Below are 252,716 nucleotides of genomic sequence, written 5' to 3'. Positions count from 1 at the left end.
ACAACGTTCTTGCTCAGAGCAGTGATATCCACAAGAAAGGAAAATGCTCTGAAGAGCTAACCCAGGCACTGACCCCTCCTTCCAGCCAAACGTGGGGCTGAAAACTCGCATGCAACTTGTCACAGCACTGAGATGCCTCAAACATGGTGAGGTTTTAACAGGGGGCTCCTAGGACATCACACCAACCAGAGACTCTTCATGTCCCTCAACACACCCCCTTGCCTATCTTTCTGCCTGCTATCCCATCCTTCATGCCAGGGATAACTTGTTAATCCTCCCCCCATGACAGGGCAGGAGTTGTGTGTGTCCCAAACCTGCCTTCTCCCCATCCTGTTTCCTTTTATTGGGTTTTCCAACTTCTCCAAGTGCAGCGCAGGATTTGGTAATCCTCCCAACTTGGTCTCCTTCCAACTTGCCTGCTAGATGTTAGGGTCCCCATTCCTTTCCCCATCATAGGAGCTCTGGGCCCACACATCCCTGCGTTGCTCCCACTTCCAGTGGTTCTGTCCCCAACCTTTTCCCCACATGCAGCGTCCCTCAAAGTGTCTGGAGACATACCAAGACTGTTCCATAGATAAAGGTATTCTCAGGAGGAATGGGAGCAGGTGGATGATGCAGGCTGGACTTCACTGTGAAGAAGGTGGTTGAGGTCTCTATTTAGCAATGCTGCAAAAGCCAGCACAAGCCTTTTCAGATCTACATCTCTCAGTCAAGCATCCTCATGTGTGGGCTGTAAGCAATTCTGCTGTCAGTCTTTTTCATTGCCATTGGTTCCACTTTCAACTGGAGGAACAAAATATTCACTGAAACAGCAACGGATAAAAGGAACCTAAATGACAGTCACCAGGCTAGAAATTTCCATCCCTGAGTGAATGCATATTTTAAGCCAAATGAAAGAGATCTAACATGAAAAGCTGGGAGAAAATACAAGTTAAGCTAATAGTCTGGTAGTTAAGAGGCTTCCCTGGGAGATGCAGTATCAAATCCCCTTAGAGAAAGGAGGCAATGAAGCAGGGTCTTTCAGCATCCTGGACAAACTCCATACCCCCACTGGGCTGTTTGGTAGAAGGGAGGTAATACTGGCACTTTCACCCTCTCTCTCCCTTTCCACCTCCCACATTGTCTTCTTGCTGGAAACTCTTTGACGCAGCCATCAAGTACATAGACAAGAAAGGCTCAGTGTGTACAAGTGCCTGCTTATTCTACTGAAGGACCTTGATGCAAGCTTCTTCCCCAAAGGTTCTCTAAGAACATAAACTGTCATGGGATAAGGAGGGGGTAAATGATTAAAGGATGGGAAATAAAAGGTAGAAATAAGCAGCAATTTTTCACAACAGAGGGAGTTTGCCAGGCAGTATCAGAGGGATGAGTGTTGAAGGCTGCAATGTTCAGTGGACTTGGCAAATTACCTGGCAAATGAGTGGGTAATAAATGTGACAAACCTCCTGGTGGCATGAGGATGTGCTGAGTGAAAACAGAAGGGTTATCTGTGAAGAGCTGCAAAACAACCATATGCTACCAAGTGACAAGGTGAGAAGACAGCAGAAAAACTGCAGCCTAGAAATTCAAAATAATGGTCATGGGAAAAGCAGTGCTGACCTCATTATATCAAGATGGGCTCTTGAGCTGATTCTTAGAAATAATGTCAACTTAAGTGTATGTTCAGTAGCAGTTAGAAAATGAAGCATTAGGAATACTTTGGGAAGGGGTACAGAGGGAGAATGTCGGGATAACACAGTGGTGCATCTGCATCCCAAAGACCATGTGCACTTCTGGTCCTGCCATCTGCAAAAGAACTTAGAATGCAAAGGGCTCGGAGAAGAGCAACAGGAAAGATTTGAAAGTGCTTCCATACAAAAAGTAAGACTAAGGCCAGACTGAGATCAGGAAAGAGATCAATTGAAGGGTGATACAATAAAGATATTTTAAATCACAAATGGTTTGTGGACAGTAGATAGGGAGCGATTGTTTGTTGTCCCTGCCTTGCATGAACTGAGGAGAGTCAGGTGAACTAGTGGGTGGAAACAGAATAAGCTGAGGGGGGGTTAGCCGCAGAGTCACTGTGGGACAGACGTGGGAGGCTTACGTGGGTTCTCAAAGGCGTAAAACAAAAGTTCACGGAAGAAAATTCACCGAGGGCTTTTGCATACGATCATGAGCTCTCTGGTCTGGAAGTTGCTGAACTAAATTGCTGTAGGTATATTCTAGGGGAATAACCCTGCACATCTGCCTTGGTTTTGTATCTGTAGCTAGACAACCAGTGCTGAGCACCAAGCCAGGCCAATTCCACCAATTCCATTTCAATACTACCAACCTGCTGAGCTAACATATGCCCCAGATGGGGAGTACTGCTTCAGACCAAGTAGAATCCTTGCTTTATGTCAAATAAATAAAAAATAATTATATTTAATAAAAGCTAATTTATTAATATATCTGGTCTTAGAAATTAAACCAGAACTAGCTCACAGTATAGACACAGCGGCAGAAGACACTTTCAGCTGCTGTCAGTGAGGCATTAAATACATAGATGGCTACAGACAGGCCAGACACATACCATCCTATGTCTCTAAATTTTTTATTTTATTTTATTTTATTTTTTTAAAAAAAAAATAGAATGAGCCTGGTTCTGTCTGTGATGCTAGATCATTCCCTGAAAGTGTGAAAACAAATGGATTTAGCATTAATGCATTTTTCCATGGCAGGCAAATGCAAACATGCTACCACGATTTAAGAAGTCTCTGCAGGACTGGCTGATAAATACCCTTACAAGTGCTGAACAGTTTGATTACCAAAGTCTTGCAGGAACAAATAAGTAATGGATTACTGTACGTCCCACAGTTCACCTCTCAGGTAGCTCCTGTTATGTGTTATCAGACCAAGACCACAGAGAACCTGGAGGAAAGTGGATGGCACTAAGATTAAGATGTCCTCAAAGGTTGCTATTAATTTTGAATGCCTTAATTCATAAATTAATTGTAGGAAGTGATTTTTGGTCATGCCTTACATACAAGTCTTCGGCCTTGTGAGTACGCAGTAGTAAAGTGATGGGTGCTGGTGCCCTGAAGATTGGGTGTGCAGAACTACCGAGTGCTTTGGCAGGGGACCTTTGTGATGTGCTCTCCGGTCTCATGTCAGAGGATGACAGATCTGGGGAGTCTTTCAACCCCGGCTCCCCAGTCCCTGCTCCCATGTATAAATTCAGCCTCCTGATCCTACCATTTTAAAATAATACCAGCATAGAGCAGTACATATGAACTATGCTATGGTCTGCTAATAGTATTGAAATTACATCAAAATAACTCCAAGAGGACATTTTTTACAGACACTTCAAAAACAGGTAATCCGATGAAATGATGGAAACCACTGACTAAAAACCTGGAATCAACATTCACTAAAGCTCCACAGCCGTCTTTCGCCAGCAGGCACCCCTCGTGCTTCATACTCATTTCAGTATTCCAATTAGTGCAATGCAGCAATCAGCTCATTTAAAAGCTCAGAAACCAATGGGAAACTGAAGAAGGAAGGCTTTCCCCTGCTTTTTCTTATCGAGGTTAAAAAAAAAGAGACTTAGCAATTCCTAAAAGTTATGGTACAGGGGGACCTGGATTAATAATTTCAATTAACTAACCAAAAATAATGCCTTTTCCTTTCAAATACAAAGTAAAGTCTAAACCACTTATTTGTTCTTCTATTATATCTTACTAAATGTTAGTCTTTTTAACTGACAAATTTTGCTGGTTTATTGTACCAAGTTTCAGTTTCCATGTAAATGGACGTAAGTCAGGCGTGTATATTAATCAAATTAAAAAAATAAATGCGTCACATCCATTATTTTCTGACATAAGAATGTGGACATCAGAAATGTGACTTGTTAAAATACATATAGCAATCCATATTTCAGTAATTAATGTATCCCCTGATTAAGAAAATACACTGTAATTAAAGGGTCACGTTTAGTGGCAAACCAACATGCTTCAGTGCTATGAGACACACTGAGGGGAAAAAAAAAAAAAAGCTCGTTAGTGGCTACAGAGGGGACCAGCTTACTCCCCCAAGCCTGAAGATGGATTACGCTTGGCTTAACAGCCCCAACTCCAAATGCGATAGCCTACAGAGCGGCTCAGCCAGCCTTTTCCCAGCTCGGCCCAGGGACCCGTCGGCAGGCTGAGGACTGCCGGAGCAGAGAGCTGCCCCGTGCTCCCGGCAGGCGTACCTGGGCTTGCCGCCAGCTGGGCACCTCACCTGCTGGGGCCCTTTGGGACATCCCACTCGGACTCCATCAGCCCTGCTCCGCCTTTGAGAAATCTGGCCTCATTTTCTTGCTTTCCAACCGTTTTTTAGGTGTCTCTGTAGTCTCCCCAAAGAGAGATTCAAGTTCTCTGCTTGATTTCCCAACTCAAAGAGAGGGTCTTCTGAAAGCATGACCCTTCCCTTCAAGCCTCCTGCCTTGAGTTGATCATGGCTACAAAGCCCACAAGTACAAAGGTACATTAGGAGAAACCTTGTTGTTACTCCCTGTCACGTGAGGGCAGAGGTCAAGTTCAGGAACCAGCAGAAATTTAGCATTTCACCCTCTTCAGCACCTTGCGAAACCAATACAGCCCTTATCTGTGTATTTAGATGCTGCCACTTGATCTTTTCAAATCTGTCCTGTATAAAACTGCTAAAATATAGCCTATTTTAAAACAGACTAGGCTGCAAGTGGATAGTATATCTTAAAAAACCAAAACAACTCCCCCTCCCCTCCCAAAAACCTAGCGAAGCTGAAGCAAAATTTTCTCTGTGTTCCCAAAGACATGCCCCAAGACTACTCTGTTGCTTCTCTCTCCGGAAACTTCAGTAATAGAGACACTTGCAGAGTTTCAGTCTGCCTCTCCCTTTTCTGCTGGCATGAAAAGGTTGGTGTCTCACAGAGAGCAGCCCTGGTTTTTCCTGTTCTGCTGGTCACTGGGTTGCTGGGAAAACACCTCAAGGGCTCTTGCCCAGGCCGGCTGTGGCTCCTCTATTGACTGTTGCGTGAAGAATTGTCCACCTTTTCTTTACCTCGGTCAGGGATGTTTTGGCCTGCCAGCACCTGTCTGTGACACACTTCCCATGGCTTCTGTCTGTTCCAGCCACAAAGAGGACATGATGCAGTTAGCATACCTGAGACCCACAGGAGACAGAGGGCTTGGGGGGGGACATCGCACAGCAGACCGGAGATCGACACTAAGTGCCCTGATTCTGATGAGTCTCCTCTATGTAGGCTGAGATACGTCCCATATTTTGACCATCTGATAAAGAAGGCTCAGTTAGAAAACAAATCTGGCTAAAACCTGGAGGTTTTAACTGGAGAACATCAATTAAGATCTAACTGGAAAACAGGGCAAAGAAATCAGAGCTCTGGAACTAATGCTGGTTTCAGTGCTGCTTTTAGGCAATGGAAGCCTTGAAGAACAAATCACAGACTAATGTTTTCCATGCTACAGGTGTAACCTCATCAAGATTCTCATCAAGAAGAGGAGATGATTTCTTGCTTGATGCTTGAACAGTTAGCAGAATATGGTACCGCTTTCAGATGTTTGCCCTCCATGAGGAATTTCCAGGTCATCTTGAAGACTTAACGTATGCAAAATTCTTCAGTTTCAACAGTCCTAAATATGGCAAAACACAGGCAAGCATCAACATTAAGAGGCAAAGACTCAGTAGGCAAGTTCTACAGTTCATACAGTTCTATGTACCTCTCTCTGCCCCTTTTCTTTCCCCAGTCCAGGCTGCATGTTGAGCACAAGCAGAGGAAGAATATAAAGCAAGGAAGAACACAAAGCTGTCTGCCAGTTGGCAATACTGCTAGGACTCGCAGGTCGTGGTGGCTGACCCGTTTACCAATGTGAAACAGTCACAAGGAAGCATGGCATTTGTCAAATGCTTGTGCACAGCTTAAAAACACCAAGCCTCTTAAAAAAAGAAAAAAAGAAAGAAAAAAAAGGAGCTGCAAAGAAGGTTAAAAGCAAATGGATGTGTATTTATATTATCCCACTATCAGGATCAAATGTGATGGGTCAGGGAGGGAATAAGAGACTGAAGTCTCCCCAAACTGTCATCCATGCTGTGCCTGTAGCAGGAGTTGGCACAGCAGAGCTCCTCCGCATGGAGCTGGACCGAGCTGAAAACCCCCAGCAATGAAGTGCCAGGTGAGGACATCATGGCTGTTTCTGCTGCGTGTGGGTAGACACATCCCAGGCGTTCTCTCTGGCAGAGAGCTCTTCGGGCATGATATAGCTTGTTCCTTCCATACAGATAAGTTATCAGCTGAGCCTCCCAGCTCCAGTTAAGCAAACTCAATTTTGGGTGTGAGATGCAAAGAAGATGCAAATATGCCTCGACCCCTTTTATAAAATCAAGCGGGCAGTCAAGCTCTTCGGTTCAGGGAAGCGCTTCAGTTGCTGGACTCGGTCTCGCCTTTCAGCTCAGCCAGAGCCAGTCGCTCCTGCTGCACCAGATCCCAGGCGGCAGATCAGCAGTCGCCAGCCACCAGACAGAATGAACAAATTCTTCTGGAAGAGAAGTGCAGAGCAGGTGGGAGGAAGCAAGAGGAAAGAACAGGAATGAAGTTTAAAACAGCACCAGGACAAGTCCCTGGTGTTTTGCAACCTCTTTTTAGTTACTAGTTGGTGGCATTTGCAACTGTCATGACGTGAGGTTAGGAAACCACATTCAGTCCTAGTCCTTGAACACATCCTAGTTTCAGTCTCTGACTTCCATGTACGCCAAAAGCCGACAGGCCTCCTTTGGCTGCCGAGAGCATCGTCTGCCCAGCAGCTGTGCCTCCCCGCCTGGCCACACATGCCTCCTGCTCGCAGGCAGCGCTGAGCGTAGCAGAACCAGGGGGCTCAATCCAGGCCTTGGCCAACGCATGAATAGGCAATACTGAGTAATGAGAAACATCTAGAAAAATATCAGAACTGTACTGTAGGAAGTTGATTAGTGGAGCAAACAAAGCTCAGCACACACCAAGCTGCAGGGCCTCCATCCTGCCAGGCTCAACAGAGAGGGGGGAAAGCAAACGTGGGTGGGTGCTCTGCTGCCGGCCCAGGCAGGGGACAGCTCACAGGCTTTCAAGGAGGGTACAGGCTTCTGTGTCACGAGCTCCTGCAGGAACGTAGGCAAAACGTAGCCTGCAACTGCTGCTGAGGTTACACATTTTTACTAGTTATCCTGGTAAAAAGAAAAACTTTTCCATGATGAGGACAGTCGTGTATTGCCCAGAGAGACCGTGCAGTCTCCATCCTTGCAGGTTTTTTTCAAGACCCGACTGGATAAAGTCCTGAGCAACCTGGTCTGACCTCAGAGCTGACCCTGCTTTGGTCAGAGGTTGGACAAGACTTCCTGAAGATCCTTCCAAGCTGAGTTACTTGGTGATAGACCACAAATAGTGCAGCCCCTACCCCTGCAGTTTGGGAATGCTGTGTGGCTTACTGCAGCACCCCAGGTTTACTCCGCGTGGAAGTTCCCACTCAAGCTGTCCACACTTTGCCGTGCCACAAACAGCCCGTCCCACTTAAATCACTCAGACACCAAACTTCTGGGAAAAACACCAGCTGCTTGTGACATACTGAAATCCCCTTCTGGAGGGAGACAGGTCCATGCAAGTACAGGAGAAACCAGAGAGACTTGCCTGCTGTGACCTTGCATACCGAGTGGGGCAAAACCCCACAAGGTCTCCCGGCAGCTAGCTGCATCTCCCCAAAGCTGAGCATGACTCCCCCAGGCCACTGCAGTGGAAAGGGGGAGAGGGTCTGTCTGCCCCAGACAGTTGCTGCAGCTGGTCTCCACTGCAGAAAGGGGGTGTAGGTACCTGCCATCAGCCACCGCCTGCTTTGGGGAAACAGGGCTCCAAATGCAGACCTCGGCCTCCAACAAGTCCGACTCACGCAAACTCCGCACCCTCACTCTTCTCATGCCCAGCTGAAGCTGAAACCTCTGCTAGGGGAAAAGGATCTTACTGCAGAGCTCTGACGTAAATATTTCTGAGCTCTTTCCCCTCCAGCTTCACCTCAAACAGCAGAGCAAGGATTTCCTCACCACAGCTAATATCAGGAAGAGGTGAAGGCATCTATACAAGCCTCATCATCTTGTTTCCCAGCTCCTGTCCATTAGTAATGGCCTCAGACAAGCCCAAGTGTCTTTAACTGCAGTGGTGGAGGAGGAACAGTGTCATCTCTCCTCCAAGGAATCCAATTTTGGATGCCATACCAGCTGGTAAACAGCAACCGCCTCTGTTCCCCTGCTGTCTTGCAGCAAAGCACGTTGCTCACATACTGGACTAACATCAGACTGAAGTGTCTGCTAGGAAACAGCCGACTGCTTTAAAAGAGGATTTGTTAAACATCTACCCAAAAGAAGGCACAAGGAGACGAGAGGATTACATAAAGACAATCCTCCCAGGTGGTGCCTGGTTCACGGGGACCTTTCTCACAAAAGGAAAAGCTGGGGAAAAGGCTTCCTCACAATACCCATTCATCAGGCTGGAACACAGCTTCCCACAGAAACAACAGGCTGGCATACAGTAACACGCTTTTAGAGAAGTAAAACCCAGATGCATCGCATTTCATCCCTACATCTCCCTAACCCCACAACTAGCTCCCCAGCCCCCTTCCCACCAGCCTCTCCCCTCACAATCCCAGCTCCTGCCTCACAACTTGCTTCTTACTACAGCCTCATACCCTCTGACCTGTTACCTACACCCTGGTGCATTTCTGACAGAGTATTATCCATCATGCACGCTGCAGCCCCCCATGGTGACACACACACATCCACACCCCCGATTTGGGGATTTTGGAGAAGGCAGCCTTCTGGTGCTGTACCAGCCACATCTAGCTACCCAAAACACCATCACAGGGAGAAGAGCACCTTCGTACTGGAACACAGACAATGAATACAAAACTGTTTCCAAGAATCTAACACATCACTTTCTTGGGAGAAATGTGTGAAGTAGGAAGGCAGCCCCTGTTACCCACACTCCTCCCACAGCCACCCGCCTTCTGCTTAGGCCAGTGACTACTCTGGCTGTAAGGAGATGCCTGCATGTTAGATCTTGCCCTGGTCTTGGCTGACCTAGCAGTGTGCGTGGTGGAGCACGGGAACCTCTGGCGCAAATTTGTTACTAACATGGGCAAGGCAACTCTTTGACCTGCAGGTAACTTCCTGCTTCAACTCAATCACCAGTATCCAGTTACACATGGTAAGAAAGCATCTAGTTTTCTTTCCAAGATTCAACCCCTATTTTTCAATGAAGTGCTTCTATTTGCTGTCAGGTAACTGCACTGCTACAAAGAGATGGATTGTCTTTCCCCATGTGCCTTTTAAGGATCCATTCGGTGAACCTGGAAGACGCTTTCCTGCAGACTGACCTAGTTCCACATTTTTAAGCCGTGCAGAATGTTGATCCACTGGGCCAAAAGAAGGTTTGTTCAAAATATGTCCAAGGCTGCCTCCCAAGTCAAAGGAGGAGATCTGGAAAACAAAACAAACCTAACACCTAATGTTGCATGCTCACAGGTTTGGGATGCTGAAAGCTGTGCATGCCTGTGGGCAGATGTACCAGACAAGTTTGTTTTTGACCAAGATCAGCTTCAATTTTTCCAAGTAAGTTCTAAAATCCTGATAAATGATAAAAAAACCCCACTGCCCCTCCTTTACCGTATCAGCCTGGTGAAGCTCAGAGTCACTGTTAAAGGTAGCAAATCCTTGTAAGTGGGGGGGAAAAAAACCCCAACATTTGTGCAGTAATACAAGTAAAAAGTCAACACGTGAAGTGCATGTGCACATACCAACTAACAGCCTTCGAAGGGAGAAAAAGTAGAAACCTGATAGAGAATGAAACTCTTCTATAGCCAAGCACCGAGAAAAGCGGTAAAAGAAGAAAGCAGGAAGAAATAAACACTCTGGAAAGTCTTAAACAACAAACCCAACAAAATCAAAAGAAAATGGTTTAGAAGAGCCTTTAAAATGAGTTTTATTGTCAGAATTTTACAAGTAGCCTTCAGTGGCATCATACAAGAAGAACTCTGTTGCAAAACTCTAATAAATAGTCTGCCCCAAGTCCCAAAATATTTTTGGAAATAAAATAAAAACCAAACTTAAAAATAAAAGAGAATAAAAGCAAGACTTCAGGATGCTCAGAGATGTTAGCAATATTTCCCATTTACAAATAATATCAGGCATTATATAAATCTCCTTCATACAAGTCATTAAAAAACCCAAGACATTCTAAACCTTTACAAAAGCACTCCAGAAATAGTTCCAAAGAGATCCATTTCCATGACAAAACATTAGAGAAGAACTCCATGGGGATTAGCATCACAAATGAAGTTTGAGGTTGAAGTGTAGCACGTACTTGTGTGGAGCAAGATTAAAGAGCATGAAAAAGGGATTTGAAAAGACCGTGGAAGTTTCTGTGACAAGACTATGCCCGATGATTTTAATCTGTCTATTGAGAATGTGGTAAACACGAGGGAGTGGATGCTCTTGAAATTAACCCCCAAATATACTGCGCTTTATGCAGGGCAATATTTATTAAGGTAACAACTGTATCCTCAGAAGGGAGTAGAAAAGGTTTCTCAGCATGCTGCACAGTTCAATGCCTGTGCAGACTGTGGCGCTTAAAAGTCGTATTCTGACACCTAAAAGGTATTTCTGGAGAGGTAACATTGTGGCAAGCTAGCTGTTCCTTCAAAGAACACAAAATTAACTTTCCTGGCATGAGGCAGTTTGGGAAATCTCATGCTAGACAGTTTCACTGGGGATTGGGGATTTCAGAACTCCAACCCTATCCCAGTACTTTGAAAAATACACTTCTCTAATTCACCTTTACATATGCCTCTGTCTACCATAGTAAAAGATTTATAAGACCTCTCATGTAATAAAACACAAGTTGAATAAACATCTCTCAAATCTGCTGTGATTTGAGAAGTCTGGAGAAATGGAATGGGAAGGCAGGTGCACGGAGACGGTTCATGTGGCTTTTCATGGAAACAGTTCAGGGGAAAGAAATCTTAAATCTCTTTACAACTTCAGCCTAAGTCTTCTGCACATATGCAAGTATCAGATTCCCCTGGAAGGGAAGGGGACTCTACTTCAGCGGTACAGCAACAGTGCTCACTATCTCTCAGCCTGCCTGACACGGTATGAACTGCAGCATGCCTCGTTTTGCTGTTCGTAAAGTTACTTGCAGCCATTGTTTCCACGGGAAACAAAGGCTACCAGAAATGCTAACGCAAGAGATGTGTGATAATACGCCTCACCCATGGCTCCCGTCTCGTCTCTCTCCAAATGTTATGACACTGGTTGTACTGTACCATACACTATGGACACGCATTCTCTGTAACGTATGGGAAGGTAGCACTAGCAATCAAGCGCAAATTGCTAAGGAGACACCTAAAACATTGCATTACATCCCCTTGTCTGTGGCATACTTCAGAAAACAATGTAAGAAGAGCAGTAAAATAAACACTTCTTTCTAATTTTCTAGATGTCATAATATTTGCCAAAGCTGCAAGGAAAAGCAGATTACCTGAAACAGAGATAAAGGAGTTAATGGAAACAGAGGCCGATGGAACAGCAAGCCTGATCCAACCTCCAAATCATTTTGTACATAACAGATAAAGAGACAATGTGCAAAAAATAGACATTCACATTTTAGCAGTTAAACTTTTATTTTACCTTTTTAAAATTATTTACTTTTTTTTTCTACAAAAGGCAGACATTGATTGTTGATCTGCAATTGTTCTGAGTGCGCGCAGAGATGCAAAAAAGGGTTATTAGAGGATGAAGGACAGGGAAGTGCTCCGACTATACTTTCACATGTCATGATTAAGGTGGCATTAAAGCTTAAGTCCCAGTAATAATATTCATAACAGATAGTTTCCTTCCCCGCACGCTCTTCTCAGTTCATATCAATTGTGTTGAAAACCCATTCGGTGAATTTCTTCAGTTTCTCGGTTGCGTTCTGGGATTCCTCCTGTAACCTCAAGTTGTCTTCCCGCAGATGTTGCACTTCAGCCTGAAGACTGGCCTTGTCCTCTTTTTCCTTAGGCATGAGGAAAAATACAGATCTTAGTGGACATTTTAGATCATGCTTCCTACCTATATAGAGAGGCAAGAATCTCTTAAGAGAGCATGAGTCTCATTCTTTATTAAAGATTTTATGTGCAGTAACCCATAGTTTTAGATCTAAGGGACATCTGTGACATTTCATTCCTTACTTTTTGCTTGAACAAGGAGGATTTCTCTATAATAAATTCTAATACAGAAGCTGGCTCCCCAAGTGGTGAAATAAAATTCGGCATGCCCTGTTCTGTACGTACAACTGCTGATGGTTAACTACATATGGGATAGGAAATATTTCTGCAAGTACTTCTCCAGCTAAGAGACTTCTCATCTGACCACAGCAGATCCTTCTTGGACAGTAACAGAATACAGGAAGTTTCCACAGTAGAAATTATACGTTTAGATAATACTGTCAACTTTTCAACATCTACAGCCTTTTGCACTGTCACCTGAATTAGGAGTTGAGGTACTCTGAATCACCCTCCTAATCTAAGCAGAGGAATCAGATGCCTACAAATTTAGACACTCCACCCTAGCCTTGCATAACTGAAGTATGGCCTGAGAAAAGTAGTAAAGAAATGTCTTTTTCTCATACAAGGATAAGACTGTCACAGGCTCAGGCATGGTAAAGCAGGATTACACAGTTGTTAACATCACCTATCAGCACCAAATGTGTCTTACAGATTTTCTGTAGATTAAACGTTTACCTTCCTTAAATCCTCTTGCAGCATCTTCAGCAAACCTTCCAGTTGGTCCACTTTAGAGGCGAGAGTTGGAGGAGATTCTTTACTGTTGAAAGCAGGAGACAAGAACAGGTATTGGTATGATTTACTGTAGCTAACAGCCTTGTCTATACCAAGTGGCTTTATGTAGGTATGCACTCAGGTACACTTAAGAATTCACAAAATGAACAAAAAGAACCTAACAAAGAGCGCATGGAACACATGCAGCACGTTAACAAATGTTCCGTTATTTGTTCCGTTATTTGTCAACGGAACAAGTCTAACTTGTGATTAATTGGGGCCATCCCACTGCTTGACTTGTCTCTACTTCTACGCATGCCTTGAATTACCATTGCTTTGCACACATTCATGAATGTCTCGGACAAGAAAGAACCTGCAAAAACGTTCAACTGTACTTAGCATTTTTCTGTTTTCACTTCCCACCACTATCTTCATGAGAATTAGTGAAGAGTTCTTCTATGAAGCCTGGAGATGGCTTCCAAATAAAGACGTTCCTACTTTTTTCCTCAGTTTGTAGCTGAGGAAGCCTGCGCATCTGGTGTATTTACTTACCCTGTATAAGGCTTTATCTGTGCAGTAAGCTGGTCCTCGGCCTGATCACCACTGGAGGCAGCGCTCACAGGTCTGTGATTCTCATCAGCAGCAGCAAAGAATGAAGCTCGCTGAACTGAGAAGGCAATCGTACAGAGAAAAACAATGGCAGCAGTAATGATTATTTGTTCATGCGTAGCACAACAGCTACACTGCACAATCTCAAAGCCATCTAAAAAGTCTGTCTCAAGCAAGATAAGGTGACGATGTGACCCATCGATATCCACTTGACAGAAGCAAACTGGCATTGCAAGTGTTTGCATCAGGTTCTCTGCTGTATTGGTTTCAACAAGCAAGTACTAGCTTTGGCACAGCACCGCGTGCTCCCACAGATCATGCATCACCCTCAGGCTAAGCAGCTCTCCAGGAGGAAGATGACAGAGTGCAAAACAGAGATACCCTGGCGGCGCTTACAGAGTCCACCCAAGGCCAGTTCCAAGAGAGGCAAGAAGCCAGGCTGGAACAACGAACGCTGTGCAGAACTTCCTGGGTACAACTGCGTGACACTACCCAATAACACAGTAACTATTTTTAGCTTGCTTCACTCCATAAACGATCCCTTTATCTTGAGGAAAGAAAAGCTCACTGTGCACAATTTATATGTGGAAAGTAAAATGACCAATGTAATTTTTCAGAACCCAAAATTTTTTCCTTATGCCTTAGAAAATGTTTTCAGATTGAAATATGAAACCTCTTTCACGGCTTGTGTCTATACTTTTTTGTCCTGTAACTGCTCAGATGTTTTAACACATCTCTAAATCACTATCACATGTGGCGTGACTGTAGAATACCGACTGCCCCTACCTCTGGAGTTTCCTAGCACAAACAGGAACATAAACACTTTTTAGTTTGATAAATTAACATCTCTCTCCCTGAGCAGCCGCTGGTCTCTCACTAGAAATAGAACAGTATCGTCTTTTTCTGCTTGGCAAATTTTTATTCTGTGCTTTCAACACGGCTAAAATTAATGTGCCTTGGTATTTGATGGAATTTTTCCTGCTCCTCTCTTTTTTTTTTTAAATGAAAATACTGAAGGTTGGTGTGGCTCAGGGATCCAGGCAGCTTTTGTTTCAGCTAGTTGTGGATATCACTATTTGTAAATCTGGGGGCTTGTGCTGAAGACACCAATCGACAACGTAGAAGAGAGGTGTCCCAGGATCACATATCAGAATTCAGGCTGCCTGGTATCTGCCAATCCCTACTGGCACCTGGCAGAGACTGGGATTATACTGACATCGGACAGCTGCTCCCGCTCCAAGTCAAATCTGAATATGTTTTTACAGCGGTGAGATGAAGGTGCCAGTCAACACATTACCCCCCAAGCTTTTCTTCATCGGAGCTGTCAGTTTGTTACCTTGACCACTCTGACTTTGTTCACACTTCTAAAGAGAAACACAAGTGAGTCTGGAGTCTACAAAAATGAGGGATTCACGTTAATGAAGACAGTCAAATAAATCTAACAAAAAAAGGGAGAACTTTTAAATGGAAACTGCTAACCAGTGAAGTGTATCAAAACCTGGGTTTCATTCCTATGTGGTGGTGAAAAAAATATCACTACAAATTCATCTCCTCTTGAGGACTAAGGTTTATTTTGAATACTCTCCCAAGACTGCAGGGCAGAAATGTGAGACATGCTGATCCTACAACTCCTACAGCAACAAAGCAGAGCACACGTGTACATCTTGAACACCAGCTTAGACATGCACTCTCTTCATGATGTATACGGCCACTACCAGAGAACAGCCAAGGAAGTAAGTTACTTCACAGCCTTCTCCAACCACACAGAATAATGTCTAAAAGATTCAGGATCAGTGAGAACACTTTCATGAAGGTGGGACAGCATTTATGCAGAGATTAGGAAAAAGCACTTCTGTTTAACACACCTGGAAGACTCTTCCATTGGATTATAACAACTGTAAGGGAAACTCCCTTTGGGCTGAAGTGTATTTAATTTTAAATTCAAATATACCTAGGCAGCTTACAGTTCTCTTCAGTTTACTAAGTGTCAAGGAGATGGAAAGTGCCATAGGATGAAATGACACTTATGTGCAAGTCTATGTATTCAGAGTATGCAAAGGGAAGAATGGCAATGGAAAAGTACATACCAACAAGGCGTATTTCCCAAATTACCTTGGTGGCACACTTCAGTTGCACTACAGAAACTTCTTGCTAGCACAGTAAGCAAGCAATCATTAGCGTGCTCATATATGCTTTTCCACTGCTATTTTACTTTACTTTTGCACTTTCGTGCCAGATGTCTTTTCCACCCTAGCTGCGATGTCTGCAACTGCTCTACATAAATCAAAAGGTAGCCAGTTTCACAGAGATTTGGCCAAAATGTAGCACAGAGGGATTCCAGTATGAAGAAATGGTATCTATTACATACAAAGTTTTAGACTGTTAAGACTTGAGTTGCTATTTTAAATGAGCTTAAGCTTCAATCTAAGTAGAAACAGTAACAACAAAAGCAAGAGAAAGCAAGAGTCAAGATTAAAAAAAATCCAACACACTCCTTAACAAAGCATGCACAAAGACCAGCTTTCTAAGTACTATATTCTGAAAACTCACCTTCAAAGGCTTTGGCAGCATCTACCAAGTTTGACCAGTCCAGATCAGAGGCAGAATCAGGCAATGGCATAAGACCAGGGTCTGGCATGGGCTGCCGTCTTTGCTCCTGGATATCTGTGAGGGAGCTGTCTGAGGCAGAAAACTCACCTAGAGTAATGCAGAACTAATTATAAACTCCATTTAAAAAAACCACCCAAATTCCTTTCCTAACACTAATGCATCCCTAGTTTTAATTTTTCTGGGATAGCACTTTTGGAACCAGAACTCAGTAGAACGTTTGATCAACAGCAGCTGACCAGATACAGCATGTTACAAGCCGGTCTTCTGAGACAAGGCTTCTCACCAGGACATTCAGGTCCTTTCTAACCTGCCTGAACCTCTGCAGCTTCGCACTTCAAAAGCCAATCTGTGCCTCCCCCAGCACTGGGGCTGGACTCTTCTACCCAACAACTCCTGCCTCTGCACACACTGAAGATACTTTCGAGGGCTCTGCAGCTTGCTGGAACTTCTACACTCCCTGACACCTATTTGCTCCTGTAAAAATACAAAACTGGGCTTTTTTCCTCCCGTCTTTACGATCTCGTAAACCAATGGGAGCAGACTTAGGCCTACCGAGATGAATCAGAACAAGAAAACCCTTAAAATTACTTCCAAAGCATTGCACCTCTCTCAGCAGTTTAGTGAAACCTCTTGATCTTTACTGAAAAGTACCCACACCCACCCCTAAGTAGGTACATGGCCCACTATGGAATAAACATTGGCAAGCTTGAAAGGAGGATATAAAATCCCTGTAATTTTTGTGCAAAGTGGTGCCTAGCAAAGTGACACACTTGAATTATTGCCACTAATTAGGGCAAGACCAAATTGCGAACCAACAATTATCTACTTTATTTCAGTTTACTGGCTGGATAATCAAAAAAACCGTGCAATGCCTGGTCAGTCAGCACACATGTAAGCTCTGAAACAGCAACAACCTGCTTCCTCATGCCCTCCGTCAGGGTGTAAAGAAAGATTTAAAAAATGTTGTAGGATTCTTGTATTATCTCCCCAAGAGAGGGCAGTTATCTGGGGAGTTCTTAACGTGGAAGTATTTAGAATAACTGAAAAGATACACAGAATTAGAAGAAAAAACTATTTGAAAAATTACCTGTTTTAAAAGTGAGTTGGATTGTTAATTAAGACAGATAAGTAAATAAGAATATTTTTAGCTCATTGTTTTCCCCTCTTCAAAACAAAGGTGCTCTGGAATGGTTGTTATTTGTCATTAAGATCTTTCAATTAAAATAATTTTGAATAGCTGGAAGCCAACAAATACTTGTGGTATTAGATATCCAGCTCTACTTAATCCTTCTCTCAGCAAAGGCAAGTTGGGGGCAGGGGGACACGGGACAATTCATGTGTCACTCGAATAGCCGGTTTTATCACGCAGGCCTACATCTTATAGAAAATGGAAAACCTTGTTTTGTTGACATATGTATAAAGCTTATGCACTAGGAGCAATCGGTTTGGTGTGGAAGAGAATGTGACAGAGGAAGAAGGTTTTGTGGTTTTCTTTTCGGAACATACAGGCACCTAAACGAAAAGAGACCAAATGCCGCTTTCCATTTCTACTCAGACGGTGTCACTAATTTTCTGACCCCAAGCTCTCAGAAGCCAAATGCACCAGCCAGTTACAAGTGTAACCGAGTCTGCAGAGTTATTTTGGCGCATATAAAAAACAGAAGCGAAGAGAGCTCAGTTTCCTAACTCTTACGCAAGAAACATGTTATACAGAAACAACAGCTCATGAAAATGTCAGGTTCAACACTGAAAACTGATGCCTGGTGATCACAGACAGATGAAAAGAATTTAAAATAGATTTCTTCAGCAGCCTGCACTGTCAAGCGTATCTAAATACAGACCATGCTTAGAGCCCACTATAGTGAGTCGAATCTATTGACAGCCTTGCGTTTTCCTCTTGAAACACACTAAAACATGAATAAACCAGAGCAGATACATACTTCTTCAGAAACACTGCAGAATCCTACACTGTCAGATCTAGCTCTACATTTAGTTATGGGGTACAGCAGGAACCTGTGAAAATTCCCTTTCTCACCAACTGAGACATTCACATGCAGCAACACACAACCGATCCGATAATCCTACTGAGACTGTTCTGTAAACTAACGGAGGAAAAGCTGAGCACCTTCTTGACAGCAGTTTACCGAGTAACTTTTGCTTGTTAGTTGTTGATGTGCGACTACAATTAAGTAACTCAAGCCCTGTAATATGAATAGGGCAAGGGAGTGAATTCAAAAACATTTGGTGCAATAAAAGCTGTATCTGGTATAGTTGTACATCCAAATGCCCACTGGTATTTATCCACTTTCATATCATTATTTTCCTAATGGTATTTTGGTCCCACAATGCCACACTAAAGGAAATGACACCTGAAGTTGTCACTGGTGGATAACCAGGCATACATTATTTGCCCATTGGTCCAACTGCTCCAGATGACTCCTGGAAGAAATGGTGAAAACTTAAGCTGATGAGGCAAATTTTTGTGCTCCCTCCACAAGGTAACTGCATGACTACCCACTGAAATGAGGAAAAAAAAAAATTCTTGTCCTATTTTGTATTTCCAGGCACGTGACTTGACTCTCCTCATTTTATCAAAATCGAGATGGAATTAATTGCTGTTACAAACATTTTCCCTTAACATGATTCAGAACGGATTCTTGCGAAAGTAGAAAAATGGGAAATACACTTACCATGTAGTGATTTCATTCCCAAAGTATATGACGGTCTCCGTAATGGCAGTGACTTTGGGAGAGAAGGGTATGTGCTGGTGAATAGTACATCGTTTGGCATGGCTTGGTCCAAGAGCGACGCCCGCGAGGTGAAGAAATGGTCCCTTTGACCACTGTAAATACTCTCATCTGACAAAGTCCTTTGCAAGGCACGCCTTGTGGTAGGAGTGCTGGGAAAGGGAGACTGACAGGACAGAGTGTGTGACTATACATTCATAAAAACAAATAAAAAGAAATGAGAAAAAATAAATCAATAAAGAAACTTTTGAAATCTATGTAAAAATATTTTTTTAAAACACTTTTTTTAAAAATAAGAAAGCAAGTGTTAACGTTGTATTTTTTCCAGAGTGGATAGGAAAAAGAGCTCTGCTCCTCTGCTTTGAAGGAGATTATAACTAGGTAACCTATATAATAGGTCTTTTTTAGTCAATCTCACATTCTACCTTTGTAATACCTTTCAAACTTCTGAAGTGGAAGTCTCAGGCAGGCCTCACAGCTTCTAGAGCTGAGGTGTAGCAGAGAGAATGTTTACAGCAACAGACTGAATGCTGCATAAACCAGAGCTCTCCCTCGTGCCTGGGGGAGGCTGCCTTCCTGCAGGCAGAGCCTCAGCAAATGCCAACTAATTAAAAGTCTCACATTACTGAACAGCTAGGAACACCCACCACCGCTTCGACTCTTAATTTTTGATTCAAATCCTTCTGAAGTCTTCCCATGAGTAAGAGTATTCGTGTCTTACCGCCACCATCACGCCAGCTTCCTCCATGCTCCCCAGAGGAGAAAGCAATACCGTGGTTAGCCAGGAGTTACATACTCTCTGGCCAGAGCCAACGAGCTGCTATCAAAGAACGTGCACCATCCCCACCAGCAGAGACACTGACTTTCATGAAACACCTAGCAATATAACAATCTCTAAGACATAATGTTTATCGTCCGGTTGAAATTTAGTCCAAAGACTTTCATGGAGAAATGACAAACAGAAAGGAAGACCTCATCACCCTCATTTGCTCTGGAGATAATATGATTTCCAGAAAGATTAAACATTATAAAGAGTTGCTCATTTGCACATAAAAATGATCCAGTGAAGTCTCCCAGTACTGGTCCTGAAGTGGCAAAGGAAAAGAGCGAGATGACAAGTCAAGCAGTTTACTCAAGGGTCACAGAGTTCATTTAGTGTTAAAGAGTTAGGAGCTGGAACTGCCAGTTAGCATCAGAGCTTGAGATTAAAAGGGTGCACAGATATGAACATCTGATGAAGTCAAAACAGAGGCAATACAAGTAGGAATTGTCTTCTGGTAATAGAGCAGAGGGAAGAGAAAAAGAAGAGTGACTTGTCTGAGAAGATAAAATGCATAAGTAGTAGGTAAGGAGATAAGGAAGGCTGGGAAGATAAAAGCCACACAAAATCACAGCTTAGAACAAATTCTACTAGCAAACAAAGCCTTTGGCAGCCAACAGACAGGAAGGAGGAGGATTTTTGATCTTTGTGCAGTGAACTAATGAAGGGCATTATCATTCCTTTTATTAAAAAAAAAAGGTAAAAAAAAAATTTATGCCCCAAGAGCAACTTTTTTGTAAGATTAAATACAAATCACACAGTGGGCAAAAATGACAGTTACTTTTAAAATGGAAAAGATGTAATTTGTTGGCGTGATAGAATGTTATTAACTTGCTGAAATTTATCGGAAGTGTTACCTGAGTTAATATACTTGTTACAGTCACCAGGAAATAAAGATCAGGGTAAGAATTGATTCACTAACCCCACATCAGAAAAACAACTAACTTAGGAACATAGATGCTTTGCATGGCCCTCAGGTCACCTCTTTAAACAGAATGGAAGTTCTTGCAATGTTTTGAGCAAGGAGATTGTTCTCAACCAACAGGAGACGCTCACATTGCCCATGTCCCACTCCCCTCAGAACTACCACCAACCTAAGAAAAAGATATCTTGCCCTTGGCAAGGCTTTTTTTCCCTCCAGCCTCAAAGGTAACATCTGAAATAATGTGTGTAAGGAAGCTAGTGCTTCCAAGTTTTAATAAGCCACTCTGGGTTTTTACAAGCAAAGAAAGAAGTTGGAGCTCTCTCTTCTGCATGGTTGCTGTGGAAACCATTTGGGCTCTAGGTGATGAGCCTGAGCTGTTAAGCACTGACTGTACATGGCGACTGTAGAAATTGAGACATTCTCTTCAAAATGATGGATTTTTAAAATTAATATATGCACTTTGGTGTTATTATACACATTTTGAAACACATCAGGAAATGTTTCTAACTATTTACTCTTCATAAATATTTGCTTAAGTTTAGGGAGCAGTCTTGGTCCTTGTCCAGTAACAGGATTAGAGAGGCATAAAATGTGCATTTTGCAAGGAGTTTCAATACTGTCAATAAGTCACTGTCTAGTGATGCAATTGAAGAACAATTCAAATGCATAACACAACACTACAGGATTTTCCATGAGCCAGCAGTCCAAAATGTTCTTTGCAATTTGGCATACTAGTCTTTTTAAATTTGGACACAAATCTGTAGTAATACTGCAGTGGCTACTGCAGTGGTAGTAACGAAACTGTTTCCCAAATGTATTTCTCTAGTAGCTAAGTCTGTGACAAAACAAATGACTTTCTGCCCATGATGAGAATTCAGGGAATGCCTTGCATTTTATTTTCCTGTTATGAGTGAGAATACAAAAGATCCTAGCTAGGAAACTCCTGAGTCCAATGCACAGTCCAACTGAGCAAGCGTTGTATGAATAAACACTTCAGCTTTGACTGCTTTGAAAGCACTCAGCACTTTCTACACAGAAATCTTAAGAGTTTCAGCCTCTTCCAAATTGTGACGCATTTGCTGTACTAGTTGATATGCCCAGGCAGCAATGAACTCAATCATGAAATACTTATAAAGTGTAATTTTACACATTTCTATTTTGTAACAACAGAACTATGACTTGGATCAGAAGAGGACCTGTGCGTTGCTCTTCAGGTATTCTCAGATTTCACTTAACTGTGAACAAGAGATAGCCAGATGACAGACTCCCTCTTTATAATACCTTAAAATTCTTCTGGGATTCAGGTGTTGGGCTATCGAGATCTATCAATTTCTTCAGCTCTTCTTCAACGGTGGACTTGGATGCTCGTTTCGGTGATGCTCGCAGATCTCTTGCTGAAGCACGCAGCCGAGGGTGGGCCATTTCATTGCCATCACTCTGGTGACGTCTTAAATGAAACGGAACAGACACATTCAGGTCTCAAAGCCCTGGGGCAGGAGGCGTGAATGAAACAAAAATTATAGCACCCTCAAGATTTTCAAAGAAAAAACCTAGGTAGGGGGCACGGAGGAGGGAAGGAGTTTCACTAATACCGTAGTAAAGCCTCACCTTAACGAATACCTGTTGAAGGAATAAACTTGTTTAAAAACATCAACTAGCAATACATTTAAGGTTATAATACATTTTCCCATAAGGGACCAAACCTGTTAAGATAACATGTATTCTGTACAAAACAAAAAAATACAAATGTCTTCAATGAACCTCAAAGTAGCAAATCACTAAGTTTCTTTAGTCTTTTAAGTGGCTTTTTATAATGCAGTTATCACAAAGGTTCACCATCTCCTTTTGACAGCCAGTTATCAGTATCATGTAGGGATACTGTGCTTGACCCAATAAAAGGCAAGAAGGGTTGAATAAATTACTTTGAAATGGGCTTTCTGAACCACTTGCTTTCCAAGTCATACTAGACTTAAAGGAACAATATTTTCACTAGTAAGTTGTTTCTCAATTTCTCTTCCCAAAGAGATGGTTGCATATTGTAACGCAGGGAGATCTTGGCTCGCTTTAAGCCAGTTAGGCTGGATGCTGGCGGTAATCTTACCAAGGCAACACGGAGCGCCACACAGCCACTACATGGATGAGAGGCTTGAGGAAAACTCAGGCTCTACGTTAAGAGGATTGTTAATGTATGTGGCTTAAATAGCACTTTGAGTCATCTTTAAGAAGTCCCAAAGAAAGATAAGCTTTAACAGGACTGAATCCATACAGCTCTCTAGAAATGACAAAAAAAAATCTTTTACAAGTTAACAGGGAATGAGATTAGCTATCAAATATTTAAGCCTAACTGCATAACTCTAGATTAGAGATTAAGTTCTACAGAAGACTAAGCATTCTATTAAATAGTTTTGAGCTCTTCTACAGAGAAGTGTCACACATCTCAATGCTTCTTTACAATTAAAGCAAATAACCAAACAAGAACCAAAAAACGGTCTTACTTTCTTGAATCCATAAACCCCACTGAGTTTATTGTCCCTTCTGGCTTTTTCCATCCGATCAGATACTTGCTAGTAGCACCCTGGCGAGGGTAGAAAGTCCTAGGACCAGATGATGAGGAAGAGGAGGAGGAGAAAGAAGGTGCGAGCTGGGGAGAAGTAGCAGAATGAAGCTCTTCTTTAGGTGAGCTTCTGGCACTGGTGAAAACAACCGGGCTGGCAGAGTGTCGTGAGCTCATGGTACTAGGAGAAAAACATAATAAAGAGAAAATCTGCCTCAAATGTGTGTGCATATATATATATATAGTGCACCTTGTTTAGCTGTTTTTAAAGCAGAACTCTGGGTACAAGATGTTACTCTCATCAATAGTGGGTAGAGTAGCAAAACCAGTTTGCTCTTCGTAAGGGCCTTCTGCCAATGTTTCATTAAAAACATCTCACATGGTAATAAAAGATGTTGTAAGCAACCTTTAAGGATGCAATATACCACTGTCCCCTCGTTTCCCTTCACAAGTGGGAAATCTAGGGTTCCCGGTTAGTAGGCAGCTTAAAAGTAATACAAGATACTGTAAATGAATTAGCAAAAAAGAACCCAAGTCCAATTTCTTGCTGGAATTCCTGGCTGCGGAAGAAAACATATTTTGAAGGAACTTTAGCAACAGGAAACATCTCCTTAAGACTCCACAACAAGCCAAAGAAGAAACCCATGCATCTTTCAAAAGAGGGCTTCCAGGATTTTCCCTGAAAAGCAGTTACCATTTGCAAAAGAACAACTCTTAAATTGAGAAGTTTGAGCAGGTCTCTAACATGTATCACAATTTGTCTCGACCAAAAACAGTTGGGATGACCAGCTGCAGCTTAGTGTGGGAAGAAGGAGGGGGGCTTTAGATGGGAGCTGCTCTTCAGCTATGCTGATATTCAAATTGATGCGATTTGCATAACATCAGGAGCACTAGGGCCTAAGACAATATTTACTATAACAATCTCAAAAGGTCAGGCATTTCTAAGTACAGTTACAGGAAAACTTTGTGTAGAGCCTTAGTACTGAAATAGCATTATATATTTGGAGACCAGTTTTCTATCAGCTCTCTACACAACTCAGCTACATTTTCATCCCTGTATCCAACACTGCAAGGAAGGAATTTGAAACAGATGGCGCCGTGGTAAAGAACAGTTTCTGACTGAGAAATAAAAATTAGCTGGAAGGCTGAATAAAGTCACTGAATAATCTCTTTTTTCTTAGCTTAACAGAAAATTCTTCATAATTCTTTTCATATCTTGATAAAACAATGCCTTTTCTCATCTCTCAGTGAAACAGAAAAAAAGAATTGAAGGTTAAATTTGTGTTGCCACCTGGGAAAATAACCTCACTTATATTTAGCCTTATAGAAGTCAGTTATCTAATCTATGCCACTTGTCTGGTTCCTGCTGTAGTGAATGGAGAAATAGCCATAGGAGGTGATTCTCCTCACCTTAAATTAGGTGTCTCAGATACACTGGGAGAATTAATGCTTTGGAGTTTCTCCTCTCTCCATTGACAACAGATGGTGCCTAAAAAAATCACCTTCAATTATGTTTTGTTTTCATATGGCTCAAGTTAAGCACTGTGAGTCCCAACAGTTAAGTGCTGTGGATTTCACGAGGAGTCTGAGCAGACTGTGGTCTTCCCACCTCAAACAGCACCGGGCTGCTGCAGCCCATGCTTCCGTCTCATGTACGTGGGGACAACCACAAAGTCCCTCACATCAGGGGCAAGATGTATCTCCCCATATGTATGCAAATCAAATGACAATAATACAGATTTTGTATTATAGAAGTCTTTTTTCCCCTTCGATCTGTACATTTGAAAGGCATATATAAAAGATGGCAGATTGGGAAAATACAGGAAGATATTTTCCTGTTGATCAAGCCTGTATATTTGGCAATACACATCACAACCTTCCTATTTGTAATGGCTATAAGTAAGCATAATTTATAGCAAGAAAGCAGAAAAAAATAAGAGCTAAGGAGAGAGGCTGTAAATTTATCTTCGCTCCCCCTTCTCTTTTTTTTTTTCAATACTGAAAGAAAACTCCTACACATGCTGAGTAAACCAGCCCATCTGTGAGGCATCACCACCACAAAATTAAAACATCAAGGTTTGGGGAAGTTGCACATCTTTAAAGAAAATGTATGGGGCTACTTTTTATTTTTATTTTTTTTTATTTTGACCCCCTTCTAAATACACTCAAGAAGTGGAGAAGTCTTTTGCTTCAGTGTAGAAGGGAAGTTCTGATCACGTTTCAGAATTATTTTATCCATCAGGCAGTTCTCAAGGAAGTGCTACTTGTACAGAAACATTTCTTGATAAAAACTAATACCTCCAGATAGGCTGGTAGTGTTGATCCTTAATATTACTAAGCAAAGAGGGCAAAAAATAATGATGCTCAATATGCTCTACGTAAAATTTACATATAAAATGCATATGTATATGTAATAAAAGTGATGATAATGTTTTTATATCATTGTGTATACACATTGTGTATTTTAAGTATTATTACTTTAATATTTATTATAATATGCATCCAATAATATATGCCAAGAGCAGCCTAGCAAATGAGGAAGAAAATTAGCATACAGTTTTAAATACACTTTTCTTTAAAGTGTATTGCATGTTTTGATCTGCGGTTTTACAATACAGTATTTTGGGAGGATATTCTGCTTCAGGAATTATGCACAGAACTGCAGATATGACTGAAGCTTTTCACCCTACAAGTGACCACAGGCAGGCCCAGCAGGATTCTGACAGATAGTCACACACACTTGTTAACTAAGAGCAAAAGGCTTTGGATAAACTCTAGACAAAATAAATCAGAGCTGGAGCACTGTGATAGTGATGCAAAGCTATTACAGCATACGACACCAGGAAGGATGCAGAAGATTCCTCATACTTAACAGACGCCTGGACCACCTTGATTACATCTGAAGAAATTCAGTCCTCATATTCTCAGGACAGAGCGAGTGCCACTGTTGGTCCCCTACCTCCCACCCCAATTATTGAGACATCAAGGATTTAATTAGGGAAAAAAATCAAATACTACATGATAATCTGCAAGAATTGCAGAGGAGCTTTTCATAAAAGTATTCTACAATCATTAAATAATATTTAATATCTTAAAATTATCAGAAGCAATGAAAAAGATACTTGATTAGAAATAGCCTTGATTTTGCTCTTAGTTTTGGTAAGAGGACCATAAGAAATCACATAGTTTAGGTGGAAATGAAAGTTTGATTTTATTTTTTTCCTAGGGAATTCATGCCATCAGCGCATATGGCTTCATTTAATGACATTCAGCTATAATGATTCTGTATAATTACTGGCCTACATAACGCAATTCTCCTGGGATGCTATGAGAAATCTGCACAATCATCAGGAAGGACTTTGGGAATGGGGGTGGAGAAGAAAAATAAAACCCAGCCAGAAGCTCTGCTGTAAAAATTAATCACTATAATTTACTTTTTGCCACCAATTCTCAGGTACAAGTTCTTTTATGCACCATCAAATGATCTGAACACTAATTATCGCTCCTGTCTTCTACAGACACAAACACTCTAATTTGTGGTTATTTTCTTTTCTTTTGTCAAGGAGTTCTTTTTAGGGCCAAATTCCTTTTCTTCTTGCTCAGAAACCTGACTCTAAAGACGTTACAGACATTCCGGCATCCACAGGCAATAGGTAAAAAAGTAAGAAGCAACAAAGGATGACAATTTAGAAACCAATAGAGAAACACACCAATTAAGCTGCTCATTTCTCACAAAAAGCAACCTGCTCAGAATGATCCTTTAGTCTCCCCTCCTTCACCTCCTCGAAGCAGGCAGCTGTGGTTACATTTTGGATGTGCCAGTTCATCAAGCCTCCAGCTCCAAGCTGTTGTGCCTCCATAGGAAGAGCTACGGGAGAGTTGGGAGCAAACAGCTGGACCTAGGGCTTCCTCAGGTCAGCACTGCTGTTCAGTGTGCAACCACCAACTGAGGACACCATGAGAAACAAAATGAAAGCTTTTTAGCCCACACTGTGCCTTTGCTTTATTGCGAGGCAAACACGTGTTCCAGTCTTCCAAAATAAGAAATAATAAAGAAGGAACACAAGTCAGCCTGTTTTTTCTCCACCAAAATAAATGACGTGGGTGCAAGCATTGCAGTGTTTCTCAAGTATCATGCCCCATGTGTTCTACAAATCGCTACTACTCTTCTTTGCAAACAGCTGGATTTTTAACATCTGATTTTTAAATGAAATGGGGAAAAAAAAAACCCTAACTGTTTTCTTTAGCATAAAGCCCAAGGAACCTTTATCGGGAAATTTCAGTAACAGCCCCCAAAAACCATACAGAGAATCATTTCAGTATCATCAGAGAAATATCATGCAAATCAATCCAAATCAATCAGAGAAGATACCATGTTTGGAGACACAATGCTATCATATAATAAATAATGAAACAACATCCTAGACTTAAGTTTGCAATCGAGTTGCAAAGTATATCCATGGAAGACAAAGATGAGAGCTGACAGGGTCTGCCTGCCCTGCGAAGATATGCTTCTTTCTATTAAATTTTCTTGGCTTTTCTACTGAACTAACCCTATTTGATGCTCAGAGAAGAGGAAACCAGAACCTCAGACTTAACAGAGATGCCATTCCCATTAGGCACACCTCTGCAATAAAGCTTCCAAATAAGTTTTCCAGGCTTCGAGTCACTTCTGAAAAAAACACTTCCAAATGGAAACGCTGCTGACAACTTTATTACTATCAGCATTTTGTATAAGAATCTCACATTTAATGCTCCTGCTAGCTACATTCAGACAAGCACTGCAGGGCATGTGGTAAATTCTAATGAGTGTTAAAAAATGCATATAAACATGCTTGTCTTAAAATGAAAGAGATAAAACTGTAGATAACCACAATATAGATTTTTATCTTCAAGACAGGGGCACGTGCTAACATTCCCCAAAATCTAAGTAAATCCCTCTGCACAGTGTTTTCGACACACTTGCTCAAGTCCTTCCAAGCATGCATAGCTACTAAATCCACCAGTCTCAAAGACCTGGGTGGGATTTATACCAACTGAATATGAGCTTTAGTACCAAAACCAGCCAATCAAGAGAGGCAGAAAACCAGAGCTGGACCATCATTAATAGATTTCTTAGTCAAAATTACCATGACAAAGTACATGGAGACCATTCACTGCATTACAGTCTCTGTGACAACCCCTATTTGCAGCTACTGTATGAAGAGTTGTTAAACTGTCTGATAAACATCTAGCCTTGCCTAAATGGAGCTTTGCTCAAAACAATTAGTAAAAATTGCTTCAGACTTCCAGCCTGTAGGTATTTTAGCTGCACGCTCCAAACAGACGTGCCTTAAGAATAAAAATGCAACGGTCCGGCTCTGCAAAGCCAAACTATGATGATCACACATCTTTCAAGGAACAGCTGTGGTTTTTTCCTTGTTGCTAGTAAGACACAGTATGAGTATTTTTCAAAAAGTGCACTGAATACTTCCTGGGAAATGGGTTTGGAAAATGGTCTAAAATATTTTCTGCCTCTAGCAGCTCTGATTAACTTGTAAAGTGCGCATCTTCCATCTGAGGTGTTCAAGCACATTATACACGTACTTGATACATCCTATTTTACAAGTGCAAAACTGAGGGAAAGGGGGAGGGTGACTGTAATGTGTCATACCCACAAGCTTGCAGCAGAATGAGATTAAAATCTACATGCTAGCACTCCCAAGCAACTTGCTCTCAGTCTTGATCATACTGACTGCAAGCAGATTTCCAAACAAAAATACTGCGGGGGAAAAAAAACCAACCAAACATCTGAAACACGTACTTGTACAACTAAAAAATAACCTCATATTAAACACACATTAAATATTCTGTGAATTAATAAAATGGACAGATGTCCTTTCTGATCCATATATGAACTGCAGTTCTTGCAATATATTCCTTATAAACACATTAGGCATGTGCCTGTCTTACATTACTTTAGTAGCTCCAGTATGGAATACGCTCTCAAAGAAGTTCTTTAGTGTTATAAGCAGTAGCAGATGCAAAGACTAAAGGTGGCTTTAATTTTCAAGCATTCTGTACAGTGTGATTTTTCAAAACACTGGTTAACATAAGTAGAAACCTCTCTTCAACATCCACTTCTCGCTTTTGATAGGCTAAAGCGTGAGAATGGGAAAATGAGTGTGGAGAGGTCAATCTCATAAGAGGTGAAAATTACCTTGTATGCGAGACAGCGTCACTAAGACTGTAAGCACTGTTCTCCCTCGTTAGAGGATTGGAGGCTGGTTGACTCTTGCTGTGAATATCCAGGCTCAGTGAAGACTCGGTCTTTCGGTCTATGTGGCTCTCTTTTTCCAATGTCCTGTCTGCAATGGAGACCACTTCGCTGGAGCTATGCCACAGCGGTGCCACTTTCTCCTTTGTTAGCCCTGTACGGGGAGATGTTGCTGCTCCCAGGGAGGCAGTGCTGCCATGGCTAGGTCCGTAGGAAGTGGTATCTATGCCACTATCAGCCGAAGTCCCTTGAAGGTAGTTGTAGCTGTTCAGCTCTGATTCAGTGCGCTCTCCACTGTCATACCATTTCTCATCGCTGTGAGCGCTGGAGGCATTGCTGGAGAGAGTATTGCTGCTGGAATGGCTGGAGTAGTGGCTGTCAGACTACAGAGGAAACAACAATCCAGAAAAAACCCAAACCACACTTACAAGTTTATTTCAGAATTATGTCAATAAAGTGGAGGAAATAAACAATTACAACAGTCAGCACTGCACAATATGAGCTCTTCTACCTTGAGGTACTGGATAAACACATTGAAGAGACTAACAAACTCTATAAATTTCATTTCAATATAATGCGCATGCTCCTTTCTGAGTGTACATAAAAAGCTTTCATATGGATTTGGAAGCCATGTCTTAACTATTCAGGAAAAGCCAGAGTTGTTTAGTGTTTTGTCCCATAACACTTTGCACTGGTTCCTTTCAAGCACAGCTCTGCTCAGCCCAGTCCAGTGAAATTGGCTGAGCTGTGTAGACTTTGACTTGGTTTATAACTACTATAATTAAAAATATTCTAATTTTAAGACTCCAACATTTTAGAACATGAAACATAACTAATCCACAGAAAGTGCATGTGTTATTTTAATAATCCAATTGCCTATCAAAAGATTGAAGTAGGGCAAAATAACCACTGCTCTTCCTACTCCTTTGTAATAAAGATACTCAGCAGGAGTGTCCTTTGCAAACGACCACTGAAATACCATTTAACTAATCTGAAATTGTTTTCCAGAAGGCAAATTTGCAAGAAAGGAAGCTTTAATGCAATGCTTTGAAATTGTCCCATCAGGGCATGCCAGCGTCTGGCTGACTTGTGTGTTCTGTCCTTGGTTACAGCCAGCTGTTACGAAGAAACTGGATGCCCTCAATTCCATAGTGGACATTGGTGGAACATCCCATTACCGGAAGAATTTCTTGCCATACACTCATAATGGCTTAGTAGCTCACCTACCTCTGGGTTATTTATATCCATCTGAACTCCTTAATTTTAGTTTGCATCTACAGAATGTATCTACATTCTGATCATCTATACAATCAGAACTAAAGCAGTTTTTCAGTACGCAATGGACTTGTTTGGTGACCAGATGGCCCAGGAATAAAGGAAGGGATGGAAAGGAGACTTCGCACTGCCTTTTCTATTTGTCTACTCCAGGAGTTTTACCCAACAGGCATGGGCAGAGATCCCAGCCAAATATAAAAGATTAAATACTGTTTCTGTTTTCACTGGAAAAGAGGGAAAATACAGAATGTACGTATACTGAGAGCAAGAAATTTCAGCATCCACATTTCTTGTTATACTAAAATCAAGAACTGACAGAAAAACAGGAGGTATATTAAGTTGATCCAGTCTCCTAGTTATCTCCAATTAAAGTTACTGCTCTTCATTAGGAACTGCATCACTTTGCCCATCCATCTGTCTACATAATAAAGATTTACTTTAACAATGACTAAATGAGAAGAATGCAAGCATTAATAATTCCAGTGCTACATTTTGCACAGAAGCTCATGAGTTATGTATTACATCATTATACAGTCAAATACATCTCATGGAAAACAGATCAATCTACATATAAAAACTAGTTTGTGTTCCTAAGAATAGGAAAACAGGTGTGGTGGTGTTGGTGTGTTTGTTTTGTTTGGTTTTTTTAAAAATAATAAAGATACATTGATATGAATTAATAGCCTAAAAGTACAACTGCCAATTGTATTGAAAGAAGAATGCTGGTAAGCAGGAGCAAATAACAGGAACCAATTAAAGACTTTCTCACACCAAAATGAATACAACTAGTACTTTTATAGTATAATCACACAACACAACTCCGCATTTTAGCCAACTGTACAAATAAATAAAAAACCCCAAGTAATACAGCTTATTGGGAAATTTAAAGTTTAAAGGGTGGGGTTTTTTGAGTCTAACGACTTAGTTTTCAAGACATTTTAAATTTCTAAACATTACTGCATTCATCTGTGTCTCTGTTGTATAAATCAGGAAGTGACAGTCTCCAAAAAAAAGGGATGAATAACTAACTTTGTAGAGACAGAAAGGCAGAATTTAACATTTAGACATTGAACACAAATAAAACAATAAAGATTTTTTTCAGCAGGACACCAGCAGACCTTTCAGTCAGTCTTCTAACACTGTGCAAGGTAAGCTATGGAAAGTAAGTAATAGTTACACTAGATGAGTAAAGTGGACAAAATACAAAGCCTAAGGCAAGATCACTATTCTGTTTCAAAGCAGCAGCTTTCTGAGTGTTGCATTATAAAACACATTAGTAAACTAAGTCTCACATGTGAGGCCTTGGAATAGCTTTGCAAACTCCCACAAATCCTCTACTTATCGCAAGATAACAGACAAGAAGTTGCTGTTCAGCTGGCAACAAAACTTTATTAACTAATAAATATTTCAGTAGGCTGCACTTAGCTTCTGTAGGATTCAGGAAACAACAGGTCTGCTCTACTGCTTCCTCCATATTGTAGGAGGGAACAAGGCTTGAGGATTTTTTCTTTTTTTAACTGACGCTCTAAATGTAACTTGGAACAACACCTTTGGAACCAAGAGCTTGTGGAACAAGAGCAAAACATCAAATAATTCCTTTTTTAGGATAACTTACATGACCCTGCTTATTTGGAGACAAGTGAACCACAGGATCCTGTCTCATCAGTCTTCCACTGGGGCTTTCTCTGAAGGATGGCAGCACTTTGGATACTGCTGGGAGATGGCACGTTGGTTCTGCAATACAGCACACAATGCATGTGAGCAGTGCAACAAACTAAGGAAATGTGTAATCTAATTTTACACTGCAATTTTTCCAATGCTACCATGAGCCAAAAACTTTGGATACCTACTATAAAATTCATTCCAAATAAAAAAATACATATTGTGACAAAACACAGGTGAATATGTGAGGGCCCATTCCTGCCTGGCGTAAATCAGTAAGACTTCATGAAAAACCAGCAGCCACCATCCTGGTTTTTGTTAAAACAACCTGAATGGTATCATGCACCTGTTGTCCAACAGCACTATATCAGAGCATTAAAACAGCGGAATATTCATTTTTACCGTGCATTGACATTGTATCTCTATACGTACATTGCCTGTGGACAAGAGATTAAAAAACCTGAAGATCCCCATTTCCTTAAATTGTATTCTATGCAAGGCAGGACAATAGCAAAAGTCTACAGTGATCACTTAAGTGAACACATTTTCTCATCAAAGTTAAGGTGAGTTAAATAAATATTTTCTAATTGAAGAGATAGCAAAATTCTGTTGAAATCACAATATTCCTTTAACAATTGATGGCTGTGAATGTGGAAACTGCGTATATGTGCCAAAGAAAGGAATACTTATTAAACTACACCAGACAGAAGTGAAGAGAATCAAATCATTCATCTTAGGTGGACACTCATAGGAGTGGTCTTTGCCAATTAAGCTTATTTTTTTCCTAGGAGATAACTAACTACGGAGGTCTAGAGGGTGTTCAGACACAGTCTTTCAGGTAGGTAACTGCCTTCTCAGAGCACAAGGTCAGTATTTTAGAAGAATCTTTCTTAGTTGTAACTTTTTATCTGTACCTTCTCTCCTGTGGTTATGCAATATTCTGCACTTCTAAAAATGCCGCTTTTTGGAAGAATATGTGCTTATGAACATCAGTACTTAGCAATACCCACGGTAATTAGTAGTGCTTTGAAGCCTTCCTCAACACAGCTATGGTTTGTTCATCTTGATCTGCAGCATTACTAGCTTTTTAAAAAACAAATTGAAATGTAATAACAACATCATCAAACTTGATTCCCCCTGCCAAGTGGTAACAAGCAGTGCTGGTGCACAAAGAACAAAGGTCTTCTGTAGCTAAGATCACGCCAGGAAGGAGTAAGTGTGTGGATTCGCTGCACCAAATGCCTTATTTACCTTTAGACAGATTACCCCAAGTGGAAATGTGCTTATTTGGCATAGAATCAAACTTTCACCTAGATTCACCAGACTGGCAATAAAGTCTCCAGTCAGAGATGCAGCTTCCAACTGTGACTCTACGAACACAGGCCAATACACAAGAAATAAAATACAGGGATTATGTATCGGCATGCATTTTCAGCCTTTGCCAAATGCCGGAGCTATCTCTTTGAGCCATCTCTTCTGCCACGCAACTTTTCCCGTTCTTTTTGGTCTTATTTATTTATTTTGCTAATATGGTGACACATGACATTGTACAAGAGAACTTGCTGGCAGCTCCACTCAGTGCCAGCATCAACACCCAACTGTTGGTCTGCAAAAGTAGTGCTGAGCAAAAGATCGGGTTTACATGTGTCGTTACCATCACAACAGTATCAAAACATATGCGATTAAAAATCATTCTGTCAAAATGAGAACCGCAGATCTGTACAATCACAGCTTTTTAGTGACAAGTATGGGGGGAGTTGTGAGGGAGGGACTGACAGATGGCTTCGAGGCACAGCTCACTGGGGTTGTGAAGGTATGTGAACAAACTACATCTCCAGAACTTGAGGTTGACATTTGCTTTAACAAACTCCTGCTGATCTCACTGAACCTTATTCTGTGTTCAACACTAGTCCATTTATGTAGAACAAAAGCTGTGATGCAGCAAAATGATGATCTATATGTGCAATAGAAAAAGCATGGAATTGTTTAATCTATGGCAACAAAGTTAGAAAAAACCCAATCTAGCAATCTTGACCATGGCCATCAGGTTGGATCAATGCTGTTTGTAGACAGGACATTTCCAATGTGTCAATCTCATTGGTATCCACTCAAGTCAAGCCGTGGTTGTAGCAAAAGGTCTGTGTGCAAAAACTTCAAATGAAGGCTTAACAAGGCAAATTCTCAGTATCCAGCTGTTTTATGTAGTTAATATGTTCCCTCAGCTGACAGCTTAATTGCCAAGTGCAATGAAAATGTATACACTGGTGGAAGACGATTACCCAGCTATAGATTTACTTCACTATTTAAACTTTAATTGCATTTTTTCCATTTTGTACACGGTATTTTTATAGCTTCAATGATCAAACAATCAATTTGCATTTATATAGCACCGTTTGAAAAGGAGCATCACAAGCACTTTAGACAAACTAAGCAAAAATTAAACTAAGCCAAGCCACTCGGGAGACTAGGTGAGGTCAAACAAGTCCTCAACAGCAAGACAAATTAGTAAGTGTGTCTACCCAACCGCTTCTGAAAAGGATGGTGTTTCAGGGTAAAAGCATGAAGGTAGATTTAGTCCTACAATCAAATGAAGAATTGAAATCAGTTCTTCCTCAGGTGATACTCAGGTCTCAAGGAAACAGATTGCAGAAGCTAGTATATGCCCCAGACCTAATTATTCATCCTGATGAACAAGGTTAACTTTCAAAGACACTGAAAACACAGTGCTTGAGAGGGTTCGCTCTCTGCGTGGAGAGGTATTGCCAAAGTCACCTTGTGGATAGCACCACTTGCTCATTGTAAAGAATTAATTACCTACCCATCTGGTCAGCGATACTATCCTCACTTCTTTGCCAGCTGGGCGTGGATTTGCCGCTACCACCCGTATCTGATTGCGTGTTCTGCCTGTCAATGGAAGCAGGGGATCTACGGCTAATTCCAAACCTGTTGTAACACCCCAAAAAACAAAGCAGATAATGATTTTAAATATGCATAAATGTCACACAAGGGGAAAAGAGCACTTTTAAGAAGCTGATGTCAAACAACAGGGCAGAGCAATGCATAGCACAACTGCTTGAGGGACTTAAAATGATTTTCCATTTAATTTTTGTAGCAGCTCCAGGAACCATTTAGCACCTACAACGTGTAAGATTACAGTACACATTAATTTATTAAGCATCTTTGATAAAGAACATCTAGTTACAGTGCATACAATTAAAAAACCAGACCCAAAACATCCAGAAATAAAATTATTAGTTTTCATTTACATAGATGTTTACATGGAAAGGTGACCAGACTGTTACATGGTTACAGAAAATTGATTGCAATGAGTAAAACTTAAACATTTGGATAAAAGCCACGTAGGGAAATGAGAGGTGTTCACTGGGAAAAAGATTTCAAGGATGGATCTTTTTAACTGGGAAAGTACTACCCCAATCTAGTCAAAGTGAGCATCGGAAACTTTGCTGGAATAAGCCCATGGATCTTGGCCACTCTAAGCAAAAGACTATTAAGGTCATACCTAGGTGATGCAGACACATATGCAAACAACACAGATTCATTTGGGGCAATATTACACTGCCAAACATTTTAATTAAGAGTTTATAAAGTTGACTGTATTGATTATGGACCCCCCCAAACCTGGGAGGTATAAATTCTGTAAAATTATGAAGTTATTGGATTATGTACCAATTTGAGTTTACTGGTACAAACTAAATACAGGTGTAGGAAAGCAGAGGCGTGTATACCTACTGCTGTAGAAGAAAGCACACAGAGTTCAATGAACTTTTTGAAAATAAACCACCCCAAACTGTGCTTTCTACTCACTCTACTAGCTACAGACTGCCCCACACAACCTCCAATATAAACCAGACATCTGCCACTATCAGAACGAGCTCAGTGTGGTTACCCCATTTGAAATTTATGTACTTATTAACTCGAATGAACCCACCAAAGAAACATCACCTGACTCAAAACAACAAAATCCCACTCCTGTCCTTAGCAAAGGAGCTGGTACATGCGTGTACATGCAACACAGCTCCAAAATGTCACATTTTGTTCACCACTCCCTGGTACAGCCAACACATGGTTTGATGAAGTGAACAACACCTTCTGAATGCAAACAATTTAAATTGAAATTGCATTATCCGAGTAATGCTTTTCCTTTTCTATCCACACAGACTATCTAGAATTTCACTTAATCAAGTATCAAAAGGAAACATAATGAATTCAATACCAATTCAACAGATGCATAACAAGTCTAAACACAACATTTCAAAAGCTGATTGATTCTTTAAACACTGATTTGAGGTAATCTTCAAACTTTTAAGACTTGTAAAGAATTTTGGGAAGAATATCTTTTCATCACAAAATAATTAAAAGTTGTTATCTATAAGAAAAAGCCAAAAGCCCAAGAAACCTTGATGTGATGAAGTTGTGTTGCATCAATATTACATTTTCTATGCATTGTCCTCTTACCTTAATCCCATAATGTTCACATGTATGAAAGGAATCAGTTTGGCATTTGGCCTATTTTATGATGTGGGATCTTTTTTTCAAGATTAGAGATATACAAACCCACTATGTTGCTAATTTTATTTCATTAAAACCACTGCTCTACTAATTGAGCAGCAAGAAATATTTTCAGATCTCCTTTTTTACATGAAGTGGGCTATTTAAAAGCAGGAATAATAAACACAGGTGGTGCTATGCTGCTTAAATATATAGCCCATTAGAGTATGCAGGAACGAACCCAAAAAACTCAAAGGAGAAATCAACGTGCATTAAAAGAAGACGGAAATTGTTTAAATACACATTTTATATATATATCATAAGAAGAAACATTATTTTGGTATTTTCAAATTTCAGTTTTTACATTCTATAGTCATTTATTACATATACATACCTTCAGGTAAACTTCAGGATAAGTATATGAAACACACATATATACAGCAAGACCAATCTGGACATTCTTGAAGGCAGTGAAGGTTTTGCCTATAACCCAGCTTAGGATACGGACCAATAATCTAAAAGAGGCAGCAGTTACTGCTCTTACCCATGTCTGACAGAGGCTGGAGTCATTTAAGTTTCACAAACTTTCCAAATCTGTCATATCATGCAACAAGAAAGAAATGTATACACCAATTATGTAGTTGAGATTTCCTGCATTGGGAAATCTCGGAGACTGGCATACCTAGAACCTCACCTCAACAAGATTACCTTCAGGACATGGTGCCCCCTCGGCTAGGCACCTACTGCAGCCCATCCTTCTCCAACATCTTAGCAGTTGAATGCTACAACATCTCTCCCCTAATTTAACAACATATATGGGTTAATCACCGATCAGCTGTACCTGGTACAACGAACATCACTACAGAGCTGCCCTGAATCTGGTGTGTCAGACAAATCTCAGCAGAAGATGCACGTGGAACTGCAATGATTTTTTTTAGTACGGGACAGACATTACTTTGCTTATTGAGGCAAGGGCAAGTTTCCTTCATAATTTTTCATGCTTTCCATTTAGCCTGGTAGAAAATGTTTGCAATGTCCTGAGTAAATATGATTCATGTGTACAAGGACAGTATGGGAGGCAAGGTGCTCTTCCTATAAGAATACAACATAAGAGTCAAATAATTGGTTTTTAACAAGTGATTTTTCTTTTTTAAAAAAAGCATCCAATAAGGAACATGCAAAGTTCATGTATTAATTACTTCTTTCATTATTCCATTTAAACAATGTTTCCTTGCACCAAATTAAAACTTCAAAACCAAAAAAGATCATATACGCAAGGTTTCTAGGACACATCTCTGCTGAAGTTGCATATTGCTCAAAGAATGCTGTAGTGAACATATGTGTATAATTAACTTAAGATGGAAAAGGGTTGGGATGGGTGCTGATGTGCTCTGAGGCCAATTCAAAACAAAAATCCCAGCGTGTCTGAAAAATCCCTTCCTACTCAAGCAGTTATGGTTGTGATGGTCTAAGGACATATGGCAGCAATACCTTTTTTGTAGGGCAAATGACGCAGTTGGAAAAGAGCAGACAAGATATTGGGAGCACAAGCTGCTCTTCAGAGTTCAAGGCAACACAAGTGCTGCTGGCATGGATGAGCCAGGAAGCATGCAGTTTATAAAGAGGTTAAGTGCTTTTTCCAGCTGCAGAGCTCTGGACACACTTCTATTTAGTTTCCTTACAGCAAAGTTTAATGGGTTTAGAGCAGATCTCCGAATGTCAGCAGGACTTAAGCACAAACTTAAATAATGACCCGAATGGGCCTGATAGTATCATGAGTCAAACAAATCCTTCATGAAGGCGTGCAGCAGAGAAGAGATGGCCTCTTCAGAAAACCTCAAACTGAGCTGCAAGGAGGACAGGGGAGGAGAAATCTTCAGTGCTCCAGAGCAGGCAGCAGCACTTGTTCAAACACATGCTCAGCACAGCATTCTCTGGACAGACACAGAGCAGTGTCCTCTTACAGGCACCTCAACAGGCAAAAGACAGTGCGCCTTGTGCTAAGCAGTTCCTGTCAATGATATGTAATCTTACTAATAATAATTTAAAAAAAAAAAGAGAAAAAGATACTTCTACTTTATAAAAGGCTCAAAGCAGAATGAATTACACAATGATCTGCAACGTACTCAAGAAGACTTCAGGGGGAAGCTTTGCAGTGTGAACTATCAGCAGTTTCGTCCCTTTATCTCCTCTATAGGAAGTAATTAGGAATGTGGTAGACAGCTCTCCTGCTGCCAATTATTTTTTCCCCTACTTGGAGATGCTTGATTTATTGCTCCTTTCAATGCTCTCTGAAAATGATATAGATTTAATTTCTTCCTCTGCAAGTTGCCCCTTACGTTGACACTGGATCACTTCAGAGAATCCGAAGATTTCTGGGAAGTTGGAAGAGTGCACCTTCAAACAGGATGACTGGGAATATGTGAAAAAGATGCTAGCTGTGGATTACTTAGCATTTCTGTGCCTACACATCTGAAGTCTTAGTTGCACTCAACGCCACTTTGCTTCAATTATTAGCACAGACTGCCAAGTCCCAAACCTATTACTTATTTTATTTTAGAATCTAAACCTGTGAAATGAAGCAGTTTGCAACACGAAATCAGTTCCTTTAATGATTTTTTAAATACATAAAAGTCCCTTTGTAGAGTAACCTGAGCAGTTGTAGACTAGGATCAGCGAGAGGTTAGGTCGCAAAGGGAAAAGGTGGAAGCAGGGGATTTTTAAAACTGACTTTTTCAAGAAGCATGACAGTGATAGTTGAAAACAAACATGTTTTAATGCGTGTAAACAACAGCTGACAGGAGGCTGTGTAAGCACTCCTTTAGTTTAATATACTTTACAACAAATGGAACAGAGAACAAAGAACCTGCCTAAAAAGAGTACGAAAAAAGTCTGGTGCCTACCCTTCTGGCATAGATTTTTGTCTGTATGTGCCCCCAGCAGAGCCAGTCTCACTTGAGGATGATAAGTTGCTTGGAGAATTACGGCACTGCGATCTTGCCAAGGCAATGGATGAAACCGTGACATAGACGTCAGAACCAGGAGACAACCTGTTCAGAGCAAATGAACCAGTCGAATCAGCAATATTGAACAGCAATATCATAGTGCAAAGCATGATGGACAACATCATGCAAAGTGCCGCACCAGCAAAGAATACGGCATCACGGAGACAGTAGAAATGAAGTCAGCTGAAGGGACAGTTTCCCCTTACTAATCTGTTGGAAACCATGGAAAATCAGCTGTAAAAAGCTGGATGCAGGGGGAGTAAATGAAGAGAGGCAAGTGTGGGAAAAAAATCCCAGCACACACTAGGAAAACATCCCAGTTTCTAAAGCCTGCTTTGTTTTTACAGATTGCTTGTAAGGAATAACGAAGCATGACATTCCTCGCCCAAACACCAAATGGAACAAAATATTTCTAAATCTCAAAACAAACTCTTGCCTGGAATTTAAACTAACTGTAGCTGTCTATACAAACTCTTCCAAGAGTATCAAATTATCTCTATGCCACCAAACTTGTCCAGATTAAATCACAAGGACTAAATAATATAGTGTTATTTATAAATATCTTCACCCCCCCAAAAAACCCTTAACATTCTAATGTAAAAATCTCTCAACATATCAGAACTCTGTCTGAAAATACAGACCTGAGTCATATGAAGCCTCCTCCTGTTGGAATAACCATACAGCAAATAAACAGGCTAGAACTGCAACACCATGCAGCGGGGCAGAATGGCTGGAAGCAGCAGGCTTGTACTGCTCAACTCGTATATCCTGTTCTGTAGTTGAAGGCTTTTTTAGATCATTTTCTGCTTTGTGCATTTTGTTTCCCAAACAAAACCCCAACTGAATTCAATGCTGCTAGGTTTTTTGTTCTTGGCGGTGACTGAAGCCATTCAGCGCTTCTGCAGCGATTTAAGTGGAGTTTGAATTTCGCCAGCCATGAACATCAAAATCCTATGGTGAACGCAAACCTTTACTCATTTCAACTAAGAAAAATACTACAAATTACACTAGTTAAATAGCAGTTTTAACTTTTTTAACATTTAAAAAAAATTATATTGTCTTCAGTGAAACACAGAGACAGTTGACACAACTTGGGGCCGGGGATTTACAAGATCTTAGCCTAGCCACTTAATCTATATCTGAAAGGAGTGGCAGATTTTAATTGGCTCTCACCACAATACTGTAAGAACTTTAAAGTTCAAAAACTCTTTTGAAAACAGAGAAAGCCTTGCACTGATTAATGTTACTTATGTATGTGTACATATCCAAAGAACGTGTTTGTGTGTGTATATATATCTATATCTCTCTCAAATGTGCGTTTGTCCCCCTCAGTACTTCTTTGCAAAAAAGTAGTAAACTAATAAAATCCTAAAATGGAAAGAGCAGTACGACTGGACCAAATGTATCGGTCATCTGGAATTTCAAGAAGTGCGTATGACTAATAGTAACTCTTTTTCCCAGACAAGAAAGCAATGATCCAATGCCTGACCATCACAAGTACCACACCAAATCCAGTAATTCCTTTCTAGTCTACCAAACTGCATTTAACTTGTCTCACATTTATCAAGCAACAATTCTGAAAGACTCGATTGCCAAGAACACAGTTCAAGAGCTGGAAACTTGGGGAGCCGCGAGCCAAGCAGTTCATTTTCCCAGTGGCACTCTTAGAGAGAAAAACCCCAGTAGTTCCACCAATGAAAATATGTGCTTTCAATAGCATTCACCCATCTATATAGGCACACACATTTAAATTCAGTTATGCTTGCAGAGCAATGCACAGTTTAGAAGTATGATCTTTCTTCCCCAATATTAAATTAGAATTTATGGCAAGGAAACCAATTACTTCGAATAATTTCTGTAAAATGATTTCCTGTTGGAAAATGCTTACATTTTCACTTCAGATTCAGCTATGCCTTTTCTTTACTTCCTATGCCTTACTAAAAAGTGACAGCACTGTTCAGAGTGAACATCAAGATTTCAGAACAACGTCATGGAGTTATAACTCATTTACAAAGATGAAAGACCTTGAGGGCAAACAAAATTGTATTATAAACGTGGCCTGAACAACGGCAACGAACAACCAGTCAGGTAGGACATCCTATTATTTAAAGCAGGAATAAATTTTGTTGGTACAGTTCACAAAAGCACTAGGAAACGTTAATAGTGAAAGACGTTTCATTTTATGTGAAACATAAAAACAAGACAAAAGAACTTTAGAGTAAATTAGTTCGAATTGACTTTTTGAGCTGCTTTGAAATCTACTCATGAAAGGCACTTCCCAAGACAAAAGGAGTATTGTGTTAGCAGTATGCCCCTATATTTAAGATATTCTGTGGTTGTCTTTTATTTATAATTAAAAACCAAACTAAAACAAGCTATTATCTATTTCAAAAGAAAGCTTTAAGAAAAAAAACAAACCAAAATGGTTAAGAGCATGAGTCCCATAATTGAATTTAAAAATAGGCCAAGCGTCCATTGCATTAAACAGATACAATTACATTGCAGTCAATTGAACTGGGATTATACCACGCATGATTTAGTTCCAACAGATCTAGTTCATCCTGAAAGGACCGGTTGAGTCTTGCCAAGTATGGGAAGAAAATCATCTTTTGTAAAGACTATGAGTGGGATGGGCGTACATTTATTTTGTTTAGTATGACAACACAGATATCGAAAGCAGCCATCTTGCTCTTAATAAATTAATTTCCACGTCATGAGCTGTAATTTTCCCCACGTCTTCAGTATGCATAGGTATGTAATATACACATCATAAGAAAAATGTCAGTCTAGCACGCTTTGTGCCTATGGCGTAAGACAGTCCTTAGTTATATGATCATACATAGGCATCTTCTCCCTTAGAACCTCTGCCCCATGCAGTTTTATTTTGTGCTACAGTGCGAGAGCTGCACAGCTCAGAAGTGAGGGAGACAGGCTGGCAAAAGAGAAAGGACGGCCTCAGAGTCAGGGCATTTCAGTGCTGACTTGGCAAACTGAATTCTTACCTTGCACTTGCTGTAGCACTCCAATATGACCACTGGCATATTTGTTAAAGAAAATTTTTCATTCATTGTCACTAATTGCAAGTTTCTCAAAGGCCTTATTCGATTCCAAGCCCCGATTTACTTCTGAGCTGAAAACCTACCAAAGCAGCTGAAGTCAACTGAAGCTGTAATTTGAATATATAAAATATTAACAATGCTGGGCACACTTCCAAATATGAAATACCCAAAATAAGACACAGTGAATGATTAGAACCTAATTTCTCTCTCCACCTTTGTTCTTAATCTGAAGAGGGCCAAAGACATCTCTTTTCACAAAAGAGTTTTGAAAATTAAGTTTAATTAATACCCATGAAGCATTCAGAAACAATAGTAATGGGTTCCACTGTAAAGCTTAGAGGGGAATTAATAATTGCATCTTTACAGCAGGATTTGAATGCCATCCAGTAAATAAGGGATGGAGTAATGAAGAGGAAAATAAAATATTAAATAGCTCTTCTTTAATGAGCTGCATCCACTGTGTGAAATGAATGAGGCAGATGTCCTCTGCTAAAAGAAATTCTCATAATTTAATCAAAGGAAGTATCAGAAAATATGGTTACACAAGAGTTCTGAATAAAATTGCACAGCAAATCTTAATTCTGGTATGCTTACCTTCCACGTGTTTGATTTTTGCAATCCTAATAATACTGCAGGATGTGACAGTTCTCTGAAAACACTGACTCAATGCTCTCATGTTAAAAAGGAAACCAAACCATTCAAGAAGGAAGAAAGAACATCAGCAATTTGGGGGAAGGGGATAGTGAATAAAACAGAAAATGCAATGACGCTGTCCTATTGTACCTTCTCACACCACACTGTACACCTTCTCAAATATTTTTCTTCAATTTGATCATAACATTTCAGAAAACACGTGTTATAACAAGAAAAGATACAGAGGCAGGCCATGGGACAACCAGAGGTACAGAATGGCTTCCGTATGAAGAAACACTGAATAGGCTGTATGGCTCCACAGATTACAGAGAATTCTATTGTATCTGCTTCAATCCATCCAAACATGAATTATATTGGATCAAGCAAGCAAAATGATTATTCATTATCCCTCAGGACAAAAGAACAAGTAGGAGACCTGGAACTACCGAGAGACCAGTTAGCAGACACCTGGATGAAGACACACCATCCACAGCGGTACAGGTACACCTGGCTCCAGGAGATCTTAAACAGCAGCCAGCCAGAAGACTGTCGGACCTGATAAGGAGTCTTTCTTTAGTGCTTGTAAGTATTTCTTATGCTTCTCCCTGGTCCCTGCTGATGGCCACTGTCAAACAAGAGAGACCAACTCTAGCAGTTTTAGCAAATATTGTTCTAATACTGGAATTTTACAGCCACTGCTTGACTGTAATCATGCCGTAATTCAGTTTTCCACTTGATTTAAAATACTGATCATGCTCAGAAATTTTCTAGTTAAGAGGCCTGAGCTTTCACCCAGTAGGAGTACAGAACTGCACACCGACGTGCCCAGGTCCAGCAGCATGCTTTGCTCCCTGGTTTTCACACTTTTCAAGTGTTTGTTGAATCAAGTTTTAGTTAAGACTGGTTCCAGTTTATGGTAAGTTAATTAAGAAGAGATTATCATCCAACACTACCTCATCGCCTTTCCCTGCGCATTTTTTTTCTTAATAAAGTCTGGGAACCAAGTGCACAAAATAAAAACTAAAAATTGGGAGGGGGAAAAAAAATAATCAAGCCCTAAAATTACATCTTCTTCAACAACATTAGCTCTTGCATACTTCACATACATGTGGTTTATTGTTGTTTTCCCTAATGTATCACTGATATTTATTCTGGGTTATAGGCTATATAGTGTCCCATGTGGACTAATTAATGTTGTGAAAAGCCATAACTTGCAATTTATTGCATTTATATTATTAGAATTTTTCAGTCTTAATGTTGCAGTAACATTAGAGATTTATTTTAAGATTTATAAAGTTTTGGGTTATTTTTCCTGCCTACAAATATGCCCAATCAATCATGAATACATTCAAGGACCCAGGATGCTATGAGGAACAGGGAGAGTTTATGTATAAGCTAGTGAGTTGGATACATGAAGACAATCCAATAAAGGCAAATATAAGTACTGATTAGGCAGAGGACTGGGCATTTGTCTGCCCTGTCAGAATCAGGGATTGCTGAGCAAGCTACCCTCCCACCTACAATAGCAGCCTACAATAGCCAAGTGGTTTTTATGTACATGAAGTGAAATCCTCCTGTTTTCAGGACCAGTAACGCAGTTTTTATTTATTTTTAACGTAGTTAAATGAACTAAAGGAAAAATATCAACATGGGCAAAAATTAAATTTATTTTGCTTAGTATGCATATTTAGAGGGTCTAGCTATATAAAGCTATCATCAGTCAACCATCACTAGTTGTTAATTCAAAGAGTTACACCTGCACTCTGAAAGCACCTTGTTCTCAAAGAGGGAAACACTTGTCTGTTAAAGCTGGTTTTATTTAAATTAGATCCCTCAAATCTTCAAGTTTTTTTCTAAATAATTAACATAAGTCACAGATTTACTGCTGATATGTTACCATTAAAATGAGTATCCTGTCAGGTCTGATACATCAGAGATATTATAATGCCTGTATTTCATTCTTTGAAATCCTACCCGCTGGAGCTACAGCTAATGATGGTACTGACCTTCTGCAGTCCTGGGTGACTGCTACCAGTGCTAGTTCCAAAAATCATCTCAGATTCAGAGCTCAAAGAGCCACATGGATCAATTTACTATGGGTTTCTCAGCTGCCACATCCCTTAAAACACAGATCATAAACTACAGATCGCTGTTTCTTAATGGCAGCAGCAGTCTGCCATCGCTGTCACTGTGCCCAGCTCAATAAACGAAGGCAGGAGCAGAGAGGGATAAATGCCTACTTCACTCTCAAAGCAAAGTAGTATTAAGATCAGCCAAACATCAGCAAGTCTGAACTGCAGCTGAGCACCGCAGAAACACAAGTGATAGCTAGTGCTAACTAGACCACAACCAAAGATTAAAATTGAGGTTGCAGCTATAATTTAGTACTGAAATTACTTACTGACGCTTATCTTCATATCTAAGTTTCCAGCCCCACTAACACCTAGGCAGTATGTTCTTTTCAAAAGTGAAGCTCTAATGGTAGTAAGGAACTCTAGGATATCCATACTGCTTTGCTAGTGAGCCAAACTGACAGATGCTTTTTTCTAAAACCCCTTAGAATTGCTCTGTAGAGCATACACACTGCAGAGAGAGATGCTGAAGTAGTCATCTTGTATACAGAGAGGTCATGTTTATAAATCAAGTTAATTAGGGGGCCCTTTTTGGATCACTGGGACCACCACTATAGACCCCAGTACCCATATTACCAGGTTACCCTTGGGTCCCTCCATTTCTCCGACCAAGAGCTGAGCAAAGAACAAATCCTTGGGGGCAAAGCACAGCGAAGCACCATCGCTGCTACCTGCACCAGAAACACACACACAGATTCCAGCACCTCCGCAATGGCGATCTTTACACTACAGAGAGTATGAAAGTTAGTGGTGGAAAATTAAATGAGACAGTAGTTAAGAGGGCTATGAAAATCTCATCTTTGTCAATTTTAGACATTTTACACAACAAGAATGAAAGTATCTGAGCTTCCCCAAAAGCAATGCTTTCTTTTATCATGCAGAGAAAAAACAAATGAGTCTTGGAGTGAGCTTATTGGTGTTTTTTTTTCCTCCAGCATTCCTTTAAAATGACAAAAATGTATTTTTCTTCACTTTAACTGGAAACACGTTAATCTTATGCAGCTGCTGTTATATTTAACCTTGATCCAGCCAAGACTAACATATTTAGCAGACCAGAAAGATAAGAGAGAAGACATTTTTCAGGCATCCAAAAAAATTCCCAGCCAAACTTAAAAGCTACTTTGATAACATACTTTTAAAGATTAAAACATCCAATAGAAACCCATTTTGAACAATAATAATAATAATACTTAAAAGAATGTCTAGAGGAGAAAAACCTCAGCTACATGCCTTGAAAATGAAGGAAATGGAAAGTCGAAGTTCCACTTTTTGAAAACAAATACTGAGTATATGGAAATGTAATTTTCACTTTGCAAACATTTGTCAGGCCATAACCCCCCCCCTCTAGAAGCATCCAGTGACTGGATAAATCTTGGATGCTTTAGGTGTGCGATGCTGCCCACAGAGGATTTTACGCACAAGAAAAGCACAGTTAATAACACTCCGTCCGTGTCTCAGTGCAGCCAAACGCTCACTCTCCTCAGTACAGGTCGTGGAACAGCCAACTCGAGACTCTAGACAAAACTCTTTGGTTAATAGCATGAAGAGATGGACGTGCCTGAAAAAAACAGCAACTCAACCGAATCTGATCTAATCTTTGCTTTCAGCATTGCAAGTTTTCTTTTGCAACTCACACTGATGGGAGCTTTAAGCATACACCTATCGAACTTATACAAAGCTACAACTAGTGGGGCACTCTCTAATCAGTTTGAGTGCAGATGTATGATAGTGTCTAATGAACAAGTAAGAAAATGAAATCCTTATCAACTATTATCACTTCTTAAAAATATGTCCTACACAGAAGTTTCAGTTTCACCTTGGTAGTTTCTTGGTCTAGGCTTAGAACTTTTTTTTTTTAATCCTCAGTTCTTCAGGATGTGAAAAATGCTTTAAATCAGTTCATCAGAACTCTCTTTAAATTTTCTACCATGTGCATCTTATTTCCACTGCTTTATATTTTTCAGCAATATAAAGCATGATCAGAGTCTGTCTATAGCTTTTTCTTTTAAGGAATTGTTCAAGACAAGAAATGCAAGCTATGAGATTGTTTTCCTCAACAGATCTCTTTGTAAATGCAGAGACAGTGACAGATTTGTACAGATAATCGAAACAATGACAGTTCATTTGAATACTATCAAATACATCTTTTTCCATGAAAGAATGAAAATACTGTGACGGGATGTGCCTGATACCTTTATCTTAATAATAATTGCTTTCTTGTTTAAAACAAACCAAAACAACAAAAAACCCTGAACCACCTTGGAGAAATGCAAACTTAAAGCAATCTCTTCTCTAGCCTAAAAAGTTGGAAAACTGCCCAGTCAGGTAAATTTGCTTTCTGTGCTGGTCAGAATTCTCTTGCTAAACACCCTGTCAGATGCTATTTCTGCCTTGGGAGCTTTAGGCAATTCCACCAAGCCTATAAACAAGCTAAAATTTTTATTTACTTCTTCAAAATGCAGAAGTTCAGGAACACTTAGATCTAAAACTTCGATTGTAACTCATTTAAAATCTAAACAACAATACAGCCGTTTTAGAATACCATCCAACACAGGGAAACGTAGCCTAACAATCCCGTAACACTTCACTTTGTGGTTAATCGTGCCAGGAAATGTACTTCCTTTCGCCTACTGTTTCGCTTATGTTGCCTTTTGACTAGTTAAAACCAAGATTAAAAGGAGTCTTCAGATACTGTGCTTTTTTCCAGACAAGATTCTGAGCAGCAATGACAAGCCATTTGTGAAGACGACACGTACCTCCGGCTCTCCAACGGGCGCCCATCACTAGAGATGCTTCGGGGGATGTTGGCTGCTCGTTCTGGGGGTGGCATTTTCCCTTCTCCTTTCCCAGAGCCAATCCTAGACGTTACTGGACTTTGTATTTGGGATGGTACCTGAGCCACGTGAGGTCCCTGTCCTTTGCTTGCATTTCGCTGCCATTTGTTATTATTTCTGAAGGGAAATTTGAATTCATACGACATTCCTTCATTTACTTTGTATTCCATCACTGGCATACGGTAGTTTTCTGAAGAACTCCTGGAAATGAAGAAATTTAACATGCTGCTATAAAAAATAAAATAAATATATCCTGTTCACAAGGATAGAAATCTGAAGACAGAAGCTGAATGAATTCTATGAAACTGTAAATGTAAGATTTTGCTTTTCAGAAACACATATTTAAAACTTTGATACTCTTCAACTGATTACTGGGTTATAAAAGCTAAAAAATCTGCTAGAAAGGTATCTTTCCTTCCTAATTTAAAAAAGTCATGGGTTTTAGAACCTACCTGCACCCAGACAAATAAGACCTGAAACGTTTGTTCTTTTTGAGATAAACCTTCCTGATGCACAGACATCCACGAAAAGATGATATTTCCATTAAATAATGCATTACACTTCATTTTCAAACATCTCTGGCTTTGGAGTACCTCAGTTGATAAATTTGCACATTATGAAAACAAAACACTTGCTAAAAATTGTAGCTGCCAAGCTCAAAAGATGCCATTTGCTTCCTGAGGATGTACAGGAACAAGACAGCATAAAAATTGGGTATAACAGGACATAAGCTAATGCAGTCCACATAAGATGCAGTGCAAACTTCTGCATACATTTCAAATGAGAGATTTGGAAAGTAGATGTGACCTTCAGCTTCAGTGAGGACAATTTTGGTATTTCTCTTGACAAATGTATATATTCCTATTTAAGTGAATTTTATTGTGATTACTTTACCTACACAACATCATTATCAGTGCAAAATTTTCTACTTCTAGCTCTTTCTGTAAGTGATTACACCATTAGAGCTGAAAAATATCAGTATCTCTTCCCAGCTAAAATACAAAACAGAACAGATAACTCATTATCTAACTATGCTGACATAAGCAAGTTGTGCAGACTATAAGAACAGACAGAGTTGGTACTAAGGTCTTGCTGTCCACAACATACACATTTTGTGGTTTTACTTTGGCCTACCCTCTAGAATCTTGACCTGCAAATTAAATTAGCAGTTGGAAGGCACGAGATGTGCTTCTGACGCACGTGTAGTTCAGCTTCATCTGAAAGGAAATGTTTGTGTGGTCCCTGGCCATGCTGCGATATCAACCACTACGTGGTAGATGGGCACGATCAGGAAATTTGTTTTCAAAGTCCACTCACAACCTAACTGAAATCTTGATACACTTGATGTCTCTGCTATTCTTTCCCTAGTGATTATATACTTCATTAGGTTGGGTTTCTATTTTTTTTTTTTTTAAACAGACATAGTTATAGTTTAAGAAGCAAGAATACACAATATCCTCTTGCTGCTGTGTCCTTGACTTCAAGGTCAGCAATCAGTCCACTAAATTATTTCAGTGGCAATATTTTAATGACCATCTTTTAGCAGAGATCTAACGAGAACAAAGCCTGCCTCTCTGTAGGACATTAGTTGGTGAAATCAGCGTTTTTGGATATAATTTTGCATCTGCTACTGACCTTGTCCACGTACCTGCTGGCAAGTTATGTTATCTAACTGCACCCCTGCTCTTCCTCCAACTTCTCGCCCATCAATTTATTAGGATAGGGACTGCTTCTCATATGAATATACTATACCAAGCAGAACTGATCTTCATCTTGATTACAGTCTATAGAAGTTACTGTAGTAGAAATACTAAATGACCTCCACAGGACACAAGGAAAGAACTGCAGTTTTGGAAAACTGACTGCCACGAGAAATTGCTTTATGTAAAGACTTACATCAAGTCTCTAGTAATATATGTAGAGTAGCTACAAATTCTTAAACCTTAATGATTTTGGATACAGCAAGCAGGATGAAGAGTTCTTTTATGAAATTTTATAACTGGGTAATAACCCACCATGAATGTTTGCTCAATTCAAGACAACAACAAAATTCACTGATGCTGACTAGAGTACTTCAAGAAGTGCAGTAATTTCTCTTCCTGCTATGAGTCTGGATACACTAAAGCTAAGCCTGCTTTTGGCTGTACTTAATTTAGTTCAGGAATAATAGGATTTGTGCTTTCCATACAGATTTTTCTGCTCTAATCCTTTTGCTATGATTGCAGCTGAACTTCCATTTGCTCGGGTTGCTAAATACTGTACAAAAGCTTTCCAAATACCTCATGGGTGACCTTATGCCACTGCTCATTTTAATCCCTGACATGTATTCAATTTTCCACTGACAACTAAAGGACAAATAAAACTCCTTTTCTCTCTGCTCCTGTTTTGCTACCAGTTACAAAAGGAGTTAATATGGCTTACAGTAAAAACAGAGACGGATTCTTCTTTTATGCAAGTACAAGGTCAATTTCATATCAATGTAATAAATGTGCCTTTAAGTTCAGCCCCAACCTTAAGTGTACAAAGATTTAGCATCTATCACTAACAAAGAAACTGCCTGATGAGAAAACAGCAGTGGAAAACGTGCTCTCAGTCTCTCACTGAAAGGAATGCATTGAACTTTGATAACTGTACTTGCTTCTTCTTGGTAAATCTTGCATAAACCTTGAGCTAGCCTGCAGGCAAATTTAGTCTATTAAAGACCATTCCATTTTAATCATATAGCATTTGCAAGGTATTAATACAGGATGTCAGGAACACAGGAATCAGAATTAGCGATGTGGCTGAATGCTACAGACAATTGCAGAGTTCAGAGGGGAGCAGTAAAAATTATAAAAAGCTTTAGTATGAGTTCAGGAAAAAATGGAGGGACTTGATGTCCAACTTAGGAAAAAAGCATGTATTAATGCTTATTTCTGATCAAGCAACATTTTAAAGCTATCATACAATTGACACAAGCTTCAGGCTTAACATGGATAGGAAGTGAGAGAGATGCAGCAAGATCTACTACTGAGTAAAGAAGAATACAATTTGCAGCAATTTCTCTGGCCAGATCCATACCTTTGATATACTCTCATCATTTACAGCCTGCCTTAGTTGTGAAAGTAAAATAATATAAGTCTATTCATAGCTTTCAAGAATTACATTCACAGACATTGCAAACTACCAACAAATGGGAAAGCAGGGACAATTAATTTTGATGCACCATAAACATACAACCGTCAACAAGAAGTTCTTTGATTTCCATTTTAAATTCCATGGAATTTAAAGGATGCGTGAGGTTCTTCACACGTTTTATTAAACCGTGGTCTTCAATGAATATTTTGTGGGGCCTGAAGTCTGAATATGGGCAGTTCTTCCTGCCCTCTTCTTTCACCTTACAATACTGGATATTATAGCTATGTCATGATTTTTGGAGGCTAACACTTACTCTGTGCTGTTCCCCCCTCCCCGACCCCATAAATCAAAATACAATTTCAGACCAAATGTAGTTGTTATACAATACCTGCGTGGTGTGCAGTCCTCATATGGAGGGACGATGACGACCTTCACTGTTACTGATGTTCTAAGAAGGTCAATCATTTGCTCGTGGCTCAGAGTGGCTACAGCCACCTTGCAGATTTCCACCAGCCGGCTGCCTTGTCGCAGTCCTGCCTGCCACGCGTAGCCATAGGGCTCAACATCTGCCACAATGCCTTCATAGTTTACGTGGAAACCAAGCTGACCCAGACCATTCCTACGCAGAGTCATCTCGACTGTTTCACAGCCCTTAGTCACAAGCTGTGAATTGAAATGATGACAGAATTTAATGCACAGAGACACCTTCAGTGCCAACAGAGGTTTAAGGGCTCCATTTTTGTACAAGCAACCAACTCCCAAGACCATGGTGGGACACGAGCAAGGCATACATATCACAGTCCTGGGTACATCATCAGTTGAAATGGGTTTCGTCACTCAAACTAGTACTTTCAGTAGGGTCTGGTTACCCAAGTTCTGCCTTGAAATTTTTACTGAAACCACAGGAATTTTACAAGATACATGGCAGCACACAAAGGAAAAAAAACACATGGCATTACGCAAGCATCTCTATTTTATCTTTTACGCTTTAGTAATGAAACAACCATTCTACGTTTCTAGCTGTTTCAGTAAACTACAAGATTACTGTAAGTCAGAATGTGGTGGCATGCAGCTATCAAGCACAGTAAACTGGGGTCTGTGCCAACTCCTCTACGTACCATAGGCATGAATACTGACAAGATCAATTTAATAGGGCCTGGTTTTCTCTTTTTCCTGGTCATTATACAACTACAGTTGTGAATTACAGGAAAAGACAGTGAAACATAACACATTCTTTCATAACTTAATTGGATAAAAAATGAGCACGGACGGATGTTTTATAGACAGATACCATGATTCACTGCATTTTAGTTTATCACAGGCATCAGAGAATATCTGAAAGTTGCAGTAGGGATTGGGACTGCACCCTGCTGGCAACATAGTAAGTCAGTCTCAAAGATATTACAGCTTCATTTGGAACAAGATATAACAAGCCTATAAAACAGAGAAAGGGAAGGAAAACTAGGAAAATAAATAAGGTGACACTTCTGTATTTATTGCGTGGGAGTGATTTATGCATCTGAAGGCCCTGCCTTTTTTTTTTTTTTTTAATATATATGTAGAGAGAGAGACATTTTTGACACACACAACCAGCTGAGGTTGGCTGCTATCTGATAAAAGTGAAAGCAATATTGGATTTTGAGAAATAAAAGCAGGAAAGTCCTCACAGATTTCACGATAAACAATTAGAACAGTTTTAGGGATCCCAAGCATTACTTAAACTGAAGCTTTACTTGGTAGCGGGGCAGGAGGAGAAAGCAAAGAAGGGGAACCAAACAAGAGAACACATTCTAACCTCCAGCCTTTTGACGATCTCTTTGATATCATCAATGTTGCTGATGAAGCTCTCCAAAGAAACACATTCACCTCTCTCATAGAATATTTTGATATTTGTGTCCGTTGAAGTCCACCCTATCACATCTCGACAGGAGCAATTGAACACCACGCTTTTCGTGTCCTGTTCGATGAGGACTACAAACTCATTAGAGATGCCTAGAAGACAGTCTATTTCCATACCCTTGCTGTAGTCTTTTGCATGGACACTCCATACAATAGCACCAGAACTATAGATCTCTGCTCCTGGATAAGGCTTGGACTTTTCTTTCTTTTTTGAAGCAAGCGAGATGAAAGGGAACTTGCCAGAAGGGTCAATAGGTGTGTTGGTGACATTCTTCTCTGCCAAGTCTTTCAAGTACTCCTGACGGGTTCTAGTGGCCATCGCACGAAACTTTTCTGATTTATGAGCCGCATTCTCTGCATTAATGACTTTGGCTAGTAAGAAGTCCCTGAAAACATTTGATTTAGGAAATGTGACACCTTTTGGAATAGGTGGTCCAAAGGATGGTACATCTCTGGATCTTGTCACAGCAACACTAAAAGAAATAAAAGAATAAGGAAGAAGTAGAGTGTTTGCATTCACTGTATGCAAATTCAGCAGGTTTTGATTACAGAAAATACATCTTTTTCCTTATTCACTCAATTTTTCTCTCCTTTTGTCAGCAATATGTCTGTATTTACATTTTAATCTTGCCAGTGTGGAGATTATGTCCGCCTTACTGTATAAACAGAAGGCCACTTATTTTTTGCATCTAGGCATTTCTGAGTCATCCTCTGTACCACAGCTTAAAGAGACCTTCAAGTGCAAAATCATGCTTTTTTTGAAGATCAATCATGTATGGTAGTTCTGAATTTTGTTTGTTTTTCCTATAAACAGAAAATTTCTAACACACTCTATTACAAAGGCTAGCTTACAAATTAGCTACCTAAAGCTGAAAGGCTCATCTGAAAGCAATGTGAAGTATATGATCAACACTAGAAATAGATAAAATGGACGTATTAAAAACATAAAGACAATAAAGTCATGTCACAAGGCCAGTTTCACTGTGAGAATCATCTGATGACTGAATGCATATATACATCACACTACTGATTACATTTTAAATTTCTGGATCAAAAACTGCACTAGCTGATACTGCATGCTAGTTATAGAAGCAGACTCCAAAACCGCTAGAGATAAGAAAATTGTTAGAAGTTTGGAGACAGAAATAGATCCTTTCTTTTTCAACACTTCCTTTTAGTTTCCGTACCAAGTGATGGAGACTGACAATAAGATTGCCTTAGGCAACGTTGACAAGCTTCGCTATTCTCCCTGCTCAATTCTCTTTTGATACAGAGCCGATGAGAATTGTTTGGCATCACTGAAGATTTGCCAGTCCAGTCCAGTATCATTCACTTGGCAGTCTGTCCTAAGAAAAGACTGACAACTGTACTTCAACAGTTTTGTGACAAGAAATGCTCCAACAGTTTGAATCTGATTTACCATCTATCTATAACTAGATCTGAAAAAGCATTAACTATTTTTGGCCAAAATATTGTGGTAACAGAGTCTATAAAGAAAAAATAGGATGAAACTTGAACACATTAGAAATGTATGTGGTAGTCCATTTGGGAGACTGCTGGTATTATTTTTACACTTTGTTCTAATGTATCTGAATCCTTAAACTTAATCAGAGAATTCCTCCCCCCACAAATCAATAACTGAGACTGCAGAAACACTAGTAAAGCTTTGGGGGGGGGGGGTAGAGAGCACATAGGGTCACCCAATCTTTAACCACATCTTCTGATTTTGGGTGGTGAAAGTTTTGATTGGTTGGTTCATTTGTTTTTGTGTATATTTTCTGGGAACTGATGCTGAAAGATGTCATTGGCTGTCATGTTTCCTTCAAATGTATGCCAATATATCTAAAAGAATGCAACAAGAGGTGCTCCTGATGCAGCCATCTGACTCTTGATCATCTTCAGTGGTCATAAAGGGTCTGTTATTAAGAGGTAGAAGCCTCAGCATTAAAGACAATTATTAACATAATGAAAAACTACCAGTGACATTTTGTTTGATTAGGTTTTCAATATCAAGAATCACAAGGATAAGAATTTAATCTTTAACATATGCTAGAGAAGTTTTAAAAAGTGAACGGTGCCGACAGAGAAGCCAGACTTTTGAAATATTGTTTATCTTTCTTGGGAGGGAAAGTCACTGGCCAAGACAGTGCTTGATTTTATTCCTTTTGTGTAGTTTTTAATATAAATTCCAGTACATTTTTATGCTATATGGCTTCCTGTTTTGTCTAGAATTATGAATCTATGAAACTGTTCCAAATAATTCAGTGAAAAGAGGTCAAACTTACTTTGAAAAGTTTCCTAGAAAAACTTTTCATAATGGAATTCTATAAATTTAACTGAAGTGTTTGCACTGAGAGGACAAAAAAAAAGAGAAGACTTTAATCTTAAAGACAGTACAGAGAACACACAATGTGCTGCCAGTCTCCTCTATCAAAATGAACACTGACACTCTCAATTTTTTTTCCTACCTGCTCCCTCTCCCCTTAAAATTTAAGCCCGTAGCATCACTAAAGCTCAAATTCTCAAATTTTATTCACTAATAGTAACCAGTAAGGTTCCAGCCCTTGTAGTTGTGAACACTTGAAAGATGAGAGCAATTCAGAAGTCTGAAGGCCAGAAATAGAACTCTGAGACATTCAAATTTATTACAGTATAACAAGTATAAATCTTTCCCATGCCTTTTAAAAGTAAGAAATTGAAAATATGCAGTCATATTATTTAAAATAATAACAAAAAGCAGGTATTTCTCTCTCTGTAAAACCCAGTTCAAATGGAAAATGCATCTGTAGCCCTTGTGCATGTATTTCCTACTTTCCCTTTACTTCAGAATGAGTTTCTGTACAGAATAAGAGCTGAAATATGTCTAAACATGTCTAAAAGTCTAAGAACAAGTTACGTCCACATAAACTAGGTAGCAGTAAAATTTGTCAATAAGCTGCCTTAAAATGAGTATTAACACAAACATGCCTACTCCAGGAGAAATTAATACATGTACAAAGTCCAGCATCAGTTCCAGAAGTGCTGTGTGAGCTTTACGAAAACTTATGAGGGAAAAGCCTTTAAACCTTACTATACTTACTTGAAAAACATGAATCTCAGACACTGCAGTCTTAGCTCTTTCTCTAAATAAGCATTTGACTGAATGAAACACTTAGACTCAACTTGTCTTTACTGAATTACAAACGTTCACCTAGGACTACCTCATTCAGTATAACTACTCTAAAGCCATTACTCTGACACTTCATATTTCAAATAAAGAAGTTTTAGAAAAGTTTGCTGAGATCAGTCAACATTTAAAAATACAAAAAAAATTAAGAGTTCAGAATATAACAAAAGTAAAAAGTTTTTTTGATCGTAAAAAGAAGTTTAACTCAAAAACGTGATTTCTATATGCTTTCAATTTGGTTAACAAACTTATGCTAAATAGGACTTTCATCTTGCAATTCTTTATTATATGTTATTATCAATTACCATTTTCTATTTTAATCATATTGTCTTTAAGGTCACACTGAGATATTTTTTGCTGCGTAATGCTCTGGAATTTCTTTGTTGGACTGAAATAAGAAATGAAGATATTTCTGACAAAGTATTTCAGAGAGCTTAGCTTCTTTCTGAAAGGTTAGTCACACTTTTTCACTGTCTTAATTTCAAAAACAGAACATAAACTCAGATGTCCAAATTATCCAAACAAAAAGTGATTTTGTAAGATCCAAAATAGAAATACTCTTCTAGCATACTCTTAATGAAGAGAATAAAAAGGAAGTGAGAATGGAATTTTAAAATCATTCCCAAATGTTTGATGATATATACATGTACGTGTGTGTGCATACACACATACTGACAGCATTAATTTCCTCATTGGGTGTTTCCTTTACATACTCATGTGCGTCTATTTACTTTTTTAAAAAGCGGTCTACATTCACATGACCCCAAACCTCCTTGACCTCTACCTTTCATCATGTTTCCCCATTGAGAATGTCAAAGAGGAACGAAACCTCTCTTCATGCTCAAATTCCATGTTTTCAGTGAAACTGCTGATAGCTACCTGTAACAAACGCTGTCAGTACAGGGACTGTGCACTCTTACAATGACAAAGACGTGCTGGAAGTGGGATCGAATGTTCTTTGGGCTGAATGGTTGTGCTCCAGGCTCCTGGAAAACTATTGTCACAATATCATTTCCAATATGTCGTTTTCTCAGAAGCTTTAACGAAAGAAAGATGCATAGGTTAAAACACAGCCTTTTCAAGATCTTCAATTATTTATTTCTCATTATTAGAAATTACTATTGTTCAACTTTTTTTTTTTTATCCAAATGATACTTCAAGCTGAAAACTGAAGCAGCTGAGAATTTATACGACAAGTACCAGAATGTTAGTTCTTAATCTAATAAATTTCAGGCATGGACATTTTCATAACAATTTCATAGGAGATGATCTTGTTAGGGAAAATTTTAAGCTAAACAACGAGGAAAAACAACAACAAAAACCTGCTAGTATTAATCAGTGATACATGGAAGCTGGAAAGCATTCCCCACTTCGCACATTTTTTTACAAGCCAGGAGTAGGTCCTACTTCAAGTTGAAATTAGTTGTCATTGCCCCTAAAACACACTACGATAATTTTCTGATAGGCTTCTTTCAGTAAATCCAAGACTACAGTAAAGGAGAAAGGTAAACTACGAAGTAGTATAACATCTGGTGTACAAAAGCAAACTAAAAAGAATGCTGTGTTATCTTTTATTGTTAAAAGAAATTTTTGTTCTATTTGCAGCAACACAAAATAACATAATTTCTAGAGTAAAACGCATACACATCGCACACAAGAAGACTGCCTCGTATTTAACACCACCAGGTACTTCAGAGTAACAAAGCAGGTCAGCCTACATAGCTCTTCAATGTAATAAAAAAAATTTAAAACAAACAAAAAAAAGAATTTTGTCTCATGTCATCTTGTGTAGCGTGCTGGACCACCCACTCGTCACCTCTGGTTCTGTGCTTATTACAATTTGCTGAATGCAATCCTTAAAGTGCAATGGACTTTGCTGCAGAAGGTTGAAAGTCATGTCAAGTACACTATGGTCCTTTTGACAGAAGATATGAACTTTCATTTATGTAACACAGATGTGCTACTGACATTCTGGTATATTTACATCCAAATTTCAGTAAATAATGCATAATAGAAAACAGTCCTATGGAGAAAAATCTACCTATGATGTACCTACAATGATCTGCTTTGCTCATCTGCCTGACACAGAGATGGCCAGTTTTACTGTTGATAGTTTTGACTCTTCTTCTTTGCTAGTAACAATAAAAGTCGTCATGAATATTCAATAGCTCAGCTACTTTCGAGATGGAGGAAAAATTAATTCTAAATAGGCATGGTCCATCTTACCTGCTGCTTGTTGTTTGGAGTATATGGCAACATAGTAGAAACATGGAACATAATTTCATAGTCCTTGTATGTTGTGTATAGAGAGTGAGTACCTGTTGAATCAGCTTCAGTTAAAGAAAAAAGGAGAAAATAAAAGCATTATTTAAAAAAAAAGTTTAAAAACAAAGTTTCATTATTATCAAAGAAAATCAGGCAAGACAAGAATTCCTACTCATCCTTGATCCTAGCTGAAATGTCAGCAAGTAAAAACTTACCTAGACTTTATCCACCTGCCAAAGTAAATGACACATACAGATGGCATGTATAATTTTGCATACTTTTCCCTATGAAGGACTTCTAGGAATAGGGAATTTATACCAGAACACCCTGAAGAAAGCCTATATAAGCAGGAAAAGTGGTAACAGTCTGACATAACTTTCAGACACCACCCAATATCTCAGGCTAATCGAAACGAAAAACTGAGCTGTAAGGAAGGTGAAAAGGACTTCAGAAAGGAAGGTGGAGAGATACTGTGAATGAATACCATGATTTCATGCATAATGAAATATCGATGGACATACAATCCACAATATATGGGAGAAAAGAATGACTTTTATAAACATAGGTATCACAACTAAATTAACTAATGAAGTCAGATAAAACCTTCACTAAAACAGGTGCTTTATGGATAGGAGCAGTCAAAAACCCAAATAGGATGTCAGCATGCTTGCAGCTGATGATGGAAAAAGCCCACAACAATGACATTACGATGCTGGTATATTAATCAAAGGTACTCTCACCTGTTTTGGGTTCTGGCCACCCTATTTTAAAAGTTATAGAAGAAAGAGAAGGGATCCAGAAACAGGCCACAAAAATAATTATACGTGGATGGAGAGACTTCCATGTGGAGAGAAAATGATAAAAACTAGGATTATGAAGTTTAGAAAGAAAAAAAGAAGAGGGGATATTATTAAAGTTTACAAAGTGTTGGTTGAAGACAACACTTGACTACAGACAAACTGGGAACTTCTGTTTTTTACTTTTTCTTTCTCAAAAAAAAAAAAGAGACCTTGAAAAATGTTGCATTAATTTAAGTAGTAACACATTTAAAGTTGAACTAGTGAATATATTCTATTAAATATAACTGCTGTCTACAGTGCAAAAAGCCCATTTTCAAACAGAATTTTATAGCTATATTTATATATGGAAAAAAGCATCGTGGTTTTTTTTTGAAGTTATATAAACATGCTACTATATTATATAATCCCAGCTATTTATAGCAATGTATTTTAAAAAGGTGTTAAATACTACACCTTAGCATTTTTTATTAGCAGAGAGATCATGTTACTAAGGAGATAATAGCTCAGAAATTTGTGAGGCATTTACAATACCATAAATCTACAGTTTATTTACCTAGATTTTGGATATAAGCTTTGACAAGAAGTTTTCGTTTTCTGTCAAATTTGGAATAATAAAATAGAGGTAGCTTTGCTGTAAATGAAAACCCGCAACATCATCCATAGAATGAAATGGAAAATTTTCTACATTATAGCTGCATAGGGATTTTGCATTTTCAAATCATCTATATAGAACAAAATGGGAATACGAAAAAAAAAGATTCCTAGAATCTTATATATATAAAAAAAATCTCAGTCAATGTTTCAAAGAGATTGGGCTCTCTCTTCCAGCACTCAACATTGCCACCTCAAAAAGCTAGCTACCTGCTAAATATTTTCTTTTTAATGCTAATTACAAACAGCACAACAGCTGAAGTGGAATCATTTCATCTTGCACTCAGTTCGCAGCAGCCTCTATTTTCTGCATGCTGAAGGAGACAGATGCACCTGAAAGTCACCTAAACAATGAAACTCCTGTTTGGTTTTTTTTGGTCTGACTGTAAATATGCTAATTTGTACATCATCTTTCATCAAGAGAACATACAAAAGTATTACAAAGAACTGGAAAGGGGGAGGAGGTGCAAAAAGAAAAGGAAGTGGGTAAGAAGACAGACAGGAGAAGGCAGGTCCCAAAAGAGAAGGGACCTAAAAGGGGTGGAGAGAGGGAAAGACTAAAGCAATTCTGACAAATAATATGCTAGAACACTATCATTTAAGCCAAACTTTCAACTTTCCTGGATGAACTTCATTTCAGGCAGAAAAGGGTTCTTTCTCAGAACAGCATTAGTTCTGCAAACTAAGTAATGAGGCTACAATCCAAATGACACATTTAATGATTCCACTTATTTCCAAGTATTTCACAGCTTAAATCCCTATTATTCAAATCCAACTACAAACAGAAATCCATATCCACTGCAGACTGTGCATCTTTCTGACCATTCAGATCTCTTCTTCCTTACAAGCCCAGAATATTTTTTCTGAAGCACAACACAATAATTACAGGTGTTTGCTTTAAATCATATCACTGCCATTGCAATAAAATCCAAGACTGCGTGCTGGAATAGTATCCATCATTTCAAGGTCAGAACTGTAAGCCAGCAGTGCAATCCACTTTGATTTCCTTGTATTTAACAGAGGCCCGAGGGATCTACAAATTCATTAGCACCTTTTTACACTGAAGACATCCCATCCTGCCGTCAATTTATGGCATACCTATTGATGCTGCCTTCTCAGTCTTCTCCCATTACTGGATTTGGTTACTTAGCTGAGGACTTATCTGATCTTCTTTTCCTTCCATTGTTATTCACCTTTAAAAATCCACCTTATTCTTCTGTCCTTCCAATGTTTCTCAGCTATCTTCACAAGGACTGTCTTAACAAAATCCCATTTATGTGCTTTTTCCAACATCAACAAGTGCTCAAAACTGTGACTGACACCAACAGCATTCTGCTGATAAATCCACCTCACTGAAGCCACAGAACTTTGTCAGCCTGCTTCTACAGCAGCTTTTAAAACCTCTGCACAAGAAAACTGTATAAAACCCACAAGAGTAGAAAATCTAATTCGGTGATTCAAAGGAAAATATGTTGCAAGGAATTGTAGGAAAACAAAAAATAAACGATACTGATGAGGCAGGAGAAGGAACAGCCATTGCTACAAACTGCAGCAGTACTCACAATTAAAGGCACAAGAAGTTTCAGAGCTTAATGTTCCCATCTACCTTTGCTGTTAAAAATTCCGGCCTTATTTCTAGTTTTTCCTAGTTTTTGGCCCAAATTCAACAACTATCAAACCTGCTCTCCTTTCTGCTATACACAAGGATACACCAAGCACTCACGTTCGAATTCTGTAATATCCAAATTGTTTTCAGACCTTATTTCTGAGGACAGAATCCTCTATCTTGTAACATACAAAAGTATATGTGTAACTCAAACACAGAGAAATGCAGATGGACTTTCCCCCATCCCCATTTCTGCTTCTTAAGCAATGGAGGAACCTCCAACCTTCTTTGGCAATTAGTCTCCCAGTGAATGTCTCAGACCCAACAGTGGTTGAAAAGATGTTAAACAGTACAAGTTAAGAAGGTAATCTGCATTATTTCATTAGAAAAATTGGGTTCACTGACAACCCCTAAATGAAATGTCAATTTGAAGTCCATTCATTCCCTAGTTTAATCTATTTAATATCTTCTGTGCTGGTTTTATATTCTCCTCATGTCTTAACCAAAAAGTCATGCAGCATAAACATCTCATACAGAAATCTACCATTATTAGCTAAGTTTATGATCTCATCAAATAGGTAATTCATAAACTCCTACAACTCACATGAATCAATCTCCTCCATTTCCTGCACCAACCGCTCTGCTGGACATGGACGCCAGGTTGCCAGGCCTAGTGTTAGCCACCTGATTCCATTTACCAATTTATTGAGAAATAAGACTAAGTGAGGGGGAAGGAAATAAAGCATGTATCACAACTAGCAAATAAAGTAAAATGGCTGAAGTTATAATTTGAAAGATTACTGTGATGTTTATTACTTTAAAGTGATTCCCGTAAACTTCCTGGCAACCATGGGTTATATGACATTTTCAAGCTCTATTTCCTATCCAAAGTCTGCAGGCTGCCAGGAGATAGACTGCTTCCCCCCTGGTAATTCTAAAAACATACAAACAAAACTTTAAAAGTAGCAGCCTTTTCCACAGTGGCACTGGCAGAGATCCAAAGCTAAAGCCCTTGGAGGAGCCAATATACTTAAATAGCCTTTCAGTTAATAGGATGCATGAGATTCCTCCTTTTAAAAATTGGCTCTGTTATGGATACTTACCAATTAGGCCCCTAATTCTAAAAATTTCTAAGAACAACTGCTCTGAAACCACCTTTTGCTAGAGCAACTTCACTTTTCCAAATTTGCGTAAGTTAAAAACATCTTCTGAAAATTTCCAGAGTACATGTACAGATCAGCTTCCCTCCACGCTGAGAAAATCTTTCACCATGTCTTATACCACGCATCTGCTTTTCATAGGTTGCAAAGTATTGTCAAAGGTATAGGAATTAGCAAAGCAGCCAACACAGCTCTGACCTTTTTTGCAAGTTAATGAACAGACATTTGTTTTTAAGAGCATCTTTGCAATCAACTGTGCTGACATTAAACAGAATTTTTATGCAGGAAAATTTCCTGAGTAATGAGACGGCAAGAACTATTTCACGCCAGTGACCTCTAGCAACAGAGGAGCACAGAGCTGGAAAAGGAAGAAGCTCACTTCCTAGCTGTAGGCCTAGCTGTTGCAACAAAACCCCATAAACCTAAGTCATGGTAAAAACCAAAACCTCCTCGTTTGCGGGCCTTTATGTTGGGACCCAGGCAGAAAAGACTGATCGATTATTTAGGGAAGCTATCAAAGATGTACTGCCTGTCTGTATTCTCCTGTTGACATTATTCCCCATCCCTCAGACGCACCTCTTGCGACCATCTCTGGTTTGTACCATTTTGCCTACCACAAGGTGGTTTTTGGGTTGGAGTTTTTGCCATTTTCTATGCAGAATATGCAATAAGGGTTTCCAAAGGTAGCTACCCAAAGAGCTTAGTGTTGCACCTGCAAAACACCACCTTCTCTTCTACCATTTCCAGTCTGTGCTTTGCATACTGGCAGAAAGGAAAACATAGCACTATCAAGTTCAGTTACAAAAGTTTGTTGCCATTGTTCACATTTGCTGCTGTCTAAACCTGCTCATTAAGAACATCAGTTCTTAATGAGCAGTGTAATGATGTCTTTCCTCAGTGAGCCTGCAGACAACATAACCCAAAACACTTCGGACAACTCAGGAGTTCCTAAGCAGTTCTAGCTGATGAGGTCACATCCACGTGAGGTTGTAAACCTTGACTGAAAGAAAATGTAGGAAATCCCTCATGAAAGCAGCAGTTTCCACTCAGAGCATCCCCCTTCCTCTCTGATCACAGTGAGCTGTTCATGTAAAGCCTCTCAATTTTTGCATTTTTAGATACAGAATGGAGCTGGTACGTCTACTGGGCAACGTGAAAAAGACATTTCAATTCTCAACGCCGAGTAGAAAAATCTTCATTACAAGACCACCACTCTTAAAACCAGGAGAGATTCAGTCAATTAAAAGTTTACATACATGTCCGTTTAACAGGTGCTAGACTGAGTACATAAAATCAAAACCTGACAAAATTCTTTCCCTGAGTCAGAAGCAACAAGAAGGAACTCAGGTATTACTGGAAAATTCTGCTATTCAGAAGAAAATTTCAAACAAGTACTTAAGACAGTTACAGCTTTCATGGGTATATCTAAGCAGATGAATCAACTCTTAATCACACAGCATTTACATGTACTACAAACAAGTGTGTGTTGACTGACACCAAAAAAGGGGTTTTTCCCAGATGTCTTAGATAACTAAACCAGAAGAAAAGGAAAAGAGGATTTTACTTTACTGAAAGTAACAAGGAGGTCACAATATAAAACCAGAAGCTATGAAATAACAAATATTTTCTCTGTTTTCCATACACACTTGATTTTTGACCTAACTTATTTTTATAACTGATAACACTTTGAAGCTGAAGAAAAGGAAAACCCAGCCTGCATATTATTGTATAATACATTTCCAGTAAAGGCAAGGATATATTACAGCGAGAAACTGCCTGGATCTCATCTGGAATCGTGTATATAGTCCTAGTGCATAGGAAGGTTACCAGGTAATATTGCACGGGGTGGGGAGCAGAGAAATCCATGTTTCCATATTAATAAGAAAGACTTGGCTTATTAATGGTAACATCACAAAAGCATAAAGGAGACACAACTGCAATGTGCAAATACACTCAAGGGAGTAAATACAACAGAGTAAATAAGTACTGCAACTAAAAGAAAGCTGGCTCAATGGTAAAAGTGTGCAAAATAGGTATTAATTTAGGTTTAAAACCACAGGAAGTTTTATAACCCTCTGAGGAGTGATGATTAGGCTGGTCAAGAACAGCCCGAGGAGATGGCGATCCCTGTAAGAAGGACACAAGGTAGAATGGTGCTGCGCTTTAGTGCTCCAAGTTACTGTATTTGTGATAGCAGACACAAGACAAGAGCATCGTTTTTGCTGAAGTTGATGAATGCTTTTCAGCTTTCATGAATCGACTCCTTATTTAATTTCCTTTGCTGCACATGGGCAAAATAACAAAAGATTTCCATAGGAACTGGTTAGTTCCAATACTCAAAAAAGACGAGCCAAAATTTCCGAGTATTTTTAAAAAGATTTACAAATTGAATATAGCATGCACTAGCTGATAAACAGGTATTTCACAAGCTTGATTCCAAAAGTAGGGATTTCTTTTACAGATACTGTCACCCACGATCATCTTTCCACCGCATTTTTCTTGCAATACGTTTTACAGTTAAAGCTGATAATATAACTGTCAAAACCAGTTTAATCTCCATAACTCAAAAAAAAAAAAAAAATCACAGAGGGAGGTATATATTTGATAGCAGGAGTAAGACAAAACTGCCTAAAGAAAAACTACATGCAACACACACAGCAGAAAAGCAATAGATCAACTTGGCAAGGTGGAGTTACATAGATGGGTTCCCAAAATCTTTTTTGTGACAGTTTATTAGCATATCATTAAAAAAATTTATGACATTCCAACTGTATTGATTACTCTTTAGACAACACACTGATGATAGATTTGCAACACTGATAACGGTTTCATAGTTACTGGTTTCTTGTTGCAGCTTTGGTGATAATCTCATACCAAATTGGTACAAAAATCCAATAATTATAACAGCTGAAAGAATATGTGGGTGTGGGTCAAATTACATACTTGCTCTGCTTTCACTTCTAATATCAAGCAACTGTCTTCCTATAGCAAAGAGGTTATTTTTAAGAACTCTCTACAAAAAGTCAGTTAGCAACCATATGATGTATTTTGTTCACTTGAGGGGAAAAAAAAAAAAAAAGAAAAAGCCTTACTCTTTGTATCCAGTTGAGCACGATACTTTTCAAATCCCTTGAGTCGAACTCTTTCTCCCAAGAGCTGAAGAAACTCTTCAAAGGCTGGACCTGCTGATTCATTATTATACATTTCTTCTTCTGTGCTTTGCCCGGCTTTGCAGTACATGATACCCACCTTAAGTTGGTAACTTAACTGGAAAGGGAAAAAGATGAAAATAGTATATGCATAGCAAGTGGTGCAGCAACTTATTTATTGAATTCACTTTGCATTTTTTATTAAACCCATAATTCATAAGGAAAAAATACCTAATTATCAGTCTAATTTCAAATGTTAAGTCTAGTTCCAAATACTCTCATTGTTTTCCACCATAATTGCCTCGATGATGGCATATTTCATCTGAAGATGTCAAAATGCTTTCTCAAGTAAAACAAACATTAATATTCCTTACTTTCAGGAGGACAACACTGAAGCTTGCAAATGGTGAATGCCTTACATTGAGCCACATGGAAAGCGTTAGCTGACATATGCCAGGACCTTGACTGTTGCTCTTAGGCTGGTCCCATGGTTACTATCCTACGCTAAACCTTCCATGCAAAAGGGTAGGGCACAGCACATGCTCATTTCTACAGTAAGTGACCAAATTAACATTCCCACACTTCAAAGAGAAGATAAAAATTATTCACCTATTAGTGCACTGACCTGTTCACAACATTGAAAGAGTCCATGGCATTCAGTTGGCCTTTCCTCTGACTTAAAAATGCAGTAACAAAGAAAACAGCTAAATTGAGAAATGCTGGTAATACTTTAAAGATACTATTTACTAGCATAGACCTTCAAATATATTTTTGCTTTTTACTTCCATTTTTCCTCTAATTTGGTGTTTGACGTTCTTGATACAGCAGAAACCGAAGATGTGAATAAAGTAATTTTTTTACCCAACCGTAATTGTGATTCTTCAAAGCAAACTGTTCCCACCAATTCCAAATTGATGCACACACAAAAGGGACCACATCAGTGCCCTTTACATCTGGACTACAGAAACAAAAGTTCAAGAAGGGAAGAAAGCAGCACCCACAGCCATTTACTACTGTCTCCAAAACCAATTTCAGAGGCAGGAACTTTGACTGGCAGAGTGCAAAGGAGCACCTTGGAGTTTACGCATGTGATTCATCTAGTAAAAATGCACACTTATTGCAGGCTAAACAATCTTTCCTCCCACACATGAATTTCTGCAGAGGCTCCGTTTTAAATAAATACCAAGCAGATCTGCCAGAGCAAAATCACAAGAATAATCCATTGAATCTGCGTGAGATTTACAAGTTTGGGCTAGTGGGAAGTGAAAATAGTTATTTGCAAGGGCACTGGGACCAAAGTCATGTGAATTTACTGTGATTTGTTCGCAAAGCTTCTATCACAGGTCATGAGACAAAAGGTTTTGGAACTTGCTGGGATGATGTGAACACACATAATTAAACTGAAATTCATTAATTTTAACATACTGTATTTGCAACGAGATAATTTAAGAGTAAGACCATTTCTGAGGGCTTTGTCTCAAATTTTAAAATTGAACTCTGAAAACTACAACCTTACTGTATTCTTCTATTACTACCAAGGATGAATGGTGACAGGGATAAAGTATTAGCAGTAGGAAAACAAGGAGGGGAAAAAAGAAGGGTAAATATCAGCCTGGCTTGATTACTCTCATTGAAGAAGTTAAGCATACAAAATGAGTCACAGTTCTAGGCTGTTTCTTTTTTCCCCTCCAGGATGTCCCTTATTTTATCATCTGATACAACAACTACCCAACTTGCATCTTCTTGTCCAAATTTCTTACAATAAAATACGAGCACAGCATAGAATCAGAGAATGGTTTGGGTTGGAAGCGACCTTAAACATCACCTAGTTCCAGCCCCCCTGCCATGGGCAGGGACACTCTCCACTAGACCAGGTTGCCCAAAGCCCCATCCAGCCTGGCCTTGAACACTTCCAGGGAGGGGGCAGCCACAACTTCTCTGGGCAACCTGCTCCAGTGCCTCACCACCCTCACAGTAGAGAATTTTTTCCTTATACCTCATCTAAATCTACCTTCTTTCAGCTTAAGGCTGTCCTATCATTCCATGCCCTTGTAACCAGTCCCTCTCCAGCTTTCCTGTAGGCCCCTTCAGGTACTGGAAGGCTGCTACAAGGTCTCCCTGGAGCCTTCTCATCTTCAGGCTGAACAACCCCAACTCTCTCAGCGTGCCCTCATCTCAATCCATTTCTTATGAAAGAAACATTCACAGGCCAACTTCCAAAATTGCAACAGAAAAAAAAAAAAAAATCAATTTTGTGCCTTGAAGTGATGTTTCTATTTCTTTTTCTCTCATTGTTAACTATTTGAAACACTTTCTGTGTAACTATAAAGGAAATATGCCCTTTGAACACTAGAGACCCCAAACCATTCACCTTTAAGAATGAAGACTGCATATTTTGGGCACTGAAGGATTAAGACTTGAAGTAAAGATATTTATTGGTAAAAAAATACCAAGCACATGCAAGTTAATGTTACAATTTATTATTATGCTTATTTTTTCAACTCTCTATTCACTAAAAAAATACAAACATTCAAAACAAGCAATATACAGAATGCTCAAAACAATCCTGATACAGATGGATGGCACATGGGTTTTGGGTTTTCTTTGTTTGGGTTGGTGGGGTTTTTTTGTGTGTATGTAAAACATTCCACACAATGACTGTTTGATTAAGATTTACATCTTCTCAGGAATCACAGGAGCTAGATGAGGTTTGTGGGTCCATTTCTATGATCTCTGCTTAGCTAGCAAACTACATGATCCCACCCACTGCAAGCTTATTGCCTCACAGCAGCAAAACCTTAGTGCCTTCACAGAGAACCTGGACCAGCTACTGCTGACATGTGAGAAGGGAGGAGAGAGGAAGGGTGCTGAGAGGTGGCACTGCTACTGTTCCTTCCAGAACAACTGCCATCACTTTCCGTATCATCAGCAGCAGGTCCTGTCTTGGACTGTTCAGGCCACATTTGCTGCCCAGACATGCTCGCTGTCCTCTCCCAGGGAAATACGATCGATGGAAGACTTTCATGGGACCACAATGCCTTCGCTGCACTGCTAATTACAATAGTTTCTAGTAATTTTACTTAAACAAGTTAGAACAAAGAAAACCAGTCTCACCAAGCACACCTACACTATTTAAGTTTCAATTTTGGGTGAAGGAAAGATTTTTGAGGGCATAAACATAAACGGGATCCACAGCATTTATGAGCAACCAAACAACTACCCTTTATTGCTTTGAAAATGTCAGCTTAGGGAACTAAATAAGGACTATGCAAAGAGCAGGATATGCCTTCTAGCTGTGTTCTTAGATTTGCTGAACTTTAAAAAAAAATAGTTTCATGAGGACAACACAAGCTGGTATTTCTGAATCAAACCCAAAGCGGATCCAGGGGAAGAAAGGCATGCACTCCTCATTACTACACTCCCTTCTGGTAAATCTAGGGTCCTTAGAAGTGTATAACATGAAGTAAAAGCTAAAAAAGGAGTTGAAGGATGAAGTCTGCTGTGGTAAAACTCCTGAAGTAGCAGCCTCATTTTAATAATCTAAAAGTATTTACATATTTATATATGTAAGAAAAGTGCACTTCAAGTATTTGTCTAGCATTCAGTGAAAGACAGCAGAAAGCATATCTTGGATTTAACCAGTCAGCAAGTTTATATTATAAATATGGAATTATATTAAAAACCAACTGACATGTCACAGTATTTCTGTGAATGAGGAACTGCCATGAAGATAAACTTCTACTGGAATAAATCAGTAATTGCCCTGATATTCAAATTTTTAAATCATATTTGGAAGTAAACCTACGTTACCACAAACTCTGCATTCGAGGCAAAGATTAGTAGATGATAATTAGCCAGGAAGCTAGTGCAGCCACACAGAACAACTGGATTGCTTTTTAACACAGAACCATTCAAATGAATGCATTTTAATAAAGCCAATAAAAGAACAGCTAGGTGACAAGCAGTGTGGGCCGTATGTACCAAACAGCAGATGTTACCATGACTCTAGCCATCTAAGAGGAAGTAAGGAACATGCAATTTGACATACAACATCAGTTCAAAATCAGGGCCAGAAGAATATTCCCATTCTGACACTGGATAGCATGTGCAGATATTGAAAGAGTGAAGAGACAGAGCTCAGCCACGGAAGTGATAGGAAATTCAGAGAAAATATGTTGCAGTGAAAGACTTGAAAAGTGCAATCTGTTTAGTTTATCATAAACAAGACCAACAGACGATTTAATCACTGCATACAAAAACCTTTGCTGGAAAAAATCTCACACCAAAATGACTCTTAAGACGTAGCAGAGAAAGATATCAGAAGTCTGGAAGCCAGAAGCAGATAAATTCAAAGAAAGAACTGCAAATTCTTAAATATGAAAACAACCAACTGCTTTAAAACCTCGCTCAAATATATAAAAAGACTGCATATCTTAATCAAAATAAATTGCATGGGAATTTGGCTTAATTAAGGGGTTACTGGGTGAAATTTAATGGCTAAGTCAGACTAAGGTCACTTTATACTCTTAACTCTTAAATTTACAAAACATCGTATTTGCTATATCAAACAGGCACCTGTTTGTGCTGTAATGAAACTGCGACACTCAGCAAGAAGAAGTGATAAACATTCTGTGTACCTAATTAGGACAGCAGCTGTTATCCAAATTTTTCTGTTAGCTTGGAATTGATAAAAAATGCAGCTTCTAATTAGTACAGACTGTGCTTATCTTTTTCTGTTAGAAGTGTCAAACTGTTTCATTACCACAAAAACAGAAAATACTCTGATGTAGATAATACAATTTTAACTATCACTTGCCCTTAAGTAGTAACAGAAAAACCATACTATACACCATATTGTGGGAGCTCAATGACATGCAGGATGTGAAATAAGGATAATTTAATCTCACACTTTTTTTAGACATAACCAATTTCTGAAGCAAATTATGCTAAATTACTTTTCAGATTAGGTATTTACTAGAAATAATTCTTGAATTTATTTTTTTTTAAATAGAACTTTCAATAGATTATTTCTTTTCTTTGGGAAAATTTTCTTATCAACACTATTGAGACTGCAGGTTCTTGATGGGCATATCTGGAAGGTACTGATCTTTGAATCCAAAGGCTCTCTTATGGAGCCATGTTGAATTAAATTCCATTTTCTCTACTGCTGAAACAAAAAAACCTTTGGAAAGAGATTGAAAGATATCCTCGAGTCTGCAAGTGCTTGACAAACTTGATTCTGGATGAAGGGCAGGTTAGGTTTAGGCTCAGGTAAGAAATCATAAATGCAGAATATATGAATATTTGGAAATACTGCTCTAATCACCTAAGGAAAACACTCAGGCCTCCAACTTATTAGGATCTTATCATGTGAAAGGGAATAGTTACACTGAGCAGCACAAACACCTAAAGATTCCTTCCTTCCTTTGAGCAGGCTATACAGTAAACCCATCTCCCCTTAACCTCACGTGTTTGCTGGCCCATTGCGGTGCTGTTCTCTGCAGGAGCCAATAAGCACATGCAGGAGATATAGCTGATACAGAGTATACTTGAATTTCCAAGAGACATTTAACAAAGCTTTTTCTTCCTAAAAGCCCTCAATAGCCAGGGTACAGAAGAAGGAACTCACTTAGACATGTAACCAGCTAAAAGACAAAAAGGAGCTGATGAAAATGATCAGTAGAGTAAGGCAGGGATCTGAACTTGGACATACAGTATTCAACACACACTTTCGCAATCCGTTAAGAGGTGATGAATAGTAAGGTAACCAAGTTTGCTAACATTACAGAGCTATTACTCTACAGTATTGGAGTTGAAGACCAAAGGAACTTATGACAGGGGATAACTGGGCAAAAGAATAGCAGATGAACCTCAGTACAAGTAAAGCTTGAAGTGATCCGTGTGGTACAAAGACGCCCAACGTTGTATCTACAGCAATGAGCTCTGATTTACATCCAAGAACAGGATCTTAGGTGTTCATGAAAAGATACTTTCAGTCTTCAGTAGTAGCCAGAAAGAAAATGAAATACCAGTAACTCTTAGAGTGGGAAGAGATAAGAAAGCATACTAAACCAAATTTTTCCCCCATTTTCAAGATGCACTGTTTTAAAATAGATGTGCGAGAGGACGAAGGCAACTGGAAAAACTCCAGAGATGTAAAAGCATGATCAGAAGTACAGAACAACAACTACATGAGAAATGACTAACTAAACCAGGACTCATCAAACTGGTAAAGCAGAGGGGTAGGATAGAGAGCCCTATAAAAAGCCTACAAGCTATCCGGAGCAAGGAAAGTATCGCTCCATGCTTGTCCTGTTCTCATATTCTTAGCCAGGCATCCACTGTTGGTCACGGTCAGTGACAATACTGAGTTGCACCTGCCTTAGGCTGACCACACATAACCACTCTCATGCTAGTCAGGATGCTAGTGCAATAGCCACAGATACCCATTTCTTCATCCTCTTGTATCGTGTTTAGTGAAGAGGTTCTGAAACTAACTAGAGGACAAAGTGCTTTGCTCAAGTTTTGCTTCTGGTAGGTATTTATTTGAGGATTCTCTATCTTGTCTATTTTAATAATGAAACCACAAGGAGGCTGACAAAATCTTCGTGATAGTCACTTATAAATCTATTTAGAATAGCTATATTCTCTTCCTTGAGGGGCTGATAACAATCAGATCTTTTTCAATTTTATGATGGCAATCTGAGACTGACAGCAAGAAGAAATATCAACATACATGTTAATTCTGTGCAGGAAAGGCTGATCATGAGAAGCAAAAAGCACCAGGAGAAACAAGACATTCTCAGTATTCAGAGCTGTTAAATGTCACTGTCAAAGTTTTTAATCATAAGATGTACTTTACTCATGGACTTTCATTTTGCCAAGTCTAAGCTATATAGCTAACAAGCCTTGGTTCCCTTTTTAAGAGACCAGAGGACTATCAGCTAATTGAAAAGCACTTGTATGAAGAAGCAGCTTAGAAAATTTTGCCAAGTAGTTTGTTTCAGGGAAGAAAAAAAAAAAAAAGAAAAAAAAGACAGGCAACACCCTGGTAATGGTTGTGCCACCACAGTATTACAACAAAACATTTAGTAACATAGGAGATTTCTATTATCTTTATAATAGCAGTAAGAAAACCAGAAGAGAACTCCTTCCTCCCCAGTCTTTGAAAAACAATCACTTAATCTAAAGTTTTTAAAATTGTCCATTTTAATTTACTGTAAAAGACACCAAGAGCAATGAACTTGATTTCATACATACCAAATATTCTGCAAAACTTGGGAGGAAAGACATGCAACATAACTCTCCCTACAGATGACAAGCTTTAGTTTAAATGAGGCATTTTAATAGACTGCCTCTAATCACTTAAAGCTAAAAGGTAATTTTGCAGTTCATGGCCGTAATCTGACAGTTAAAGACAATTTGTCTCATTCTGTAACTCTGCGCTTACCCCTTGTTCATCCAGCTTCATAAGCTGTTCTGTGACTTTTGGAGTGTTGAAGGCCAGCCTCAGGCAATGGATATTCAGCTCAGGAACCACATACTCCAGCACTTCTTTTAGGGGAAGTCCCCTGGCTGTGCAATGCTTTGCAGTTGAAGGGATAGCGTCTTCCAGCACAGAGCCTCTTAATGTCATAAGCTAAGCACAGAAAACAAAAATAGCTTATATATTGAATTATGCACTGAGAAAAGGTTGATTAGCAATAGCAGTGGAGCAAAACGTACTATTTTCCCAATTCTCAATAGAGATTGAGGACATTAAGTAACTTATGTTGCGTGAAACACACAGATACACAAAATGTCACTCTATGATAGCTAACAGTAGTCAGAATATTTCAAATGATTCAACAGATTTAAGCTTTACGGGAAACTAATTCTTGGAAAAGATTAGTAGTAGTATTTCTAGCAGAGCATTTCAAATTGTAGAAGTATACTTCTCAGGTCTACCCACTGCCACATATAAAAGTGGAGGAAGTAATTTTCCTCCTCTTTGCTTGCTTCTAGCTAATATAGCTCCTGTAAATTTCTCAAGCTTTAACCAAACACCCTTCACAGTCTCCCCTGTATTGGATGTTATGGAATAATTCACTAGTACACTTACTTGCATTCTGTGCAATATAAATACGTGGTGTAACTTTGTTGGGAGATTTCCTGGATTATACATACGTAGAAGAGACAGAAATCTATTACTGATGCTGAAAAGCACACCAACTCCACACATACCACCTGGTTTTGCCTGCTCACTTCTAGCTTCTTTTACTATCATTCCTGAACTGCTTACCTCACTGGTTCTGAATATGATCCGGTAGTTGTATTGAGGTCCATTTTCTTTGATTTCCTCTGGCTTCTCTCTTCTTATACTCACAGCTACTGGACCCAGGTTCTCATCTGCCCCAAAATAGTTCCAGTGTTCTTGCATATAAACAAAGAAAAAAGAATACACAAATAAGAGTCCATCTTTCTTCTTACGTTTCTACTATATTTTCATGCTTAGTTGTTATATTGGAAATAAATTGCCAGTTCCACTAGAGTCAATAAGAGCACGTCTTCAGTGGTACTAGGATTTAATTCTCATGCTTCAGGTCTCTAATGAGCTCCATTTATACAAGAAGAGTGAAACTCAACATTGCATCTCTGCTTAAACATGTTTAAACCAGGATATACCTCTTACATAGGCTCTTATATCAAAACCTGTTTCACTTGCATTGAACTGAGTAAGTACAACCATTTCCCCCGCACCCCTTAAAAATAAAACCAAGGAAGTCAAATGCACTGAAGTGGGAAACTCATCACTCTATGTTAAAATGGGAGTGGTAAACAACCGTACTTAGCAAAGGATATAACTTATTTTTGTGTGGAAAAAGCAAAAAAAAAGCCAAACAAGTTACTCAATCATAAAAGTGGAAAAACTGATGAAGCTGAAAAAGTTTAAAAACTTGGTCATAGTAAAAAAAAATCAAAGCATAGTACGATGGAAGAAGAGAATAAAGCACAAGAAACAAAGTGATTAGCACAAGTATTAACAGTGAAAATGTGTAACAAGCCTAGAGTAAATTTGAAGTGCTAAGAGTTGAGTCTAAAACTAGTCTAGTTGGGAAGGTGGCAGAGAGGAGAATACAGGGCTGGGGAAATTGCTCACTAGCTCAACAGTAGATTATTTGAGATACATTTTTATATCCATTTAACTATACACGTGTCTTGGTTTAACCCGGCCAGCAGCTAAAACCACCACACAGCTGTTCGCTCACTCCCCCCCTCCCAGTGGGAGGGGGAGAGAAACAAAAATTAAATAAAATTAAAGTGTATTTATAAAAATTAAAGCTGAACAATTTAAGAGATCGGTGTTGAAGGCTCTTCTATTGCATCCTCTGAGCATTACGAACTATCTTGACTGATGACAGAGGTACATCACCATGAATGCAGCAACATATAAACAAAGCTGCACACATCTCAAGTGACAACTGAATTTAAACATACAGTAACTGAAAGGAGAATTTAAGAGAAACTGTCAAAAAATAGAAATCGAGCCTTGCACAAGAAAAGTAAGTCCTATGTCATCTCTTTCCATATGCTGCATGTCTGCATATATGAATGAATTTATACATGCACAAAAATAGAAAGTTCGAGCTGTCTGAAAAATCAACAATTCAAAGAAGAAATGTGAAATTCAGTGGGATGAAAAAAGATGTAACTGCCCTGCAAGGAAACGTAACAATACTGCCTGAACTACTGTGTACAAATTACTTGTTAATCTTAAAACAATCAGAACTTTAAAACAACAAGAACTTTTAGAGCAGTCTAATATGAGCTATTTCGCTATACAGATAAAATGTAAAATATTTTAGTATCACTGTCAAGAACTGCAACTTTAAAGATACTAAAAATAGATACTGAAATACACTCCATCCAAAGTGAATGGCAGTCATTTTTCCAAAGAATAATCACTTGTGGTGATAAAAATTTGAGTGCCTCATTTTTTATTCTACTTCTTTTTAAAATTACACTTACTTGTTCTCCTATACTTTCCTCCAACAGACTAAATGCTTTTCATGTAGGTGCTCTCTCCTTATGAAATTACTTGTGCCCTAGAATTACACCTTTGTCTTCACACAGCTGTCCACCCCTTTAAGCCCTTGGCGGCCCAATTGTGTTCCCCATTATCTGGTATTTTATTACCCTTTCCTCAATGTTTTCCATTTAAGATTTCAGAGCATGCAATACATAAAAGAAACATGCTTACAGCATTACAAAGCCTGCTTTCCACCAAATTCCTCTGCAAGTCTTCAAAAGCCAATACGCCGCATAGAGGTAATTAAGATTCAAAATTCTTTTAGTATCTGGTGGAATATCCTGTAAATATTGGCGTAAGTTTTGGGTGACTGATTAGTCATGAGTGGGAAATTATGAATAAATTAGACCATCCATATAAGCCTAATTAAATCTTTGTATTAATCCACTGATATGAGCCCTGTAAATGCCAGAGATGATCTGTTGTTTAAAACCCCCAAACATCTTATTAGCACCCTAGTTTTTCCTCCATCGATTAACTTGCTTTTTTCAGGATGTTTATAGCTCACCAAGCAGTTTATGGCAGAGATGGTCAATGCAGAAGCAGCACAACCACTGAGATCATGATATCAATTTTCTATCAGCATATTATCCAGCTTCCAGAATGCAAGATAGCTTGGACATCTCCACTCTAAAACTGCTTAGTGACTTAAAAACATTGACGAACTTTTGCTTATACAATGGAAAATGTTGTTAATACATGCTAGAAGGGTCCAAAAATTATGCTAGAGTTTTCTGTATTGGTAAGTGCACAGATAATAAAATTTATACAACTTGTAATCAGTCTAGCCTGCAATTGAGATGGAGAGTTTTCTCAGGAGAAATTACTCTACATCTTGAAGAGAAAATACATTTTGGAAGATTGGTAAGAGGAATGCTTGAAGCTACATGAACATGTATCATTTGATTAACCTTTTCTCTATCTCCTATTAATTCGGGAAAACGTACACAATGGAGGAAGGAATTTTACACTTCTCTACTAATAGGAAATGTCTTTTGTCCTCTCTCCCCTCACTCTACACAGGGCAGTCGTCTTGCTCTCCTACCCACCTTCTCAATCCTCTCTTCATTCACATTGTCCTCTCCTCTATTCACATTTACTACAGGGTCATTCACTCTTCACCTTCCTTTTTATTCTCTTTCTCCTCCTCTACCCCACCTCTGTAGTCATTCTGCAAGCAACAGTATATACCCCGGTACCGTATTTGACTACTTTCCCCTGTGGTACAGAGTTTCTCGCATGTCTACCTGATTTTCCACTACATCCTGAATTTCTTCACATCCAACCATTTTCTCTTTCCTGTAGCAGGAAAAGCAGTATGAGAATTTAAGCACTAAAAGCTTAATATCCAGTCTAGGAGTTTTATTGTAAAAAGAAGGGCTACATCACAACTATAATTCAAGAATTTTATGCTGAACGTGAATAGTGCAGAAGACAGCTTTTTCCTCCGCCCCACACAGAACCTCATTGAAAGCAATACTTTTCAAGCTTGACATTACTTCATTTGAACTACTGTTGAAACATCATTTAATTAAAAAGACATTCAGGAGACATCTAGCAACAGCTACAAATTAATTTATAAATCCACACCAAAAGGAAATAATTAACTGCTTGTACCTGGTCTTTAAAACAGTTTACACAGACTTTTAAAAACAGTTAAATACTAATCATGTAATTCAAAAGTCACTTCCAGTGAAAGAACCTAAGTGAAAATACTCATTTTCCTGGCAGATATTTACAAGTTTCCCTTGCAGAGGAAATCCAAGTAAATACACTTGATTTTGAGCAAGGAGGTTCTTCTGTGCTTTTATTCTATTTACCTTTAGATATCATGTTCGATTGACGCATTTTGTGTAATCAGACTAGAAGTAAAAATCCCAAACATTTCACTTCAGAATGAAACTCTGCACCAAGCATTTCCTTCAAATGCTACCGCAGCATTTACAGCACTGGAAAACTCTGCCCAGCGTTTCTCTGGAAACAAGAGGGCAGCGTTTTTAGAGCTCAGTCCTACAACGTCTTCAGACTGCTGCTGCTCATGACCAGACTGTTAACTGTAAATGTGCTGTGAAGTCTAGCCACATACTAGAAAGGTACTGATTTGGGGACAGAATATGCAGCAATTTAAACTATTAGAGCAAAGGGGTTTTTTTACTGGCTGCCAACAGTTAAAGGAAAGCTGACCAACAGCTTCATTACAAAACCAGCTCAGGAAACTATTTACTTCTCAGTCAAATCTTTCATTCTAAGCCAGTGACTCAAATTTGTCATAAACGGTAACAACGTTAGCGACTACTGCCTGATGAGGACTGAAGCTAAATGGATGCTCTTGGTTCTTTCCATGAGAATCATTAATTCCCAGATACAGCTGGGGGGACAGACAGAATAGACTGCTCCTCCAGAGCGATACACTCTTTCCTAAGCAGTTAGACAAGCTGGTGGAAACAATTTTTTTTTCTGTCCCTATGGTTTTATTATTGATAATAAAGAAGTCTTTAGTATCAAGCTATAGATAGGCTAATAAGCATGGCTTTCCTGGAAAAATACTTTACTGCTAATAATTAACCTGTTAACTTCTTACTGTTCCTTCAGTATCTGCTGCTGGCCTTTGCCAGAAGATAGGACTACAAGTTTTGGGTCAACCTAGGATGACTCCTCCCTTCTCTGGAAACTGTAATTTTATGTCCAGCAGCAGTGACTTCAAGGGGTTCGCTTCTTTTTTGTCGGTGGTTGTTTTGTGGGTTTTTTTTTCATAAAATGAAGCATTGCAGTCAATAGTATGAAATTAATTGGGGGGGGGCAGAAAGTTATGTGTTTAAGTAAGAATCTCACTTTCTCACAAAAAAAGACATATTTTCCTACATTTCGGTAAGAAGGCCTGAACAACATGTTCCTCCTTTCTGTCAAAACCCATACTTTTTATCAAAACTGAAGTTCATCTGCTGTCTTAACACCTATCTTCTTAGAATATTAGTTGCAAGGGTTTATATCCAATCATAGGACAAATGAAAACATTACAGTGCTCTGCAAGGAAAAAATAGTCCAGAAAGTAGTCCCAAAACAATCGACAGGTAGTTTGTTGAAATCTTCCCTTCCTCCCTCCACCCTTAACATTTGGTGCCACTCTGCAGAAAAGACAAAAAACCAAACAAGTCCAACTTGTTTTCCTTCTGATTAATTTTAAAAGCACCATGTTTAGAAATATTTTATTTCAACAATCACAGTCGTTTAGAATTTTGCCCAGTACCAGCACACTTTGAAACATTTTTTTGTTACTAATGATCTCATTTGTCTATTTCAGCCAGTATTCTGATTTTACTCCAGAGGGTCCAGATAATAAAGTTGCCCTTCAACAAAACCAAGCAGCAAGAGCTGAAAGCACATATACGTTATGGCACAAGTGAGAAAGCACGCCAATACTGAGATGAAGCCAGCCTTACTCTATCAGCTACCAAAGAGCTGAATCCAAACTTGTGAACTACCATTATAAAATTCTTTTCCCGGTATCTATACCATCTTTCTAACCTCCACTAAACTGTCTCCACCAGCATTTTCACATTTAAAAGTCTGGACACCAGGCCAGAATATTGTTTATCAATAGTTTTTACCACAGCTCTGTAAAGGGTCATTACATACAAATGTTCATCCGTTTGCGTTCATCGATGAAGTTACACAAGACTCATCCATAAATGTCACGTGCAAATATTTTACACTAACTAGATTAAGATATTTTAATTAATTTGGACCATGCTAGTAATACTGCAGGTCACTGATACCTAGCCCGTACACTGCTAAAATTTGAGATGCGTCTATCATCCAAGGAACAATACCTGTAAAGAATGCACTATTACTTCCATATAATTAAATATTTCAGTCAAGTCACCATCAGCATCTCACCAAATTACCCTGGAGAAATTAAAATGGACTATATAAATGCAATGGCTTTCATTGTTTTTCTTTTTTTTTTTTTTTAAAAGACAAAAGATTAGTGGTGTGGGGGCTTTTTGTGACTAGACCTACTCTTCATTAAATCATGCTGACTGGCATCATTAATGATTTTTAACTGGCAGTTCTTTGTTGATATAGTCCCAAACTATCTGCTTTGTTATTTCAGGTTGGAATGAAAACAAACTAAAGGATTACAGTTCTCTGGGTCATCGCTTTTTATTCTTTGCAAGCTCTAGGATTACTTCAGTAGTTCTCCAATTCTGTGAAATTTTCCTGGTTTGAGATCTTTAAAAGTTATTGTTGCTGAATCAGAATTCTTTGCTTCATACTTCTAAGACTATAAAATTACCCAAAGGCCTGCTGACCTGACTAGCTGATCCCACTGAAACTGTCTTTTGTCACTGTCTATTCCATTCACACCATCATAAAGATCTGACCTCCTCTTCAAACAAGGAAGTTTCTGCATCTTTGCTTGCTTCATGTTATAAAACCTTTCAGTCACAACTGACTACTTTGTTTGGTTTTTTTAATGCTGCTTTATCAGTATCCCATCTCTTTCAGATTAGTCTAAAGTTTGCTTGGGGAAAGACAATATGCTGGGTGGTCAACAAAATGTGTTTGGTATTTGTAGAACTGTGAGGTTTGGGCACATCTGATGAGTCTTCTAAAGTACACTTCTTCCAGACAAAAACATCTCTGGTATGAACAACGCCCCTGGCTCGTGCCTGCTGGACTGAACACAAGCACAGTGAATTTAAAATCTAGTTTTAGGACTTAAGGAAAAAATAACTGCTTCTTCTCTCCCTCCAACCCCACTACATACACATACTGACACTTTTATATCTGGTTACCCCTCACCAATACACTTAGGACTAGGTTATGTCGATTTTATCCAATTCATCTTAATTAGGACTAGAAAGAAATGGAGATATAATGGTGACTGGCGTTGTAGTAGCATGAAGGTGTGGCTTCCCTTAAGGACAAGCCAAACTAACAAATGGCTGCTGCCTAAGGGCTGAAATCCCACTCTCACCTCCTTCCTCTTCGGCTGTTCACTCTTCTTCCTTACTTGGCACTAGGCTTTGGTACTGCTCTGACTGTGAGGAAAGCTGATTTGACTCATTAAAACTGGGGAGAAATAACCAAGCCATAAAAAGCAAATTTGTTGCGATGGCAAGATTTCTGCTTGGTTAGTAAACTGAACTGGCTTATCAAGTTTTCAGAAAACAAGAGAACTGGTACAAGGAAGGGGAAGGAATAAAGTCTTCCCCTTTTAGTGCTGAAATGCTGTTAAATCATGTCAGCTGTAACATGAAACTGCACCTTTAGTTGCTGATTGCAAAACTCACCAGAGTGATAAGGAATCAAATTGTTCCTGAGGGAGACAGATAGGAAGGTAATCGCAGGCAAAGGTCTCTAATCTCAGGCTCTCCCCTCCGAACAAACCTCATCCTGTACTGCGCATCTGGCTTACTGTTCTCAGGAAACCCATATTTCTCCTCGCTCCTTTCTCTCCAAAGGACGTGGATCAGCGCTCTCAAAAACCATGCACCAAGGGCTACCTCTCAGCCCTAGAAAGGCTGCAGAACGAGGAGACTGTGGAAAGCATGACAAGAGCCACCCAACCAAGGACAATGCAGGGAAGAACAGGCAGGAGATGGACATATTTTAAGGCAAGGGAAAAATAGGAGACGAGATTATTAGCTGTAACACACAGTTAACAAGTTGAAGTTTTTTTGAACTGACCATCCACTTATTTTAACCAGACATCCCTGTTGCTTGAATCTGCAAAAGAGCTGTTGTACTCCAATTTTTCAGATACGTCGTTGTCATTGCAATATATGTGTGTGTATAGATACGTATGTATAGTTATGTATACACAGTGATAGTTTCCTTCTGCAGAATCTGACAAATCAGAATTTTCTTTCTAGAATGATAGCTAAAAAGAATATAATAAAAATCCGTCTTCCTAATTTATATGATATTATTGACTTAAAATAAAACCCTCCACATTTTGAAATGGATGATTAAGATATTAAAATGTCCAAAGATTACTGTAAATGCTAACCTTCCAATCTGCACATTCTATTAAAACCTCAGTACATCAAGTCTTGATGTGGAGGGAAGAAAGTTCTCATATTTTAAGATTTTATCTTCTTTTTTTAATCTTTCATGTGCCAAAATTGGATACCAAAGCTGTGTTTCAAGACATTTATAACTTGTAGCCATCACTGTTATGTATGTCAGTACTAAAATCATCAATACTTTTTTATTCCAACACTGTGAAAGACTATTAGACATAGCATGTACTGATCAGTAAAATATACCATGTTTAAGCACTGATGATTAAAAAAATAATTCTTGCAAATACTATTATACATCAACTGAATTTTGTATGGGTAAACCAAAAAAAATCATTAATAAAACACAAGGAGAAGTAAAATTTACCTACCTTTCTGATAGAAGAATTTTCTATAATAATATGCACCAAGGTCTACATGTTCAACAATGTATCTTTTCACTCTGTCTAGATGTAAAATTAGATTCTCCTTGGGAACTTCCAGAACTGCTACTCCGGCATTCGTGCAATGAGAACTCAGAGTTGACTCAAACGAGGCACTTTCACATCCACTGAAGGAACCTGAATTAGATTTGGAAAGGCTGATCTTCCTCTCCCCTTCCCCACCAATCTCGTTACGAAAATAAGGACAACTCATCACAAGTTCATTGCTTTTATCATCCCCCTGGTCCATATTGAGACTTCCTTTTGAATTCAGGTCTTCAGTGCTGCCCATTGGAGAATTGAAACTTGCAGAGTGGGACAAGGGTCCAGAGACAAGTGACGCTACAGCAGCAGCAGATGCACCTGTGGTCGTGTTCCTTCTTTTAATAACATTATGCCTGTTGATTGCCGCTTCGTTTAAATCAAATAAAATACTCTGTACATCATAATGAGCAAAACATTTTGGACAAGTCCAAGGCTTTACACTATCTTCTGACCTGTTATCTTCAAGATCTGAAGACTTCCCAAGCTCCCCTTCACCTTTGGCATTGCGAAGCTTACGAAAAATGGATGAATCTCCTGTCTCTGATTTTGAGCGTCTCTTGAGTGGCTTCTCCCTTTCCTTAAAGAGTCTCAGATTTTCCCTTTGAGTAATAGGTCCATCTATCACATCTAGAGAGAATCCTGAACCCTTGCTTCCACTGGCAATCAGGAGTTCACTGAGCTTCGTTGTGGCTGGGCTTCTCTGATCAGACTTTTCATCTTTATAGCCCTTCAATAAGTCAAAAAAACTTTCCCCTGAAGTTCCTTGCTTATCTATGGAAGATGTGCTGCCATACTCCCTGTGCAGAGATGGTCCAGATTTAAAAGTGGGTGAAATACATTCATCAAAACTATCCACATCAAGCTCACTTATGGTAATGTCACTGTTGCTGCGTTGTCTTATTCTGCGAAGAGCTTTCCTTGGGGAACTGGGATAGCCATCAGGTGTAAGAAACCTGGAGTCTAGATTCTCGGAAGGTCTGGTCTTGTTTTTAAGTGTGCTCTGGATGCTCTTTAACATGACAGAATCACTGGCATTCAGGTTAACAGAGCTTCCCTGACTCCCAGGACTGCTTTTAGAAGACATGCTGTCAAGGCAACTTGATGTTTCAATATCTTGACTAGATCTGCTTGCTTCCTTGATGTTCTCCTTCCTTGGGGGCCAATCAGCAATCCTTGCCCTGACCCCCATTTTAGGGACTCCAGGAGTAGAGGTAATGTGATGGGAACTTTCATTGCGAGGAGGTCCAACTGGCGCCATGACTGCAGATCCTAAGCTGCCATTCTGAGACCTAAAGCGCCTCATATAAAAGTCATCCGAGTGGACCTTTGAGGTGCCATCTGTTCCAACTGATACCCCAGTGGCAACAGCCCTTTCGGTCTGGGACCGCTTCAAGCTGGTCATGATCTTTCAGTATGTTCAAGCTTAGTAAGTTCCAAGGGAAAACACACTCATTTCTGCTTTTTAAATGCACAGTTCTCTTTTGGAGAATAGTCTCCAAAATATACAACGGTTGCATGAGATCTTAATCATGGACATTTAAGGACACAGTTAAATGCAGGATGTCTAGAAAATTCAGATATTCAGTAGGTTTTGACAAGTAAAGATTTCCTTTAACTTTTGCATTTTAAGAAGCAGCCGTGCTCCAATACATTCAAATTGTTTTAACATCACTTGCGCTCCAAAATGTCAGAGTTGTAATCCAATCGCTTATGCTTCTTTTAAGCCTGGAACAGAGAAAAAGGGAGATAAAAGCATTAATCATTTCATATATAACTTTTTTCATGATTGAAACTATCAAAGTAATTATTACACAGAATTAGTATTTCTAACAAACATGCTTTTAAATCTTGTTGATCATTATTTCAAAAAAGCAGAGCTGTGTTACATGGTGACAAAGAGTTTTCTAGATATTGTTGGTTTGCCTTCTGAAAAAAATACTTGTACATTTGGATTCCACACCTAAATACAATTTTTTTCCTTATGAACTGATTAGCGATACTTTTTAGTTGGGTTAGCAGTCAGTTTTACAAAGCACAAGTAGGGAGCTAATTTCCTCAGCTGAAATACGCATACAGCATACATTTCCTGTAGAAACTATAGAGAAGCCAGGTCAGGACTCCAAATTTTGTTTATAAATGCTTTAAAGAATTTACCATTTAAGAGTCATACATCCTTGGTTGCAATTAGGTATTAACAATGCCTATTCAATTTTTCCATTAATGTAAATAACTATGATATGCTAACAAAAAAAGGAAGGAAGCTAATTAGCAAAAAGATTACAAAATGATAATAGAGAGAATGGCTGTCAATAACATCTATTCTGTGTTTTGCACAGCCTTATTTGCAGATTAGCTGGATAATCTGCACAAAGCATGCACTCCCTCTGCCCAGATTTCACAATATATATATAAATACCAAAGCTAAATCGAATCACATACTTTTAAATAACTTGATATGAAAAGTTCCATTTAATTTCCCTGGCTAACAAAATATTGTTTGCCACAGCTCCTTTATAATCCAGCTTTACAAATGAAATGCTTTCCCATACCTCATCAGTACCAAAGTGATTACAAAGCAGTTAGTATACTACCCTTTGAGGAGCTAATAAATAAATAAATAAATCCACAAATACTTCCTTGCTAGTAGAAGACGAAAGCATGAGATTGTCAAGATAAAATCTTGCATTGCTGTGTACATCCTTTAACACAGAGTAGTTAATAATTTTCAAAGGCTGAACCTATTACACAAAACACGGCCTTTACATATTTGCCAAGTGTGTGCGCAGAGACGCTGCTGAACCAGCACCGCGTTGACAATACAGTATTGTCTACGCATCAAGGCTTTACAATGCTTCCACGGAAACTAGTACTTTCTGCAGTCTCTTCTCAAAACTGTGGAGTACTTTGCTCCCCACTAATTAAATATCAAGCCAGGGCAATTTCTGCCTCCAAAGGCGGCATGTTTTAACTTCACTTTCTATAGACAGCACCTCTTTGAAATAGCTGCTATTTATATAAAGCTGAACACATAAGGAATACTTATAAAGCAAGCTGACTGCATCACACATAAGAACGGTGCAAGTGATCTAGTGTTATTGTATTTGCACAGCCATTTACATAAGCATAGTTACTTTCCTTGTAATGCTGCTACAATGATACTGCTGAAACAATAGTTTCTTCTACCTGTGCAATTAGAATAACTTTCGAAAGGCAGCCTATCCATGCAGCTGTTGCAAAACTACTGCATTTTCAGCTGTAACCTTTTACAAATTTCAAACACTCTCCAGTCTAAAATATGATCAAACCAGTGAAACAACTGTGCACAAATCAGGTCAGGGAAGGAAAAACACAAACGCCGTGTGCCATCACATAACCTAATGTTCTGTCTATGCTTTTCAACGGTGCCAAAGCAAGTAGCGTTTATGCAATAAGGTCTATGAAATGGGAACGCTGCACAGCCCTTTCTAAAGGGCTGTGTAGACTTGCTTTTATAGGGAGAATGGAAGGAAAATAGAAGGAAAACTGATAAGGACGTAAGAGCAGGAGGAAGACAGACTAAAAGGGACAGTGAAGGAAGAGACCAGCTAAGGGTGGAACATAAAATAGGCAGAAGTACAAGTGACCACTACCACACACTCCTCTTCACAGCCTGCAATGAAACCAAAGATGTCAGTCCCTCACCATTCCTCTTCCACCATCAATATCTCCAAAAGCAAAGTATACATCTCCTCCCCCTCAAGTGCCGGTCCTTACAGAAACAGATAACCTGCAAGTTTCTCATTAACTCTGGGGCAGAAGTTCATGGAATAGCTCTAAAAAGTTCCCAAGCCTGGTGTTAACCATATAAGCATCCAAATGCTACCAGGTGTTGTCACACACACCACCACCCCCCCAATTATTATTTTTTTCTCTTTAAAAATTTCAGGGACAACCGTGCTATATCAAGATACATAGCTATATAATCATATATATATATATATATATAAAGTGCTCTGTGGAATTTATTCTTGACCTGTTGTATGTATGGTACAGCCATTAGTTACACGACCACACGGTACATTTTCCAAATGAAATGCTTTCTCTGTCCCTGACTCAGCATTAAGGATGTCTCACTCTGGGGACCAGCTGTTTCACGTTCTGTGGGTTTTTGCTACTGTCCTACTTCATCTGCTGTAGCAGCTGGAACACAGGCAATAAATGATTAATGTAATAGTTGATATCTTACTCTAAAGAACTGAATTCCACCTTTGCCTATGTCTATTTTTATATGAAATAAATCACTTAAGCTTTATGGAGACAGTAACTACTCGTCTGTTGTTGTTTCCCTAGCCCTTCCTATACCAGTATCTAATTTGAGACCTAACAGTCTGATCTAAAAGGTTTGATTAGCTCCAACCAAAATAAAGTGAGAACATTACATTGTAGTAACATTAAAAATTCCAAAAGGATAGGTTCTGAGTACATAGGTCATTTGATTTAATGGAAAAGGAACAATAACTGTGATCTGCACTTAAACATTTTCTCATATTCATTACTTGCAAAACATGACAGCAGAGTGAATCACGGTTGATTTAAATGACCATCAGTTACCAATAATCAGATGATATTATGAACTGGAAAACCTGTAGACAGTTAAATATTTAAGTAGCAGAATTGCTAACACAAAATATACAGTGTATTAAAATTAGGTGCAACTACAAAATAGGCAGTATGGTACCTACTTCTAAAGATGACAGCAGTAATTGTAAAGAATAACAATTCCTATTTCGTTACTATTTCAATACAGAAAAAAATTCAATGTAGAGCTATGAATGTCTATACGAACAGACTACAGCGAGGACAAACTAGCACAGCCAAGGAAATGTATGCTTCTCCAATTCATCTGAACTTATTGAGGAAGCCAACAAAATACTCAGATGAACTCCCACATATAAAAAAGCCACAAATGAAAACCACATGTGAAAACTTTTGAGAGTGGCACATTTACATTTAGTACTGATTATATCAATTAAAAAACAGTTAAGAGATCAAGCTTAGAAAACTGATGATCTGCTTAAGAGATTGCATGCCATAATCAGTACAGCAAACCAAGGATCTTTTGAAGATGGGTCTCAAATCCTTAGGACAACATTCTTTGTTAATTTTTACCAGCATGGGAGTACATTGCATCTGTAGCTCAATTTAAATTGAGAATAAGCAAACCTGCTTTCATTCTTTCCCCTTCTATTTCTACCTTCTTCATCACTTTGCTCCCTCCTCCAAAACTGGGGTTCCAACCACAGGACAAAGGACCATTCTGATCAAACTAAAAGGTCCTTGTAGCTGCATCGTAGGACAGTTTCGTGGCTCTCCATCATTTTAAAAATGCAGGTAAGTCAACAGATCTTGATTTATTATTCCTCATGACTGAAGTTAGCCACTAGGAAAATGAAGACAACCTACCAGTCAAGAGACTTTTGGATTACAAAGAAGCAAATATAAGCAGTTGATTAAGAAGAAATGTCTCGCTCAAATCAGCTCAGGCTAGTAAAATAACACAACTACAGCACACTAATCAGTGTCTATCTTGGATTCAGGTAACCAAATAACATAACTCAACATCTGCTTGTTCAGATGAAACATCAGGCTTGATCCCCTTTTCTTCTTTCAACTCACAGACCATCTATTATAGTTTCTCCTAGATTTAGTTTATGTGGGATCGTGCTGGTTTTCCTTACAAAGCAGTGACTTCACCCACAACCGAGTCTTACTTGAAGAGATTTAATAATTACTCTGTTATCTGCTGGGAACATGCTGAGACTTCAGACTGCAGGATCACAGATGCTAATGATCTTAACACTCTGGTGTTGACAGAGATTGATTTGGGGGCACCAAATTATTTATGATTCATAATATTCCAGAGAAAAGACTTCATATTTCACCATCAGCCCTCATTAAAAAGTGTCAATTTTAATTATAAATTTGGGAATGAGGGAATCAGTTCTTAAATTCTAGAAAAGTCTCACTTTTGCCAAGCCTCCATAACCCCACTCTCTCAACGCCCCCCCCCCCCCCCCCCCCCCCAGACACAACAATAAAATATAGTACCTGGTGGTAAATGCAACATATCACCAGGGATATTTTAAAATACTGAAAACTGTAGGATAAGGTGCAATTAATAGAATTTATAGATGTAACTGCATTTTACAGCAAGTAGATTTTAAAAACATAAATGAAATCATCTTTATTCCACAGCGTTTACCAAAGTTTAGCCAACTAGGAAACTCAGTGCAACAAATACACACGTTACTGACAGTAACCCTTGTTAGTTTTTACTGGGGAAAAAAACTGGAATCGCCATAAAACCTGAAAACAAGCAGCTCCTCTGAAACCAGAAAAATAAATGAGAACAATGAAAATTGTTTTATATATGAAAGCTTCATCTATTTGTGTCACAAATTGTTACTTGAATTGTAACACAGATCAAATCCCAGGGGGGAACATTCATTTATCGGCCAATTAAGTTATTATAGGTACAAAACAATGTCTAATTTCATAAAATTAATTCCTCAGAGGAGAAAAATTCAATTTAATCTTTAGAAATACTTGGCTTTATGTAGTTACCTATTATTAACTTTATCCTTTTCTTCCCAGGACTACTTTCATCATTCTAATTGAAGGAAAGTTAAAAGGTTCATCTTTCTGAGGAAGTTTTTATCAACTGAAAGGTTATTTGAAGAATAGTGTTTGGTATTTTACTAGCATATCAGTTTTATTTTTGTTACACTTAGAGGAATTGCTGGTTTTGTGTTAACTGAATTTGTGAAAATTGCCAGCTCCGCTCAGGATGAAAGGCAGATTTCCTGTAACTTTTCTTTCTTCTCCCTCTACCTCCCCAATTTATGTTATCTACAAAATTTGCCACTGATCTACATGTAAGCAAGCCTGTGTTTCTGCCTTTTTCCTTTGCTCCCTAACCCTTGGAAGAGAATCTTTGCTCTAAGGAAATGGAGTGCCATCTGTTGCCATACACACAATGATCACCTGCACTGATCTGCTGAGATTTAATAGTGCTTTATTCTTAAATTTATTCTCTGCTGAAGTAGCTCACACTAAAATACATGAACTTAAGCAAGGCTGCGCTGATTTTAAGATGTAAGAGTAATTAAAGTGAATTACTGCCATCAGTTTCTGCAGTCTTACAGTGTGCCTTTCTACAGGCACATACAAGCTTGCTCCGCCACATGCGAAGGGCGTGCGGTCACTAGAGAAGTGTGCCGAGGTTCAGCCTGGGCGCTGTGGCACTCGGCAGAATCTGCTCACTCAGAGTTTCAAGCCCTGCTAACCATGGCCGTAAACCATTGGTCGGCTCAGAGCACACCGAATCAGCTGGCCTCCCTGCGTAGAAAACCATGAAGTCACACTCAATAATCATACTCGCTTGCAGTCAGTGGTAAAATGTTCATGACATAGCAGGATGGTAAATTAAGCATAACAAAAGCTATCACATTGAGACAGGTGTAGGAACGCAGGGGACTGTAATCCCCTACCTGTACATTTCAGCACATTTTCCTCCATTATCATCTCCCATTCATTAGTTTCCACGTAAACATGAAAATATATCAAGCTAGAATTACATCCTCTTTTTTCACATCAATTTGGTAACCATTAATCACAACAAGGCTATCGAGCATACAAGTAACTGTTGCTGAAGCAAACCCTTTAAAACTCCTTTCAACTGAGACAGAGAAGGAGAGAGAGAGAGAGAGAAGGCACCGCACGTGGTCATTCCCACTTCAACACTCACGTTCCATTTTGGTACCAGTGTCACTCAGTTAATTAAATCCAGAATCCCTTTCCTGGAAGCTAACTTACAGGACTGCAAAAAAAGATGCTGACAAGTCTTAGTGTATGCTATACTGTATTCTATTCCTGGAATGAGATTGTTAACAGCAATAGTTTATTTTTGAGACCACTGCTTGCTCTCTAGGAAGCAACTCTAAACCAATGCCAAAACATGAAAGCAAAATATTCTAGCTCCTCGACACCATCTCTCAAGAAAGTAAATTTTTAGCAACTACAAAAAAGTTTCACTTACACACCCCCCACCATCTTTTTTAAAGAGATGTTTCTCTTCTGTTTTTCAGTTTCTAGCTGTTGTCATATTGCATCCCTGGGTAATGGTTCCAGAAACAGACCAACCACTCTCTGGTGTGTTGACTCTTGCAAAAAGTTACTTATCTGCAAAGCACCCAAGTTAATCAATGACTAACTTCTGATACTGTGAGACTCTGACCTATTAATAGTCAGAAACCAGTTCAGCATAATTGCTGTACGTTACAGTAAGTACCACAGATGCAGTTTCCTGAGGTTTGCATCCTTGCTCATAGTTTCATAGCAGAAAGGCTCGTACGCCGCTCTCCTCCTCCAGCCTGGCCACAAGTTTGTTTCCGGCACAACTTTGGTACCGAACAACACAAAGATAGAGCTCAGCCTGTGGTCTCTGTGCTGCACCACCGGCTACATTCCTGCTGGCCACACTTGGCATGCTAGCGCCGGCAGTCATCACCACATGTCTCATGACATCCCACAAAGATCAGAGTTAAGCAAGAGACCTCAGTTTTGAAGAAGGGGAAAGAGGGCGTTTAACCTACCTCTAAACTTCCAGTTGCTTCTAAGTAGTTTGGAGTGCAACTCAAAGTTAATTATTTTTATGACAGGTGTTGGACTGTGTCACTGATTTGATAATAGGATTATTAAAAATATTAACCCATCATTTTCCTATGGTTTAAAATATTTTTCCCAACACACCAGTTTATTCCTTCACTCTATCACTGCAGCAGCTTCTCCCTAAACTCATGATCTGCCAAAAGAATTGCAAGGAGCTGTTCTGCCATCCTCATGAAAGTCATCCAGCTCCCAAACCTCCACAGACTACCATTCCTCCAAAGGCTGACTGATCACGGAGTCATGTGTTTAAGGGAGAAATAAAAGCACCTTTTTAGAAGTGAAAGTTAAATTTTACCTACAATTAATAGGCTTTGTTCCCAGCAACCCCCATATTAACCATCTAGAGAGCATTTCATATACACACACACATTCCTGAACATGCTCCTCCCAGCTACTGCTCCTGCTGTAAAGGCACTGCTGCCGTGCTAGAGAGAAGTAGGAGCAGGGAGATCACTACTAGATGCCCACATGAGGTGTTTCCAATTCCTGCATCACCATCACTCCTTCCCCTGTGCCCGAGGCCTCCTCAGCAGCCACTAAGGCTCTGCTCCCCCCAGTGGAGTAGAACAGACGCCATCGATTTGGATTTCAGATCTCACTTCGTCCTCTCCACAAAACCCACTCAAAAGACATCTGAGCATCTCATCAAGCAAAAGCTTTTTCAGGCTTCCAAATGGCTAATAGCTGTCCCATGAATTTGCTTCCTTATCTACTGACCTGAAAATACAAAGTAGATCATTACCTGAGTCTATTACAGTTCCCGTATGTTAGAAAAAACAAGAGAAGCAACTAGAATTTACACAGATAAAATCAAGCACTATGTTTGTAAAGTGAAACATGCATCCAAGCTATTACTGAACTACAATATTTTGAAAGTACACAGCTAAAAAAAGGTCCCCCCTGTATAACCTATGAAAACATGTCCATTGGTCTAAGTGGCATTCTTTTATAACAGCGCACACAAAATTATTTTCCCCTAAAAAAGGCGTTCTGCTTTTTGTGTGTACGTATATATATACCATGTATATTTTTGTATACATATATCTACACACAACATGTTAATGCTATCTCTCAAAAGCAAGTTTGAGAATACTCTAGACAGAAGTACAGAAATGTAAAAAATATTATAATCAATCCTGAAGTCATTTAAACAATAGATCCCGCAACTACTAATGCTTTACATACTTAATTAATCTGCATTCACTACTGTTATATGAAGAAAACCAAACAAATTTAACCTAAGCACCACCAAGTTTTCATTGTATGCTTCTACAGGAAATTTTCAATTACAGAACCTAATAACCTGGGACAGACTCCACAGCAGAAACGTATTAGGTATCCATAGCATTCAAACTGTGGTCAAGTAAAGACAGCATAAAAATAATTATACCAAAAATCATAGTCCAGACTATGAAGTCATACAAGAGCTACAGAGAGTAAGAGAGAGATCCTTTTAAGAGTTCACATGTTCAAACAGATAAGGAAGCATATAATCCTCAAATTATCCTTGCAAGAAGTGGAGCGGCTTCTGTTTCAAGTGACTGCCACATACAGTCAAGTGTGCAACACCGAGAAAAGAAGTCAATTAAAAACCTTAAAGGCAGATAGAGAATTGTAAGCAAAAACTTGGGCAATATTTTGGATTTTTTTTTAAATTTTTTTTTTTTTTTTAAATATTTGTGGGCAACTGCAACATTCAAACTGAAATGCACTCAGCTGAAACCTCCACAGCCTTCCACTATAAATCATTTGGGGAAAAAACCTGAAAACTCAGTAATATCTTTTCGATAACATGCCAATTTACTTCTTTTAAATGACAAGTTTTCTATTACTATACTTTTAAGCCCTCAAAAGAATACTGGTATAAAAGTGTGAAGAACTTGATTTAAAAAAGTAGAATAAAAAAACCCCAAAGAAATAAAATCCTCTTAGTAATAAGTAGGTTAAATGAAAGGGTTTAGAAGAAAAAAAACTATAACTGGGTTCTTATTCAGATACTGATCTTAGAAGATAAACCCAAATATTAGTTAAGTAACTGATTTTATATGAAAGCAAGAATAATTTCCAGCAACTCTTCACTTTCTCTTGTTTTCCACTCTTTTCATTTTTCTCTTAGACCATCAGCTTCATACTTTGCCTGCAATCAGTCAACTCACAGACACGCAATCCCATTTACAAGCCAGACTGGTGTCCTTTCACTGGAACACTGAAACAGGCTTCAAAATTACTTATGTATTAATTTGAAAAGGATTCTAAATGACTACCACTCACAAACAGCTAGACTAGTACTGTACTGATGTTGATGGATTACTGTATGCTGAACTTCTCCAATATAGTTCACCCCAAAAGGGGGAACTGAGTATCAGGCACAATCTTCCTTCTGGAACCATGTTTTGTGTTTTCTGGAGCCTACCTTATGTATACGTGCAAATTACAACGACAACCAGATGAAATAACATTTTTCTTCAGGCAATTAAATTGTTCACATCAAAGGTATGGCAACCAATTCAGTAAGTGACTACGTGTTCTTTGCACGGTGCCGATGTCAACTCCTCACAGTCCGCCGATATAATGCATATTCCTAAACTAAAAAGGTTGTGATCTTTGCCCAAGGAATACATTTATTTATTTGCTACGTTTGGTTTCATTCAGAGCTAAGCATGGGGATCATCCCACAGACCAAAAAGGAAAACCATCTCAGGTTACCATTTAACACACATGCTGTCTATATCTAAACTTCTGAGGCACCATAAATCCAGCAGGGGGGTTGGGGGGGGGGGGAAGCTTTAGGCTTCTAACTCTTATATAACATAAGCAAGCATGACATCAGAGATCCCTGGGGATAATCTACTTTGCTACTTTCGAGAAAACACATATAAAGAGCTTTTTGTCCTTCATCAGCCATGTGTATTACACATTTATTTTCCAAAATACCATCTTTATGGCTATAAAGGAATAAACAGCTCCACCTCCGCATAGGACTATATAGCTTTTCTTGGTATTTTTCCTGTAGATACTTCCAACATCTTTTAAAATTAAGACTAAAAGAAACACTGTTTTAAGCAAGCATTCACCAATTTTTGCGGTATAAAAATCTATAAAAAACCATGGATGGGATCTGTAAACAACTGAAATTAATTTTTGAGCACTAGGTATCTGGTGATAAAGATGAGTGTGTTACATCCATTAATGATATCACCTTAAAAACTGAAAGGTATGTCTGACGCCTTCAATGTGAAATTCAGAAGACTGATGGATAAACTAGTGAACAGCTCTAAAAACCTAGCAGGGAACAGAGTACAACTACACAAGCCTTGTGTTTTGCTAAATGAATGAATGCTCCAATAGCACTCTTTTTGCATACGGGAATGTACACAAGAACACAAGACAAAAGCCAGACTGGTTGTACATAAATTATTATTCTACACCTAAAACATGTCAAGTCCTAATAAGGGTGAATAAAACGATGTGGAAAGAGAAAAAGTGTTACCTGCCAAAATATGCAGTTACTCACCAGAAATCTGCATGCTGCATTATTGCAACATTTATTGTTTAGAAAATAATAAAGCTAGATATAAAAATTATGGTTGATTCACTTCTTGTGAGCACTGCACTATGAGTGGGTGTTCAGGTTGGATTTCAGAAGACTTAAATGGAGGAAGAACTCTTTACATGCAGACAACTGAGAAAGTATTTTTCATTATTTAGAAATTCTCTCTTGTGTAGATATCTCAGCAGTGGCCAACAGGTAGATGGTACCCTTTGGTTTAATAACATAGGTATGCTACGTTCTATAGTTTTAACATACACTATATAATAAAAGCAATTGAAAACATCCAAATAGGCAGTACTTAAATTTGAAAGATAGCCATACAAGTCACCCGTTGAAGGCACAGAGTTATCTCCAGTAACTACAAAGGGAAAATAGTACCTAGCTGGCCATATACATCCCCTCTTAAGGATTGATTTTGAAAATTTGTGCACAACCCATTGTGTAAAGCAACTTACACCAAACTGTAATACCATGGAGAAGCAACATAAGCAATTCTGGTCACGAATCCAGACAGTCAAGCTGGTGAAGCAGGATAGAAACTGAAAAGAGCAAGCAAGGTGGCACTGACACCTAAAAAACACACTTTGCAATTTAAATAAGAATCAGTCTATTACAAGCACACATATGCCAGCAGTACTGGCACCTCACCCAGACATCTTTAAACATAAGAGGCAAATTTAGATGGATGGTTGGACGCTGCTGGTTATCTCAAAGCATAAGTAAACTTGTGTGTGTCTGACCTGCCCACCTGTCTGTGCAGGTACACCTCAGGTTTCACAACACTACAGATGCCTTACCAACTGCCCTTCCAGTCCAAGAAAAATGAATTTACTCTTTATAAAATTTATAGTCTTTTCTCTAAGTCCAGCTACAATACCTGGCAGAAATGAGAAAAATAAGACCTACCGCTTTCTAACTGAATCCCAAACATAGTCCAGTGTGTCTACTTCAGGTTTTTGCATTAAAAACTAAGGAAGTACGATGCAAAAGTCTTTTTGCCTTATGTGATTTTTTTTTTTCCCCCCCAAATGTAGTCAGTAAAAGGAAATATCTACATCTGTTCCTGGTTTACATGCATGCAAAACATTTTATAAAATGAAAACAGATTTGAAATCATTCAGATTCCAATACTAAACCTTCAAAAGCAAATTACCTACAGAAAGTACATGTGTGGGTGTATCCCTGTTTCACTGCATCAACAGCCTTAATCAGCCTTGCATACTATTTCTGATTATGGTTCATTATATAAAAATCATGTTGATAACAGTTCAGCAAGACTGTTTCTTAACCCTTTCTGAAAAAGGGAAATACCATTCTTGCATCATTTTTCACCCCTGAGGTGTGCACGTGAGGGGGTGACTTTCCCGACTTTGTAAAAGCCTTAACAGCCAACTTTAAACCAAAGGAATCGCCTTGAACCATCCATCAGTTTAAAGGCTGCGGCTCGTCCCTGCGCCGAGAACGGTGACACCTGCAGAAGCCTCCTCGGCGGCGCTTGCCACCGCAACCCCCAGGTCTTTGCAGAGCCTCTACAGAAAGCAGACGGAGGGCTAATGCACCTCCCCGCTGCTCACACAGAGCTGAAATGATTCCCGCTGCACCAGCTGGAGCCACATCTCTTGTTCACAAGCTGAAGGCCCTGCTAGGATTTTCTCAGGAGTTTTTAGTAACACAAACAATACTTTGAAGCCAAATGCGCCTTCTTCAATTCGCAGGGCTGCGTCTTCTTAAGCATGCACACTTTCTTTTTTGGTTTTTATACGCTCTTGTATTACTTTAAAACTAGAGTTTTATCAATATCACATATTGTCTGGTAGGCAGATCAATACCTGAAAACTACTTGAAAACGTCGGCAATTGTGAGGCATTGCAAATAATTTCCTGGCAGGATTTCTGATCAGAAAGGGATTGTATCTGTGTCCCACAACCTGCTTGTTATATTTTAAGATAAATTAGGTCTTGATTTCACCCTCTAAAGACTAAATGATTTTACACCTCCTTCCATTAAGGAATCTTTGCTCAGTGATACCATCAGTGTTGAAAGCAACTCATCATTCTGTACTGGAACAGAGGTTTTTCTGGGGACAACCTGTAAGAAAAACGCTGCTTCTTTATGACAATTTCAGTAGCCAATTCCGTAACCAGTGTGATGTTAGCACTGCTAAGTCTTTGTCATAAAGCAAAATTTCCCCTTGGTTACAATAGAGGCAGCATAGAGTCTATTTTGACGAGCATCCTTCAGCAAAACCTACCCCCAAAACAGGGGGTTTGAACACAGGCAAACCACACTTAAATCGGTGCTTGGCAGGTGCACAGAGACAGTGACAACACCAGCAGACTTCTAAAAATCAGTGTCTTTAAATACTTTTAAGAACTCTGTTGTGTTACCATTATTTCACTAGTAAACCACAAGGTGACAAGCCACAGCCTTCGAATCGAAGCAGCAATGTGAACATGAGAGGTGTCTCTCACGACATTAAACTGAACAAAAGCTTTTGCTGCCAGTGGGGGCAATTACTGAATTTCCACAGCCTGGGGAGAAGGGAGATTTCCAACAGACAACCCAAGCAGATGGGGAAACCAGAGCTGCCAAAACATACTTTACCCTCTCACTGAAGGAAATCCTCTTCAATAGCTACCTAAGTTTAAGTCTCTAGGATTTTACACAAAGATACCAGTGTAACTAAGCTGACTGATGTGCATGTATGTGTTTGGGGGAGGCTTGGGGGGGAGCTCAATTTGGGTTGCAACCTTCACTAAACCTTCTCTAATCCTCAAGCCTACCATGAGCACAGCAATGAAATTACAGCAGATAAATCTATTTGGAGTAGGTCGCATGCAGCAAAAACCTGTTACACCTAAAAACACTGTATGGCTGGTTCTACAGAAACTTTTTTTTTCCCACTACTTTGTCCTTCATCCTAATCATCCAGTCATCACTTACCAAATTCAGTGAGTTTGAGTAGTGAGAGATGGCTTGGTGAGCACAGATTCCTAAGATCATAAAAGTGCTTTTAGATACATTTCTGCTCACCTGTACTTTAATATGGACTTGCCACAAGTTCCACTGAGGATGAACGATCGCTCTAGTTGCAAATTTCAAACATAGAAACTAAGAGGAATTAAAATTAAACACATGAAATTTCTGATACTCTCGAGTAGTTCACTACCTCAGAAGAGGGAGTAAAGTTCTGAATACAATAAAAAAATACAATTACTGCAAGGCAGAAATTCTGCAGTGGAGCAAAACAGATTTTGGAGCCTTTAGACTTCTTCACCTAGATAATTAAGTGTCTGTTTGTAAACTGTGGCTGTAAGAATATCACCAGAGAATTTTTACAGCCAGACAAGATCTTTCCAATTCATTTTAATCTTTATTAAAGATGCAACAGCTACTCAGGGCAACTCACTATCGTATCTGGTTCATAGCTGAAGAGTTGAAAGCCATCCTTTCTTACAGGCTAACAGGAATGACAAATAGTTTAAGAAGAATTTATAGTCCTGAGACAATTTGACTGTTTACATGTAGTTCATTCTCCTTCATACTGCAAAGATAAGATTTATCAAGAAAGCAACTGAAAAGATTACTGCTTCAGAATGTAATATAACGTCAGGTAAGATTTTTCACAAAACATTCACGTTCTTGACTGATCAAAAATTGTTGCAAGTCTCCTATGTGACCATGAAACTAAATGTAAGAAAAATAAATACAATAACTCATTTCACCAAAATCAGCAGATCAAAACAGAATGATGCAATGGGGAGAGAAGTCCTTCCTTGCAGATCTATTACAATTATTTCAAGGAATCATCCAGTACAAAACACGTCTGTTTCATATGTGACAGATTTCCTAAATCCTTGTGGTGGGTTGACCCTGGCTGAGGGCCAGGTGCCCACCAGAGCCGCTCTATCACTCCCCTCCTTCTCTAGACAGGGGAGAAAAGGTACAATGAAAGAAAACTTACGGGTCGAGATAAGGACAGGGAGAGATCATTCTCTAATTATCATCACGAGCAAAACAGACCGAACTTAGAGAGGGAATTCATCTTATTTATTACTAAACAAAACAGAGTAGAGGAATGAGAAATAAAACCAAATCTTAAAAACACCTCCCCCCACCCCTCCCACCTTCCCGGGCTCAACTTCACTCCTGGCTTCAACCTCCGCCCCCCCCAGCGGCACAGGGGGACGGGGAGTGGGGGTTACGGTCAGTTCATCACACGTTGTTTCTGCCGCTTCTTCATCCTCAGGAGGAGGACTCCTCTCATCGTTCCCCCGCTCCAGCGTGGGGTCCCTCTCACGGGAGACAGTCCTTCACAAACTTCTCCAACGTGAGTCTCCTCCACGGGGTGCAGACCTTCAGGAGCAAACTGCTCCAGCGTGGGTCCCCCACGGGGTCACAAGTCCTGCCAGCAAACCTGCTCTGGCATGGGCTCCTCTCTCCACGGGGCCACAGGTCCTGCCAGGAGCTTGCTCCAGCGTGGGCTTCCCACAGGGTCACAGCCTCCTTCGGGTGTCTCCACCTGCTCCAGCGTGGGGTCCTCCATGGACTGCAGGTGGAATCTCTACACCCCCTCATCCTTCCTCCATGGGCTGCAGGGGGACAGCCTGCCTCACCATGGTCTTCTACACAGGCTGCAGGGGAATCTTGCTCCGGTGCCTGGAGCACCTCCTCCCCCTCCTTCTTCACTGACCTTGGTGTCTGCAGAGTTTCTTACATCTTCTCACTCCTCTCTCTGGCTGCAAAAGCGCTCTCTAACTGTTTTTCTCTTTCTTAAATATGTTATCACAGAGGTGCTGATTGGCTTGGCCTTGGCCAGCGGCGAGTCTGTCTTGGAGCCGGCTGGCATTGGCTCTGTCAGACACAGGGGAAGCTTCTAGCAGCTTCTCACAGAAGCCACCCCTGTAGCCCCCCTGCTACCAAAACCTTGCCACGCAAAACCAACACAATCCTCTAAAAAGATAACTTGCTAAAGACTGTGAAAGAAAAAAGGACCATCAGAAGATGAAAGGGTAAGTCCTCTCATGAATGACTAAATGAATAAGGACAGGATACAAGGGAAAGGACTTTCACATGGTCACTTCCACAGAGGAGAGAGATTAGCAACACTGAACATGCAGTTCAACACTGTTGCGTATAATCTCGCAAAGACAGTAACACACAAGTCTGATGATGAAATACAGTTACTTGAGCTGGTAACAAAAGATTCAACAGTGAAGAGATTCAACAACATCTGGAATGCAAAGAGTTGCGGAGATACCTTTTGATGACTGAATTGCATATGTCACTTCATTGCTTCTTCCACGTTGATAAACACACAGAGGAGAAAGAGACATTCCCTAACTATACCTATGGAATGGAAAGTCCTAATCAACTTTTTGTGACTTAAGAAAACATTTGCAGATATTGCAGACAGATCTCTGAAAACATTAATTCAATGCTCCTGGGCACCAAAAAGGAAAAAGAACCTTAGAAATTCTGAAAGGAAAGATGTGGGAGGAGTTATGTGCTATGAAGTCATGGTGTGTCTACTGAAATATTACAAGCAGTTTGGTTACCCTAGAAACAGAGAATTTCTATACAGCAACCAACACGTTCACATAATTCAACTCTGAATCTCATAACCATGACTTATGGATGCCAAAACGTAAAGAACTGAAAAAGCAGTCAGATAAATTCAGGTAAGAAAAATTTCAAAGGCTTCAAGTGCAAATAGTCAACATGAAGCTGAGGAAGCTCTTCAGTCAGACTTCTACAAACTAGGAAAGCATACCACTAGATGTATAACCATTTGCTTGCTCCCACCTTTCTTTTCCATACAAAGAGATATAGCAGTTGTCTGACCCAGAACAGCTATTTTTGTGTCCTTACCTATGATTTATTAAACCATCAATTTTTATTAATATGAGAAGCTAGCTTAAAGGAATAGATGCTATTTATATTACCATCTCAGATGAAAAGCAGCAGTAAAGCCCCTAAAGACTATTACACTTGCATTGGCTATAAGTTTTAATTAAAAACCATAGAATGGTTGAGACCTTAAAGATCATCTAGTTCCAGCCCCCCCGCCATGGGCAGGGACACCCTCCACTAGACCACATTGCCCAAAGCCCCATCCAGCCTGGCCTTGAACGCTTCCAGGGAGGGGGCAGCCACAGCTGCTCCAGTGCCTCACCACCCTCACAGTAGAGAATTTTTTCCTTATATCTCATCTAAATCTACCTTCTTTCAGCTTAAGGCCTTTACCCCTTGTCCTATCACTCCATGCCCTTGTAACCAGTCCCTCTCCAGCTTTCCTATAGGCCCCTTCAGGTACTAAAAAGCTGCTATAAGGTCTCCCTGGAGCCTTCTCTTCTCCAGGCTGAATAATCCCAGCTCTCTCAGCCTGCCCTCATCTCAATCTATTCCTTATGAAAGAAACATTCACAGGCCAACTTCCAAAATTGCTCTCAATCCATTCTCTTCCAAGCCTGTAGTTGCGCTTGGGATTGCACCAACCCACGTGCAGGACCTTGCACTTGGCCTTGCTGAACTTCATGAGGTTTGCATGGACCCACCTCTCAAGCCTGTCAAAATCCCTGTGGATGTCATCCCTTCCCTCCAGCGTGTTGACCGCACCACACAGTTTGGTGTCGTCAGCAAACTTGCTGAGGGTGCACTCGATCCCACTGTCCATGTCGCCGACAAAGATGGTAATCAGCATCGGTCCCAATACCGACCCCAGAGGAACACCACTCATCACTGGTCTCTGCTTGGACATTGAAATATTGACTGGAAATCTTTGAATGCGACCATCCAGCCAATTCCTTATCCACTGAGTGGTCCATCCGTCAAATCCGTGTCTCTCCAATTTAGAGACAAGGATGTCATGCGGGACAGTGTGCAAATGCTTTGCACAAATCCAGGCAGATGACATCAGTCGCTCTTCCCTTATCCATCAATGCTGCAACCCTGTCACAGAATGCCACCAAATTTGTCAGGCACAATTTGCCCTTAGTGAAGCCATGTGGCTGTCACCAATCACCTCCTTATTTTCCACGTACCTGAGCATTTCCAGGAGAATCTGCTCCATGATGTTGCCAGGCACAGAGATGAGACTGACCAGCCTGTAGTTCCCTGGGTCTTCCTTTTTTCCCTTTTTAAAAATGGGGGTTGCGTTTCTCCTTTTCCAGTCAGTGGGAACTACACCGGGCTGCCACAACTTCTCAAATGTGATGGATAGTGGCTTAACCACTTCATCTGCTGGTTCCCTCAGGACCCGTGGATGCATCTCAGCAGGTCCCATGGACCTTGTGACCTTCAGGTTCCTTAGATATTCTTGAACCTGATTTCTCCTACAGTGGGCAGTTCTTCATTCTCCCAGTCCCTGCCTCTGCCTTCTGTGATTTAGGCAGTGTGGCTAGAGCAGTTGCCAGTGAAGACTGGGGCAAAAAAGTCATTGAGTACCTCAGCCTCCTCCATATCCTGGGTAACCAGGTCTCCCGTTTCCTTCTGGAGAGAGCCCACATTTTCCCTAGTCTTCCTTTTATCACTGATGTACCTATAGAAGCTTTTCTTGTTGCCCTTGACATCCCTGGCCAGATTTAATTCTATCAGGGCTTTAGCTTTCCTCATCTGATCCCTGGCTGCTCAGACAATTTCTCTGTATTCCTCCCAGGCTACTGCCCTTGCTTCCAGCCTCCGTAGGCTTGTTGTGTTTCAGTTTGTCCAGGAGCTCTCTGTTCATCTGTGCAGACCTCTTGGAGTTTTTGCCTGACTTTTTCTTTGTTGGGATGCATTGCTCCTGAGCTTGGAGGAGGTGATCCTTGAATACTAACCAGCTTTCTTGTGCCCCTTTTTGCAAGACTTCTGTCCTGCAAATTTATCTCCCCAAATCAACATGCTACTCTACTGAAATGGCTTTTTTAAAAAGGGTCATTAGGTCAGAGCAACCAATACAGTGAAAAAGGAAAAAAACCCACCTCACCAGGTAAGGAGTGTATTAGGAAAGGATGCCAACAGCAGGTTTGGGGAGGTATAGACTAATGCAGCTTCTGGAAACTAAATTACTTTCAGAACTAGGTTGACTTCAAAATACTCATTTAAGACCTATTGCTCAGATGTCACCTATTCACAAGACTGTCTGTCAAATCACAAAGAATAAGCATTTTCATGTTTTGGCAATTTGCAAATTTCTGCAATCACAGTAAGCAGACTATATCTAACAGGGTTTTTGAAAAGCTAGATTGAGGACTTAGCACAGCAACCGCTCTAACAAAAATCTTTTTCCCTGAAAACCTTGTCTGTCTTTACCCTACTGACTCTAAAACATGAGCATCTAAGTCAAGTCTTCTCTGAATTGCCCCCTAAAAGGGCTTTGGTTCTCTCCCCACCAACTATAGACAAAGTCCACAAAACCACACTCCCTGGGCTAACATTAGCTAGTGTGAGTGGCACCCTCCACCCACAGCTCCCAAACAGAAGACCTTTTTGAAAGCCATGTGAGATAAAGGAAGATGTAAATCAAACACAGAAGAGTGTAAAGGTACAAGATTATTTTAACAGTCTGAGGGGATCTGGATAATAAGAAAATAAACAGAGAACAAAAAGAACGTGCCTGGGGAAGACAGAAACATAATAGCCTTTTTTCCCTCAATATTATTTTATCCCAGCCATTCATTTATCACAGCTAATAGTGAAGCTACTACAAAGATTCCTTTAAAACTGGAAGGAAAGCTTTGATTTTAAAGGTGAAAAGTGCATTATATACCAAACTACATCATCAACAGTACTTATCTTAAATTGAAAAATCTGCATACACTAGGAGATGTTACAGAGCTGTGCACTGCTACTATATCACAGTACTGTATAACTGATTTAAAAATAGAAATCAGTTTGTGATGTTGACATATTATACATGAACTGTGAAAACAGTGCGCTGGGAATAGACTGATATTGCCATTTTTCAAAACACATTGTTTTAGAATTAATATCATAACTTCCCACTCTTACAAAGTCATTGCATAAACTCCCACTATTTTACTTAACTTCAAGGAGAGAAGTCCTCAGTTCCAAGTATGGAATGAGAAAATATTTTAGTACTAAGTATAAGTGGAATGTGAACAAAGGAAGACAGTGTAGTGAGAGAAAAAACCCATAAGTTGGATACAAGTCACATGAAAAGAAACTGAGACACTGCATTAGTACTAATACAAGTGAAAATAAAGTGAATGGCTCTCCTTCCGCTGCTCCTGCAAATGATCACTGAAGAGATTACAGCATCTGGGAATCATGGAAGAATATCCTCTTGAATATATGTAATAATGCAAGTTACACGATGCTAAAGTTTTCCAGTTCGCTACATTTCAAAGACTAAATATGATGATTATTGCTCCTGTGAGAATTAAGTTGTATTGAGCTTGGTTACATCTGAAAGCTTTGTCAAAACTACTTGTGTTCCTAGTACAGTTATTTTAAAAAACTGAGGTGTATAAGAATATTTTAATTTTTCAGTTATTACTTAGCACTTAAAGAGAAAACTATTTAAAATATTAATAAGAAAAATATTTTTCACTGAAATAGTTATGTATCAGCACAGCAGCTAAAAAGTGTGTACTTAAAAGATGATAAAACCCCCACATTTATCATCATACCTATATAGGAATTCCTATATAGACAGACCAAAAAGTTGCACCCACATTTGTTAGAAAGAGAGTAAGTGGATAAAGAATTACTATATTGTTTTTTGAGTTGCTAGTAATATATAGTGGTGTAACAATCTGGTGAGTAGTCTGAACAGATGCTGACTGATAATGAGAAGTGGCAGCAGTAAAGTGCTGTATTTCTAGGGTATTGATCCTAGCAAATTTTATTTTAGATCAACAGCCTAACTTCCAGCAGAGAGGCTGTATTAGCACATAATTCCTGCAGCTAATGATCAATAGCTAATCAGCAGAGGAGAAAATGAGCAGAAAGAAGCCTTTGGTACATACAGAGAATTACCAGATATCTCGAAATACTTGTACAAAATGAAACACATTGACAACAAGAGTGGGGGAGAAAATAGCACTTTAGTAAAAAACACAGTATTTTTATGTGTGAACTGGCAATGTAAGTAATTTATTACCCATATCACTATTCAAACCAGAACATAAGCAAGCAGACAGTACAGTACTACAATATTTTGCAGTTAAAATCAGTTCACATACAGCGAGAACTCTTGGAAAAAAGACTCCTCCGCACTCTTAGAAGATTTGAGAAATTGTTTAAGTCTTTTTTTAAATGTTCCCATGCTGTCAGGTGAAAGGGTTATGACTGCAAAACTAAGGAACACTACAAAAATGTAGAGTTCCTACAAATGGCTTTAAAAGCCTTGATTTGGATAAGAGGAGGAAAAGATACAATGATTTTTTTTTTCTTTGTTCTGGTTGTAATATGACTTGGTGATCCTTTTAAGCAACCTCATTTATCACACACTGCCAACTAGGATTGTCTTTTTTTGAGAGTAGATTGTCATGACAAGCATCTAGGAACTAACAGGTTAAGAAGTCCAAATCAAACTTCAGCCTCATAAGCACTTGGCTTTAAAAAAGGAGACTGATTTGTTTTCAACCCATACTCACTCTACTCTTCTGCATAAACAAAGCCTTATTGGTAGAACTGGAATTAACATAATTCATCCTCTAACTTGTTAAACCTTTAAAATATAAATGTGGGGACAGGCTAAAGACAACAGGTCTTCTACTGTTAAAAAAATGTTTTATTTTTTTTAGTATAACAAAGATGACTAAATTAAGTAAAATAATTATTTGACATAACCACTTTGTAGACAACCGAACGAAGCAGTACACCGGGCTGTGCCATAGAAGAAGTGCAACAGATATGTATTAAATTCTTTAAGCAAATGGAAAAAAAATGTTCATCACTAAGGAGCTCCTGTTATCAACAGGCTACATTTTTGGCCAGAGAACACACTACTGTGGTACGCAGCATGCTATGCATTGCTTCTCTGATGAGGTCATTAACCAAAATAAAAAATAGACGACTTAGCAGTATGGATTTCTCTTCAAGATAGAGGTCTCTTCTCTATCTTTTTACTTTGTAAATAGGAAGTAAGGCACAGTCAACCATTAATGCAAGACTGAGAAAAATCTAGCATGAAACGATTCACAAATTCACCTTCTATTTAAGAAACAAACATGCAGGTATTTTCAATGTAATTACATACATTTATTTTCAATAGTCTTCCTATTACCTCAAAACCACAGTGTTATTTCCTTTCTCTCCAAAATCAAGGGCCAAAGTTGATTTCTCTATCCATAAAATATTTTACGGATTTAGTTGTAATCCTCAGTAGAAAAAGCAAAACAATCAAGCCCTAGAAATGCAACTGGTATATAACGAGTGTGCATGCAGCATTAATAAATCAAGAATACTATGGGGTTTCTTGTCAAGTAGAGGTAGAAACTTTAGTCAGGGGCTCTGACCACCTGTACAACAACTGGTTTTCCTTCCGTGTTCCTTCCTAAGGATGCACGCTGGAATGTATCAAAGCTTTTCACAACAGCCAAGAGAACGATTCACTTATCAAGTTAAAAAAAAAAAAAAAAACCACCACAAAAACTTGACAACCATATATTTGAAAGATAGAGCAATGAATTGCAAATGTAACCTCCTTCTCTAATACTTCTAAATTATGAGATTAATTTTTTTTATTCTACTAAATAAGGCACTGGAATGCAGTAGGAACGAAAACAGAAAACACTGGTTTGTCCAGTAACCTCTTACTAAACCATCTAAAGAAGCCTCAAGAATCAGGTATATGTCTCATTGTGAAATTGTGTATTTCGATATATTGCAATAGATAAACAAACATTGTCAGTATTAATATCTCTGCCTGATTACTCACATTATTTCACAAACCTGACAAGGTTCAAAACCAACCTGTGACCTGTTTCAGAAAAAAAATTCCAATGAAATGTGTATTTTTCAACCTTAGTGCATCATTAGGACTAAATAAAAATTATATGAAAATCCTATTACAGCAATAGGGGCATACATACCCTCCTACATATCATGCCACCTTCATTTTTAGGTTCAATTTTTAGTACTCCTTTACTACGTTTTTATCACCATGTATCCACTATTTCAGTGGCAGGAGACAAGAAAGTTCTTAAAAAGCAGTGGTATTTCAAACATTTATGGCTACTTGAATGAAGAACTGAGAGTAAGAGGGAAAAATCCCACTGAAAATGGAGAACAGCATGAAATTTTATTTTTTTTTCTCTGCCTTTTGCAGAAGTATATTATTTGCCCTGGTTTAGTAACAGAGAGAATTTGCTACAGAGATTCAGGAGATTGAAGCACAAGTCCTGTGCACTGTTAAAAACCCTACTCAAAACTTTCACGTGTGAAATCTCAGTAAGGCACAGAACTTGTGCCAGCCATCCAATTAACATCCAAGTTTACAACACGGTAACAGCTTTATCAACCACATCTTTATCTGACACTCATAGCTCTGACAACCAGACAGAAAAAAAAGAAAAAGTACTAACGTTACCTACACTTCCAGATTTTTCCAAAGTAAATTCTGTTTCTACGATTCCTTACAAAGTGAAAACTTGCAGAATTTCATAATTCATAAGGTCCTGGACCTGGGTCCTCAGGCCAATTATTTAACAAATGTTTATGGTGCTTTAACAGCTGCTTTTCATTTACAGAAGTTGAGGCAGTTATGATCTGGAGGAGAGCATTAATCCTAATTAGCTTGGATACCATAGCCAAAAAGAGCTGGATCATCACTCTGCAGAAGATTTCTCGAGTTAGTGCTTGATTAAGAGTTCCCCTGCTGGGAACTGTGTTTATTTTGAGTTGTTGTCTTGTGCTGTCATCAGCTTCCTGAATATCCACATGTGTGTTACAACCTTTTCAGAGAGGTAGGAATAAAGGAATCAATAAAAGTTACAAAAGTCTCCTGTCAAATGTAATTGGTCATGATTGCAGTACTCACAAAAGGAGGAACAGCTTGGGTAAAATGCAGGACTAGGAGTAGGTAAACTCAAAGCAAGGAGCCTGAGTTCTCCTTTGTACAATCTTTTCCTCTCCTATTTTGCCTTTCTTAAACTCAGTGGGCTTTATGTTTCCTTTTTTTTTTTTTTTAAATTGGACTCCAACCTTGCTAAATCAGACATAACTGAATTTCTATGCAACCACAGCTTTGTTTTAACTGTGGTTGTATGTTTTTGTTTTAACAAAGCTGTAGGCTCCAACTTTCAAGATATTGAAGCAACGAACTCCTCAAACACCACTGGCTTCAGAAGAGCAAAGGAGACTGAAGAAGATGGACAAAGCAAGCATTGGTATGAAGAGAACGTGCAGGATGGAAAGAAACGAACCCACCGCCTCCCCCCTCCGCAGACCGGACTCACATTACCGATGGACTGTACAAATCAGGCCCCATTGATTTGTACAGTCCTAACGCCCTCCTCTCCTCAGTTCATACAGCCATATACCCTTTCCATACCATGAAACACCACAGCTACAACCAAGCCAGCAGACGCACATTGCTTGGCAAAGTGAGGGGGCAGCAGCGTCTGTGGCCATCCAGAACAGGTATGGTCTAGATTTTACCTAGCTGTTTCTCAGTCAATGTTTGGACTTGTCTCCTTTACTTAACCACCAGTTTTCACAACAATTTACTCTATCCTGAAAGCTTTACACCTCTGTCACCAATGGAAATCAGCAGCCCGTTACAGCTCAAAATGTTGGCAGATTTTTTTTTTTTCCCTTTTGGAGTGAGGGAGGAGGGGTAAAAGAAAAGGATTGATGGATGGGCAAGGCAGGTCACAAAAGCCTCACTTCCTTACCAAACCCAGGCTAAATGCAGTGCCCTACAAAAGATCCCCTCCAAAAAAAAAAAAAATGAACCAAAAGGCTAAGGAAAGGATTTACACAGTACAAGTTCTTGTATGTTGACAAAGAACAGAAACTTCGAAAGGAATACTGGTCAAAAGACCCAATCTAAAAATGCTGAGAGGAAGGCTAGAAAAATCTATGCATGACAGGGCTGCTTTTCACATGTCTTTAAAATGTGAAGCCACTAGTTGCTAATTGATAAGAGTGAAGGAGATCCCACCCAACACCTGCTACAGCAATTCGGTTTAATAGCAGTCCTTCACCAGCTTTGACAATTACTCCCACACTCCCCTGTGAGAGACTAATGGTTTGCTAAAAATAAAACAGAGATTAGCATCTACAGCAAGCTGCCTGAGAGATACGATATCTGACAGAAGTCGATATTAATCAACCTTGTGGTGTGCTGATGTCCGGACTTCACTTCAAAGGATTTCATCTTATATCTAGAGATTTGGGTGCCTGGTTCAAATGGCAGCACGCAATATTACTTTTTGTTCATTTTATTATTTTCTACAGTCTGCATCTTAGCATGCAGTAATAATGTTCATACTTACGAAGTGGGCAATAATTCAGTACCAACGTCAAATCTGTGTGTACAGCAGCTGCTAAAAGCTGAAGTTGTCAAGAAACATGAGATGACAAAGCAGAACATACCCGCCCACACACCAAGTGTACCAGCAATTCATGAAATTTTCCCCAGTATGTTAATCTTGCCTTTAGCAAGCAGAGCAAGACCTACCGAGTCAGGATGGGAGGAAAGGATGGGGAAAATAGCAAAAAATACCTTTTAAAATTTTTCTGAATATGATATACAATATGGATGTCAAAAACATCACTCAATAGCTTCTATGTAGGATGCAAGTAACTAAGACGATATCAGTCTTCCAAAAGAGTTGTTCTTACCAATTATAAATTAAAGCTGAATAGTCTTTAAGTAACTAACAGACCATAAAAGCAGCCAATATATAAGAGAAAGTATTTTAAAAAACAGTGTACTTAACTAGTTCTGTAAGAAAAAGTCTAACTTTAAGATGAACAAAATTATACAGATTTTAAGGTTTGCCTTATGTTAAATATTAAGGATCGAAATTAACAGTTGCAACACTCTCATCTTTTCTCAAATACAGAAAAAAAGGCTTCATGTGATGAGTCAGATACCGCATACAAAAAACCAACCCACCCAAAACCCACAAACAACCTTGAGCTTGTTTTATGGACACAAGCCAAATGAACTCCATACTTCAAATCTACAAGATAGCCAACCAATGTCACACAGAAGAAACACTTTACATTAATTACAGTTGCTCTTAAAAGAGAGTGGTTAGGATTAAGAAAAGACACCAAGAACTACAGGTCTGGATTTCCCCTTCAAAGATGACAACAAGGAAATTTCTGTCTACCTAGGAAGATAAAAATAGCCAAAACTTCATTTGTTACTCACCTGTATGAAAAACTTACATTTTAAAAAGAAAAAGAGACAACATGAATGAGACCACTGGCAATAAATACATCCTCCTATACAACTGGAACACCACCAGATCATAGGTGATGTTGTCAGAAGGAGAGATCAGACAGAAGACCTGAAGAAAATACAGGCCACTCCGTAAGAAGAGAAAGGACGTTTGTCGGTAGTTAAGAGGCAAAAGAATTGCTGCCCAAAAGCTGCCTCTTAACTCAAGCTCACTTCTGCCACACATTACCCTATACATCACCTGCTGGAGGTGAAGTGAGTGGTACTACAGCATCTCACAGTTCTTCCCCTACCAGCCTTGAGGTGTTATGCCCAACATTTTGATTTAATAACCATTGCTTGGGAAAAATATCCATCACTTTCAAGTCACATTTTCTCTAGTGTCTTTTAGTTAGTCTCATAGCTAGCAAATATTTTTAACTGTGTCTCCAATATAAATATTTATTAAATAGAAAACTCTTCAAAAAAGTTATCAGAAACAAGATAATTAATATTTAACATTAATGCATTATAGAGAGAGGATTTTACGTTATGGGCAAGCTTCAATTGAAAGAAGAAAGTATCACGTGATAAGGATATTTTACCTATCTAGGTTTCAATCCCACAGAAACCATCAGGTTATTTAGTTATACCTCAGCATTTACACTTAGGCAAAAACCGCAAAATAAACTGCATCAGTATGATGCTAACACCTCCTGGCAGTGAGCCATTTATTGATCTCTCCAGCCTCCATTAAAACATCGCTGAGTGGAAAATGTGAGCCACATTATGCACGATTCTTGTATAAATGCTGTGGTTAACTGAAGAGGTAAAATAATCAAGTTTTAAAGATGTTATGTTTCAAGATTTTCCTCTTCAAATCCTTTCTATTAAAAAGACAGAGATTATAAAAAAGGAACCCACCAGAACAACAGAAAAACATGACTTAAATGGCCTGCAAGACTAACATTCATCTCTCTATAAAAAAAATTCTCTATAGAGTAACTGTGTAATCCCTACTGGGACAAACTACATTTTAGCAGAGTGGAAGAAGTAATTTGAGACCGAATTGGCAAATGCCACTGTTACCACAGAAATTTCTTTTCAGAATTGTGTGGAGAAAAATATTACCAGCTTGTTCACAATGAATGTCTCCCACATGATTATTTAGCACACATGAAAAATAATTTGTTGATTCTAAAGCTTTTATTGATTCCAGATAATCTGCCTCTGCTTCTGCCTCCTAAAATACTGATGATACATGCAAAGAAACTCCCTTTATTGTATTTACCACCATCCAAGAGGTGTCCCCAATTTCTATTCTACACAGAAAAGCAAATGGCTACAGAATATACCAATTTATATTCACTTTTGTACACGGTATCACATTTTCTTTTAATCAACTGACATTCATTTTCATATCTAACACCGTGGAAGAATGCTTTTATTTCAAACTTGATTCCAAAATTACAGAGCAACTGGGCTAAGCTTTTGATGCAGGTACTGGACAGGCCAGCCAGGGTTGATGCACAGCTGGATCTGCTGTTCACAAACCAGGACAGTCTGGCTGGGGATGTGATGCTCAATGGCAGCCTTGGCTGCAGTGACCACAAAGAGAGGTGGTTAAGAGCCTGGGGGGAGCGAGGACGAAGAGTAGTAGAGCAGAGGATCCTAGACTTCGGAAGAGGTGACTTCAGCTTACTCGGGGAACTAGTAGGCAGGACCCCATAGGAAACAGAGAGACCATCCCCAAAGACATTTAAAAGATGTGTAGATGTGGTACTGTGGCACTCTGGGACATGGTCCAGTGGCACTTGGCAGCGTTAGGTTTATGGTTGGACTCAGTCTTAAAGATCTTTTCCAACCTAAATGATTCTGTGATTCTAAATAGAAAAGTCCTGACTGAGCTCCAGGGCAAAACAAAACAGCACAGGAGGAGGTGGAAGCAGGCAGAGGCTAGCCAGCAAGAATTTGGAAACACTGCCCAAGCACAGAGGCAGTGTCGGGAAATTCATATATGGTACCACCACCACATGGAACCATCAGAAATTTAAGACAGCTAAATAACCTGAGATGAAAACAGAATCACTATAGAAAATGAAATTGGAAATAACCCAAAATGCCAACAGGGCTAAAAGAATTTAAAAGCAAGCTTGTATCTTGATCCCTATTGATAGCATGTCTTCCAAATTGGGGTTTTTTTTTCTGTATTTGTTTCGTTCCAACTGTGATGGAAATGCAACAAGCAACCTCCTACACGGGAGATTCCAAATCTTGAACCACTGAATTATTTTCTCGTTTCCCTCAGCCAGCCAGATTTCAAGAGTATTTGATACATCCAACATCATGCTCTAACTGTTCCCCTAACAGACCCTAATGTACAAAGATACTACCTAATCCACTTCAGAAACAGCTGACCAATAAGTATTATGTCTCAAAGGATGAGGCTCAGAGAAACAAGTTTTCCACTTCCCAAATTGATGATCCAGTACACGGGTATACCTTATTTCAGGCAAAAATCAAAACTTGACTCCACTTTATCTTACTGTCCTGTAGTGAAATATGAATGTTGAATAAAATGTATTTCCTTAAAATACTAGGAAAAAAATAATCCCAGAATGAAAAGAAAAAAATCCACATTACTGTTTAACCTCAAAGTGACTGTAACTGACCCAGAAAACGTTCATGCGGACTTTGATGAGCTGGACTTAGCTATCAACCAAGCTTGCTAGGACGAAAAGCCTAAATTTCATAAGGAACTGGCATAGTAACTCAGAGAAAAAGCAACGCTGTGGCTGCTTAGATGCAATTTGTTGGCAAGTTGCTAGAAAAATTATGTACATTTTTCTCTTTCATAAAAAGAAAAACAAACCCCAAACAAAACCAGAAAAGCCAGCCAAAACTGTTGCAACTACACTGGCAAACATGGCATAACTAAGTTTTCAGAGTGGGCTGGCAGCAATGAAAAACTTTATGTACAGCAGATTAATTTTTGAAGCTGAAGATTACATGACTCAGCCTGTACTCATCATCTCTACGAAGACATCATTCTGCTGCTGAAATGTCAGCTCCTCAGCTCCAGCACCCGGCAAAAATGGAAGCACAACATTTGCTTTCTTTCAGAACTTAGGATTTTGGCTTGAATTCTCAATAGCTATGTCCTTTCTGGAAGTTTGAAGTTAAGCCAATGTAGCACTCTACCCACTATGAAGTCGCACAAAGAACAGACGTATTTCCTACCGTCACATTCTGCTCCGTTCAGCTACATGGTAGATTGCTCTAACTACTGTTAAGTCGGGTAACCAGCTGTGCCCCCCTCACCTTCACATGCCGGTGCCAAAGAGAGAGTTCAGCATACAAACACGAGCATTTCCTAACACACTAAAAGGCACAGACAGCTACCGGCTGGAAAGAGGGCAGGGAGGTAAGTATTCAAGTTGCAACTTATCACAATGCCACGCTTGTGTAAGCCCTACTAACATCTCAGATGGTTTCAGACTTTACTTTTTAGAAAGACTGACAACGATATATTTTGTACATCCTTTTTTAGTCTCAATCCAGATTTACACATTAATAAGTACTACACCACAAGTTTGCTTCAAAGTATTAAAAAAAACCAAGGTGCCATTCCTAAATATTTCACCATGTTTATCAAATCAATATTTTAGTTTCAGAATAAAAGCCATTAACAGAATTATCATATTGCTTCTGAGTGATTGAGGAGGTTTCATTCTACATATAATACACTTTCAAACATGAGCAGCAAAAGAAACTTAAAAAAAGCCCTCAGCATGCATTTAACCATTACCTTGTGTTGTTATGGTAACTAAAGATCTCTGAAGAAGCAAGACCAAAAGGGGAAAAAAATCCCACTGCAAATTCTCCTGTAAGTTCTGTATATATGTATTTTCTCCATTGTAGATTCAAACAAACACAGTACAGTATTGCTCTAAGCATCACATCCCCCCCGAGATATAGGTAAACATTTTGAAATGCTGATGGAGATACTGAAGCATGAAGCTGAAGAAAAATTTGATTCCTCTACGAGGAGGGTGGCTGCTCAAATCAGCTGTTCCATGAGACCATTAAATACTCAAATCCAGGTGTACTCTAAAGAGGCTCACAAGGGATCAGTTTGTGCAAATCCTCTGGAGCCCACAGCTGGGAAACGGCAGAATGGCTAAAAGTGGGCAAAACTGTTCTCTTAAAGAATACTACACCAAAGAGAGGGACAAGCCAAGGCCTCCCTTCCCATCCTCTGTGTCCCTGCTTCCAAAAGTTTTGGTGAAGTTATCAGGATAACTGATACCCAAGAAAACAGAAAACCTAATGAACAGAATACAAAGGAAAGCAAGAGTCTTTTGCAAGAACTGAGATGAAGTGTCAAGGAGATTTGTTTGAAGGTATGTATTTATCAACAGCTTACGGATGGTGACAGGAATTTTTGGTTTTAAGCAACAACCATAGACTCAAATATTCTCTTTAGCCAACCCAGAATAATTCTGAGAGTTTAAGAGGGTTGAGGGAGGTGTCCCTTTTTTGGAAATAGAAGTCTTCAGTATTAAGTTTAGTATCTCTAAAGCAACTTTCAGAAAGTTTTTTGTTATAGAATTATTAATACACATATTTGACTGTCTGCATATGAGGAAAGTTGTTCAATTTTCCTGAAGAAGGGAAATCGGGTTAATAGTATGGTCAATAGCAGGAATCAGAGAATCTGTGGAGACTGCATCTGCGATTATACTGTTTCAACTCTGAAGAGTATCTCTGGGTAAATACAAACAATTTTATTTTAAGTTCCTACTTCAGATTATAAACAACTATCCTCTAGGTTCAAAGAGGAGCACATACATTTTTTTAAACTTTAAAAAAACCAAACAACAAAGCCCTGAGGTTCCTTCTTGGAACTTGCTGGATCATATGTGAAGTCAGTTGAAACACTTAAGGGACTACAATCAAGCACTTACAGTGGGGACTCTCAAATAAACTTCACTGTAAAAAGCAATGTTACTACCCTTGACAAAAATGTGATAGGTAAATCCTTTGTACTGTCTACCAAGTGCTGTTTTAACTACTTAACCTAGTACCTAACACGTGCTTTATATTGCCAGTTCGTAATTCATCAGGGATGGGGGCGGGATGGTAGCTATTATCTTTAACTTTTGCAGCATGTACTGTTATCCAACGTACCCAGGATTTTAGTAAGCTTACAACGTATTTGCAACTTACACATTTTGTGCTATCACTCAATGACCTGACTGTAGAGCCATCACTCTAGGTACAGTTTCAGTCAACTTTTTGCAAAACACTTAGTATGATGTCGTGCACTGTAGATAAAGTATGCCATAGAAAGCGTATTTAAACAATGAAAAAAGGTAAGACAGCATCCCTAACTGTGACCCTTAAGATACTTCAGCAACTGGAGCACAGACAGAAAAATGCTAATGACAAGTATAACCTTGAAACATGAGAATAGAGACAACTATTAATAGAAGGCTAATCTAAAGTCTCACTTTACATAATACACAAAACTGCAGTGAAGTCAAAGTTCACTAACATCAACAATGTACTTCAGAGCTCCATCCAGGCTGATGATGACAAGCATGAAAAATTCTCAGAATTTTCAAAGCGTTTTTCTACTTAGAAGAGTTTATTCTTCAGGCCCTTGAAAGCAGCATTTAACGACAATTTGGTATTATCAAAAGGAAGTTTCTCCTGACCATTGATGAAACTACTATAGTTTGCCTTTTTCCTCCTCTCTTCCTGGAGACCACAGTGAAAACATAAACCTTGTGTCTTTGTGGCAGAACAATATCTGACCCGAATCCCAGTCAAAAAAATCTATGAGTTCTGGGGTACAGACACTTTGTTAAACTCACCGAGATTACAAATACATTCACACTTTACATTCATTATGATGCAAATCATTTTTCAAGGGGATGCTTGAGGAAAAGGATAGTGACTCAGGTGTGAGTAATAGCAGAGGTGCTGAAAGTAAGGTTTATGAATATGTTTATAAATGTTTTTCAACTGTGAGGTCAATCTTTTGGCTTAGATGTGTTCCCAGAACACCGACTGGACCCAGAACTGTAGGACAGAAAGCATCAGACATTCTCCATCTCTGGGGCTCACAGCTCAGAAATCAGTGTATCAAGAAAATGACACCAAGCAATGAAATGGTTTCTGCCCATCACTGAATCATGGAAAAGACCATCCTGCCTGACTGCTTACAGTCAGCACAGTTCCACCTTACATGCAAATATTTTACTACCCCCCCATCACTTTGAAATGTGATTATATGAAAAATCCTATCCCTTTCCAACATGAGCTTTTTACTCTGAACATTTTTTTTTCTGCAGCAAAACATTTATGACAAAGACAGTTTTCGAAACAGAAAAGCCATGTAACAGTTTCATCACTGTTAGTCACTTCTCAATACAACAACCATTGGCAAAAAGAGGGTTAGACCACTTAAACTCTGACCCACACCATATAGCTTTCCCCAAACCACTGGAGTTGGATTGAAAATTGAAACAGTGCTAACCTCAGTGAATCTTACTTTATCCCATTAAGTGATCAAGAAACCAAGACAACTCTGAAGAGATCATGAAATGAACAACAAAGCATACAACTCAAAGGTATAAACAGATTTTTGTCCAGGACAAAAAGTATTTAGTAAAACCCCAAAGGACTCCAGCATCAGACTAGGAGAGTCACTTCAGCCACAACTCCCAGGTGACTCCTGAATTTTCTTAATTTGCCAGAATACTGTCATACGAATTCAAAGAGAGCAGTCCATTGCCTAATGCAAGGCAAGCTGGAAAAAAGCCATGAAAGTTCAGCCACACTTGTTAGACAAATATTAGTATTGAATTTGCTATACAAAAACCTGCAACAATGTCATCGTTCTGTCAAAAATGTAAAAGGTGGAACAACTCATCAATTTTATTGTCTTTAGTAATTTCCCCAGGGATCAGAAAAAACAGTATTTTAATTCACACATACTAAACAGCCTGACTGATTTACTTTGCTAGCAGCATAGATAAGAAGGGTCTTCTCCAAGAAAAGTCAAACATTCAAAACAGAGACCGAAGTCACTGCTGAATGACAAAACAAACTGATTTCCTGTGGCAGACAAATCTCATCTAGACATGTCATTTAATTTCTCTTCATAAGCTATTGGAAGGTTTATTACTTATGATGATCAAATAAAGATATGTTTCCAAGACCATCAATGTCTCACATGCTTTAAGGAGATCAAACAACAGATTCTTCCAGTGCTGTGTTATTAAAGCAATAGTTGCATAACTGACTTGGCTACCCTGGGGCAGAAAAGTAGGATTCAAGTAGGCATAGGGCATATCGAAAAGATGAGAGAGAAATCCTTGGGAGATAGAAAGGTGAAATTTCCTCTGATTCACTTGAGGGAAAGGAAATTTCTTTGGATTACAAAAGAAGATTCAATGAGCCTCTGCAAACTTGAAGTCATCCTTCTAAATTAAAACCAGACTCATTAATCCAGCAGTCCTCAAGCAAAAATTTCAGACCAGGCAGAAAGCAATGAGAGTTAGATAGATATTTCAGCCAGCATTGCGCAACAACACTATCATTCTGTGAGGTATCAGAGAAGTTATGACAGCTCCTACCCTGCACAAATAAAGTCCTGAGGAAGAGGAGGAGATGGGGCAAATGCCTCCCATCAGCCTGGAGGGAACGAGGAGCAGCGACGGATGGCTCCACAGGGTTCCCCGGAAATTTCTGAAGCACTCATCTACCGGAACACCAGTTCAAATCAGCAACTTGAACAAACCACCAACTCTGAGGACCCGGAAACTGGAGAGACAAAAAAGTGGACTGATTTGAGGCATGGGAAAACATTCATAATGAGTCTCTTCCCATTTCTGAGACATTAAGAGCAGTAACAACACTGTTTAGAAAACTCGGTCCTGACTCTGCTGTACACCCTTTTGGACATGTCAAAGACTCCACAACCCAGATCACACAGAATTCCTGCATCAAATGGGTAGATTTGGGAATACTTTCATTGATATGGCCTTGGACAGGAATGAGCAGATTCACTGACTGTGGAAGAAAATCATAACAGATACCAGCCAAGTGAGTTGTTAAGAAAACCCTAAAAAAATACAGAAATTCCCACCAAGAAAAGGCCTGAGCAATGACATTAGCTCAGAGAACATTTCACAGGCTCTTTCTCCTCCTAAGCACTTCAGACATTTGGTACAGACATTTCCACCCAATTCTGTACTCAAGTCTGAAGTACTTTTTTTCCTTGATGTTACATGATATGCAAGGAAACCCAGGAAAAAAAAAACCCACTAAAAATGGTGTATACTCAAGATGCATTTTCAAGCTTTTTAACAGTTTGGTAGATTTACTACCATCCTGGCTGAGACAGTACCACTGTAGACTGGGTACGTACAAGTGTATGTCTGTGCAGGCCATAGTTCTGTTAATCACAGCAGCAGCATGAAGTGACGATGCTGAAGGTAACTGCATACTCCAGCTGAGGAAGAGACGCAGGTGGCTCCTTCCCCTCCTCTTACCCTGACAGTGCGTGCTTACATGCCTTAGGTATCTAAGCTCCAAGTGCAGGTCCATTTACCCATGTTAGGCCACTGCTTTCTACATGGATGCAGAACTCCAGGTTTCAGATAGGACCCCAAAAGGTCATTTTCAGACACCAAGTAGATATCACAATTTGAAGACCAAATTACTGTGCTGAGCAAGTAATTGACAGCATCTTTTTCAACAAGCAAGTATATACAGACAGCTACAGGATTTTTGACGTTCAAAAAAGACAATCCATGTTTTTAGAATAATGCTCAAGTTTAGCAGAGCAAGGCAGGAATAGAAATTGCTTTTAACTCCAGCAGCACAAATGTTTCTTTTAACTGATGCCAAAATTACCAACAGTTTACATCAACAGAAGAATTAACTTCATTTTAAAAAGTCTAAGCACAAAACAAAAACTATACAGTTTACACTTGAAATATAACAGAGCATACCATTCACTAGTTTACTGATTTTCAAAATGTGCACAGACACAAGCATAGCACAGAATAATCCCTTTCAGAATAGTCAGCACAAATCAGTTCAGACAGCTGATGTTCCAAACGGGCAGCTGAATCCATTGAGTGAGTATGTATCGGGGCGAGTAACTCTACACCCTGCAGAAGTACTGAGCAGCAGCAAGAGATGAAGCACAAAAAGCAGAGAAACAAGCAGAGGGTTTCAAAGAGAAATGCAGAAAGCCACAGTAAAAGAAATACGAGATTGACGCGGTAACGCAGAGAACAGGGCAGAACTTCATCCAAAGCAGCAAATTTAACCGGGGATTCCCACTCTGTTCTAGCCAGCATAGCTAGACACAGCAGAAAATGATAAATGAGCTGGGCGGGTATTTATTTAGTAGATATGGCATTACTTTCACACCAGCATAAAATACTTCACCCTGTCTGTAGCTGCATTCCAAGGCTTTTCCATGCAATATGAGCTACTCTGAAAAAAATCCATATGCATCAGAACAAGAGTGGCAACGGGAACCCGCAAGTGAGACACGTTCAGTTTAATTGTGAAGCTCCACATGTGATTAGTACAGCAGAAGAGAAAATTAGGTAGATGTGTTAAAGCATAGCTATTTTCAGCTTCTGAATCTCAAAAACCATAAAGTCATTTAATCAAGAAAGTTAACTCTCTGAAGTAAGTAAAACTTCTAATATGTCTACTTTTTGAACTGGAGGAATCAAACTCCAGGAGAGTGAAACGTTGGCATGCCCATCCAGTGTTGTGAACATATCAATATTTTAAATAAGGATAAGCCATTTTAAGGATAACTTATGATGAAAGGTATTCTGAAAGACACATCTGCAGCATTAAAAGCTGGGATATCAACACCATCTATCATAAAGACTGTCAAAAACTTCTATTACAGAACCTCCTTTTAGTTGACTACAACTTCGAATCTGAGCAGACGTACTTGTAAATTCTGGTTCATTAAAGGAACGTGGTATGGTAAAAGCAGTTTAAAAAATTCTTCTCTATACGTTATTCTTCTCATTTCCTACCTTCCTGCACACCAGATACTGACATTTATTGCAACTCCTGGGAAAAGACTGGGCAGGTGAGAAACAAACCTAATAATTGAAGATGTCCATTTAAGAAGCTTCAGGAAAAGAAATCAAGATATTTATATTATCTCTATGAAATTCTGTTTCTGCACAGATATCAACGCAGATATATCCAGGTAGATTTTATATATATAAGATAGACCAACTATCTGCATGCAGGTAGAAATCCTACATAGCTCACTGGACACCTAAAAGAAAATTCTGGCCAGGAAGAAGGACTTAGACAAATATCACTGTGCAGCAACAGTTCTACAACAATTTCAGTACAGCATAGTATTGGCAAAAACTCCATGAAAAGTAATGAATAATATATTGCCAAAAAGGGGAAAAGGTGGCAGATTTTACCAAATGTAAAAATCAGATGCACAAAACCAATTTAAGAACCTCTAAAATAAATAAATATATTTAAATAAAAGGGGAATCCTAAAAATCTGGTAAGCATCTTTAAATTCAGCCTTCTACACAAGTGGTGCTGCAGGGAGAAGGGTATGAGAAATAAATCCATGCATTTAACTAAAAACCTTAGTGATTTCATTCATATTCACCTTTATTTTGGTAGTATTTAATGATAATTATTAATACTTATGTATAAAAAGATCAATTAGAAGTTCTGGCACAGATCGTAATTTTTTATTATGCCATTTACGCTGGAACAAGCAACTGTCACTTTTCATTTTTCCACTGTGCTGTGAATTTTACTGTGCGTAATGACTGCTGGAAAAGACCAAATTATAACACCGGTACTACTGAACTGAATCTCCTTGCAAAAAGACAGCCTTCGCAGTATTATCATTAAAGCCATCACTGAATTTATTACTAAACCACTTATCTTCAGAGATTCAACTATTTACTCCACTACGCCTCACGACTGCCAATGAGAACAATAGTAACAGAGAATCGGGACACTGATTCTTTTTAAAGACATCTTTGTAATAAACTAATAGCTGATTGGATATTAAAAAAAAAACAAAACAGTGTTCAAGATAAAAGCAAAAAGAAGAAAAGGAGATATTTTATTTTGCAGAAAACTTTTTTGAATGCTCTGTGCCATTTCCTTGTGGAGCTTATACACAACCCTGAAGACAGTAACCGCTTTTGTGGGTTGTTTTTACGATACAGAAGAACCATGTTAGAAAAGAGACTGTCCCGTAGGAAGATGTGTCAGAAGAAATTCTATAGTAAATCAAAAAGAAATGGATTGACTTTTTGATTGTTACTATTGGTTTTCTTTTAATATCGTCTAATTTAAAAATGGACTTAGACCAAACAATTCTAAAGCAATACAGCCCAGCAAAAAATATCAAATTCTTTTTTTTAGTCCAAGATGCCTAAAATACACCAAAGTCCACCTTCCCTATTACCACAAATACTTTCCAAGCAATTTGGGTGTGAAGCAGAAGGGAAGCAGCAGCTGGAGGATAGGAGACAGCTGAGCATCTGCTGGAATCGATTTCCTTAACACCGTGACATAACACGTGCCATCCATTACAGACATTATTCACTTTATAGAAGTAGTGCGTTTTGTTTGCTAAAATCTGGTTTAAGACCAGGCTGGATGAGGCTTTGGGCAACTTGGGCTAGTGGAGGGTGTCCCTGCCCGCAGCAGGGGGGTTGGAACTAGATGGTCTTTAAGGTCCCTTCCAACCCAAACCATTCTGTGATTCTATCTACAGTTTCAAATGCTGAAAACTCTTGTGGATGAAGCATGTGGTATCTTTGGGGGGGAGTGGGGGTGGAAACCAACCAAAAAACCAACAAGCAACCAACCTGAAACATGCTCTCAACCAGCTTATTTAAGATGCACTACAAAGATCTGCAAACACACTTTCACCAGAGCAGCCTACAGGGCTAACAGTGAGTAATCATTACAGCAGCATGACACCGACCTAAAAGCAGAAAATGAAAATGCCATTTCCCTACAGAGAAACAGTTTCATTCATTTTTTTTTAAACTTCATGAAATACAGAGATAGATCTTAACACTTCTCTGCAGGTAAAGACAGGAATAGATGTGGAACAAGGGAGATGTTTTCTCCAGTCTATTCACATTAGCAGCTGAAAAACACCACACGGAATGGAGGACTGATGACAAACAAGACACGGGTGAATGCTAAATAGCCAAGGGACAGTTTTAGGGAAAACACACCTTACTTTTTGTTCAGTAACATTTTGTTGAAAGATTTGTTTTGAGGAACTAGGTAAAGCTCAGTCAAATACTATCCTAATTTTGTTGTAAAGATGAGGAAAAAAAAAAGAGTAACATGTGGCATGCCTCTTGTACATCATAAAGCAGCTAAAATTAGCCCTTTGCAGGTTAAACAGCCATAAAAAGTTGTAAGCATCTGATTGATTAACTTAACAGGAAACAGACAGCTGGAACTGGTGCACAAATACTACAAGGCTCTCAGAGCCCCATCAATATACCTCAGTCCTGATCTGCATATAGTCACCTTACGGATTTAGCACCACTGATTACTTAATTTCACCTCCCCAAACTGCCAAAGGTCTATACTGCTAAAATACTCTTGGTTTCTTAACACCACTCCATTAGGATATTGTTAACCAGCTTTCAGCTGCAGTCATATTTTTTTCCTTAAATTTGTGGGTGACAGCCTTAGTAAAACACATTTTATTAACAAGACCTCTTAAAAAACACACTAAAGATTAGTTTCAAAGCTGTATAAAATGTTTACAAAGGTTCTTGTTAAAAGCTTAAAATGCACATTTCATTTAGCCATTAAAAAAAAGCAAACAGAATTTATTATACATTAAGCACTACTATGCCCTGAGGTTTCTGCTTAGAGCTCTCACATGTAAATGCGACTGATAAAATGGATATGACTTGTTAGCCAAGGAAGAATCAGCAGTTAGGGAAACGTTTCATGCTCTCTGGGATGCAGCACAGTATCATGCTTCTGCTGTTTCTGCTTATGTAGAATTGGTTCCTGGGAGGACGACGTTTAATTAGCTCCAAAGACATCCACGAGGTACTCATTTTACAAACTGAATAATAATGCAAACAGCACAGGCAAGGTTATACATGGAGCACCATAAAGGTGACTTCTCCTTCAGATTTTCCATTACCATGCAGTGAACAATGGCAAGGAAAAAAAGGCAGATGTAGCTGCTCTGCCACCACAGGTAAGGCCAAATTCAAGATGTCAGGGGAACAATGCCCTTTTACTTACAGCAATGTTGCTTTACCAGTAATTTTTTATATGCATTAATTCACACCATTGCATCTTCCATCCATTCTGTATTATTGTATTGCACTACTTCACGTGACATGGTTTTGTCACGGCAGGTATGTTTCCCTCCTCCTTCCTCATAATCCATTGGCCTTTTCTTTTTAAGCCAGTAGCTAGTAAATTCCAGCCTTAAAGAGCTTGCTGGAAATGGGAAAGTTTGAGGTGCCCTAACTAAATATTTCTCTTCCTCAGTGACAAGCTTATGCATGGTAACACACATCAATCAGCCAAATTCACAGTCCTTTCAAAATGGAGTTCTCCAGGAGGGAAAACAAATTCCTCAGTGCCATGTCTATCAGGGCCAGATATACACACAACTCAGAGCCATCAGACAAATTGGGGTTGCATCTTTGCTACTAAACATACAAAATATCAACCCCTTTTTTTGCTTTCTGATACCTGATGTGATTTTTTTCATTCTTAGCCTTCCTTTGGCCATTTCTCATAGTTCTTGCTGCTTCAAATAAAAAAAAGTAAGTATAAATAAGTACCAAGTAATTTATGTAAACAATTACTTTGTTGTCTGGGCTAAGCACAATATATCAAGATTCACAGGGAAAGGACAGCAGGAAAGGAAAAGAACTGGGAGAAAGGAAGAGGAAACTAACTACACATGACTATATAGCGTTTTTCGTAAAAAGACTATTATTCTGTCATGTTCCTACAGAGTTTAGAACAAAACGCCAGTCCCAAGTAAAGAGCAGGACATTGCTACAGTAAGTTTACAACAGCTAGGATGGAAAACGGAGGATTTCACTGACAGAAGGAGTAAGAGAATCATCACCACTTACTTGCATAACCATAACCCCCAAATTCCAGTCAATGGAGATGAAGTAAAAACGCACGTTTTTCTTCAAATTCTCCTTTTTTTTTTTTGTTAATTTTTTGAAGTTATATCTACAAAGGCTCTGAAAGTTGACCAAACAGTGACAAACTCAGAGCTGCTTTAAGTTTTCCAGCATCTTGGCTGGACTTCCATGCCAGCAATCCTGCTTGGCCCAGCAAAACTCCCTTCGCTGGAACCAAAATACCCAGGAGTATATGCTGTACCTGCTTAACAGCTGCCAATTAACCACTCCACAGGACACAGCAATCTGTGGGCATCCCTCTTCTACCTTCCCGGGGTATGACAGTACTGCATTTCATTGGTCGCTATCAGGGAGGCAACACGGCACCCGTATGCTGCCACCCCACGAGCCCTTCAAACCAGCACGGGCCAGCATTGCCACCAAAACAGCAGCCAAATAACATGCTCCCTCTCCCCTACCGTCAGCCATCTGGGCAGCCGGATTGAAGAACTGATCCAGATTTAAAGTGTGCATTTAATTAATGGCTTTATAAAGACAAATTTGAGCTCATTTCTTATCCAACTCAACTAACCACTGGCAGTATTTCAGGGGAGAAGACAGAGCCGGAGGTGAGAAGTGACCACACGAGAGCAGCAGCTGCAGTGCGGCTCTGAAGTGCTCCTGGAAGCACAACGCGAAACAGAAGTTCCTGTGTAAAGTATAAAATGCAATTAGCTGGAAAGCATGCTGCCTTCTCTCCTCTCCCGACTGAAAACAAAGACGAAAGCTTGCGCAAAGGTACCTTCTGCAAAAGACAGATGGGAAAAGCATTAAGCCTATACTGTTACAGCTACAGTGCACGTTAAAAATACCACTTTACAGACAGACCTCCTCTCTGCTCTGTTTTATAGGGGGAGCACATAACCCCCTTCCTAAGTTCAGGGGTTAAACATTGACTTGAGAATTCCGTTGCACTCCTGGGAGACAGCTCTGTCCTGGGAGCGCAGGCATGCCTGACTACCTCACGCAGACGGGAGACATATTATTACACAAGTAGCATTCATTATTCAGAGCACCCACTTTCATTCACAAGTGGCACCCTTGGCACCAACAGAGATTTCTCTCCTATCAGGGGAAAAGCATGTTAGAAGAATTTGCTTGACGTATGCCCTTTGTGGGGAACACAGGAATTTGCTATAGCTTAGCAATTAATACAGCAATCCAGCTGCAGTGTTCTCTAAAACAAATGATCAAGTAATAACTTCTAAAAGGTCATAATCAAAATACTAACCAGGAAAAGCTGTTACGTTGTTAGACTACTTTTACTTTCATATAAATATAGGTTGTTACTATACAAATGCTCAATTAATTCTTCAGATAGCCAATTTTGCTGCAAAAATCTCTGCTTGGTTCACCACTTTGATAGCGAATAAAAGCATTTGGCAGAATTGTATTTACTATTTTAATTACTGAATCTAACGTAGACTATAGTTCTTCTGACTTCCTATCAAAATACATGCTGTAATCAAGACAAGATCTTGGACAAGATGTGTGCAGTTTGGGATACCCCATGCACTGGTCCCTCAAGGATAAAATTATTCAAGAACTACATTTAGGGAGGGCTGTCCTCATGTACTTTAACAAGCTAAATGTTCACAGCAGCAAATCATTACTTTTAATGAAGCCTGACATCAGTTTTATATGGGAAATAACTGAAGACACAAGAACTTATCTACACAAAATAATTGTGTTTGTAACTTCTTTAGCATTAAACTGATTTTGAGAAAAAGCATGTTTTCTTTCAGAAAAGTTTTAAATACAAAGTGGGCATTAACCAACTACAATCATGGCTAAATAATTTTGATTTAGGCATGTTCCATTATTCATACAAGAGGAAAAAAACCAACCCCAAACACATTCCTATTCATTTAGCTGGCCACAAGCATTTTGAACAGTTTTTTGTTCTGAATAGCAGCCAATGAGTCTCTCCTGACAGATGATCATTTTATTTTCATTTTTTAAATTCCTCTCAGCTTTGAGATTTCACTGGAACTTCATTTACTTAAAAAAAAAAAAAAAAATCTTCACTTTGCTGTCTACAGCGAAGTTGGGAAAGCATGTCTCCACAACCTGAAGTGCTGACTGAAGCTCACTCTGCACTAGGTAAAACTCAGGCGCCAAAGCCAATAGAACAAAAGACACTTCTGATCGGTTGGTGCCTATATAATCCCCCTCTCCCATCACCATTTCTACACATACAAAGCCAAACTCATGAGAAACGACTAATTGCCCCTATACACTAGGTAATGTAACCTTCAGTAATATTTGATAGTACTTCCCAAAGTGTTTGCATTTTTTATTCTTTTTTGAAGTTATTCAAGCTTTTTTCCTACAATCTCACAAAACTCACATCACCACTGTCGTAGTTCAGAGGCCTGCTACTTTAAAAAAATCGGTACGTGTAAATGAAAACTGGAATCATTGAAAACTAGTAAAGATGTTTTTTCTGCATCAATAAAATATCTTTTAACTTTTTTATAATCTTCAAAACTTCCATAATTCATGGTACTCTATGATTTTCCAAGAACAACAGTATTTTCAAATATATTACATTTTTTTTTCATTAATGAAAAAAGTTTTCAGCTTACTTGTTTGTTTACGTGTCAACTTAAGATATTTGAACAAATATCTTAGCAGGTGACAGGATGAAATTAAGGTTTGATATATTACAAAGTAAATGCAGGTGAATTCTTCCTAGAACATTCAGTTAAACAAAACTTAAATAAAAGTGAAATCAGCATGAAACCACCATAAAGACAGGCCAACTGAAGGCATTTCACAGAACCGTGATTTTAAACATACAAAAATGTAGAATAGGACTTCCTACTTCTACCAAAAAGTTTAACAGTGGTTTGCATTTTATTTTTTCTTACATAGTGATGTTCTAAAAATACTTCTTTTTTTTTTCCCCCTCCTTTTAAAAAATAAATCTATTATCCCATATATCTTTACAAGTCACATTATTGCCTGCTTGAAAAGAGAGCCTTCATTAGCCTATGGAATAAACAAGAAGCAGAAATGACAGCTGAGGATCCAACAATGCCATGGTTGCTGGCTCCTCTAAACAAGCAGTACTGAGGAAGACTAATTTCCAACAGACACATAGTTTGTTGTGGAATGATTTACCACATATAATTATACTTCAATTGGAGCCAAAGTTTTTCCCATGTCCACTAAAAGTCCTCTTTTACTTCCCCCTACCAATAGTACCTAGAGTCCCTATGGCAGTCCCCCCAGGCTTCCAGCTCAAATTCTAATCCACATGGCAGTATTTTTAGGTTTTATTTATCCTTCTCTTACTGAATTTTCACAGAGATTCATAGTTAATCTCCTCTCTTTCTTGCTACACACCCTACCTGCCTGCTCCACCTGCCAGGCATACAAGAGGTGCATGAATAAATAGTATTGTAACTGGTGTGATAAAGACATTGATTAGCCCATTCAGTGATAGTGCTTAAGTGCAGAAATGAAACCCCAAGAAAATTAAAAATGAAAAGATGAAATGGAAATAAAGCCAAGAGAATCATACATTGCTGTAGATTTGTTGTGACTAGAAAAAAAAAATAAAGACCAAAGGGGCCATACAGCAGCAAGTACATCATTTGCACTCTGGAAGCACAGGTGCTACTAAGTCTCTGCTTTCGTTGATAAGGCTGCTATAGACTCATTTATCTAATCTTAACAATGTTGCACTAAAATATTCTGTAACATAAAAATTGCAATGCCACCACCAATACAGAAGTCTGTCTCTTGATTATTAATTCATGAAGTCCTTCACAAAAAATGGCACGCATTCACAACTAGCCCACTCTTCGGTGGCATCACAGGACTTGCTGCAACTATGCAGAACTCCCAAGCATAAGCCTCCACCTGAGTACTTTTTGCTTGCAAAATATAATAGCATGCAACACACATGCTGTTGTCAACTGAAAATTTCCAGTTTCCTCAAGAAGTTGACTTAAGCACTTCCTATAGTCTTACGTAGCTCTTAACATCCTAGACACAGAACATTCTTGGGTGGCTCAATCTGTAAGATCTCTTCATTAAACACTCTCAACCCAAACAGCCAGCTCGAGAATTAGATTTCCAGCATTTTTAAACAAACTTAATTTCTTACTAATATTTTAGGGGGGTTGATCCTGAGAAAGAATTCTTGCAGACTTTGGAATAAACAGCATCTATTAGTGGGCACTTAGTCTCCCCTCCAAGAAGTTAAAAATGAAAGGAATGTTGTTTATCATCCTAAAATAGCTCTCAGTTAAACACTAATCATTACCATTGGTGAAAAAGACAAATTTCAGTCATATGGCATTTAAGTTCTACCCTTAAAATACTGACTATTACAGGTCCTCTCTGCAACTATTTTGTGGTTTGACGTGCATTTTAAAATTCCTCTTCCCATGATTTCTCAATTTCACAAAAATATCTTGCATCTCCTTGGAAACCTGAACACAACAAAGACTGCTGGCTGTAATGCTTAGAAGCAGGTTAGAAAAAGAACTGCATTCCCTTGCTAGTTAGGATAGGGTTCAACAATTTCTCTTTACTAATGTATCTAAGAAGAATCTGTCTCTCTTCCCCATTAATTTTCTTCCTTGTCTTCACAGCCATTCACTCAAACCCTATTAACTCCTTCGCTACTCACTTGCGCTCACCTTGATATTTAATAAGCTTTCTAAGCATCTATGTAGAGAAGTGTAAGCAATTTAAGGAGGCTGGCAACACCTGAACAATACTCCACTAAGTAAGCCTCCCCCTGCAAAATTGGCAAGAATGAAGACAACTAAGACCCCTTTTGCAGAGCTATTTAAAATTATAATCTTAATCTACATCAATTGGCTTCTATACCAATTGCTGTTGATCAGCACAGGATACCAAAAGCCAGCAAACTAATTTCTTTTGGGTTCTGTGCCCACCTGTTACTGCCATAACCCCCAGTTTGGGAATTGCTGTTGAGATATTTATGTTGCTGCTACTACCAGCAAACATCTGCCTCTCAGTTCATCAGTCCTTTAAATACCACCCTAGTTGCAGTAAGGAAAGTGCCACTTCTCACTTTGGATGTTGGGAAGTACAGATAGTCCCCTACCCCCAAAAAGTGACTCTCCCCCAGCCTTGGAGCCCTGCGCCACGTTCTGCTGCTCACAGCAGCACCTCGCTGCAGCACTGTCAACACTCCCCTTGCAAAGCCACCTTCACCAGTACAACAAAGCATATATTCCTCAAGAGCTAAAATTGTGAAGGTATTTCCTACAAATTATATATCTTCAATGGCATAAGATGAGGAAAAATTCTCTCTCATAGAAATCAATGGTGTTTTCTCAACTGAAGCACGGTGGGAAATTTGAATCATCCAGTTACTGCAGTTTAGTTGAAAGCCTTACAGAGACAGGAACCAAGAATAACAAGCAGCAGGGAAATATCAATATGAAGGGGAAAAAATCAGGAAGAATACGATTGCTCCCACCCCAAAAAGGATAGAAAATGGCACATGAAAGGCAGAGCAAGAACTTCCTTCCCAGAATACTACAAGAGCAAGAGAAGGCGTTCAACTAAATTGAAAGCTGACAAGTTCACCATCAACAAAAAGGGATACTTCTTCCTACCTCTACCTAAGGAATACACTGCTGATGGATGCAGGATTGCAAAGCTAAAAGCTTAGCAGTGTTAAAGGGGAGAACAAAAGACATTGTAATTGAGAATATTTAAAAACAAAGACCTGGAAAAGATACAAATGTCTGAGTTTTATGACACAAGCCGAACTAACAGGATCCCAGACAGATACACCCCAGAGTATATTATTGTCATAACTGCCTATTGTAGATTTTTTTGCATTATCATCTCAAGCATCTGTTACTACTCCTAATTAAAGAACAGATGGTCTGACCCAATATAGCAATTTCTATGACCCTATATTTATCAGCAGGTGGGGAAACTAAGTTTTGAGGTCTCAAGCAAGCAAAGCAAGATTAACAGAAACAGATAGCTAAATAGATTTCAAAGCCATCTGGTATGTGACACTTACTGAAAATAATATTCTTTAAGATTACGTATGATGCATTTTCCACGATCTCTGTACCAAGAAAACAATCTCAAACTCCACCAGATGCAAATATGACTTAACTCCAGAAACACAGAGATTATTAAGCTAATAAACAAATCCTTTTTCATGTTAAACTAGTGAAGCACAGCTATTCCAGCTGTACAGTGAAATTTGTAGAAGTGGAAGAAGTCAGCATGTTCAAAAAAAAGCTGGGGGCCAATTTCCATAAAAACTTCTGATAAGGTCATCGCATACCAATAAAAGAAATGAAGAAAACAACACAGGCAAAGGAAATAAAAAGCGTAAGGAGGTATACTTTTGCATCTGTGTTTTAAGTGCAGGTTGAAAACGTGCGGGTGCACTGTGGAAAGCTGCATTCCCAAATCTGATAATAGATGGAGAAGACAGCTTGAAATTATTAATCTGCACAAGCAGAGAATCTGAGTGAGGCAGGGATTAACCAATAAAGCAGTAGTATATTAAAGTACACTTTTCTTTGAGTAGCATCCCCTCCTTCTTCAAGAAATCTTTCAAGCTTTACTGGACAGTTCTCATACTATGCACTATGTATGTTCAGTTTGGGGTTTTTTTTAATACTCTGTTGGGAAAAAAAAATAAAAATAAAAATAGATGAAAAGTTTTATGTTCATGAGTCACAGGAGCTTCCAATTAGCTTATGTTCTGAAAATGTGCATACCAACCTCATTAAGTTGCCAGAAAACATTATTATTGCAAACAAAAAAATAATTGCCCTTTGCACTTACAAACAGTCACAGGGAATGAGTTAATACATGTGTTCCTAAATTAATAATCACCTGAAGGAGACGGAAGCAATAAGGAGGCTGGTTACTAGGGCATTCTGTGTGAAGACACCAGAAAGATGCTCTTCAGCCTAACTCGGAAGCAACATTCATCTGGTACCAGAACAGCAGACAACTAGTCAAACCAAGAGAACCTCCTTGCAGTACATGCTGGCAAACCACCTCTTCCATGGCTAATACAATTTTATGATACTATTACCAAGGAGAATAAAGTACTTCGAGCATTCTATACAAATCTTATTAATTTTCTCTCAATAAACCAGACAGACAAGCAGATTTCTTGCACATGGAGAATTTAATGAATAATTTTCAGATAATTCCTTTGAAGGAATGCTTAAGTCTCTAAGACATTCCTATGGTGCAGATCTCCAAGACGCAGAGAAGGCGGCTACTCTTATGCCCATCACCCCTTTCCTACTAGAAACGTGGACATCATTAACCTGCATCACAGAGAAACTGCTCACAACTTTCTGCATCTAGTTTGTAAAAATTTCAGCACTTGGGGGGGGGTGTGTGTGTGTGTGTGTGTCAGTGTCAAGCCACTCAGTGTTTAAATCAATTTATCTACGTTTTTAAGTCATTTTCACCACAATCTTGGAACTGACTTACAGATAAATAATTTTAAGGCTGGATATTAATAAAGCCTTAAAATACACTACTGAAAGTTTTTTCACTGCCATTTTTCTTTTCAAACCATTGTACCAGTCATTTACTTTGTCAAGCATTATTCTCCTAATATTTAAAACCTACTTCTAACATAACTAGTGAGCTGTGAAGTGCTCAACTTTTGTATGGCTGTCACTTAAAATGTACTCTCACTCATGGAAAACCATTAGATATGACTGGTTCGAGTCAAACTCCCCATCATTTGGTTACCTGACACACTTACTAGAGCTGTCGGGGATAGTAACTCGCCAGAGTGCCAGTTAAAAAGCACATTTCACACAATCATTTATCACTGAAGAATAACTTTTCTACTGTATACAGAAGTTAACCTCCAAACCTAACAAAAATTCATTCCCCTGTACAAAGCTAAGCATCCCTGAACTGCATGTGCGATGGGGGTCACACACGCAGGGGGAGGAACGGAACAGAATTGGCTTGAATCCATTATTTCATTTCATTAATTGAAAAATATTCAAAGACATTCTTAAACGTGGAAAAATCGACATAGAAAAAACAGATCGAAAGGTTGTCTGAAAGTACCTTGGGGGAACATGAATTCAATACTTACAAATGACAGCAACTGAATATATGAAGTCACACTGTACTGATTTAGTTAAACCAATGTCATCCCTCTGCATGAATGGTCTTATGTAAGGTTAAACCCATTTTTCAATTTATCTTGTTATTTACCAGGAATATTTTTACTTCAGGACTGATCTGATCTTTTCTAAATTGTAGGAAAAATTACATTAAGATATTGCTACGTATTTTCTACGGTGTATTTATGATTTGACATTCGACATCAGGGACACACAATTAAACGTGCACCTATATGAGCTGAAGAAAATACTATGCAGAAACCAACTGATTTCTGTATCAATCTAAACATATCTGCATTAAGTACTGAACTACTGGATATTAGAAAAATAGGTCTGATAACGCCACATTTCTGAAATTACAAAAAGACTTATTTTCTCAGGTGAAAAAAAAAAGTAAAACAAGCTTAATGTATCCATAACAAAAAAGGTTACTGAAACATTATAAAAGGGGACTATTGCGGAAAAGCAAAAGCTGTGATTGCACATTGCACAGTCTGGTGCAGAGAGTTGTAAGGAAAGAGAGACCTGTAATCATCACAGACTCCCCTTGAACTCCAGCACCCATAACAAGGGTTTTCAAACTGACACTGTACATCCCGATAACGTAGCGCTCTGCTGTGGCCAAGTTCCGAGGACATGACACCACCTGCAACATCGTCACCCCTGGTCTCTCCTTTGAGGGTGTCCGTGAAAAGAGAAACAAGGCAACAGATAACTCACCGAAAGAGCTAGAAAACAGTTACAGAAAGATCAGTTTCACCAGTTCTTAAGTTATTTAGTACACAAGAAAGCCCTTTAGAATCAAGGAAAATAAACATCTGCAAAAGGGAGAAAAGCAAAAAGTCTGCAGCATGCTCTTTAAGGCAATGCTTAAGTGTTTAACAAAAAAAAATTAAATTTAAATCCATAAGGCAATAACAAACTAATGCAATACCAGCCTCATTTATAAATCTTCCACTTAATATACAAGTCATCATGGCCCATCCCTTCTGTTCTGTGGGATTTTTTGGTGGTGGTTTGTTTGGGGGTTTTGTGGGGTGTTTGGGGTTTTTTTTTAAAGCTTTCTGAGGTCCTCTTGCACACACTGAATACATACTCTCAGTTAAAATGCACTATTATGCTGTTACAGAAATTGTGCTGAAAAACTTGCATTTGAAAGTTGTTATTGTTTCTCCTGTTTGGTCACAAAAGGTAAATTCTATATAAATTTTATAGCACAGTAAAATATAAATATTGTGACTGGATGCCCAGGTGAATTAAGTCCACATTTCTGATTTAGCCTACATCTTATTGCATTTGTTATTTTTAAGGAGGGAGGAATTTATCAGTACATTTTTACCCATAAAAATTTAAAAAAAAGTTCTCCAATTAAAATTTAAAAGTTACTATATCTTATATAGTAGCTTTAGTAACTTTTAATGCAAACACATGAAAAGAGCTGACAGGCTCTTGAGAGACATGAGAGACACTGACAGCCAGCAGACCTTTGTAAAGAAAAAAATATCTTCAAGTGATAAAAATATTAAAATATCCATATAACAGGAGTATTTGTTTATACCCAGCTACAACTGGAATCACTGTAAACTTGACTGTCATAATACAATGCTGAAGCTGTCTTCATTTGCCATAACAATTTAAAATGCTGCTGCTAAGCATCAAGGAGGCACTTGAAGTGCTCAGGTTCTTTACTGAACCCTGCTTTGAGGGTTTGATATAAACCTATCATACTCAACTTCTATAAATAGTAAATACAGCTGTAAGCACTGAAAATTTAATGGCAGGTAAAGCAGATCTAGTCCATAGTTTCTGAAAAGTTTCAAATCTTAACAGGAGGCTGACTGGGAAAAAATATTATAAAAACCCACTTTACAGTAGTGATTTTCATTGGCAGGTGTTTCAGGTGGGTATTATTATATTATTTGTTACAGGAAAAATTTCAAATTCCTACACCTATGAATACCACCTCATTGGAATACATTTGCTTCCATATTCTTGAACACAAAGCAATTTTAAGTATCTATCCTGGTTTCGGCACAGATAGAGTTAATTTTCTTCCTAGTAGCTGGTATAGTGCTGTGGTTTGGATTTAGGGTGAGAATAATGTTGATAACACACTGATGTTTTAGTTGTTGCCAAACAGTCAAGGACTTTTCAGCTTCTCATACTGACCTGCCAATGAGAAGCTGGGGGACATGGCCAAGAAGACTATCAGATGCTTCCAAGCAGACCTTCAGGTTTTCTGTTTTCTTTCTTTCTGATTATTTTGTTCAGCATTTTGTAAGACATACTGAATTATTCCTATCCTATTGCTCAATTGCATGGTTATCAAAAATACTTCCATCTACAGGCTCTAAATTCCACTGCTGGTTCACACACCACAACCTGAGAACAAACACTAGTAAACCATATGAAAGCAATAGGTTTTATTTAACAATGTCTTTTTAAGTAAATTTTGGGGTGTAATCAATCAAATTGACAAGCCTTTGGCTGCCCTTGCTTCTTGTCAAGTTGCTCCAACTAAGCTCATTGCTAACCCATAAAATAATTTGCTTATTTCCTTATGTCTCCAGTTATTTTAAACTGAAATATGACAGCACAGGCTGTTAGCCATTCTCCTGTTATTCCATATTTTGCACTGTTTGTGGCCGTTTCCCCAATCACTGGCCTACTCCTTTGATGTCTTCAAATTCCTACGTCTTAACTTTTAAAAATAAATCTAGTGCATTTTTTAAAAGTAACACAGGATGATTAGATGAAATTGCAGGTAAGACAACTATACTTGTGAAACCAAAATAGTTTTGGTACAAGTACAGAATGTTTACATAAAGCAGGTGGACAAAAAAAAAAAAAAAAAAAAAAGCTCTGCATTTTTTGTTGGATGCACTGAAATCAAACCTTTTACCAAATCCTCTCCTAGTTCAAGTTCCTTCACGCAAATTATTCCCTATACTTTTACATCTGAAAGCCATATCACTTGCAATACTATGAAATCCTTTTATATAAAATATGATCAATTAAGCCAATAACTAAGGCTTGAACTTTTTTTGTCTCTAATGGGACAGGGTGGGTGTTTTTAGATGGGAGAAAGGTCAAAGGTTTCTGTGTTGGAGGCTTCAGTAATCTCACTATTATTTGCTGGTTTTACCATTGAGAGGTTTATGCAGTAATCCATCTACATTTGTCATTCAATCTGTACACCAAGAAGCCTGATAAGAATTTTAAAATTTGAATTATATAGAAAGCAACAGAACTCACAACTGGCATTTTTACGGTACCACTACTGTGACCACTAAAATCATACACTTGCTTTCATAACCACAGGCCAGCTCCCTCTCAAAACATAGCTAGTACAGATAGTCCGTTCTTTTCCTGTTTTGAGTAGTCTGCAAATGGATTATGATTTTTTTTAAAGGGGCAAGTCCTATTCCTTAGCTATTTTCTAGATCATTTGGAGGCAGTTTTCAGCTATGGGTGCTGTACAAACTTTTCAGTTTACTGTAAGTAAATAAACAACAAAAATAATTCAATGAAAATCCTTCCTAGTTAACAGCTGAATACAAGGGCCTTTTTTAGTACAAGACCAACAAACATTCATCCATTCTTTTTCTACATGAAACTCAGCATAGAGAACAGCCACTATTTGTTTAGTTAAAGAAACACAATTCTTCCCAAACATCAGCACATGTTCAAAGCCACAATTGGGGAGAAGTTGTTAGTGAAAGGTAGGAACATAAACAGAGTACACAACCACAGATGTTTCCATCCAAGTAAGAGCAACACACCACCAATCCATTACCATTGCAGTTCCCCAGACTTCCACGTTCAGACCTGCCTTCCCTCTCGCACCATGGAGGATGGGGAAGCAGGGCTGTCTCTGGCTCACCCCAAACCTTTGCAAGCCCCAGTCACCCAAAGCCCCCTCCCCAATTTAACAAGCCAAACAGCCTTCTGCACTCCTTTTCTCTCTCCTGCCCCAATCCCTGTAACTCCAGCCAAAGTAGCTCTGGTTCCATCTAGCCCAGCTCCCCGCTTCCAAACTTTGGCCCTACTTGTCTCCTGCTCCCCTAGCTCAGCATCATTTTTCTGGCTTCCAAAAAGGAGAAAACCAAGGGCTGAAGAGAAGGGAAACCTCTTCTCCAGTGCATGCTTCATGTCCTCAGTAGGCCTATTCTATCATAAAGGAACTGCTGTTTTACCAGATAAACACTGCATTATTTTCAAGAGACCACAATGGGGTCCTAACAGGAAGACTCTTCCATGAGCACGTAACAGCTGGGGAAACACGAGATACCTACATCCCAGCATACACACGCAAAAGAAAATAATTACGGTACTACACACAGTCTTAACTTTTAATAGCCATGATTCCAGAGAATTCAATGCCTCGATCTGAACAGTCTCCAGAAGTGTGCTGCTGCACAGGATTTCTGAAAATTATTTTACAGTGGAAAAATATGCAGCTGTGTTCTGCTAGACTTTCATGGGCTCCTGCGCTGCAGAACAATGTCAACTGTATGTATCTATAGTCTCAAGCTGTCTAAATGCCACCCCATTGATCTCTTCAGGGTGTGTTAGGGACAAAACAGATATTGACATCTACGAAGCCCACAGGGACCAAGCCGGGGGCCCACGCCAAGCCCAGGGCTGCAGTTTAAGGTTACAGCTTCAGCCCAGTTGGCAGCCTGCCGCTGCCAGGAACACGGAGACCCAATCCTCCCATCCCCTGCTCCAGTCCTCCCTTCTCTATTTCTGGCCTACAGTCATCTCCTCACATTACAAATGTATTCAGCTTCCAAACCAACAGAAACCCAACCCAGTAACAAAACCTAAATCAGTCTCTTCTTGCCGAGATGATCCATCAAGATGGACTTATGGTAAGTGCAAGGGCTAGGGAGAGGAGCAGAAACAAGACTTCAGTATTTCAGGGTACTGCTTACCTGAAATGCAAAACTACCAGCCATAACTTAAGTTTACAGACACTTTTAATAAACTTCACTATTTCTAAAGATTTTAAGGATGTGTATATGCCTTCCAAGTTAGAGGATAAAAATCAAAACACACATATATGCAGAAAACTCCTGTTCACTAAACTGAAATTAGCCTGCATGATAACATTCAAAAGAAGATCTCCTTGTGAGGAGAAAATACATCTAAGTGTCAACTTACCCCACAAATTCCTATTGCATAGCTATTTGTGAAGCTGCTTATTTCCCCGAAAATGTGTATTTCTAAACTAGGAGAAAACTCACAATTCCTCTTGCTCAAGCTGAAGGAAGCTTTGTTAAAAGCATGCATAGTCCTTTACCCATACTGTAGCACATATTGCAAACACCACCTCAGTAGCCACACTACTGGTGACCCTATATTTTGTCCTGAAACTTCTAATGAAGACAAAACACAATGTTTAAGGGACTGATTAACATATACAATTCATCCAGAGTGTAAAGATCAGTATTTCTAGAAATGAGAAGCTTTGAAGACTGGCCTTCACAGTATTTATACCTGAAGCAGCAAATACAGAGTTCTTCAACAATCCCACTAAACCCCTACTTTCACAATTCAATGTTAAATAATGGATCCAAGCGCAAATGAAGAGCTCACTGGGAGCCTATCTTCATCTTCACACACCTAGATATTTGCACAGATCTGGTGAGCTGTACTCCTGTGATAATCTAACTAGTTCTGAGACTGCTGGCAAACCAAGTTAAACAGGCAGCTCAAGTCCCTCCCTTTTCCTCCTGCTCAAAATTTCTAAACCAGACAAATAAATCAATCCCTTAACTCTTCTCCAATATGGTTCTTACAATCCAGAGGGGAGCTTCTGGCTTTCATTCCAGTACTTATTCCCAAAACACAGCTGTAAAGTATAAAAATCAATTAATAATGTTTTGATATAAGACAGCTCACCCAGACACTACACAGGACAGATTTACTGTTCTCATCATTAAATAAAACAGTCAGAAATCTCTCGAGACTTGTTTTTCACAAATGTTGACAAGAGACAAGTATTGCTTTTATTATCACTGTCTAAGCTTATAATAGAAGTATACTATTCATTTCAAATGACCAAAGAAAAAAACAAAAAGAGCTACCCCTGAGCATTGATCATGATTCTTAATTATGAATCATGAAAAACATATTATGTAATAAAACCACTCATTTTTAAAACTGTTTAGAATTCTCTGCATACACACATTCCTATTAATGCATCCAATTAATTCATACTATGAATTTGATATTCATAGAGAAGAGCTCCACTTACAGAAAGAGGGTTCCTCTTGGAAATATCACAGGCATTTGAAGAAGGGCACAGGAAATCTCTTTTCAAAGACGCAGCAGCTGGTAAAACAGAGACAAAACTAAGCAAAATATACCGATAAAATATTCTGGTTCAGAGTTGACTAATTCAAGATTTTGGTAGCCAGTGAGTTGGAGAACAATATTCCCAGGGGGCGGGGGGTAACAAAACTGAGCATTCCACTGAGAGCATCTGCCACAAAAACTCAGTGGTAACAAACTGCAGTACTTTCATGGAAGAATGGTCCAAGCCATCCAGGACTTTAAAACCAAACAAGTAGTTATCTGCATTTCTCCTGTCCCCAGAACTTCCTTTTGTTACTCATTCCTCCTCACTGCTTCTAAATCAACTCCTCCCAACTTTTCTTGTCCTGTTCCCTCTCTCTTCTCCCCCCCCCCCCCCTTTTTTTTCTTTTAAACAGTCTCCACCTCTTACAGTCTTTCCTTCCTCCCCTCAAGCGTCCGGCCCTGTCTCCCAGCCTAGCATCTCCTCCTTTCTTTTTGTTCTTCAGCCCTCTGGTATTTGAACTACAATCGTTTCCTTCCTCTGCTCTGGATGCCAACACAGACGGCACAATCTGTTCGGTACTGGTAGTCCCTGCACTCTCATTTCAGAGACCCACAGCTCACAGAGGCTGATATTTCAGAGGACACAGATGTGAGGAGAAGACACGCTCAGGCACTGCAGCCATGCACTGCGGTCAGCTCAGATGCTCGCCAGACCCTGCAAAATCCGGCCAGCGTTACGAAGAGCAGGCAAAGCAAAATGAGGGTCCCTCAGCAAATTTAGCTGCCAGAACAGTAAATGTAAACTGAGTGTGTGAAAGCTGTCCAAGCTAAAAGTCTTGGACAAAAAGGGCTTAAATTGGGACAGCTTTTTTATTTTTTTAAACAGTAGAACCACCTCTAAGTTCCAAATGATGGGAATGCTAGAGCTACTCATCTAAATAACTGCAGCTTAAGCTAAATAAAATAATGTTTTTTTCCTGCACTGCAAGTCAGAGCCCTGACCGATGAGTCAAGATAGTACTAACATTTCCAGAATGGCATTTAAGGCAAACAATCACCAATGCAGACTTGCCTTACAACACAGGCTGTGAAACTTTGCAGATTAAGGACTGATGAGCAACTTTGCCTTCTGTTCAGCAGGGCAGGACAGGGCACACAGCTGCAGTCAGCCAACCCAAGATAGGCCACCCTCATTCATCAGTCACTCAGAAAAGGTTCATTACCCAGACGTAAAGTTTCAAGAACTAAACTGTACAGCTTCATACTGTGCAGGACGGTTTTATCCAAATTCATCAGAACCTGTGCTGCAACACAACCCACCATGACATATCTGATTAGCTGAACTAAGCAAGATATCTAAGAAATGCCGCCTGTGCTTAACAAGGCAATACAAGCACATGTGCTGTGCGCCGGAGTTCAGGCTTCACACACCCACCCTCCCTCGTTACTCCTGGGTGAAAGACCCTCAAACAACCATCAGATCAGCAGACAGCAGAGCCAGGACCACCCCTTCCAAAGGGGGCATCAGCTTAAAAACATTCAGTGAATTAATATGTGGGCCAAACTTAAGGATGTTCTATTGAACTTAATAATTTCCATTTGCAACTTCTATTGTGTAAGCTGCCTATTTTATCCTCTGATGGATGGCTTTAGCAGCTGAGGTTTTTGGTTTTGCTTTTTAAATCTGCTTGAGACTTTCAAGAGAACAGAACAACTATAACTACAATTTGAGTAGCAGGATTTATTATTTCAACAGCTGTTCACAAGTGAGATTCATTCCACTAATGATAGGGAAAAGACCATAAATAGAGAAGAAAAATCAACCTTCACTCAAAAGCATAACATTTTCCTAAGGTCAGTAATGTAATTCTGTTGGTTTAGGTCTTGCCATTTTTATTTTTAGCAAATATCCTTAGATTTTCTTTCTGGTTACAAAAAGGCAAACTAACACAAAACTCTGCTGCACAACTACATTTTCAGTCCTCCAGCCATTTGGAATTATCTTCTACTTGTTTTGCACTTAAAATGCTTTCTCAGACATGACAGATTAAACAGAAGCCCATGTGTCAAGTAGAAGTTATCAGAAAACCTACATGGAAAAACCCCACTAAACCAGACTGAATTTGCATCTGTTTGTCTTCCATTGCACTTTAGTATCTTAATTTTACCGGTATAGTCTATTTCAGAGAATTAGATAAAGGAAAAGATATAGTCTCTTCTTGGAGAAGAGGTTTTAGTGTGCTGTTTGAGCGGTGTAATTGGCAGTACCAGCAAAGGATGTTCAATGCTGGTTCAGTAATTCACAGAAGAAATTTGTCAAACAGCAACCATTTCAGAAAAGAGCCATTAGAGATTTCTGGATAGTTTCCAGTCACCACGGCTTCAGCTTTCAGCACATGTAGCTGTGTTACGGCTATTTGAACAGAATTTTTGAACCATGGTCCTTTACAAAGTGGTTCCAGTCATCACAAGGGGACACCTACCAGCCAGGCAGTCCCAAGATCTGTATTACAGCATACATTTATAAGATTCTTAGCAATACTGTATGTCGCTGAACTTACAGCAGGTCTGCTCAAATGACAGATATAGCAAAACAAAAACAGTCACATAGGCCACTCATTTGTTTGGCTTTTTGTATCTTTGCAAGCCAAGAACCTCCTTCTCTGTGCTCTTTTATACTGCTCTGACTCAGGCAAGAAGACCTTTAAGTCAGTCATAGTCTTGCCCAGATAGAAACTGCAGAAAAACATCATACATAAAAGTGGCTTAGCAATGCCAACACAGAATTCGTTATTCCCTCTAAGTCTTCCTCAATGAAACACCAGTCCAGCAAAGCTCTGCAAGATAGTTTTGGGGGTGGTGGGTGACAAATCACACTCACATACAAGAAATGAGGAGCATTATCTTTCTAATTTTAAAAACCACCAACATTACTCTCAAATTCATTAAGGAAGAGCTACTTAATGGCAGCTTTTCAATAGCACACTGGCTTGGACAGCTCACATTGATTCTGGATCTCACCCAGGCCATCAAAGCCTACAGAAAAGACTAAACCTGTGGCGGCACACAGCATTGCCAGCCAATTTTGGAATCTGGTCCAGATAACGAGACGCCCCAAAAATCTAGGGCTCCACAAGGAAGCGGCAAGAACATTAACAAAAGTAACACTCAAAATACATTCTCCTTTAAAAAAACTGATCTTTGAGTCAGAAAAATTAACACACAGTTTAATCCAACTACTTACGACAACATGTACTAGTGTATATAAATAATTAGTCTAAATAATTTCTAAACTATTACTGATTTGCTTTGAGAACTAGTAAAACACAGGAGATCCCAAAGCAATATGAAACGGGTACACGTCCTTTAGCAATAGTGAAGAAGTGGGAAAAAAGAGTTAAGTGGTAAGACAAACAACATAGTTCTGATGCTTAGAATGATTTGAATATATTGCTGGGGGAAAAAGAAGAGGGGTAAAAAAAATCAATTTAAGTTAGAGGAGAAAAGATAAATTACAGTCAAGAAGTCACAGCCAACCAATATAATATTCTCCCTTGGGTAAATGTCTTAGTGAAGCAGCAGGTGTAGTTTATGTAAGTGACACTTCTGACACTGTTCAATATGACCTGGAGACCAGAGATCCAAAATAATCAGTGTAGATAAGCATAACTCCTGGAAAATTTGCTTTCAGAGAACTACAGCAGTGGCTCAGTATAAAAAACAGAAAGCACTTCAGGTCAGTTCAGCTAGAACTTAACCTGCAGCAAGTTTTGCTTAGTATTTTCATTATTAATTCGGGTGACTGAACAGAAGCCCCCTTGAAGAATCTGTACATGCCGCCAAACTGGGGGGCCAGAGTTACAAGGAGATGATGATGATTCCCGATAAGCTAGGGAAACTAGGAATTCTAAAGCCAACCAGATAGAAGTCCATGCAGGTGAAAGAAAAAAAAAAAGAAGCTGTCAAGTCTGAAAGAGATAATTAAAGTAATACTAATTAACACACATACACCCTCACCGCACAGACACACACAGAACTAGCCATCTAGAGAGTAATAAAGCAGAAAATAATTTGGGGAGCAATATTGGATCACAGACTAAATAAGAGTCATAAACCTGATGTTGTTCCAGAGAGCCAAACATCATTCTGGAAGGTGTTAAGACTACTAAAGGACAAAAAGTTCAAGTAAGTATTTCAAGTCTACTCAACACCATTATCCTAGCATTGAAATACCATGTAGATCATTCTTATGTATTATATGGAAGAGATCCTAAAATCTGGTCCTAAGGTTACTAAAAAAAAAATTAGACAGCAACTGAAAATAAAACCACATCATCTTAATACAGTTACGTACATTTGGTTTTCCAAGTGGTCTTTATGTATAAACTCATTTTTGTGACTTATTTTTAGTGACAACGCACATGAATGGATTTCTGTTCTCCTTCACCTTCCCACTCCTCAAATAGAAAAATTCCTTCCAACTTCAGTCTCCTCTTTTCTTGGTCATCTTATAAAAATAACATGAAATAGTTTAAATGGAATTAATCAGTGCAGTTACCAAAAGTTACACTACACTAATGCTGATATCCATACTAATTCTACTGCTTTTTCACATTTGGCAATTTATCTCTAAGCAGTCACAATTTTAAACCAACTTTCAATGTGAGGATTATTTCCTTTTAGAATGTAGTTACATTCTGACTCCAGCTAATGCTATACACTGTGTTTACACCTTCAATATAAAACAATTATACTTTACCTATAGTTGTGTATATACACATTTATTTTAGCTCTGATCTTATTTTTCAGCTCTGCTGTGAAACAGCAATAACATTCAAACTCATACTTCACCATAACTCAGCATGCATTTACATTGGTACAGGCTCAGAGCATCTACCAGAGCTGAAGTGTCAACAGCACATGCCCAAGTATGACACCACCTTTCAGCCTTTTAAAGAATTCAGACTTCAGCAACTCTTGTTTAGATTTTACACCACTACCACCCCAACTCCTTCATCAACATTCCTTTCTGCCAGAAATTTAGTAATAATATGTTATTCACACACACAAGGTAGTTTCTATGAACTGGAAGATGGAAACAAAGTGGCAAACACACACTTGTAATAGCCATAGAACTAGAAACAGACAGCATTCCCCTTTTCAAAAAAAAAAAAAAAAAAAAAAGCAGCACATGCATATTTACTAGTTCAGAGATCTAAAAGCCAGAACAACAACAACAAAAAAACCCCCACAGTTTGAAAACCCCAAACCCCCTATATATCATGTGAAAATATTTGCTGAACGACAGAACAAGACTTTGATTACATCTCCAGGAGTATTCTAAACCATCTGTGAAACTAGACCATGACATCTGGGTCCAAAACACACACGAAAAGGAATGCAAAACTCCTCCGCTTACAGGAAGAATACCTGCAGTACTACAAGAGAAAAGAAGGTAACCACTGGAATATGTACAAAAAAGTGCCATTTCTCTGATACTATGGACAGAACACAGTGTTTTGAGGTACACTAGCACCCATTTTCAGAAACAGAACTCAAAACACCCCAATTATCTATTTGGTGTGTACAATAAATTTTGTAACGTTTTAAAAACAAACCTTCTTAACACCTCTCTCTTGCCTTCCAGCTGCACTATCAGAGAAAACATCAGGAATCTGACAAACAAGCTGGAGAAAAACATAAAACAACATGGTCAAAGAAAACAAGTTACCACATCCACCTGAACAGGGCAGCACCATTACATATGAAGGGAGATAAATGCTACAGAAAATAGGGGATAGTGATGATGTTATCATTGCCCTACAGAAGGCTGGTCTCTCTCCTAACACAGCATTTTCTATCAGAAAACAATTCCTAGAGTATTTGTCTCCTATATTTTGTTATTGTTTGGGACCTTTTGAGTCTGAGCAAACAGCAGTGAACTCTTAAACGCTGCAACACCAGTCTCATTCACCAACAAGTCTTCACAACCACCAACTCCCAAGCATGAGAAAGAAATTTGTGAATTCTCAATGCCTCTAAAAACCACTTTATATGGAGAAATGCACGATTAAGAGACAGTAGTCTTATTAACCTGTGGCAAATCAGCAGTGTAATTCAAAGCTCATGTCTCCTGGTCCAACATTTCCATTTTTAGACAAGTTTTCCTACATAGCAGATGAAACTTTAAGAATCCACCCTCTTAAGCACAGAACACAAAGAAATAAAAAAGAAAAAAAAAATCACATTAGAGAATGAACAGCTATCTAAATATCCACTCTAGTTCAGAAAAGAAATCCTATGTCATTGTGAGGGATTTCAGTCTTGAAAAGATTAGCCAGAGGCCTCACAGTATCATCAATAAAACTCCCTAGGACTGGGGTTTGCTTTTTGTTTTGGGGATGGGGGTAGGCGTAGTTAAGCTTCTTTTGCAAAGTATTTTGTCACAGTAAAGATGATTTTACATTGGACCCCATTCCAACAAATAAAAGTTAGTTATTACTGGATTTAGAAGCCCGTACCTGTCCAAATACAAGAAAGCACCATCTGGTTTATATGAAAACTGTAAAATATTGGCCTGATGTATTACATTTCACATTGATCATATTGTTCCGATAAAGGTAAATGATACTGAGGTTTCTCCTGTTCTTGCCTGCGACAGATCTATCATTACCCTGTACACTCTTATCAATCTAATTCATGCACTAAAACACACACTGCAAATATTCTCAGATAAATAAAAGGGACTTAAGAAAATACCTACTAAATCTATTTGATAATACAAAATACTTTTCCTGACTAACAAAGGAAGTTACAGCACTATCTTACACTCAGGTCATCTTGGATTCATGTAAACTCACAACCTAGAGTGCTAAAGACAACAAGCAAAACTGCTGCTTTTGTTTAAAAAGTACCAATTTGTATAACATGGAGACATGAAGAAGGCACATAAATATCTTTCTAAATATTCTCTAAATTTCTCAGCTACCTGACAAACCCTCTGCACCTTCAACACAATTTGCAGTTTCTTTGTATGTGTTTTTCTTCAAATCGACATCGAATCTGATTCCTGTCCCCAAAGTTTGAGAGCGCTTTATTTAACTGTTGTTAAAGAGCATTCTATGTAGCCAAAGCATCTCCAAGATCATCCAGATGCATGTTTGCCACTAATAAAAATACTGATTACACAGCTATCCTAGAGCAATGCTAGATTACAAGCAGAGCCAAATTATTTGGTGAACTTGAGGTAAAAGTAAAAACAAGGTAATAAAACCAAGTCTATCATGACCAACAAAGACTAGCAAACTCAGTTTCTTATTGATCTGTGCCCTATGCTCCAAAGCATCTTCCATCTCCACAACCTAATACTTTTAGCTCCATTCCCTGAGAACTGCTCACACTGCACATCCCATCAGGGCAATACATTGGATTTCTCTCCTATCAAGCTACAACTCTGCACAAACTGTTTGGAACTTAATATCATTGAGACTTATATCTATCCACCAAACTGATGGAAACGAGCAGGTTCAAAAGCTGTTAGGAAAGCCTAGACATCATTAAAGCGAGTTTAAAAAACAATATATACAAAGTAAGAGTATTTCTGTCCAAATTAAGTTGTTTGTTTGTTTTAAACCTCCCCAATCAAAAGCATCTCAACCAAATAAGAGAACAAATCAAAGTATGTTTTATTTGTTCACCTTTGTGACAATGAACGCCCGAAACCTAAAGCTACAATGGGAAGCATCTTCCAATGATTTTTTTCTTCCAATGTGAATTGTCTTTATTTACAAAGTCAAATAACGCACACTGGACATTCATCCTGAACACACACTAGAACACAGATCATTTTATGTCTACAAATCAACTGTTTTGCAGGAAAAAGCATTTTAGAGAATTTGAGAGAGAAATTCTGAAGTGGCTGCAAGAGTTGCATTAGAGATGCACAGAAGTCAGTAGTGTGACAAGCAGGATACTTGCATGATAAAAAGCCACATGGAAAAATGCAGGAACATGAGGCTATTGTTTCCCTGAACATAACAAATGAAGAGCTACTGTAAAATGACGAAGACAGCGTGCAACATTTATCATTCTGTGAAGCAAAGACCGAAAGGGCAAGCTGTGCCTGGCAGTAACTGAACTGCATCAGCCAGGAAGCACTACCAGCAGTACGGAGTTTCACCAACACCGGCGCCTCTGTACTATCGCACTGTAACCAATGCGGAGAAGACATCACCACCACAAAACACGACACCTGCCGCATCACCTTCTAAACAGCATCTCATAAAACAAGTCTCTCCAATGTTTGGGGGTTTTTCCTAGTTACAACAGATGCCTTTTTTTCCCCTGCCCCCCCTTCCAGAAACACTGCTTTGTTGAAAGGAATTATTTTTTATTTAAAATAAAAAATAGTTGATGCAGGAGGAAAAAAAAACCCAAACCACAGGAATAAAAGCTCCAGACTCAAAACCTACAATAAATACCTTAAATAAACAAGCTTAAGCTTACCTAACAGTGCATTACCTCCAGTGTTTTCACCATTATTTTAAAATGCTAGGGTATTCCCCCACGTGTGAGCAGCAAAGAAAAACAGAAGGGGGAAAAAAAAGGGGGGGGGGGGGATGTTGCAGATATAAATGAGCTTAGCTGCTCAAACCAGGAACAAGACTTCTCCAAACACCACTTTCTTGAGTAATTTGAAGTCTAATATTTTAGGAACACAAGATCCAGGGTAACATCTCTGTGCCCTCTATGCTTTTAATATACTTTCCATTTTGGTGCTATAAAACTGAAATCAAATGTATTCACGTATGCTCCTCTACCACACAGTGCAAAAACATTTTGACATAGCTGTTTCTGATTTTTGATAATACTTACTACTAGAAACATTTCACTACAGTTCTGCAATTCCTTGACAAAAGTACTTACTGTACAAACATTATTTTTCAAACACAAAATCTGAAACTGCAGGTCTGGTGCACATGTGCTAAAAATAAACTCATACTGTAAGCCACAAAGCTAAATTGTAAAAAAGCAAGCAAATACAGACTAAATAAGAAAAAGATGAAAACTGGTTTATGCCTAAACAGATCAGCTGAAATAAAAAAGCATGAAAGACATTTTTAAATTCATATTGGCCATGATTAGGATGATCCTGAGCTGCACTGACAACGTGAATGCCAAGCAAGAAGGGGTACTTCAACACCTCACTGGTCAATTTAGAACTAGAGCATGTTCACTGCATAGGTATTAACACAGAAAAAAGTGTTTTATAGGTAAATTGTATTTGTGGTTGAGATGACAGAACAGACAACAGTCTCTATAAGGCTCCTAGCTGGAGCACCAAATCCAAACCTTGGCTTCAAGGGTTGGTTCTATCTGAAAAAGGGAAGAGAAAGGTGGCAGTTCAGTACAGCTCACCAAAGGACAAGGAAGCAAGCTTCTCAAATTTTTGCCACAATGGCATTACAGCCAAAAAAGTCCATCAGGAAAAAACAAAACCAGTAACTGCAGTCCTTTGGTTATAAAGGACTGAGCAGCTTTTGTAGCACCTTAAAATTTTGTCTAATGGTGATGCTTGTTGACAACTTCCATACCAGAATTTCAAAGTATGTATTAATACACTCTTGTAATTTCCCACAGGCACGATAAAGCTCTAAGGGTCTCAAAAGATTTCTTACATTGATTTGCTTCAGAATTGACTCATTTAAGGGAAAGGCTAAATCTCCATTTCCATTTAATAGGCAAAATTAGAAGACAGCTTAAATCCTGATTATATAAAAAAGTTAGAAGGTCAGCCACAATCCTCTTTGCTCTGTAGATGAACAATTCCAGAAGTGACCTTAGAGCACCAAGACCATTTTTTTCCACTGTCGGGGGCCCCTATGGACAGAAGATATGTAATTGCACAGCTATCCTAGAAAAATGAAGAGCCGTATTATTTGGTGAACACAGAGTAACAGTAAAAATAGGTAATAAAAATGCAGTAGGCATGCCTTTGGACATATCAGCAGAGGAATTCTTCATCTGGAGTAAGCACGGGAAGGCTTAAGCCCTAACCATGATTACAGGAGCCCAAACCCTGGAAAATTTCATATGCTGCAATGATTCACAGCTCTGAAGCACCCACTGCCAGGTGACTGTACCAAACAGGTAATCAAATATTGTAAGCAGACCCATTACCAATACTACCCGGCATTTGTCAATTCCTTGCAGAATTCATTACACTGAAGACTATGAAGATATCTGTATCCATCAATTTATACTCCAACGCTCACAAAAAAACCCGACCCACCACACAAAACTGAAACAGCCCACAACAACAAAACCCAGCCATAGAGAGCATTAGAAATTATTCTGAAAAGAACACTGGTCCTTTATCATGCCACTGCATAAAATTTCTACCTTTCAGTACCAAATGCAATTCTGCTCTTCCCAATTAAAAAAGCTATTGCAGAATCAGAAAGGATAAGAGGAAGGCAACAAAGAGCAAAAGGTACTGGACTCAAAGTCCTGAGCTAGAAGGCACCAGATGTTAAGCCTACAGCTACAAACCTGTCCTATATGCCTCCATTTACATCTGTTGCTATGCTGTGTCAGAGGCAGAGCCACTAGGCTAGCGGGAACTTTAATTTGACCAAATCCAGTAAGCTAACGGTAACACTGAATTTCTGGATGAAAGACAAGAGTTAAGATTTTAATGTATGAGAAAACACATCCAACTTGTCCAAATATTTAACCTGCTCTTTTGAATATCTTTCCAATATCTATAAAGATGGCCGTGAGCCTCAACATTCCTTTCTACATCCTAAACCATTTTAATAAGAGCGAAGCTAAAAACCTAGATTAGCCTTCACTAATGAAGAAATGACAACTACTTTGCAGAATAATCCAAGACAGAGTGCTTGACCCACAACTTAATTCCACAGCAAAAATATCAAATACCTACCGCCTTTACCTTTACATGCTCTTCTCTGTCAAGTTTTCGGTCTTACCAAATCTACCTCTGCTTCCCTTTTATAGTCAAGGACAGATGCAAGGAGCAGAGACTTGCAAGGAACACACGTCTGTCTCCCCTCCCTCACAGCCCAGCATGTAAATGTTTAAAGAATGCTATAAACTTCTGATTCTATATTAATCCCATCTGGGAAGGCGCTCAGGCCCCAGTCATTTTGCAGCTCTCTCTTTCCAAACAACCTCCTCCCAACAGCCAACTGTTTGCAGAGAAGAGAAGCTAAAGCAGCAGTTACCCCCCCGTCAGAGCAAGGAAGGGTGTGCTGGTGCTCAACTTCAACCTTTCTCCTTAGCCAGCCTCTGCAAAGAGCTCCAGCATGGGTGCTAGGAAGAAGAGAGGAATACAAAGAGAAACTTATGCTGAAGAAAATAAATGGCTAAAAGTAGTGGAGAAGATAAAGGAAAAAAGAACAGAGTAAGAAAAGAAGAGCACAAAGAAAAAATAAGATTAAGAATTTAATTTGGAGTTTAAACAATGATTATTTAGTGCTTCCTCATATCCTGAAAAATCATATCCATACTACTACACATGCATGCACACACTTACAGCATGTCTGGGCTATGGACTTTACAAACACATTACCAACAGCACAGCAGCATGAGGAAGCGAGAACAGCAGTGGCTCTTCCCCTAAGGTTTGACTGTCACACGAAGAAATCAAGGTCTTTAGGAGCCATGCTACACCAATACTGACAAGGCTACTTATAAAAAAAGGCAAAGAACAAAAAAAGAAAGATATGTTGTCTTCTCCAGCATTTCTTGTCACAGCTACCTAACCAGAAGCTTCCAAACAATTCCAAGTGTATGGGACCAAGTAAACAGGTTTGCCCAACAAACAGATGAAGAAACAGCTTTCCTGCCTTTGTGTGCATACGGAGTGGAGGAACTAAAGGCACTAAAGGCTGGCCAGGCTAGCACTGCTCTAGATGCAGCCTAGAGCGGTTAATGTGTCCAGACACAGCCTCACAAGCGACAGGACAGTGATGTGGATGAATGAGAGGACCATCCTCACACGATCTGGGAAGGTGTGCATGCACATAAAACACCCAACAGCAATAAACCCCCCAAAATCCACCACACCAGATCCCAATTTAATTCTGTCCAACCCATTTCTCAACTTTAAAAGACCTTGCCACCCTAGGTTTCACTGTTGAGAGAAAATTCACCTCTTGTATACTTTCAAATATACATAGATGCAAAAAATTAATGAGATTTAATGAGAAACCTGTCTTCTCTGCCTTTCTATTCCTATTGGTGATGTACAGGCACGGGAGAGGTTGCGGGCAAGCACACGCTAAGACATTCAGCTTACTCCTGTAAAAATATCGTATATAAAGCCAAAGCTGGGTTCTCAACTACTCTGATGAGTTTGAAAATTGTTTCAACTTCTGCAAATTATAAGCTTCCTTTGTTTAAAAAAGATTATTTATATACATTGAAAAAGACTCAGTAAAATTAATGGTATTCAAGATCAATATAATAAACAGCATAGCTTTGAGGTACCAAAGAACCATCCTAAGCCTTCAAATATGAAAATGATGGGATGAACTAATGACCAATTACATAAACTCATGTAACAACATATACAAGGCATAGAGACGAACGTGCTAAAAAAACCTATAAAAATAAAGATTAACAGTAGGCACTATTTATTAATTGCATTGCTACTAATGCAAAACCTATATAGCATCATTCACATTATGATGTGTATATACATGTATGCTATGTTATATACATAAAAAGGCATGACTAATGCCTCATGCTGATGGGATCTGTAAAGCTAGCATCATACTGTCTAGTAGACACTGATCTTTATCTTTCATCAAATGGAGCAGAGTTAAGTTGTGGTCTTGCATTATGCATAAGCAGTGAATACAATTAGACTGAAAAGTAAGCTGATGTTCTCTGATCTCAAGTGGAAAGTGTGAACCCTGATCTTCGCAGGTGACAGCTTTGTGCAACATTCCAGTTTACCAGTTAGCTTCCTTGAATCTGTGTAGGCAACAGAAAACTCACAACACGTAGTTGCAGCTAATCTTATGCAATCCACTAATGTTGAAACAAGCAAGAATATCAAATAAGTCAGCAAAGCAGTTATGTTACTTTGTTTGGCAGAGAGAAACTGCAATTAGTTCTTGATTTTACAAGGAGGATGCTGAAAAACTGGAGGAAAAAAACTAAAATGCCTACAGGAAGAACACAGAGAGCAAGAGAAGGAAAAAATTTGATCTCTCATTAAGCAGAGATATAAAAGAACTACCAGTGACTGGAAGCTAGACCTAAACAAATTCAGGCTTCTTTGGTTTTCAGATAGATGGAATCATTTAAAAACGGCTCATTTCCAAATTCCCAGAAATCTCTTCACTGAAACTGAACGCTTCCTAAACAAATGCCGTATTTCACTTTGGTGTATCTGTTCTGAAGCATGAATTTAAGAAATCTAACAGTCAATACAGTTGTAGTAGTAACAGTTGCACATGTTCTCACAAAAACTTTACAAAGAAACCAAGCATTTTCCATCTACAGGTAAAAACAACACAGAGAAATAATGCTAATATTCAAGAGCAGCACAGGAATGAAGTTTCCAGTTCCCAGTTCCAGTTATGCTACTCTATGGTCCGTTCTGTTGGGGTTTTGGTGGGTTTGGTTTTGGTTTTTTTTTGTTTTTTTTTTTGAAGGGCAGTGTTGTTGGGTTTTTTGTTTTGTGGGTTGTTTGGTTTTTTTAATTCAGTCCATGAACTTACTTTTTTTTCCTGCTTCTCAGATTCCACTTCTGTTCAGTGTCTCAGATTTAATTGCTGATTCTTATTACTAACCTGCAAAAATGAAAAACACTTTAACTGTGGAAATCTGTTGCTATTGAAGTTTAAGCAGCACAGCACATCGTACTTCAGTAACATGCAAGCTGAGCCATGCAGAAACTGAAAATACCGGGTTGTTCATTCTTCACCAGCCAGTCCCACAAAATATAGCAGGATCAACTACAGAACATCTTGTTTGTTAATCAGTGTCCATTTGTAATCATACCTAGCACAAAATATAGTTACTAGTTCTAAGTTATGCCACATTCCACATTTTAAAGGTAAAAAGAGGAAAAATAAATACATGTATTCTGTTTATGAAATCTACCAACAGCTCTCCACATTTATGCAAGTCACAGAACTCAGTAGTACAACTTTTACAAAACCCACTCAATTTTCAGGGCATATGATTGCAGTGATTAAACATCCAGACTCCTTGACAGCTTTAAATAGGCTATGCTAAAATCCATGCTGTTAAATCCTTGCAATCTTTTTTAATCCGGGCTAGCTAGATTAAAGCTAACTTGGGCGTACCTAACCATTTTGAAATCGGGACATTTGCAGACATGGCACATGCACCCTCATTCTTGGCCTGCCTAGTCAACAGGTGCCCATAACAGCAGAGAAAGTGATTCGTCACAACCCATACCACTAAGTCTTCCATCACTCTGGACTAAGAGAAAAGAACAATCAAAGCATAAAACTCTTGCAATTTACAGGTAGCCACAATTTAATGGGATTCTGGCTTTTGTCTTTTCATTCACTTACATACATTTAGTTTCTGAATATGCAATTCTTCCAGTCTCATACACAATGAAATGAAGGTGAGACTTAACTCATGAATACGCATTTCTATTATAATGGACATACCTAGGTATTAAGAACATTATCTGATTTTGTTGAATGGTCCAATTACAATACTGTAGTTCTAGAGTACATTAAATAACCTCCCAACTATCACATGCCAACTTCTGGTAATTCACCACACTGTTTTTAAACATAAAAGGAGATAAAAACACACTAACCACTTTCTTTTCCATTTAAAGATAACAACTGTAGTTATTGCAGTACCACAGTACAAAAACATTACAGAAGGCAATCACGAACTTGGGAACACATAAGCATCAGAGAGTATCCAATACGCCTGTTCCCTTTGCCCCTCAGGTGTGTGCATGCACAGGTACATGCATGCATACGAAATACATACATGCACTCCCCAAGTAACACCTAAGGAGGCCAAGACTGTAAGCACTGATTGCAGGAGTTTTTTTTCTAACTTTCTTCAGCCTTCTCATGGAAACAGCTTGAAGTACAGACCTACACAATCCTAATAACAGAAACCATTTGTACAACCACCAACTAAACCTTGGGGAAATTCCTGAGAAGAAAAAAAATTAAAACCTGCAAAATGTAAGAAAGGAACACAACTCTGTACATCCCCTCCTGGCCATTCAGAGAAAGGGTTCCCATACAGCTGCTGTCTCCCATACAGGGAACACAGCACCAGGTACCTTTAAACATCACCTTGTGAAACAGCAAGGATCACCAAGGCAAAACCTTCCCACCCCAATCTCACCTCACACAACCAGGTATTATTACCAGTGATAAATGAAGCCGGGAGGCTTCAGCATGTCAACAGGAAGAGACCAGTACAGATAAAAATCAGAATCTTTAAAGGCTATCCTACAAAATATAACTTAAGGTCAACATCAGCCACCCAGACACAGTGACCATCCCTTCCTCTTCCCCCCGTTCTCCTCTTGATTTTAAGTGCACGCCAAGGAGAAATAAGCAGTCTCAGGTTAAATTGTATGCAGAATTTTACAAGCTTTATTCTCTCAATATTAACAGAAGAATGTAGGGAACCTAACAAAATTAAGTTTTTGCTGCTGAATGTCTTCCATCTAGATATCTTTACAAATCCAATTAGATTATGTATTTGAAACATAAGCAAAAATCAGCTTTATTGGAGCATGTTACTATTTCTAAAAAAAGCTACCTGTTAATATGGATAAGTTTTGCTAAAATGTTTAACTCCCAACTGTAAAACTTACTCATGAATTTCAGTAAACAAGACTGGGTCTATAGGATCATGAGCTTATGAGCTCATAAACAACCAGAATTGTTACTAGTGAAACAAATTAAGTTTTTAATACAACTTTGTATAAATAGATTTGTTATGAGCTGGAATGTAACTATTTAGAAAATTCCACTGGGAAACAATTTTCATTAGTGAACAAAAATTGCGTGTTTATTATAAAAACGAACTTGCCACCTTTAGTAAGTATTTAAATAGTATAATATGGTAACACCACAAACTTCAAAAAAACCAACAAACTTTTATATGGGAAAGAAGGACACAACATTTTCTCCTCTTTTAGAGCTACATATCAAAGAAAACCACAATAATGGTTGTATATAAAAATCAACACTAAAGATGGTGCCAAGTAAAAAAGTAAGATGATTCCAGTGAAAGATAAAATAAGTGAAACTGCCTTTTCCAAAGGCTCGTCTAGATCCATAAACAAACATGTTTGTTTCCAATATATATGTCCTCTGAAGGAAAGGTTTTGTTGTTGCAATAAATCAAACCTCAGAGGCTAAGCAGTCCTCCACTGACGCAACGCAGCTTTGCTGACAGTATTTCAGAAGAACAGATTTATATTGACACTTTTGATACAAAAACATTGTCCAAAACAACTGCAACAACAACTACAGGGCAGATTCTCTCAAATAATAAACCTATTCATTTCTTTAGGCATCCCACAGACTGATGACCTGATGTTACAAGGGAGGGTTTTTTCTTTAGTAGCAACGTTTATTTACACTGCTTGTCACTTCCAGACTGGACTTCCTTTGCATATCTCACACCTATAGCTTTCAACATTCGTTAATAAACAGATCATTAAAATCTGTTCAGTGGAGGGGGCTGTTTTCCCTGCCTGGTTGCAAATCAGCTTAAACTGATCTAAGTTCAAATCTCAATGCTGTTCTCCCTGGGGTCCCTAGCGAGTACCCTGCTCACCTCCCTTCAGACAGCACTACGGCTTGCACAACGCGTTAATTCAAGAAGCCAATGAGTCTGAAGACAAATCCACCCCGCCCATCTTTGCAAAACTAACACCACTGCTCCCCATCCCTCCTCCCCCCACCCCCAAAACCACACACTGCAGTTTTCCAGCCTTCTTGATGTGCCTTCTTGAACCAGGTCGTTGCACAAAAGGACTTGCATTTGATACAAGGCAGAGGGCAAGGCTGCATGGGCAGAACTGCAGCATCTCACACTTGCAGCATCCCTTTTGTCTTTTCACCAACTCCCTAAAAGTATGTTTCTCTATGAAAAAACAGATCATGCATTAAAAGCCAGTCTTTTTCAAGAATCAGGCACATTCAGAATAATCATCCCTTTCTTCCTTACAACACAAGTTTAGTTTCACAAGGAGATTAAAAGAAACCACCCACAAGAACTACTATGTTTTAAGAAAGTGTGACAAAACAGGCACTCTGTCACAGCCTGAACAGAGTCCAACCTGCTTTTACGAACACTTCTACAAATACCAAGTAGAAAGGGGGGGAGGGAGTAGCCATCTAGTCCCCTTGCATCTCCCTCCTGAAAAAAGCTCTTGCATATAGAGGATGCATTCAGCGACAGACTGGGATACAGTCTGGCACTCGGCAGCAGCCAGCCTACCCCGGTAAACCATCCTGCTGGAGACCACCCCTTCCGCATTGTATGAAACACTACGTGCTATCAGCAGTCACAAATCCAACAATGATTTTGTGGCAGCTAGCATTACTCCAAAGGGTGACTGTCAGACATTACAGAAAGTGGAGCGTGCATGCTTTACCTATCCAAATTCCTGAGAAGGCAGACACACACAGCTTTAGCAAAAACTCCTGGTGGCTGTCACAATCAGCTTCAGATGTATCATAGCATGGTGAAACCTAGAATCAGAAAGACCATGGGTATGAACAAAATTTGGGAAATAAACAGGTGAAGTCTTTTGAAAGAGGTAAAGGGTATTGTGGAAATTGTGCTTTTAAGAAGCCAGAAGCAATAAAACCATGAACTGATAAAGTTTTTGCAGCTAACTTACTCATCTGCGAGAGAGCCTGCATGAAAAGTTTCTCACTATAACAATTCCAACCTTTCTTTCATCACCCTTTCTCTGAACCAAGTTATTTTCTTCCAGAAGACATTCTGCCAGGCATTTGGAGATTAAACATTTGGTTACATCAGAAAGAAAGCGGACATTTACAGTGCTGTGTCCCACTTTTTTCCTCACTACTCAACATAAAGCCTATCACACATGTCAAACACAAGGGAGAGCAGGAGCGAGTTTATCTAAGTCACCAACTGCAGTCCTCTAAGAAGTCTCCAAGAGTAGCAAGGAAAAAAAGTTAAAGCCGTTCCTTCTAGGTCCTGTAATAAAACCTGCATTGTTTCAGCATTAGCATTAACATCTGACCTCTGTCTATTGCTACAAATCTACAACTGTAGATGACAGGAGCACTCTAAAATTAGACTGGGCAAACAGATGTAACCATGGAGATTTATGCTGCAGTTCCGAGAACTCCGCAGAGGCACAAGCTGGAGGTAGACGCATATCACCAATGAATTTTTGTCGTCCTCTACTCCCACCAAGCTCATGCGTTAAAGGAAATGTGCAGTGAATCATATCAAAGAGACAAATTAAAATTTGACTCTAAAGAAGGAGACTGGAGAAGACCTAGATCATTTCTCCAACCTGGTTTTCCCCAATCCAGTTCACTCTACAGTGACATAAGCACTTGCCCTGACATGAAGCAGAAATTGCACGGGACAGGGTAAGCAGACAAGGATGGCCGCTTTCACCTGCAATGCCAGCTTAAGTTGCACACAAAACCACGGCAAAAAACTGTATTTATCTTATTATAATGATCTCTGAAATTTTATAGGTTGATAATAATTTTAAGTTACCCATTGCTATCCTCCCAATAGTTACTTCTAGACAGAATAGAATAAAGTTTGAATACATTGTGGTAAGAACATTAGCATCAACCAAAATTCTTTAGTAAGTGCCAGATAGCATTATGAACAGAGCTCAAGAATGTAATTATTGCTATCTTCCTTTAAACAATTAAAAATATAGCTTTCAGAGTTGGGTTTTTTTAATTGCAAGTTAAGTTTAGGGTTATATTTACAAAATATTGTATGAAATTAGGACTATGGAAAAAATGAGAAGCATCATCAAAAGTGCTGCAGTATACAAAAAAAATAATCAAGTCCAGCAAAAGCAGTTTCCAAAAGGTAGAGAGCACTAAATTCATGTTTAGAATAAGGTAACATTCCAGAAAAAAAAGCATTTTAAGTTTCATATTACCAACAAACTGAGCCTGTCTCTCAAGTAGAGTCACATTCTAATTTTGGGGTAGCAAAGTTCAATTATTACTCAGTCTAATGAAGCAAGTAGAAGGTTTCAAATTTATCTGTTTGTGATTGCTACTGACATTTTGGCAAGTCATTTGGCCAGCAGGTAAATAAATAATTTCTGCAGGTGGTGGACTTCTGGTCAAGAAAAATTTTCCTTGTTTTCTTTAGGGCGAAATTCTTCACCTATTCAAGCATTACTAAGATGCATCATAATTCTAACCCAGAACTCTCCATTTTCTTTGGTGTTAAATTATAGACCTGCTGTGTAAAGACAACTTTTTTTTAAAAAAAAAAAAGATTGCCTGTGAAGCTCAATTGTGATTGGGAAGGCCGCCTACACAGCAGAGAGAGTGAGAAAAAACACACTTGCAGAGCTGAAAAAACATTGGTGTAGGCGTACGTAAGGGGGGGATGGAAGAAAGAACTTGGTTCTACTGAAAAAGGCTATTTTCTTACATCACCCTTGAAAGAACTAAAATGTGTTACTTCAAGAGAATTCAAAGGATTGTTTGCTACTTTCCAGATGTCAATATGCAGTACTACAAGCAACATGAGGAACCCTTGCAGATTCATCCCCTATTCCAATCCCCCACCTACCCAAGGAATGCTTCACTTCCCACACTTCTCTGCCGCATCCTGCAAAAGCTGTTCTCATGGAGCAGCAAGTCACCTGCAGAATAGCAGTTCAAATGCTTTAGAAGCCTTATATAATTAATAACATTATGAAGTTTTGAAATCATAGCCAAAGCCTTCTCAGAAAAAGAAACGGAAAGAGAATGCTCTCTAGAAACACTAAGTACCATTTATTTTCAGCAGAATCTAACAGTATTTCAACCTGCTGAAAAAATAACTACAAGATGTTCAGACGTTTCTCATAGACGCTTAAAACACCATTTTCCTCCGTAGCCTTCCCAGCCTCCAGTCCATTCATCTCCCAAGAAAAGTGAGCCTTTCAGGATGTCCTATTAACTAATCCAGATTTTCAAAAGAAAAAAGGAACAAGCATCAGTAGAAAATATCCTTCTCAGTTTTCATTAGGAAGGCACCACCTATACGCATTATAATTTCTAAACAAAGAAGTCTACACAAAGTATTCCTGTGCCATCATAAAGCTATGAAAATATTTAATAGGTCTTTCCTTTCATAATAGAAACAAAAGGCTTTTGACGTAAGTGCATTAGCTGATTATTAATGTAATTACTACCAAAGGAATGAAGACAGCCAGGACAAGTTTCACCAATGAACCTCAACGAACATAAGATGATGCACTGCAGGGAAAAGAAGATGCAGTTGCTCCCAAGGCCTGGGACACCAGCCTGCAACTCCAGTCACAAGGAGAGAGGACTTTGGCACCTAATTTCCTTGGGTGTTCAGACTGGTGATTTCAAAGCCCTTTGCCTAGCAGATGACTGAATTCCTGCAGCCAGAGTACACTGCCACAACAGAACAGCCTACAGAGCGGTACTCCTGAAAGGCTACCTCCAACCAAAGCTTTCACAAGGCTCCAAGTTTCATCTCCAGCCAAACAGATGCTGTCACTGAAGATGCTGAATGCCAGAAACTGATAAAAAAAAAAAATTACTACGAAATAAACTCCATTTTTATACATCTTTTCAACTATATGATTGTTAAGCACTAATGGCTATTACTCATACACATACACAGCAGAAACACAGGCAAGACAGGGTTTTAAAAAGTACCAAGCCAGCTGATTCACACAAACCTATATGGCAAGCAAAAGCAGCACACTCAGAAGTCACAGCTAAGCTCTTAAAATTACTCTGAAAACACAAGACAGTTGCTCCTGAAGCTCACTGAGGCACAAATTCTTCTAGGTCAGAAAGGCAGATAGGGATGAAGTATCAAAGGGAGGTATAAAGCTCAGCAGCATTAAAACCTCCAGAAAAAAGGAGGATCTGAAACAATTAATATGAAATAGTGAAAAACATGGAAGCAAGGTAAGTAGTAAAGCGATGTAGAAATAAGTACAAAGAAAAATAAAGGTGTATAAAAAGTAGTAAGTAAAAAATAGTAAGAATTGAAATCCCTTATTCTAGGAAAATTGGAGTCATTTATTATAAAAGAAGGTATATAGTCCTACTAAACCTTGAAATTATAGCCATCTTGACTCTCACCCTGGTGAATAGTGAAATATTTCTGACACATTAGTAAAGCCTCTCTACATACTAATACACATGTAATTCTAATAAACCAAAACCGCATGAAAATATTACACAACAAATGAATCACATACATAGAATTTGCATCCTAATAAAGCATATCCTTTCATGTTCAGCTTGCCAAGCTAAAGAACATTTGCTTCACGAGTCACTGCCAGAATAATCTCATCTCTTGTATTCTTCCATAAATTTTACTTTTAGGTAAAATGAAGTTTTATTTCTTCTTCCTGAGAACAGAACAGCTCAGCTCAAGGTAGTTTGGAAGGCTGCCTTTTACCTTCAGGCTCTAAGATCCCCAGTCAGACCAAGACTATTAGGTAAGAAAAAACCCCTAGAAGAGCAAGGAGGGCTGTCAGGGAATTCTCTGCTGCTGCTGCCATCAAAATTCAGAGAGAATATTTACCTTTTGCTTTTCAGATGCTAAGACCTTCACAAATTTCTCAGAGAGATGCTGCTAACAAGGAGAACTAGTGAAACCTTTTTGCCTTCTGAAATCTTTCTGTAAAATAGCAGTATAGAAAAAGAGATCTGAAATTGAATTATGCTTCAATTTTTGAATGAAAGGAGATTCAGCTCAGGTTGGGGGGAGGAAGATGTCCAGGGTGTCTCATTTTATGTGTGGTTTTTTTCCTCTCAAAGATAAACTAGAGTCTGATACAGGTTTACAGTCTGATATAAATTCAAATGACTCTGACATCATAATTATACAGTATCAATCAAAATTAGTAACACTGCATTTAATTCATTAACTACTTAATTCATTAACCTTGACAGGCTGGAGAGGCGGGCCCGTGCGAACCACATGAAGTTCAACAAGGCCAAGTGCAAGGTCCTGCACATGGGTCGGCGCAATCCCAAGCGCAGCTACAGGCTGGGCAGAAAATGGATTAAAAGCAGCCCCGAGGAGAAGGACTCAGGGGTACTGATTGATGAGAAACTCAACATGAGCCGGCAGTGTGCGCCTGCAGCCCAGAAAGCCAACCGTGTCCTGGGCTGCATCAAAAGATGTGTGACCAGCAGGTGGAGGGAGGTGATCCTGCCCCTCTACTTGGCTTCTGTGAGACCCCACCTGGAGTACTGCGTCCAGCTCTGGGGGCCCCAGTACTGGAGAGAACATGGAGCTGTTGGAGTGAGTCCAGAGGAGGGCCACGAAGCTGATCAGAGGGCTGGAGCACCTCTCCTATGAGGACAGGCTGAGAGAGTTGGGATTGTTCAGCCTGGAGAAAAGGCAGCTCCAGGGAGATCTAATTGCGGCTTACCAGTACCTGAAGCAGGGGCTACAGGAAAGCTGGAGAGGGACTGTTTATCAGGGAGTGTAGTGACAGGACAAGGGGTAATGGGTTTAAGCTGAAGGAGGGTAGATTTAGATTAGATGTTAGAAAGAAATTCTTTACTGTGAGAGTGGTGAGGCACTGGAACAGGTTGCCCAGAGGTTGTGGATGCCCCATCCCTGGAAGTGTTTAAGGCCAGGCTGGATGAGGCTTTGGGCGACGTGGTCTAGTGGAGGGTGTCCCTGCCCACAGCAGGGGCGTTGGAACTAGATGATCTCTGAGGTCCCTTCCAACCCAAACCATTCTATGATTCTACTTTGCTGCCCTGTCAACAGGAGTCAATTACTGCAATTCTTAACATTTTTCTCAAAAGGGGTAATGGAACAAAACTTCATTTAATTTCATTTCACCTGAGAAGGCTTCTTCTGATGTGCATGACATCATTTGACAGCAGTAAGCCATAACCTCTCCTGATTACTCACAACCACCATGGCTTACACACTTTCACACTGAGGCCAGCTTTTCTAGCCATAGAGTGTATGACTGTATTAGTGTATAAATGACTTTATGTTTACCTTTAGTGTAACAGCACATCCTACAAGTAAAATACTTACAACATGAAGATACTGCTGACTGGAAAGAGCTTCTCCCCTATGAGCTAATGCTTTTCTCCAGTGCCGACAAGTAAAACATCAAGGAATTTATAGAGCACAACCATGAAAATGTGAACTTTGGAGTTATTCCTGGCAACAGTAAGCACTTTAAAGTAAGGAATGCAAATACTTAAGTTTGAAATGGAGAAAACCAACAGCAAATGCAAACAGAGTCCACTTTTTTCCCCCTTACATGAAGTAGTGACCCACCCTTTTGGCTGTCCAATATTCCCTCTTGAAAAGTTAGGTTTTCTCTTCAGAAAAGTTGTGCTATCACTTGTTTTTCAGTCTAGCTTTCTGTCACGGCTAAGCTGTAAGAGAAGGACAGGATTTTCCACGGAAGGAGGAGTTACTGGGGTCAAGCAAAGAACTAATAATCTGTCTATGGCAGAAAATATTGGAGGAGCAAGGATAAAGGAAAAATTCAGCAAAGAATTTGCAAATTCACAATTTGAAAGCTCAACTCCTTTTCCATTTTGCTGTTCCCCTTCCCTCCCCCTTTCATATGTAATTCCCATCCATTTGACTGCTGTTAAAAGAAATGAAAAAAACTGAGCCGGCATCTCTACTGACTTCTGTATTTGGAATTTTAAAAAGCTGTTTGTCAATGAAAACAGAGGAAGCACCATAGAGAATATGCCACTGTTAGGAAGCTTCCCACTGATAAGGGTTCAAAGTGCTTTGCAGATAAGGTAAATATCATTAAACCAAATACAAAGAAAGGGAAATCAAGGCAAGAGAAAGAAAAGGAGTTGCTCACAGTCATCCAGCACCCAATTGGCAGTCAGAAATATTAGCCTTCTAACTTCTAGCAGAGGACCATAACAACTTCTCTGTATATGAAGGCTTTCATCAGTGCTTTGATGAACTGATAATACACATAATGTAAGCAACAATACATCAGCTAGACAAATTAGATGCCCAAAACAAGAAGGCAGAGAACTGCTTAACAGTGAGCAACATGGAAGCCATGATGCGCCATTACTGAACGGCATCCGCACACACCAATCCAATGAGTTTCCGTTGGCATGTACTAACATTTGTCAACAAACAAAACATGAAATCAGGTTTCCCCAATCTTTCACAATATACTGGCATATCGCAGAAACTCCAGTACTGTACCTTTTACCACAAGAAGCATTTAAAGCCAGGAATATCCAAATGCAGATTTCAGTTAACTGCATATGTGCTGCGAGCACCACTTCTACAAACCTCTGTTCCCCTTCACAGCACAACAGAAATATACACCCTACATCTGCTACAGAAGGAAGCTTCACAATAAAAGCTGTATAGATGTATCCTGCCCATAAAATTCATTAGAAGAGGCATTAACTACATCACTATAGTTTCAAAATATCCAAGAGAATATGAAAAATTCCACTCTGTTGAGCAGAATTTATTCAGTCTTCAGAAGCTTTGAAACTGTGTCAAACTTAAAATCCTAGTAATCTCTAAGAGGTTTCACACTCCATAAATCATATGTTGTTCTATTCCTAATTCAAAATTCAACTACAATAAAAAGACAGTTCTCTAGCTAGAAAGTTTTTTTGCATATGTCACCAAACTTTTGCTTTCCTACGTTACAAGCTTTCCTTCAAGGAAAAGAAAACATTCATCCACACCGCCTTTCAAATAAAGCAGAACTCATTATTTCCATCCTACTGAAGGAGACAAAAGTAATTCAAAAATTTTCTCCTGCCGCACCCAAGCTTTCCATTCTCAGTGGAGAAGCCCCTTTCACACTTGCATTTCATGGGAACCAATAATCTGTTATTCCATAAACACAAGCACCTTACTTCTCCATCCTCATTTGACTTGCTGGGCAGACCCAGTAATTTCCATTAGAGTGGGGGTTTCTCTGCCCATTCAAGGACCTTCATGCTGTTTGCCAAGTTGAGATAAAATTTAAAAGGGTTCTTTGCCTGTTTTCCCAGGAAAATTACAAACAATTTTGTACTCTTCTCAGTAGATAGGTCAAATGTTTACCCACATTTCAAGATATACTGTTCTATAAACAATAGTTCACAGTTATCCTCTTGGTCACGCAACTTCTTCAGGAAACAAAAAAAGCATTTTGCTGTCTGCTTAGATGGCATCAATATTATTACAGCTTACATAGAAGTTTTGTAAAGAATTTATTGAAAACAGGCACAGTCTAGCAATTTGACCACATGTCTAAGAGCTCTGCATAATTCAAACAAGCAATTTTACTTGTCTGTTCCGCAATTTTCCCATTAATGAAAATAATATTTACTTCACAGGGGTCAGAATGATTAATTTCCATGAAGAGCTTGAATCTAAAACAGAGAGTAATCTGATATATCTCTGAGGAGAGAGGGTGAAGGAAAAACAAATTAGATTTCATATTCATTTTCAAATGAGAAAATATTTGAGTTGCAGCAGAACCAGCTACTTTTGCACTTCCAAGAACATTAGCAAAATTACACACAATAAAGAAAATTCAGTACTAATATAATTTCTCTTGAACTACATGCCCAGTCATGAACAGCAGCAGACTCTCTAACACCAGATTTTTATCTGAACAGACAAGTTTTGGAATCTGCCTTGACTCTTGTCCATTCCAAAGCTGCTGCAGATTCACTAATAAAATGAGATGTAACATTTTGAGAACATGGTGCTCATTTATTTGTGGGAAGAAAGGAAAGAGTTACAGAACACTCTGAACATATTACTTTTAATAAACCCAAACCAAAAGAGAAATGTAAGAAAGTACCTCGTGAATCCAGACTACTAATATAGCTAACTATTAAGGATTCATCAAAGCCTATTCGCAGCCTCAACTGTTCAACCCAAGGCCAGAAAAATTACCCAGTCCACAACGTACTACATAATTATTCAAACGCTATTCTTAAGGTCTCACTATTACCATTTGCACCCAGGCTGACCTGGTATAGCTGAGAATCTGGTCCACACCTTTTCTTCTTTTAACAAAAGAAGAAAAATCCTCTGCATAGGATTCTCTTATTTGTCAGTAAATATACAGAAGCATGAATTCACAAATACATACTTTACCTGCTTTTTTTTTTAGTACAAGAAACACTGAGAAATTAGGCTACTTCAGGTAGATTACTTTGGGTATTTTGAATTAATTTCTGGTTAAGTTTGATAGAGACTCAAAGACTTTTAAGAAAAACTGTCTTTGTCAAAGCAAGTATCTGACACATTGATGGACAGCATGTCATGTGATACATACCACCTTGGCACAGACCCTGAAACTGGATGCATCATCATTATAAGTACCACGGTCAGAAGGTAAATGTAAGATGTAAGAGTGAACTCAAGTTAGAGAATGGATACAGGAGGAAGACAGGATTTTTTGCTATTATTTTCATCAGGGGGAGAGAACTAAAATAGCATATTTGATTATCTACAAGCACTGCAGTTAAAACACTTTGTGACTAACACAGTACACAGAAAAATCCATTGTTGAGCAGCTCATGATTTTAATAAGAAACCAAAAAACTAAACAACCTTGTTTCTAAAGAAATTACAATTCTAGGAAAGAAAATAAAATAAGAAAATTGTTAATATGGGAGACTAGATTATGAAGAAAGAAAACAGCAAAGTTATCCGTTCTTAATGAAGTACGACAACATTTCAATGTTGCCACAAATTGAGATTCTACACCTCAGTTAAGTATTCATTAGTGCTGGGGAAAAAACAGCCTGTAAGTACAAGAGCAGAAAAAAGAGTGACCTAATATCATGCCATAGCATAACGGTGATAATGTAGGTTTTGTTGGGGGTTCTGTTTGTTTGGATGCAGAAAACAGTTTACTTTTACTTTACAAAAAGATACTCTTTAAGGAAAGGTTCACGAATGTTAGTAACTGCAAACCTGCAGCACCAGGCCAACGTAATGAAACAGCAGTTACAGAAGCTGCAGATGTTACAGAACATAAAGCTAAAAAAAAAAGGGGGGGGGGGGGGCATAACACTGGCAATTAGATAGGCTAGTAAATAACATATTTTTTTTCCATGCCACAGAAACCTCGTGGAGGTGGCTCTGCCAGCAGCAGCACTCCTCCAGAAGGCAGCCACGCCGTTCTCGGCAGCTCGTCTCAGCCACAGCAGAAACACCGTTCTCACCCACTATCCACGTCCGTTTCTTATCAAATACACTCCCTTACACCAGAGATTTCAAGTAGAGGAGAAAAATCTCTAATCTTATGCCAGGCTAAAAAATTCGAATATAAAACAAGAATTAGTAAGAAAAGCACAAAACCTGTATCTATTACTAATGAACATTTCTTTTACAGCAATTTCACAATCCAAATAGCATCTTGTGCCCTAGTCCATTTGAGTCATTGTCCATCACAGTCAAGAATACACAAACAAATCAATTCTTCACCTGCTTCCCTATATCCTTTAGGGCAGAACATGACTACTCTTCTAAATAAAAGCCTTGAAAAAAGCCTGTTCCAGTGATTCACTCAAATAAACATACCAGCAGAGGTTTACATTCCACCAGTTGAATGTAAAAAGTGACTATAAATCTTGAGAGGAAAAAACCAAAACAAAACACACTGTTCTTTAGTTTTTCATAAAAATATTTGTCCATTTGTTTCAAAAACCAAAAATGCTGCATAGCTCAGTGAGCTATACTAACAGGAGAGCTAGAAATCAGCTCTATTAGGTAGAAGGTATGGACTCCACGTGACATGTCATTCCTTTGAATATGTAGATATAGGTACATGTCTTCAATAAAAAAAAATACAGTTGTTCTTGTACGTTAAATAAGAACAAACTCACTTGGTGACAAGTAATCATTCTGAGATACTGTCCACATTACTTCTATCTAAAAAAGCTTGCCTGCATGCCTACAGTGAAATCCAGCAAGCTTTATTTCAAATTTTTCAATTCAAGATTAGCTTCACAATATGCACTGCCTTGAGAACACACAAAGCTTCAAACTGTTGCACAAATAGGAAAAACACTTCACAGGAAAGACCGTCTCAGTTGTACTGTGGCCATTTGAATTAACCAACAACAGATTCCCCCCACCCCCCATGTATTTGGATATCCATTTTGAAAATCTATAGGATTATTATATGATCCTTAACTTCCACTGGCAGCGTCTACAAAGAGCCTAAGGCAGGCCTTAAATGATTTTACCCAATCCTAACAACATGACAGCACCAGGACTATAAATGCACGATAGTTAGCATCCAGCGGGATTAGGAAAAGCACAGGAAAGAAAATATTAGTAATGTATCACATGGAATTCAAACAATCTAGAGCAGGGACACAGGGCACAAGCACAACTTTAACAAATCCTGCTTATAAAAAACCTGACATACCATGACAGCTGATTTCAGAAACATCCTATTAATGCCACACAGAGCCGGACGAGCCCGTTATAATAAAGCAGGTACATGCTGATGGTGGGGGAGAGCTCTCTTCCCCCCCTTCTTTAGAAGTCTCGGCTTTCAGCAGGATCAATCCCTCGCTTCAGCCCACCCTGCAGCTGCACACATCTGTAACTGGAAGGGGTAAGGAAGGAGCAGCAGGGTTGGAGCAGGAGGAGGACAGAAGCAAGATGCGCCCTTCCAGGGGTTTCATGGGCTCGTGCCAGGCTGGCGTGGCCATGCCTTTGCACTCTGAACTTCCAAGGAAGAAAATTCTAATTTTGCTAGGAAAATACAGATCCCCTCCAATACTGCTACAACAGCGATTGCTAAGAGAGGGGTGTGAGCTCTGAAACATTACCCAAATGAAAAATGTCATACCATTGGCCTTATTAGTTACCCCAGACAAAAATTAAATGATTTTGAGGGAAAAAACACACCTGAGCTTGAGGTAAAAATACTAGTTTTACCAGATACAAGCAAGCTTAAAATCTGTCAATGCACTCTGAAGTTTGGTTTGAATAAAGTTTGAACTCTTATTCCAAGAGATTCAGCAGAAGCATTCGAAAAAAACGCAGCAGATCTAGTTACCACACATGGCACAGTTTCCTTTTTTAGCGTGACTGATGTAAGGGGAATTGAAGATGAGCTTCCACAGTCCTGGTATCCCATAGATGGGGCAGAAATCAAATCAGCCCAGATTGGTGCACTCTGTTAACGGATCTTCTGCTGACCTGTGGCAAGTAATCTTATAACTCCTACGTAAAACTGCTCTGCTGAACTAGTTTTTAGAAAGGTTATCTAGCAATTACATACGAGAACAATTTGCTGCCCCATTTCAAATATCTGGAAAATACAGTATTATTAGCACGTTACATGAAAAAGCATTTGAAATTCAGAATAAAGAGACCAACCATCCCATATCACTTTAGCATTTGGGTACAGAATAATTAGCAGTTGTAGTTTTGATTCAGTAAACAGAAAGGTCTTGACAAGGGAACGTTTGCAAATCTAGAAATACACATTTGCTATGATATTTCAGAGGGTACCACATACTTTGTAAGATGATGACCTAAAAGGACTTCCCCATCACCAGCATCTCAGCCACCACAGCCATGTAAAGCCAAAGTGTTAAGAAAGCAGCACTCTGCTGCACAGGGAAGCAAACCCATACTCTGGCACAGGATTAAAATCATTATGTTGACAGAGCACTCTAGAGATGCATGGATTTTTAACACATTTTTAAGAATTTTACGAACATCTCAAGATAGATAGGTTGCATACTCCTTACCCAAAATAGCTGGTAAGGTACCCTAGAAAAGCCGTCAATAACACCACGAAGTTTACTCCAGAGAAGGGACTCCTATCACACTGCTCACTCAGTTCTTTCCTTACATTGCAACAGGGTCTCAATTTACAGTCTCAGGTTGTTTTCAAATACAAAAATACCTCGATCATAAGCATTCCTCACACCTCCCCAGCTTTCTAAATATTTTGGTATCAGTGAAGCACAGGTAAGGATTCCTTTCCTCATATCTAGACTCAACACATGAAAACGTCTCCTATCACAAACCTCACCCAAAAACCCAACGTTACTGAAGTGCACTTCTCCAGAAGGAAGTGTTTGCTTTTACCCAAAAGAATGCTCCTTGTGATCCCTGCGCCGGGCAGCAGGCTGCAAACACTGTTTCACTGAGGAGAGGATGGGTGTATCAACAAAGCACAAGGCTCCAAGAGAAACTACCTTCACCAAACCAATGCCGCCAGGATAGCATGTGCTCATGGATTCAGCGCTCCACTGCTCTTCTCACTCAAGCATGTCAGCTTTCTATTATATGAGTTGAAGAAAATAAATATTAATATGTTGCCAATCAAATCTTAACTAACTGCATGGTAATTAGAACTATTAGAGTCCATATGATAGGACCATTTCAGGAAAAAGAAATAGCTGTAATTATGAACATCAGACATAAATAAAGAAGGCAAATGTAACTAAACCAAAATATCCCTTCAAAATAAAGGTAAGTTCAAACAAAACCAAAACCCCTTCAGATGAGTGATGTCACCACTCAACACAAGTCCTGACACCCTTCCTCCCTGCAGCGGGCAGGGAGGGGAGGCGCCCTGGGGTGACCTTACCCTCTAAGCAAAACCAAGGTAAACTCTATTCCAAGACAGTTCACACCAGGAAAAACCATGCTTAGTGTAATGGAAGACTGATTTGGCTGTATTGTAATGAACACAAAATAAATCTGGCTATTGAGAGAATGTTATAGGAACTCTCCTCTTAGAAATAGTCTACCAGCATGTGTGTGCTGTGTTTACACTTAATTTTCCACCAATTCAAATTCTGGTTCACATTCGCTAATTTGCCAACAATTGTGCCTAGCTCTGGAAGGAAAGGAAAAGAAATGGGAGAACAGCAAGATGCCAAACCCCTTACATCAGGAAATTACAGGCTGAAGCTTACTCTCTTTTTTCAGAATTTTTTGAGGACTTTAAGAAGTTTATAAATGTCCTTGTATTTGAGAAATAAACCTAAGGCTTGCAAATAGTTTACCTTTAACTACAGCTGTCAATATTTTCTTAATCATGCTTATATTCACAGCACAAATACCACACTGCAGGACTCTAAGGGATTTTACTTCTTTTGCTGCTGCTGCATTTTTGTTAGATTCATTTCACAACCCATCTGTTTCTCAGTAAAATACACACATAATGGGATATCTGCCTTAAAACAAGCTCTCAAGTAAAAGGTCCTACCTTCCTCCTCCCTCCTTTCAGGTCTTACTTGGCAGATGGTCAAGAGGATGTTTATAGTAATAGAGGATGTTTATCAACTAACCTTCATAGGTTAAAGAGGCTGATGCCCTAATAAAACATTTGACAATGCCTTTTGGCAAGCAAAGTACTGAATGTGTAATCCATTCAAATAATTTTATAATTGGAAAATACTGCTCCTGTACTCACATCTGCAAAGCTGCCTTCTTACACCTACTTGGGTCTAAATCCCCAAAATATAACCTTCACTCAATCTCTGTCATATTTAAGCATTACTTTAATTCAGAGTAAGTCTCAACAGCACTCCTGGAGTTAACAGTCCCCACAGACTTCAGGGTTTGAGAACAAAACGCTTACAAATTCCTGGTTGTCTTCATATTGCAATTTTGATTAAACATCCTCTTTCTTTTGAAGACAGAAAGTTTTGTAAACTTAACCAGGTCACAGTCAGATTTGCATAAAGTTTATTATACTAATCACAGAAAAACAAAAGCTATACTAGCATACGGATTTTGCATGGGTTATGGAAGACATTGTTCAACATTACAGGCCAGAACTAATCCATACTCTATATATAACTTCCTTACTGGAATCTTCAAGCATTCCTCCTTACTGCACTTTTGTGAAACAAGAAGCACTGTTCCATTTCCAAGAGACATAATCAAAGTACGCAAGGTGAGGGTCGGAGGGTCTCTTCTCAGGGACACCCAGCGCCCTCAAGCACCCCCCAAGGCAGCCAAACCACAGGCACGTGTATACAGACCATACACTTCCATACATGCAAGTTAATTGCCACCATTATGGAATCATAGTCCATTTTGTGCTATTGCATTTTAACAAGATTTCAGCTAGTCCTCCAATTACTCATTAACAGAAAGGATCATCTTTTAAAAAAGAAAACAAAATAACCCACACCACACACTAAGGCCTGACTCCCCAAAAGGATACACTTGCAAAAAAAAAAAAAAAAAAAAAGGCACTTGGACATCCAAGTGTCACACAAAATCCTAGCTTTGCCCTTCAGGGTTAATCTCATGCTTATGTTAGTCTGGACCAAGCAGGAGCTGCAGAGGAAAGTAGTCTTGGCTTTTCCCACTCTCTCAGCCCTCTTATGTGCCATCACCAACAGCGAGCTGGTGCTGTGGTAAGCCAGATCAAGAGCACCAACTCAACTGGAAGCTGAAACGTCATCTTTGGCAGGTTTGCTTTAACAAAAGGCAATTTCTAGCCAGGTTCACTGAATGCCCAACAGAAAGCTCATGCTAGCAAGAGGCTAGGGGGAGAACAAGACCACAAATTTTTGGCAAAAACTGAGTCAATTCAGGCTGGATTAAAATTGCCCAGGGAGCTACAATATTAACAATCTACATTTCTAGAAGTCATTTTCCTAAGCTTCTGCTCCTGCTGAGACTTTTTATTATCTTATGCGCAACAATACCTAAACAAGGAAATCTGATCTGGGTTTTTAAACAAGATCCTCTTCCACCACACCACCAGGTACACCGGGGCCTAATCCAGCACATCCAACGCAGCCATTAAACCAGAGCCTAATTAAAGTACATCTCTCACAGAGCAAGAGGGCTATGATCCACATGAAACAATACAGACGCAGCTAGTCAAAGCTTCAGAGGGGGTGAAAGGGGTAATTTTAGTTATAAAGGGTAAGTAAGCGTTTCTCTGATTTGAGACAGTGCAATTGATTCCCCTCCATGTAATTTTTTTCCTTTAAAGCAGTAGATCCAAGTCCTGCAATATATGAACTAAGACTTACTATGCATTGAGCTGACCATCCATAAAACTCTACTACAGACTTTCACCTTTAAAAGATGTTAAACTATATTTTAGCTCCTAAAAACACCTCCAACCTTAATTTATAAAATACTTTCATAATTTTTGTATGAGTTATATTAATATATAAAGAAATTCTAAATTTATTCTATAAATATATTCTAAATTTAATATACTTCTAAAAAATACCATAAAGCCATAAAATAACAATACAAGTGACATGTTCGGCAACTTTCAAATTGCATTATAAACATAATTGTCACATGTATACAGCACACTAATTGTAAATATCTAACATTTTGCTCTAGGGAACAAATTCATGTTTTTAAAACAAGGGAAATCAAAAGAGTATTAAGGATTTTTAATTGTTTGTGACCTAGCAAGGATAACTAGTATACTTCTTGCTGAGTACCATTCTTACTGATTGAAATACCAGTAATTTCCCTGTAGACTAAAGCAGATCTTATCAAATGACTACTATGCCCCAAAGAGGCCATAAATTAATAATGTTATGCAGTGACTTGATACTGTATGGGGGAGGAGGAAGGTGGAAAAAGAATACACATGATGTCAATGAATTGCAATTTGCTTCTGAACAGTATGCTATCACTGATTTCACCAGCAGACAGACAGATGAAACAGGTAAATGACTTGCAGGCTCCCATGTGAAGATATACAGCTCTTACAAGAAAGTTTCTATGCAAGTTACATCATGTCAACGCCATAGGATCTAGAAAACATTGTTAGCTCTGAAGTTAGTGACAGCAAGTTACATCTTTTAAAAGAGTGACTTGGCTTTACAAAGGGAAGCAAATTAATCTGTAAAATTTAAGCCTTGTAATAGGAAGAATTGAGAGCACAGCTGCTGCAGTAACAAGGACGCAAAAGGCCACCTAAGCAGCAGATGTATTTTATTAGGGAAACCTGAAATGTGTTCCATGGATCAAAATGCATACATATACAGACACTTGTACAGTTCTATACTCATCTGTGCTCCTAAAGAGAACGATAGATGAAGACAGACAAAATCAGGTATGCAGGAAACAATCTGCAAAAAAGCAATGTTTTCATATTTCAAAAGTTATAGCAACACAGGATTGAGTTTAACAAACATTTGAAAACATTCTGTAAGTACCCTCAATAAAGCATTCATATCAGCAATAACCATTACTTATACTTGAGAAGTGACATGTATTTGAAGGAACTTGGCTGTGACATGTACCAAATGAGAATGAGAGGTTTAGTTAAGTGAATTAGTGGTGCTTCAGAACAAGAGACATACCAGGATACCACAATACTATGCAAGTGAAGAAAATGCTGTATTTCCTAATTAGATGTAGTCACGGGGAAAGTCCTGTAAGTGTAGCTTACATGGAAAAGAACCTCACAAAGACTAAGTTATCATGCAAGCTAACAGGTTTCAGAAAAAACCTTCAGACTCCAGCATTACTCTACTCCAATGTCAGGTGCTCACAGCATCTTATTCCAGCAGATTTGGCCAGAACAGAGGACTGGATTCCAGGAAACAGGCTAGGATTGTACATCATTCAGACAGAAGGGGCACTTTGGGGCATATTAATGAGCGCGCTACTTTAAAGAAGTAGTGATCTATGTAGAAACAGGGCATTAAAGATAGTAAACAAAAAAAAAATCTCACCTTTGTGATAGAAGTTACAAATCCAGAGCGACCAAGAAAAAACAGGTTTCTTTTAGGTGCAAAGACCATAGCATATACAAAACAAATTGACCCTCAAATCTAAGTTTTTCCTATTTTGTTGCTTATACTTTTAACACCTTTTTCCAAATATTTTGTATCCAGTGCTCAATGATGAAACAGCGTTTGCTTCATTCTGTTCCAAGGGCAACAAATGCAGGGAGTTAACAGTAAGGACCTGTACATAGGACAAGAAGATACCAGATGAACTTTGTAAACTCAAATAGAAATTTTTCCAGAGATCCACGTACAATCTTCTGGTTGCATGCTTTTGGCAAGAAGAATGCTTGGCCTTCACGGCGAGACAGGAGCTGCAGCTCAGCTGTAGTCTCAGTTCTTGCTGAAGGTGAAGCACTCAGTACATCTCATAGGAAGAACACTATCCAATTTCACTGCTCTGGAACAATGATGTTTCTTTCAGATACCTTTTGCTTGCATTTGTAAACCCACATATAAATATATTCACGCACAAGACGCTGACAAGTCAGTCCAGAAGTGGTGCATATTTGCATTTTAGATGCCCTAGACATTTCATTCACAGCTCTCATTTGCACCCTACTGCATTCCAAGCGGCTGCTGTTGCCGGAGTCATTTATAGTAACCAAGCTATTCTCACTACCTTTCAAACTACAGGTTCATCAACTATCAGTTCAGCACTGCCAAAATCAAGTTTCTTTCTACATTATTCTATTTCTTACATCTAAAGAAATTATTTATAAATAATTAAGGGGCTTCTTTTCCAGATTTTTTTTCTGGAGAACTGAATCTACATTACCTTGACTTAACTCCATACTCGTTTCTAATTTTACTAAATTTCCTAAAATGTAAATAAAGTGCACACTGTCATCTCCCTTTTTACCTATGGAAAAAAACAGAAACATTCAATACGTGACTGATTTTGGAAGGCACTGCAGGACACTGCTGTGGTTCATTTGTATTGACCCTTTTTCCTTTTGGAGAGGTGAAAGAAGGGAAATATTTATTTGAACTATCATGCAATCCGATCAGTTTTACTCAAATATGTGCATTAATACAGGCATTACTGTCACAGTAGGGAAAAAGATAAATATCAACATAAAGTTAAACCACACAATATTATTTTAGCATCAGGCTGATTGTGTCATTCTAACTTTTAAACAGAAATCTAAAAAAACCCACATCAATTCAAAATGCATCCTTTGCCAGGCAGATACAACAGAGATAGTATTCCTAATCCCACACTCCAAACAAAAAGGCATTAGAGTAGCTAAGCAGAAAAACCCTAGAACTAAACCAAAATACTAAAATCATAGCAGCACATACTGGATTTGGTGCACTTAGCAAGCACCATAGCTTGATGTCAGATCTAGAGAGACTACAGGAACTGAATGTAAAAGTTATGCATACATTAAAGCCTGTAGAGTTGGACAAAGAAAGCAAACAAAAGTCTTGTTTCTAATAATGCAGAGATAATTGGGGAACTCTGGCAGACGATGGTAATTAAAAAAAATGAAGTTACAAGCAACTTTACATATCACAGAATCATAGAAGGGTTAGGGTTGGAAGGGACCTCAAAGATCATCTAGTTCCAACCCCCCTGCTGTGGGCAGGGACACCCTCCGCTAGACCACATTGCCCAAAGCCCCATCCAACCTGGGCTCGAACATTTCCAGGGAGGGGGCCTCCACAATCTCTCTGGGCAACCTGTGCCAGTGTCTCACCACTCTAACAGTAAAGACTTTCTTCCTAATATCTCATCTAAATCTGCCTTCTTCCACTTTAAAGCCATTACCCTTCATCCTATCACTACATGTACACTTTACTCAACGTAACTAGTATCCCATGTTACCAGGCATGCCACCCTACCTGGCTTTACACAACTGCAGCAAGGCACAGGTTGCTTTTACCAAAATTACTTCTAGTAGTTTGATACAGATATCAATGCCTCTGAAGCTTTATGCCTACCACATGACAATCTTGCCATTACCAACAAAGCCACTGGTGGGAATAATGCCTTGTAAGCCAAGCAGGAATTTGGAAACACAAACTGACACACGCAAAAGAGGAAAGAGGCAAGAAGTGCAAAGGAACTATTCTGCAAACCAAGCTCAAGGAAAAAAAGTCTTATTCAGTCTCAAGGGGAACTCTAGAGTTTAGAGATGAAGAATTTGTACATTGCAGTATTTCTATAAATACAGTCTTTTGATCAAAGAGTCTGATCTTTCTTTCCCTCCAACTTATAACACAATAAACACTGTCACCTTAAGAGGTACTCTGAGCTCAGAGAAAAGAAGACAAGCCTGAAAAAAGCAGGTTAAATTGGAACAAATTGTGAAACAGTACATGGAGACAGCTACTTGCTACATAAGTGTAAAGACTAAATCACAGGTAAGTCCTCCAACTTTTAAGAAAGCGCTCAAAAGGTACACCCCAAGAAACAATCATCACTTTTTTAACACGTGACCTTTACAAAAGGTTATGTTTCCAGGTCTCGTGAGAAAGGGATAAGGGAGGAAGCTTTGCACTAAACTTCTGAAACAGGGAAGAATCAACAAGAATTATACAGCATTCATGTGGGAATAAAAATTAAAGGCTGTTGCAGGTTTTTGGCTTTTGTGGCTGGTAAAACTGGTCACTCAGCTTATGCCAGATTAAAATTAAATAAAAGCTTCAAGTACAGATAACTTCCCTGCTTTGCAATGAGGGAAGCCAGTGCCCCAAGAGGCTTGCCAGTTGCTCTTCACAGTTCCAGTAATGCCTCAAAACCAGAACAGAACACAAAGTGTCAACAGTTCTCAAACTGGCTTCCAGAAACAAGACAAAATCAGGTTATTTTCCACCTATGAAGCCTTAGGTAACAATGCTACTTAACCCTTGACAAACTACCACTTTAAAACATTCTAAAACCCAGATTTAAAAAAAAAAAAAAAAAAAAGAAGACCCCTGTAATGCTCTTGAGTAATTTTACTTATGCAAATAGTCTTGCTGAAGCTAACTGGACTGTTCATAAATTAAATATATCCCTCATGTTGTTACAATCAAGAACTAACACTCTCCTTAAGGCAGATACCTTTTCTTGGATAAAAGACAAACTCTAAGTGACTTCTCCACAATCTTAAAACAAGGGGGGGGGGGGGGGGGGGGGGGGGCAGGGATGGACATGGACAACAGGATACAGGACTATCCAAAACAGAACATGTTCTTGCAATATTCATCCACTCATCCATTTTTATTATGCAAGTTGACTCATTCTAAGCAAATATTAAAGGTGACTATAAAGTTACCATATTGGAGTTTGAACATGAAAGTATGCACTAACTACAAAACATCCCAAACCCCTCCCAAAAATTACCTGTAAATCAATAGATAATAAGCAAAAATACCTGACTTAAAACTTCATGTGAGTTTTCTCATTTTGCAAACCGGTTCACAGACGTTGTCTGGAGTACCATTAACATATTTATTCAATCCTAATACATTGTACTACCTATCCCCTGCTTTTAATTCCAGTTAAGCTTTGCTACTAACTGCTAATGTAAAATAAAATTTCTGCTAAACTGTGTAAAATGGTAAATATTTTAAAAATAGAACAATTTTTTTTCTCCTCTGTGTGGTCAAAGGAAAGAATCTTTGCTTTGGGTCAGCCCTAGATAATTAGAATATTATAGCATATTAGGAATTCAGAACAACTTTTGGGTACTCTGCTCAGGAAATCCTGCCTATTCTCAAAAAAAAAAAAAAGGTTCCTGTTTTATAGCTAAAAATCAGATTCTTTCATTGTGAGTTTTCCTTTTTTTTCCAATATTGCTTACATTATACTAAGATGATGAAAGTTAGTCACACCTGACAGGAAGTATCATCAGACATGCAGCAAAAAGTGTATTTGCAGGACAGAGAAAGTCACTTTCCCAAAATCAGCTATTTCAGATAAGCAGCAATGCTTAAACAGGGGTGTGCAAGGAATGAAAAACTTACCAGCAACTGCACTGCAATGATGTTTCTGCATTACTACCATCATGAAATACACAATCACCCATTCCTCGGTACTAGTGAACTCCATATAATACATAAACATATTCCTTGGATCTCCCAATTCTGTATGCAGGAAGAGACAAGTTGTCTATCAAAATCTGAATCTTCTATAGCAGGATTCAAAACTGCGAATCTACCTGAAGATGTTATCCATAAGACGATACATTGAGCGTACAACCTACCTTTCTGTTTTCTTACACTTTCTTTAAACCTAGAACAGGAATGCAAAGTCTGTTTTTACTCAAAGGTGTATTTTCAATGTAATCTGCCCCCAAATTTGAAATACTAAGAGAGAAATGCAAAACACTGATTTTAGCTACTTCAAGTAAATTATTGGTGGAAAATCCTCACGCATTCTTACTTTTTATTTAAAAAAAAAAAAAAAAACATACAGCTCTGGCATATTGCCTAATTTAGCCTTATAAGCATGAGATTTTGGGGAAAAATATTAATAAGTAAACAAATTGAAATAAAAAATTTACAGTGCAGGCCAAGGAAAATATCACCCTGTCTAAAAACCAGTGTATGGTAGGTCTTTCACAAGAGGCTGAAACCTTCTAACTTGTTTTGCCAATATAAAAGAGCTCTTTTATAACTGTTAACCAACAAATGAAGCAAGGAACATGACTTCCCCATCCAAACCTCTCCTGGTTGAGCTGAGAAATCCACCAGCTAGACCAAACCAAACAAGCAGCACTCTTTATTACTTGAAAACAACTTTTGCATGCATCCGAAGGAAGATTAAATTTATCAATAAAAAGCTCATTTTCACTGATGCCCTGCTGCTATTGGTCCCAGGTACATGCTCAGAGATAAGTACAGGTCCACTAGTGTGGCATAAAGAAGGGCTAACGCAGCCACACCAGGATCGCCAGGCAGCTATTTGCTCTGGCTCATGTATGCACAGCTGCACCTCTTCCTCTTCTCTCCCAGCTGGCAGCTATACCCAGCCCTGTATAAATAAGATTCAGCTGAATGCCAGTGTAGTTAATATTTTCAGGTTTGGGGTTGTCTTGGGATTATTTTTTTTTCCTGATAATTGATTTCAGATTTTTCATTTGTAAAAGGTAACTGTAGTTTCATTTTCAGTCCTATGGTCCGGGCAGCTAAGGGTAAAAACAGATGAGCTAGGAGACACTCTTCTATTCTAAGATAAACTAATGAAACATCATGAGTAGGAGTTATAAACCCCTGATACTCCCTCAGCATACACCCTGGGTGTGTCCATCACATCAATGAGACCTGGCACTCCCTATGGTTGCAGTTCTGATTCAAAATTCAAGAGCAAAATTGTTGTGGTTGGACAGAAATGAGGCAACAGAGACTGCCATATTCATCTTTCTTGCCTCACCCTTAGAAGATTTTTGGAGCAATGACAGAGCCGTAGGAAGTGGTGCATGAGTGCTAACTGCACCAGGGGAAGTTCCCTCTGGTGTGTCCCAGAAGTGGAACATGCAGGGCATACTTAGATCTCATATTAATTGTTTTTGTTTATTTGAGGCTTGATTTTCAAATAGCCAGAGTTTTATTGAAGTCATACCCTGTCAGTTAGCATGGAAGCCATTCACAGTATGTTTTAGAGTAAACAGATGAGTCACTGAAATCATCACATTCCTTGAGATTGTTGTGCATTTCAAATTCCCTTCCTGTTCATGAGAAAAAGCAAACAGGTTAGAGAGATGAATAAATATAACTGTTTGACCACAAATAAACCCAAGCCTAGATATCAAGTGCCTGTATTTCACTCTCCTTTTTTAAAAGAAAGATCTCTCTCAGAATGGAGATTTGAGTACGTGTTAAAAGATGACTGCTGTGGTCCTTCTAACATCATTTATATCAAAATACTTAAATCGGTATCTACGTAAGAATTCTAGTGATCAAACTACAAAAAAGCAGGTAACGGAAATAAGCCAATAGATTTGGATTGCAACCACCCCAGAAGTGGTCTAGTTAGTGCAGAAAACTAGCTTGAAGCCTCCACCAACTTCAGATTTTTTCCGTGCACCATCCATACTATGGATGATTTTAACTGCAGTATCACTTAGGATTTTGTCCCTAATTCCAAGAAATCTTGTTGTTCTCCATTTAGGAGTAACCATCCATAACAAAAACAAGAAGAAAAAAAATTTTTGAACTGCAAGTGTACAAAGATACGTTTCCATGAAAGACGGGAGTTCTGTACCAAGGATACCACAGGGCAGCCCCTCACAAGAAACCTAAAATTTTGATTTGCAATCACTTTCATTTGTACTTCAGAACCTGAATATTTCTGAATATTTCCTAGAAAGAAGTTTTGTTAAAACTGGAAATCCAGTGCAATGGTTTTATTGTAAAGGTGCATCTTAATAAAAAAACTGACTAGAACATCCTGGAACTAAACACACATTTTCTTAAGGGGTGGGGGGAAGAAAATTGCACATTTCTTTTTCAGTGGCATGTCTGACACCAACATGAAGGACTGCAAGAAGCCATGACAGTAAGAACCTCACTGAAAAGCAGAGAACTGCCACATTTGGAAAATGACAGAAAACACCTCTTATGGAAGAGGAAGGAGAAGAAAAAAAAATCAAACTGAGGACTATTTTAAATATCAGACATCCCATTTTTTTATGAAAACGTGTATTGTATCAAACATAATTTTACCTACTACATGATTAATTAACATTTAATTACAAGCAAAAACTCTTCAAAATTACTGTCTGCATCTCTGGCTTCCAAAGTTACATGAATAGAGGGAAATGCAATGCCCAGTATTACAAGCTTAACATGTATTCGCACATCTATAAAATCTGGATTATGGAAACTTTTGCAATACTCGACTTAGAACACTTTAGAGCTTTGCTTCAGTCATCTGTAAACGACAGGCTCCAGAAATGATGTAAAGGTGTGATTAAACCTTCCCAGTTAAAGACAAGGCAGGTTCTTTCATCTTGTACCCAAGGTTTGAATCTGGGCTTGGACACCCACATCTGGTCACACAGGGGATGTGCACTTTCTTATTACTTAAGTTTCAAAGTCCCACGTGTTTCCTGGACTACATTTTTTCCCCCATAATATTAGCTAATAGCTCCCTAGAAATACCAACATAAAATTTACTGCCAAATTAAATATTGTTCTCCAGCTTAACAGCCTCCTTTCTCTCGGAGTATCTCTTGGCAGTTAGGGTTGACACGGTTCGCATTTTCACACCTCTGGACGCTAGACAGTCTTCACTACTCCCCTCTGTTGCAAAGGGTAACAAGAGCAAGGGCTCCAGTTTACACATTAGACATGGCAACACAAATTGTAGATTCAGATGGGAATTTTGGCATCAGGCCAAGGTTAAAAATGTTTTTTTGATGGGGCAGTCTCAACCAGATTATTGTAAAAATCACGCAACTGGACGCATGTCAAATAACAGAAGGGTTCTACAATTTATTACAAGCCCTTTTCCTAACAGACAATCCAAGATGGGCAGGAACATCCAGTTCAGTCATTCAACAACACAATACAACCCAAAGAAAGAAGCACATCCTACTGAAATTGGTCTCAACAGAGCACCTTGCTGGGACACCAAAAGCAAGCCAGCTACTGGGAGTTCACAGCTAGAGTGCTATGTTTTCCACGGTCATGGTCTCAGGCAATGTACAAGCACGCCCAGACTACCAACCCAGAACACAAACTTAACAATTTACTATTGCTCAAAAGCCACTTTTATGTAGTGGGAAGCATATTACCACTAAATTAAGACAGAAATAGATTTTCATTTTTCTTTTTATTACTTTAAATAGTAGGCATTTCTGCCCTCCTGCAATGACTAAATTACCAAATGCTGGGAGCAATGATCCAAGGAGTAGCATGGTATTAGGACAGTGACACTTTCCACGTAACTATGTTTAGACCAAAGTTGAGGGAACATTTAGTGAATAATTAAACACACAATTTTTGACATAAGCAGTCTTAATTTTGACTAGCTGCTCCATCTCTTTTCATAAGAACAACAAGCATCAAGGAAAGTTTCTAGATATAGTCAGGTGTTAAGGATCAAAGTAAAGAGGGGAAAAGGTGTAGTAAATTGGTTAGCTACAAATAAATAAAAAACCTGTGTAGCCTACATTTTCAAATAATAAACATCATGTATGTCTTACCAAAAGTAAGGACAACATGAGGTCATAAAAAATTAAATGAGTGGCTCAGGTAAAGTGGAAAGAGCACTAAAGCATAAGTAATCCTGAACCTTGATAAATCATTCCACAGGTAAAAGTCATTTACTTAGTTCAGTTCTCCATTGAGCCTTTCCCTCTGTGCACTGCTTTGCAGATAAAGTAGCTGCTGTGATTTTCATTCCCAGCACTAAGCAAACCAATGAACTCTGAAGTTCGGTCCCAGCTACCTTCACAACTACAGTGGATCCAAAAGTCCTCCAAACCTGTGTCCCAACAAGGGATACCACAGTGCTGGTCAGTTCTTATAGACTCCAAGAATCCAGAAAGTTTCATTACTCACACAGAAACAAAATGCCAAAATGAATACAGAACAACTTGTTAGTGGACAGGAACACCAAACACACTGCTACAGGCTGCCTAGAGAGTTTGTAGAAATTCCACTCTTAGAAATAGTCAATACTTATCTGGAAAAAGTTCTGAGTAACCTGGATTAACTTCATCCTAGCATTGGACTAGATGAATTCCAGTGGTTCCTTTAAACCATTTTTCTTTTAACATCTTAAACATACTCTATTTTGAATGTCCACGTGACAGAAACATATTTCCAACAACCCAAATCTTTCTTTATACTAGGCCAGACTATTAGTCAACTCACATGTAACTACACTTAATAATCCACTAGATTTTTTTCTATCAACACCTTAAAAAACGCAAATTAGACTACAACAACAACACAGTCTTAAGTTTATCTCTACAGTCATTAGTTATGAGTCTTACAATATCAATGGCTTTTCCTAGCTTAAACTTACTACATTACTAACAGATACTTTCTTCATTAGACAGCACCAGCATACATCAGAAAGGCACGAGCAAGATTAGATCCGATTTATTTAATATAAAATGTTGGACAAGAGATGAACACACAAGAAAATCTAGATCCAAGACTTCTCATTTTCAGGCTCAAGTCTTCCGATTTCTATCATAACTAATTAGAAAAGCAACCTTTCCTAATTAATTTTCTCCACATTCACTGCTTTATATATTTTTTTTATGTATATACGCGCGCATGCGCGCGTGTGCGCACACACACGTGAAGCATGCATTTTTTAACATAGAAAAAAGACCAAACCAATTCTGGAAATACGTGCTTAAGTTGTATACCAAATATGTATTTTACTTCAGTGCCAAATCACAATACCATTTCAAGATGCAACTATGAATAAAACTTTCTCCTTGCCTTGAAGTGTTATATTTACGATGACCATACACTTCTTCAGCTTTAAACCATATAAAATTACATTCCAACTTCAAATTCAAGGGAATAACTTATCCCAGAAGGAAGAGATGATTTGTCAGCACTTGCTCTTCCTCTTAGATCGGATCAGTTTAGTTGCTGTCAAACCTGAAATAGTCTCATAGCAGGAGAGAGCTGACCAGTTTGTTTCCCTGCTCCTAGCAACAGGAAGAAACGCTGTCCATATTTCAGCTTGTGTAAGTTTCCTCCAAGCAATTAAAATTTTAATTTAACAAACTGTATCATTACCTTGAGTTTCACACTTAAAATCAAGCGTAGCTGCTTATAAACCAAGCAAGACGTAGCCTTTTAAACAATCACTGCATTAATGAAACCTGTACTAGCATGATTCATCTCTACCTAGGTAGCTGCATGCTTTACAGAAAGATGCATAATTTCTGATTTATTTTACTCTTATAATACATTTCAGAATCATTCTGTGTGCATATATTCATATATATAATCTCACAGAAGGAAAAAATATATCCTCCTACCCTCAGAATCAACTCTTTACTCACTAGAAAAGCAAACACAGCCAGTAAGAGTTATGAAAGGCTTTTAAGTTAGGCAGAAGCATCTTGACCTCTAAAAAGAAAACAACAAAAGCAAAGCTATGAGATTTCGAGTATCCACTCTGAGGATCCTAAGAGCACAACTATGGTGTTGTTTCTCTAGGTAGGAAGGGAAGACCAGAAGAGAGACAGGACCAACATACTAATGATTTAGGAATAACAACAGTTTCGGAAGCAGGAAGGTACCTGGGGGATTTCGGATATGGTCTGAAGAGAAAAATCTGTGATTCCCAGCACATTAGCTTGTGGCATACCTTTATTATTTCTAGTGTCTTTTCACAACAGATAGCCCAGAGAACAAGGCTCTCCAGGCTTTTGAAAACAGAAATGGAAAGCACTCTACTAGGGGTCCTCCTATATACCCACAGAATGGCACAGCCATCCTAAAGTACAAAATCCATAATATAACTGATGCTTCCAACCACCAGGAATGGCACAGTATTTCACCTTTTATTTCATGTATCACAGTTTTCTGCGTCTAATTATTACATCTCTGCCTTTCCATGTTGTAACCATTTATGGCCTGAACATTGGGCATGCACATATTTAAAAGGCACTTGCACTGAAGGCTCATGGAAAAAATGTTTATGTTATGCCTTTAAGTATGATACCACTTCTTCAAGCACCAAATTAATAGGGCTGGTTCCCCTCTTAAAAATATATAGTGTTATTTTCCAATTTCAAATGAATTGGTGAATTTCTCATTTGAAAAAAAAAGTTAAATTAATATTTTACTGTATAAACTCTTGTTCCCATGGGTATGAGAGAAAAATATATTAAATGGCCATTTCATTCAGCATTTCTACCTTCACCTTGACCATTAAAGCACAGAATAGAAAGAGCAAGGATAATGTGTTATTTGAAAAGAATGTTTTTATGGAGCTTTGGTTAAAGGAGGGATTTCCTTCATTCATTCTATTTTTAAAAATCCATGAAACAGGGCTGAAGAACCAGCTAATCTTATTTCTTTCAGATGTCAGTTCAGAAATGAGAAGAAAGATTTGCTTTCAGCATTGAGCAGCTTAGCTTGCAGGTCCCTCCCTGAGAGAGGCTTGGCTATTACTCAAATCCATCCAGCCACAATGAAGTGCCGATGAAACCCAAAAAACGTATTATATAATCACAATGGCAAACACCAGAAGAAGGATGTGTGCATGCATAAATACAGCACATCATGATTCTCTCTTCTGGTGAGCTACAAAGTCTCACGTAACAAGTTATGCCACCCGACTGCCTAAAGGCAGTCTGTCTTCAGCCAGTCAGATGGTAAATTAATGCTTTGACATGCCATACCATACAGATTTCCACAAAAAAACCACCACCCTCAAGATGATTTAGACAGCAAAGCATACAAGAGTTATGTCTGAACAGTCACGGAGCAATTAATGTGAATACCACGCTCAGGAACAGCAGCTACATGAAATACAGGGTGTAGCATAAAGGTGTTTAATATTATTGTGAAACACAGTACTTAGATTTCTGGAACAAAAGTATCAAAACATTCCTCAAGGGCCATAAAAATTCCCCATGATTGTGATTTTAAAGCACACACAGTAAGAATTAAACACTACTAAATGCTTCTATTGCCATAGTGCATAACAGATTAAATCAAAATAGGGCCTACTTTGTATGAGGTGCAGCAAAAACAAAGCCAGTTCCTGAAATAGTTACCTAAACTACTTGTCATACTGCAAGCATTAGGCAATTAATATTGAAACTGTGTTGTCTCCGCCAGAGGGAAAGATGCCATATAGTTAAGGATGTACAAGTTCATTTTCTATTGTGCAATGCCTTGTTTGGATTGCTTGTTTCTATCTGATCTGCATAAATTCTGTAAAGTTATCATTTAATTATGCAGCACACAAATCCCTATGTTTCAGTTGGTTTAGGCTGTTGCAGTCAGAGCACAGAATTCATCATCTCCCTAGTAACACACACCTGATGCAGAGAAGACTGAGGCACAGCAACACAGGCAGGCAAAAGCAATTTCTGGAAGTGACCTAAAAACAACCTTACCCACCAGTGAAGGAAATCTGCTCCAAGCGACTAAATTCACAGCCTCAGGCTTTTAAGCCCCCTCCACACCAGTTCACAAGTGTTTTCCACCGACCTAAGCCAAACTACTACACCCATCCTCGCTTGATGGTGGTAAAAACCAAACCAAACGGACTTTGTAATCACCCCAGGGAGCGGTGTTACAAAGGAAGTTACCTGGGGCTAACACAAGGCATCCCTGAGAGCCACCTCACCATGCTGTGACCTACCTGGTGCTTCTCCCACACCACTGCCTGAAGGGACCACGTTGCAGGACAATGCCATCCTCTGCCCTGGCTGTAAAGCATCTCTACAGCTCCAGCTCACAGCCCAATTCCCATACCAGCAGCAGCCGTTGACCTTTGAGTACAACCCTGGATAAATAGCGACAAATATTCCTACTAACATTCAGGCAGAACATTCAAGCCTTTGATGTCTTCTGACTACATCTAAAGTTAATTGGGGGGTGGGCAGAGGGGAGACAGGAAAAAAATCAGTCCAGGGCCACCATGAGATCAAATGCCATGCAACTCCTCGTGCTGCCTGAAGGTGAACTTCTTCAAAGCTAACATTTCCCCAGAAAAGAAGAGATGCAGCAGGATGCACTACATTCAATACATCCAACAGTCCTCTGAAGTGACAGCACCTATTTCTGCATACGTAGTTTGAAAAAGAACGTGAACAAGAAATACAGAAAGAGTTCAGATGATTCTGCTTTGTTGTTGGGAAGCATCACACTTGAGCACCACAGACTGCTTCTAAACTCCCCAGCAAAACAGATGTTGCTAAGGTTTGGGGTTTTTTACATGCAAATAACTCACCTTTAATCAGTCACAACAGATCTTCTAATCAAACTCTACTCTCATATTCAACATTTGAGCCTTTTTTCCCAGAAACAAGAAAGCTGTTCTTTCATCATCTAGCCGATTAACTGGATTTTTTTCTCAGAAAGGCAAAACAAGAAAAATATTATTTATTTCCCAACTGCTATACAGTTTCTCAGTGAGGCTTCCTCAAATTCATCTCTATTATTCCAACTCAGGTGTGGGGGTTTTCCGACATGGTGGTAAAACCACGACATGCCCCAAAAAGGGTACAGTAGAGTGGCTATGAAAGCAAGATATTGATTATGAACACTATTTACAATGTGAAAAATTAACTGTCAGGAGAAGATTTAATGAATTACTTCTGCAAACACATGAAAAACGCTCTTTCAACTCCAAAACTCTGAGTATTTACAACCCCCTAAAATTGCCCCAAGGGCCAAATTACTTTACAAAATTAATTAGTGAAAAATCCCAGTGAACCAATTTTTAAACGTAGACAAGAATTATAAAGCACATTTTTTCCCTTCTGATGTAAGTAGCAGCTGTCCTATTTATCTTTCAGGCTTTTTACTCCACACTGGGATTGTTTACACACAAACTCTGACAGAAGTGGGAGAGTGTATTTTTAAAGAGGCTCAAAAAAAAAAAAGCTAAGTGCTTCAACAGTTTAAGATAAGCATCAGAAAATACCTAGTAGCTCTTCTTAAAAGTTACCTTTCATATTGTTTTGAGCTTATCCCCATAAACACTGTCGGCTAATTCCAGTTAACCAGAGAAAGCCAGGTAACCCTCCAGGAAAACAACAGATAAACCTACACTTACAAAAAGTGGTTCTTTGAACTTTTAAATATGTTTATTTCACCTCCACAAAGACTTCCCCTCCTGGCCGCCATCTCCCACACAGCCCCCATCTATAAGGCTGAATCACTGGTGAACAAGACACAAAGCCCGTGCCCAGCTGGCAGTCACTCGGCCACACGACAGCCCATGAAACAACAGGCAAAGTACCAGCGACATAGTTTCATGGCCACGCTGCTGCTGCTGCGCGGTTCCCACACACCATCGCAGAGTGACACAAAATGCTCTGCTGGCCCTGGTGCCATAAAGGCAGGTGGCCTTTCCTTGAAGTTATGGCCTATTATATTTATATAAACTAGCAAGATTTAGCAATATTTAGGTATTTGTGAACTATAACAACTGAAGCAAGTAAGTTTTCAAGCTCCCATCATGACAGAGAAGTGCAATTCCCTCCTCACGGTGTCTTCAGCACTTCTTTCTACCACCCTCTCTCGGAGAAGACATTAAAAAGCCCATCAGAATGAAATACCATCAGTTAAATCCACACACACACCCCTAAATGGATGAAGTCAGAGTAATTCAAGCCACATTAACTAACAGCTTGCTGTCGCCATGAGCTGTAACCTGACAGACAATTTATTTCCCCTCCGCATCCCATCCTGGGTTACCTCTCTCCTGCCTTCGCTGACCTGCGCGGTGTGAAGTCCGACACCGGCTAACACCGTGAGAAAGGAGGAATGGGGAAAGATGAGGTACTGCAGAAGTACTTATGGAGGGGTTTTCTAATTCTCTCACTAGGAGGTTTGTTACTTATAGATAATAGATACATACTGGCCTCTCTGCTATCCCTTACAGGTAAAACCTGACTCATTCCACAAAGTGCATAACCTGTAAAGAAAAAGGGAACCAACACACACAATGCTCACATACACAGGGTTAAAAAAAGGCTTTATAAAAAAGCAAGCAGCAATGGCTTTCAAAGCAGAAAACTGAAACTGCACAAGCCCAACTTCCATAGGTGTTTTTTGGGTTTTTTTGATCGGTCATGTTTAAAATCAGAAAGTTTCTGACTTGCCCTCAGAGGGCACAAATGCAATGTTTCCCAGACTCCACTGAGTCTCAGGCTAGTGTACCGATAGTAGCTTCAGCCAACTAGCACCCGGGGCTTTGAGTTTAATAAGAGATTCGTTTTTTTTTTTAAAAAAAGATTACAATATTAGTACTAGATTTCAATTTCAAAACTGGGCAAAAGACTACAAGATGAAATAAAAAGAATAACAAATTTTCCAAGCGGGCCCAAGAAAGTTTCTAATTGTAAAGAGGAAAATTGGAACATTAAAGTTGTATCAATAGTACCCACACTGCTCATGAGGAAAAGCTAATCTTTTTCTGTTAACACATAACAAACACTTCATTTTTAAAAAGCTTGTTTGGCATTATTTGGCACGCATGGATTTTGGCCTATGAAACTGCTCAAGTTTACAAAGAAGTATGCTTTCAGTATAAACAATTCAGGTTTAAAACCTTGTGTCATCACACAGGAAGCGTTAAACCTTCTGTTGCATCTTACTGGTTCTGTTCCCTAGTCCTACAGGCATTGCCCCAAGACATCACTACTGCCCAAAGTGAAGTTTGTGATCTTTTATCAAGTTATTTTCTCCTACCATTTCAGCAAATATATTGCTTATGTTGAACTTCAGGAAGAGAAAAAAGTGCATCTATTCCAAAGCAAATTTTACCTTAAAGTTGCCAAGACTGTAAATAATTTTCATGTGATACAGATTTTTCTGTCCATTGTCTTTCTTTTGTTTAACCTGGACTTATCCCATCCAAAAACAATTGCAACTCATTTGTTTTCAGTGTAATACACAGTCATTTTGTTACACTAACATCAGCTAGACTTACACAATATTGATTATGCTAACCGATGAAACAACACAAATTATAGCACTGTATCTCTGTTAGTTAACTAAACAACGTTTATATGAAAACTTTTTTTGTTCTGTTTGTTTCCCAGAAAAGGAAAAAAGCATGGAGCAAGGAAACCAAGAATTACAGTGTCAATGAACAGGCTGATAAAGTATTTTAATTTCACATAATTACTGTTACAGTTTAAAAAATAGCAAGAATCAGGAAGAAGGTAAAAAGCCAACCGAATGACATAGTAAGCGATAAACTTCTAATCGTCTCTTGGCCACCAGGCCTCTGAACTGTGGCACAACCGACAATTGTACAATGACTTGAAATACGAGTTGGTAATTGCTGTTGGTCTCTGTATACAACAATTCCAACATATCAGCCAAATCTTTCATCAAGAATCAATATGCCTTTTGTTTTCTGTAATTACTGTAAACATTGTCCTGCCACCGACCAAGATTTCCTAACTATAGAGAACCTATAGTTTTCTGCTTTTCAGTTCCACCAGGAGAAGATGGAGTCCATCACAGCTGAATGTACTGATCGTTAAGAAAAAGCACTCCATCTCCTATGCAACAAAGAATAAATTTTAAATGGATTAAAAAGGGAATCTACACTGGAATCCTTCATCTCATCCACCTGAAAGAAATCTACAACCTTAACCCATTAACCATGCAAGCAATAAGAATAATAGCATGGCAGAAACAGGAGGTCTTGGCACTCTGTCACTAATATAACAGACAAGTTTTAAGGAAGGTTTGGAGTTCACTGAAGAGAAAAAACCTTATTGCTCCTGTTGCCCTGTTGTCATAACCTGAAAAAACAGATTCCAAACAAAGCTTGTTTCACAACAGCTCAAGCCATACCTTTATGCTCTAGTTTACCTCCACTTCCCTCATACTCACCTCCTTTTGTTGCATTTTCCATTTAATTTTTTTGCAGTTCCTTAAAAAGGAAAATATGAGCGGTGAAACGAGTTAAGAGAGATGTTTGTTCCACATGCTATGTATTGGAATTTACATATTCCAAACAAGTGGAAAGGTATCTGATATTTTTCATACCATAAAGGCCTGCAGAAGTATTGCCAGATACAGAAAGCATAACAGAGCCTTAGCTTTTGAAAGGTGTAATGGTGTGTCTTGCATGCTAAATTAATTTTTAACAAATTAAAGTGCTATTAACACTCTGAAGAAGAGAGTGCAGAAAAACCTAAAATGCCAATGAAATATTTTCATACATGTACATAAATGTAATCCTGTAACTTAGATTTTTTTTTTTTGTGAACTAAATCACATGGCCAAAATACAATCTACAACTGCCTCCTGGCCTCCACTTCAACCACAACATATGTTTAGATTACAGGATTTCCGCCCTTACCCAAACCCCCTCTAAGAAACAGCCCATGAAACTGTACCACTGTAATAGAACTAAATATTTAGCAACTAAATCAAAATGCATTTTGCTTTAAAGAAAATTTTAGTGTGCTAAGGAAGAAGGTGAAGGGTTTGGTTTCGGCTTCTTTTCTTCCAAAAGGTTCACATACTTGAGCTGCTTCGTTTCTTCACCCACTACAAAGGCATCGTTTAAATATGGTATAAAAAGTAATATTGCCGTGTGTTTCTCAAAAACACAAAGGCAGATTTCTTGGAGAAAGCAAGAATTTATTGTTTGGTGGCACCAACTTAGGATTTTAAAAGATTAAAACAAGACCTTTTGGGAATAAGTTAATATTTCTACTAAAGCAACCTGCTCCTTCTCTCAAACTACACTGATGACAAAACTTCTGAAGAAGAAGTCCTCTGCTCGTCACAAGCCTCCCACAGGTAAATTCCCATAAAAGTGATGGTTCTCCATCATTACTGTTTTTCATTATATCCCAGCATTACTACTGACAAAAAATGCTAGCATGCACATTACATGCTTGCTAGCCACCTACATTCAGCTGACAAACCACGGGTAACTTCTCTGGCAGAACTCTTGTCGAGGGAAGTGACTCCATGGTCAGCACCTTGGTAGGTGAGAGTTTCTGACTTCTCCCACTGGCTTCTACCTCCAGCACATTCTTTGCACCTACATTTGTCTGCTGCTTTTCTGCCGGCCAGCTTCTGGAGTGCAGTGTCCTTGGCCCTCCCAAGCAAGTCTTTCCACCACACCTCCAAGAAGTTTCCTACCAAATGCCAGCCCAGGTTGTCACCCACAGCTGCCAGAGACACCTCCTGAGATGAACCTTCTCAGGAACTCCCTTTTCTGTTGCGCAAAAGAAAAAAAAGCTAGGTGCATTTTAAAGGCAAAAGTGACTAAAACACTCCTGCCAAGAGGTTACCATGGTAAATGAAAGTCAGAAAAAAGGGGAGGGGGGAACAACAAGGCAGAAGCCAGTGTCTGATCTTCAAAACCAATACCCTCTCTATTTTTTACTTGGAGGTGCAGAGTGTTGCTCTACAATTGTATAAAGTTAAGCAACTGGTACTGAAAAGTCTGCAAACAATTTCACCAGTTACTGGTGCCTTTAAAAGGGGGGCGGGTGGGAAGGAAGCAGTAAGATTTCATGGAATGAGTTGCTATACACCAGCTGCAAATGTTGGTAAAAGCAGAATATGACAAAAATAGTTTTAAATATAAAAAACCCTAGCCAAAACTGCATACAGAAGCCCTACACTTTTTCTTCCTCCTTTTTTAGAACAGGTAGACATGCTTCTGTCTTGTTTTGTTATTGATTCGGAGGAGCTAAAGATCAGGCGAAGCAGTAGAAGAAATTATGTTTAAATGTAAAGACAGCATTTGAAAAAGAACAAAGCCTTAAGTTTTCACAATGCTGTGAGAATTACATTGCCAATTTTTCTCCTCCTACCCTCTATTATTCTGTGTGATATAATCACATATTACATACAGTCATTAATCAAAAGCTTCTCAAAGCTTTTCACAAACATCTAGTTAGACCTTATAAAAGAAATAGTAGTTTTCCATCTTTCCAAACAAAGACGACTCACAGACAAGGACCTGATCCAAGACAATGCCATGTCTCAACCAGAACCTGTGTATCTATTCCTTACTGCTGTGATGCCCAGCACTCACCTGGGTGTTTTTTCTGGTCCCCCTCAGAGAGCTCTAAAAACATTTACTATATACACTTAAACACACACTTTAGATTAGTCCACTAAATAGTTTTAACTGCAGAGAAACTGCTCTGCAAATAAGCTGCAGGGTTTTCTTTGTATTAGGGCCAAAGCATATTACACAAAACATTCTAATTACATCTGAACAACAGTGCTGCTAAAAACCAGTCTAGCTAAAACAAGCTCTTGAGCCCAGCAATACATGTTAAAATTTGCAGGAACTGAATGTGCCACAAAGGATATAAATTTCATTTCAAAGGAAAGTTAAGATTTCAGCCTCTTCCTTTCCTTGAAAGCACACCACAATGAAAACAAAAAAACAGCAAAAAAACCCAGGCTCCATTTCAGCAAGATTCTGATAAATATTCAGGACCTTTAAAGATCCCTTCCAATGCAAACCATTCTATGACCATTTCTAACATCCCTCAATTAACACTACATATTAATCAATTAACACTACATAAAATGAATAACTGGGAACATCAAATCCATCCCCTCCATACGAAAACAGAAGACAACAAAAGTTATTTTGAAAACAAGGCACTTTGCTGTCTCCCTTAGACAGCTCTTGCCACCTCTGATGTAGTAACAACCTCTGCTGCGTGCAGTGCCCTACAGAGCAGGCATTTGAAGGAGAACTTACTCAAGGTAGAAGAGGAAAGGAAAAAAAATCAAAGCAAACCTCACTGCAAATCCAGGTTCCAGGCAAATGTTTTGTATGTGGTGAGTTTAGCTAGAGGTGTTATTATCCCAAACCACCTGCTCACAGCCAAGGATGACACTAGTGAGACTTAAGTTACTCAGGGTGGAATCAGCCAGGCAGGTTGGGCAAAGAGCCAAGCCAGCCTCTCTTAGTGTGCTTGCTTTGGCTGGGATAGAGTTAATTTTCTTCATAGTAGCTGGTATGGGGCTGTTTTGGATTTGTGCTGAAAACAGTGTTGATAACCCAGGGGTGTTTTCATTACTGCTGAGCAGTGCTTACACAGAAGTCAAGGGCTTTTCTGCTCCTCACACCACCCCACCAGTGACTAGGCTGGGGGTGCACAAGGAACTGGGAGGGGGGCACAGCCAGGACAGCTGACCAAAGGGATATTCTATACCATATGACATCATGCTTGGCATATAAAGCTGGGAGGAAGAAGGAAGAAGAAGGGGATGTTCGAAGTGACAGCGTTTGTCATCCCAAGTAACCGTTACACGTGGTGGTGCCCTACTCTCCTGAGGATGGCTGAACACCTGCCTGCCCATGGGAAGTGGGGAATGAATTCCTTGTTTTGTTTTGCTTGTGTGTGTGGCTTTTGCTTTACCTATTAAACTGCCTTTATCTCAACCCACGAGTTTTCTCACTTTTACTCTTCTGATTCTCCCCCCATCCTACCAGGGGTGGGGTGGTGAGCGACTGCATGGTGCTTAGTTGCTGGCTGGGGTTAAACTACAACACTTAGAAAGCATATGCACAATCCCTGCAGCCAAAATTGGGAAGATGCAAAGGGAAACTATTTGGTGGTGGGATAAACACAGGGCCTTTTTCAAAGCCACCTTTGGTCTGTCTCAATATGCTGTTTTTCTCTGAGAATCTGAGAAGTCATACTGCAATGGCATGCACCAACAGGTGTAGACATCTTTCTCACCTGCAGAAAGGTATAAAATGAAGAATTGTAGGGTAATGCTAATGAAAGTATCCAACACTTTAAACCACTTCACATCATCCCTTCCACCTTCATAAAATTTTCTCAAGACAGGCAGAAAGTAGTCTCTAATAAAGCTTTGTATAGACTAACTCTCCTTTTCACCATTCTATAATGTTTTATACTTTAAAAAGAACCACATGCCTGAAAGTAATTTACCAGATATTAAACTTAAAATTAAAAGGCAACACCCTTTTCTTTATGGTGACCTGACAAAGGTGAACAAATAAACAAAACTTCAAAAAACGCATAATAAAATTTACAACATTCATTACACTATAGTCCAAACTATTATTAAATACTAGCATTGCAGCTGAAGACGCAATATGCCAACAGAGAATTTAGAAATACTTTTTATAATAAATCGAAATGCAGTTAAAACATGGTAAGACATGAGAAACCCAAGAAAACAAGAAATGTTTATGAACACAAGCAACTCAGAGCAAGCCTAAGCTTCCAATCCTTACTTCTCTCCCCAATGCTACTTATCTGTCAACAGGTAGAGTCTCACCTGTATTTTGTGAAGAATAAAAGAATTATGAGTGAGTTACTACACAAAGGCAGACCGCTTGCCTCCAGTTCCAAACAGGCAGTAGCTATGAGAGCAAACTTATGATAATCGGGGGGGGGGGGGGGGGGGAAGCAGCTGGTGCCCTTCCACACCAACACAGAGGCCAGACAACCCAGGATACAGCCCTGTACCCCACACCATCCAGAAGTCACTGAAGTCTTTTTAGCTCCATGACAAGCTAAAGCCCTAGATCCTCCTAAACTGAGAAACAAAACCGTGAATTCCTAATGCAATAGTGCATTCAACACCAGTGACTGAGCACATTTCATTGCCTTTTTTTTTTAAACAGGAGAACACATCATGTTCAATAATCCAATCATGAGCATCTGCACCATCTTCACAGTAGCACTCATGTCTACGCTCAGGAAATTATTTTTAGCATATTCATTTAGAAATCATCCCTACCTTCTCTATTTCACAGCCCAATAACATGCTACTCTATCAACCACAAGATTTGGTTATCTAAAGGGCTGGACAAACAAACTTTAGCTATTTACTTTAGAAAAAGTAATTTTATGTTTTTTAAGTGAATATGAACATTAAGGGAGACTAAGTCAAGTTCCATTTCATAATTACTCATTTCTATGAACATGTGTTGACATTTTTCAACATATGGCCATTTTTTCTAAAGCAGAATCTCAAGTTAAATTTCACGTAAGTGACTTAAAACTGTTTCTCAGCACTTACGCTATATCTTATCTCTACCAGACACAGGACTAAGATTTCCCAATAACCACCCACTTGGAAGCGAGGGATAGAGAAACCAACACAAACCTGGAGACATTCTGCCATTCTTACTTTCCAAATGAACATACTTGACACGTAAAAGAAGCTCTACTGAACAGCTCCATCGCTTTACCTTTTTTTTTTTTTTTAAATACAAACAGGCAAGAAGGAGGATGCACATCCAGTATTACCACAACACTGTTACAGCTCCCTGTCCCGGTCACACAGGGGCCCTACACAAGAGTCTCCTTCCCATAACAATACTTCCATGTTGTGACTTATTGTCTGCTTCACACCTTTCTTTCCGCAGCCCATGCATGCTCATTCTGAACACCCTCCCCCATGCGCTACTCATTTCAGAAATATTTGCTAACTTCACATTTACTTCTGGCTTTAGTCTCACTCTCATTTCAAACCACCTGCAATAAAGAACAGCCCAGTAACTCATGATCATCAAATCTTTTTATCCTAACATATAAAGCATGAGGTTGTTAAATGCAATGGCATTCACGAAACTGACAAGAAAGTACAGCAATCCACAAACATAAACAAATACAGGACATCCTTTCCATAAGGAAGCCAAGGAACAAACAAGTTACACAATGCATTTTATAAAAAGCAACATTTAGAGTTTAGTGAAGGCATGATACAGTAATCTTTTACAGAAGTATAGCAAGCAAAACAAAATACCAAACAGGAGTATGAAGAAAATAAAGAATTAAATATGCAGAAAGTTATGTGTGCCTTTCAAAAGTGATTACAATTTTGATACAATTCTTTTACATTTCTTTTACTTGAATACATTCCCTCAAAAATACACTGTCATCAGCACAAATTAATAGATCTCTTTTGTGATGATATACTGTACTTATTACTAGTTTAAAATGAAAAACAAACTTTTAAGTTTAATTGCACAGGCCCTAACAGCAATACAGCGCTTTCTTCTCTTATGAATTTTTTTTAAATTAAAAAAAATACATATATATACACTAACCTGTCATAGCTCTCTGCTTTCTGGAAATAATGATCAGACACAGAAAGGAAGTTGATGCAACAAAACTGCAGAAAATAGTTCAGACTGTTTTTATAAAGGAGAAAAAGGAAGGAAGGAAAAGAGCTATTGAGAATTTAGAAGCTTTTCTAAAAAGATTTCAGAATACAGTTAAACTACCGAGGGCTAATTTTTTTATATATCGCTAGATTATTTTACTATATTAACACACGCAAAACTCTGACACCATGAACAGTAAAACACTGAAATGTCACAACTGCATTAGGACCATCCAACACTGCAGTTGTTGGCAGAAGACGCTGTGTGTCAGCCACACAATCTCAATCCTCCCTTGTGTCCACACTAGTAGGTAGAATAAGCAGCAAGTTGGATCACCTTGCTGTTCTGGCTACAAAGCAAAAATAAAAGTCGGAGTAAAAAATGTCTGTGCAGATCCATGAGCTGATCCGATTCACTGTCTATGTGCCAATATATTAGTACTACTGTAAGAAATGTGAGGAGAATTCTTCAGCAGAATGAAATTACTTAGCAGCAGTGCAATTTAGGTTGCCTCCACCAAGACACCTCACAGTATGCACAGGATGCTGTTTTATCTTTGGCTGAAAGCAAAACTAGGCAGGACATTCTCCAACGACACGTGCTGTGGGAGTTGCCTTTTGAACACGACGCACGTTTAAAGGAGGTCTGGAAGCAGTCAGTTCTATAACCTACCACACTCTCATTTTCAATGCAGGTTTTGAACTTAACTTTAGGACTCTTCACCAAATTTTAGCTAAATTACTTTTTTGTTCGTGGTTTCAGAACAATGCACTTCCACTAGGGAAATCAGAACCTGTATTACAAAACTATGTAGTAGGAAATGGGATATTTAATGAAAACATTATACTCTCAGACATTTCAAATCCCATTGCACTCATGAAATAACTTACATGATTTGCCCTTCACCCCGTCTTTTGTGCTCACAAACTGTAACTACCTTATACAACTACCACAAAACTTCAGGTCAAGGCAGGCAATGACTTCAGTATTTTTCTCTCTTGAGGTAGCAAACCACACACTGAACTGCAAAGCATCCAATAACTCTAAAATTCTACTTAAATACAGTAGCTAAAAGACTTAATAGAACTAGATAATATTCAGTGTCAAAATTTCCTACTTGCTCAGCACACTACTGAAATTTTTTTTTTTTTAAGAATTCACCCACAAATTTCAAAATGTTTTGGCAAAGGTTAGCATCTAAATATGAAGAAACATCAAGCAACTGTTGTTTTTTATTTTTCAGCATTTCTATAATGAAAGACTAACTTATTTAAATATTTTATTTTTTTTTTAAATAACAGACTCAGTATTGGGTTTTTTCCTTCCACTTTTTGTGGCTTAATCCTGGCATCAAAAAAATTTCATCCAAGGGATGGTATTCATACCGCCAACCCACATACACTTCTTGGCAGCCTACAAAGAAGTCGGTGCTCCTTACAAAGCAGCTCTGTGCTACGTGGTGACTGATACCAGTAAAGTATTACCCCAAAGTGAAGCCTAGTATATAAAATGTATGCAAGCACCAGAATTCATATTCTGAAAATTCTTTTCTCTTGATGAGTAACCAAAGTCTTCAAAGGCCTTGTAATTCAAAAGAATTTACAGAGTTTGTATCGCCCCACACTTCGATTTTAACTGGAAAAAAACAACACTAAAGAATAGGGAAAATACAAAAATCACTCATGGAGAGCATGAGCAAAAATTGACTGAAGATTGTAGTGCAAGATATTTCTCTCACATGTCTTTAAGTAATTATTGCTTTCAATGCTCTTTTGTCTATCCCTTTGACATTGGAAACAGATGAGGAATTGTATCTTGAGCAGAAGGATTGCTTCATAAAAAGGAAGAAAAGAACAACACCAGAAGTCTGTGCATTAATTTTTTTCCCTTGTAAGTGTATAGTAACTGATAAAAGTGTTTCAGCTCAGCTCTGTTTTGCAGAGTAACATACTTCTGACAGGACCATTAGTAGTAGTGTACAGAAACATTAAGTGAAACACAGTAAGAGATGCACCATCTTCTACTCCCCGATTCCTCAAAAGCTGATTCCCTGAAATCCAGTACTTGCACACAGCTGTGAGCTTATCTCATAGCTCAAGCTATTACACAGACTTTGCTACTCAGGCTTCTATGAGCAGAATCTATTTTCAGGAACTAATGGACTTGTTTGATCAGATAGACTCATTAACCAGACGAAGTAAATAACCTTTATAGGTTTCAGCATGCAGCAACTCTTTCTAAAGTATGAAGGCTGCAAGCACTCTGAAATATGCATATACTCACATATAAAACCATGGTTATGTATGCTTATAATATACATGGTTATAATAATGTAGAAGCTGGTCTCGGAATAATGTCTAGCACATGAACCAACTTCTCACGTTGTTTTGCATTACTTCTTATTCCTATCATTTTTCTAGAAACCAATAGAAACAAAAGACTCATTCTCTTTGTTAACTGAACTTTGCTGTTTTAAATTCATAACTGTTTTTTTATGTACCTATAAAAGCTAATTGAATCTGGATCAAACTATTTGGGTTCAAAAGATCTCCTATCCCTACTGTAGACTGCAAAGTAAAAAAAAAGTTACCATGCAAAATAGAGGACTGTGTTCCCCACAAAGAAAAGGCAGGCAGTTATAAACATGGGCAATAAATAAAAGCTCAATGCGTACGTTTATGGTCACCGCAGTGATATGACACATTAGAACAGTCTTCTACTCGTTATCCATGTAGAACTCTCATCAACTCAAAACTTCCTTGTGTAAATATCTGTATATTTGCATGCAATTATGCTGTGGCAACAGGTGGACTTCAAAGGTTGTAACGCTTTTTTGTGAGATCAGCTTTCTGCTTATTGGTTTGGGTTTGTTTTTTTAAAGTGGTGAAACACCATTTTTAAACACAAGGCAACAATAAAATAACCTATGTTTTGCCAAATACAAATTAAGACATTAATCAGAGCAAATGTACAATTGCAAATAAAAAAAAAATCACTATAACAAATCAATCAACTATTTGCATACTCAAGATTAAAAGGTATGTTTAAAAATTCCCTTTCAGAAATAAGAAAAACTTTTGGAGAGGCTGCTAATTACAACCATTTCAGAGTTTCAAATAAAAAAAATCTCACCTACTCTAGAAATGTAAAGTCTCAAAAGTGAAACAAGTCTAAAATTGGAATTCTTATTACCAGTACTGATCTGAACATAATTTGTTATAGAGTATAACAAAAATAATCTTTGGCAGTACAGCCCATTCTACATTAATTGGTCACGGCAACAAAAGTTTTGCTTTTAAATCCATCTTATAACAAAACCTTTCCAGAAACTGCAAGTTATCTGGGACTACAATGCTGCTTCTTAAGAAGTCAGGAGGCCTCAGTACAGTATACAGATGAGACCTTGAAATATTAAAGAGCTGTATGTTCCTGATTATCAGTGCAGATGAAGAGTCAGGTATGCTTAGCAGGCTTCAATTTGTATGAAAAAATTAAACACGTAAAAATTGTATGTGGACTAGTTCAAAAATATTTAGGAAGAAACATTATTTTCTGTTTTATCAACTTCCCAATTTTAGAATCTTACAAGCTATCCCTCAAATTTAATATGTAGTTTTAGAAAATAAAAATCCCTATACTAAATCTTTCAACCTCACTAGCCAACCGCCAGGAAAGCAAAGGAGACTTCAGAAACAGAACCACCCATTAACTAAGTACCGTTCTGCACCAGGCAGCCCACAGAGATTCAACTCCAATGCTAAACTCCATTAGTTTCAGTTGCCGTGATCACATACCTAGTGAGGCTGGATCTCATACACAATTAAAATGTACACACAATATATTTATTTATTTTCCAGAATGTGTCAGGTATGCCTCAGATTACCAGAGTTCACTTCAAAATATTTGTATTGCCAAATCCATTAGTTAATGTCTTCCTCATCTACAAAAAGCTTGCTAAAATTTCCTTACTGGCACACAAAACTCCAAATGCTAAGAAAAGTCTTCTTGAATATAGTTTCAGAATTAGAACTTTTTTTTTATTATTGTAGTCCATTACACATAGTAACGTGGCACAATAAGATGATACTGCTTCTGTTTTTAAAACTCAGATTATTGTAGAAGTATAATGGAAATGTAATTACTTACATTAAGCTAATTACAACAAAGAGAAATACATTTAAGCTGTTCTTTTATCAGTGAAGAACCACTATAAACTTTGGTTTTAATTATTTTTAATGTAGGTTAGTCATATCACACTCTCTACTTCCTCCTCCAAGGTTTAACAAGAAACTAGTCCTGCTCTTTATAAGGCGGGGTGGGGGGGGTGGGGGGGGTGGGTGTTGCATACGAAAATACAGTAAATATTCAATGATAGTAGAGCTTTATCCAAAATCCAGAAATAGCATGTAACTTCTTCAATATTATATTCTCCCAGATTACCCAAAGTTGCTCTATTTCAGAGATAATTGCAGCCAGGTAATTTGGAGGAACCATTATGCCTCCCAGTAACTTCCTCGTGAAGTAGTTAATTCACAGATTATTTTCAGTTCCTTACAGTCAGCTTGCAGTTTATTCACAAGTTGTCTGACTAACAATTAGCATCAGCAGAGCAAGTCACTAGCAATAGATGTAAGAACCTTATAAGCATCAATTTCAAAATAAAAGCTAGATACAGAAGAGCTAGTATTTCATTATGGAAGTTTACCTGTAAATTTTTTTTTTTGGGGGGTGGGGGGGTGTAAGGTGTTTCCCGTCTCCTCCCCCCCCTTTCATAATACTAAAATATTCAAGTATTGTCAGTAGATTTATCATTTACCTGCAGAGCACCTCATCTATGAAAGCTGTGACAGATTCTTAGATGCTGAAACCAAACCACTAACTCTTCTAAACTACCATCTGTTGAACTACAGCAGAGTCCCAGGACCTACCTGGGTATGGAATATCAGGAGTAGTACAGGACAAGCAGTAATCAAAACATGAAGCGTGCAAACTGAGGGCATTCAAGTGCACAGAAGAACGCTATGTCCAGTTAGTCTCATATCTTCTTCAGAGTTCAGAAGGAATTACATTTGGTCATTTCACAGCAGTTCTACAAGCTGGCACATTTTTATGGCAATTGCCGGTTTGTGTTCTAGCACTTGAGCTGCCATAAAAAAAAAAGTTTGACCAACCATTTAAAGCAGCAAAGAACTTAAAAAATAAAAATGTATGCTTGCTGACTATCTGCTCAAAGATTTGGGATATAAGAATTCATTTCAGTGTAACAGGACTGATAAAAGAAATACCACGGGAACCTACAGAACAACAGAAGAAGCATTATTATATTACAAAGATCTCCTTTTTCTACTACTGAGCGATAATTATGTTTGGAAGCACATCTGGGTTTTTTTCTGCAATATAAAAGAACAGACGTCTCAAAAGTAAGTATCACAGAGCATCATGCTGCACTTGCAATTAATTTTCAAAAGCAAAATGAACTTACACAGAATATTATCATCCATGAAACACTAATTACATTAGGATTATTATGTGATTTTTCAGAACATCATTCTAGAATTAACACGTATCACTTGAGACACTACCAGAAACAACTTCATTCATGTACTGCTTCACAAGTATTATATTTGGCATTTTACAACCCCACAGCCCAGCCAACAGAGATTGCCTTTTTTATTTGTTATCTAGAAGTCTCAGAGAAACACTTCTAAAGGCAAATGGACTAGAATTATTCTGAGTATCTTCTCCTTGCTATCTGAAATGTAACATGAAGCCTCTCAGCCTCAAAATCTAGTGCAAATGAGTATTTCACATAACCGTACTGGCTCTCAAAACATGCATATTAACCACCTCTCTACATAGGACAGCTCTGACTGTCAGCCAGCTACTGGGATACTGACAGGTCTAAAATACAGCTGTGTATTTGCAGTATATTGATTTATCCAGCCAGCAGGGGGTGAGGAGGAAGGTTCAGGGACAGTGGCACCCCAGGAGACCTCCCCACTACCTGAGCACAGGGAACAGGCACAAAGAGCTGCCTCGGCTCTATCGCAACACTACACACACTGTTAAACTTAATTGCAGTCGCATATTTTTATTCAACAGTTTAAAGTGTTCAAACGAAAGAACCTGTCAAGTAAAGCTGAGATTTACAGTACTTGTTCCTTTCATAACCTTCCTTAAATCAGCTTCTTCTTGCACAGCAACCATGAGGAACTGTTTACAATCTATTAAAAATGCACCTTCGTAAGCGTAGCAAACAAGTCGGGGTGTGGTTGCCTCGCAGTTGGCAGGGAATGTGCGTCTTTCAAATATTTCCAGTTCTACTGTGCAGCAGCTTGGGTTTAAGGCAGCACAATGCAACAGGTTAAAACGCATTCAGAGCTATCTCACGCTATTGCCACAACTACAAGGTGTGCCTTTTGGCTCTGCTAGAGATACTCTTTATTATTCATCTACCTTCACTTGCCTATTCAAAGGAACACATCATTTCTTTACAATAAGGTATATAGTAAAGCACTCCGATTTCCATAAAGAAAAGCCCAAATATTTATAAAGTGCTAAAGGAGATAATAAGCATACAAAAATTATTCAATGTAATAGATCCAAAAAGTTCCAGAATATACATGGAAGTTTAGGAGAATGGCAAGATTGAAGGGGCTTAAAGAAACCAAATTCTCATAGGATCAAAGCGCAACTGGTTACCTGGAAATTATAACCGATCTACAAATAGGAAGTGGGAGATAAGCAGAAGCAATAACCTTTTTTAAATGGTGACCAAGGAAGAAAAAGAAGGGAAGAGGATGATGCACTGATAACTTTTCTGAAGGATCTACACTTGGACCTATGCTCACAAACATGGAGTAAACTGACAGATAATGAAATTTGTAAATTTTGCAAAGCTCGAGTTTAAGATTCAGAATGAGTCATAACAATTTTGTCTGAAAGTCACTGTGGATAGCTACAGAAGGTATGCACAGTGACGGGCTGATTGTGAAATAAAGTGTTAGATGAAATCCATTGCCAATAAATGCAATAGGAAGGGGGAAAATAACCTCAAGTGAATCTACATATTAACAGGCTTCACATTTGTTGTTAACCCTTCAGAAAGACTTGAAATCACTTTGGATACTTCAGCGAAAATATCAGCTTTAGACCATCAAAAGGCAAGTGAAAAAGAATTGGGATATTTTAGAAGTGAAAACAAAACAGAAATCATCACTGCATACAATTACCACAGTTGTTCTTGACTACTGTTTGTCACTGACATTGTTCAAAAAGATAATAGAGGGACGAGAGGAAAAAGTGACAAGCAGGATACAGCACAGCTTCCAGACAAAAATTTTGGACAATTATGGCCTTGGAGGGATTAAAAAAAAAGACACAGCTAAAATCATGAACACAAGGATTGGTGAAATCTTAGTAAGATAACCAGAGTTTAACAAGAAATTTAAGAGCATTTTAGAAGAGCAATTTTCTTCTTCACAATACATGATTGTGACCATAGGACATCAAGGTGAGAATTATAGTTTGATCCACTGAAGATCAGGCACTTTTTAATATAACACCCCAAATGTGTCATGTCCAGTACTGGTAGTCCTGAAGTTAATAGAACACTGTAAAAAATAGCTGCTTGTAATATACGGTTTCTTACATTTCTCTCATGTCAAAAAAAAAAAAAAAAAAAAAAAAAAAGCAGGGCAAGGGAGCAAGCTGTTAGGTAGTTTTAAATCTAAGCCTTAAATACTGTTAACAGTCTCCAAAACTGATACATGTAAAATAGTTTTGATTAACAAGCATCTAAGTCACTCAAATTATCAAAAGCGTTGCACTCCTATTTTTCAATACATATGCGATGCAACATTTCCTGAATGCTAGCAGTACTTTCTCTTATTAAGTCAGAAGTTTTCCAGCCACCATTTGGGGCAGAGGAGGACTGTGCAATGTCACAAGGGTCACAGATGAGTCACCTCAAACTACAGGCTAGCAACCAAAGCTGAAGAACACACTTCATCAAGGAGCCCTACAAAACCCGAAACAAATCCCACACATTCTTGTATCATCTGTAGTTTTGTATTAGGTTGAACTATGCATGTAATGAAAAAAAGTCATTTTTAAAATAAAGCCTGGGATACTGACAAGAAGTTAAATCCTTTTTCATGCACCAAATTTTCAACTGCTCACGGCTTGCGCTCAATCCCTATAAACATCTCTTATTTGTAAAGCACATAATTTAAGATTATGCAATTGCACTATGGCTGCCCCAAAATATTATGGGCTGAAAGTGCCAAAGTGTTTACAGACGAAGCTTGCCAAACAATCATTCCATCAAAACCACAACTCAACCACTACTTGAGTTAAACTTGTTCAAACTAGACTGAAATACAGATGTAAAGTATTACGTTCATACCAAATTGCAAAATAAATGCCAGGAAAACAAAAACAACACACCTGTTGGCATACATTCACAGAAGCAATCTGCCATGCACACAGACCTGGCACTGAAACCTATCCTGTTGTAATACAGATTTGAAAGAGAAGAGGAAAAAAAAGGCAGAATAACAACTTTCATTACAGGGACGCACAGAAAATTCAGAAATACCTCAGACCACTGATAACTTTTAGGTGGGGTCCGTCCCCCCCCAAAAAACTGCACTCAGAAATTAAAAGTGATGCACCCCCAACAGGAGAAAAAAATAAAAGGAACCAATGAATCTGTCACCTATAGATTTCAAATACAGCCTAAAACATAAGATTATTCTCATCCACCAGCTGCACACTGTGTTAAGAAAGAGGTTTTGTCTCATCCCCATTTCTAGTGTCCAAAAATGACCCACAGCAGCCTCAGTTAATAGCCTCATTGCAGAAGGATATAAACCCAAAAGAACTATTATAGAAGCATTGTGGCTGCAAATTCTCTCAAAGTGAGACAGCAGCTGCACTACATTCACAAAGTTTCATTTGTTACAACCTATTTTTTTTGTTGTTGTTTTACAAATAAAAGTTATACCAACTTTGACATTTTCAGGTAAACTATTTCACTTTCCAGTTTGATTAGCTGCTCTTTAAAAATATAATTACTAGCTTTGCTGGTCTTTGAAAGAAGGCAACATATAAAGACTCAGAAATACCTAAAGTTACCACACTATTTTTAGGATGTGGTTTGATGAGCAAATCTTTTGGTGCAGCTTCTTGCCCCTCTACTGTCTTCTCAATTGTGCAAGCACGTATGAGGTGGAGGAGGGTAGAGAGACAGCAAAATGACTCAATGACTTGTGCAGCAGTGACGTATCTGGGAGGGAGGCCCAGAAGCAAAATCTAGCAGAGAGCAGAAAGCTAGGGCTCCATAAGCTGTCACCATCAGTAAAATAGGCCAGTCCTAATGCAGTTTCAGGTGCAGATCTGACACATAAAGCACCCCAGTCTATCAAAGTATATTACGTTGTGTGTCCCTTTGCTAGGCTGTCAAACAAACAAACAGATTTGGGAGACACATCAAAATCAAAACTGCAAAGGAGAGTGAGTGAAAACCTCAAAAACCTGCACTTAAGCACATTTCAGTCCTAGAAAGCTCTAAGCTCATATAAGCACCTAACACACACACACACAGAAAAACCCCACCACTGAAAAACCCCACTGTCTTAACCACGCATTGCTCCTTTTGGCACATAAGATTTGCTCACTATCATTCAGAAGAGGCATGCAAGAGATTAATGAGGGATATTTCTGTATAGTTTAGATTAGGTAGCAATTACCTAGGAAGTTCTGAAAATTCACAAAGTACCCTCCTATCAAAAAGAGCCCAAACTGCAATTAAAGACAAAGCATAAACCATTTTAGGGAAGAATAACTGAACTCATTACACTGAAGAGCCTAAGTACTCATCAATAGAAGGCACTAAGAAGTTATTAACATTTTCAATAGTTTTCTAACCTGCAAGGAGCAAAGAGAACCTAAACACCACAGCGTATGTTATAACTGTCTTTACCCTCAGCCATCCTCAGTTTAGGACCATGAAAAAAAAAAGCCACCTGCACACAGTCAAATTACTTTCCCCTGCTCCATCATGTCCAGCACAAAATTTTTCATTTTAAACATGAAGAGTAAGCCAAATCTCTGTTACCATTGCATTATTAACATTTTCTTTGGTAGAAACTGAAGACCTTTAAAGTGTAAAGTCACTGTACTAAGTCAATTTTGCCATAAGATGAGACTTCCTGTGCATCCTTTTAAATTCCTACAATGCATTTTCAACAAAGTCATTCTGTTTTTGAGTCCATTAACAACATAGAGTACCTAAGAACAAAAGGTCAGAAACTGTTACAATGAATTGCCTACAGCTATGAAGCTAAAGAAGTCATGAGAAGCAACACAAAAACACAGATACGGTTTAACTATACACCGTGAAATAGGTTTTCAAAAGAAACGGGAGGTTTCGTTCTCAGCTCACTTCTCTTCAAGCTTCATCCCAATGTGAGATTTTTACTGCATGCCAAAAAAATTATCGGGTAAAATTTTAGTATCTGACAAGGAAAAAAAAAGCTTTTCAAATTCAAATGAAATTTATTTTAGCATATTTCAAACCCAAAGCAACTCCCTGAAAATATTCCTCAGTAATAGTTATAACCTCCATATACTAAAACCGGCTTAAAAAAAATGCTCTGCTTAGAGCCAACATGGCACTTCACATTATTCATAGATTTCAAAATAAAGAGATGCCAAAAAAATTCACCTCCTTTTCCTCAACAAATGTAATGTTCTGCCATCTTACTGTGGAAAGCACTTCATGTCTGCCACTACCATTTTCCAGGTTTAAGTATTCAGAACAACATTTCACCTTATGCTGGAACAGAGAAAGACTGAATTCAACTGCTGTCTTTAACCTTCATGATTTCCTTTGTTCTTTCCGCTTACATAGCAGGAAGTGGCACATTCTGCATTACAGTAGCCAAACATCCACAAAAGTAGGTTCATGCAAGATAAGCAAGTTCTTACCCTGCTCATCAATTCCTTTAGATAGCTGTAGGTTCACAAAAATCTTCAGATTTTCATTCCTGTCAGAGTTAGTATCTGGTCAAGTCCAAAGAATGGTTCTCACCTAAAATATATCAAAAGTTGGAGATTTGATTTTATGGCATACACACACCCCCCAAAAAAAAAAAAAACAAACTAAAAACAAAAAATGGAAATCCCTTTTCTCCAAAGTATTCTAAACTTGTTCTCTTCTTTTCTAAAAACCTTATAAAGAAAAGTTTTAGTCACAGTTGTAACCATATGAGCAATTCAGAGTGAACTGATAAACTGAGTAAGACTACATGGCAAGTTCAATTATGGATGCACCATATGCTTCAATATTCCTTTAGGTATACAAAAGGAATCAATTTGTGCAATTTGTTCAACACGCAAAAAGGCCTTTTGGCAAGATCATCCTTTTGCTGAACCATCAGTTTGAACACTTGCCTGCTGAAAACATCACCCCTTCGCATCCCACAGTAGTAACAGTAACTTAAACAAGCACAGGAGTAACAGTTCTGAACTGCTTGGTCCTGCTAAAGTAAGATACCTTAAGACAGCATGAGAACTTGCCAGCTCCATGTGTTTATTAGCAGAAATAAGTTTTTTGCTTGGTGTTTGGGGTTTTTCCTAATTAACATATCTCTGATACTTAAGGTGACCTTTACCAAAGCCTCTCAGCAGTGGTACAGCAATAGCCTGAGATGTGGAGAGCTGCTTCAAGTTTTATAACTTGATTTCCCTCTTACTTTGCATGTGACCAGAACTGCAAATCAGTAAATTCTAAAAATGAAATGTATACAGCAAATGTATACAGCCAACAAGCTTCTTACATACAACTTAACGGAAAGTCATTATCACAATAAAGTACAAAAGTAACAAGCATTAATAATGTTTGTTATTAGCCTCAATTTAAAAACGTGTTCTAATATCAGTTTTTACTTCTCCTTTTTGCAGGCTGGAGTTAAGGTTTATCTTTCAGGAGATGCAGCGATCAGTACAGTCACGCTATAAAGCAGTATGCCAAATCAGTAGCATTTTTTCTTAGTAAAGACTCTCAACCAAAAGACAACCTGGTACAGGTCTAGAGTTCAACAGCAGCACATCCCTCCTCCTTCTCATCTTCAGTGGTCATTAGCCAATGGTTCAGTTAATTACTGTTTGATCTTCTGGCTTAGTGTGGGTGCACTTATGCAAAGTAGAATTCAGCTTTTAAGAATAGTCTCTGTTTTATCTACTAACACACAAGAAAACCAAGATTGATCAGGCTAGTAGTCTGTATTATGTGTTCTCCAACCAGCTAAAATTGAAAGAATTGTCAAAAAAGGATGAAATTCATTAATTGAATCAATTCTTGCACAATTTTTCAAAAGCATCAGCCAAAAAAATGCCACAAAAATAAAAAAATGCATCAGCAATGCTGACTATCTGTCCACAGAACTTTATGTTGCCTTTGGGGAGGAAAAAAAAAAAAAAAAAAACAAACTAGTGCCCCAGTAGTGCCTTCCACTCCTCAGCACTAAACTAATTCTCCTATTTGCTCAAGCAATTTTAGATCAATCTGATGATAACAAGTAACTAAGAATACTAATTCATGATCCAAGCATAAGAAAATTTAAAAACAGGCATCCCTTCGCATGTCACGTACAGCAAAGGCTAACGCTGCTTTTTGTGAAAGGCGTACAGACCATGGAAGCCTCTGTTCTCCAAGCACTCCCTGTAAGAGCATTGCACGTGCTGTCAGAGTGAGACACACTGAACCTTCTACAAGCACACTGGCAAGTGAAGAGCAGCACTATCACGCTGTATGACTGCCAGGTAGATAAGGCATTTTACCAGGAATTTCTCATTTTTCCTGGCAGCTTTTTGGGAGGTAGGTGGTGTTTCACGTTTTTAGAGGCTTTTTTTTTTTTTTTTTTTGAGGGTGTGGAAATCAAAAACTAAAAAAATTTCACATTTGCTAGATTATTTATTTGAATTTGCAGTTGGGAAGCTAGGGACTAAAGAGAAACCTGCATTCACCTTGGCTGCGGTTGCTTTAAAGCAGTTTCAGTTTCCATAATTAAACCTGCATTTGGTGTATACTGAAATGCAAGCACAGCCAGTGAGATCTTCAGATTCAACCTTGTTAGCAAAAGCAAGCCAACTTCATAATTCACATATTCCGATCAAGACATACTAAATATTTATCTGGTGTAGACCACCGTCCTAGAAGAAAATGGTAACAGAAAGCAGTTTTACAATAATTGCCACACATATGCGAACCTCCCTCTCCAACTACAGACTGGCTCAGGCTACAAGTCAAAAATATGTCTAGCCCTTCTAATATTTTGCCACTGAGAATATCCAGTTTTAACCACAACAATGAAGTTTAATAATGCACTTAGTGACAAAGAAAGAAAAACTAATTCAAATTTACCATACTGCAATTTTCTTCAGCTTGTCTGTCCTACAGAACAGTTCACACAAAGGAATCTCAAGTCTGAAGCAACAATGCTTATTTCCCTTCCTCTTATTTTCATCTCCCAATCCCTCAGTCCTCAAAATACAAATACCATTTGTATTACAAGATATCCAGGACACCAGACCCCTTCACCCAGAAAAGGCAATGTCTCTACAGCCTCCCATAGCAAAGCCACCCCTATTTCACATAAATTAGGGCAGAGACTCCCCACCAAGAAATGCATTTAATAGTTTCAAACTTTAAAGTTTGTAACCAAAACACTGTGGATGTTCTTTTTTCTTCAGGTGACATGAAAAGAACAAAGGGCGGGGGGGAAGTCAATGTTCACCTGAAGCTGACATGAAAGCAAACTAAGAAAAAAAAATAGACATGCACTACTCTGACAGTTTAAAAAAATGGCCTAGTCAAGGCTTTGACTGCAGTTTTAACACAGACCAGTCTGTCATGAACAGTGCCCACTTTTACAAATTGTTTTAAAAGAACAAATTATAGTTTAGAAAGCCCACGCCACTTCAGAAAGCAAGTTGCAAGTGCATTAGAAAAAAAGGTTTGTCCTGTACAGGTGATTAAAAAAAAAAAAAAAGCCTTCCTCATGGGAAAAAAATAAACTCTAAGAGGTAGAAACTGCAGTTAGATGGAACTCCATGTGACAGCCCACATAATTTCATGGCAGATTAAAAGAAACATTTAAATAATCCAAGAAGCATGAAGCCATTCAAATAGGCACTGTTTACATTTTTATCTCATCTGCATTCACTGATCAAATTAACAGAAAAAAGTAACATTGGCAAGATAGCAAGAGTGGCTCAATTAGACATAATTACACCTGATAAATCTTTTACTATAAGGTGAAAGGCAAGACAGCTGCGACAAGCACAGGCCACAAGCTGATTTGTCCTTGCATCCTGAAACACTACATGGTGTCTTAAAAACAAAGCTAGTGATCCAACCTGTGACAGCCCATGGCACAAGTGCTGCAGTTGCCAAAATATAATGTTGTGCAGGTTGTTAGCAAGTTCTAGCTAAAGTTAGTCTTTGGCCAAAAGCAAAGTCACACAACTGAGAACATTACCACAGGAGAGATCTGGACCTAAGCCAAGGGTCTGAATTCTGGATGACCTGGACTCCACACCAGGGCAGCTTGTGCCACAACTAACTCCTGCTCTGGCAACACCATGCTGCCTGCTAGGTGTCACAAGCACTATGGTAAGAGATAGGAGTAGCAAGGACAAAGTGTCTTTTCTCACTGGTTGGTGATCGACCCACCCTGGGCAAGGATATACTCACTGTTCTTCTCTGTTCCACACCACCACCTTGTTCCCCTACTCACTGTTTCTGAGAATGCCTGCTTTCACATTTCTTTCATAAGCATTTATTCTGGCATGATTTTTATTGATTTTAACACCACCAAATTAAAATATGGTGCATATCTGCATGCAGATCAAACAAACAGCAATTGACAAACTGAAAGCTGACACAAAGAATGAAGCAGGCAGAAACTACTTTTTCCACTCAGACAACCACAACAGTTTGTTCAATGGCTGGCTTGAACAAGTGTACTATAAACCAGTATAACATGCCACACAAGGCAAAATACATCAGTATGATAACAAAAATGATGTGCGACTACCCAGTTCAATTTAGGGAAAAAAAAAAAAAACACGTTCAAAGAGCCAAGAAATGTATTGATTAAATTTGCAGCTGCATGAAACAAGCTTGGCTACAAATTAGAAAGTCTCCTTCAAGCCAGACAATGTAAATAATCCTTTCTGGAAACAGAGATATGGTAAAAAAATGATTCAATCAAATGCTTAGATGCTCATGCATCTAAGAATAAAAATAGACATTTCTGAAAATACATTGTCTCAAGCTGTAGGGAAGATTAAGTTACAGTATTTGCCTTGTAGTGCTTGTCAGCTTGCCTAAACCCAGCAAGCGACATTCACTTTTACTCAGCACCAGCGAGACATCAGCTGAATGAGCGTGTCCAGCTTCACACTGCCCAGCAGAAGAAAGATGGACTGAAGCAAGTTCAGTAAAGGGACCACCAAGCACTTAGGGGGCTGAAGTACATGAGGAACAAGGACAGGCCGAGACACTTGGGTTTGTTACTCCGGAGAATATTTGGGGGATCATCTTGCTTTCTGCATCTACCTAAAGGAAGACTATAGCAAAGACTAAGCTAAACTCACTATCATTGTACACCTCTGAATTATGGCAGTCAGGCTTTCAGTGTGGGGGATTGGACCAGACGACATCCAGAGGTCCCTTTCAGCCTAAATCAGTCTACAACTCTGAGAATACTCATCAAAATTTTCATCCCAATTTTTTATGCTGTTTTCTGATTACTTAAATTATTCAATTACCACAGTGCAAAGAGAGATACCTACAAAATACTGACTGTACAGAAAGAGTAAGGCTTCCAAAACCACCTGTGCAACATAATATTTGATACAGAACAACCATCACACAACTAAGCAGTAAATTTTGCTGTAAATCTGAGTTATGCTTTAGCTACCATTAGACGTGGGGCAAATAGAAGAATAAACAGCAAGGCACAGAAAATATCGGGTTTCCCTGAAGATGTACAGTTCAGACTACAGTACTGAGCTTTTTTGGAGGTACAGAGATGAAGCAGTAATCTGTCTTCTATGCATTTTTCCACTATTTTCACACAAAAACCACCCCTCTGCATTTCCAGAAAAAGAGAAAAAACAGACCTCTAGCAGACTGACTCACATGTATGCATCAAAACTAACTCTTTAAATGTGTGTCAACCTCTCCCAGAAAGACTGGACATTTCTGTGTGTACCTGCAGAAGAACTACATCACCTTCTTCTACAGACCAGCAAAACACCAATGGTACAGATGATGTTCCTTGAAAAGCTTTTAGAAAGCGTAACACATTAGATAAGAGCTGCATTGGACTAGCAGATGAAAAAGTAAATTTGTCATTCTGTTCCTTATCTAATGGAGAGATCCAATGAGTAGCTCTAGCTTGCAGTTGCTACAAACAGAAAGAGAATAGAAATCAAGCAATGAAACAATTTTTGGATAGTATCCTGCAGAATCTTTTCCCTTGACTCCTGACAGGCACAGTGTTGAAGCAGTGTTCAGAAATACTTACTGCTGCAACATGTTGAACATCAAGAAATATCCTGCAGACATCAAAAAAAAATTACTTTCAAAGGTGACTGAACACTGAAACAGGTCACACAAACTATGGAGTTTCCATCCTCGGAGATGTTCAAAGGTCGACTAGACAATGACCCAAGGAACCTGCTCTAGCTGACCCTGCTTTGAGCAGCAGGATTAGATTAGAGGATCTCCAGAGATCCCAACGAAGAACACAGAATTGTTGAGGTAACTGAACCTGCAGAGCCAGTGAAGGTTAGTCTCCATAAAAATATGAGTCTGTATATTCACATCCATCTGCAGAATCTGAGCTATACTGGCACAGTATTTTGTGTATTTATTTTGATGCCTCTAGACATGATCATACCATAAATTTAAATTACTGAAATCCAATAACCAAGCCAAGGAAAGACTCCTCAGCCTGTAGAAGATGTAAAAGACGACACTCCTGTTTCATTGCACACTAAAAAAAAGAAAAAAGTATCTCTCCCTCTTTCTAAAAATTGCTAATAAATGTTACTATTGGGAAAAAAAAAAAAAAGAAAATTTAAATGGAATACCTATGAAAGTAACTGGAATTTTTTTAAGCCTGCCTTAGATCAAAATACATTAAAAAAATAATCTGAAGCCATGTCCTTAAACATTTTGTCAAAAGTTTCCCACCATTACAACAGTTGAATCTCCCCACCCTGCACTTTCCGATGCTGTAGATTCAGAAACATTCTGTAGCACCCATGACACTACTTATGAACCTCAACATCTCCTGTTCTGTTGGAAACTGTCCTATGTGAATTTTTTGAATATAAAAAAATAATACACTTAGTCATAACCCTAGAAGAGTATGTTTCCCCCTCTTTCAAAGAAATGCCAAAAGACTTTAAAAGAAAAGACCAATTCATGTCTTGAAACATAAATAGCAGCTCATAGTATAATCAGGTCAATTACTGAGAACTTTGAATATGTAAATGCCTTCGGAAGGAGATTCAATTTCCAAGCCATGTCTGATAAGACAGATCCATTTATGATCGCCTTATAATCTTCTCCTGTAATGGCCCTTTTTTTTCTTTAAACATTTTCCAGATAAAAAGATTTGTGGTTTTATATCTATCAAAACACTTAAAGAATCTGCTTCATTAGGACTGAACTTTTTTTTTTCCTTTTATGAAATTAGAAATAGGCTTTGGTTTTGGCATAACATTAAGAATGGATGAGGAACAAAATGAAGATAAACGTAATGAAAGCTGTGTTTACCACATCCAAAAGCACCCTTCTGTAACTTAGACAATAGTGGTTGTACAATGCATGCAAAGAGCATCACTTCTTTAATCAAACACTGAATGTTTTTATTATTATAAAAGAGTATTTTACATTAGCTTACTTTTCAATTTTATTTCTAACTAGTAAATTTCTCAAACAGTAGAGAAGATAAAGTTGTCAGGAAGTTACAGAAGATGAAATGCTGGCTTCACAACCATTAACAGCAAATCTCTGCGCTACCACATCACCAACCATGATAAGTTTGATCCAAAGAAGACTTAGCCACATGATCAAATTTGATCAAATGTGCCAGAACAGGATACCAAATTGGTATCAGTGGCAGGAAAGTGCATAATATCTAACTCAGTATGAAAATCATAGCAGTCTAAATAAATAATGCTTAATGCAAATAAATCAAGCTGTTACCTGGTATGTATTTTATTTTTGCTTTAATTAAAGCAAACAGAATCATTTACAAGATTGATACTTTACATATGACTACTATACTTTTTTACCCAGTACTGGGAGTCCTAAAGCCCTGCTTGTAGCATTGTTGAACCAGTGTTCTACCTTTGTAACCTTAAGATAAGTTTGGATATGTTATTACATACTCTTCCCACCAACTAACAGAGCTTTCTGTGCTATTTTTCTCTCCTCTTTTTACCAAGAGGAAAGTTAAAAGCATTATGTGTTGCAGCAGCTCTATATCCCAACACTCCAGTGCTGACTGATGCTGAACAGCTGAAAAAGGTTCAGCCTTTTTGACAGACTACTGTCACCTAAACTGCAAAACTGTATTATCATGGCAGCCAAAAAATGAAAAATTATCCTAGACAATTCATGAATCATTATGGTCTAGTATTAGGCCTTACAAATAGTCAGTACAAGTGCACAGACCAGTATTCTCCTCAACTCTTGAGGGGAAGAGGGATCAAAGATCTCTACTCTCAGGAGCGATGGGACAGGTGATGACAGCTTACTGAGCCCAGACTGCACATCATACAGCAGTTGCTGAGATGGAGAGGATGAAATGGAGGGTTGAGAGGCAGGAAGAGGAGGCTGGCCCAGTTACTGTTTTGCATGGCACCACTGTCACAGACAACTGAGGTCAATATACAGCTTATTCAAAGAGCTTCCCCTCTCAGATGTATATAAACACTTTGGTTTGCCTCTCTGAAAAAGGACAGATCTCACTTGCAAGCCTACCTTGTAATCAATCCCAAGTTTAAAAACAAATCATTACAAATCCTGCCGTACCTGCAGCCTTATTCTCCAAAATTCAAAAGCATTACAAGTGTAGAAGATACAATCTTTTCTCAAAGTCAGGATGTTTTCTTTGGATGGTCTCCCCTACCACCTGTCCAGCGAGAACAACCGGCTTCTGCATCCCTTGACTAGGTACCAAATGAACTTGCTTGGCTTCTCAAACCGAAGAGGAAGAATTTGGACAAGACAAACGCTCCAGTTTTAACTGATCAGACAAGCCAAAGCAACAACAAAACAATCTTTCACACTCATCACATCACCTCCTTTCAACAAACCCTTACAACACACTTCCCAGTAAGCACGAGGCAGCCGAGAGGAAGCCAGGAGCATCTGGTGACAGTGGGTAGGACTGGGAGAGGGCAGGATCCCATTCTTGTTTGTGCTCCTCTGATAGATCCCAGGTGTTTGCAGAAGTTTTCATGATAAGCCTGGCCTTAAAATATTCACACGTCTCTGTAGCACTTGGACAAGATTCTTCTTGAGAAAAGCTGGTATCAGAAAGCTACTGGTAACCAATGTTCCATTTTTCATCAATAATGTCAGATTCTCGGAGGAAAGTGATTTCCTCCACAAAAACCAAACAAAACAACACCAAAGCTGCTCACACAATAGTAGCGTGAATAATTCTGGAGAGAAGGGGAAGGAAGAAAAAAAAAGAAAAAACCTCATCAGACACTTAACAGCGCAAACTATTACGCAGTCTAAATACAGATATCACTACAGGCTCCCCTAACATTTTGTCTTCTGCACTTTATTTTTTGGAAGGAAGATGACAGAAATCTATACAGAATAAGCAGTTACATGAACTAACAAAGCCTAGTATTTTCAAATATCTCTCTCGTACTTGACCAGATTTGATAGCTCCAGTTCTGCCATGCAATGGTGTTTATCACACAGCTTCTCTGGCGACCAACAACATCTTTGTGCATGTTGTAGCTCTTGCCACCACTAGGATTCAATCTCTTTTTTATACAAAGCCTGTTGGATTCTAGATGTGCATAAGGGGCTAGAACAACAGCCACTGAATTCAAAATATTTAGGAGACTGGGGAGAAGGAAGAAGTGTTAGAGAGAAGAAAAGCAAACAGGCAGGCACACACAGAGCATAACCATACAAGTCGGTTTCCATAGGAAACCAAAAACTTTGAGGGCAACCTTGCCTCAAACCCGCTATCAGAAATCTCGGATACAGTGACTGTGCGATCTCAGCAGTGACTGCCACGCGGCACAGATACTCAAGCTAGCTCTGAGCTAAAGAACACTATCCATGCATTTGCTAGGACTAGACAAAAAAGAAAATGGAAAAACTGCAAGAGTGATGACATGAGGCACATTGGCCAACTCTCACGTGGCAAGTACAGTCAGGCAGTACTTCACATAGAGCCTTTGAACACAATTGTTCCTGAACACAACTTGAGAGCCCACATCAGGTACTAATCCAGATTTAAAGGAACACTTTAAAATATATTTTAATAGCCTTAGATCTGACAACTTCTACACATTTCATTTACTCATTTTGTGTACAGCCTGTTTTATTCTTTTTGCAATTTTATAGACCATGTCATTCTCTGTTGCTACAGGTCAAGATGCCCCAAGATAGGGCTGTCTAGCAGGCAATTAAAATCCAAAGCAATCTGTTCTAGTATTACTTCAACTTGTAGCACGCCAGCTATTACGCTGGCACTATTGATCTTCTGACCTTTGAGCTAAAACCATTGGACTAACACCAGAACCAGAAACGTGACAGCCACATTAGCACAATGCTGTCCCTGAGCTTGGCAAGTCCCACTGAAGAGGGCGGCTAGTTAGCTCATATGCAGTGCTATGCTATTAAATGCTATCCGGATCCAAGCTACAAACTCGGCACAGTGTTGCATTGTGCCATGTATGCACTGTAAGCTAAAGCTGTAACAAATAAGGCCAGGGCACAGGTTTGACCACTAATCCATAACTGTCCATGCCAGTAAACTGTTATCACATTCTCCAGCATGGTTTTGTTCAAGTTTACTAACAGATATTGATGTACAGGAGATCCCCTGAGGCTTGGGACTGTTCCCAGCAAACAGTAGGAGTATGAGCTGTGCAGAGCTGCTCTCCGGAGCGGAAAACAAGCTGCAGACAAGTGCGGACATAGCCACTAGATTTCTCAGTTGGCTCAAGAGTCTCCAGCACAGCTTTACAGCTAGTTATGAATAAATTTGTCCATAGTAAGATGAAATCTAAAGCCCAAGGCAGCTTCTGCTCTGAACACTATTACAGATTTCTCTTGTGCACGTTAAAATGACTTGCTCAAGGGCATCTACATTTCCTTATTTCACAAAGTCAATGAGGTAAACTAATGAATGAGTGCAAGGCACTGATATTATAGTAATGTCACATCAAAATACAATCTCATTAGTATCCATAAATGAGTGAAGTCGAGTGCACTCAATGCAGAGAAGCACAATTATCATGCAACTATGCTGCATCACATTAGCTATAAAGATGATTCTGTATTTTGCCTAAGATGTCGGATTAGGGTTCTGGCCCTTTCCAGTCCATGAAAGTACAGACGCAAGTATAACACACTTAAGTATTGTCAACGTTATAATTATTCTGCTCGATTCACGTCCGTCTTTTTTTTAAATCACGTCAGGTAGCATTGTCTAAAACTAAGCTGGGGGGGTGTAATGAAATCAAACTCCATCCCAAAAGTAATTGTTTCTACCACCAGTAGAAACAATTTACAGAACCTTCCCCCCACACACCCCTATTTTCCCCAGCAGCCTTTCAGATGCATAAGAGGAGCAGATAAGATCACATTAACTTTACCAGAAGCAACAGCCTGCTCTTCACATGTAATCATGAGATTGGGATAACTGGATTTGTTCACAAGACAAGACAAGGCTCCAAGAGAGTACTCTCAAAGCTGTATCCTGCTATTCAAACAGACCCTCCTCCTATAGCCAGGTCTCTGACCACCTAGTGTCTCAGAGAAAATGTGTCAGAAACCAGAGGATCTGTTCCCAAGGGACCGGTACAGCTCAAGGGGCACACTGTAAGCCCTTCTCAATTATCTTTCCTCAGGGGAAGAGTCAAGCAACTTCTCAGTACAACTATTCAATGAGATAAAACTACTTGTGAAATTGAGCTGTTGTCATTATTAATATTGCATATGTTCATCTTAATTACATTCAGCACTAATTAGTATGGTTATAAACTGAACAGCAGCGGCACTTCAACAGTACCCTAAGTCTTCAATTCCAAATTCTGAGTGCAGGGATAACATAGCATATTGCCTTGTGACCCAGGGTGCCAGTATTCAAGTGACTAACCTAACTGAAGTTTCATTTCAAGATCTTTTGGCATCTCAGCTAAGTACGAAGGTGATAACAAAGAAGGGTTACAGCAAACAAGATAGCTACTCTATTAACATTTTTAAGTCAGAAACTCAGTGCAAAAACAGTCACTCAGCACTAACACAAGATTCAAAAAGAAAAAAAACACCACCTTTAGAAAGGTGACTTTGCTACCTGGCAAAATTGCTTTGAACTTCTAACAGAAAGGTTTTTGGACCTCCTTTATCAACGAGAAAATAGCGTAATGCAGAAACCAAGCACTACTGAAGGGTATTTTGCGTTATACTATACATACAATTACTTCATTTTCAAAAGTACTATTAAATGCTAACATTAAACAACTTTACCTGCAAGCACATAACACCCACATACTGTCGCAGAGCCAAGAGTTTTTATTGCCACCTGTAAAATGTTACTGAAATAGAGCAGCACTGTTCCACAAGCCCTTTTCTTTCCCACGTAAAAAGCGAATATGAAAGACCACACAGTCAGGTACACTGTCTATGTTATCATCATGTACTTATCTGTTATGAGCACTGAAGTTCTAATTTGTAGCTAAGTTTCCAGTAAGAATTAATTCTAGCCATGTTTTCTGAACATACCTGGAAAAAAAGCTAGTCGCTCTAGAGGAAAGCAGGATTCAAATTGAAAAAGCTAGTCACAATTTCAAGCATTTAGCTTCATCTATATAGAGTTGTGCTGACTCTTCTACTTCCCTTCAAATAGATCTTCAATTCTCTCACTTTCAAAGCTAGAAAAGTCACAGACATGTTTGGACCCTTCTTTTCTAAATTATAACATTCAGGAAAAAGAGGGAGAGACAGGAAGAAACAGAAGGTTATGATTCACTTGTTCATACAGTTTCAGCTACAATATTTAAACACAAAAAAATTGCTTTTTCAGTACTGTTATCTATCAAAAAGTAAGTATCAGTTGTGCTTATTCTGGATGCTTTAATGCCACATCAAATGACATCTCATTGTTGTGCCAAAAATCTTTTAGTCCTCCACGTTAGAAAAACTGACAACTTTAAAGAGAACAGCACTACAATCATTTACAATTCCTCCTCATCAGAACCCAACTTTTTCTGTCTAAATAGTCAATGATCTAACAATTATTATTACCCTCTCCAGCTTGTGTAATGTTCACAACATTACCTTCCAATCTGTTCCAAACAAATAAGTGATCAAAGTGCTACTTTATTTTAAATCTGTCCACTAGATCTCCAATTCATCAATTATATTTTCAAGTTTGACCCTTGTTAATTCTAATTACCTGTTCCTATTACATGTAACTGAAAGATGAAACGAGGATTTTACCTACAAATTCCTTCAACTGCTCCTTAATTTCTCTCCTTATATCAATTTCTGAGGCTTGTCTTATTTAGCCTTAAGTCACTTAATCCCCTGCCTCAAGAACCTGAAGAAACCTATCACCTCAAGTTAGACTGGATCATACTCGGGAATATTTGGCAACTACTACAAATTGCTTTGGTTTTTTTGTTTTTAAGCAAAGTGCATGTTTACAAAAACTAAGAAACAGCAAAAGTCTCCCCCCTTCTTCCCCAATACTTCAGACATTTTCTATCTCTGAGCATTTTCTACTTTTACAAGAAGCGATGTTTACCTTGCATACGATTATTTTTCATGTGGCCAGCTCTGCACAACTGCTAAGTTGTTCTGCATTAAATTGACTGTTCCCTCCGCCCCAATTTTCAGAAGCAACGCTTTATATCTGCTAGTTAAAGAGCACATTCACAACATTTGCACTCTTGCCCTTCACAGGCATAAAGTTGTTGGCAGTTTGAGCAAGTCATTGCACTTAAGATCCAAGAACAAAAAGATACTTCAATGATACAAGAATGGAAAACCTCAGTTCAGCTGCTCAGGTATGTAAGCACTGACTTCATACTAAAAAAATTGAGATTTAATGATGGCAGCAATCAGCAGATAATGACTAACTTCTGTTAAAATAACAGTGATGAGCATCCTCCGCAACATTTAATTACTGCTTATTATCATACCTTTGTTTTACTGGCGATGTGCTTTAAATTAGCAACAAATTTGAAAGTTTTTACTGCATCAACACTACATATACAAGTGATTAAATCTGGAATTTACAGCACACTGCTGCATGTTCACACTCAATTCTAATGCTGCTGGAGACAGAATAACCTCTTTTGTTCTCAAACATTATCTAGCATATTAATTAACGTTAAAAAATTCTGGCTGAAAATAAAAGGACAATAGTACAGGTCTAAAAAGAAGTCCTGACAATTTTAATACACAATAAAAAGAACCCTAAGTAGCTCTGCAGATCTGGCTTTACCTGGATAGAAAGGCAATTGTATGATAAGGCAAAAATTAACTTATGGCTCTCAAATTATTCCACAGAGCTTCTCCCACAGCTCCAGTTGCAGAGTTGAAGTGTCTGTGTCAGACAGTACTCCAGAATACCAACAGCCATTCATTTCACTGCACAGACATGCCCTAAAACCCCACAGAACTCAAAATCCCAAAAAGGTCTTTTTGACTTTTGAATGAATGGCATGTTTTAAGATTGTATTAGCATTTTCCTTTTGTTTATATTAACAAAGGCATCCTAGCAAAGATTCTCTCTGTATGGCAATGCCATAAACAATACTGGATTTGGGACACCATGGAAATTTCCAGAGTTATGTCAAGTAGAAGCTGATGACTACCCTGCAAGATGCTACAGAAGTCAATGGGGGGGAAGGCCAAAACAAACCGATTTTCTGTCAACACCGCTTTCTTCAAAGACTGCAAAAGAAGGGCAAAAGAAGGGAAAGAGTGAAGAAAAAACATCCAAGGAAAGGACAAACTACGTAAATAGCTTTTACACAAGTATCTCCTTTCTTTTCTCACTTCTATATGCTTGCTTTAGGAAAAGCTGGGGGAACACATCAGGTTTCACTCTTTATTCCAGCTGCTGTATTATCAATACAGCGCAGTCTATTGAACTATTTTAATATTTAACAGCTCGTTGCATGAATTGTATATTTGCAAAGTAGAAGATCAGTGCCAGTATCATGTCATTCATAAAGATATGTTTGTTTTCAAGGCATGAGAATGTTAAACCATAACTTTCTTCTGCACAATAACGCAGTCCTCCTGCATGGACTGAAAGCATAAAATCCAATTTCAGCCCTTCCAATTTGGAAAAACCACAACAGTGGTAGAAGTCTCAACTGCATCCAGCAGAAGCAGCGAAGGCCCTCTAAGATTATTCGGTGGGGTCTAGTATTATCTTCTATTTGACACATGCAACAATACTCCCAAAATAGTATCAAACATTTTAGTTTTAAAGCATTAAAAAAAAAGTCAGATTAGCAATTTAGAAAGTGAAGAGACAAGTCTTGCCCACAAAAAAAAAGACGAGATCTTTAAATAGGTCAGAGATAAGAACTGTAATGAGTTTTGTGTGAGAGTAACAGTTAAGCATGCAGTTTGAGTTTCACCAGCCATTGTCTCTTTTTTTAAATATGTAGACAAAGTCATGTTACACTTCAAAAAGGTGAAGAAAAAAAAAAAGTCTGATTTTTGCCACAGTTGTTCAGCAAGAGCAAATGTGTGCTCTGGCCTTGCCAAAATACGAACGAACAAGATGGGTACATTTTTGCTTACATTGGCCTCTTGCAGGAAAATAAATAAGTACACACACACACCCCCCTTTCTTGCATGCCCACAGATAAAGGAAATCAAGTTTCCTGTTGCAGGTTTGCAACCTGAGAGTCAGCACTAGGAAGCCGTGATAAACCGACACCAGTGGTAGTGCTGCTACCCAAGTGAAAGACATGAAATGGACTGGATACCAAAGTAAAACTGTTTCACAATAGTTAAAAAAAAAATTCATTACAAGGATGGTCTTGATTTTTAAAAGTTGTTTCAACTGTATCTACATCAGCATTTTAAACAGCTGTGGCCTCTAAGAAGGCCCCCCAGCTCTCAGCAGCTAGCAGCCTGCACAGCACAGAGCGGTTTAACACAGGAGCCCAACCTCCAACTCCGAGCAGGGCCGACTTCCACTTTGCATCAAGCTGCTCATGGCTTTGTCATGTCAAGCTTTAAAAGTCTCCAAGGATCGAGATTCACCAGTCACTCTGGGGTGGTCTGTTAAATGCTTAACCACCCTTGTAATGATTTATTTTAATTTTTATAGTCGTTTTGTTGTGCATAATCTGGAATTCTCCTAGAGGAAAGTAAGCTAAAAATCCCTCCCCAGAAGTTCACCAAATGTGGCACAATCCTTAATGGTCATACCAGTCCAAACCAACAAGCCACATCTGTGTTAGAGACATCCAATTTAGGAGACTGGACTACATTCTGTCCGAAGTAAAATTACTGAAATATTGAGCGTCAATCCGGGAGACTCACCGCCCCCACCTCCAGCCAGAGATGCACTTCTATGCTGCCAAATTATTTGCTAGTGTAAGACCAAGTGAGAAAGCCAAACACACAGACAGCAATACTGGAATTAGATGAAGGAAAGTAGTACTCTTTGAACCAGAAAGAAAGGAGAAAAAAAGTTATACATCAGAAAACTATAATCTCTCCTGTAAAACACCAATCGTCATGGATCTGCACTAAATACTTCATATGACAGTGTGAAATACAGTTGATGGTTTTGAATGAGCATGAATATAAAAAAAAAACCAGGCAATAAGAAAAATACAATTTCAGCCATTTCAAAAATTCCCAAGAACAAGGTAAAAATGTTCTTGGGGCTATGCAACTTTTGGCCAAATCAAGAAATGTATGTGTTTAAAAACGTTTGTTAAGTCTTTAGAGAGACATGTCTGTATTACCACCACCAAGAAAACCCAAGATATCTACCAGAACTGCTGACGTGAATGACTGGCATACAGAAAGTTCTGCTACAACAGCAGTTGTTTTACAGATATTATCTGCCACTATTTAAAAAAGTTCTGTATTAATCCTATTTCACATCACATCAGCATACAATAAGCTTGTCATTTGAATTCAAAGGTCAAAAGACAATTGATTTAGCTGATGGTGCTGTAAAACACATCGTGACTCGAGAAATTCAGGGAGCAGAGCCATGCTACACAAGCAGCCCTTGGCACCTCCTGGAATCCCACCATCCACTGCACAGACAGCAAGGTAGGCTACAGTGCAAAGGAAGATGCTTGGCAATTCCCCCCTACCCAGAAAAGCAAGCATGAAAATTCACAAAATAATACCAGCCCAGTATATTAAACATAACTAAGTCTCCTAAGCAGACTCAACAGGCAACTTCTCTAAGTTATGCTCAACTTCTGACCCATACTTTCCAGCAGCCTGGAGTAAGAGCTTGTTTTCTGCTGATTTTGGCTAGTTGACATTTTTAATGCACTATAACATCATCAATTAAGAAAAATAAGATATGCTTCAGGGTGAACTCGAAATGCTTTCACTAAGATAAAAGTCCATGTTAACGCACAAGTTCAACATCAGCATGTTTCTCTCACAGCTGCAGTAAAAACCAGTCTCTCCAAGGTCTAAACGAGTATTTTAAGGTAAAAAGTTACCTCAAAAGGTAAACAAACAACACAAAAATTGAAATAACATCACCAAAGAGGTTTTGAACACTGACAGTAAAACCATAAGGAATCATGAAGAAAAATCCATAACTATATGCTATATATTAATAGTTTATTTAGATTTTGACAACTTACAAAATAAAACTTCAGAAAAAGCACTTCACTGATCTTTAGCAACATCCATCTGAAGTAAGCGTTCTTCCCTTTCTACAGAGCCCGAGACCAAAGGCAAAAGAGTATTAAAACATCAACACAAAAATAAAAAGTGCCTCTCAGGCCTACGCATGAACCACTATTCCCAGTAGCAACTCTTCCTTCTGTGCTGTTTTTTAATAACCCACATTCAGAAAAGTTGTTCTATACAGTTGTGCATTTGTCAGGAACTTAATCTGTCTCTTCAAAACAGACATCCATCCACTGTACAGGGAATAAGAGCTACTACTATTGCACTGCAGCATCCGACATGAGATTAAGCAGTACGAAGAGATGAAGCCACAATTCATTTTGATCCTACTAATCAAACATGAGTTTCCAAGAGAGGATCCACTTACAGACTCAGACCTTTGAAACAACACTGACAAATACTCAGTTAGTGATCACACAATTCACCAGCTATCAAGATTATGAAAAGTGTTATGTCACCACATTCAAATGAAGTGCTCTTTAAAACATGCTTCCATAAAGAAAACAAAGACTTGTAAATGCTTAGTCTCACTTCACATAAAAAACATGTGGCAGAATCTAAATCAAACAACCCACCCAGCAAACCGGTGCCATTGAATTCAAAATTAAAGAGACTGAGACAATGCCATAATTTAGCTTTACATATGCAAAGACAGACATCTAAAACCGTTTTATCTGCTGATTCATGTTCAAAAATACAGTTAAATAACCAAGCAATTCTAGTGTGTCTGCAACTCCTAAAGTGTTTCCCAAAGTTCAGAGTGCAAAACTGCTAGCAAAGCTAACGCCAAAACCGCCACAGACTGTGTTAGTCTTGCACTGCCAGCTGCATAAGGATTAAAAATCAGAATTAGTCAAAAGAACAAAATTATTGTCACTCGACCTCACCAAAGACCATATTCTGCAGGTTTACAACTGTACCTTCAGCTAACCATTGCTGGTAAGGTTCCACTCCCAGAAAGCATTGATTGCCTTTCATTAAATACAGAATATCTCAACACTTATAGACCCCTAAAATCCCACTTTAAAAACTTCCAGCTTGAGAGTCCTCATTCTGATGTTAAACTGACCTCAACGAAATATAAAGCTTAGACTATTTAAAAGTTGCTATTTAGAGGAATATACTTGAAAGCAAGTCAATCAAGTTGAACACAGAACAATACAACTTTTTTTCCCCCTTGCTCACAGAAAGATAATTAAGAGATGATTAATTTTACATGCCAGATCAATAAAAGCCTCACCTAGCAGATTTTACACTATACATATTTACACCAATAAAAGAAATAAGTAACTGCACTTACAAGTACTGTATTTCTGTCATTTAACCTTGTTAATAAGTTAACAAATGGTTTTCAGAATAAATGAATAAAAAAATCTAAAAGATGAATAATGAAGTAAACAAAACAAAGATATAAAGAGATACTAACAGATAATTAAATCATGCCTTACTGACTTTTTAAATATTTAAATTAAGGAGCTGCTGAGGAATACAAGGAATCTGCCTGAAGCCAAGAAGACCAAGGAAACAACAGATCAAAACTGTCTGCCAACTAGCCAACACACAGGGTCAATGAGAATAAATTTAAACCTCTGGAAACATTAGCATTAGGAAAACCAACTTGTGCAACTAAAATTTTGATGAAGGCAGCAGCCCTGCTTCTTTACCCCAGTTGGGTGTCCAGGATTTCTAACCAGTAGCAATAAGAACTCAATAACTTGCAGCAACCCCCTTGCTGAAGGGATTGAACTACTGATGCAGAGAAAACTATTCCTTTTTCTTCTCTACAATAGCAATGCTAGAGAACAAAACAGATAGAGGAATAGAAAAGGAATTCAATTGAGCCTCAACCTTTTCTCTTACTAGCCTACCTCTCATTTTCCCAATGTATTTCCAAAATTTTCCTCCTTAACTGGAAGAACATGATCTTACTAAAATTCAAAATAATTAGTAGGAATACTTTATGTTCTTAAAATAAAGTTTTGTTCTCCTATCTTAGAAATAAAAAATGTGTTCATAGTAGCAGAATTAATTCTGAAATAGACATTTTAAAGATATATTTGAGACACCTGTACAAAACTGAGAGGACAAAGAGAGCTACATAAGAACAAAATGCTCTCTAGGCAGCAGCAGCATGCTTATAAGCATGATAAAAAAAAATCTCCTTGAAAATGAGATGGGAAGAAGAGGCCACATGTGGATATAGTTTTGAAAACAACAGCTATCCAAAAGTTAATCCCAAACCTTAAAATAACATTTTGGATAAACACAGGAGAAAAAAGCTCATCAATCCTAGAACCGATTATGCATGAGTGAAATGACAATCATACATTTTTATTCTAGAAAAAATCAATTATGAATGACATGTCCCAATACTGGTTTCATCACTCATTGCAGCTCCATCCTTTCACAGTTCTGAGTCAGTGGCTACCTCTACACCTGCTAGCCTTTTTAGTCAAGCAACTTTTTGCAGCCCTACAATAGTCAGAGTTGACATCCCATTTTGCTTTCGACTTCATGATCTAACAGGTTCTATAAACCACAACCAAAAGCAAAGTATGCCTATCCCAAGTAGCAGTGTTAAAACTAAGCATTTTATTAGCATCAGTAATACCTTCTTAATACACTGTTGAGCAACTAAATGCACATCCTTTCATCAACCGGCCATAACAGAACACTCTTAAAAGAGAGGGGAGGGAAGGAATCTTCTGTTCCTAGTTAACTATCAATAAAGAGGAGACATAGTATTTACATAACACAGTAAATCATGAAACTTTTCTTTTTAGCTTTACCTAAATAGAACACAGCTGGCTTTATAACTAAGAAAAAAAATAAATCTGAAGTTCTCGCACTGTTTCTGGATTAATAACTGGTATGGCATCTGATGGCCTAAGGCATGAAAGCCTTGACAGTGAAACACAACATGTATATCTCTCTCTCTGCAATTACAACTCCCACAAACTTCTACATTAGTACTTTCACCTGTCTCTCCCACCACTTCAGCTGAAGGGAAAAGGAGGCTAGCCCAGCAATACCTTCCCAAATAAATAATGGCCAAACTCTCCACCAGAGAGAAAACTGATGCTTATTATCCAGTTAGTACGTGCAGTGACAACAGGCAAAAACTAAGGGGGAGAGACTGTTTTCCCATTTACAAAACTGGTTTATGCCTTAAAGGAAACTAACATTTAATTCCCACAGTTAATGAGCAAAAAGAACCCTCAATCAAAAATTCTGTCATGAAAGAATTGCTTTCTAAAGAAAACAGCAACCTTGGTTCATCCTTACAGTTCTGGAACCTAATGAAATCTGACACCTTTACTCTGAAAACAAATTTGCATTCTGTTATGAACTAAGGCTCCGTGCTCACAGATGCACTTCATTCAGCATGCAGGAAAAGGTTCATTAAAGCAGCATCGCTACAATTTTTAAAAGCGATTTTGCAGGCAAAAATTTTAAAAGCAATTTTGTAAAAGCAATATTATCCAAAAAATGCCTCTGTGTTCTTCTTTGGGTAAAAACCATGCCTCCTCCATCTAAAACATACAGATGTTGTGGCCAAGGTTATACAAGGAGATCTTCATTAAGTTGAGCAATTCCCATTTTGTATCATTGCTTTGCTAGACACGAATGGGTGAATTTCTCATTAAACAAACTGAAGCTGCATCACAGTTATCCAGTGCAAATAATATAGCTTTTTTTTAAATACAGCACAAGAACGTTCAAGAAAACATGACTTCATGCAACATAATGGGGAAAGAGCAAACAAACTCAGCAGAGGAAGGTTATCCTCTTCTCTTCTACCCTTCCTTGCTCCTCCACCAACATCTCGTCCTCCCTCCCAGTAAGAGACAGTTAAAGGCATTCCCTGTTTTTCCACTTTTCCGGGCTCCTAGTGAAGAAAACAACCATCCGCAAATATTTTGTTCCTCCACCCCCTCTCTCATGAGCTGAGCATTGAGAACATCCCCACCGGCACTGCCTCCAAATTACCTAATTGTTATCATTATGGTGGTCTCAGCACCGGCTCAGAACAAAACCAGCACGACTTACACCCTCACTGGCTATAAAAAGTCAAGAAAGAAGAGACTGAAGTACAACTTACAGCGCCGAACAAGAGACAAGTTACTTACCGAGCCTTGCACACGAGCAGCGTGCCTCTCCGGGGCCCGCAGGGGAGCGCGCCCCCAGCCGCAGGGCGCCTTCGGCGGCGGCCGCCTCCGCAGGGGACGGGCAGCGCGGGGAGCCGCGGCGGCGGCGGCAGCAGCAGCGGAGCGGCACGGCGCGGAGCGGGCTGCTGCCACTCACCGCCGCCTCTTGTCCGTCCGTCCGTCCGTCCGCCCTCCCGCCGGGGCGCCGGCCGCGCTGCTCCCGCTCGGGGCTGCCTTTCCTGAGGAGAAAAAGACACAAATCCGGAAAATAGCACCCGGCTCGGCTCGCTCGGGGAGGGACCCGCGCCCGACCCGCCCCCGGCCCAAGGCTGCCGGCAGGGCGGGAGACCACCCCGGACAGCGGCTCGGCGGGCTCCCGCCGCCCCCGGGGGCGCACGGGGCGGACGCCCCTCGCCCGGCGGAGGAGCGGGGCTCCGGGCGCTGTGGGGGGCTCTGCCGGCCACTTTCACACGGGGCCCCCAGCCCTCGCCAACTCCGAGGCGGCGGCCCCGGCTGCCGGGCAGGGGTCCGCACAGCCCCAGGGCTGGGGACCGCTCCCCCCACGCACACCCACACACTCCCTCAGTCAGCGGCACGGTGGCTCCCGGTTCCGCGGCAGGAAGGAGGGGGACGGAACGCAGCCCACCTCCCGCCCCGGCTCGGTGCTCCCACTCGCAACTCACCCAAGAAAGTTGCCGCGGCGACTGCCGGCGACTCAGCTCGGCTCCGCTGGGCTGGGCTCTGCGCTCCCCTCCCGCGCCCGGGATGAGCTCACCCCACCGCCCGCTCCGCCCGCCGCCGCCGCAGCTCTCGCGAGAGGGGCTGCCCCGCCGCCCGCCCGCGCTCCGGCGGCGAGGGGCGGGGGCGAGCGGCCCCGCGCGCGTTGCTGTAGCAACAGCCAAGCGCCGGGCCTAGAGAGCGGCCGCGGCCTGCGCCCAGCTCCTTCCCCTCCAACCGCCCCCCGCGCCGGGCACGGCCCTCCCTTCTTCCCTTCCCTCCCCGCCTCACCCGCGGGGCCGCGGCGGGAGCCTGGGGGTTGAGCTGGGCGGGCTGCTGCGCAGTGGTCAGCGTCTGCCCCGGGGGGCGCCGGAGCTGCGCTCAGGGAACCTCCTGTTGGGCGAAGGTGGCCCGGGGCCGGCAGCAGGGTACAGGGCCAAGGTCACTCCTAACAGCGACCTGTACGTGTAGGGTTGGTAACTAGAGTCCTTGGGGCATGCCCAATACGCTGTAGTGTTGCACCTCTCAGAACTTTTTGCATTAAAATGCTCCTTTATATTTTCTTCTTCCTTTTTTTTTTTCATTTCAATCAGTACATCACATTCCAGCCTCCCAGAGACCTGTAAGGAGAAGGTCACTGTAGTTGCTGACACACAGGCAAAACCTAGTACTATAGAAATAGTATACATCGAGCTCTTTTACTGCCAAATTAAATTGAATTCTCTCTGTAGATACCCACCACAGATAACAAATTAACAACACGGGTAGGCACATAAAAAAGTGAGCGTACATCCACGTCACCCCTTGTCCTGCAGGAACATCACTCTGTTTTCAAATGGCCAAAATTTTGCCCAAAATCAGCTGTGGGTAACCCATTCTGGATATTCTGCTGGTTGTCGTTATCATCCTTGGCTTGACAGAACATTACCAATCTCAGTTAAACCAAGGTAACCGAAGCTTTCCCGGAGCTGTCTCTGAAATTAGGACACTCCAGAAAACGTCTCAGACTTGGGCTGGCGACATTCCAGCATGGTGATAGCTAGAGCAACTGAGCTGTGGCGAGCAGCTGCTCCGCGGCCGAGATGTTAGCTTCACCCCCGCACACTTTCCAGGAATGCCTGGACAGCAAAAACCGACAGGACTTACATACGAATCCAAATGGCTTGCCATCTTCTGAAGATGTTCCTAATGGATCTTTAGTACTGGTGTTTAAATAATACAGTGATCAGTACCGTAAAAATACCTGGGTGGATTTCCAGCGAGCAATCACTCAGCTTCAGTTCCCCAGCTTGAGGTCATCCTGCAGGTGTTAGGGGGTCACAAAAACGCTCCCTGTCTCATCTTGCTGAGTAGAACGAACATTCTGGATGTTCCCAGTGCTTCTCTGGCATGAAAAAAATGAGAATTTGCAATCTAGAAAAACAAATAGGAACATTTCAGGTATTTAAATAGATTTATCTTTTTATAACCCATCTGAAAAGCTCAGGGTATTTTATGTAAATGAGAAGTTTTTTACTGGCAGCTCCAGCCCACAAAGGGAAGTCCAAAGAGGCTTGCAGTCCTCAGGTACGGAGACACAACAGTGCTGGCTGTGACTGCAGCATCGGGAAGCGTGGCGTGCGATTACTGAATTTGTCTTCATCAGAAGAATTCAGTTAGCGAGGCCATGGCTTGCAAGCTCTTTAATGAGGTTAATGAGGCTAGTGCATTCCCAAACCGTTTCTATGATCTTCCTTCACACACTGCTGATGTGTCAGATTGTAAGATGAGGGAGATATTCAGAAGGGTCACGTAGGGAGGGAGAGGCTCTGACATGAAGCGCTGGCCCAGCGTACGTGCTATCTGAGATGAGGCTGCGGTCGAGGTCCACACCCTTGGCTGCAGCCCAGCACCGGAGCTGGCTCCTGCTCCCGGCTCCCTGCCGTTCTTCCCCGCATCCCAGGTCTAAGAGGTTGACATCTGGTAGTGCAGGGGTCCTGGTGTGGGGGCTGCCAGCGGGAGGCACGGACAAGCCGCTGTTTCCACCACGTTCTCCCTGTGCACAGCATCTAGAGCTGCAGTTAGGGGAGCAGCAGCACTTGGAAGTGATGCCTGTTCTCACAGGTCTCAGGATATCCCGAACTCATTTATTTTCTTTATGTGGAAGTACAAACATTTTTGCAATTAATTATTACTTAATTATAAAGTAAGGGGGGGGAGAGGAGGAGACTTTAGAGTTTAACTCCTGCCTATATAAGAAGGTCATCAGAATCACTTATCTGGAATAAGAGGGATAAGGGGTTTTATTCCAAAATAATTACCTTGCCTCAATAATGCACAATTAATTCCAGAAAAGGACTCCGTTCCCTTTGATGGAGTGCTCACACACATTGGCCTTTGCTTGACTAGCTGTCACAGAACTAAGGATGCACAGTTGGCGTTCCAGTCGGTTTCCCTGTGTAGACAAGCCCCAAAAGAACCCCAAGAATTTCTGAATGCCAACTCTTCTTCTGCCACTGATTTGCTGTCTTACAGTAGGCAAGTCACTTCATTCCTGTTTTAATATTCTCCTTTAAACAGAAAGGGAAAATGATACAGTTATTTACCTCGGGGAGCAAGGTGAGAGTAAATTAATTAACATTTATGTGGTGCTCTGAAGGTTTGGTTTTATGAAAGGGTAAGTTGTAGGACTGTTTCTGATTAGGGCTGGCCAGAGCTCCTGGAAGCACAGGGAAAATTTGACTAAGAATCTGAACCACCCTGAAACAGAGTGCATAATTTATTCATTGATGAACAATGAACATGTGAAGGTTTGTGCACAGCACACCCTTCCAAGAAGCATTAGAATACAATGCACCAAAAAGAAGTAATTCACGTAGAGATGGTTAGCTAGAGCCCAAGATCAGTGAGTTTCAGGATATGGAAAAGGTCCATGTTCTCATTCATGGTCCCAGAAAGTCAGTCAGTATATGCGGGAAAGGTTTTACGGTCTTAGAGTGTTTTCTAGCATTATTGGCTTGGAGGTTTTAGAGGATTGTCTTTAATACGGATCATTTCAGTGATCCAGTTTATAGCACATGAACCAGTTATACTGCCATAAAGCAAAGGCCAGTTTTGCTTTAGGGCACTGGGGACAGAAATAAGAGGCAACTTCTTTAGTCAGCTCTGGCAGGACAGGCAGTGTCTTGTGAACTATAACTTCTGTGTCCTTGTTTTCACTCACCAACAGGTCTTTTCTGCTATTAAGTAGATATAAACACTCTCTGACTTCACCAGTTATAACTCTGTGCAACTCGCACAGTCATCTTTGAACTCTCTAAGGGACTTCACAGGCACTCTAAAGCAACCCTCTGCAGCTTACAAGAATTCACCCTGAAGTAAATCTGTTCCATTTAATTGGCATGGGTAATTACTAATTGGGCATAAAGTATTTTAAGTCATTAAAACTCAAGATGAGAAATACACATTAGTTAGAAATGGGAAAAATGTATTTTTTAATAAATGCAAAAAAATGTTTCTGACTGGTATATTTAACTTAGCAGAAATATTGAAGAATTTCTCTCAAAAAGGATTTGAAAAGAAAGGAAGGATGCAGGAGCATTTGCAACAAAGCAGCAGCATGGAAGAAAGCATGCGGGTGAGCCTGGAGGCTGGTGCAAAGGGATTGTCAAGTAGGAAGTACAAGATGAAATGATCGGTGTCAAGGCTGACAGGCCAGAATTGTGACCTCTCAGCCGTAGCTGGGCTCACAGAGGCACCCATCCACGCTGCAGTTTCCTCTTGCCAAGCCTGTCTGTCCTGCTCTGCAGTCAGTAGGCTCTTTCTCATAATTTGCAAGGATCTGCATTATTCTTTTGCATTTCAGTGGACTGCCAAACCACTGGAATAGAAAAGAGAGGCCCAGAAACTGTACTAATGGGCGCCACTTAGTACCTAGACAGCTATATGATCCTCAGGAAAGAAACTGCAAAACACACACTCAGAACGTGTCTCAAGCCTGCACATATAGAGACACCCATACACATAGACATTAACTTTATGAATCAAGGCTTTTCAAGAGTAAAGGCACAGTTAATAACCTTGACTAATGTAAAAAAATCCCCCACATTTTATTTGGATGCACATCAGAATACTTAAGAATATTATTTTGGTGTTACCTTTTGTTCTTAATTCAGTACCAGGAACAAGGACATATCTGGTTAGGCCCACTAATCCCACGTAGTATGTCGAGTAGTTGTAGTACTACAGGCTTAGGAGAAAGTGCAAGAAAACAGGAGGAAAATTAGGAATTTTCATTATCTGAGAAGAAGGTAATGCAAAAGTCACCTTTGTGGAGAGAAAAAAAAAAAGTTTCAAATTTCCCAGTGCTGTGATCCAATGTCAGTCATCAAATCATACTATTCAAGTATTTAAAAACAACAGAAGTAGAATTCCAAAGTGCTTTTGTAGACTGTGTTTAACACAAAACTCCCCTCCCATGCATTAAAAGATTACGGATGAAAAGTCAAACACTCAAAAGTAATAAATGCCAAATGGCATCTGCTTATACCTTTATTTCAGATTTCTTGGGCACACACATTCTGTAATATAAATTGTAATTACATGATTATACAACTTTCTCCATAGCTTCTCTGAAGCCTGAGGAACTTGAGCTCTGCACCTTCCTTTCTGCACGCTGTTGCCCACTAGCTCTGAAGACAGGCAGATGCATTGCCATCTAGGTTGATCTGGAGGTGTTTATCAGAACAGAATGTTTCATGAACAGCAACAAATGCATTTTTACCCCTTTCCTGTAAGGTGATATTATTATCCCCATTTTACAGATCAAAGAGCTAGCACCTGGTTTTCTAATGCATTTATCAATGAATAGCTCTTCTTTTCAAGGAAGCACATCTCCCCAGGAATTCACCTGTAATTGTGAATGCTTCTGCGAATCAATCCCCAGGCACCCTGGAATATGGCTGTGGCTGAAGTGACAGTTCCGGACAGCATACACAGGCACTGCTAATGGAAGAAGTAGATCTGCCTGCTCCACACCCTGCTCCTTCTCCCTCCTGGCTGCCTGTTCCTCCTGCCCCCATGCCGCCCCAACCTTTGTGCTGCACAGATGTTCATGTGACTCTACGGCCAACTGACTCAGAGGACTGCTCCAGCTAGAAACTAACCCAGCAGGAAAAATACCACAAGCTTTCAGCTGGATGAGCTTCCTGATCCAGTTTACAGTGTGGCCTCATAAATGCTTGTCTTGGTACAAGAGAGGACACGATAGAGGAACAGAAACAGATGGCAGGAGGGCAGGTAGGTAGGATTCCTTTGCTGAGTGGTAGCATCAGCTTACTCTGGGTAGAAGTGGTTATTGAACTTTAGCATGAGGGGCACAAAAACGTTAGTTAAAAAGTTTGGTTCAAGGACTAGACTTAGAGAAAATACACAGAAGCTGGAATAGAGCGCGGTAGGGCTGGAAGAGGTCACGATTCCAGCTCAGCTGCCCTTTTACCTTGAGACTACCGAACTTTGCCCAACTGTTCCTTTCTTAACCGCCTGTTTCCCTCGAGTCTTGCTTCTTTGTGCTTCTCTGGACTGTTCTTCACTGATGGGACTCACACATTGAGTTCAAATGTAATATCTAAATTGGCAATCCTGACAGTGTCTGAGGACTGACTTTTATGCTTTTTTCTCTGGCACTAGAAATCCTGTCTTCCCTTCTAGGAAATGGCAAAATTTCAGCAGAAGTCTTGGAGAACACTCCCACCAAGAACAGCTCACAACAGCATGCTTATGGCATGTGCCTTGGAAGTGGGAGATGTAGCTGGAGATTCATCTGGTCCAGAGAGATGTGTAACCCAAGTGCCCCGTGTTCAGGGCAAGTTTTGTCCAGGCAGAAAAGAGCAGCACCCTTTTTGCTGGCAACTTCTCAAAATGAAAGAACGACCTCTCCTTTCTACTTGCAATAAGCATTTATCTTAAGCAAAGGATTCCAGGTTCTGAATCCTAAGGAACAGAGGCATCTCCTAGTCTTATCTTGGACTTTAAAAATAGACTCATTTAAGAAGAGAGGAAAACAAACAACAGTATTCTTAGCCATGTCTAGTAAGTTTGAGCAGAATTCTTAAACAAACTTGAATGATTCATTCTGAAGAAAATATAAAATAAAGTCTTCAGATGCATTTCATTTTTGTACATCCATAATTCAAGGTGACTATTTTCTAAACTATTTTATACACAATTAGCCTGAAATATGGTTTTCTAGCTCTCAGTTTTCTGAGCAAAATATAAAATGACACAGTTATTAACCTTTGAGAAACCTCTCCTACACGCAACAGAATTAAATTCTGCAGAAAACTGAATAGCATTGGGAGAAATTCCAAATGACTTACCACTCATTTGTTTGATGGATAGTTGGGCTAGCTATTGCTTTTTACAGAGCTGCCAATCACCAGGAGTTCTGGGATATATACCGAAAACTCTTAGAATCGCAAATTGCAGTCGCAGGCTTCTGTGGCTTAAATTGTTATGGAAGAAACAATTACTTTGCAGAGAAGGAGATGGTGCTGTTACCAAAAGAGGGTAACGCTGTGGTATCAGTGGCTTTGACTTTTCAGCAGAGTTAAGTTGCTTCTTCTAATGTAACATTTAAAGAGATGTTATCTTTCTGGAAATCTGTTCTGTCTGAGGATTTCTGTACTGATGTTGAAACTCAAACTGAGATCACCATAATAGATAGAGAAGGGGAAATTGTTATATCAGTTTGTTTATTCCACATTTGGCAACTCTGAATATTCAGTTTCATTCTTTCCATAGCAAAGGGTGTTAGTCATTCTGTTGTTTGTCTGAGGATTTCATATAGCAGGAGGAAGAAGGAAAAACACTTTGTGATTCTTGAAATCCCAAAACTGACAAAAAGATTCTGGACCGTGGCTAAAATGTAAAATTATTGTCCACACTTTTTTGAAAGAGTTAAGCCACCTATAGTTCCTATGCATGTTATAAAAGTATATTTAGACTCACAGCATACATTAAGTCAACGAAGCAAGTTATGTTAAGTAGGTATACATCTATTTTGGTTATTCAAGTGCGCATGGCTTGTCCTAGATCACCATGGGTCTCCAGATTTTTCTGTAGATCTCAGGCTTGAATCCCACCTTTTCTTTTGGGAGAAGACCTTCCCATCTTGTGTCTACTCTGTCAACACAAAGATATGGGGGGAAAAAAATTGTCGGAATTTGCTTTCCCCTCATTTCATAGGGTTTCCATAAACCGTGTGACTTTGCGCCAGCCACCACCCTTGAATCCATAGGTTCCAGTTGGCCTTTCTGCCTCCACAGGATCTGAAAATCTTATTGCAGGATTTAGAAGGTTACCTGGAAGAGATTGATAAATTAAGATCTCATAAGATCACTTTGTGCAGTCCAAAACTCAGCCTCCACTTTCCTCTTCGCTTGCTGTGTGTGCATCAGGCTTCAGTTGCTTTAAAGTCATCTTCCAGATATTTTGCCGAAGAACCCTCCACTGAAAAAGGAGCACGTTAGAACTGCAGTTGCAATTCAACTTACAACTGCAATTGGAATTCAGCTTAAGAACAAGTAGGAAATTGAAGTAATCTTTAAAGGACAAGTGCAGGGATCTGTAAAGGAAAAGTGCCAGGTATATACACAGTTCTTTTTTCCTTCTTTTGCAGTTTATATTTCAGATGAAATACATAAAAGAGGGAGAATTGCAGTTTTGTCTTGTGCCATAGAACTTCACCGTAAGACTCTTCAACATGCTTTAAGGTTACAAATATGAGTTGCTGTGGTGGGTTGACCCTGGCTGAGGGCCAGGTGCCCACCAGAGCCGCTCTATCACTCCCCTCCTTCACTAGACAGGAGAAAAAGTACAATGAAAAGCTTGTGGGTTGAGATAAGGACAGGGAGAGATCACTCACTAATTATCGTCAAGAGCAAAACAGACCAAACTTAGAGAGGGAATTCATCTAATTTATTACTAAGCAAAACAGAGTAGAGGAATGAGAAATAAAACCAAATCTTAAAAACACCTCCCCCCACCCCTCCCATCCTCCCGGGCTCAACTTCACTCCCAGTTTCAACCTCCGCCCACCCCCAGTGGCACAGGGGGACGGGGAATGGGGGTTATGGTCAGTTCGTCACACGGTGTTTCTGCCGCTTCTTCATCCTCAGGGGGAGGACTCCTCTCATCCCTGCTCCAGCATGGAGTCCCTCTCATGGGAGACAGTCCTTCACGAACTTCTCCAACGTGAGTCCTTCCCACGGGCTACAGTCCTTCATGAACTGCTCCAGTGTGGGTCTCTTCCATGGGGTGCAGACCTTCAGGAGCAAACTGCTCCAGCGTGGGTCCCCCACGGGGTCACAAGTCCTGCCAGCAAACCTGCTCTGGCATGGGCTCCTCTCTCCACGGGGCCACAGGTCCTGCCAGGAGCTTGCTCCAGCGTGGGCTTCCCACAGGGTCACAGCCTCCTTCGGGTGTCTCCACCTGCTCCAGCATGGGGTCCTCCATGGACTGCAGGTGGAATCTCTACACCCCCTCATCCTTCCTCCATGGGCTGCAGGGGGACAGCCTGCTTCACCATGGTCTTCTACACAGGCTGCAGGGGAATCTCTGCTCCGGTGCCTGGAGCACCTCCTGCCCCTCCTTCTGCACTGACCTGGGTGTCTGCAGAGTTTCTTACATCTTCTCACTCCTCTCTCCGGCTGCAGAAGCTTTCTCTAACTGTTTTTCTCTTTCTTAAATATGTTATCACAGAGGCACTGATTGGCTTGGCCTTGGCCAGCGGTGGGTCCATCTTGTAGCCGGCTGGCATTGGCTCTATCAGACACAGGGGAAGCTTCTAGCAGCTTCTCACAGAAGCCACCCCTGCAGCCCCCCCCCCCCCACTACCAAAACCTTGCCATGCAAACCCAACACAGTTGCAAGCTTTTTATTAACTAGTTATGTTATAATAACACCTATATTAACCTGTACCTACAGCCAGCATAATTGCAGAAACTGCAGAGTTATTTAAAGTAAATCAATGAGCATGTAAGTATGATGTATTACTTTTCAGTAACACAAGTGGACCAATATAGATTTATTTTTGCTGCTAAGGGAGAAAACAGAAGGGTCTGGCTTAGCCCAGAGCTCTTCCAGGTCTGCTGAATCATGGAAGCTTTGAAAGTACCCTGTGGCCTGAAAACAATATTCTCTGGGGAGATCCTCTTGCTACTTAATAATCCTTTACTTCTCAAGGGTTGAATATGCAGTCTTGCCTAGCCATCCTTATTCAAGTTTCACAAGCAGAATCAATAAAATAATTTTTTTTATTGTAAATTGTGGTTTCAGACTACAGAAATCTGGTTAGTTGATACAAATGATCATTCAATGCTGAATGGTTTTTAAATTAGCTTATACAATCATACAAAAATTATTTACAGGAGGAAACCCAAGTGTATTTGTGTAAACCTTAGATGGATGTGGCTACAGAGCTTGTTGAGCATGAATACCAGGCTGGGGCTTTGAAAGCCTGAGGTACTTACAACATTTTAAGACTATCAAATCCCAGTGGTATTAGAACCTCAGAAAAAAAATACACAGGAGCTTGTAAAATGGGGCCTCTGGCAATTATCTGGGGGAGGGAGCTGAGAAAAAAAATTGCCTGGAGACCCTGTTTTAAGAAAAAAATCTTCTGCAATTGCCAAGGGACTAATGAACTATATCTTAGAATGCCAGCCAAAGCCCTGTTGCCAAAATATGCATTTCATTTCGGTGGAAGGAGGGAAGAAAAGTATTTTAATCTATTCCTTTTTCAAAACTGGAAAACAATGGATTTTAAGAGTCAGAAGTTTTTTAAACTAAGGAAAAGGCTATCTTTAATTTTCATTCAAGAAAGGTAAAAGCCCTACATAATGCCATACAAAACCTATTCAGAAATTAATGGGACTATTTTACATGTACGTATATATTCCCCTCAATTAAAACTCGGAGGAAGAGTTCATGATATTCTTACCAGTTCTGGTCTAGAGCAGCTGCCACTCTTGCACTTCAGGCTGTTGTCATAACTGTAGAATTCCCTGTCCCAGTTTTTGGTGAATAAATCCTTATGTTTCTTTCTCAGTTTTCTGAAAGCCCTCCTGGGATTAAAATATAAGCCTGTCTGTCTTAATGAGACATCCTAGTGACATCATTGCACCCCTCTGTCTCCAGACTTATTTTACATGTCCCCTCACTTTGAATGGCTTGAAACATCTAAGATTTTCAGCACTGGCTCTATAGGTATTTTGAGTTTCGACAAAATATTATCCCTCTTTTCCAAATTTCAAGCTTTTGTGTTTAAAAAAAAAAAGCTCAGGATTTCACATGCCATTTAGCAGAACAATTCTTTCAATTGTCGTGTCCCTTAAATCACCTAATGACACATATGTGTCTGCTGATCTATGATGCGCATGGAACGCAGGACTTCCTGTCTTGACACCTTCCTTACAAGTTTTACAATTTTTGCCTTTTTTTCACAATTTTAATTTTTTATGGTTCATTTCTGCACTTGGAATACATATAGAACTTACATTCTTGCCCAGCTAGGGAGATATTTCAGTTAAATTAGCAGCGGTTGTTCTTCTATGATATTGTGTGATAGAGTTCATTTCTTTTCTACAAAAAAAACCATAACCTAGTTGAATCACACTAACTATGACTCATTAATCTGAGACATCTGTTGATAACCCCTGAAGTCACTGTATTTCAATGCTGCAACAATTCATAACCCTTGCACAAAACAAACGGGGAACATAAAAGTTACTAATCCATTAATGTGCTGGCCTCCTGTGATCTCTAGACTCAAAAGAAATGTAATCATATTGTAAAAATGAGGTAAGCGTTAGTTGTCTAGACATCCTATATGTGGCCATTCTCTGGTAGTTACCCTGCGGTAGTCATTAGAAAATCTGTATTTAAGCAGATTAAAGTTCCTTGTAAGTGGCATCGTTTGCAGTGCCCTGCAAATTGAAGGCGATAGTTGTAAATGCAGCAGTGCATTTTTCCTTGCTTATATTTCTTGTCTAAATACCTAAATGGCCTTTACTGAAATTGGACTTTGTCCTGGTTTCGGCTGAGGTAGAGTTAATTTCTTTCTAGTAGCTGGTATACTGCTGTGGTTTTGATTTAGGATGAGAATAATGTTGATAACACACTTGTGGTTTTAGTTGTTGCAGGGTAGTTGTAGTGCCTACACTAAGTCAAGGGCTTTTCAGCTTCTCACACCCTGCCAGGTGCAGAAGAAGCTGGGAGAGCACAGCCAGGACAGCTGACCCAGACTGGCCAAAGGGACATTCCCTGCCATACAGCACCACGCTCCGGATGTACCTGGGGAAGTGAGCTGGGAAGCGGGATCGCTGCTTGGAAACAGACTGGGCATCAGGTTGTTGTGAGGTTTTTTTCCTTCCGTTGTGGTAAGCAATTGCATTTGCGCATCACTTGTATTAATATCATTATTGTCATTACTACTGCTATTATTATCATTCTCTTCCTTTTTTTATCATCTTAAACTGTCTTTATCTCAACCCAGAAGTTGAGTTTATTTCCATTCTCCTCCTTGTCCCCTTGGGGATGAGTGGAGGGGTGAGTGAACATCTGCGTAGCGCTTAGCTGCTGGCTGGGGCAAAGCCATGACAACTTTCAAAATTACAAGAAATTAATTTCATGTGCAAATACTTTTTGCCCCCTTTTCTAATTTGCTTTCCCCTCTTTATTTCATGTCTTTATGACTTCTTCATTATAATTTACTGACAACATAAAAATTCATTATTTTTCTACTGGGTCACTGCTTGAAAATTCGCTTATATTAATACTTTTAAGCCTCGATGAAACAAATATAACAATTACGTAAGGAACAGATAACACTATTTTTGCAAGCAATCAGGTAGTTTATGATTGTACATGATCATCATAACTGAAAATGCACATGCAATAAATACTTTTGCAGGTTTTTCCTGCTGCAAATCCTTCAGCATTTTTTTTTCATCTATCTATTACTTCTAAGAAATGAGGGGACAAAAGTTATTCAGTGAAATCCATCACCAATATAAAACTTGACTGACAGAGGTTTTGGAGATTTATACTGATTTAATGGAAATCAGATTCCCACTCTAATGTCAGAGAAATGCCTTTAGTTAGAGATAAGATATGGATGCCAGTGGAGGATTCTTTTCTGTCTGCTTTTAGATAGGTCCCTGCTGCCCTTTTGAAAATGTAAACATGCAATTAATGCACGCACATACAGTGAAATATTCCTGACGTTATCTTCCAGGTGAGACCTTTAGCGCTGTAGCGCTGTGTTCTGTGCAGATATTAAACTTCCTGTAACACTTCTGACTGTCTTCAGTATTTGCACTAATGTCTTTGGCTCCAATTTCCTCCCTTACATTGCACAATACTAGTTCCGTATCAGCCTACACCCTTCATTTTGCAAGTGGCTATATTGATCTAGGCCCTTTTTGTGTCAATATGCACATACTGTCACAGCTTAATGCACATGACAGCTCAGTTCAGTGGGAGTCACTACTCATCTGAGCCCTGGCAGAACGGGATCAGGTTTGTACGGGGCTATGTGGCACTTGGCACGCCTTTACAGGAATTTCTTATTGGCAGTAGAAGGATTTCTAGGTAAAATGGTAAAGCTATATGACACAAGCGACCTCGCTGTTGAACCTACCCAGAAACTGATCTTGACTCTGACAGAGTAGTTCGTTTAAACTATATGCAACCCTAAAGCGCTGCTTGCCAGTCACTCCTAACAGCAAAGCCCAGGACCAGGCAAGAACAAGACACTCTCTATCTGCTATTTTTTGAGACTATTATTATCTTTTATGGCCGGTGGTTTGAAAAATCACATTTGAAAAAAATCAAATATTGTCATTAACTCTGCTTTTACGGATTGGCCTCATGGTCTGCGGATAGCATTCTGTGCAGCTACCGCAAAATTTAGTTTTGATTATTTGATTTTAAAAATGCTCCCTGAAGAGCAGCCACTGCGTAGCTACCTCTGTTGGCTGATCAAATATCAGTTCTCGTGATAGGATATCCTCTCCCATCTCTTTCCCTAGAAAACAGACACACCCTTAACTTTAATCACGAGCAGCCCCACAGAATTTAATATTCATCCTACAACTCAGGTGCTCAGGGTTCAAGTCACCACATGAAGCTGAAATGGGAAGACTTGTCTGGAGGATTGCTGACAGAGACATGTGAAGGAGCAACGGTTCATATAATCCTTTTTCTCTGAACTGACAAAAAAGCAAACCCAAAAAGCTTACAATAAGGTAAACAATGCTTAACTCCACGTGATCTTTAGAGGTCTAACAGCACTACTAGCAGGAATCAGCCTCTCTTCCAATGGAAACTGCTGCAACTGTTGCCATCACAGCAGACTTTTTGCTGGCTGGCCTGGTTGGTTGTGTAATCTGCTCTACAGATCCTCTCAAAGCTGCTTTAGCAATCAGCTAGCTGCAGGCACTTACTGTGAAGGGCCGTGTTAAATCACTTGTCTTCCCTGATGAGCCTGGCATCCCACCACTCTGAAACTCAGTCTCCCCAACATCCCGCTTTCCTGCGTGGCAACCCTGAGTACTGCTGATGTGACACTAGATGAGCCAATATTTGCTCATTCTGTTTAACGTTATTTCTGTTATCATACTCCTAAAAACACAGCCGTAGCCAAGAGGATCTCACGTTTGGATTTATGGGGCCTGATTGTCGCTTAGACAAAGGTGCCTCTGGCTCTGACAGCCTGAAAAGTGGGAATAAATGACATTACCAGAGTGCTGTAAAATGGGCAGTTCAGTGTTTACGAGGAGTCGTGTCCATAACATGCATCTGATGCCATGGCTTAAAACAGTATGGGAAAGCAGGAAATGGAGCAGTGGGATTTGAAATTTTCCTAAGACCTAATTGGAAAAAAAAAAAAAAACCAACCAAAACAACTTGGAAGGAAGAAGCAGGACTAGCAGGTTCTTACAACAAAAGATGTCAACAATCTTGAAATATCAAAGTAGTAAACCTGAATAAACAGGGTTTTGAAACTATAGTACAACCGGCTGATAGTAAAATTTACCCAGTGATTATTCATCTGGCATCTTTGTCATGTACTATGTCATCAGCAAATGAGATGTTCTGTAATGTTAAGTTGGATTAACAGAAATCCCATTCATCTTGAAGAAAACCTCTTGTGGGCATCAGATTCCTGAAGAGCGGTGCCATCGGCCGCAGAGGATTGTTATAAACTGTTGGAACAGGCATCTGTGTAACGTATTAGTGGCGGCTTTAAATATCTCTCAGCAGGTTCTCTAGAGGAGATAGCATTTCATTTCCTCCGCTGTTTGAATCTTCACAACTAGTGTGAATGAAAATCCCTCATTAGATGTTTATGCGGGGCATCTTTAAAATCTTCCACTGCATCGTGCATTTCAGCAACAACCGAAGTGCACAAGCAGCTCTTTGCAACACGCTGCCTATTACGAACTGTAGCCACACGTATGAAGTTACGTGGCTGTCAGCTACCCGAGAGCCCTGTTACAGAACCCACTGTCACGTAAAGATGTAAAAGAGCAGCGTCTGAGCTCCTCATTCTTCTACAGGGATGCAACCCTGTTTACTGCAGTCTCCACACCTGGCCTTGCTGTAGACGGTTTTACAGTACACTGTCCATTGTCATACCTATTACAGGAACTGCAACAGAAATAGGAAAGTGGAGCTTTTGTCCAGGAACAATCTTTCTCTCATGGCAGTACACAGGAAGGAGGCAAGAATGAACATTGCCGGTAGCTCAGTTTATTCCACAATATATCTGAAATGCTCTCCCACATCAATACCACTGAGTGAATTACTGTTGTGAAATCAGCTTGTGTCAATTCTTCCTGCATACCTGCTTAATTCCCCTGCAGCTCAGTTCTACCTACCTTACCACTGAGCATTTATTGTACAGCAGACAGTCCCATTGATTTTGCTAGGACATCTCCTGGGATCAAACCCTCCCTGCTTTAAATAAGAACGGCAGACATTGTCTCTAAACATCTGCTGGCTGCTGGAATGGCTCTCTGATTACAAGCAAGCAATGCCAATGAATGTAAAATAACTTATCAGACCAAAAAAAAAAAAAAAAAAAAAAAATTGAAGAGTGTTACGCTAGGGTTGGGGGAAGGATGGAAAGGCATTTTGGAGAGATCACAAAGACAACATTGTCAAAAATTGATTTGGTTTATTCATAGAACTAAGATATGTGATTGTGAGAAATTGTAAGATTTCAATTTCCCTATTCAGCTTAGAGTTACTTTAGATTCTAATTACTGCAGCTTAGAAGAAAAGAAAGCAACTAACAGATAAAAAAATGACCTTTTATGGAATCTTGGCACTTAAATCCAGTAAGGTTTGAGAGCATTATTATAACAATTTGTTATATAAAATAATATTCAGAGCATATTATATTAATAAGGACAAAATTCTCTTAACTGTGTCAATGAATGTCACCACTGAACTGCCTCTGACCTATGGGGCCACTTGTGATCTTGGAAAAAGGCATGCTTTCAACTGGAGAGAAGAAATATTACATTCTTATTACAAAATCGCAACACATCCTTGGACTTTGTGATGAAGGTTTTGAAATGCGTGATTTAACCAGCCAAGTCACTTCACTGACGTTCTGGAGATGTGGGGCTCCTCACGAAGGTCCACCACCACCGGCTTACCCACAGCAGCTCGGATGTAACCCAGCGGTGCTGCAGGCTGGGGCTACCCATTTTGTGCTATAGCTGGTTCCTCGTATCCCCACAGGCTGCTCTGTTTTGTCGCCAGGGGACTGGAGACGGCAGCGATGGATCGCTGAGCTGGTTGCTGCCCATGCAATGTAAGGACGTCTTGCAAAAAGCAACATGGAAACCCAATTAGTTCAGCTGGCAGCAAGGGAAATGCTTTTCCCACAGAGCCACCAAGAAGAGGAGCAAGGGAAGGCAAAGAGAAGCCGATTCCCCACTGCAGACCTGGCTCATTGTGGCTGACCTGCACTGAACTCATCCACACTGGTCCCCAAAGGGCTGTGCACTAACTGGGGTGGGGGCAAAACACAGCAAGGAAGCCGTCAGGAGCACAGCATGCGTGAGCCAGTCCTCCTCTTCACCACCTGCCCGGGAAGGGCAGGAAAACGGGGACAATCACAAGAGTCAGCTGTATGAGTTCACTGTACCCTGAGAACAGTGGTCTCGCAGATGGTTTCTCCTGCCTGTGTGTTCCAACAGGTGCCCCTAAAAGGATGGGAATGAGAGAAGGAGTCTGCCCCATGGTATTGACCTTGCAGCCTTTTCATCAGCCCAGCGCTTTGTTGCCCCGTTGATGTGGCTTCCACCCATAACGCACAGCCGGAGTAAATGCTCCTTCTGCGCAGCGAAGCTGCTCTGCCTGGCAGATGGACATTGGGACTCAGGTCTGCGGCTGTCACACACCAAAGGGCTCCTCACGTGACAGGACAGAGATTTCAAAGGGTACTGAAGTGCAGTTTACTCCCCCCACACACAGAGGAACTAACTCATCAACAAGGACTTGCAAAGACATGCTAACCTCTGCCCAGAAGGCAATTTTATTGCCATTTGAGCTAAGACTTTTTCCCCATCGTGTGTTACATAGCTGGATTACCGCCTCTGTTGTGGCATCTGCAAAGCTTGGTATCTTCTCCAGTAAAGAAGGGCAGACATTTCTGGAGACTTCACCTCTAAACCCCCCCAACGCTTCAAACACTAGCCATATACCCAGATCAGCATAATGAAAATGGCCTTTCTTGTTGTACTGGGCGTTTGAAATTCACGTCCAGTTTCTATGGCTTGAACTCATCTCGAGTTATAACGTGTAACATAACAGACTAACATGTACTGCTCTGTCTTTCCTTTGATAAAACAACAACAAGAAAGTTAAAGAATGCCTGATTGAATCAGGCATGAGCTTCCCACGGGATAAAATTAAACAGCATTCTGTTAGTGCTATGAAGGAAAATGCATCAGTTACCATTGCAAGGATTTAATCACGGAACGCTGGAAAGGATCAGCAGTGTGTATGCCACAGTAATATTAACAGAAAACCCAAAGATTAGAAATACAAGACTTTTGGCTAAATAAAGAGGAATTCAGCTTTCCCTTTCAGTATGATCTTGGAGATTTCTTCTTGACGAGAGAGTTTTGTCTTTTTTTGGTAATAGGAGTTGATGAGGTGTAAGAAGTTAAAAGGAAAATCTTACTGTTTCCATTCCTTTAGCAAAGCCCTGTATTAACTGAGAAATCGGGCTGTTACTTCTCCTATCACCCGTTTGCAGAAGTTCATTACTTAATTCCCATTCATATCGCCTCTGTGGAGAATAACAGGCTGATGACATTTCAGTTAATCATAATCTTCCCCTTCTGTGACAACCTGCCAGCAGCCTTTTTGAAAATAAACTTGCAGAATGAAATTTTTTAAAAAGAAGGATTTTTCTCACCCTCATGGAGAAGGGAAAACTGACAAGATGAATACATGAGAATATTCCACAAATGAAAAAAAATTCTTCTGGATTTATTAGCATTTGCCTCTCAACATTTTATGTGCTATTTCATTGCCTGGCAAATCGTTATTGACAGAACCTTTCATTTTTGCCTTTATCCCCTTTAGATTATAGGGCCCCTATTGCATCCGTAACATGCTTACTAGCAAGATGGATACCTTCAGTTTCCATGGACTGATTTGACTATCAGGCAGCTATAGAAGTGCAAACAAAATCATATTTTTGTGGGTATGCGTGCATAGAGAAAATCTTGTGTAGGGCAAGAAAGCAGGAAGCTTTAAGATTTCAAGCAATTACTGCTAGCCATCTTATACGTCATGCAGTCTAATAAATATGGCCATTTTAACCCAGTTAGCGTAGCAGTAAAGGAAAAGGAAATGTCAGAGTGAATTGGACAGAACCTGGGCAGGCTTGGAGGATTTGCTGGCAGCAATGGGCTCACAGAAGCCATCACCAGCAGTTGAACTTAGGTCATGGCAGGTGTAAGACTTGGGTGGAGGCCACTGAAACCCAAGAAAATACTATAAGCTAGAGGCAAAACCACAAGCAAGCATCACTGACAAACACAGAAAAAAGTCAAAGGCAATCTCATCCACAGCGACAGCTTTTGTGAAAGTTCAATCAAAGCTGCACAAGTGTCAGCACCATTTGTTCATGGCAACAAAAGACAGGATGTTGAGCTACCTGGAAATAGCCTATCTTGTAAACAGCTGCAATGTCATCAAGAAGAAGAAATTCAAATTTCTCTCAGCAACTGCATACTGCCAGTTTAAACTCGGGAAGAATATCCATGAACAGCTCTTTCATTAACACTATTATTTAAACTATGATGTCTGAGCAAAAAGTGCTTGTCTCCTTCCTGAAGGCCAATCTGCAGTTGATCTGTATAGAGGTTAAAGAATACACCTTTGGAAGCAGTCTAATTTTTAGGGGAAGCTCTGCCCAAAGGGACGGTAACATACTCAATGGTATTTCAAACTCATTGTCTCTTGTAGATCTAGACAATTCCCAACTCCAAAAGTTCCTGTGAGGATATAAATAAAATTGAGGCTGGCTATTGCAGCAGCAGTAGGTGGGGAGCCAGAGAGGTGGGTTAACTGGAAGGGGGCATTGCAGTACAGAGGCAGGAGAGACCATGTCAATCCAGAGGCCCCTGTGGAAGCTCTCCCTGCCTTTTTGCAAAAGCGCCTGGCAAGACAGCACCTCCTGCCTCTGCAGGGCTGGTGGGCAATGCCAAACAGCCCTGAAGGAGCTTTCATGTCTGTACAGTCAGATGGATGGCCGCAGTACCCTTGCCCAGTGGACCTTTGTCAGCAAAGCAGAGAGTCAGCTGTTTATTTATGACAAGAAGAACCAATAAAGAGGACTGTACATATTCCAGCAGCCTTGGACCAATTAGACTGAGAAGTGGTGAAGGAAAAGACAGTTGTTGCATGTCTGGTAGAAAGACTCCTATGCCAGTTTATCTCTGATGATGGTGCAGCATCACATCACAGCTAAGGAATTGTGGGGACTGAGATCCCGAGCTCTTTGCAGTAACTCCAAAGCCTCTGGGAGTGCAGACGCACTTACAGCAGTATTAGGAAATCCAGCAGAGTCCTGAGGAAATTTTCTCTATCTTTTCTGTAAGGAACAATTTCCTTATGAAGATACAACCGCTGTGGTCTCCTAGTCCTGCAGCATGCACCCTAGTACCCAAAGGTCTTACGGTGCTGACTTCAGAAAAATTCAGTCTTCTACACTACAGCAAAGAAATATCTTATTATTACTAAACAGTTACGAGCTGTAACTATGTGTTAATTCATGAGTGGCTGTTACAGCATAGATTTCATACACCTCATTTCTGGGGGTCAACTGCACATATCAGTAGATAAGCAATTCCTTTGGACTCATTCCTGAGTACCTTTTCTGTATGAGAAAAGCTTTTTCATTACGTCTTTTGGAGAGATACAGCTGGCCAGACCAAAAAGTGCTTTTTGGCAAGGGAAGGAATGTGTGAGAAAACAAGCTTACACACGTCCATGCAGAACCTCCTGTGATGTCTATTATTTCCCTCCAGTGTTTAGTTAATATAGGAAGGTACTGTCAGTTGGGGAAATGACTTATTTAGCCCGAATGGTAGGGCAAATGCACATAGTATCCACTCCAGTGAGGTCACTGTACCATCAAATGCATAAAGATGTCAACATCTATTTGCACTAATTGCAGAAGTAACTGGTTATTTGTGCACATCTGCTTTGCTACTTTTATTTTTTTCCTTAGAAGTCAAAGGCAGTTGCTTTACTAACACTTAGGCAGTATTAGCATTGAAATTTATTTATTTCAGAGAGCTTTCACTCCAGCTCCTGCTGCAGTGGGTAGGAAACTCACACCCACCACACACCCCCAAGGTCTATCCGACTTCTTCACACAATGTACAGTATAATCACTCTGTACTTCCACTACAGAAGGTGGCCAGCCTCGTGACTGGTAACCATAGCAGCTGCAATAACAAAAAAAAAAAAATTCCAGCCCTGAATGTATGCATAAGTCTGTTACTTTAGCATCACTTTGTTTGCCATGAACAGAATCAACGGGTATGGCTCAAAATGTCCCAGTGTTTGATGAGGAAAGAGATGCTGTTCATTGCCACATAGAAAACAGCACGCCTCACGCAGAAGAATGTTTTCTGTCAGTCTCTTGACTTTCGTAACATCTAGAGATATTTTTCTGGAGCTGTAGTCTCAGGCATTCAAGCTAGGATTTCTATTTCTTCTATGGGAAAGATTGGTCCTGGAGATTTTCCATGCTGGAATCGCTGGTCTTTTTCCTGTCATGTGCTGAGTATTGCCTGCCAGGGACCAAGAAGTAACGACAGGCAAAAACATCTGATTCTTTCCCAGCAGCAACGTCAAAACACAGGATCACGACACCACTAGGTGTCTCAATGCTATTAACTCTTTCTGATAGAATTGGTGAACTTTCCACAGGTGGTCCACGTGGCTAGGGAATTTCATCCTTTCCTCTCTCTGATGGTCACTTTCCAGCTCACCTGAAGCTTGGGAGAACATTATCCCTTGGCAAAGGTTTCAGCAGGATGGGGCTCTCCTCCTAGACCATGCCACCTTATGGGATCTACCTCCCCAACACAGCCCTCACCCAAGGACCTACAGACCCTTGTTGACCTGATACATGCAATAGTTTTGGTCTGCCTGCTTCTTTCTCTCCATGACCAGAGTGAGGACATCATGGGTCTAACAGCACACCAGTGCTGTAGAGCAGAGTGAAGGAGGAAGGAGAATAAAGGCAAGAGCAAAATGAAGCTAAGTAGCATCACTGCAGGCAGTGCAGTGAGGAGCTAAGGCTGGTTTAGATATTTTGACAGAATATCCTCTTAGTTTTGGTAACAAATTTACTACTCCGGGCATTTAGAAGCCTGTTAGCATTATGGTGCTGGCGTACCATCCACTATCAAAGGCATTCAGTTCCCGACAGTATGTCACACTTGGACATAATCCAAAGCCAGTGACAGTCTAAGACCTGTGAGTTATAAAGCCAATCCCTGCATGCTTATTTATATTAGAAAGCTCACATTTCAACCCAAAGCCTGAAAGCAAGATATACCTCAACATACAACAAATTACAGATGACTCATGAAATCCAAGTTCAAGTCTTTTGGACTCCAGCACAAAAAACTACCACCTAAGCAGCTGCTTGGCTGAAGATTTCCTTTCTTCTACATTTCTTTAAAAAGCAGTGCCCTTAAGAGTATCAGGACCCTCTGAAAAGTCACTCCTATTATTTTCAATATATTTTGTTTAAACAGAGGAAACACAGCAAGTACAGATTACTTAGCAAGTAACCTAAACCAAAATTTAATGCTGCAAATATAGTCTTGGCAGAAGTCTAGAGTGCTCAGGTAACATCTTTACAGGACAGACTTGTTTTGCTTTCTTATAAAACACTGGAGACACATAAGGACATTTGGCCAACACAGAGAACAGCTGATCCACACACATCCAGAAATAAAAGCATGAGTTACTACAGTTTGGTCAAGGTGCTGTAGCTATTACTTGCAATAAATATTCATCTTTGCAAACTAGCATAGAAAAAGCTTACCAGATGCAACCTCTCCTTTGATTTGTAGGCTCCTCCACCAACATGAGGCATAATTTGCTTTCAGGAAACCAAGACAGAAGTGCTCAGGAGAACACAAGGACTACAGCTACCTCCTTCCTTCACAAAGGCAAAGGAAGGGCAGGCTCCCCACAAACCTCCTTCCCTGTTAAGCAAGGCACTGCAAGCAAAAGCAAACAGGAACATCAAGCTGGAAGGGGCTGCTGGAAGAGCCCAACACCCAACTTTCACAGACACCTCATTATTTAATCCCCTTCCTGGAGTGATCAGCTGAGGAGTGATTACACCTGTTGCTCATACTGGGAGCTCCTTCAGAGCCTCACTTGAGCAACCCATTCATGAATTTTGAACCCTTTGAAGGGTCTCTGTTTTAGGCAGAGCACTAGCCATGCCAGAGCCTACCTAGTTTGTTAAAGCTTGGGGTGATGACAACCCATGCTGCTATGGCTGAAAAATGCATTTTAGTGTTACCATATATTTTTCATTATTTCTACAGCATAACAATTGCACTGTAAATACCAGCATTTTTATATGATTATGAATAACTATAGACAAACAAAAGACTGCTTACCTTAACTTATTACATGTTTCCATGGCTCTCTTGTATAAGTGCTTCTATTCCCACAGAACAGCAGTCTCTCAGTTGGTTTTTAATTTTGGGGAAACAATTAACTTAGCATACCATCTTTTCTAAGAAATTTAGCCAAACCCAAGTCCCTTATTAAAATTAGATTTCCAGTCAAGAGAATTATAATTATGTCTCTCCTACCCAGACATTTTCTATTAAGGCATGACTCCCTTTATTCTGCTGTCTTCCACACACAGCAATAATTATCGGGACAATAAAAAAATAGGTAGTTTTAAGTTTTGCCTTTTATTGAAAAAGTTTATTATTATACTGATACTTCTTCAAGACCAAACTTATCTTGTAAAATTGCCGAGATTTGTCAGTATAAGTGGTGTCACTAAGCAGTTTGCATGTAGTTAGACAAAGTTGGTAACAGATGTGCTTACGTCAGCTCTGATAACATTCATAAATTCATTTAACAGAGACTTCATAATGTCTGCAAAATGATATTCAAAAGTAATTACTTCCCTTGCAGCATTCAGTCTGTCTCGCTGTTGAA

At 39.2% G+C, this 252,716-nt stretch overlaps 1 protein-coding gene across 20 annotated transcripts; it reads right to left on the bottom strand.

Moving 5' to 3' along the window:
* Nucleotides 1-9,972: 9,972 nt before the first annotated feature.
* On the bottom strand, nucleotides 9,973-230,028 carry SIPA1L1 (signal induced proliferation associated 1 like 1). 20 transcript variants are annotated; one of them, XM_075754278.1, is made up of 27 exons: nucleotides 229,898-230,028; nucleotides 229,169-229,453; nucleotides 207,846-207,948; nucleotides 156,784-156,880; nucleotides 152,879-152,950; nucleotides 139,081-139,157; nucleotides 98,137-98,214; nucleotides 82,746-84,566; nucleotides 74,558-74,688; nucleotides 73,727-73,915; nucleotides 66,220-66,394; nucleotides 58,872-58,975; nucleotides 57,525-57,682; nucleotides 53,376-53,952; nucleotides 51,969-52,243; nucleotides 48,386-48,664; nucleotides 39,704-39,850; nucleotides 35,110-35,234; nucleotides 32,245-32,363; nucleotides 29,298-29,737; nucleotides 23,040-23,279; nucleotides 21,826-21,991; nucleotides 18,743-18,986; nucleotides 15,993-16,139; nucleotides 13,386-13,500; nucleotides 12,798-12,879; nucleotides 9,973-12,070 (listed from the first exon to the last, which is right to left on the bottom strand). In XM_075754278.1, exons 8-27 carry the CDS (start codon nucleotides 84,241-84,243, stop codon nucleotides 11,927-11,929), a joined length of 5,355 nt encoding a protein of 1,784 aa, XP_075610393.1. In that variant the 5' UTR covers nucleotides 84,244-84,566; nucleotides 98,137-98,214; nucleotides 139,081-139,157; nucleotides 152,879-152,950; nucleotides 156,784-156,880; nucleotides 207,846-207,948; nucleotides 229,169-229,453; nucleotides 229,898-230,028; the 3' UTR covers nucleotides 9,973-11,926. The 20 variants fall into 20 exon arrangements, with proteins under 20 accessions (XP_075610393.1, XP_075610389.1, XP_075610407.1 ...); XM_075754274.1 differs by lacking the exon at nucleotides 98,137-98,214; XM_075754292.1 differs by lacking the exon at nucleotides 98,137-98,214 and having other exon boundaries at nucleotides 18,743-18,965.
* Between the last annotated feature and the right edge of the window lie 22,688 nt (nucleotides 230,029-252,716).

The sequence above is a fragment of the Balearica regulorum genome, chromosome 5, assembly GCF_011004875.1.
Source record: "Balearica regulorum gibbericeps isolate bBalReg1 chromosome 5, bBalReg1.pri, whole genome shotgun sequence".
Lineage (NCBI taxonomy): Eukaryota > Metazoa > Chordata > Aves > Gruiformes > Gruidae > Balearica > Balearica regulorum.
Note: the sequence above shows the minus strand (reverse complement) of the source record. Positions and strands in the feature narration are given on the sequence as shown.

Bases quoted from the DNA above. Each gene is read 5' to 3' on its own strand.
- SIPA1L1 (XM_075754278.1), bottom strand. From the start codon at position 84,243: ATGACCAGCTTGAAGCGGTCCCAGACCGAAAGGGCTGTTGCCACTGGG. The intron at 53,953-57,524 runs GTAGCTATCAGC...TATTTCTTTTAG, and splicing joins ACTGACAGCGTTTGTTACAG to TGTTGCTGTGACAAGATCCA. The intron at 13,501-15,992 runs GTGAGTTTTCAG...TTGCCTTCTCAG, and splicing joins TGCTGCCAAAGCCTTTGAAG to TTCAGCGAGCTTCATTCTTT.